The sequence below is a fragment of the Tympanuchus pallidicinctus genome, unplaced genomic scaffold (assembly GCF_026119805.1).
Source record: "Tympanuchus pallidicinctus isolate F22 unplaced genomic scaffold, pur_lepc_1.0 scaffold5, whole genome shotgun sequence".
Taxonomy (NCBI): domain Eukaryota; kingdom Metazoa; phylum Chordata; class Aves; order Galliformes; family Phasianidae; genus Tympanuchus; species Tympanuchus pallidicinctus.
The window spans coordinates 42,522,657-42,811,014 of NW_026294769.1; the positions used below are offsets into that span (position 1 = coordinate 42,522,657).

General features: G+C 41.1%; 6 protein-coding genes, 1 long non-coding RNA gene and 18 other non-coding genes across 35 annotated transcripts; 6 read left to right on the forward strand and 19 right to left on the reverse strand.

The window, feature by feature from the left end:
• Positions 1 to 30,908: 30,908 nt before the first annotated feature.
• On the reverse strand, positions 30,909 to 61,038 carry ARMC1 (armadillo repeat containing 1). 2 transcript variants are annotated; one of them, XM_052704786.1, is made up of 8 exons: positions 60,885 to 61,038; positions 60,054 to 60,238; positions 58,559 to 58,760; positions 54,626 to 54,717; positions 36,837 to 37,026; positions 33,479 to 33,595; positions 33,316 to 33,390; positions 30,909 to 32,741 (listed from the first exon to the last, which is right to left on the reverse strand). In XM_052704786.1, the coding sequence occupies exons 3-8, from the start codon at positions 58,730 to 58,732 to the stop codon at positions 32,550 to 32,552; spliced, it is 840 nt and encodes a 279-aa protein (XP_052560746.1). In that variant the 5' UTR covers positions 58,733 to 58,760; positions 60,054 to 60,238; positions 60,885 to 61,038; the 3' UTR covers positions 30,909 to 32,549. The 2 variants fall into 2 exon arrangements, with proteins under 2 accessions (XP_052560746.1, XP_052560745.1); XM_052704785.1 differs by lacking the exon at positions 60,054 to 60,238.
• An 802-nt stretch (positions 61,039 to 61,840) lies between these two features.
• MTFR1 (mitochondrial fission regulator 1) lies at positions 61,841 to 84,015 on the forward strand. 3 transcript variants are annotated; one of them, XM_052704782.1, is made up of 8 exons: positions 61,842 to 62,007; positions 66,711 to 66,853; positions 70,193 to 70,291; positions 75,979 to 76,097; positions 78,463 to 78,698; positions 80,391 to 80,643; positions 80,817 to 80,985; positions 82,446 to 84,015. In XM_052704782.1, the coding sequence occupies exons 2-8, from the start codon at positions 66,788 to 66,790 to the stop codon at positions 82,503 to 82,505; spliced, it is 1,002 nt and encodes a 333-aa protein (XP_052560742.1). In that variant the 5' UTR covers positions 61,842 to 62,007; positions 66,711 to 66,787; the 3' UTR covers positions 82,506 to 84,015. The 3 variants fall into 3 exon arrangements, with proteins under 3 accessions (XP_052560744.1, XP_052560742.1, XP_052560743.1); XM_052704783.1 differs by having other exon boundaries at positions 61,846 to 61,958; XM_052704784.1 differs by lacking the exon at positions 70,193 to 70,291 and having other exon boundaries at positions 61,841 to 62,007.
• Positions 84,016 to 86,688: 2,673 nt separating this feature from the next.
• Positions 86,689 to 157,316, reverse strand: PDE7A (phosphodiesterase 7A). Of its 5 annotated transcripts, none has more exons than XM_052704778.1 (13): positions 157,119 to 157,316; positions 121,412 to 121,472; positions 114,595 to 114,678; positions 100,782 to 100,933; positions 99,009 to 99,072; positions 96,622 to 96,717; positions 93,553 to 93,653; positions 92,237 to 92,368; positions 91,857 to 91,948; positions 91,125 to 91,269; positions 90,222 to 90,318; positions 89,241 to 89,321; positions 86,689 to 87,657 (listed from the first exon to the last, which is right to left on the reverse strand). In XM_052704778.1, the coding sequence occupies exons 1-13, from the start codon at positions 157,254 to 157,256 to the stop codon at positions 87,446 to 87,448; spliced, it is 1,455 nt and encodes a 484-aa protein (XP_052560738.1). In that variant the 5' UTR covers positions 157,257 to 157,316; the 3' UTR covers positions 86,689 to 87,445. The 5 variants fall into 5 exon arrangements, with proteins under 5 accessions (XP_052560738.1, XP_052560737.1, XP_052560741.1 ...); XM_052704777.1 differs by lacking the exon at positions 157,119 to 157,316 and adding an exon at positions 126,968 to 127,073; XM_052704781.1 differs by lacking the exon at positions 114,595 to 114,678.
• A 753-nt stretch (positions 157,317 to 158,069) lies between these two features.
• Positions 158,070 to 159,135, forward strand: LOC128091153 (uncharacterized). Its single transcript, XR_008211271.1, has 2 exons — positions 158,070 to 158,401; positions 158,988 to 159,135. It is a non-coding gene; the product is annotated as an uncharacterized LOC128091153 (long non-coding RNA).
• Positions 159,136 to 174,173: 15,038 nt separating this feature from the next.
• On the forward strand, positions 174,174 to 204,183 carry DNAJC5B (DnaJ heat shock protein family (Hsp40) member C5 beta). Its single transcript, XM_052704006.1, has 5 exons — positions 174,174 to 174,407; positions 176,564 to 176,691; positions 193,971 to 194,184; positions 198,126 to 198,300; positions 203,643 to 204,183. The coding sequence occupies exons 2-5, from the start codon at positions 176,585 to 176,587 to the stop codon at positions 203,735 to 203,737; spliced, it is 591 nt and encodes a 196-aa protein (XP_052559966.1). The 5' UTR covers positions 174,174 to 174,407; positions 176,564 to 176,584; the 3' UTR covers positions 203,738 to 204,183.
• TRNAY-GUA (transfer RNA tyrosine (anticodon GUA)) lies at positions 180,710 to 180,798 on the reverse strand. The gene is given in 2 exon segments: positions 180,710 to 180,745; positions 180,762 to 180,798. It is a non-coding gene; the product is annotated as a tRNA-Tyr (tRNA).
• On the reverse strand, positions 181,864 to 181,936 carry TRNAA-AGC (transfer RNA alanine (anticodon AGC)). Its single transcript has one exon. It is a non-coding gene; the product is annotated as a tRNA-Ala (tRNA).
• Positions 182,273 to 182,361, reverse strand: TRNAY-GUA (transfer RNA tyrosine (anticodon GUA)). The gene is given in 2 exon segments: positions 182,273 to 182,308; positions 182,325 to 182,361. It is a non-coding gene; the product is annotated as a tRNA-Tyr (tRNA).
• Positions 183,452 to 183,524, reverse strand: TRNAA-AGC (transfer RNA alanine (anticodon AGC)). The gene has a single exon. It is a non-coding gene; the product is annotated as a tRNA-Ala (tRNA).
• TRNAY-GUA (transfer RNA tyrosine (anticodon GUA)) lies at positions 183,861 to 183,949 on the reverse strand. Its single transcript is given in 2 exon segments — positions 183,861 to 183,896; positions 183,913 to 183,949. It is a non-coding gene; the product is annotated as a tRNA-Tyr (tRNA).
• TRNAA-AGC (transfer RNA alanine (anticodon AGC)) lies at positions 185,016 to 185,088 on the reverse strand. The gene has a single exon. It is a non-coding gene; the product is annotated as a tRNA-Ala (tRNA).
• Positions 185,426 to 185,514, reverse strand: TRNAY-GUA (transfer RNA tyrosine (anticodon GUA)). Its single transcript is given in 2 exon segments — positions 185,426 to 185,461; positions 185,478 to 185,514. It is a non-coding gene; the product is annotated as a tRNA-Tyr (tRNA).
• Positions 186,605 to 186,677, reverse strand: TRNAA-AGC (transfer RNA alanine (anticodon AGC)). Its single transcript has one exon. It is a non-coding gene; the product is annotated as a tRNA-Ala (tRNA).
• Positions 187,013 to 187,101, reverse strand: TRNAY-GUA (transfer RNA tyrosine (anticodon GUA)). Its single transcript is given in 2 exon segments — positions 187,013 to 187,048; positions 187,065 to 187,101. It is a non-coding gene; the product is annotated as a tRNA-Tyr (tRNA).
• On the reverse strand, positions 188,168 to 188,240 carry TRNAA-AGC (transfer RNA alanine (anticodon AGC)). Its single transcript has one exon. It is a non-coding gene; the product is annotated as a tRNA-Ala (tRNA).
• TRNAY-GUA (transfer RNA tyrosine (anticodon GUA)) lies at positions 188,576 to 188,664 on the reverse strand. Its single transcript is given in 2 exon segments — positions 188,576 to 188,611; positions 188,628 to 188,664. It is a non-coding gene; the product is annotated as a tRNA-Tyr (tRNA).
• TRNAA-AGC (transfer RNA alanine (anticodon AGC)) lies at positions 189,754 to 189,826 on the reverse strand. The gene has a single exon. It is a non-coding gene; the product is annotated as a tRNA-Ala (tRNA).
• On the reverse strand, positions 190,164 to 190,252 carry TRNAY-GUA (transfer RNA tyrosine (anticodon GUA)). Its single transcript is given in 2 exon segments — positions 190,164 to 190,199; positions 190,216 to 190,252. It is a non-coding gene; the product is annotated as a tRNA-Tyr (tRNA).
• Positions 204,184 to 208,234: 4,051 nt separating the features above from the next.
• Positions 208,235 to 208,324, reverse strand: TRNAY-GUA (transfer RNA tyrosine (anticodon GUA)). Its single transcript is given in 2 exon segments — positions 208,235 to 208,270; positions 208,288 to 208,324. It is a non-coding gene; the product is annotated as a tRNA-Tyr (tRNA).
• A 261-nt stretch (positions 208,325 to 208,585) lies between these two features.
• TRNAR-ACG (transfer RNA arginine (anticodon ACG)) lies at positions 208,586 to 208,658 on the forward strand. Its single transcript has one exon. It is a non-coding gene; the product is annotated as a tRNA-Arg (tRNA).
• Positions 208,659 to 209,017: 359 nt separating this feature from the next.
• Positions 209,018 to 209,090, reverse strand: TRNAR-ACG (transfer RNA arginine (anticodon ACG)). The gene has a single exon. It is a non-coding gene; the product is annotated as a tRNA-Arg (tRNA).
• Positions 209,091 to 209,397: 307 nt separating this feature from the next.
• TRNAY-GUA (transfer RNA tyrosine (anticodon GUA)) lies at positions 209,398 to 209,487 on the forward strand. Its single transcript is given in 2 exon segments — positions 209,398 to 209,434; positions 209,452 to 209,487. It is a non-coding gene; the product is annotated as a tRNA-Tyr (tRNA).
• A 1,841-nt stretch (positions 209,488 to 211,328) lies between these two features.
• TRNAR-ACG (transfer RNA arginine (anticodon ACG)) lies at positions 211,329 to 211,401 on the reverse strand. Its single transcript has one exon. It is a non-coding gene; the product is annotated as a tRNA-Arg (tRNA).
• Positions 211,402 to 221,000: 9,599 nt separating this feature from the next.
• Positions 221,001 to 257,142, forward strand: TRIM55 (tripartite motif containing 55). Of its 4 annotated transcripts, XM_052704037.1 has the most exons (11): positions 221,002 to 221,324; positions 221,738 to 221,910; positions 229,100 to 229,265; positions 231,073 to 231,168; positions 235,067 to 235,300; positions 236,207 to 236,229; positions 236,330 to 236,454; positions 238,472 to 238,698; positions 240,708 to 240,983; positions 243,161 to 243,248; positions 256,772 to 256,893. In XM_052704037.1, the coding sequence occupies exons 1-11, from the start codon at positions 221,136 to 221,138 to the stop codon at positions 256,780 to 256,782; spliced, it is 1,608 nt and encodes a 535-aa protein (XP_052559997.1). In that variant the 5' UTR covers positions 221,002 to 221,135; the 3' UTR covers positions 256,783 to 256,893. The 4 variants fall into 4 exon arrangements, with proteins under 4 accessions (XP_052559995.1, XP_052559997.1, XP_052559996.1 ...); XM_052704035.1 differs by lacking the exon at positions 256,772 to 256,893 and having other exon boundaries at positions 221,001 to 221,324; positions 243,161 to 251,178; XM_052704036.1 differs by lacking the exon at positions 243,161 to 243,248 and having other exon boundaries at positions 256,772 to 257,142.
• Positions 257,143 to 258,005: 863 nt separating this feature from the next.
• On the reverse strand, positions 258,006 to 258,900 carry CRH (corticotropin releasing hormone). The gene has a single exon (XM_052704005.1). It carries the CDS (start codon positions 258,881 to 258,883, stop codon positions 258,386 to 258,388), a length of 498 nt encoding a protein of 165 aa, XP_052559965.1. The 5' UTR covers positions 258,884 to 258,900; the 3' UTR covers positions 258,006 to 258,385.
• Positions 258,901 to 288,358: the final 29,458 nt, after the last annotated feature.

Sequence of the window (288,358 nt, forward strand, 5' to 3'; positions counted from 1 at the left end):
AACTTCCAAACTCAGGCCAGAGGAGAAAACAACTTTTCTCTTGCAACACCAGAACGGCAGGCCTCATATCAATTTGAAGACTTAGCAGCTGTGAACAGTGGGCCACCTCCACTCCATTTTTGTGAGCATGGCACGCAGTCTCTTGTTCCTTGCTGGCAAAAATACATGACTAATAGTGGTGGCTGTGTTGAAATATGTATTGCTGTGTAGATGAGAATTTGCTCTTTCAAATAATGCTATTGTGCTCTTTGTATCTGTTTTAGTTTTCCATGGAAATAAGTAGAAAGCATTACTTTTGGAGTGACCTATGTAAATATTAAACATGCAGCAGGATCTAATCAGAACTAGAGATATCAACTGTTAATTTTTACTACTTGTCTTTCACTTCCTTCAGCTCATAAACAACTTTAACAAAAAAGGAACCATGGAATCAAAACAACATATTCCTGGTAAGGTATGTTCATTTACGCTACAGGCTGTTCCAACAGAGCTTTTAACAAGATAGATAAAATTGGGTAAGTGATAATTTAACCAATGATTAAAATGTTTTCTCATACACTGTCATAATGCCAAGTTCTAAATCCTTCTCTTTTTTTTTTTTTTTTTGTCTTTTTTTTCGTAACTTCCTGGATCTTAAAATCAGTTAATTAGAAAGAAATTGCATTTTTCATTTTTGAGGAGTGTGCAAAAACTACAACTCTAGGTGTCATATAAAAAAAAAACAAAAAACAAAAAACAAAAAACAGTCAAACACCTTAGATAACAAAGAAAAAAAGAATATGATGTCCTGAATTCAAAGTTCCATGTTTTTTATGTCTTATGGCAAGCAAAACTGATGATTGTACCTGAGTCAAGGTAACCACACCAAGATTTATCTGTTGGGAGTCCAGACTGCAGCACTGCAAAGAATGAGGGATACCAGGGAACATCACTTGTGCTCCTGAACTGCTCTGAGGCTCATATGCAGCATCAGGGGATGTAGTGCTCACAGGATTGATCCAGCAGCACGTAGTTACACATCACATTAACACTGAGGCTGCACCATGGGCAGCAGCACGGGCAACTTCCTGATTGTGCCTCATCCGCACAGGGTAACCTTGTTCAGAAAAAGTGCCTCTGAAAATGAGACAAATCCTGCCAGCATGCCCATACCGCTCCCGTGCTGCCAAATCTGGCAGTAGAGGTTTCTGCCAATTATTTTTTGTTAAGGGAATTGGACTGCAGCCTATGATTCATTTTACATATAGTACAGCAAGAGTTGGCCTACATATAAAAATTCACACTGGTATAACTGTGTCAGTTTGGGGTGTGATATTTTGCTGACAGTTTTACCTTTAAAAGACCTAAAGTAGATCTGGTTAAATCAGTACCAAGAAACCTTATACTCACTGAGGGTTTTTTCATCATTATGAGCTACAACAGGCTGTTTATCTGTTCTTATGAAAACAATGTAAAAGGCATGTAAGGCTAAGCATATACCAGAGATTGCCCAAAACAGAAAGTATCCTTAATAGCCCTTTTGCATCAGTCACTTCTTTACAGGGAGAATAATTTTGTAGGGCACCAATAATCAGCAAATATGTAGCAATAAAACTTCAGAAAAGTTAACTAATCAGGTGTGCATATGACCCTGTGATACCAAAATCAAAAATTCTACATCTTTGTTCAGTAAACAGTATTCTGATAGTGATGTCTATGTCTTCAGTCTTCCTGGAGATGGGTGTTTTAGAGGAAGCAGGGGACTGACCATGTTTGATCCTAAAATGAGGAGATCTGAAACTAATCCCTCTGCTCCCTTAGACATCAACAACAGAAAGGTGTTTTTAGACACACACACACAAAAAAAAAAAGAAATTAGGAGTTGACTTGAACAGAAGTACATGATACTCTATAAAATATTTAAGGGTACAAATAAGTTAGTTTTTCATGGAAGGCATCTAGAAAAGATTCAGTTGCCTAAAGGTCAAATACTGAGCTTATACAGTGTTAAGAAATTTGTAATTACAACATTTGGAAGTACAGAAAGATGCTAAGTGAAGTTACTGTAGCAAAGTTTGCTGTCTGAATGAAAAACTGATGTCATTTATGCACATATAGAATGACTGTAAAATTTAAATGATTTGTTTTGGAGGCAAGTCTTGAAATTTGGACCATAATTCCCATGGTAAATATATCTTTCATTATGAAAAAAAAAAAAAAGAAAGAAGAAATGATCTAATTTCAAGGAAGTAATGCCTACTATGCAATTTGCGAAGCATTACTGGTAAGAGCTACCTCAATCTCAGTCTTGTCAGAAACACACAACCAAAAAATGAGCTTCGTTTTTAACGCAAGCCACCCCATTTTATTACTCATTTTAGTTGTAGAGAGGGAAAGATCATAATGCAACACAAACGTTTTAAGAGTCAAGATTTACATGGGGAAAAATTACTTCATTAGCCAACTATAGCTTGTTTTATTAGCATCATTTAGTTCTAAGTAGACTGAGAAATGGAAAAAGAATTGTTTTTCATTTTTAACATTTCCCGCCCCCATTAATATTCCTCATCAATTTCAGTAATCAACCTCAGTTGGACACACAGAGATTTCAAACCTGAAGAGGGAGGGCTGATTTTTGCACCTTTTCCACACACTACATTCTCATACAAAACTAGTTTGGCAAGCACACATCAGGCTCTTGGCAAAGGTTCTGACCTCGCCATTTTAAGCACTGTTTTCTTAATATTATGTTGACATATGGCTATTGTGCTCCTAATCTAGTTATTTTGTGTCTGCTGTGTTGTTGCTATCTCATCTTCTGAATTTTCTTCAGGCAATTACTGTCAGAGGCATTTAATTTCTTCTGCTACATGTTAACCAGTTGCCAACATTCCCCTCTTTTCAGTATGGAGAAGCTGATTTACGGGGCCAAAGCAGTATTATTGCAAGGTGTCCCAGGTAGATCTGCATACCTACAAGGCCATCTAAAAATAGTCCAATCACACACCGAGGAATGGTAGAGAAGCTTTGGAGGGAAGAAAGCTGTTCTTTTGGCCTTCACATGTCACAAAGCCAGAGAAAACACGCTATGTTGCTTTCATCTCTAATATGTTGAATAGTTGCCTGTGGTTAATTACACTGCATCGTGGAAGGTGCCACAATCAGGCAATAGGATTAAGCCAGTTGAAAGTGATGTGAGGAAACAGATGGAAAATAAGTCAGGTAACCATGTAAAGCAAGTACAAAAGCACTAGCCGTAAGTGAGCAAAACGTCACATTTAAGCATTTTATGCTATGCAAAAAAGCAAACAAACACCCCTGCAACAAGCAATCATATAGGCTAACACACATTGTTCACCACCATGTGTTGACAATATTTTGACCTTCAGCAAGCCATAGAGGTACTACGAGAAACTGAGAAATGCAATAGCTGGCAGGCACAGATTTAACACACAGGGATGGGGGAGAGGATGTTCTTCACATTAACTCTTGCTGATTCACAGCATACTACATGCTGGGATGGAGAGAAGCTGTCCTCCTGCAATGCTGCCCTATCACCTGGATGCCTCCACCCTGACAATCCCATAATATTTATTGAAATCTACTGCTGTTGTACGGTTCTTGTGTCTTGATCCAATGGCCCTTACATCTAAACTATGAAAAGGCAGCTAAGAGCATATGAGGAGGTCAGAAAGCATTTATTCTACCAGGCTTCACTGGACTAACACTGAGCGGTCCTCCGAAGAGACTGTAAATAACTCCATCACAGGCATCAAGTCTGGGCAGTGTGAGCATCTGCTCTTTATCTTTGTTACTGCGCACTGTCCACATTCCCAGTGCACAATGAAATTTCATGTGTGTCTGCTTAGAAAATGGAAATGACCTATACTTCTCAGGGCTACAAATATTCCAGCACACTATCAGGTGATCACCTTTCCCTTTACAGGCATGACTGCTGGTCATAATGTTGGTTTTCGTGGAACAAATTGCAGATCTCAAGAAAAACAGTGTCTAAATTTGCTCCAGTAGCTGATTTTGAATGCAAGCTAAATCCTTGTTTTCAGATTGTACCCCACAAATACTAAAATAAGCTCTTCTTGGAGGCTGAAAAATATACCCTTGACTTCTCAGGCAAGAAGAGTATATATTTGAAGATAAGGAACAAAAGACACGTGACCCATTACCATACTTCACAGTTTGTCACTTTTTGCACTGAAATTCAACAAGCCATTAAGTCATTAGATAACAAGTATTAAAAAAAAAAAAAAACAAAAAACAAAAAACCCTAAATATAGCCTATCCACAAACAAGCATCATTTTCTTTACTGATTTCTAAGGGAATTTTTTCATACGAGCGTAGGTTACCTAGATGGCAGTTAGACAGATCTGACAGGGGTATTGATAACGCCATAAAAGCAGTGGTTACGCTTTACTTGAGCACTTAGATTAAATGGTATCTGTGGCAGATAATCAGACAACTGGTTAGCAATTTAGAAACCAGTTTATTCATAAAATTAAATGTACCATTAAAAACAACGTGGCAATATGACTAAGCTGTGATCATATAGATTGAAGCGTATTGGACATGAGACCTGTTTGCAAAGTCCATGAGAATTTGTGTATGCTACAGTGTACTGTCAGCCATCATCATTATCTTGTACAGATACCTAGCAGTGGAAATAACAATCTGAATTAAAGCAAACCTCTTAAAATTCACAGTTCCGTGCAGTGCTGATTACAGCAGCAGCCCTCTTTTCTGTCACTCCCATCCTTTTGTTCCCTTCCATTTTGCTCTTCTCCCTTTCCCTCTCCATGGAACAGTAAAATGGCATGGGTAACATGTGGTCTATGGGTCTTGTTACCACTCATTCACAACAAGCCATGTAGCTGCACTCTTCTTCAGCTCACACTGCTTAGTGTCCCTGATGCCAGGGCACACGTTTTCCTCCTCCACTAGAGAATGCCAGTGCAGAGGATCAGGATGTAGCCTTGCAGCAGGCTGCCTTCCCCTCCTTCCCTCCAGGAAAGCAGAGCTGCCCCTGCCTCCTTCGAGCATTTGAATTTCTTTTCGTTTACATCAAATTTCAAGCTTACATTCCAGCCCAACTCTTTATCTTCTGAAACCAATTTTGAATGTAAAAAGATAATACAATATTTACCACACACATTAGTCTCTCCTGTTACTCTATTTTTTATCTCCTAATTGAAAGACTTCTTATTTTCCTTGCCTCAGCAAGCTGTTTCAAGGAATACTTGATTGTGATTATGTTGGAAGGTGCACACAACATTTTTTAAACCAGAGGGCTTTTTTTTTTGCCAGAGCAGCAAACTATTCTACTTCAACAATGACTTTAATGTTTAATCAGCTGACAGGTACCTGTACTGTTTATTAGCTTTCCCCCTGGATTCCATATTCAAGAAAGGAGAATTAATGAAATGTGAATTAAAAAGTACATATGTATGGTGTCTGCATGTAATCCCTGCGTGAGGCCCTACACAAGCTATATAAATGATCATCCATTTAAAACATCTTTCTGAGCCCTGTAACTCTGCTGTTGCTTGGATATGAAGAGGCTGCATTTGTATGGGGCCCTATAACATTCCTTAACTCTCAGCCAACCACACATTTTGCTCACATTCTTGTGAGCAAGAAAAGCCATTTTATTTGCTATCTTCAAATAGAAACCAATGGAGGAAAAAAAAAATATTTTCAGGCAATGGGTCAGTTTCTGAATGGATTACTCAACTCCATCCCCAAATGCTAGTTCGCAAAATCTCTGACTCATTGGTCAGGGAAATGGGAAGTCTGATCTATTATTCTGAGCTGCTAAATTTTTCTTCCTACTTTTCCAGCCCTGAATCCATGCAGCACACTGATGGATCTTGGCTAGCACAATAACTATGATTAACAAGATGTCCTGAGACAGTGGAAGTCACCTGTGAGACAACAGAGACATGAAAGCAAAGGTCAGACCAAGTATTGCTTTGAAATATTTGCTCCATCCTGCAACAGAGTGAAAAATCAGGCTTCTGCTTTAGGACGATGGAAAGCTTAAGAAAGGAAAAAGAAAAAAAAAATACAAAAAAATACAACATACAGGTCTTTTTTCTTCCCTTTGCTTTCCTACTTCCCTCCCAGCTCCATAAAAAATTGGATAATAAATGGAAAGACTTGATGCTGTCACTGAATTAGAGTCTGGCCTCAATCAGTGTCTAGAATCCAATTTGAAATCATCATGCTATTTTCTAGGTAATAGATATGAAAGTTTCTGTAGGAGACAAAGCACCTGAAGTTGGATCACATCATCAGTTTTGTACTGATGAGACACTGGATGGGTTTTCTATTACATATCCAAAGAGTGAACATCTGTCTTACCAGAAAGCTTATTCAGGCTCAGCCAAAAGCTTTCATATCCAGGGATACATGTCATAATTTGAGACTAGTGAACTGGAGATATTCTGGGAGAAGAAACATGCCGGCAGGGAATATTTTATCACAGCTGAGATTGGTCCAACACGGAAAGGACACTCAGAGAAATACGACAAGAAAAATAAATAAATGGATAAACAAACAAACAAACAAAAAAAGGTCAACCAACCAAACAACCAAACAAACAAACAAACAAAAAACCACACACATCAGTGTTTAGGGTTTTCTATTCTGCTTTAATTCTGAATTATTTTCACTTTTTCCAGTAATTCTTACCTGCTAAATATCCACTGGACACCTAACAATTGAAATAGCCACCATGCAAAAAAGATCTACCTAACAGCAGACATGAAAATCTTGATTGGTGCACGGATGTTTTTTATCATGAGGTAACAGGGAAATCCTCCCACGCAGAGCCAGACCTACCTGAGATTTATCAAGCACCCAGAAATGAGCTATATAAATAGCCAGCAAGATCAGACTTTGAGAAAATCTTTTTGCAAAATATAGAGGGTAAAACAGGCTTCTAACGTCAGTGCTCTGAGTTGCCTGATGGAGGCATATGGCTATATTGTGATCGAGCTCTAATTTAAGAATTTTGTTGGGACACCTGAAGCATCATCCAGTATGTCCATAAAATAGCACCTTCCCAGAACTACATACTACAGTACGCTGTATAAACCAGACCAGAAAATTTAACATCCCAAGTCTTTCTGAAGACAATCTGCTTGGAGTGTTTACATATCCAGCTATAAAATATTATGGTCCAACTTAGAAACTTATTCACAAGAACAGCACCATCGATTTTATTCTATTTGCATGAATAAACCTTTTGCAAACCCATGACTTTGTTTATTAAGAATCTTTTATACAAATGACATTCTAAAGCCCTTAATGAAATTTAATAATGTTATCAAGTGTCTTATCTGAAAGAAACTACAGAAAACAGCATTATAAAGACATTGCATGGTGAACATGTTAAAGCATTCAGTCATAAGGCCAATGACCGAGGGAGAAAGAAACTAAGAGACATAGGCAAAGGAGAAAAAATACGTTTCAGGATGAGATTTGAAAAGAGACAGAGTTGATGAGGCAGAGAGATACATTCATGAAATGAGATTACATACTAAGAAAAACTTTCAGATGTTCTGATATCCAGAGAAACCAACCATGGACAAGTTTGACTAGATACATGGTACATGGAGGCTGTCACACATCTTCCTACACAAACAGCAATTCTCACACCTCGCAAATTAATTACAGGGAGAAGTCTAGTGCTTGACTGGTCTATAACTTGTTATGTCTCTAGTTTTTCAGTTCACTGCCCTATAAAAGGCATTTATGTTAGCACAAATCCAGCAAGACACTACGGAAATAGATTCAACCCATAAACCACAGAAATACCCAGTGTTTCTTAAAAGAAAGAGGAACATTTGTGAAAAATTATCCAAAATCTCCTAGTGTTATTTATAGAACTTAAGTCTGTATTTTGAATTGATGATCCAACTTAAAGAACTGCTCAAGATGATTGCTGCTACAGTGGCATAGCTGTAACAGAAACTCCAGTCAGGTAGCATTGGGTTTGGTTTCCACTTCAACTAAAACCTATGGGTTATACCCACATTTATATTTTGGTATCCTGTGCCACTAACTTCAACTGAACTTTGTCTTACACTTGACCTTCAGCAACTCATTTAAAGAGTGTGTGCTTCAGCTCTTTTCTTGTAAATAAGAGAAGTCCGCATTGGGCAACAATTAATAAAACTAATGAAATGTTTCTATAATAATAAATATAGCAATTGGTGAACGCTGGTGTAATGTACTGACATCATCTAATCAAATGTAAATTTCCCTGAAGACATAGAAAAATTTTGAATGGTAATAATTTATTTTACATTCCCATACACCATAGTCTTAGTTTTCAGATGCGCTGATGACTTTCAGATTCATGCTGATTAACCTGCAAGGCAATCCAAAGTCTCTGTGAACTGGTTGGAGGAGACTCAAGTAGGTTAAAGAGCAGAGGAGACATGCACAAAAATTCATCTCTTCTTTTGAAAACTTAAATATTAACATATTAACAACTCTTTCATTTTCCTAAAGGGAAAACAAAACAAAACAAAACAAAACAAAACTACAACACTTGCACCTATTCAACATACCAGGGCATAATGAAGCCAAAGCTTAAACATAAAATAAGTCTCTTGGAAGAAGCTGCCTCAGAGGAATGATTACTTGGCAAATTCCTCCTAGGAAAGGGAAGGAATGTGTTATGTCTTACTGAGCTTGACTAATGAAGAAAATCCCAAAGACTGTGTGGCACACAGAAAGGTAATAGATTTGCAAAACAAACACCTTCTGAATATGCTCTCTAGGTTCTATGGCTACTCACTAATTCTTCATTAGCTGACTGATTCCTCTGCATGAAGAGGCAAAGAAAACTACAGATTTTCCCACATAGCCTGGAGCTGGAGGTGAGTTTAATGGAATGAATTTATCAGTAGAGTTAGAGTTTCAATTTATCTAATAAGTTTTACCTAATAAGGCAGTTTCTGCCATAATTGCTGATATAAGGATAGGAGGTTAATCTTTTAAGCGATGGCACTGAACACACCTGCTGAGAGATGATCTGGAGCTCTCCAATAAAACATTCATGGCTTCATGCCTCCTCTGTTGCACTTAAATCTATGTTAACAGTTTCAAAAAGCTAAAAAGCCATGCCTATGCTCTGCAGTGATCAATAGCACCACAGTTAGATATCAGAGTATTCAGCTCAGTGGGATAAATGTTCAGTCTTTGGTAGATTTAGTAGTGGGTGGAAATGACAGATGGAATTTAAGTCCTTTGTTCAAAGGCTTTTACTCACTCTTCTTTTCTGTAAAGAATTTCCCTCTGATATTTTGCTTTCTTTCCAAAGAACTGAAGAACCAATCATTTTGCTTTGTTCTCCTGAGGGGAGGGTGGGGAGGAAAAAAAAAAAAGCACTTACTTCTTAAAGGTAAGTCATTAAGAAAAGGTTTAAATCAACAGAAATTTGGTCATTGACAAATTTAGTCATTTGTCAGTTAGAATAACTTAGAGAAAGTATAATTTGTGATAATCGGGAATAGAAAACCTCCTTTTTCACATTGCACTATGATTGGTTTACAAATCAAATCACATTTCCAAAGGCTATTTTCAATCCTGGTTTCAATACAACACATACCTAACTAAAAAAAATAAAAAATAAAAAAAAAAATCATTACACCAAATGTAAGCCGTAAGGGTAATGAAGTGTAAAAACCAGCAACTGAGGTTAAAAAAGAGAACAAAGAGAGCAAGTTATCCTAGTTCTCACTTGACTATACTTTCCTCCTTCATTTGCAATTTTCTGCAATTACCTATTTAGGGAGAAAGCATAGAGTGCAACTGAAAATACAACACACTGAAACTATTTCCTCTAGCCAGCATTCAAGTGGTTCTGTACCCAGATCACTCATACAGTCCTCAATGCAGGCCATGTGACACTAACTCAGAGTAATTCAACTTCAATTTCAAAACTTTTAGGAGCATGCAGACTTATTTGAAGTCTTCCTGGCTAACGCACTAAGTACTGTCGCAGAATCACAGAACTGCAGGAGTTGGAATGGACCTCAAGAGATCATGGAGTCCAACTCCCCTGCTAAGGCAGGTACCCTACAATAGGTCACACAGGTGGGCATCCAGACAGGTCTTCAATATCCCCATAGGAGCACTGCCTCTTTGAGCAACCCATTCCAGTGCTCTGTCATGCTTACAATGAAGAAGTTATTCTGCATGTTAGTATGGAACTTCCTATGCTCAAGTTTTAGGCCATTACAGCCATGCTTATAACATTCCTCTTCTTCCCTTTGTACTTTTTATGTGGTACAGAAATACTGGTACAAATAATTTTGGGAGCAGTAATGTTTTGATAACAAGTACAAAGCTCGTGCAGTCTTAAACAAAAACAGAGAGAAAATCATTGTTTTCCATGATGGATATTTCTAATCAGTTTACTGAAACTCCTGAATAAATTTTATTGTCAGAGAAAAAGCTGACCCAAGATGCCAAAGGAACAATTATTTATTGCAATAATATAGTTATAAAGAACTCTCATGCCATTCTCAATATATTTTACTTTCCAGTAATATAATTCTTTTACGATGAATCTTTTTTTTTTTTTCTTTTTTTTTTTTTTTGGAAGCTTGTTTTGCTAGACAGCACGTATACACAGTGGATGCTTGAAGAGGCAGCAGGAGTGTTGTGAGTAATCTGGGAGAAATCCTGCCATTTATTAAGTGTACTTCTGTCCACTAACCAGCATTCAGATCTGAAGAGTCCTTTGAGCTGATATGTGATGCATCTGAACAGCTCAAAGATTTTCTTTGTTAATCCCATGAGCTTTCTGAGGACTTACCACACACTGGTCATATTAACTGAGTAGAATCTGAGGAAAGAGGAGAAAAAAAGAATCAGATACCAGATACCAGATATTTGCTTTTTCCTATGGACATAACCCTGACAAGATTATATGGGATAATTCAAGGATTTAGAAAACGAAGAACTAAAAGTAACACATAAGAATGGCAGAACTTAAAAGGATAACTTGGTCATATAATAAAAGTTGCAATGCAGTTGAGTATCTCTTATCATTTAGTTGCACCAAAATATTAAACTTCAGGATACACGATCTTTTCTACCCTGCTGATGAAACAGGATGAGGGATAGCGCTGGGTTCAGTCCAGGACCCATCCCATAGTCTTCTCCTCATTGTGAGGGGCAAACATATCATGAACCAAATCATGTAAAAAGCATATAAAGTAGTTAATTCTTTATTTTGAACTTCTCATATTTTTGTCTGAGAGAGAAAGGAGTGTTCTATCATACAGCCTGGACTCTTAGAAATTCAAATATTTGCTAAATGTGTAGAAGAGAGACCATCAGCACTGAATTCTCTCTGATTAATATGTTTTGGTTTTTTTTCAGATTTTTCAGATAAATTCTAGAATGAATTTCATTTGTTATGTCTTCCACCACATCTTCTTGATGGACAGTTATCTTTGCATCCTCTTATAAAGTTTCTGGTGCAAACTAAGTCTTTGTACTTCTTGGTATTTGCAAACCCAGCAAACATCAGCCCATCTATAGGGAACCAGTAGATTGCCATCAACAAGATTTTTCTGAAGAGAACTCAGAAAAAGGAAGCAATGCAACTTTTGAAGGTCAAAGTCCTCAGGCAGGGACAAATGCAGTCCTTGAGAATAATTTCCATGGAAGTTAGAACATATCCCTCTTACAAGGTCTATTTTTTAAACCACTTTCACAGCAGTTTCTTGCTGTGCTGTTCTTGTATAGAGATAGGCAGGTGCAGTAGTGAAAAGCGAGGTTCATCTAGGGAACAAAGACTTCTGTAGTGTAATGCATTTTGTGTACGAAAGCACAAGAAATACTGATTAAGAAACAAGCATTATTTCGATCCTTAAAAGAAAGCCCTTTTTGCTCATCAAGAAAGTGTACTATCGACAAAATGGGACTCAAAAATCCTTGAAAATTCCAACTGAAAAGAGAAAGGCAACCAAGGGTTAGAATAATTTGGAAACTGCAGCATAAGTAGAGCCATACTGAATATGAAGATGAGACACATTTAGTTTAAATCTCAGAAAGGGATTTTCTTAAAGGGGGATGGAAACATAATGTTTGCTATCTGCAAAATATAAAGATTGCCTCACCATACTTTTAGATACAGCATATGAACATATCTGCTAAAAGTCAAAAGTAAAAGACTCCAGGAAGCTGCCAGACCTAGGGAAAATGAATATTCTGCAAATATATTTATTTTATATGTAAAGTGGAGCAAAGAAAATATTGTTAAATATTTACTCATCACCCAGTAGCTTATTAAAGTTTGTCACAGCAAATACAGCTGACTCTATAGAGTGTGGGCAGACATGATCCCTACCGATAAAATCCATGACTGAGACTCATAGGTAAGCAAAAGCCCTGAAAGAAGTTTTTCAAATGCATGAAGAGCAGCTACATCAGCAAACCTGGCTGTATGAATGCAAAATTGTTGAATTTCCTTACTTTTTCTTGTCTGTTTCCCTGTGATTTTCTTCAACTAGTCCCCAGAGTATTCTCAAAATAGCAGAGACCCCACAATTATCACTCATGCAACACCAGCAGAGTGATGACATTTGAAAAATAGGATGGACTCCATTCTGACTACCTACTACTAGCACATAAAATTTAGTGTTGTAACACCTGGAAAATAAACACCTGGTCTCACACTTCTGATTCAGACTGTCTATATATAAGCAAAGGTTCCCTGGAAAGTTCATAAGGAATGTGATTCAGTTTTTCAAATGGCTTTTTCTCTGATGGTCCTCTAGGCTTCCTGAAAACAGAGATGCCCTCATCCAGCTGGCAGGAAACACTGGTTCCTAGAAGGTCTGCATAGAATGTTGGTTCACAAAAACAAGCAGCACTGGCATTGATGACCTGCCTTTGCATGACAACACAGTGGCAAGTTCTCAAACCCGGGAAGAGGAGACCTAAAACCCAAATTCTGCTTCAGACTGAGGGGAATCAACTTCTCCCATTACCTGGGAAAGCCCAACTATGCGGGTTAAACACATGGATGAGATGTTCTCCACCTTTGTAGAAACTGTGACTGTTTGTTCCACTGCCTGCAAGATTCATAACACCAGTAAACAAAGAATCATCTGGAAGAAGGGGAAGGGTTCTCATGCACAGTTTCTGTCACTCAGAGGTCAATTCAAAGGAAAACGTGAAGCCCCCTCATCTTTGATTAGCTGTTGTCCAAAAAGACAAGGCAAGCAAAAACAAACAAAAAACCAAAGAACACAGTTAAAAACAACAACAAAAAAAACAACACAAACCAGTTAACAGATTGGAAAATGTGCTAAGAACCATGGGGGACCCTCAGAATAAAATCACAGTGGCTTTTTCCTTGGGGATATACTGGCCTTCACGTATGAGTTATTTAGTGAACAGTCAAAGGTCTATACTACGCAAGAAAGCAGATTAGATGGTCATAGCAGTCCCTTCTGGTCTTAAGCGATTAATCTCTGACATTATGTCAGAAGGTTGTTTCATCATAGCCAAAGAAGGCAATTTCCTTGCTGATAAATGAAAAAGTAAATCAATTTTTATTCCAAGGCAAGGCAGGAATCCCACTACTCCCTGGGGGTCTTTTTCTGTCCAAGCACTGCCCAGCTGAGCAAGGGGCTGTTGCACCAAACACAAAGGACGGCATATGCTGCTACCAGGACCTCCGTATATTCTCCTTCTTTCCAGAAAAATATTGGCCACTAAAGGTCAGTTCTGGCCTCTGAAGACACTGATACATTTAGACGAGGTCTTGGCTTTTAAAGTACAGAATTTCCATGATATGCATCTAAATAAATGATGGAAATCAATGAGGAAAAATGGGCTGATATTTATGTAACACAAACTAGGAGAAGCATACCTCTGAATTGCACATAGCTGTAGCACAGCCTTGGCTATGTCTCTTTGGTCTGCATTTCCCTTACTGATTTAGTTCTTCAGGTCAAGATTAGACACTGACAGACAATTTTCAGAAAGTTTTACTACAATAATTGCAAAGATATTGAGTAATTAATTCTCAAATGCTTGAATGGCACTCAGGACCCCGTCCTTTTTTATCTCCAGTTCACCAGGGAGAGAAATAAAATGTGAGAGGACATGCCCAAGGGCCAAAAAACAAGTAAGTAATAAAAAAGTGTTTGAAAGTGGAACAACCCTGTTCGCAGTCCCATAATCCTAACACTGAATCTCTCTGCATCTCAGAGGTCACTCCTCGCAGTCCCAAAACTAACACATCTTAAAATTCTGACAATTAACTTTTTATTTAAATGACATGGTTTCTTCTTTCCTACACTAAGAACAGAGAAGGAATAACTATGGCCGGAGTCTGACCTCTCTGAGTCAGGAATGGCTGTAACTCAAGATGGCAGAGGAAAGCAAAACCACCAAATGAGTTATGCAGTCATCTACAAGGAATGATAATAAGTACATTACACTGCCTATCATTAAATACTTAGTGATACCACTGCCAAAAGGAATTTCTCTATACAGCAAATGCAAATGTAAAGTTTTCACTGACATGGTTGTAGAAATTATAATTTCTAATTTCTCACTGGTTAGTTTTAGGTATAAGACAGATAAATAATGCATCTATTTCTAAAGGACTCATACAGAGAAGATGCTCAGAAATAATTGGAAGAGGGGCCACGGAGCCTTTATTTTAGCCTTTATTTTGTATTTGAGGCATCTTCCCAGTCAATGAACCTCTGTGAAAGATTAATGTAGTTTGAACTTTTATTGTGGAATATCATTTGTGCACTGTCACACATAGCACAAATGGCGCTTCAGTCACAGTTCGGTAACATTCCAGCATATTATTTCCAAGGCATTTGAGAGTTTAGAGAATTGTTGAAGGGCACGTTGTACTCATTTGGTAATAAAGCAGAGTGCAGTTGCAGTCTCCATATGATTTCAACAAATGGAATCAATGTTAATTTCATTGAACGTAGCAAAATAGTTGTGATAATAACCCTAGTGAAATATTCCACTAGAGAAAACAGATAAAATATAGTGTTACAGTGTTTTATATCGTGCCCACAAGGGATTCTGGAAAAAAATACAGAAATGAGTGGAATAAGATATTTTGACAAATCCTAAACATTTCAAAGACATGCTCGTCTGCAAATAAAAATTGCTGTCTTTACACGCTGATTTTAAGAATGTACAGCTGAAGAAAGAATTAAAAAATCAATCGTTCTTTTTTCACCACTGATACCTATGTTTAAGGCAGCATAGATGTTTCAGTTTGGCATTTTTGCTCACACAAATACATGTTTTACTGATCCTGAAAGTAAACACTTCCATAAGCCATGATTTGTTAGCACTGCCTTCACATGTTATAGCCAATTAGTCAATAATTAGTCAAATAATTAAAAATATAATTATCTAGCCATGTTGTCTTTTTTAAATGAAGAATTCACAATCTGATTTCTCTTTCTGATTATGTGGGGTTTTTTTTGCTACCTCAGTTTAAGTGAATAAGCCTTGGTTGTTTTCTCTCTCCTGAATTAAAACAGGATTCTGTTAATAAATAGACAAGTGCTTATTAATATGCTATCACCAGTAAAGACACAAATATCCAGCTAAATACGTATTCAGCTCCCACCAGATGCAAATATATCTACAAGAACCATCACTGATGTGCTGGAGACCTCTAGAGCTGCGGCTCTTCTCATGAAACTACACTTGCTGATATTACCAGCTATTAGGACTACAGTTCAGATACTCTGTATCAGGCTTAAATTAAAACAAAACAAATATGCAAACAAGAAAACAAACAAACCAGGAGGTCCTTTGTAGAACTGTCAAAATATCTCTGACATTTCATCAGAAACTGTGTAACATCCGAACAATCACCGTATTTTCAGTGTCTTTAGACACTTGGAGCATAAGAATATCAGCCTTCAGTAAGGACCTGATGCCACTAACGGGACGTGAGACCAATGCCAGAAAAGAAAGACAACGAGAAATGTGTCACTGGTACATGTTGGTACTCTGAAAAGCAGCTTATAAATAAGGCAAAACATTAGAGCTACAGGACAACCAAAATCAAGAATTCTGAAAAGCTTTAACCACCTTTAATTATCTCCTGTCTACCTCTACCAAGACTATCTGATTTCCAGTTTGTAAAGTCTGCATGAAAGGACTGGCAGATTGCAAGATATCTGTGGATCAAGGCACATACTTTATCACACTCCTCTGAGATTACGTTATTAATTTAAAAATCAGAATATATAACATCAATACTTCCCAGTGGCGGTGCTCACACTCTTACACACCTACCTTTCGTAGTTGTGTTAACACTTAATGAAACACTAATATTCTGAATTCTTTCATCTGGGCACAAAGTCAGCAAAAGAAGTAATAATTGTATGTTGCTATCCCACGCTCCATTTCAGCCACCTCCTTCATGTGCATATTTTAGGGGTGAACTGTTGGATGGCTTCCAGAGACTCTCTGCAATTTCATGAAGTTAAATCTGGTCACAAAGCCAAGCACAGGCTTTTTTTGTTATTCTACAAATATGGAAGGAGTAAAGAATGGCAACTGTAGGGAAATGGAAAGTAAAGGCAGGAGAAAAAGTGTAATTTGAACAAAATTCACACCAATCATCTCAACTCTTTAAAATATACAAAATATTTTTATTTTACCAACTGCAAGTCAAAAATTTACAAGTCACCTTTCAAACTTAACTCCTATGATTGCTTGAAATCATCTGTTATGGTCCTAGTCAGCTTGAATTAGATCTCCATGACAAATGCATCCTAACATTGGAGAGTAAAATACTAAAGAAGTATGCTTTTCAGACACTTAGGTGAGCAAGTTTCTTGTCTGAACAAGAACAAATTAAAGAAATCAAGACTTTTAACTACAGTGATAAGGACCAGTACGTGATTCTTGTCAAGCATAACTTGAAACTTCTAGACTAAATAACTCTCGTAATTTACCTCAGAGATTCCTTTTGTCTCATGGTTACTTTTTCAAGAAAACTCTTGACCATAATTGGTACCAAGTTGTGGATTTGGCAGGTGTAAACTCAAATTCTTCTCTTAAGATGTAGTACTATAGATGGGAAACATTTTTGCCTTCATACAGGACCCAGATGGCGAACTGTGAAAGCTTAATTTCAAGAGCATTCAGGCTGACAGCTCTACAAGCAGCAAGCTGAATTTAACTTATGTGATTTTGACACATACACAAGACTCTTCAACCAAACGGTCCAGTGCTCCACCTATTAGAGGCATGCTTACAAGATCACAAAAGCCTTCAACATACAGATCACATCTGATTGCTATACTAGAAACCACACGCAAACATGCATAGAGCATTCTTCCATGGGCTGAAATTGTCAACAAGATGTTAACTCTGTTTCTGTTTTGCAAGGGTTACCACAGAGTTTCTACTGTCTCATAGGTAGTACCTCTTTTGCCCTGTATTTTACCTAAAGAATTTCATTTATGAGCCTTACTCAATTTCATGCTGGAACACCACCTACCGACAGCTCTACACCGCTTTCTGTATCAAGTGTTTCTTAAAATCTTGTCAGTATGTGAGCCCACGAGCTCTGATCCTGAGATGTCTGGCCATGCACAGCAAGTCCAACAGCATTTGTCAGGAGTCTGAAAAGAGAACTGAGAAAAAGGAGATTGCAGGCCCTTGGTGATGTACTGATAAAAAATAGTAAGCTCACCCATTCCGTGTTTCAAGCCAGGCAATGAAAATGAATTGTCTCCCAACCAAGTGAGAATCAAGCAACCAGACAGCAGGCAAGTGCGAAAGTCACTTTAAGATTCTTTTGACTCCAATTTAGTTTAAAGCATTTGAGCATTTTAGTGGTTGCAGATTTCCTGTATTGTGCACAGTACACAAATGCAGTAAAGCACCACTTTCCTTTCTGACTTTTTTTTATACTACACAGCTCAATAAGGTTGAACTTCCTATTTTCAGCAATGTTTGATTTTCTTTCCAATGTACGTAATACTCTGTAGGCAGCACCCCTGCACCTTACAAGTTACTCTAACAAAGAGAAAATCATGCCAAAAAGAGTTAATCTTTGTAATGAAACAAAGATTATCTGAAAACAGTTACCCACAATGCACATTTCTCAGAGTTGAAACTGCCAGAATATCAAGTTGAACGAGTCTTTCTTGATTTGGAAATGCCAGATTTGACATATATGACCTCTCATTCTGTCATCTTTGGCATTATTTAGGGTATCCTTCTCCAACGACTTTGCTACCTTAGAAACCTAGAGGTAGCTAGTTGTCACCCTCCCTGCCCTCCTATGTCACCTCTGCTAGGACTGACATCTCCAAATCTCAGTCTATCTGTTCTACTTCAATGCAAAACTTCTTTAAAAACCCTGTTTCTGGAATTTCTGGTGCTAAGAGGGTACCAGTGATAAAACACAGAGTGAGAGGTTGTTATATGTCTGACAGACCTGACCAACCATGTGACCACCTCCATTTTCTCTGCTCATAATACAAAGTGCACTCAGTCACACCAATGGAATTAGGGTTCCTCACTGCAAAGACCACCAGTTGCTTCTCTCTGTTAGATGCTATTTATGGCAATAAATGAAGGCACATTTGCTCTAAACATCTCCAGTCTCCCAGAGAGACAAGTCCCTTGTCTAGACATCTAGTGTGTCGAATTATCTCTAGGGTCAATCGGAAAGAAGAAGACTGATCTGATCCCATTATAGGGTATTTGAGAAGGAAGCAGGATAAAAAAGCTGCAGATTAATCTTCAACAGGTTTCACGCAGAAGTCTAAGGAATTTATACAGATTCTGCCTAACTAGACAAGTAAGTGTTCATTTTACTATATGTGGTCTTTTAGTGGTCATACCTCTGCAAGAGGCTTTGTGCTTTACTGGCATTTCCCTGTTTGGAATGCGTACATCAGCTCACACGGCAGAAGATCCACCAAACCATCCACTCCCTTTTCATCTGAGAAATGCCATTAATCTCCACATTCCGAAGGAAAACACAACAACGCCCTCTCTTGCCCAACTGAAGCATGAAAGGTTTGATGACTTCCCCAAGTCAGATGAGAACAGCAGAGAACAGAGCTCTGGGATCAACAACCAAAAATTGCTGCTATTTGATACCAACTGGCTTTTCTACTGAGAGAATGAAGAAACAGTAAGAATTAATGCTAAACTGGCACCACAAAAGCCAACAGCAGATAAGCATAGGCTCCTATTGCACAAATGCCTTGGTATTTGTAGGAAAAACACTCTCTTTACTTCATTTTTAAATGTTGCTGGTAAAATTTCATGAAATCAAACCATAACACTTAAACTAATGAAGATCCAGCAGATGTTGAATCTGTGTTATTTTATAGCATTGTTTTATTTGGGGAAAGAATCCAGTTTTGCTGAAATATTAATGAAAAACGCTCATTTTGCTTCTGGATTCACTGAATGCCTGTGTTCAATGGTTTGTTCCTGTTTTCAGTTCCCTCTGTGGCTTCTCAGTCTTACTACATCAGATAGCAATAGCATATATTAGACATAAAAGAAGAACTGGCAGTGTTTGTGTACTGAAGTATTAGATAAGTACTGTGAACAGGACAACATAAAGGCTACCAGTGCTCTCTGGAAGTCTGTTCATTTGAAGACAAACTGAATTAAGGTAATTTTAATTTCCTTTTGATGTTGTCCATACAAGACAGATAAAGGTCAAAGGAGATTTTCTGAGTCATGAACTCCAGACTAAAAATCTCACTTTGAGTAAAATCTTGAGAATTTATTTCTTTTATCAAGGTATCTTGGAAGTCTTCATACAAATTCTGTTTCACATACTGGCTAATCATGAAAAAAAACAACAAAAAAAAATGGAACTGAACAATGAAACTCACCATAAGCCAACGGTTTGCAACCATCTAGTTTTACCATGAGTCCTTCCCACTTGGGACTTTTGATAAAGTTGTGTCTGAATTCCCTTCTCTGCCTGACTGATGGGAGAAAATCTCCTCTGTCCTCACATGAGAAAATTCAGTTTCTGTCATCTCCTTAACACACAATCCTATGCCTGTTTTTGTTGTTGGTGGGTTTTTTTTTTCTGAATCACTCTGCTATACGTTCCTCTCTGCTGTTATACATCTGTTGTGGCACTAGCTTATATTCCCACTGTAATTTTCTGAGTCAGTATTTGTACTTCTGTCTCATGTTGCAAAGAAAACATCTCTAGTGGCACTATGCTTTAATTCGTATCAAAATATTTGGTAGCATAGCTAGTAACACCCACAACTTCATTTATTGTTTCTCTCTTATGGAATATTGGTATCTTCATCTATATGGTATAGTTATAATCATATTCTTTTTATTTTACCAATGAGATCCCTGGTTTTGAGCAGTTCATTCTGGTAGTATGTGTCCAATCCTCAGGAAAATATCTAGATACCTCAGAAGGGTATTTAACTCTACAAAATTGACATTACACCAACATCTTCAGTTTCACTGACAAGCAAGGTCACTGAGTCTAATGCAAGGCCAGGTGGGGCCACAACACAAAGGCATTCCAAAAATTACTGCATGGTCGATCTTCTTGGTCAGTGGCTTTGCCCACCCACCAAGCTGACTTCTGTTGGAAAAGTCCCATGATGGAAACAAGGCTAAACGCAGTCATGTGTCACATGTACAATTATCTTGCTAAAATGCTAAAAACATTTACTGTTGTAACAATGGGATAACTTATAACATTTTAAAATATTGCATAGAACATGGTTGTTGAATAAGCACTGGAGGGCCGAAATCTATAAACAGATTGATTTCTCTAAGGGAAAGTCCAGGTAATAAGACTTCTTTGAGCTAATACCCACAGCACTCCACTATGCACATATATCCACATGCATGTGACCAAGTTAACTGATTTTTCAGTAAAATATTTTAAGTGGGACCTACAGGAGGAAAAAGTGTATTTGTTTCTGCTTGGTCTCTTTTAGAATAAAATTGTTCCAAGGCTTTATGGAAAAACAGTGTTGTTTCATCATTGAATCTCTTCTGTATTCCAAATTAAAATACAGTTTGTATCCTTACTACATTGTATGTTTAAATAACATTTAGGTTATTTTCTTCTAATTTCATGATTAGTTCCTCTATTTTTTGGAACCTAAGCTCCAAGCTGCAAGAGGGCAGAACTTTGTGAAGGATAATATACTATAATAATATAGGGATATATTAAAATAATATAAGGATAATATAATATAATATACGCAGTGTAACTTGGATCTCAGATTTTGCCTACATTAACAGGGACATTAACTGCCATCCAAAATTAGACCAAACACAAACAGAACTGTGACCACTTTTTTGTGCCTCTCATTAATTCTTCATTTATGTAGATGCCTCTCAAGTATCTATTGCCAATAGAAACACTGGAAAAAATGAAGAAGAGGGGCATTACTCACATTCATGTATTTAGAAGGCAACTAGAGGAAACTGAGAGGAGGCCTCACAGCAGACTATAGCTCCTCACAGGGAGAGAAGGGGCAGTGCTGAGCTCTGTTCCCTGGTGACAGTGACAGGACCTGAGGTAAAAGCATGGAGCTGTAACACAGGAGGGGCAGCTGGGGGAAGAAACATCAGAGTGGAGGGCAAAGAACAGGTTCCCCAGGGCAGCGGTCACAGTCCAAGTTGCCAGAGGACAAAATTTTCAAACATAGAGTTTGAATTTTGGGTGTTCCTGTGTGGAGCCAGGGGTTGGATTCACTGATCTGTGTGGCTCCCTTCCAATCCCAAACATTTTGTGATTCTAACTCACAGCAAGGGGCTCATTGGGTGAAGAGCCACTGCATAGGGCCCAGTGCTGTGCTGTGCAGACCTGCAAGCAGATCACCAGCCTCTGTTGCTGTTAAGATACCCAATCCACATATGTCTGGGCGACTGCACAAATACTTCTCTCAAGATTGGAACGTAAGGCACATCCCTTCCTTGTAACCAAAACATGACTTAGAAGGTGGCATGAGGAAAACAAGAGGATGTCTTGTTTTAGGAAACAAAACATATGAGGAACAGTTGAGGCAACTGGTTGTTCAGTGTGGGGAAGAGGAGGCTAAGGGAGATCTCACTGCTCTCTACAGTGACCTGAAAGCAGCAGCAAGAAGGGTGCCAGCCTCTTTTCTCAGGTGACAAGTGGCAGGATGGAGGAAACGGCTTCAAGTTGCACTGATGGAGGTTTAGATTGGATGTGAAGAAGAGTTTCTTCATGGAAAAGGTGGTGAGGCATTGGAACCATCTGGCTGTGGCACTAAGTGACATGGATTAGTGGCGGAGTTAGTAGTGTTAAGTGATGGTCAGACTTGATGCTCTTGAAGGTCTTCTTCAACCTCAATGATTCCTTATACTTACAAAGAGCCTGAGCTAAATTCTGATTTCAATTATACCAAGATTGTCTGTTTACAGAATAACATGGAGATAAAATCAGCCTGTGCTTGCAGTGCTGCCAGCTAGGTCACCTTAGGACTTCTGTCACTCAGGCAGGTGCTACCTGGAACACAAATACACACAGTTTTACATAGCACCATCGAGTTTCAAGCATACTTGAGACTGCCTTATCAGTTACGAATGAATGAACTGTGAGAGCAAACAGCTCCCTTTAGCTAGAGACAAAACCTCACCTCCACAGGAAACTTTCGTTTCAAAAGCAACAAATAAATAACAGTACGGCGAGATCCGGGTGACAGGGGCAAAACACAACACCCGCTCTCTCCCAGCTGCCTGAAACTCAGACGCGCGCAGGAAGCGACGAGCAGCGCCTCACGGGAGGAGCGCGGCGGGCCCGCTCCCAGCGGCACTGCCATGCTGCCATCTAGCGCCCGCCCGGCCCGCCATTCCCGCTGCTCTGGAGGAGCGGTTCTCTGCAGCGTGGGGAGATGTCTTCTCTGAGCGGACTGTGAGCTGCGGGCTGGGAGGGAATGGAGATGTCCAGCAGTACGGCCGAGATAATGCTTTCTGCGTTAGCTATAGCGCCCGGCAAACAAATGGCAGCGAGGGGAATGAGCCCGGACCGGAGCAGCCGAGGGATAGTGAAGACCTGGTGTGCAGTAAAAGTGCAGTTTGTTTCCGTAGTACAGGTCAAAGAGGTGAATAGCATGCATCTTCCAAGAGGCAGCACAGCCTCTCTCCATCACCTTCACATCACTGAGGAACTGAGTGGATTAACAGTGGAACAAGAAGGATGGAAAGCTGTTACGGTCTTACTGTAAGAGGCTTTTGGTTTTGTTTTGGTTTTCAGGTGCTTGCTTTTGCGAAGCCCCAATTTCTAAGGGAAGCAATTTGATTTGACTGACTCAATTTTCATTAAAACAATAAAACAAAACCATCCCTAATCCACACAGCTGTGGATATGATGAGAGAAAAATCTTGGAATTGCACACCAACATCCCCAAATGGCTGAAGAAAATGAACAAGGGAGAAAATGAAAGAAAATCCTCAGCCTATTCAGAGTTAACTACAGCTTCATATTTAGCAACACCAGGAATGAGTGAAGAAGTATAAAAAAAAGTAGTGTAATAATAACAGTAAAAAGAAATGAGCAAAACAGAACAAAGTATACAGGAGAGGAAATAAATCTACTTGGAAGAAAACACCTATTTACTTGGTAGGAATTTCACAGTGGTCTGTGCTGAGAGATGCTGGAGTAAGATGAGAGGATCAGACATATTCTCTTGAGTTTGTTTTGCTCTGTGGAGGGGATTGTGAGTTTTACTGCTGTTTACAGTAGTTTTCCAAGTTACCCTGCTTTCTATACCAGCCTCTGTAGTTAAAACCCCAGACAGCAAGCCACTCAGATTCACAGCTAGCTATGTTGGGGTCTAGTTGTCTTGTAGTGTTGTTCTAGCTTACTACAAGGAACAGAAAATGGAAAAACTCCTCTATAGGAGCAAGTCATGGTCATTTCTGAAGAAAGCATGGTACACCCACTTAATAACAGATGTTTTCTTTAGAAATGTAGTTCCTTCCCTTGCCAGATTTAAAGGCCAGTCCAAGGAAGGTGTGAGAGAAGTACGTCCTTGCCAAGATAACACAGAAATAGCAGAAAGGATTGCACATGGAACAATGATTGCTAAGGAGCATTTCTGTGGCACTACAAAATGCTACTAACAATTAAGATATGGCTTAGAAGAGGTGAGTCTTAGAAAAAGAAAACCATTACCTACGGACTAAATATATGTATCATTTTCACTAGTTGAAATTAACTTATTTCCATGGAAGAAAGTTTCTCATTAATACAAGACGTTGAACAGCTCACAGACTTCTTTAGAATCAGCTTAGGGAGAGCACAGCAATCACAACAGCATTATGTGGGGGGCACTTTTGTCAGCATTGACAATTTTTATCCTGTACAAATGGTGGTGTTTAACAAAGACATATGTTTACACAGATGGAGGAGGGAGGTTGTAGTAATGGTGTGATTGAAAGTAAATGGGATTGGTTGAGTAGCTGATGCCAGCTGCCATTTAAGCCTAAGAGTAGGTGGCTACTCAAGATGGGCTGCAGTCACCAGGATCAGATAATCGGAAGTTAGCTGGGTAGTTACCATGCACTTCATTCATCTCAGACTCAGCAGCTGCTGTAAGCCCCAGTAATGCTTAGTTGCAGTTTCACTGCTGTCCACTTGGCTAAGCCAGAAGGTTTGCTCATGCAGCTGCTCTCCAAGCAAGGCTCTCAGGGATCACCACTGCACCACTCAGCTTGGGGTTCAGGATTCAGCAGGACACCTTGAGGTTTGGTGCTCCCGTCCTGAAAAATGCAAAATATTCATTGACAGCATTTAAGCACAAAACTGTTTAGAACTCAGCATGCAGCACATAGCTGAAATCAGTACTTGAATTTTCCCAGAGCTTTGCAAATGGAGAATTTGTTTCAAGACTCTCCTGTCTATCCTCCCCTTGTGCCCCCTTGTGCTGGCTGACCTTCCCACAGCCCAAACAAATATTTTCAGACAAGAGATAATGGCCTCAGGTTGTACCAAGAGAAGTTTGGATTGAGGATATTGGATATTAGGGAAAATTTCTTCACGGAAAGAGTGGTTGGAACTGGAACAGGCTGCCCAGGGAGGTGGTGAGTCACCATCCCTGCAGGTGATCAGGAAAGCTGGCACTGAGTGACACAGTTAGTGGGCATGGTGATGATGTGTTGGGTAGAACTAGATGATCTTAGAAGTCTTTTGCAACCTTAATGATTCTATGAATTCTATAACTCTACAACCTTAGCACTGCTTAGCCAGAAGAGTATGGCACTGATCTTGAATGAGAGATGCAGCTCTTGGAGCTCTAGTACTTAGGTTGATCATAAGGAACTTCCTAAAGACAAAAGTCCATTTTCAGAATTTGGCTCTCTGTGAGATACCAATACAGGAATATTGAAGCAGTAATAGCAGTAGGAATAATGGAATAACAATGGAAATAACATCTGCAGAACCTACAGTTTTTTTCTCTTAATGACAGTCTTGCATGAGTAGAAGGTACATTCCTACCCCAGTCATCCAGCAGCATCTCACCTCTGTTCACAGGCCTTGCTAGAGTCTGATGGCAATGGGGATAGAACAAGGGACAAATAAGTGATGGGGCTATGCTGCATTCTAGCTTTTATTTTGTGGCATTAGCTTTTGTCCTCTCTTCTTCCCATTCTAATTATTGTAAATAATGCAGATCACAAGTAATAATCAAGTCTAGCTCTTAGAGTATTTTCCCAGATGTCAATTCACTCTACAGAGAAGTCAGTGTCATGCTTCTGTAACGTGCTATCTTGTACATTATGAACAGTGTATCATAAAGCATTTATTTTAAATTTAGATATATTGCAACATTTAAAGTCCTAGAACTATTTTTTGGTGGTTTTCTCCATTAATTATAAATTCCCCTTTCCAAATTTACACAGCCCTGATTGAATTGTGCCTATTTAGCTATAGCACTAGTGAAACCTGAGCCAGGGTTCTTTATCATCAGTACAGTGTGTATGAATATACACTGAAAATAGAAGAAAGGAAAACAGCTGAGTTCTCAATTCGTCTCTTTAGGCACACAAATCCAGACTGCAGACCAAAAAAATCATGACTCTTGAGACGTTGCAGAAGGACAAGGTTTGCAGGGCACTCACCTTGAAATGGGTATTGTGCATCTCTTACTTTGGTAATAAGCCATGCAAAGTTGGACTCAATGATCCTTATGGGTCTCTTCCACCTTGGGATTTTCCATGATTCCATGAAAGTTCTGTTTCTAGAAGCTGTTCTCACTGTGAAGGATTACATATAAGAGCGTGATTTTGTCTGCTCTGATTTTTCTTAGAACAAAATTTATAAAGATGGCACAAAATGATTCTGTTGTTGAAATTACTTCAATGGAACAGATTCCCAAACCAGCCATTATTTTACTTTATTGTGACAAAGGGCCCAGGTAAAACTTCATTTAAAGAGCAACAGTATCCTTCTAGCTCACGTAATTTACTGTTACAAACAGCAATGCATTTTATGCACCAGAACATCTACACATATGGAGAAACAAAAGCAGCTTACATTCACTGTAATAATAAGATTGCTTCAGCAGCGTAAATGACAGCCTTAATGCTCAACTGTGTTAAATGGCAGCTATTTTCCTATTATAGCCAGTGATATATCTTCATCATTTCTGTAATGTGGCCAACAATTGAGAGCTAAGTAGTAGCCACTATTCACCTCCAGTAAGCTTTACAGCTATTTTATATGCAAAGAAATAGACTCCTTAAAATATACCATTTACTACATCCCTCTGAATTACAGTGTATAAACAATAATGGCTATTTGCTAAAACATTACAGCACATATTTTAGTAAAGGGGTAAAGCCATGAAAACAAGGGACAGTGTATAAGCTTCTAGTTTCATACCAAGATAATGAACATGAATGACTTCGTCAGCATTAACCATGAGACTTTCACATTAACAATACAGGTTTTTATAATAAAAAAATCTATTATGGTAGTTCAAGCTTTTATTCATTTTGCAATAATACAAGGTAAACCATCACCCTTAGAGAGTTTCATCTAATGTTAAATCAGCACTGTTCCTCTGGCAAAAAGGAACAGCTTTCCCCAAGTATAGATCTTGTTTCCCCTTGGAACCTCCTTCCAGATTCCTCCTGCCTCTCTCCCACAATTCCCAAGAATGGGATTCCCCATCCTGCATCTTCTCCCTGACCTTTCAAGTTCATTACAAATTAACACACTTTGGATTCTTCCCTAACGAAGGAAACATCACTAAAAGTTCATAAACAATTGTGACATCTTTTTGTGTCACCATATTCAACCTGATAGAGCAAAGGAGGGGAGCTGAAAGAACAGCTCTTGAAAATAAGTAAAATGAAGATGCTCGAACGAGTTACCTGGAAGTGCATATACAGGAAATTAAAAGGGAGATGGCATCTTCTTTAGAGAAGTGTTCAGGTATCAGACACAGCTACCCATTAATTGTGGGAAAGGGAGCAAACACCACTGTCAGATCGATGCTCTAGTATATGTGAAGACAGCAAAGGCCTTGGGTGTGTTTTGCACACAGTGCTGCTGAAAGAACATTGTTGTGCAAAGCTTTGGAAACATACCACAACATGTGCAGAGGTAGCAGAATTTTCTTCTCTGGGGAAAAACAACTAGAAAAGGTATTTATTACAAACAGTTATTCCTTATGTGGGATGTCAGTAAATTGATAAGAGCTATTTGAGAAGAAAATTAGCTTTCAATCATGCCTGACTTGTGGTGCAATCCTATGTATAATTCAACATGGAAAGTTGCTTACATCACAATTAACTTTTCTATTCCGGGACAGACCAAGCAAAGGTTTCTCTTAACGTGGAAGGCAGCTCAGCTTGGTTTTGTAATGTCACTACAAGTCAGAGTCAGCCCACAAGGTACTGCACTTGCCAGGATTCCCAACAAGTTTTAGATAAAAGGAATTACAGGAATTACATTTGCAAAATGAGGACAGCATAAAAGCACCTTGTAAAGAGCTCATGTTACGGACCCTCGTGTGTTGGCAGGATGTTTGAGAGGAGCAGCATGCCAGCTGCTCCCTGCTTACTGTCCACCTGTTTGCTCGCTTGCCTTCTCTTTTTGTGAAGGAGCAGACAGCTGGGCCCAAGAGAAGCTGTTGTGGCAGCTCCCCATAGCTACAGGCCAGCACACACACAGCCTGAGCCACCTCAGGTGGAAAAGGCTATAAGGAGCAAGACAATGATCTGAAACAGCTGAGCTGCACACCCCTGTCCTCATCGTTTACTGACCCTGCCTGTGGCAGGGGGGTTGGAGCTTGCTGATCCATGGGGTCCCTTCCAACACAAGCCATTCTGTGATACTGTAATTCTGTGATTCATGCTTAGCGCTCTGAGCAAAAGTAAAAGCAACGCTCCTGCAGAATGGTGGCTTCGCGGTGTTAATTTTTTTTCATATGCAGTACTTAGAAGATTCTTTCCACACCACTCATATATTTTGCCGTATGCTTCTAGCATGAAAGTGCTTCTTATCTGGTGAACGTGGCTCTAGTTCTGCTTTTGTTAGCCCCTCGGGAAACCTCGTCAGGTCAGCACAAGCTTGGGCAGTTCCCTGATTTGAGCAGTGGGCACTCAGAAGGCCTCAAACACGAAGTAGTGCTGTGAGCAATAGGCTGTGCCCAGCCTTCCCGCAGGCCGAAGCCCAGCCACTGGGAAGGACCTGCAGAGCAGCTTTTACGTGCTAGCTCAACAGAAACAACCCCGACCACAACAAATGGCACAAAACTGTGGTAAAGGCGTGCATTATCTGAGATACTTCTGTATCTCTGAACAACTCCAAGCTGTTTCAATGGATCTGAATTTATTCTACAGCTCTAACTCTTCCAGTCACTAACAAATCCAGTGTAACATTCACATAAATGAACATGAAGAAATTTTAATACTTAAATTCTGTATGCATCAAGTGACGCAGGTCTACCTTGCTCTCTGTGTTTTAACCAATATACACGCAAATTAGTGACAATTTAAATCAGTTTTTTTTTCAATCCTGCATGAAAAGCAGACAAAACAGGTGGTGCGCTGCCCGCTCCATGTAAACAAGAAATAGGACAGCTGTACACTAAAGCTTTAGAGCAGGAATTTTAACAGCAAGTCTCACCCCTGAGGCTAATTAGCTGCTGTACCTGACTGAAGAAGTCTCCAGTGACCCCATCACTGACCCCTTCTGCCAAATAGCAGCCTTTTAACTTTTCCTAAGAATTACAAACGGAACATGAGATGATTGAGAAGATACTTTCATCCCTATCTTTATTTATTTTCATAATCCTTAATTTTCACCAACAGATTTGCTCAGATTTTAGGAAATCAAAATAGATGGAGAAGAAGAAGAAGCAGGACAGCCTTCTGGAAGAGAAATACAGTACAGAATGCTGCTGCTAATTTTTATTACCTATGTTTTTAAACTTCGCTAGCTGACAGCTGGAGCTGTTCACAGGCAAAAAGGAGCACCCACATTTTATTTTACATTGCACGCAGTTATAGGAGTACTTCACACCTGCCACTTTGCATCTGCCTAGGCATTCAATGCTTTCTTCTGAATTAGCCCCACACAGTACGCTTGCCACCAGCTTAAATGGCCTTTGGCAAAGCTCAGCAACATCAGCTATTTCTGTACAGAATAAGCCATAGGTGTTTGTGGAGCAGGAAAGCAAGACTATGTTGTATTTCATAATACTTCAGAATGCTTACAGGGCTCTGACAGCTGTTCACCGAGGCACAGCTATGAATCTCAATTTTGCCTCTACCTATCCCATCAGCATTTGCTCTTATTATGTAGAAACATGGTAGTGATTATTCTATTATGCTTTACATTGCTATTACCTTAGGACAATTCAGGATCTTAAAGCATCATGCAAGGCAGTGAATTCCTTGGAAAGCAAGAAATAGCTAGAGCAATGTGAGACCACAACTGTCTGCCAGTTTCAATTCTTTCTGCAAGCCTCTATTTTATATTTATTTAATTTTCATCTCCTTAAGTCAAAGAGCTTTATTACCTTTCACGTGACCTCTGAAAAAGGATAAGTATGAAATCATCAACTATGTGGTTTTTGTTTACAAAAAGCTTTTCAAAACCAACTACCACAGTGAAGCTTGCTTATTTTCCCTAACAAAATATGTGCTAGACACCATCAGTCAAAGAAAACTGATGTTCTTAAAAAAAAAAAAGCTTAAGAATGAGAGATTATATCCTTAAGTAGCTTCTACTTACCTATTCTTTACAAAAGCTTTGTTTGAAATGAAAGTATGCTGTAAAGATACAAAAAAAACCCAACCCTCACTGTGCCATGCAGCAAAGGTCTCACTAAGACTGTTAACTTGTATTGCACTGTTAAATAAGATAACCATGTACTTTTAGTACCACAAAAAACTTGAATGTCACAACCTTTAAAAAGCCAACAGCAGCCATATTTTTAGTTATATTATCCTTTATTATTTTACAATATATTTCAAAAACTTTTACAGATGCCTTGAACTGTTCTACAAGAGCTGCAATACTGTCATAAAAGCACACCTACAAACCGAATGCACAAACAAACTTCATACCTACTGGTATAGAACCATTAATATCCGAAGGGTGTAGTCTTTTATTAAATAGATGTGCAGCAATGCAAATGCAAACAGATGTTAATGCAGAAAAACAAACTCTGCATTCATGGCTATAGAACAGAGGACTTTTTAAACACATTTGGTACTGTAACATTCTAGACAGCAATATGAGTAGTATTACATATTTAAAGCAATACATGCCCTGAAAAGCCTGTATTTTCAATCTGTGCGTGTAAACCTGAATCAAAAATAAACTAGTTATATTAAAAAACATGAGACACCTAGTCTGCCAACAAGCTTCTTTTTCTTTTTCTTTTTTTTTTTTTTTTTTGTCCTAGAATGACAAATAACTTGGGTGGGTGAATTCTGACCTGTGTAATTATTTTACATTATCATCCCTCTGCATTTCTGTAGTATTATGGAATGAATTTCCATAATGTGAACTTCCTGTATTCCTTGTGCACAGGCACAGGGGAATAACTTTGATGTGTTAAACTTTTTCTCCGAGTCTCCAAAGTGGTAAAAATAGTTAACAACATAGGAAATACATTAACACACACCAAAAAAAAAAAAAAAAAAAAAAGCATTGGATAATGAGGTTTATATTATTATTTAAAGTTCTCAGCTGTACTTCTCTAGTGCAGAAAGCAGTGGCACTGCAGTTTTCAAGCACTGTGCATAGAATCCTCTCAGGCACACAGTGCATACTAACAGCTCAGATCTATATTAGTCTCTACCTACAAAAGTTTTGCTTTTATTATCATTTCTGGTCACATAAATTACTAAGACATCTTTAGACCTATACTGTCTGTAAGTAACAAGGTAAAGCCAATTGTTTATACATGTTTTTAAGCCTGTCCAAGTTGATGTACTTCTATGGGAAACTCATGAAGACTTAAGAGGAGAGAACTTACAAGTCATGTCTGTTAGGTGAAAAAAAATAAAAAGGGTTATTAAAGTCTAAATTTATGAGTGGCACTGTGGCAAAAGAGGCATTCAGTTCTGCTTTATTCTTCAAGTTCATTAAGTTTCAGTTACCATTTAATACTTCCTAACACCATTTCTCAGCCAAATACAGCCTCCATCCCTCTTCAAATAGAGCTGCAATAGGCTGTCACTATCTTAGACCACAGCTTTTTTGCTACTGTCTTCCCAACTAGCCTGAAGAGCAGTCAGTGGTATTTATTATTTATATACATGAGCCAGTCACAACCATCATTACAAATATGTTCTAGTTTATTTACTGTACAATGTATGTACACATTCTTGTGTTTACTCAATCCCTTATTTCATAATCTCAAGCACTCCAATGGTTAAATTCAGACTGAAAAAAAAAGCAATACAAATACAATGGTTATAAGTTTCAAGAATGTAGTGATGCTAGCTTAATAGCAAAAAGGGAGCATCATGCTCATTCTGTGAAAAGGGTTGGCAAAAATGAACGTAAAAAGAGAGGCAGACTGTATATTTTTTTTCTGTATAGTCAGAATAGAGAAAATTCAATCAAATTAGTCCTAAGGGATGCAGAAATAAAAAGGGCATTTTACTTAATACACATTTAGTTATTACGATTTTTCATTCACAGAGGCCCTGAGTCTTAAGTTAAATGGATTCTCCCTATCATGTGCTTTATGTGAAGTCAAACCTAAAGCTCTATACACATAAATGTCTGGTATATAATAGTGGACCCATTTTTTAAAAAAAGTGAGGCAATAAAATCTACATGAAAAACAAATAAAGGAACAATTTGATTGGAGGCCTCTGTCCTTTGACCCCTGTCCTGTCAGGTCAAATGTCCAATAAAATGTAAAATGCAGCATACATTTGCGTAATCTAAAATTTTTGTGATAATTTATTGCAAATTGCACTTGGCAGTTCACCACACCAATGGAAAACTGGCCCCCCTGTTGGCTCACACAGTCTTTTAACACCAAACACAAGTTCACCAGTAGAAAGATCTGGATAGAAAGTTTGCTGCTGTGCTGAGCCAGCTTGCTGCACCTTCTGGATGTGACCCAACACGAGACACTGCTTTATCTTGTTCCTTACTAGGGCTTTCATCTTCTGGTAAATACTCAGGTAGATCTGTATTCTGTTCTACTTCCACTGGAGTATCTTGGAACGGAACTAGCATCTGATGAAACATAAGGGATTAAAATCATGTCAAATGCTGCAACTTAAAAGAAAAAAATGGAAGTTTTATATTCAGGATTATAGGCATAGATGCTGTGAGACTCCCTGCCCAGACAGTGAGTACAGAAATTGACACATCTAGAATCTACCGTGCTTGGAAGATATACACAAAAAGCTCTGGCTTAACATGGAAGAAAGATAGAACTCCAACAGCTGTAAGTCTTCTACTATAGTTATGAAATTAAAACATGTCAGGAATTGATGCTACAAAAAAAAGTTTTTTAATCTGATTCTTTTCACATCAAGAAAACATAATTAAGGAGAGAAAAGGTTACAGTATTTTTGTCCTTTTTCTAAATAGTTCAATGATAAGTTCTACAAAAGTGTTCTGTGTACACATGTCCTGACACATAATACTCTTTGTTCTCCTTAGGTGGGTATTAGACCCAGTTACAAGATTTTGCATGGCATCAAGTGTTATGGACACAGTGGTGCTTATATTAGAAACAGAGTGAAGCAAAGTCAAGAAATTTCAGGAGTCAAGAAATTTCTGTTTAGAAAGAGACATATCCTACCTCCTCACCACTTTCACTTTTTACAACTTGCTGTGCCTTCATAACTTTGGTTGATGCTATTGCTGTTGCCAAAGCCTAGAACAAGTGCAAAGAAAAATAATCAAGAACTTAACATAACAAAAATACAATAATGCGAGGATCTGGAGAATTACTGAGCACTTACCTCTGCTTTTAAGTCTGAGCGAATTCGGACCACGCATCTCTGAACAGCCATTTGAAATGTAAAACTAATAACACCTTTAATTTTCAGCAAAGCTTCTTCACAAAGATTTCTTCGAGACTAGGGAAAAAAAAAAGCCCCATATATGAAGTATTTACACAATACAGTACGTAAAAGCTAACAATTGCTAAGGAATTCCTGTACATCTGAAGGCAGGTAGCTATTCAACAGCAATTATGTAAAACAGAAAAACTAAGACACATATTTATGCACACAAATATTAGATTCTTTTGTCACACACAAAAAAAAAAGAAACTGCTTACACTTTAGAAATCAAAGAAGGATGGAATCAACTGTAAATAATTAGAGAAAAATGCTGAAAAGCAAAGAATGTTTTTCTCTGTATGATCAGCAACACAGTCCCCTCTGGTTAAGTTCTGATTGACTGAAGTGCTCATTGATGAGTAGTTAGTGTTTAAGTTGCTATTTATCAGACACCTTGCATCCATACTGACTGAAAGCATCAGAGCAGCTGTTCTATCTTGCAGTTGCTTCGACTGTGGCAGCTCATGGACATCACTACACAGCATTATTTCAAAAGGGAAAATATTTGGTTGATAACCCTTAGAATGTTATGTTTAAAGCAAGTGACATTGCCTACTGTGCTGTAGCATTACATCGATCTGTACTAGTTGCATCTGTTCTATATTATCTTTGAATGTTCTATTTTTCTTTCCTCTTAGTATTTGCATGACAAGACAGCTGTAACAGAAGGGAGCAAAATATATTTGGAGAGACTGCTAGCACAGAAGGGAAAAAATAGAAAGATGCACTATATCAGAAATGAACTGACAGTATTACAAGGTTCAAAATAATGATGTGTTTAACTTTTAGTCCAAGCTTTGGTGGCGTTTTAAATGCTAAGTTATTTCAAAGCTTATTAATGTTAGTTCCCAAATACCTACTGGTCAGTATCGGGTACAGTTTCATGCACAAAAAGTCAACAAACTTATTTTAATCTCTCCAACAACTGACTGAATCAGTTTGTTGTCAGTAGTTCAACCTACACAATGAAACAATCCATTTGTATAAGTTTATGTACTGAAACAACATTTTTGACAATAAAAATTAACATTGTAAGATAGGCTGCATTGATTATACAAAAGAAGTATCTGATGCAAAGATCACAGTTTGCCTTCCACGAGTGAATGTCTAAACTACTTTTAGACACAAGAAGCAACTCATTTGTAGCTTCTTGGCCTAAATAAATAACAGTTGTATGGCAATGCTGTAATAGAACTTGACTGAGATCCCAAGTTAAGTTGCCTTAGGCACCTCAGTTTAATTCACAACAAGGTTTTCAGTGATCAGGTAATTCATCTTCTTGAAGACGCTTCTTAAGGATAACACTTACCAACATCTATTCAGAACCCTCAACAAGCTGGTAGTTTGGAATTTTCCAGCTTTGCTGAACAAATGTCTTTTGAAAAGTATGTCTAACTTTGGCAAATGAGGCACAAAACCCATCAAAATATAATTCCTGAACTACTGCTTCATTATTCTTTTAATTTTCAAGCTTATAATCTAATTTGGTAATTAGACCTTAGAACAAAAACATCCTGCTGCACACTAAATAACAACTGACCTTTCCCCTCTCCTGCTGAAGTAATCAATACTTACTATTTGAGGTTCTGAAATACACAGAAACGTTAGGAGTTGTCATCTTTCCTAACAGCAGCTTTTTGTCTCTAATCCAAATGACTGAAAAAACCCAGAGGTAAATTGAGAACACAGTGTTTACTGCCCTGCATTTATTTGCTATGCTGCCTGACACTCAGCTAACTCTCTTTGCTGGTTAAGGTGGGTATGAAGTGTTGAATGAAACTAAGCTGCTTTTATTGTTCACATCTTTCATCATTTTCCAAGTCCCCAACTTAGTCCGACATTTTTAACAGCACTATAGGGATCTTTAACCATTGGATGGGAATCTGGAGTATCACTAGCATTTCTTTAATCAACTGATGAAATACAGAGCTATTTACACTGCATATCTCCAGCTAGCACACAGTCAGATTGTTCTTTTCTTCAACAATGAGCTAAGAAAGCATGCTGGGGTGCTCCAGGCAACAACAGAACCCTGCAGTTTTGCTCTCTGGATCTGAATATCAAAATTTCTTGCACTTTTTAAGACGAAAAGCGAATACCTTTGTCTCAACACCTGAAACATAAAACTCCACATATCTGCCTAGGTTCCATTTGTCAAAGTACACATGAAGATGATTTTAAGATAGAATCGAACTACAATTCGCACATCTAAACTCACAGTCAAAGTGGATGAAATTTCTTTCTTGGAGAGACCTATGAATAAATAAACCAATTATACAAGTGTAAAACCAAAACCACCCATTGAAAAAAAAAAATCAACAAAAAAATAACAAAACAGGAAACAGACACTTCAGAGTACAAAAAACAACTGCCTTCTTAAGCAGAGCAAGCAGTGGACAGACAAAACTGCAAAAAATATTTACTTTGCATAAAGTGAGCTACAACAGCATGTTATTTCTAAAGCAATTAACTATGGTCTTACGAAAACAGTATGACGGGCATGTTGTTGATGAACTGGGCTTGTGGACACGCTTACTTGGCAAAATGTAAAGCAACAAAGCAAAGGATCAGGTCTGATCATTTAAAATGGGTACAAAACCAAAGATACAGAGTCCGGAGGGCACTTGTGGATAACATGCTTAAACAGTCTACATGCTGTTTGGCAGCCGTAAAAAGGCAAACATGGCCCTGGGGTGTTATCTACAGGGGTATGGAAGATAAATCCGTAGAAGTAATTCTGACACTATATAAAGACTCAGTGAGACCTCATTAACTCAAATGCCATTCTGGTCACTACAGTAGAAAAGATCTCACAGTCAGTGAAAAGATGTAGCAAAACCAACTCAAAGAAAACACCAGTGTTTCCAAATTAAGGAAAATAAAGAAATAGCTGTTTAGATCTCTTACATGTAAATGAACTTTTTTTAACATTGCTACAAGCACAAGACATTGAGTGAAACTGCTATAGGTACCTTGTTTATTCTATTCTCTCTTGAAGAAGAAAAGAAAGGAAAAGCGGGAACAAAATGGTTTTTATAGTAGTTAAAAAAGGAAACTTGCCTTACAAATGTCTTTAGACATTCTAAGTATGCTCACTTTATGCAAGATTTTGTATCAATCCTGTGGTATGAAACATAATTCAAAGAAACTGCTGATGATATCACACACACAACTAGCTGAAACACATCACTTGTGTGTGCAGAACACATCTCAGTACAGTGTGCCTTATTTACACAAGTGCTGAGGGTCTCCTTACCGAATCATCAAGGCCATCGATATGTAAAACCACTGTCTTAGCACGTTTATTTGTGCTGCCAAGGAAAAACTGGGCTTTCCGTCGACGATAATTCATTTCATTCACATTGTCCATATCTGACATGTTGGAAGACTGAAGGATGTCATAGACTTCAGAAGCCAGAAGTTTAGTCTCTCCAGGTGTAGTGGTCCTTAAGGAAAAAGGGATTAAGGTGTGTAAATGTTTATTTTTACATTAGTTTTCCAGCTATCACTTATGTCCTAGCAATTGAAATACTATATTCCACATGCTAGAGAAATGCAATTACACAGTCAATACATAGCAAAAAAGTTAAAATGGACTTCTAAAAAGGAAACAACAAGAAAAAAAATCCAACAGTACTTCAGTCAGTGAACGGCATATTCAACCACTTTCTGTCATTTGAATCTAGTTGAAAATGAGTGTTTAGGCCACTTTTGTACTCATGAGCTCCTGTTCCACTCACATTTTAGCACTCTCAACTGAACAGAACTCGGTCGTGCTTGTTTTAACTCCTTACAAGGCATCATACAAATGAGAGACCAAAAACTATGACTAAAACTTTACTGGGGCTTGGAATTACAGAAATCTATTTCCTTATTACACACTCTCCAAATTTTAAAGCTTTAATTCTTACATAATCATAAACAAATCATGGTTCTTAAACTACATGAATACAGTTTACATTAGCTGGACAACCAGAAACAAAAAGCAGCAGTAGATTCTCAGCACACTAACATTACTTCAGTCACATGGAGGTTTGTTTGTTTTTAAATAAAAAGCCTCAATAGTTTTAAGATACTTTTTTTCCCACTTTCATCATTACATAACAAAAATTATTTCTCCGTGGAACTGTAACCTTCGCAAATGTCTTCTTCTCAAAAGTTGCTGAGCAACAACAGCAAAGTAGAATCCCAGATTATCTTAAAAATCTGAAGGATATGCACTTTTCAAATAGAAAAATGAACATACAATAATTTCTTATGATTAATGAAAATTAATTTTAATAAAGAATATGAATCCACTGTCCAAACTCATTCTTGTTTTAATTACACTACTACACTGATTTAAATCCACGTGCAGAAACAAAATTATTACAGCATGAGCATGCAATTAATCTTAAAACAGTGAATCTGTGATTCACTGTTTTGTTTAGCAAAGACCAAATAACTAACAAGTACATTTGGAATTGTTTTTCTTGTTTCCTATTTTACTTTCTTAACTACCATACATTAAACATCTTCTCCATCCTAACACATGTCCAAGAAAGAAGAGTGAAGCAAGCACGTTAGGAGCTGGTTGGATATTAGGAAAAATTTCTTCTCAGTGAGTGGTAATGCATTCCAGGCTGTGCAGGGAAGCAAGAGAGTCATCATCTCTGGAAATGTTCAAGAGCCATGTAGATATGGCACGAGGAACGTGGCTTAGTGGACATAGTGGGGATGGGTTGACCGCTGGAGTACATGATCATAGCAGCCTCTTCCAGCCTTAGTGATACTCTGAATTCACAACCTGCAGGGCTACCAGTTAGCCTTCTTTCCTTTTCCTTCTGTGTACATTGATCAGGCAGCACCACTTCAGAGAAGTACACCTGAGTTCTTGTGGTCACTCAGAACATTAGTAAGCATTAGAATTCAAGGAAAAACAGATGGAATAGCAAGTCATTGCCTAAACCTAATTTAGCACATGTGCAATTTTTAAATACATGCTTACATTCTGCTTTTCAACCAAGGAAATAAAATGCTTAAATCAATTCACAGAAACAAGTGCTGAAAACTCACAATCTCCTCAGGAGATGCTCCAGGCCCCACAACATCTCTGTAGCCTCTGCTGGACTCTCTCTAGAACCTCCCTGTCCTTGTACTGAGAAGCCCAGGCCTGGACACAGTACTCCAGATGCGGCCTCACCAGTGCAGAGCAGAGGGGCAGGATCACCTCCCTCAACCTGCTGGCTGCTCTTTTTAAAGTACTCCAGGATTCCATTGGCATTCTTGGCCACAAGGGCACACTGCTGGCTCGTGGCCAACCTGTTGTCCAACAGGACCCCCAGGTCCTTCTTTGCAGAACTCCTTTCTAGCATGTCAGCCCATAAGCTCTACTGAGGCGTGCAGTTACTCCCCCCTAGGTACAGAGCTGTGCACGCATCCTTGAGGATGAACATGAGTGAACCCCCTCATGTTCTTTCCCACCCAACTCTCCAGCCTGCTGCTCTTATTTGATACAAGCCCTCTAAGTTACTCCCAAAACAAGTCTATGCAGGTAGATATGTATACACACACAATACACTCAAATAATTTTCTTTATTTTTACATGAAAGACTAATACCATCTATCACTACATTGCAAATGATAACACAAATTATCCTTTCTACATTTAAAAAAGTCCCTAACACAAGATTTTACTTTTAAGAGTAGAATCTGTTGAGCTAAATGAGCAACTGTGTAATGAAAAGAGCCTGAAGTTCAAACACTACAAATGACATAAGAATACGTGACGTAAGAATGTCAGATTGCAAGGCAATCTCAAAAATAACAATAAAATAACACACACAGTTTCATTTTGCACTAATGCACATACTTTCAGCAATTCAGTTACAACAAAAAACAACAAAATCTCCCACAAAGCCTTCTATAATCAAATGTACTGGAAAAATGAGTTAAGAGAAGTTTTGCATCAGTCAGTTACACATTCATTAAAGCAATATACACAACAGCTATGAAAACAAAAGAAACCTTGATTTCCCTTAGATAAACATGGATCTGTAAATAAAACAAGTATAAAAAACCCTCTCTAGTGTAAAACCAAATGCTCAACAACGTTTTTATGCACATATATATGTATGTATATGTTATATATGTAACAAGACAAAAAACAATGAAACTACATGTAAAATTGAAAAATATTAAACTAACAAAAGCATCAAAAATAAACTTGACATATGGGCTGTGGTTTTGTTGCCTGAAATGAGAAAAAAAATGAAACCTTAAAGGAAGAGAGTACCGAAGACACCATCACAAGCCCTCTCATCAATTGTGTTTTAGTGATTTTTGACGCCCATATTCATCGCCATCTAATCCAGCACTGCCACAGCAGCAGAAGCAAATTTCTGCTTATTTTTCTGCCATTCCTCTTGAATGGTACTTCATTACCACAGAAGGTGTAGGAAACTATTACTGAGTCACTATGTAGTACCTAGTCTTCTGCTGCTAGGGAAACGATCATCTCTGGCTGCAGTAAAGTGAGAGAAAGAGTTGGCGATAACATCTTACATTACTTCAGCAAGATTTAGAAGATGCCTGTCAGAAACCCAAACCTTTAATTTTAACTGTCTTCTTGAATTCCTGTCATCCTAGATTGCTGCCTGTCCTTCCATTACTCAAAACTGGCTGTGTAAGTATGATGGACACAGAATCCAAGTGACATGTGCTGTATCTGTGAGAAGAGGATAAAAGAAACAATTCTCATTTTCTTTGAAATTAAAGTCTACAAACACGGTCCAAATGCTGCAGATGTTTTTAACATATTTTTTAAATCAGGACTTAATATTTTAATATAGAACTTAACAAGAACACTAATGGCCACAACTCCAAAGGTGTATTTGATGTGTGTAAAGTATGTATGCTTGGACAGAATGGGTTCGTAGCACATAGCACTATGGTTGCATCATCAGCATGTGATCTACATACAGCATCATAAATGATAACAGAATGTGCCCAACAGTTCTCCCAGTATAGTCATATCTGACGTAAATGTAATGTAAACAGTTGTTTCCTCCTTTGGAAGGATAAAGGTTAAGGAAGACTAATGAAAGAGTCTTTCTCCAAAATGGGAAAATACAGGACACACATATTTGTTTTTATATATTTTTATATATGTATTTTATGTATTTTTATATATGCATGTGCATGTATAGAGAACCTACTCTATCCTTTCTATAATTCTGCATATATATATATATTTATTTAATATAAACATATGCACACATGCACCCCAGAATCAGGAGGAACAGATGCAACCACAACCCTGCTCGAAGTACAGCAGACCCTGCGAAAATGCACAGAAACCACCATATTCGTTTCCTTAATGGCATACATTATGCTTTAAACAAATATTAGCTAAACTGGTAACAGAAATGCTATAATGGAATTTCATTAGAATGATCTACTGAGCTTATAACCCAGACACGGGAGATTTTCAAATTAAAGAGGGTTTGCCAAAGATTTAGTAACATCTCAAATACTATCAAAAAGACTTGTGTCATTTAATTCCATACTTAAAGCCCAGACACACTTATGCAATGACAGTGCTTTTGGTTGTATTTAATCAATTTGTGATGAGAATTCAAGGCTCTTGAAAATCTTTGAACCATCACTGCAGCTGGGACAGGTGCCTGGGAACTAGAGGAAAGCAACTCTTATTAACACTTATCTTCAACAGAGGCAAGAAGGAGGACCCACAGAATTACAAGGTGGTCAATCCCTGGGAAAGTGGTGGAACACCTTAATCAATCCTAATCGATTTCCAGGAACGTAAAGGAGAATGTGATCAGGAGCAGTCAGCACTGATATACCAAAGATAATTCTTACTTGGACCAGAGTGCAATGATCAGCACAAAGTCTGATTGCAGGCCACGTAACCCAGCAGTTAATAACAGGTCCAGTTCTGTTCAACACCTTCACTAATGGTCTGGATGACAGAGTGAACCCTCAGAAAGTTTGCAGATGACACAAAACTGGGTGGACAGCGTCTGACTCACCAGAGGATTGTGCTGCCATCCAGAGGGACCTTGACAGGCTGGAGAAATGGGCGGACAAGAACTTGATGATGTTCAACAAGAAGTGCATAGTCCTGCACCTGCAAAGCATCAGCCCCTGACCTAAGTACATGCTGTGGCCACCCAACTGGAAAGCAGCTTGGTGCAAAATGTGCTGGTGGACACCAATTTGAACATGAGCCAGCAGCATACCCTTGACAAAAAGAAAGCTAATGGTATGCTGTGTTGTGTTAAGCAGAGTCTTGTCAGGTCATGGGATGTAATTCTTCCCCTCTACTCAGCTCTGGTGAGGCCACACCTGGAGTGCTGTGTCCAAGTAGGCTCAAAACTGGGACTGTTCAACCTGAAGAAGGAAAGGCTAGGGGTGATTTTATGCAATGAAGATGGAGCTTGGCTCCCTTTAGCAGTGCCCAGTGAAAGAACAAGAATCAATGGGCACAATCAGAAATACAGGAGTGTATGTTGGAACATCAGGAAATATTTTTTTTCTCTGCGATGGTGCTTGAGCACTGGCATAGGTTGCCTAGAGAGGATACAGAATCTCATCCTTCTCCAAAAGCTGCCTGGACATGAGCCTAGGCACCCTGCTCTGGGTGTCTCTGCTTAAGGAGGATTTGTACCAGATGGACCTAAAGGTCTTGCCAGCTTCAGCTGTTCCAATGATTCTGTGAAAACCTTTAGAAAGTTCAACTGAATGCCATACTAAATTGCCTACTCATAGACATCTAACATGAACTGAAAGTGAACCGAAAGTGAAAACAACTCCAAGATTTTATTTCTATAATAAATATAATGTGGTATCCTATATGGAGAAAAAAAAAAAAAAAAAAAAAAAAAAAGCACAAGACAGAACTTAATGGATTGACATGAATCCTTTCCAAATTTATTGGGCAAATGCAACTGTTTTATGTCCTTAAGGCCATTGATACATTTTATTTCCAGATGACCAATTTCTTTCAGAGTTCATTCTCCCTATATTCAGAGATAGAAACTGCTGCTACCTAAAGGAGTAGTAAATTGCAAAGAATTGCTATATTCTGTGAGAGAGAAAAAAAAACCAACACTAATCCTTGATTCTAGAAGTGAAACACAGTGATTGACACAGTTTTGATGAAAACTTTGAGCATGAATGACAAGCCTAAAGAAAGAGCATGATATTAGAGAAAAAGCAATCTGTTTCAAGACAGTTATCTGATCTGGCGGGTTTTTTGGGCTGTTCTGCTCCAGTGCCAGGGCAAGATTCTTTCTTATCTCCAAGAATGTTGCTCTTTCTTGTGTGCTTTTTGTGTATCCCATGATATGCTGGTCTCACAAGCATATGGCTGCTCTCCTGACTCATTCCAGGCAACAGGGAAGGCATTTGAAAGCAACTCAAAAGGGAGTACTACTTCAGCGTACACTTTCACACAGTCCCAGGAAGGTGCTATCACCACGCTACCCATTCCAGTACACCACTTGTTCAGTTTCACTGAGCCCTAAAACAGATAGTAAAGGCCAGATAACATTGTAAAGCAGTTGTCAAGAAGGATTTACCATCCCTTTTCTTTAAAATAAGTCAGAATTCTCAAATATGTAGAAAGCAGGATGCTTGCCTATCCAAAGGCATATCAGCATAGCAGTGGGTTAACAATCAGAAATCATTTCATAGGGAAAACAAAAGAGCCTATAGGAGTGGGAAGTCTGAAGTGACACTCAGAGCTGCAGCACCACAAGCCTCTAAATCCAGAAATCAAGCAGCTGGACTGCTCCATGTCTGAGTGCAGTTGTGCGTGTGACAGCACCCTAATGGTATCAGCCAAGTGCTAGCTATACGTCACCTTTATTTACTCCAAGGCTGGCACACAATGTAAACTAGGCAGGGACAGACAGACTTTCCTAGAGAGCTTTCCAGACCTGCAAGATGCTACGCTTCCAGTGTCTACTTGCACTACTTGTGTAGTAGTACTTGATCAAGAGATGCTAAGTTGGGAAAAGATTGGAAAAGAAAAAGGAAACCAAATGTCCTCAGGTGGATTTTGTACTAAAAACAAGAAATACTTCACCAACATTAGGAATGAAGATCACATTTCCTAGTGCCACGTCCAGCTCAACTTAAATCTAATCTTAGAAAATCAGAGAAATATCATGTAAATATTGTGATTGATGGTCTCAAGACTGTTTTAAAAAAAAAAAAAAATCAAAAATCAAACCTACACTGTATTACTAGCACAAGTTGCAAATCTGAGTAAAATCACAGTACAATTCATTAGCTACGGTGAAGTCAGCGACCACAATATAATCTTAAACATCTAGCAAACAGAATAATTACCTAATGCTTAGACTGTTCCCTTGACTTATTCTATTGTCCTCTGATCACAAGAAGAGAACAAATTTACAAGAATGGGATAACAGCATTGTACATATGCCATATGCTTAACCCGTCTATTCATCCAATTTTGTTTAACTCTTGCTATTTATATGCTAAATGGAGATCAACTTTTGATCTTCCACAGCTTGTTTTCTACCATATGGACATGTTCTCCATCACAAAAAAAAAAAAAAAAAAAAAAAAAGGGAAAAAAATCAAGGCCTGTTACTCAACTAAATTCAAAAGGGTTCAGAATAGCATTTGCTAGACAAGAGTCTGCATAAACACAAACTCCACTTCAAATTTCACAGTAGCTAGTTTTAACATCTTGCCTGCTAATGAACAGTAATTATTTAATGGCCTTATACGACAAATCATGTTCATTACATGGCTTCAGCAAATTGCATTGGCATTAAAATCTTAAGGGTAACACTGCTCCTCGGTCCTTTCCAGTGCAAGATATCAAATGCTGGAATTAGAAAGGTAATCCTTACCAATAACAATGCTGTAGCAATCAGGTAGGAATACTGGTAGTTCTGAATTTAGGCTCTGTCCATAAGATTTTAGGAACATGAAGGAAGCCAAATGCCACTTGTTATCATCTATTCTAATGCCATTAAATTTGTCACATAATAATACACAATGGTAGTACATTGTTATATGGAAAATCCTTATAAGCCTTCAAAAGCAGCTCAATTTTTGACTACTAAACTTCATCTGTTTATTTCTCTGAATTTTTTTTTTGACAAAGTGAAAAAAAAAAAAAGGTTGCAAACTTAGGTTTCCTTGAACATAACCTGTGTAAACAACTACAACAGCAACCTGTAGAGGTAGAAAAAATAGATTTAGTCTGCATGGGCTTATTTTGCTTTTTTTTTTAAAAAATACATTTGCCAATATAGTTAATATATACCTATTCAGCAGAAATTTGAAGTAGGTAACTTTGAAAGCAATGCCTAATTTAGAGATCTTGTTTTATCTCAAACTACCTGTTTGCAATTGTGAGGTTATTGTTATGTTTGTTTTATAAAGCAAACCAGTATTACCAGTAGCTTCAATGCTATCCAAAAGGACAGCATGTTTCTGTTTTTTTTGTTGTACAGACACTTTGCATGAAGGTCAAAAGCTAGGGACAAGCATCATCCGCATACTTTAATCCAAAAGCAGACATTTGACACTAGCAAGGAAAGATGAGAAACCTCACAGATGTAAGTATCTACCTCCTCCCTTCTCACAGATAAATGGCTCTAGACTACAATACTGTCAACCCATACCTGCAGTATTAAATACTTGACAATAACATCTACTATTTTCATTTCAAAGCACCTTAAGCTTCCTTTGCTCTTTATTTTAGTGAGCTGTCAGGAAAAGTCAGCGTATCATTGAAGAACCTACCTCAGCACTTTTTCTTGTAAACTCAATAGTAACCAGTGAAGGTCACTATTTCTAAAATACTTCGACATCAGCTGACTACAAGGTTTATTGAGTGTTAAAGGCACCCTGAGTTGCCACTATTCCTGTCTCTTCTGCCAATCCACATAAAATCTTTTCCCTCCCACCTCAGTACTGCATCCCACTACAAAAACATTTTCCTTTTGGCATTGTCACATCAAACAATTTTTTATGCACTTAATTCAGCACAACAGTAATTTTTTTTATTGCCATATAGTACATGATTTTGAAATATATATTCAGATTGTATTGTTTAGTACATCAGGACTCTTGCAAGACTGCAAATAACTTCATTTTTTAACATTCAAAACCACAGTCCTTCAAGAGACCATTATTTGTTTAAACAAAAGGTCTGCAGAAGAAAATAGGAATTAAAAAACACCTTAAGCTCACACTACTTTGTCAAACAGTTAACTTTATGCTCCAGAAAGTTTCTAAGTAAGGAAGAAATTGCCTGAGACATTGAACACAAATATATTTAAATCCTTATCAGTATTTTATACTTCAGATATTTTTTGCAGTTTCCAAGTTCTCCTCTTTATTCTGCAATATTCTTCACCATCTTTCTTGCCTACAGTGAAAAACTACTAGATCATTTTCAAAATTCCCAACTCATTTCTTCACTTCTGAGTAAAAAGCACTGAAAGCAATTATGATTGTTACCCACTCTTCACAAAAAATAAATATTGGACCATGGTTGCTGAGACAGAGACAAACAATGAAAAGCCACACAACCAACAGCCACGACGCACATGCCAGACATCAAGTGCAAGGTCGAATCGTAGAAGTAGCAGTTTGGACAGCGGGAAGTAAAAGCAAACTGAGAGAGGAATATCTAATAGAAATTGCAGAAAAGTAACGCATGAATGAAAATACAATTGCACAAAAAGCCTAATTTCAGGGTTAACAACCACTTCAGCGGCTAGAGAAGACACAGTACTGATTGTGAAGAGCACAGTAAGCAAACAGGTTGAGTAGAATAAATGATCATAGAATGGCCCGGGTTGGAAGGGACCTCAAGGATCATGAATGTCCAACCCCCCCTGCCATATGCAGGGCCACCAACCTCCCCATTTAATACCAGACCAGGCTGCCCTGGGCCCCATCCAACCTGGCCTTGAACACCTCTAGGGATGGAGCATCCACAACCTCTCTGGGCAGCCTGTTCCAGCACCTCACCACTCTCTCTATAAAGAACTTCCCCCTGACATCCAACCTAAATTTCCCCTCCCTCAACTTAAAACCATTTCCCCTTGTCCTGCAGTTATCAACCCTTTCAAAGAGTTGATTCCTCTCCTGTTTGTAGGCTCCCTTTAGGTACTGAAAGGCTGCAATGAGGTCACCCCGCAGCCTTCTTTTCTCCAGGCTGAACAAGCCCAGCTCCCTCAGCCTGTCTTCATAGGGGAGGTGCTCCAGTCCCCTGATCATCTTTGTGGTCTCCTCTGGACTCTCTCCAACAGCTCTCTGTCTTTCTTGTGCTGGGGGCTCCACACCTGGACACAGTACTCCAGATGGGGCCTCACAAGAGCAGAGTAGAGGGGGACAATCACCTCCCTGTCCCTGCTGGCCACCCCTCTCTTCTGATGAAGCCCAGGATGATGACTTGAGTAATACCACTTTGACTACAGAAAAGTCCCAAGATGAAAGGAATAATGTTGAAAGTAAACAAGTCCATTGCATGTTTCAGTGCACAGAGTACAGATCCTTCCATTTGGTCACACATTCAGATTCTTCTGCAACCAACTGCACACACACCAAAAGAAAATATCAGTGTGACACAACGTCCCCCAAACTGCACCACTCAGAATAATGGTTGAGAACAGGTTTTTAACTGCCAACTTCCATTAAACCCTGAAAAATAAGTCCACAGTAATACTTTGATATTTAAATGACTGTTTTTATCCGAACCATTGGCCATCAAGTCTTGGACTGTTCTTACAAATGACATTCATCTATTGAGCTTTTACACTCTATTTGGTTAATCCTACAAAAATAATTAACATTCTCCCAGAAAGTCCATTATTCCACAGCTGAAGTCCAATTTTTTGGATGCCACATCATTTTATTACCACCTAAAAACGCTTTTTGTGTTTTGTTATCATTTGCATCTGTGCCTGAATCTGTGTTGAGTTCATAGGTCCCTATGCTTTCATAACACTAAGTCTATTACAAGAATACAAAAATATTTTAAACAACAATTTAAAAACAATTACTGAATTCTTTATAGTTTGCCATGACTCTTATAAACTAAAAGACCAAAAACCTTGACATACATATATAATAAACAAATAAACATATATATATATATATATATATACACACATGCCTTAGTGAGGTAGGCTGCCTGTGACATTGAACCCATCTGCTCCCCGATTCCTCCAATCCCTCCTATATATAATCTGCAAATACCAGGAAGTTGTTTAGCAGACAAAAGTAGTATTCAGCCACTTAGAACAAACACAATGTTATATTTATAGAGGACATATTGATTTTGCTTGTAATTCCCAATACTGCACTGTTTGTGGGACGGAGGGTTTTTTTTGGCACAAGATGCTTTTCCAAAAATAAAAAATAAACCACTTCTGAATTTAAGATTCCTTAAGGAAACTTAGACACAGAGGAGGGATATTTGACCACTTTGCTTCACAATACTGAAAGAAGCAGCCTGCAGGCATCCTCCTACTGTGACCATCTATTATTAACAAGCACGTTGTTACAGCACTGAACAGACTGGAACCCCACAGCCCAAAGAGATGCACCAACAACCAAGGATGTAATTGTCTATAAGCACTTAACTTCCAATAGGCAAAATAAAACAAAGCAGGTAAAGCAAGTATGCTTGGAAAGATAACAGGAAGGAAAGAACAGGAAAGAGAACAGGGAATAGAGCATCTTCCAGGCCAGGAATTGAAGTATGAAAAAGACGAAGACATCTAAGCGATGCAATGTAAATTAAATTCTGGAAACAACATTTTTGTAACCTTCTGCTCAAGGAATATTTAAGACACGTGATAACAGTGATTTTCCAAGAGAAATCAATTTCTCAGAATCAGAAGTATGGTACAATTCAAAAACAATCATGCAACGGAACCAAGCTTCCCATTACCCATTGCCTCAGTCATCTCTCCATTTTGATGTTAAACAAACAAAAAAACCCACACAATAATGACCAAGAATGATAAAATTACCAATTAATGTACAGAAAATTAAAACCTCTATAAAGAGCTCTCTCTTTCTCATTTTTACATTAGAATACTCCAATCAATAGCATACATTCTTAAATATAGTAAACATGGAAAGTTGTCAGAATTTTTTAGCTACATTTTCATCCCAAATATTATCCTGTGGCCAGTGATGATATGGTAACATCTTTTCCACTACCCTATCTGCCTTTAAAGATGCAATTTCCTTTCTTGTTAATTAATACATGGCCTTAGCCCTGTGCTCCCCCAGCCATTCTTCCTTTCTCACAAAGGGGACAAAGAAGTATGTCATACAACTATGATGGTAAACCTGTTGTGATACTACATTCCTGCTGCTTTTATTTCAGCAAATACTACTCTGCTCTGCTGTGGTTGTGGTTTTTTTTATTATTTTGTCAGACATCATAAATTTAAACTTGGCTGGTTTCAACGAATAATTAAATTTTCAAAAAGTATAGGTAATTAAGACAACCAAAAATTAAAATTGAGTAAGAAGTCAGCAATTATAGACTGCATGTATTTTACCATATCTGCAAGGGACTCTAATTAAGCACATATTAATTGCCCTAATCTTCTTAGGCAAGTAATAAATTGAAAGAGCTGATTAATGCACTGGATTTAGTTCAGCTTGTTAAATCTGACACCCTGGCAAAGGAAGACTATCTTGAAAAGCTCTTTTAGCTAAGTAATTGGAATTTTACCCTCAATAATTTCCTATTCCATAATAAGAGCTATTCAGTATATTGACTCATTGTTTTTTGTGTGTTTTTTTTTTTTTTAATACACGTTAGTTATATTTATGTTTCATTATGCTACTCATAAAGATCAAGAAAAATTATAAACTTCGACCTTTACTGTCCACAAAAAGTCATTTTCACTCCGAACACAAATTAGTATATTTCCTTGTAGGCTATAAATCCTAATTAATTTTAATTCTAGAAGCTGCTAATAACATTTTATAAAGTCCATACGGACACATTAAGTACTCCATACAATTCATAAAGCCAGCAACCAAACTAGTTTTCAATATTAAATAACTGCTATGACTACTGGAATGCAATGAAGTACAGCTCTTCAATCAACTTCCACCTCTTGTCTTTTTATTTATTTATACACGTGCTTGTATGCATACAAGTTCTCAAACAAATTCAATAGAAGCATTTTTTTTAAATTGTTTTGTTATTATAAAAGACATTTGGAATCCTCTATGTAAGGATTTTAAAGGTCAGATTTCTCCCCACCACACTTCTTATTCTTATTTTGCAGTTTAGCAAAACTCAAAGGAAAGATGCATCAAACCTCACCTAAAACTAAGCAGGTCTGGATGCACAAAGACAAAACCTTCCCTGCTAAAAAAATGCAGCAAGTATGGAAGGGATTTTTTAATATTCAAAGAGTTTGTCGTGAAGTATTCTACGAAACTTGAACAGCTTCTCATATGTGCTAAATAACACAGAAGCTTATAAAGCCTTTTATATGGAGTATCTCAGAGTCATACAAGTTGCACATCAAGTTTAGTATGAAAAAGCACCCCAAATATATATCACTCCTTTCAAATTTTTATTCTGTAATCCTCAGAGCTGACATTTCATATTGCTGCTCTACAGCCTGTAAGCTTCAGTCTCTAAACCTAAAATCTGTTATTCTTCTGTTCACAAAAACTAGTATTCTTACATTTTGAAAAATCATTGTCATTGACTGTGAACCTAAAACTTATCCTTTATTCCTTATGTGAAATGGAATGAGCTGACTGATCATTTTAAGAAACAGCAGCATGTTCACAGCTAACCTGTAACCCTTGCTGTAAATGAGTATCACAAAGCTCATCTGAGAATACTAGGGGACTGCTAAGCCAGTGAAATGAGAACTGCTGGTACCTCAAAGAGTTACAGTTAAACCTGGATGCCTCTCATGTAACTATTTCCTGTCCATTTTCTGTGATGCACTACAGAGAGCACTTCTCAGACAAAAAGGTGGCAGTCAGCTCCAATTTTCATCATAAACTGTCTTCTGAAGGAAACAGTACTTTACATACGGGATAAAGAGTTCAAATAAGCGCTACATTTTTCTTCCATTGGTTGTATCTCACTCTCAACAAAAGGTTTGTGGGCTGTTCTGTTCTGCTGTACTGTTAGAACAATCTTAATTAGCAAGCCAGCTATTTACTAGTTGATGGCATCATCCATTCAAAATTTTCAGATCTGTTAGATCAGTTTGGTGTAGGTGAGATACACACAGTTGTCAAGAAATTCCACTCCTAAACCTAAAATCTCACTAAAGAGTTTCAAGGCTTATCAAGAGTCTCTTAAATGATGAAAGAAGCTCTCAAATTTCAAGATGAGCATAGTGGAAGAGAACTAGAATTCTAAAACTCCTGACATTCAAAGCATAGTGTTTGCTACTTCAGCGCTGAACTGCATGAAGCCTAAGGGATGCAAACTGCATAGTTGTCAACCTGACTCTGTGCACGTGGGCTACCCTTCACTGCTTGGGAAGCAGTAATACCATCAGTGATGGAATACAGTTCGTAACAGTTCAGCACTGAACACGGAAAGCCCATGAATATTGTTCACATAAGAGAGAAATCAATGAAAGTGAATGGTGACAGTTATAAAATCCTTGATAAAAAGGCACAGTTCACATCACAGGATGCATTTCACCTGTCAAGATAAATGAGCTCTGGAAGACAACAGAAAAAATCCTCAAAAATCCCAATTAAGTTATGGATTAGAGTGATGAGTTAGATATTCAGATTCCAGAAAGCACAATGGAATGAATAGAATGAAGTCACTAAGACCAAAGCATTTATTACTGCATTTATTAATATTTAGTTTCAGTTCAAAGAACAACAACATTTTCTGAGAAATTCTCCATTTTGTACAGCAAAACTGAAGAAGACCTTGCTGTCTCCCCTACTGACTTTCTAACAGAGAAAAAAAAACAGACTTTTTTTTTTTTGTGACACAATTTTTCATCTAGCTTCTCAGCAGTTTTTACTATCTTTCTCCATATTTCTCCGGGCAAAACAAAACTTAGCTTCAGCATTTCTTGTCAGCATTACAACCTAAAATCCTGACAAGCACACGACAAAGTCTTGTGTCTGAAGATGCTACATATTTAAATTTTCATCATATCACACATTCCAAATGTTACAAGCACATAAATCAAATATATTTTCTTACTCTTGCCAAAGAGCTTTCTAGAAAAAAATGAATCTACAAAATACCCAGTTTTTAACTGACTTTTCTCTCCTCTTCATGTTTCTGAACTTTATACCCTTTTCATCTCTGAATCGTAGAACGGTTTGGATTGAAATGGATCTTACAGATCATCTAGCTCCAACTCTGTGGTTGGAAACTCTGCCATTAGCATGGGAACCTCCCACTAGATCAGGCTGCACAAAGTCCCATCCAACATGGCCCTGAACACAGCTTCTCTGGGCAGCCTGTTCCAGAGCCTCAACACATTCACAGTAAATTATTACTTCCTTATATTTAATCTGAATCTACCCTCATTCAGATTAAAGTCCCTACCCCATGTTCTGGGACCACACTCTCTGACAGTCTCTCCCCATCTTTCCTCTTTTAGGTACTGGAAGGCTGACAGAAACTCTCCCCAGATACCTCATCTCCAGGTGGAAGAAGCCTGCCTCTCTTAGCCTGTCTTCGTAGGAGAGGTGTTTCAGCAATCTGGTCACCCTCATGATCTCCTCTGGACTCATTCCAACAGGTTCATGTCCCTCTTCTGCTTGGGGTCCCAGAGCCGAATACAGTACTGCTAGCGGGGTCTCACAACAGTGAGGCAAAGAGGGAGAATCACCTCCCCTGCCCTGCTGATCACATTTCTTTTGATGTGGCTCAGGACATGGTTTACTTTTGGGGCTGCAGGCACAAACTGCTTCTTCAAGTCGAGCTTCTCATCCACCAACAATCCCAAATCCTTGTCTGCAGGACTCAATACTTTCTCCACCCATCCTATGTCTGTGCTTGGGGTTGTAGCACCTTGTTCCTGGCCCTCTTGAACCCCATGTTGCTCACACAGGCCTACCTCTTGAGCCTGCCCAGCTCCCCCTGGACAGCACCCCTTCCCTCCAGCACGTCGACCATACCACACACCGTGGTGTTGGTGGTAAACTTGCTGAGTGTGCACTCAATCCCACGGTCCATGTCACCGACAACGGTGTTAAATAATACAGGTCCTGGATCCAACCCCTGAGGAATGCCACTGGTTTCCACTTGGACACTGAGCCACTGACTGGAACTCTCTGAGTGTGACTAACCAGCCAATTCCTTATCCACCAAGTGGTCAATTCATCAAATCCATGTCTCCCTAATTTGGAAACAAGGATTCCATGTGAGACAGTGTCAGAATACTTTGCACTAGTCCAGGTAAAAGATACTAGCTGCTTTACCCTTATCACCCAATGCTGTACTACCATTGTGAAAGTACACCTGATTTGTCAGTCCCCATTTGTCATTTGTGAAGCCATGTTGGCTGTCATGAATTACCCCTTTGTTTTCCATGTACCACAGTTACACAGTTCATTGCTCCATCATCTTGAGTAGTCCATGGTTCCCCAAATCTTCCTTTTCTCCTTTTATAAAAACAAGTTATTTTTCCCCTTTTCAGTCAGTAGGAACTTCAACAAGCTGTTACTACTTCTCAAATACGATGGATAGTAGGGTTAGCAGCTTCACTCAGGACCTGCAGATGCATCCCACCAGGTTCTGGGGGATTTGTGCACCTTAGATCACCACAGAACCTTCTACAGTAGCTCTTAATTCTCCCACACCCTGCCTTTGCATTCTGCAGCTTGTGCAGCATGGCTAGAGAGCACTTCCTGGTTAAGAATGAGGCAAAAAAGCCATTAAGAATCTCAGTCTTTTCCATATCCCAGATAATTAACTCTCCCGTTTCTGATCAGAGAAAACAGATTATCCCTAGTTTTCCTTTTATCAGTAGCATACTTACAGAAGCCCTGTACTTACAGTTGGCCCTGATGTCCTGGCCAGATTTAATTCTATCAGGACCTTAGCTTTCCTAGTCCAGTCCCTGGTTGCTCAGATAATTCTTCGGTGTTGCTCCTGAGCTACCTGTCTTTGCTTCCAACCTCTGTAGGCTTCAAGTTGAAACACAAAAAAAATAATGCCTAAAAATTTTGTTTAAATAATGTTATGGAAATTTCTTAATTAAGACTGTTTCCTCAGTACCATTATGTAAGCTACAGAAGCTGATAACAAATACTATTCCCCTTTCACCAACTTCTTGTGGATTACATAAGATGCTAAGAAACTTCTTTAAATAGACAATTAATCTACACTAAAGGCTAACTAGTCTGCAAAAAATGCTTCTAATACTACCTACACATTCCAATTTTACTGTTACTATAAAGTAGCAAGTAGAGACTTCTGTATATTTTAACTTAATTATTCTTGTCCTTTAAAAATGCCAATACTGTAAGACTTAATTTGATTATTTTTATACACCCATATAAAAACCTGTCATTTAAACCTCACTAACTTCTTCTCCATCAGCAAGACATTCCTGAACACAAATCTGTAGATACAATCTTTCTAAAACATATCAAGACAAATGCACTGCATATACCCTTTCGTCTCCTAAAAGTAGGAATAAAAGAAAAACATGACAGATCGCAGTAATTTCCATTAAATGCACTAGAGCAAGAAACCTTTATAAAACAATGAGAAGAGTTACAAAACAACTTAAAGGGAGGAGACAAAACTACTGATTTTAATAAGGGCCAGAAATCCGTTGTTTGGCAAACGACTTCCAAAGTATTATTTATTCTGTCCTATGTTCCAATAGCTTTGTGGGACTACAAAACAAAGAGCGTTCATTGCTTGCAACCTCAACTTCGACAAGGAAGAATGCAATAATAAAAATTCCCTACACTAAATGATAGTTGAAATTTTACTTTGCAACAGCATGTTATGTTTCTGCTGTCTTTGGATACAACAACTCAACATAAACTTACTTTTGTATTACATTCTGTAAGCTGAGCATCATACCCAATTCACCTTTCATCTTTTCTCTGTTGGCACGGCACTCTGCCAAATAACGGAGAGCCTAAAATAGAAAGGACAAATCAGAAACATTTCCAGTACATAATCATTTATTTTTATCGCTGTAAATCTGCAAAAGATTCACAATGCCACTTCTAGTAAAAGTACTATCATGTGCTGTAAATATTAAATAAATTGTTTTATTCTCAAGCAGACAGAAATCAAGACTACCCAATCTATGAGAAGGCTGAGAGACTAGATTTGCTTATACTAAGAGAGTGTCTACAACTAACCCACAGAGCCTTAACAAAGATGATCTTCCTCTACAGCAGTAGACAACATAACAAGGAGAAGGAAAACTGTCATTAGAGAAGTTCAGGTTAGACATTATGAAAACTTTTTTTCCCACTACAAAAGCAGTTCAGAAAGTTGAAGTAAATGTCATCCAGAAGTCCCTTCCAGCCAACACTACTATGTTCCAAGATCTAATGTAATTCTTTATATGCTGTGTTTCTAGTAGTTCTATGGATTCACCACCACCAAGTTTCTACCACCCACAGAAATAGAGGTCTACTACATTTCTAAGCTTCTAAAGATTAATTGCAATACTGCAAACAGTAAGAGCAAAAAAGGTTTATAAAGTTTAAAATACCTATAGCATTGAAGTAATTAATCATTTTGCAAAACTTCACATTGCTGACTCCAGCCAACAAGGGTAACTGTGGTTACCCTTAACACAATACCCTTGCAGTTGAACTTTCAAGTCCTTTTCCTAACTCATCTCTCAATTCTCAGTGCTGTCAAACTCTTCTTAGGAGGAACCTCTAAAAGTGTATTTTGAATTGTGCTTTAATCTGTTTTAGTCACGGAAGTACAAGAACCACACACAGAAAATCTTGCCATTCACAAATGCAATGGGCTATAAAATTAGTTGTGATAGCAAGATTTAGAAGTGCACTAACTCTTTAAATAAAGTCATATAATAACTACGCTGCTCACCAACTGATTTAAAAATAACATGTTCCTTACTCCCTTCAGAGACAGATAATTAGTCCCTTCTCTTTCTTTCTAAATTGTCTTCAGCATATAATAGGTGGAATTACCTTTTGGGGAAGTCTGACCATTGTCTGACATGTTACAAACTTCAAATGAGATATCTGTTGTTTCCTGATGTGGTTCAACATCATGATTCTAGCCTGTAAATGCTGTATATTCATCCTTAGTTGGAAGTATTTAAGAAAACACCTGTATGATAATTCTAAACTACTAATGAGCACATTAAAAGAATCCTTAACTGCAGAAAATGTTTCCTATATTTGTAGTCTGTTTAGGCAAGTCAGCAAGGATGTAATGCTTTTGGACAATGATACCCTCCTTCTCTAAGCAGACAATTAAGGGCCAAAACGTAGGCAGCTTCTTTTCCATTTATGTACATATTCTTTACACAAAAATATAGCTTACACTAAAACAGAGCAAGGGATAAGGTTGTCAGAGTGACTGTAATGACCAGGCTGTTCAGCATAAGAAATTTTTACTTGCTTTCCAACTCCATTGGAGATGCAAAGATCTGCACCTTCAAAGAACTCAGATCATTTATATTTACAAACCGCAATCTACTGAAGTGTGATATTATTCTCGTGGACTTTGGTTGGAGCCTCTGTTCAGTAAAATACTCATATGTTAGCTTAAAGCTCACAAGTGATTCCATCATATTAATTAGTAAGTCCACACTTGCTTTTCATCATTACAATTGAAATATTAAGGCAGTTCCTTAACTTCAGAGTCCAATTTCTGAAAATTTTAGTCCAAATTTAAGAAAAAAAAATGGTTTTACCTTCTTTGCTTCAATTTTTTTTATTACTGAAAACATCCAAAATCATATATCATTACAAATGTACCATACAAAGAAAACCCTGGATTTAAATTGGAGAAAAAAAAATTTCCACTTCTCGATCAGATAGAAGAAAGCACTGAGCTGAAACTGGATATGGGGAGAAAAACATTTCTCCTTGATGGATCCTATAACATCAAAATGTTAGATAGGAAATTATTATAAACAATCTGTTGAAGTCATAATTTCAGCTCTGGGAATCAATATGAAACAATAAATATGAATATATTATAAATATATATGTGTGTATATATATAAATACGAAACAATACGTTTCATTAAAGTCAGTGCCATACTTTTTTTTACTGGGCATAAACTTAATGGAAAATTATTACACTTAATGATTTTGGCTTGAATAGAAGGACTTTTTTTGAACGGATGGCTGGAAAAATAAAAACAAAATGAGCAAACATTTCATAATGGTAAAACAATACGGATGACTAAAAATCTGTCAGCAAAGATATTAAAAGCTACAGTACCTATGAGATTCAGGATGTCACAAACACAAATAGTTTGGGTAGCAGACAAAAATTTGGCTTCGTAGCAAAGTGCTGCATTTCTGACTACAGTTGGGGTCTCCTCTTAATCCTGCCCCTTAATTCACTCTACCTGTAGGCTGCCACTAAATAAAACAACACAGCTGTCTCTCACCCAACAAGATGTCTTTACCACAAAACTGCAGTAATATCTGGGTTTGTGGAATCATACAGCATACTGGATTACCCTTCATTGATCTGGTAAATTCAGTTCTTTTAATGTAGGGTTAATTTTTTCAATGTGATCACAGAATGATTACTAAGTTTCATGCAGGCTTAGAGAATACGCAGCCCAAAAATGCAAAGGAAGGAACAGGGAGAGAGATATCCAAACAAAACTCTCTGTGACCCAAGGAACCTGCACTAGAATGACAAACAGTGCAACATATTCCCAAGAATGGTAATCTCAACTCAAAAGTCATCCAGCGAAGAACATTTCATCTGGCAAATGTGGCAAAGCTATTCTGAAAGCCAATTAGCAGGATACACATCTCCTGGCTTATGGGATGCTGCTCCCTGTGCCCCCAAAGAATACTAGAATCGTTCCAAGAAATTCATAAATATTCCTTGTGGAAGTAAAACAAATGAAAAAAATATATAGAATGGTGGTGCAGACTAAATATTAATGGTACAGAAAATCATGTAGAATTTAATGTAAGTTAGAGCTCTGTTTATAATTCAATGACATTTAAAAAAAAAAAGAAACAATATGAAACAAGTGTATGACAGTTTTTAATAACTTAAAAATCTTATTAGGAGAATTGAATTAGGGTTCTAAGGAAATCTTGATTTTAGTTTGTCCTGTTTTTGTGAAAGAGATGCACTTCTTAAAAATTGGATTTAGGATGAGAAATCGGGACTTTGGTTTTTATGGCTTTGAACAAGAAGAAATGAAGAGAAAATGGAAAAAGTTGGATTAGACATCAACAGATTTTGATTTTTTTTTGTTTTAAAAATCACATGAGGGTGGGCAAATGCTGGAACAGGGTGCCTGAGATGCTGTGGGGCATCTAAACAAATACAATCCTGCACCGTGTTCTAATTTGTCTCAGTTTGACCATGGGTTTAGACTACATGACCTTGGGAAATCATCTCTAACCAAAACTGCCCTATGATATATGATCCTTTTCTTACATGAATTTCAAATCATTGTGTATATTTACCAAGCTCCAGGGCTTCATCTAAAAAAAAAAAAAAAAGTTTTAAGCACGCTTACCTCCTTCCACAATGAAAGTGAAACGGCTGTATTAGGGAAAAAACGCAAAGCAAATTAATCTCTTCCAATAACTGTGAATTCCCCTGGAATAATGCTACAATGCTAAACAATTTTTGAATTGCGTGCTTCTTTTAGAAAAGTGAAAATGAATTGTGATTTAACATAAAAACAGGCTTTATCTTTTACATTATTTGTTTAAAGACACAGAAACAAAGGAACAAAGAGTCCCAATGACATACAAACTTATCTCTGGAATACTTACTAATAAAGCTGAATGAACAACTGGAGGGCTGGGATGGTCCAAAAACAGAATCAGACCTGGCAGACATCCTTGATCCTGAACAATGGCTCTCCTATTCAAAGGATCAGCTGCTAGATCTCGGAGTTGATTAACTACAGATAGTGCATCAGGCTCCTCACTCATAGTGGAATTCATTTTTTCCTACACCACACATAGAAAATACCTGTTGGAAAAAAAAAAAAGCGGTATTAATGTTTGCTGTCAATTAAAGCAGAGAGAAGGCAAGAACACAAATGCACTGATTTGTTACAGGCATAAGAGTACAAAAAAAAACCTCAAGGAACAAAATTCGTAAGAATATGGATCTCAGAACTTTTCAGCTGGAAACTTAAATTTCCTCCGTGGAAAGCAGATAGGGTTTGGTTAATAACATTTTCTCATTTCCTTTAAATAATTTTACAGTAGTTAGCTTTACAGCAGTATACGTATGGATATGTACAACTGTACCTAAGTATCTTTATAGCACTGATAAAGATGATCAGAAACTCCAGTTTTCTCATACCCAGTTTGCAGACTGCAAGTCTAAAAACATCCTTTTGTATAAACATGTAAAATCAAAACCTGAATTTTCAGTGCCTTTAGCAATACTCAAATTTTTGATTTTTGAAAAAATGAAAAAAATGAACCAAATAAACCAGCAAAGGATTAACTCAGCATCAAGCACAATGAATAACATGTTTTGATTTTATCTATTCCCCAAACAAGTAGTGTAACGCCATATCCATTCAAAGCTAAAAAATGTTTAGAGGTGTTGTGATTTTTTGGTAACTTCTGACTAGTTTGCTTTCAATAAAGAAAACAAAACAGATCACACCTTGCTTCAACATATCTTTTTCAGATGAGATGCGATTTAGTTTTAGTATCTGATTCCAGAGTTGTTTCAATGAGGAGTAACTACTTAACAGGCCACAGAGGCATAAGCTTAGTTAAAAGAGAAGGTCTGCATCATGATAGTGACAGAATGAGGGGGAATGGCTTTAAACTAAAAGAACAGAGATTCAGGTTAAATGTCAGAAAGAAATTCTTCCCTCAGAGGGCAGTGAGACACTGGCACAGGCTGCCCAGAGTGGTTGTGGATGCCTCATCCCTGGAAGTGTTCAAGGCCAGGTTGGATGGGGCCCTGGGCAGCCTCAGCTGCTGGGTGGCAGCCTCTTGGGGGCATAGGGGTTGCAACTGGGTGATCTGTAATATCCCTTCCAATCCAAACCATTCTATGATCGCTCCAGAAGACTGACTGTATGCTTCCAAAACTACTGAATGCTGTGGTCCTGGTGTTGCCAATAGAAGCTCATGTAAGTAACTCTTTTTTAAGGCACAAAAGCATGAATAGTGACGTATTGTTAATTTGTGTTCTTTTTCCTCCTGCATAATAAATTTAAATATGTAACTTGTAACATTCTTGTACCATTATTTTCCAAACAAATAATATCATCCAAACATTATATTGTTCTCTTACTGATGGTAGATGCACGTGTAGAAACGTCCAATCGTTTCTGACATTTTCACATTTAAAATCAACTAAACTGCTAATTTCTCTGTCACTGGTTCTTCACACAGAATCACAGAATGGTCCGGGTTGGAAGGGACCTCAAGGCTCATGAATCTTCAATCCCCAGAGGCAGGGCCACTAACCTCCACATCCTTCAGGAAAGGAAATGCTAATGTGAGAAATCAATGATTACCCTCCATATTCTTTCCCTTGACTGTCTTAAGTCCTAAAAAGATCCATAGGGGATCCATAATTAACACTTCATATTCTCAAAATAGATTGCTCTAAATTGGTAAAAAGTCTCTGTGAAGTTCAATATCATTCAGTCCATTCCTTAGCTTATCAACAAAGCTTACTCAAAGCCTAGAAATGAAATTAGTTGTGGAGTTAACGTTAACAAAAGACTCTGACTTCCTTCCAGTCAGTGTCCTGAGCACCACCCCCCTTCTACACCTCTCTTCATCCCTATCAGCCCTTATCGTTTTTTCTTCTGATCTCCTGAATACACACGAAGCTACGTTTTACCCTACCCCATCAGGTCACACTCTTTTCCTCCCAGACCTTTCTGTCTCCTCGGTCGCAACCGAGGACAAAAACCGAAGCTCCCAGCTTCTCCATCACCTACAACAACATAATGACACCCGGGAGCCCTGGCTGACTCACGCCCCGTGGCCGCTGACAAAAGACAGGGGCTCCTCGGCCGCACCTCCTTCCCGGCCAGCCCGCCTCTCCCTCCCCAGCTTCTCCCGCTCTCAGTCCCACACCCCAGAGCGGCCTGCACTCTTCCCAGCCTCGTACCGCTGAACAAGACGTCTCCAGACCGACACGACCCAACCTCAGGCCCCCATCGCCCGCGGAGGGCACAGGACAGAACGGGGACACAACCCGCAACTCTCCCGCACCGCCACTGGGCCCGCTCCGGCCGCACACATCCCTGCGCGCCGCAACGCGATTGGTGCGGCGCCGCCCGCGCCTCTCCGCCAATCACGGCGCGTCTTGTTGTCTGTGAGGCGGGATTGGCCGGTGGCTGCGCCGCAAGGCATGCCGGGGACTGCAGTCCGGCAGGTTTTCGGAGCGTGGGGAAGATGCCTTCAACACCTTGCTAAGCCCAAAGCAGTCAATCCCTCCTCCAAAAGAATTAGACAGGTAAATTTGTAGTCACGTAAATTTATTTTAAAATGAGCAGATTTTAATCTTATTTACTGGCAGATTTTTTTTTCCTCCGGAATTTTGGAGCTTTTGTTTTGCTTTGAGATTCTGCTGTCTAACTCACCACATGTCAGCTTTGAGCTCTCAGGTGCTCGCCTTACGCATCCCACGTGCAGTAGTAAGTAGTAAAACTTTAGCAAAGCTTTCAGCAGCAGAAATCTTTCAGCTCAGAAATAAGACACGCGCCCTAGCCAGACCCTGAGTGCTCCCCACGGCAGCATCTTCGACGCTGCAGAGGCGCCGTTAGGTTACCAATAAGCGGGACAGGGCACCGCTCCCCAAATCACCCAGCACCCTCTGCAAAGCAGCAGCCAACGGCAATTTCTCCAGGGCCGCCTCTTATTGGCGGAGGCCGGTCACGTGTCCGGCGGACACGGTCGGGCGCGGTGTCTGCCGGGTAAGGTCGCTCGACAGCCTGCCGAAGGGCGGCTGAGGTCCCGCCTCCCCTCAGGCTGGCTGGCTATTGGTTGGGAGGGTGCCGGCGTGGCCGCGGATTGGCTGTTGGTGAGGTCGCGAGCGCAGTGGGAGAAGCGGGTGAGAGCGCGGCTGAGCGTGGCGGTGGTGACGGTGGTGACGGTGGCTGCTGAGCCTGTCGGGCTGCCCGCGGCCCGTCGGGGCGGGAGCGGCGTGTGAGGGGAGAGCGGCAGCGGGAGCTTCGCCGGTGTACGTCGCCTTCAGAGCGGTGAACCCTGGCGGTGGGAAGTGGGGTCAGGTGAGGTGAAGGGGGGTGCAGGCTGCGGGGAGGCCCCGAGGGGCGTTGGCGGGCAGGTGCGGGGCGGGCAGCCGGTTCGGCGCTCCTCCGGCTGTCTGGCGGGGCTGACGCAGCTGTGTGCGGATTGAAACTGTCCGAAAATGAAACCTTCTTGTGTGGTGGTGGCAGCTCGCAGCGAGTTATAGAAAGGAAAGCAATGTGGAGGGTTTAAAGCTGCGCTCCGGATGCGTTGTGTGGGAGCCTGAAGTTGTTACTAAGAGATGGCGGAAAAAAGCATGGAACTGAATGCTTTTCCAGGCAGTGGCACCACTGTGGTAATAGAGGCTGCGTTTTCTTGTTTCTCAAAGCTGTAGCAGGAGTGGCACTGACAGCAGACACTGGGGAGCTGTGTAAGTCTGGCAGCAGAGTGTGGGTGTGTGGTTCTGTTTGTATAATGCCTTACTGCTTGGCTTAGAGATGGGGGAGCATTTCACAGAATGGCCCGGGTTGGGAGGGACTTCAAGGATCACGAATCTCCAACCTCCCTGCCACATGCAGGGCCACCAACCTCCCCATTTAGTACTAGACCAGGCTGCCCAGGGCCCCATCCAACCTGGCCTTGCACACTTCCAGGGACAGGGCATCCATTTCGCTTCTCTCAATGTATGTATTGTTTTCATTTCTTGCTGTAGACTTCATGATGATACTAACCTGATGCACTTGAAGGAGCTGAGATTGTTCAATTTGGAGAAGAGGCGGCTCAGGGGAGACGTTATTGCTCTACTTAACTACCTGATTAGAGGTTGTAGTGAGCTGGGGGTCGGCCTCTTCTCTTGGGTAACTAGTGATAGAATTACAGGGAATGGCTTCAAGCTGCACCAGGGGACATTTAGTCCAGACACTAGGAAATACTACTTCTCTGAAAGAGTGGTCAGGCACTGGAATGGGCTGCCCAGGGAGGTGGTGGAGTCACCAATCCTGGAGGTGTTCAAGGAAAGTTTGGATGTTGTGTTGAGGGCCATGGTTTAGTGAGAACTATTGGTGATGGGTGGATGGTTGGATTGGATGATCTTGAAGGTCTTTTCCAACCTTGGTGATTCTGTGTACCTATCCCTCAGCCACTTCTGTAGAATCCAGTGACTTATATCTGCCCCTAGGCATATCTTTCCAAACAAGTGCTTCACAAAATAGTGGGCACTTCATTCTCTTGGTGTCTACCAAGCCAAAAATCAGACTTCTGCTAAATACCTCCATTGCTCATAAGTGGTGTGCCGTGATTTGGGTGAGGGCCTGCTCCTTTATGAGAAGATTCTGCCCACCACATGGCATCCTGTCATTACTTTTTTCATTTGTTTTTTTTGAAATTCTTTAATATGCTTCCTTATGGAGATGATTTGGATAAAACTTCATTAGATGAGCATGGGTCACATCATAAAGACTTTGAAGATATGCATGGCCTAGTTTCCTACTGAAATAAGGAGGAACCTGCTTTTTTTCTTTAATGTAACTTTTTTATGTGCTTAGTGCTTCTTTGAACCATACTTCTTTGAAATAAATGTACTTATTTATGTTATGAGTACCCTTTCAATGTAGAGACTAGACCTTTCATTTTTTATGGTCTTGTTTTCTCTTCATATATAGCTGATCTGCTGCACCAAGAGCATTAAAGCATTCTCTTTTCTTTTTGCATGGATTTACTTAGAGAAACTTCTTAGTAAGACAGATACAAATATCATATTTCTTTTTAAGAGAGAACTCACAGTTTGAAAGGAACTTGTATTTTCCAGTGTTGTATTTATCCACATAGAAATATTTCAATTTGAGAGCCTGGCAAAGGGTTTCATTTCCATTTCCTATTTGCTGACTGGTATGCTTATGTGCATAGCTTTCGGAGCCTTTGCATTTATCTCATTAATGTTATATGAAGTGGTGTTATCTGTCAGCCTTGTAGACTGATATCTGATAGGAAAATATTGAGTGAAAACTCTTTAAGTGACTGGGAAAGGTGGGGGCAAAGGAAAGTTCAGCAGGGCTGAAGTGAGAACCCTGGCACACAGGAGCACAGCCCTGCTCCTTTCTGAACAGGGAATTTCTGCAGGTTTCCTTATCAGAAAAAAAGCTCTTGAACACTGTTACTTTTTGTGTACATAGAGAAGTATAAGTGAGCAACAGGTAGCATTCCCATCCTGCCTGCTTTATGCACTGAGATGCCATTCTTTGTGTTATTTCTAACCTCTTCTGGGAACGTTGCCTGTGACTACTCCTTACATTGTAATCATTTTGTTTAAGCATACAGAAGTATCGTGTTTTGTAGCACTATTACTGTCACTTTGGGGCATTTTATTGCAGCATTTGAGTTGTGGAGGCTTCAGTGGAGTTAAACTACTATTATTTTAAATTTAGCGAGCACCAGGTAGATAGAGGGTAATAAAGAAGTCAGGGAATAGATAAAGCAAACAGTATTTTAAAAGAGCTGTTGTTCTAGGTTGCTAAAAGCAGTGAATGTTTAACTCTTGAGACTGGCACGTGTACAGGGTATTTACTAATACTTTCATTCTCGCTGTCCCACATTTCATGTGAAATCACCCTTTCTGTTCTTGGCACACGGAATAATTGTGAAATAGTTGAGATTTGTGAAGAAAAATAGTGTGCAGGGTAGCCTGGAAGAAATGAGTGTGAAGTTTGTCTGGGGGTAGATCTGGAAAACTAATAGATTTCATAAAAATATCAAAGAGATGTATTTAGAAGCATTTCCCTTTTAGATTTCTTTTTAGATGAGTAATGATCTGGAGGTTATTAAAACACAGTTGTCGTCAGTGCTGTGCTGATATCCAGGATCCAGGAGTACTTTGCACTCTCACTGAGTGACTTCTGTCACTTCTTCCAGCAAAAGCAGGCAGCAGGTCATAGGCAAGTTCACAATGTTGGCCATTTTAAACATTTAGGCTGTAGAAGAAATAGTGACTTATAATGGGAACCAAAAGTAATCTTCTTACTAAGTCACTTGCATCCGCTTATCTCTGTTATTAAAGATTCTGCCTTCTCAGTTGATCAGAACCAAAATTATCATTGCCTTTTCTTTATTTTCTTAATAAAGCTCAACTGACTACATCTTAGCATTTTGGCACAACCTGGCTGTCTTTTGAAAGAGCAATATATCAGGGTAGAGGGAGTCATCTCTGCCCTTGTGAGGCCCCGCCTGCAATACTGCATCCAGATGTGGGGCTCCCAGCACAAGGAGGGTGCAGAGCTGTTGGACTGGGTCTGGAGAAGGGCAACAAGGTTGCTCAGAGCACTGGAGAACCTCTCCTACAAATAAAGGCTTGTATGGGGAAGGAGCTAGGTTTGTTTGGTCTGGAAAGAAGGTGGCTATGAGGAGACTTCATGGTGGTCTTCCAGTACCTAAAGTGAGCCTGGCAGGAAGGATGGAGAGTGGTTCTGTCAGGGATTGCAGCTTATAGGCAACCCGTTATTCTTTCTTGTTGCTTTTCCATTCAATTTCTTAATGATTGGTTCATTTTTGTGTTCTTTTGCTAATCAAAAAACCTGTGTTAGTCCTCTGCTAGCTGGTAAAATAGTGCTTTTTTCCTGGGTTACACATCAATAAAAGGAAGTCCTGTTAGGAAATGTGTTATTCTTTCTGTGGTGATGAGAAACTAATATCCATTTTTGTTGTTGTATTTAAGCCTGTCTGGAAAAAAAACAAAAAGCCTGTAAGGCTGCATGGCTCTTGCCAAGTTTCCACAAGGAGTAGATTCTCACTAAGGGACTGTTGAGAAGAGAAAAAAAAGAAAAAAAACAAAACAAAACCAAAAACGTTTGTAATGGAAACAGTGATGATTTAACTGTGATGCTTGTGGGCACTTTCAAACTGCATAGCTTTTCCATCTCCTGACTCTGTAACTTCCTCACTAACTGCCACGCTTCCTTAGTCATCCTTCTGTCTGTAATGGCTTTAGCAACACAGTTGTTCATACTACAAATATTTTGTTTGGGGTGCTTCAACAGAGTGTTGTTTCTAGCCTGATGCACAAAACAAATGTAAACCTAAAGCTATAGGGTTTTTTTTTTTGCTTTTTTTTTTTATTATTATTTAATGGCACACAATTCTCAGTAGCATCCAAATTGTGACTGGTGTAGAACATGCTTAAGGGAAAGATATGCAATAAAAACATCTTTAGTGAATGGTAGTATGTATAAATAGACACAGTTTGAAATCTGGCCAACTTTATAAGCCACTCGAGTATTTTCAGGTCCCACATTGACACTGTTTCCTGTCTTTTTCTTCTATTAGTCATATTTCCATGTTTCTGTTGTGGGAAACAGCAAAGCTGTCAGCGAAGTAAGCGAGGAGAAGGAGTCTGCTTTCTGGAGTTTGTTTTTGCATAGGGAAGAGTTTCAGCTGGGAATGCAGCCCTTGAATCTTAGCATTGGTCCTTGGTTGCAGGCATTCCATTCAAGTTGAAGTGAGCAGTCATTTTCCCAGTGTTTTAGCCATTAACTTCGCAGCAGCTTTGACTTAAAATCATACTACAAAAACTCTTTGTTGCCTCTACTTGGTCAGTTGTCTTGTGGATGACTGTACTTTGCAGTACTAGGAATTCTCTGGAAGCATCTTGTTTTCAGCAGCTGCGTCAGAAGCGTTCTGAAATACGTGGAGCAATTTTCTTTTTTTATGACCACAGCATGCTTCTAAAATGTTTGTTTCATGTTTCTTTTTTCAGAAGGACTATGGAACCTCTGCAGCCCTGTAGATTTGGAAGGCTTAAATCCAGATTTGGAAGAACCCTTTCTGGTCCAGATGATTCGCTGGTTTAAGAGCTTAATGAGGATGATTTTTGAACAAGTTGGACTTAACATGGAATCAGTAAGTGTTTCAAACTAGGTTCTTTTTTTTCTTTTTCTTTTTTTTTTCTTTCAGAAAATCAGGTATTGAAAGCATTTCATATATTTTAGTTTGCCCTTGTCCATTCCAGCAGAGCACTTTACATGTACTCAGTATCTGTATGATTCTACATTGCTGAGCAGGTGTGCAGTTCCCTTCTCAAGACACTGAAGTACTGAGTAACGTATGCATTAAAAATACCATGTAGATCCTTCTAGCTCTAATAATAAACTGTTTTCAGTGTAGATGATGCTTTCCATTTTCCTCTTTTAGGTGTATTTTGAAGCTGAAGGAAAGTTTTCAACTGAGTTGACAACTGAATTCATTCTTAAATGTCCTTCTTTCTTTGCTCTTATCTTAGAGGTATAAAAAGCCCCATGAAACTGATAAGATGATTGTTGTGTTGTATCTGCCTCTCCTCTCCTCCTGAAAATGTTACTGTATAGGAGAGCAGCATGGCTGTGTGCTTCACTTGAGAAACAGGAATGTGCCTGCGCAGGTTTTCTCTTGAATGAAAGAATATGGGGAGTTTTCTGTCAATGCTTAGCAGAGGGATTTGCTACATATTATCTGCTGTTTCATTGGGATCTTTAGGAAGCTATTTTGTGTAGAACTGCTGTCTCCAATGCAGTAATGTCTTTAAGTTATAAATACATTTTAGTAAGATGGAATTCCTTACCAACTATGTGCAGTACTCATTTAAGATGGTTCTTACTTTGGTATTGTGATAGGCCACTGAGGAACTTACAGGGAGTAGAACTGATGTATATTGTGGGTTACCCATAGGAATCAGTATTTTAGGATTTTATTAGAACTTAAATGGGAGATTTCATGGAGTATAACACTGAAAATTCAGAGCACAAAAATATGCTTACTACTCTGGGTGCCGGCATGGCCATTGTTAGCAACATCTTCAGTGTGAATAGGGGGGAAACAAGTTTTTAATCTCTGTTTCCCCCTATTCTCTGTTTGTCTCAAGCCTGGGATAATGTGGTTACATTTCCAAATGTTAGCCTGCAGAACAGTAAAACACTGATGCAATAAGAGGGTATTGCTAAGTAATAGTCTGCAGACTTGCTCTGCCAGTGCTTCAAGTCAACAAGAAGCTGTGTGAACAGAGCTAGAGCAATGCTGAGACTTATTAGCTCAGCTGGGCAGTGCTGATTTTATTGACATACCTTGAGGCACAACTTGTGTGCAGTTTTCTGAAAATACTGTCTAGGCATATCTTGAATCACCCAAACTGAGTCATTAAAAACCTGAAATGTATTTAGGCACCAAATATGACGGAGGATATGGGTCCCAGTCAACCTTTTGTCTGTAGTCTGAGCAATCTCTAAACGAGTTCTACCACTTGTTTGAAATGTACTGCGCTTCGGTTGGCAATACAGCACGTAGTCCAAGCTCTTTGCTCTTGTGGAAGTACTTCCATAATTAATCAATCTTTCCCTTGACTGGTATTTTTTTCCAATGCAACGTCACTTTGAGGCTGTTGTCAACCATTCTGCTTTTAGCAGCAGAATCGTCTGTAAATAGTGAGACTCTATTACTGCAGTATTGCTTATTCTTGAGGGCTGCCATCTACTTACTTTTTGTTCAGCTGTATAGATGACAATAATGTGGTCTTCACAAATGAGAGGTTGTTCTTTATGGCATCTAAAGTGCTGTTCCCAGAGAGGACTCTGTAGGTTGAAAAAAATTGTATTCAAACTTAACTGCGTGCGGAGCGAAGTTGTATTTCCTGTAATGAAAAATTGAGGCTGAGGGGATCGTTGGCAGCAATGAGAATCTGATGTGGAAATCTAGCATAGCATCTGTGCCGTGCGTATGTGCGTTTACGTAGTCAAAATGTATACATTCTACTAAAGTCAGAGGAAAGAAAGATGCTTTCGTATAGAACTAAGCAAAATGTTGTTGTGAAGTTTTTGAAATAATATAATCTGGGGATAAATCCTGGGAGGCACGGTATTTTGTTCTTAATAGAACCCTCTGGATTTTAAGAGTAGTGATTTTTGTGTAGCGTATCAAAGTGTGATTCAGTGGAGTGGTGTGAAACTCCACAGCTTCACCACGCAGATCGCACAAGCAATACAGCCATGCCATATCAGAGTTGTGTCAACAGATCCAATCCATGAAGTTCATAGAGATTTCCCTTTATGACAACCTTCTAACAGGGTGTTGAGTTTGCTTAAACTCATGAGCTTCTAAAAACTAAGATCTGAGTAGTAAATTTGTATCTACAGTCAGAAGTAAATACTGTCCAAATATTTTAAATTACCAGACAGTGTTCTAATTGTTTATTAGCCACATCATCTTCACTACAGCCTCCCCCTCAATCCTTCTACCTTTTCTATTTGCTTCTGTTGTCATTCTCTCTGCTGAAATCTTTCCCACTTCTCTTTATTCTTTTCTTCTGTTCTGGCTCTTTTTGTAGAATTCTTCTAGGGTTAAAGTCTCATTTCATACAACTTCAGTAAAATAGGAGTGCAAGCATTCTTGTCATTAACTAAAACAAAAGATAAAAAATAAATCCCCAATGAAAAGACCTACAAGAAATGTGAATTTCAGTAGGAACAGTTTCGAATCAGCAGCTAGAGATGAATTGGGGTTCTATTTGCAGTTTCCTTTACTGCATCTGTATGTTAGGGCATTTAAATTTTCAAATGTTTCTTTTTTCCACTTTTCTCTTTAATTCCACAGTTGCACATTCTACTTTGTACAGGCTTATAGTCTGTTTCTGTTAAGACCAGCAGACGCTGTTCCTGTGTTAGAAGAGCTCTTAATTTAAAAGAGCACAAAACGATTTGGGGAATGTGGAATTACATAACAGCCTGGAGGTGTTCGAGGCCAGGTTGGATGGGGCCCTGGGCAGCCTGGTCTAGTATTAGAGGTGGAGGCTGGTGGCCTTGCCTGTGGTAGGGGATTGCAGATTCGTGGTCCTTGAGGTCTCTTCCAGCATGGGCCTTTCTGTGATTCTGGATTTTTCATGATTGAATGGGTTTTCATGAAACGCCTTAAAAAGCAGTGTATGACTCAGTGCAGATTCCTCTATTGTGTTAAAAGGGGGCAAATGATGCTTTTGAAGATCACATCTTTTGAATCCTACTGCATTACTAGATTTATTGCTTTGAATTTAAACTTAATGTAAAGGCTGTCTCTCAACAGTCGTAATTGTATATTGTATTCCTAGCAAGAAAAGAATAAATTCTAAATCATATGTATGTTTAGCACAAGCACAGCACAGAAGGATAAAGGAAAACTGTTCCAATATGGTGATTAATTTTTTAATCTAACATCTGACTTTTTTTTTCTTCCCAATAGGTACTTTGGTCAAGCAAGCCTTATGGTTCATCTCGGAGTATTGTGAGAAAAATTGGTACTAACCTCTCTCTAATACAGTGTCCAAGAGTTCAGTTTCAGGTAGGCAGTCTCAACAGTTTAAAACACAAGTTTCACTGTACGGATGAAGAGTTTTACTCTTGCATCAAAAGACTTCAGGGCATTCTGTGGCTCATTTAAATAAATTGACTTGAGAGTTCGTGAAAGCAGAATTAGATAAACCTGCCACATAGGAGAATACTTTACTTCAGTTCTTCCCACTTCCAATTCAGATTTTCAGCTACTAATGGATTCTTTTCAGTACTGCCTAAAATGCTGACCAGTGTTGCTGTAACACACATAGCAAAACTTGAATTGTTTTCCTAAAGAAAATAAAACTTCTAAAATCATAGAATCATAGAATGGCCTGGGTTGAAAAGGACCACAAAGATCATCGAGTTTCAACCCCTGCTATGTGCAGGGTCGCCAGCCACCAGCCCAGGCTGCCCAGAGCCACATTCAGCCTGGCCTTGAATGCCTCCAGGGATGGGGCATCCACAGCCTCCTTGGGCAACTTGTTCCAGTGCCTCACCACCTCTGTGTGAAAAACTTCCTCCTAATATCTAACCTAAACCTCCCTTGTCTCAGTTTAAAACCATTCCCCCTTGTCCTATCACTATCCACCCTCGTAAACAGCCATTCCCCCTCCTGTTCATGTGCTCCCTTCAAGTATTGGAAGGCCACAATGAGATCTCCCCAGAGCCCTTTCTTTTCCAAGCTAAACAAGCCCAGTTCCCTCAACCTTTCCTCACAGAGAGGTGCTCCAGCCCTCTGATCATCTTAGTGGCCTCCTCTGGACTGATTCCCAGAGCTCCATGTCCTTCCTGTGCTGGGGACCTCAGCCTGGACGCAGTACTGCAGATGGGGCCTCAGAAGATCAGTGTAGAGGAGGACAATCACCTCCCTCTCCCTGCTGGCCACCCTCTTTTTTAACGCAGCCCAGAACATACAGTTTTAAAAAGTCATTTCTAGGAAAAAAAATATCAATTCTTAAGAGAGAAACATTTAAAACTTACTTCTAAAAAACAGTACTGAAGACTATGCAAATGCAAAGGTGGGCAGTTATGTAAGAATATGGAAGAAAATAATCAACTTTGTAAGAAAGTAAGAAATTATTTATAAGATAACATGAGTACCCTTGTTTTTTTTGTTTTTGCAGAAGGCTAGCACATCACAGGTGAAAGGGGTACATCAGTGCTGTGCAGCTTTCTCATTTGTTGTAACTTTGTCTGCACCTAGGGGAATGTTAAAGAGGAAGGGCAAGAGCTTAAGGAGGAGAAACTCTTGCTTTTTATAACAAGTTGTTCAGGAACAGAAGGGAAAATGGAAGCTGTTGCATACAATCTTTTCAACTCTGAGAATGCTGCACATAGGGGGTGGTTATAGAACTGCAGGTATTTAGTGCTTGAAACTCTTGCTGAGAGAGGAATGTTTCTTGAGTTGAACAAGGGAGGAGAACACAAAGATGAATGGTGGAAACCATCAGCCATGCTAAGGCAAGGTAATTCTTGTATAGCTAATTTTTTCACTCTTACATTACTCTCTGTGTCCTAGATGAAATGTGTGAATTGTATTTGAATTTAAAATAAGCCTCGATCAAATAGTTCAGATTACCATAGAAGCCTCTCTGTGGTGATGGTGAAAGCCGTGCTAACATTTTTGCTCTCTTAGAGACTTGGGGGCCAAGTATCTCCCACCATGGGTGTCTTCATGAAACTTGAAATAATAAACAAATACATTGCTAGAGAGGGGATTGTGCGAGTGGGAAGGACGACAGAATGGCCTGCTGAATTTAAATGTTTAGGTATATAATTAATAGTGATTATGCCAGCAGTACAGCTGTGTGTGCCTCACATTTGAAAGTGCAGTCCTCCTGCATTGTGTCTGATCCACCCTGCTGTGAAAGCAATGCAAGGGAAGATAATGCTTATTTGTAAAAAAAATTAGCCAAATATTGCCTTCTCTCAAAACAATACTTAGAAGAAGACATTCTGGTTTTTGTACTGGGAGATACATCTGGGGAGTTTTTTTCAAAATCCCTTAGTGTTGAAATGCCAAGATAGGAACAGTGAGCTTTGCTTTGATTTTATCCACACAGTATAAACATTAATCTTCTATAAGATGAACTGCTTTTAGGAACCTTTCCTTACCATTGTCATAATTTGATTGAATTTGAAATATTACAACGTGGGGCCTTTATGTATATTAAAGTTTATACGGTTAGTGCGAGCTTTTGAGCATAATTATGACTGTTTCAGTTTATAAACTGCTGAACATGTAGAGGTGTGATGCTAACATCTAACTTTGTCTTTATCTCAGTGTTAAGGTTCTGTAGTGAAGTTCAGTACCAGTCTTGATCACGTTTATGCTGTTGCAACTGAGGCTTTCCTATCGCTGTCTCCTCCTTTTTCTTTCTTGCCAGCTTTAACTATATTATGAAAGGACCATGCACTGAACTTTGCTGTAAGTCACTTTATCCAGAAACCAAAGCAAACCATGCTTGCCTCATCTGGGGGTGCATGCATACCACCAGTGTTTCTAACTTTATCTGAGATCAGTAAACATTCTACAGGCTTTCATTTTCTTATGATTAATGGGTAAGGGGTATTGAAAGAGCATCTCTGTTTACGTTCATTCTTTTTTCCTCGCATGCTTGAGGTGTGTGACTGTTGTAGCACTTGTCTCTGTGGGTTTTGTCCTCATCAGTATTTATTGCTAAGTGCAGCTCATGCATTCAATAAGCAGTGACAGAACTTGACTGTATATGGCATGAACAAATGGAAGTGATTCGTAAAGCTGGTTTTATATGTCATGTTTTACATTTTCCCGTTGTCTTTAGGAGGAAAAAAGTTGAGCATCCATATAGCTGAGGTAGATTGAAACAGTTAAACTAATACACAGAAGATGGGAGCCTTCCTCCTCCAGTGTTACCAATCCAGTATCTTCGAGATACAATGTCTCTGTTGTAGTCCCATGCTTCTGTTTGTCTGATATACACCTTATAATTGAACACATGCTTCCTAAGGAGTTGATGTGAATGTAGCAAACATGAATGCCAGTCTAAAAAAATCATAGTAAGTTTGTCCTAAAGAAGTATTTCCAAATGCTTAATATGCAGGTCTGTTAGTAATTTGAAACTGGAGGTTTTTGTTCTTCCTTAAATGTGTAAAAATATTTGTTCTACTTTCCACTTCTTGGAGCCAACAGGAGGTAGGACCCTATTTTGACACCATCTAAAAACAGTATGTTTTTGTTTTTCATTCTTTGTCTGCATGCACACATGTATATGTGAAGCACACACACACTAAAATAGTAAAAAAAAAATCTGTTAAGGAAAAAGTTAGGGAAACAGCTATATATTATCCAGAGAAAGAAAAGCAGAGCTAATTCCACTCCTTCATCCAGTTCCTGCAATTCAGTGTTTAATAGAATTGGGCCTCTGTTTTCTGCTGTCATTTCTCCATTTCAGATGTTGGCAGAGCAGTTGTCCAAATGTTCCTCAGCCAAGATGGGCTGGAGGGCATTCACCAGGGTTCTTCAAATATCTGTGTTCGATAGACAAGCAAATGTTTCAAGAGATGAGTGCTGGCTTTTAACTTCCAAGTTCAGTTAAAAATCTTGCCTCAACTTGAAATTCAGAACCCACTTCTGTGGAAGGCCTTGTTATTTATAGGGATAGAGAAAAGAAACATCTGCATATGGAACAAGCAGATTCTGTTTACACAGAAATATGAATTAAAAAGTAAGAAGAAACTTGCATCACAGTGTAACATAAGGCTTGCTACTAGATGTTGGATTAGAAATTGCTTATCTCATGATGCAAGAAACCTGGCCGTGGTAAATGCATTCCTTACTGTTGCTTTCTAAAATGATTTCTGATGCAAGTACATGTAATACCTTTATTTAAATGCACCTGCAGCCTTTTTGTGGTAATAGTTCCTCACGTGGCCGTTACCATTTGGAAAATTTGTATGGCCTGCAAGAAGCAGCTGCTGTGTTACAGATGAGATGGTTTTTAATTACCGTGAGCTTTAATTCGTCTGCAGTGGTCATGATAATTTTATTTTTAAAAAGAAGAAAAAAAAATTCAAAGAAACTTCAAACAATGACAGTCCTAACGTGCAATATAGTATGCTCCAGACTGTTCTGAAGAGAGGCAGACTGTGATGGTATTAGGCACAACTGTTAACGTGATAACATATGACCATCTGTGCTGATGCTACCTGGAGAAAACCCTGTTGTTTCCAAATGATCGAGTAATGCCAATATATACTCCTGGGAGCTGTGATAAAGGCTCACACACAAGTTGCAAGAGTAGTCATCTTCACCTCATAATCTCTATTTCCAAAGCTGTTTGTGACAACTCCTCGGGGAGGAAAAAAAAATAACAACAAAAACAGAACTTTTATATTTCTGGAACTTGTGTATCAAAGGCTGTAACTAAAATATGTGTGCATGTTCTTCATAAATGCTTTTACCTAAACAAGATTACAGTCCTACTGTGCTGGGTCAGCTACAAATTCAGGATAGCGCTAGCGTGTCGTGGTTGCTGCTACATTATGGTTTCTTTGTAGAGGCACGAGTTGCCTTTAAGTGCTGGCAGGGTGAATCAGGGCAGTACTTCAGAGGCTAGTAAGTGATACCACCATCTTTGTCAAGGTTAGTAGTTTCTCTGCCACTGCTGGCACTTAAACACCTACAGCACTTCACGTGCACATTTGGCATGTGGATTGTATGTAACATAGGCAGTAGAGGTGGGGCAGCCACACTGGAAATACATAACTAAAGGCAGCAAACAGAGCAGGAGGAATTACTGAAAGATATTTCAGTAGCTTTTATTTGCTGAAGTACGGAGACCAGGCTGTATTCAGTCATTGGACTGAATACACATGCTCTTGTGTAGCCTGGGGAAGCAGCTGATATTTCAAAGTAGATTTGAAACCATTTTGTATAGTTGTGGTTATGGAGCATATATTGATGGCCCAGACAATTTGTCAGATTTCCATTTGAGTCACTTAACTGTAAATGGAAGAAATGTTGCAGTCTCTTGAGCCTTGTTCACCTTTAGCTTCAGAAAGCTGTAGAACTAGCAGCAAAACTGTGCTACAAAACAGTCTGTCTATTTGGCATGCTGTAAATGAGATTTTTTTTGAGTAAATAGTTATTCTTTCCATCATAGCTCTGCCATAGTTGTCATTGAAAGTCCTCATGATGATGGAATTGGTAGAAGGACTTTTTTTTTCCCCGTGTAACAGACACGGCTGAAGTCTCATACAGAAATTTTGGACATTGTAGAGAAAGGGAAACACACTACAACAATTTCTCTGTCACAGTAGTGCTAAGTTGGTGTAAAAGATTAATAGGTAGAAGTGGTAATTATTTTCTTTTTTCACTACTAGTCGTGAATATCATTAAAGCATTATTTGAGTTATTACAGAAAAGTGCTTCAGAGTGTTGATGTTTGTTATTAAGGTAACAGTTTGCTTTGGACTTCCAGTGTTGAGTGTTGCACAACAGCACAGTAGCTAGTCGTGAATCTCAAGAACCAATATAATTTCTGTCAAACATTGAGGAGACTAGATTGAATAGTGTGTTAGATTTTACACCAAGCTCAGGACAGTAACAAGTGTACTGAGTCTGTTGATGTGTTTTGTGCATGCATGTGTCAATAGTTACGTGCAGCCTAACTAAAAGTTTCTAAAACTTTCAATCTTGTCTTTAAAATCTAGCTTACTTCTCAAGCCACAGAAGGAAATCATCCTCATCAATTTAGAGAAGATACAGTGGCTTCTTTTGCAGATGTGGGATGGGTTGCACAAGAGGAAGGTGAAGTCTCTACAAGGCTCAGGTATGCACTTGGATTTTCTCTTTGAAGTTATAAGCTGAGCAAAAGAACTTGGTTCTCCCCGATGAGAATACACTGTGCATTACAATTAATGCAGAGCAGTTCTGGGCTGGGAGATAGAAAAGGTGGGAACTGGGAAAGAATAAGTAGAGATTACAGTAACATGAATGAAAGATTGGTTTGAGAGCATGAAAAGAGACTACTTTGGTTTTATTAACTTATTTATTTCAGAGATAAGCTTTACATATTTCATAGATAAGCTTTACACAACCCTGCTTCCACAAAAACATCTACTGTGGTGTGGCACGGTCACTTGCACTGATTCTTCTCTAGTTCTCCAGAGCTTTCATTAGTTTGGGGCAAGGCATCGTAAGGCTTCCTGACTAACAGCAATGATCATTCTGACAATCTGATAATTCTCACATCATTTTTCATCCTTCTGGTCAGGGCTTTGCATTCTATAGCAGATAATTTTAAAATTACAACTTCTATTTTGTCTTCATCTTTATAATGAAGACTGGCAGGGAAACGTGTGAGTACCTGTGTCCAGAATGATAGCATAGATACTTCTGTGTTGGACATGGAGCACTGCATAGCACTGTAACTGCATGAAACAGGTTGGCCTGGGTGATGAAGTTCCATTTTCTAACGTACCCAAACTGCTGTTCACACCAGCCTGAAACAGAGGCACAGTTCTGCAGTGCAGAGAAAGCTTTAGTTCAGACTGACCTTCCAGAAACTGTAGGAGTGATGTACCTCTGAAGTGCCTGCATGCAAAGGAAGGGTGGGGTGGGACAGGTAGATATGAGATCAGACTGAAAGAATCCTCTAGGTAAATAGTGACCTTAAGGCAATGTATGCTTCTAATGAAGCACTGCAGGTCAATTGTTTAGTAAACATGAACATTATGAAACTTAAACATGGAACTTATTACACCTGTGCATGATGCTATGTAGTGCAGCGTGCATTTGGTATTTTTGTTCTCCAACTTTTCCAAGTTCCAACCCTGCTGCTGTGGGAAGGTTTACCACCCAGTAGGGCAGCAAAGCTGGGGAAAGGTCTGTAGCACAAGTGTTATGGGGAGCACTTGAGGGTACTGGGTTTGTTCAGTCTGGAGAAGACTCAAGGGAGACCTTCCAGCTCTCTACAACTGCCTGAAAGGAGGTTGTGATGAGGTGGGGGTCAGCCTCTTCTCCCACGTGACAGTGATAGGATGAGAGGTGATGACCTCAAGTTGCACCCTGGGAGATTCAGGTTGGATGTTAGAAAAAATTTCTTCTCAGGAAGGGTGGTCAAGCATTGGAACAGGCTGGAGAGATTAGTGGGTTAGTGGCATGGTGGTGAGGGGCTAGCAGTTGGACTAGATAATCTTAGGTCTTTTCCAACTCTGATGACTCTGTCATTCTAGATCAGGTTGCTCAAAAGCCTCATCCAACCTGGCCTTAATCACCTCCATGGAAGGAGCATCCACAGCTCCTCTGGATAATGTCTGATATTTTCTGTCCGTGTTGTGAAAGACTCAATTGTCGATCATCTAATGCTGCAGTGAGGTGATCTGATTTGTGATAACCCATCATCATTAGTCTGTATCAGCTCTACTCAGCCTGTTTTAAAATGTTGTTGCCACCAATTAAAATAAACTGTTGGTGACTGCAGATGTTCAATAATCTGTGTTTAACGTAGCTTCTGCCTTCATGTGTGAAGGCAGCAGAGTTGAATGTTCTTGTTCTTTGTGAGAAGAAGGGAAGCTCACAAGCTCTCTTAAATTGTATGAAGCTTTATTTCTCTATGGTTGTGTTTATTCTTAGAAACCTTGACGTGAGATCCCTTCCTATTTATTGATAAGCAGCATCAAGTTCCATATGCTCCATTCTCCCACCACTGGTAAAGTGGAGGGCAGAAAAGAAACAGAAGTCCAGAAGTTCAGAAACAATATAAAAATGTGCCATGGAACTAACAAACTCTTCCTCCTTCAAAGGAATCAACTACAAATGAGTATTTGCAGCTGATGGAAAGAAATATGGAAGCATTTGGACCAAAACAAATTTAAATCTTAATTTCAACCAAAGAAAAAAAAAATAGGCATGAGGCAGAGGAGTAGAGTTGGGGCAGGAGGGAATTAATTCCTTTTACCTCTGGAAATTCAGTACTCCTTACAAAGCTGGCTAGAAAGAGAAGAAACACCAGTAATACAAATAGAAGGGATGCAAGGCTCTTACTTTAAGCTGTATAATGTTTTGGTGGAAGTGTGTGGTGGAAGGTGTGAAGACAATTTTCGTCAATCCTTCACCTTCTGTTCTTGGTTTGCTTTAGTTTTTACTGATTGGAGAGCCTTTAAAGAAGAACTTTCTGGTGTTTTTTGTTACAGGTCAGAAGTGTGGTCAAAAACAGCCCAGCCCCTTTCAGGTGAACTACATGGAAATTCCCTGGGCAGACCAGACTCCGTACCAAATGTGTTACACGAAGAACCAGCACCCAGAAGCACCGTAATCGCAAATGAAGAAGCTCTGCAGAAGATCAGTGCTCTGGAAAATGAACTAGCCACTTTAAGAGCACAAATAGCCAAAATTGTTCTCTTGCAAGAACAACAGAATCTAACAGCAGGTATTAGATCTAGCGTACTCTTAGCAAAAATTACTCTGCGAATTCTCCTCTTTATGTTCAGTACAGCATTAAGTCATTTTTGCAAGATACTGCAGCACTGAACACTTCTGCATACTGCTTTAGTTGGGTTAGTAGATGGACATAGCATCTTAGTGGAGAGATGGAGAGTATTTCATGGAATCATAGAATGGCCTGGTTTAAAAAGGACCACAATGATCATCGAGTTTCAACCCCCCTGCTATGTGCGGGGTCACCAACCAGCAGACCAGGCTGCCCAGAGCCACATCCAGCCTGGCCTTGAATGCCTCCAGGGATGGGGCATTTCTGTGAAAGCTCATCAGAATTCCAGTCTGCAGATGAGAGAAGTATTAGCAGCTTTCAGAGCAAAGCTAATGATTAACTTAGTTAAATCCCAGCTGTTTAATAATTACTAACACCTAACTGTTCCTACCCAGAAATAGACCATCTCGTGTAATGATGTAGTCATGTAAGAAGCTGATTATGCTTCTGGAAGATGTAGTTGATATCTTAAGCTTATGAAATTAGTAGCAGAAAAGGAGATTATGCGTACAGAAGTAGAAGTTGTTTCCTGTAGCAAGCACCATAACAACTTTTCTTTCTTTCCCTCACAACTAACCACTGCTATCCATCCAATTCTGAGTCTCCAGTCTGCAAGGGTTAGTGGGAGAGAGAGCCATTACCAATTGCAGATAATAGCCATTCGGTTTTCACTGATTCCTACCAAGTACTTTGTTTTGCCTGTGCTCATGGTGTTGTTTAGTTTTTGCCTGCAACTGATTCTTCCTTAACTTAAGCCAAATACAAAATGGCGAAACAGTTTTAAAGATCACTTGCTTTCGTTCTTGAATTGTAATTAGTTATTTGAGAAAGTCCCACGGGAACTTAGTTTTCCCCATTTTCCCTTTTCCTTTATGTATTAGGAAACTTGAATTTTGATGTGACTTTATCATCTTTACCTCCCTCTTCTGGTAGAATGTGGTAACACTTGTGTATGAGTACATTGACGCAGGATAGACTCCTATATTGTCTGCATACATATTTATATTAGATACTCTAGGCCTCAAAACTTTGACTTAGCCTGATTTCAGCTCTTTCTTAAAGGTGCATTTGAACAGAGGTTTCTTCATGTGTTGGTGATTTCTACTATTGTAACTTTTTTTAATCTAAAGAGACAGGGAATACCAAGTCAAGATAGATCAGACATGATTGGCTGTCCTAAAATAACCTCTAAGCTTAAATTTAAGCTTGAATTTAAGCACTATTTATACATTTTAAAGTCTCATATGGTAGTTTCTGGTGATAAGCTGAAAGTATCATCGCTCACGTAGCAGACTGCGGGGGAGCTGGACCAGATGACCATTAAAGGTCCCTTCCAACTCAAGCAATTCTGTAATGTCCAGCTCAGGGCCCACCTCTCAGACAAAAGTGATAATGTTGAAAGCAGGATTTGATTTGAAAGACATGGTGACATCCATCCCAGTGCAGTTTGAACTGGGAACTCAAGGAAGGATTTTGATGTGGTTTTTCAGCAATATTAAGAAGTTATGCGACAATCTGAAGAAGGCGGAGAGGAGACAACTGAAGCTCTTTTAATCATATTCTCATCAGGGCGTTTGTGAGGTATAAAGAGTGCGTAGAAGGAAACTGACGTGGCACATGTTTTGCTTGCAGCTGGGCTGACCCCTGTTGCCTCAGCTGCTGTCCCCGGTGTGCCGCCACCACCGCCGCCTCCGCCCCCTCCTCCGCTCCCTCCGCCAGCTCTGCAGCAAAGCATTTCTGCCATTGAGCTCATCAGAGAACGGAAACACAGAAAAACAAACTCTGGCCAGATTCCGACTGAAAATGGGCCGAAGAAGCCTGAGATACCAAACATGCTAGAAATCCTCAAAGATATGAACAGTGTGAAACTACGCTCGGTGAAGAAGTAAGATGTTTATTTATATTTATTAGCTTTTGCACTAACAGTTTGCTTTTGTGACTAAGAACTGTTTTAGCTTGGGGGAGATGACAATGGAACATTTGACAAACAAGAGTAGAAACGAATTCGTGACTTCTAAATCTTTGGACTATGCTGAGGTTTTTCATTTACCTTTCTAGATCGCCGGGAGATACAAAACCAAAAGCAGCTGACCCCACAGATCCTGCAGCCTTAATAGCAGAAGCACTCAAGAAGAAGTTTGCTTACCGATACCGCAGGGATAGCCAAAGTGAAACTGAAAAAGTCATTCCCAAGTCTGAAACTAAGACAAAGACTGAAGCGGTGCTGGTGAGTATTGTGCTTCTGATTGCTTGGACAAATGATTCTTTGATAATACAACAAATCTTTCTGCCAGCGCACAGAAATACCAAGGAATTAACAAACCTGTCCACAAAACTCTATGAATTATTGCTGATACATTAGGAGTTGTGGCAGAAAAGCTTTGTTTCTAGTATCAGCTCTCAAGATTGTGTACTGGTTTGGCTCGAGATTTAAAAATCCCTTCTCAAGTTTAAACAAGAATCTCCTGTTGCAATGAAAACGTGGTACTGTAAAAACTTGATTCCTGTGGGCTCATACCTGAAACAAATCTGAACTGTGTTTGCCTGTTGCTACCAACCTTAACCAGGCTTGCAGTGCACGGGCCATTTCAAAGCAAGGTCCTGGAGCTACCAGTCATGCGAATGTTGAAAGCAACTTCTTGAGAATGCCTGCTGAATCACATTATAGGGAGCATTATCTAATAGTTAGTATAAGTGAGTTAACAGTTTTTAGTGTGGTTTTTTTTTTCCAACATGGGGGCATTAAAATGGGATTATTCTTAGTACAAGTCAGTGTCTCCTAGTGTATTTCATATTGATTTGAAATTCATGGGGTTTTTTTGAGCAGTGGATACAAAACAAGATAATATAGATCAGTGATGTTAGCAAACAGCCCTCAAAGCCTTGTGCTATAGAATCAGAACAGAAGAGTGTAAAACTCCAAAATCTAAAGCAGCTTAACCAAAAGAGTTAGCTGTACTCTGAATTACTTGAGAAAAGTAAGACTTCTGAGCCATAAGTCTCAGGACTTGCAACTAGTTCAGCTTATTAATGCTGACTGACTGACTTGCCTTCTGACTTAGGCCTTTCAGGTCAGTATAGAATCATAGAATTGCTCAGGTTGGAAAAGACCTTAAAGATCATCAAGTCCAACCACAACCTAACCACACTGCCCTAACTGTAACAGCCCTCTGCTAAATAACATCCCTGAGCACCACATCCAAATGGTTTTTAAACACATCCAGGGCTGGTGACTCAACTGGGAAGCCTATTCCAGTGCTTAACCACCTTTCTGTAAAGAAGTGTTTCCTGATATCCAACCTAAACCTCCCCTGGTGCAACTCGAGGCCGTTTCCCCTCGTCCTGTCACCTCTGAGAAGAAACCAACCCCGCTCTCACTGTAAGCACCTTTCAGATACTGGAAGGGAGCAGTAAGGTCTCCCCTCAGCCTCCTTTTCCCCACACTGAACAGCCCTGGTAACTTTCAAGCTGTTCTTTACAATTTCAGGGCTATGTTACCCCACATCAATCCCTTATTTCTAGCATCAGAGGCTTTAAGATAAAAGGCTGAGTTGGCAACATTTGCATAGGAACAAGTAGACAAAGGAAGTTCCCACCGCCAGGCTGTGGTTTTACGAACACCTTGGATGGTAATAGTTCAGCTGGGTCTCTGCTGAAAGCAATCAGTGCCTCTGGTTTTCTTCTCAGTTTGGACCACACATGCTGAAGTCTACAGGAAAAATGAAGACCTTAATTGAAAAATCTTAATGTTCTGAGATCGCTGTGTGAAAGACCGTCAAGCTGCTATGTCTGAAGTCTCCTGTGTTGCAAATAGCATTAGTACCAAGTGGTCTTGTGCAGAGCTGAAGAAAACTGATGTGGAACTAAACATGAAGTTTGAGGTGCATGTTTGCATGTGATTTACCACAAGGAATAAATTCGACCTTATACTCAGGTATTAATTTTGTATTCAAGCCTGGCTTTCTGTGTAGACTTACATGATGGTTTTTGTTCAGTAACACTATGTTATCTCTATGACGTTCCTTGTGTATAACTGACTGCCTTAAAACATTGTGTACATGTTAATAATGACGGCGATAGACCCTTACATTAATCACTCATTTGAGCTCTAATGGTAACTTGCACTACAGCGTTTACTTTGATACTGACTTTTTCCATGTCAGTGTTTCTTTTAAACTTCATTTTAGCAATTTTTAGCCCTCCTCCCCCAAAAAACTGAGTACAGCTGCTTCATTCTGAATCAAGAAAAAACTGAAATCTGCTGCAGAAGTCACCTGGTGTGAGAATTTTAGTAGCAGCACAGAGTTGCAGTGGTAAGATAGCAGTACTTACCATCTTGTGGCCAGAGTGCAGTGCTGTGCTGTGGGGCCCTTGATGCTGGTACTGCAGCAAACCTGAACTAAACAGGAGGTAGCAGCAGAGTGAAAGGATTACTGTCAGAACACGTGTTAGCCAGAGCAGCAGCGGTGTAGGTAAAAAGGCAGAAAATACTAGGGCCAAAAATATATTGCTCACCTCAGCTGTGCTGACACCTTTTATTCCCAGCTGGGTAGGCTTTGAGCTGTTGGGGGCTGCACAAACCCTCGTGGTCCTCTTTGCAGGAAGCCACGATTGAAGTTGTTGCACATAATGTTGTTTTCAGGGGAAGTCCTTTGCAGATTTCCCACAGCGGTTCTTTGCTGCCAGACCTGCACAGAGCTGGTTTGCTGACCAACCCTCTTGCCTCTGTCTACAAACGTGCAGGGCTGAAGCTAGATCCAGAGCTCAGCTTGAGAAAAGCTTTTCTGCAACCAGCTGTAACTGCTGCAAGCCTAAGGGAAGCCAGGGTTTGCTGTGACTGCAGCTGGGCTCAGAGCCACGTGTGGCTATTCCGTAGTCTGCCTGCTACTCAAACAAGTACAAGTGCCTTTTAGAGCTGCTGTTTTCTAGGAAAAGAGAAACAGCACATTTGCAGTAAAAACAAGTGAATGGTCCTGGGAGGTTACTGATGATGACTGAGGCTTTGCTGCTGCTTGTAACTGGGATGTAGATTGTATGATCAAGGAGGATGTTTTCTGGTGTGAAACTTGAAATGATGTTAATATGTACACAATATAAAATCTTTTCAGAATGCTCTGCCATCAGTTTTACTGATAGGCCGTTGAATCCTCATGTTTCTTTTAAACACCTTTACAACACTTTTTGAAAAGTTAATTTTGGGTGTTTTGTATTTAATGCTCTACTGCCATTGTATAAAATTAAAAGCATTTAAAATAAATACTGGGGTATGCGATTTGTGGTGCTCTACAAATGATGTCAGCCACAATCAAGTATAGTCTATGTTCTATAACAGTGACTAGAAATGCACTGGCAGCCTGCGTGTTTCAGAACAGGACAGGACTACTTACCTTGCTGTGCAGCACAATTAATCCTAGAGCAGCACACTGCTGGTAATTCAGGGGGAGGGAGGAGGTTGTGCCTCCCCCAGGCTTACCCTGCAGCTTCTCATACACTCCTGGTACTCACACAGGGGTTCTGGTCAGTCACTGCTTGCACTTCTGTGGCACTCACTCCTCTCCCCAGAGGCCACAGCTTCACAACAGCTGGCCCAGAAAACTCTCCTGAAGTCACACTTGTGAAAACGTTTCAACCAACTTCACTTCAACTCCGTAATTTGTGATAACATAACTCAGTTCAGTTATGTCATTAATTGTAAAGCTCAGGATTTCGACCCCTTAAATTTGTCTGAAACATGAGAAAAACCTCTCTGGTTTGAAATGTCGATGTGAGGTGCAGGCGTTCGGTACCCCAGAAATACAAGAACATGGCAGAGCCTTATTAATGACATAAAGCTGTGGTAACAGAAACACTCTCTGTATAGAAAACGCAGCACAAAGCTGCCGTCAATTAATTCACTTCATACTTTCATACACCTTATTATGCATCTTTCTGCTTTAAATCTTTCCATTCCGTGTGCCAGTGCCAGCAGAAAGCCTCCCAGGCAGCAGAACTCAAAGTGGGGACACACACACCGGACAGACACCTGCAGCAGAGCCCAAGGCCTGTGCCTGGCTCTCCATCAGCACATGGGGTGGCCCAGCAGCAGATCTGCAGATTAAAGCAGTTACAATGGGAACCTGACATCCATCCCATAATGCACTCCAGGATCCAGATGGGCTGAGTGACTCTCAGCAGCTGTAATGCATTACAGATCTCGCAGCACATCGATGCTCTCAGCAGCACATGAAACAATTAATGCTGATATTCAGCATAGGTTTTTAGAAGGAATTTCCAGGCAGTGCTTTGAAGAAAAGGGATTTTGATTTTTACTTCAATCCAATGTCAGAAGCTCCCACATACACTCATAAGTGGGATCAGAACCCTGGCACTCAGCACTGGGACCCACTGCATTGGTTCTTACCAACTAGAGCAACCTGCTTAACAACAAATGGCACAGGTTGTTTATCAATATTACATTTAAGTAGTGCTAAATAGATATTTGTGAATTCATTTCCTTTCCATTAGAAATAGTGACACATATCTAAAAGCCTGCAACAAGGCAACAAGTAGCAAAGTTGATAGAGCCAGTGAGGCCCAGTCCTTAACAAGGCCATCCAGGGTGGCCCTTTGCTGAGCAGCCTGCTGAGGAGAGGCCACTCATAGCCATCTCAGCAGCCACCCACACTCATGTTGCTTTTGATCCTTCTCCCCGGACTCAGATAACAAAGGAAGGAAGCTGACGCAGGCTCAGAACGAGTGGTTTCATTACAAATTTATTTCTTTAAACATGGCCACCTCAAGAATTACAGTATTACTTCAGGGAACATGAAAGAATAACCAACAACTCAATTTTAGAGGGGAAACGAACAGGTAAGTCAGAAGTTGTTTTCCATACAGTAAGAGGCCAAGCCAATAAATTCCAGAATCTGAGGACAATTTCCAAATCCAAAGCTGGGCTCAGTGTACAGTGGAAGCCGACTGCAGCCTTCGCCGCCTTTCTGTACTGCTGGACTCGGCTGTAACTTAAATGTACGGGAGCAGAATGCAAAACCATCTCTTTTACCAATCAGAAGTTAACAGCAACAGGCACATATTAAAACGACTGCGGCAAAGCCTTGCCAACGGCTTTACGCTGAAGCTCTCTCCCAGAAATGGCTGTTGCGACAAACTGTAAACAGAATCGATAAACAGTCTTTTACAAGAGTAACAGGGAAATACAAGTGAACTAAAAGAAAGCACCAGTTTCTCAAATCAGCTTACAGTTGTGCTTACTGTACTGAAAACGATGTCAAACAAATTACAAAAATGGAATGTTGTTAAGTTTAAAATTAGTCCTTTAATTTTGTCCTAGAAAAACATTTTCTCCTTTTCCCATCCAAACCCCACCAACGGGCGATGTTTCAGCAGAGGGAGGAACAGGTAAACAATGCACTTGGTTGTGTTGTTTTTTTTTTTTTGTAATTTTTCTTTTTTTTTTTTTTCTTTTTTCCTTCAAATCACAAACAAATTTGGTCACTTAGCTTTGTGCATAGTTTAAGGCATCTGTAGCAATCTGTTACAGTTTCCTCCCCGATGTGGCTGTTGATGAAATTGTCACATTCTAAAAGAATAAATTAAAAAAAAAAAAGAAATAATAAAATGCTGCCTTTCAAACCCTGCCCAGACCCTCCCACCCCACTCCCCCCCACCCCCCACACAGACTCACGCGCCCACACATACACACACTGCAGCAAAGGGGCATTTGTACCCTTGTTCTGAAGGACACGCTTCCCATCCCGCTTTATTTCAGATTGGCAAATACCCTGAGCTGATGATGGTGTTGAGACATTCCACCTTTGTTTTTTTTTTTCTCTTGCATGTGCAGTTCAAGTGTACAATAGTGAAAACAACATGCAATGTTTTCACTGCAGAATCGCAATGCAGTTCAGATGCCCCCCCCCCCCCCCCCCGCGCCCCTTCCCGAATTCTGACGTGTTTTCCGCTTTTAAAAAACTGCATTCCCATACAGCACTGGAGTAAAGCTTGGCTGTGCTCTATGATGAATGCTCAGTTCCCAGTGCACAAACAAAATTATGGCAAATGGGAGGCTTTTCCGGCATCCAAAAAACAAGAGCTGCAGTCTCGGATTTGATCTTTTTTCTTTTAAAAAAGCAAAAAACCCGGGTTAGTGGTTCCTTCACAGCCATGCGCAAAGGTTAAGTCTAGAACCCATAGTTTCAGAGTACGTTTGTAAACATCAAGTCTTGCCAGAGGCAGCAGAGGATGGGCACTTCACATTTCCGTATTAAAACAGGGACTGAGTGGAAGGTGTGCTCCCAACACATTCATGCAAGTCTCGCTAAACTCCGAGGAAGTGGAACGATCCATCTCAAGTCTTACATCTGAAGACCGTGTTTCAAATTTCACTAAAGAAAAACAAAGGTGTGGCACAATGAAGCCTTCGTACTGTTCCTCCAAGGCTCGGTCACCGCTGTGCTTTGCATATTCAAGGTTCCCAACGAAAACCAACCGAGGCATCTGCATATTGCTCTATGTTCAGATCTCGCAGTTAAAAAAAAATCAGGTTCAAATGTCTGTGTCGAAGGAAAACTTGGAAATAATAAATAATGCTGGCATCATTTTACCAAGACCTCGGGCGAGCAAGTATCTCCTTTAATCCAGCTGTGCAGACACCGAGAGAAGAGGCAGTTTTGTCATGAGGGCTGAGGTCAGGACAATCGAGGTTCCTGAGGTAATATGTCTGAGTCCATCTCCTCAAAGGCAGGGTCAGCATCCTCCCCGCCGCCGGACTGTTCTCTCTGCACCCCCTTCCAGCTCGCCTTGTTCAGTCCCAGGTGGCCGAGCATCGTCTGCGACAGCCGCGTGTTGGAGAAGCGGGCCCACTCTGCAAACAGTGGCTCCACCAGGTAGGTCATGAAGCCTTCAAAACAGCAAACACACACAGCCACGTGAGGAAAACAGGGACAGAAACTACGTCGTTCAAGTAAGATGTAACAATAAGCTAAACCATGCCGAGTATTGCATTCAGTACAGGTTGGGGGATGACCTGCTGGAGAGGAGCTCTGTGGAGAAGCTCTGTTGTCTTGGCAGACAACAGGTCGGTGATGAGCCAGCATGATGAGCTCCTGTGGCCAAGAAGGCCAACGGAGGTGATCCTTCTCCTCTACTCTGCCCTGGTGAGGCCACATTTAGACTACTGTGTCCAGTTCTGGGCTCCTCACCTCAAAAAAGACAGGGATCTCCTAGGAGGAGTCCAGTGGAGGGCCACAAAAGTGAATAAAGGCCTGAAGCACCTCCTATAGGGAGAAAGGCTGAGTAACATGGGGTCTCTTCAGCCTGGGGAAAAGACCACTGAGAAGAGATCTGATCAATGTTCGTAAATATCTAAAGGGAGGAGGGAGGCAAATGGATGAGGCCAGGCTCTTGGTGGTGCACAGCAATAAGACAAGGAGTAATAGCCTAAAACTCAAACACAGCATGTAGAAGAACTTTATGGTAAGGGTGACAGAGCACAGAAACAGGCTGTCCAGAGAGGTTGGCAGGCCCCTCATCTAGTTCCAACCCCCTACAGCTCCCTCAGCCTGTCTCCATAGGACATCCTTGTGGCCCTCCACTGGACCAACTAATACTGGATTACAAGATCTTTTTTTTTTTCCAGAACAGTGAGCAAATAAAGGAAAGTATTAGAGAACAGGGAGAGAGAATCTAAATCTTAGTTATCTAATCAATAACTAAGTCGCATAAACTACACAATCTCTTTTAGAAATATAGTTTTTCTAACAAATTACCTCATAAATGATCTAAACATGGGTGGGAAGAATAAGAAAAGCTGATTCTTATCACAACATAAACCTGATTAAAAATACTGAAAAGCACAATCAGAAAAAAATTTTTTACCTGAAAAGGAAACAAAACAACAACATACATTTAATTAATTCTAAGCCAATCTGACCATAAACCATTCCATGATTTCTATTTTTGCTGCACCTATTTGCAGTACCTGTTCACACAAACAAATGTAAGACTACTGAAGTTGTGCTTGGTTCTGTCTGTGAATTACAAAAACATGATTTTTCCAACATTCTAAATTAGACTTGCAGCTGATTGAACAGATGAGATCTTCTCAATCTCTAATTTCAAACACAACTCATAGTACAGTTATGGTTAAATATATTATTCTTTGCAAGGTTTGAAAAGATTCCTATTCAATCTACATAAACTACTTAATAAGCAAGTCAGCCCTTCAGCTATTTTAAATCCAATTGGAGTTAGCAGTAATTTCATGTCTCTGGGTTCTCTATCAGTTCAGTATCTACTGCCCTTACTAAGGCTGTATTTAAACTGACTGCTAGCATTCCAGAAAGCTAAATCAGAGAGCTGGAATCCTCCTGTGAAGTGCACACAGACAGACCAGGCAAAGCTTGCAGCAAACATACAGATATGGTATTTTCTCCAATACACATTCTGAATGGAATCTACTGAAATACACAGAACTGCAGTTACCAATCTGGATGTTGGCAATGGTCTCCGTCTGTCGGTCACAAAGTGGACTCACACCCAAGTGATATTTTTTTTCAATATCTCCTAAAGAAGCAGAAGTATAATACAACAGGTTAAGTCAACACGTCCAATAACAGGTTTTTTGGGTTTTTTTTTAAATCACACAAGCAGTAACGAATGAAAAGCAACAGATCAATGGATTCCTGAACATACTTCCTTGCAAAAACCCCTGGGCTGCAGTTGAAATGACAAATTAAGACCCCCTCATCCCACTTTGCTACACAGAAGACAACAGTTTGGCCTTCACGAATTTATTTCTCACTAAGGGCAATTTGCTGTTACATTTCCACGTATCTTCCTCTGACAGTAAGTTCCACATCTCAGCGCTCAAGAACTCAGCTCTCCATTTTTCATAGCTGTGCACATTAGCATTTCTCAAGTCAAGATAAACCACCCTTGAAAAAGGAGAAGCACGGGTTCTTTATTATTAAAAGAACTCAGTAACAGTGGACAAAACTCATGTCTTCCATCTGTCAATTAAAAGCCTCATCAAATGTTGTCCATCTAGGTACAGCTACTGCTTTATCAGAATCTCTTTCCTAGCTTCTTCCTGCTCACCAACAGGCCCTCATTGCCAGGGAAATTTTTAATATACAAGATCTGGCAAGAATATATTTCCTAACTTACTGAAAGCAGCAGGAACACGTAAACTGAACATGATTATTCATCTGATGCACCTTTCAGGATGGAGGATCTATTGAACCTGCCATTCTGCATTCAGAACTCTTCAGTGGTTTTCACCAGGTGTCAGCAGCACCAGCCTTTTCCAAGAAACACAACCAGTACAGGAAAAAAATCCCACACTGTACTGTAGATCAGTGTTAGTCATAAATGTAAGTCACTATTTATTTGCATGCAGCTGTGACTCATGATTGCTTTCTCCACACCATAAATACATCACCTGCTACCCATACTCTCACTTGCCTTGATGGAAGAACTCCTCTGTTACTTTTTCACTCCACTGCTTACTCAGCTCCCAAGTCCGACACGGATTACAAATATCAGCACACTTCAAAGCCATCTAGGAAGTTAATACACAGCATTAGGCCACCCAACTGCCCCTTTCCTTCCAACAATATCTTCAGTTCCCTATTTCTGGCAGCAGACATTTTGCAAACAACAAACCGACCTGACATTTGTGCTTCCCTCTGGTTGCATTCTATAATCACACTTAAACACATGGGAAACAATTAGATCTTGTGATCATCTCTGAGCAATACCAAAATAAAGGCAAGTCAAAGCATTTCAAGGGCATTACATTTAGTATATGTACTAATTAAGGAGGCAGCAACAAACTCAGAAGTGTCAGTGTAAGCAAACAGTGTTTTGTGTTTCTACCTCTTAAGTTTACATCTTCTGTAATGGTTTGCAAAGGACAGAACTTCTCATCTGTTTGTCTGATTTCTTTTGCAGTCCACAGAACAGATCTAATGATACATACACCTATGAAGCTGAAGGTATGAAGCTGATTCAATTAGTTGTACTTTTTTTTTCTTCTTTGCTGAAACGTGTTCTAACAAAGCATTTCACAGTTCTGAGACTGTGCTGGAGTCATCAGAATGCAAAATCTAGTTCTTAGAAGTGCATCTCTCCTTATCTTAACAGCTCTAAGATTCCAGATTACCAGCATGTGATATCTCTGGGGCTACATGCTAGGAGGAAGGGAGGAGACGTAAGTGGAGGGAACAACCTTTTTGTAGTGAAACAAAACAACTGAAGGCATTTATTTCATTTTTAACATAGCCTACAAGTAGTAGTATTTAGCACGTTAATTATTTTTGAAATTAAAATCATGTTTTTAAAAAACATAACAAAAAAAAAAATCACCTGTAAAATGAAGTGACGGTGGTTCGCATCCTCTAAACATAGGTCTCCTCTATCCAGGTGGGATCGGAACATGGACAGATACTCATTTTGCTGACTGATGTCTGTGGCAAGAATGAGATCACCTATCTGGCTTTCCATCAGCTGCCTGAAATTAGTGGCACCAGGTATTCAGAGAGGGTAACAAAGAACAATAGCTATCACTAGATTCACACTGGTTGTGTGTGGGATCGTTTTAGTCATATTCATTATTATGCAGATGCAAGTCACAAGCTTACTGATCAGCATTTTCACAGCAGTTTCTTCTTTTGTTTTTCCTGCCACTTCCAAACAAATATTGGGACATTTCATTGGCAGCTTTCAGAACAACAGATTTGGATTTTTGTTTGTTTTTCCCCCAAATACACACAAATTAATTGTTCAAAGTGTACTGATTGTTAACACAGGTAAGAAGGTTCTGTGCTAAACTACAATTGCAGTGACAGAACGAGAAAAGCTTTAACATAACCAGGTGCTTGACTATACCTCTTCAGTGTGCCCACACTGAATGTTGTGTTCCAAGTTCTACATTGCACTGCTCTACCCTAGTAGCAAGGAATTATTAAAAAGGTCCAGATACCAAATTTAGGTAATGAACTGCCATGCAATAACTTTGTTTGTTTTCTAATGCTCTCTTTATTCAGATACAGCTTACTTGCATCTTAAACTAAGACAAATTACTTCGTATCAACATACCTGTTTTCTAATGACATATGTGCAAATAAACCAGACTCTCTCAGCAACCCCACTGCTGATCTCCAGTGATGGTTCTCCAATACTGAGGTATTCTGCAAATGACAGCAGATATCACAGGTATCAGAGACTTTTTTGTAATTGAATGCCTTACACTAACAGCTGCACCACACAGAGGGCTTGTTTCTTTGTTTGCTTATAGAGAGAACCAAGTCTCTCACATCCTAAATACTTCATCAGCTCACAGTTTTATCCCAGGGGCATGGAAACACTCTTTCAATTCACACCTACAAGAAGCTAAAGACACCACAATTTATATTCCTTTTCTGTTCTCCTCCAAAATTCTCCAAACCCGATTTCAAAGCAACCAATTTTCTTCTTACCTTATACAAAGTTGCTAAGTAATGGTTTGTTTTAATTAGGAAAGGTTGGTTAACGCCTGGGTGATCCAAATCATGTGTGGCAGCTGCAATTAAACTGAGCAGAACATCCCATGGAGTTAAGGATTCGGACAGCTGTAAGGTAACAACAAACAGAATCCTGTCAGCAATACAAGCGTGGCCATACCTGCACCAGCGTCACATTTATGGTTTTCTTTTTTAGTAGTTAAAAGCCAACAGGAATTCAATGAAAAGTTAAATAATGTGAAACCAATATTCTACTCAGTCTCCGTTTTTTGTTTTTGTTTAAGTCCTAAACACAGGAGGAAAGCCTAATTGGCACTAAAACAGAGGACAGTATTGCATGTACAAAAGTGAAAAGTTGCAACTCCCTGCAAGGACAGGAAGTTATATGCCCTTTTGCATTTACCATCTACTACACCCCATCTTTATCATGGTGGTGCAGCAGAACCAGTAACTGTATATGTTACTAATGATACCAATCCTATACTTCTATCTGAAGCATTACAAAGCATTCATCAACAGTATTACACTAAAAAATGCTCAGAGCTACCAAACCGTGTGCCTTAAAGGCACACTGGGTATCAGCCCTGCTTGTTGTTGTGATAAAAAGGTGAGTTTGGGGAAAGGAGGCTGTTTGCTTTGTTTTTGGGGGGGCTTTTTTTTTTTTTTTTTTTTTTTTACAGTAAAAACTGTATGTGCACACAATACACTGTGTTCAGTTTTGGGCACCTTAATATCTCAATACAGAAAGGACATTGAGGTGCTGGAGCAGGTCCAAAGAAGGGCAACAAGGCTGGTGAAGGGCTTGGAGAATATGGCCTATGAGGAGAGACTGAAGGAACTGGGGCTGTTCAGTGTGGGGAAAAAGAGGCTGAGGGGAGACCTTACTGCTCTCTTCCAATATCTGAAAGATGCTTACAGTGAGAGCGGGGTTGGTTTCTTCTCACTGGTGACAGGACGAGGGGAAACTACATCAAGTTGCACCAGGGTAAACTTAGGTTGGATATCAGGAAAAACTTCTTTACAGAAAGGATTGTTAAGCACTGCAATAGGCTCCCCAGGGAGGTGGCTGAGTCACCATCCCTGGATGCATTTGAAAACTGCTTGGATGTGGTGCTCAGGGACATGATTTAGCAGAGGGCTGTTAGAGTTAGCTAATATGTTAGAGTTAGCTAGTATGGTTAGGTTGTGGTTGGACTTGATGACCGTTAGGGTCCCTTCCAACCTGGGCAATTCTATGATTCTATGATTAAACACATGTATTTCCATATGTATAATTGAGAATGCTTCCTTACCTTAGGCTCTTTTAAGTAACAGTGCATGGCCTGAGTCACATCAGCAGCATGAACTGCATTATGATAAGGGTTTTGACTGTGATAATCTTCTTGAACCATAACTGCAGGAAAATAACAAATATCTAAATTTAAATAAAACAGCAATTTTTTCATGCATCATTTTACATCTCCTTGTTAGGCACAGAAATATGCAACATCACAAGTTACACACGCACGAAAGCGTCAAAGTCAGTGAATTGTCAGTTGAACCAAAACCAAGCATAAAAGATTTTTATGTGAGGAAACTTTTCCGCAAGAAATGAGCTACATGTAAAGCCATGTCAGAGAAAGAATTATACAACTTGAAATCAATATATTATCTGAGATGCTTTGACTTCCAAGGAAGTCTCCCTTTGAAAACCTAGCCTGCTTGAATGTTGAGGCAACCAAGCATAAGAATGAAGATGATACTATGAACCAAAGCACTGGGATGACTAAACATCATGCCTTGAAAACAGACAAATCAGAGGAAGTAGGCAGTGTTTTACTGCCATAGGTAGTGCTTTTCTTTCCTCTTCCTACAGTGGTCATGAGAAGCCACCTCTATGCAGTACGGGCGTTTTCTACTACTTGTGTACTTAGGGAATTTTAAGCCTATATACAATTTAGAAAGGAATCTCATTAGGAGTGGCAAGTCAGGTCATCATCTAAGATTAATATTTCCTCCTTATCTTCTTCCTTGTTTTTCTCCTCCATCTTCCTGACTGTCTTTGAACATATGTACAACATTTTAAAGAATATCCACATAAGCTTGAATACAAAGCGTAAGAGAACTGTAACATTTAAAAGGATAGAGAGAAGACCTGAAGAGCAGCAATCAAACTATACTTTAAATTGCAAAGTCTTGCCTGATGACACATTAGTTCATCCAAGCCAACCTCAGAAGAACACTTTCCTGGCTGACTACGCTCTGTCATTCCCATCCAAACATCTTTTCCTACTCAGTTTACAATGCCAGCACTCTCCATGTGATTGTGACTGTAATGTTAGAGCAGCGCATAGTATTTGTGAAGATTCGTGGCTTATGAAAAGCCAAAAAACTGTAACCACTTGTAATTTTGCTGGCATTTGGCACACTGCTGAAACCTCATCTGGACAATAATAAAGAAAATAAGCATCTCTGGGCTCTGTTAACCTGAGGTAGAGCTCACTTTCACATATTCCTTATGTCTACCAAATGAGTGAAGATGCCCATCATTTAATCCTCTGTTTTTAAGGTTTCATAAGCTGGTCTAGATACTCAAAGTCTGGAATACTTCTAACTTATTTTAATAAAGTAGAACAAGGACAGTATTTGCCTTGTATTTTCTCTCTCTTTGAATGTGGAATAAGAAATTGAAAGCATACAAGAGGAGCTGGTCAATCTCCAGATAACCTTTTGAAATCATAGAAAGACTGTGTGTGCATATAAGCAAATATATATATGTGTGTGTGTGTGTGTGTGTGTGTGTGTTTATGTATGCATACATATATGTACATATACACACATACACAAAATAAAATATTAAGGTTCCACTAACGACTAAAACCAGATTTCTCTTCTTAAAAAAAAGATTGTAGTAAGTTCTCAAACAAGATGGATTTTGTGGGGCACTGGGGAGTACATGAAGTATCAGCCATCTGAAATTTTCTCTTCAGATTACTATGACCTAGGGTATAAAGGGCAACAAAAGAAAAGAATGATTTAATGCCAAGAAGCATTACTTGCAGAAAAGCTCCTTGATTCAACAGATGGTCTGGGGCAGAGCTAAGAAATGTTTTGTTACTGCTGTTAAGTAGAAGCCAATAACAAAAAGAAAATGATGATTGATTTCAGTGTTAGAATAAAATGTTGCCTTCTCCCACAGTCTCACACCATTTCAGTGGCTTACAGTTTTGAATTCTGATCAACTAATCCAGTTATTCCTATCTGGAGTTTCACTTCAAATTAAATACTTCTTTGATAAATCTCCACAAGCCAGAGGATAAGCAAGCTGACAACCAAACACACTCAGTTACAACTCCAACAGCTCAAAATCAGATTTCTCTTATCTGCTTTCTGCACACATCTATCCTAATACCAGTCCTCAAGGTCAGCTTCTGTGTCTTTTTAATGCTGGAAGGAGTTGAGCTCCTTTTTAAAGATTAAACTCATGACAGAACAATTAAAAATCCTCAAGTAGAAAGAAACGATGAAAACAAAAATATTCCATTATTTGAAAGTGGAGAAAAGCCTACTGAACATGGTTGTCTTCCCTGTTAAATGATAAGCTTCAGAACCACAACACTGCTTTCTCTGAAACTGAGAAACTCTGCTAAGAGGGATCAGAAACCTCTTCCTCCTGCTCCGTTAGAAATCAGCATCCCATTCCACAGAAGTAAATAAAAGGTGCAATCACAGAAGAAATGAATGAATGATGGAAGCCTCACACCGGGGTCTGTCTGTGGCACAGGGATGCAGCTCCTTCAGCTGACAAGTGGAAGTCTGAATGCTCAAATGCTCCATGTTGTATTTATAGTTCTTCCCATTGAAGCTTTCCAGTGCCACAGGCACACACAGCCCAGCAACAAGCTCATGCCCTGTTTATGGAGACAGTACACCTACAGCACAGTGAGTACTTGTATGAGAGCTTCAGCAAGACACGGCATCAAATTGGCCAACGTGGTCTGATCAGTATAGTTATGAAATTATATGGAAAATTTCAAAAACAAAAGCTAAAAGAGATGAAAATTGCACCAAATAAAGGAGCAGTCTATCTTTCTCAATAGAATTGTCACACGAATGAATTCACATTCATTCCTGAAATTCAGATTTAATAAAAACAATATAGCATCTGCCATAAACATACTTGCTTGGTTTTAACATGGAAACATCTATACTCACAGAAACTTGAGAGATTTTCTCTCAACTGATACAGTTAAAATTACTGTACGATCTGGACAGGGTTGGCACTCTTCAAACCTTATTGCTGAACTACAACCAGCACTTCAGTTAAGGCATGAAAATTCGGATAAACAGCAATATTCATCATAATAAAAAGCTGTATTTACCCAAAAATCTACGGAGTTTCATCGTATCTAACTGGAAGTGTTCAATTAGTCCATGAAGATTAAACAGATGAAAGGTTAAGCTGACTAGACTGTTTCCTAAAAATAAGATGAAAATACTAATTCATTGGAAGTCATGAAATCAGTGACTTTCACAAGAAACGTATTTCAAACAAACTGGACACAAAAATTACATAAGCAAATTTTTCTACACCATGATAAATACTTAAATCTTCTTGCATGACAAGATTCCATTAGCTGACTCCTCTAGTGACTGCCAATATTGTTCACTGCCAAATGACAGGAGGAAAATGTTACCAACATTAAAAAAGCAAGAAGTTTAAACGTTCAAATCCATTACAACAGTATTCAAACTTAGTGGTATGTTGCATCATTATTTTTATAGATGGACACACAGCTCAGAGAGGAATACAGAAACCACCAGAAAAACAAAAAGCTCAATCATCTCGATCATGCACATTGCACGTATGCTGTCATGCATTTTCATCTTTTTTTGTGTGCAGGAAATTATTCCTTATTTCAGCCAGAAATCTAATAAAAAGTTCTACATTTCTCTAGGAAACGTACATTAAAAGCTTGTAATACATTTCACCTGCTCACAGTGATAATATTGCAACCACATACAGTCATAAAACAGACAAAGCTGTAAAAGCCAGGGAAATAACTGCATGTTTACTGTTTACCTGAAATAGCTTGCAAATTATTTACTCTGCAAACAGTACGTAGGGAAGGATTACTCAGGGTTGGTACATTTACTCTGACAATCTCATTTAGCAGGAATCAGATAATCTAGCCCAGGCAGAAACTGAGATACAAAAGGACAAACAATTCTGCTAAATCTAACTTATCATTTGCTTGAAGTATTTAAGGGTGCCTGCCACTTCCTCTCTGTAAGATACACATTTATTTAAACAGCATTTACCGAGCAACTCTTTTTTATTTTTTTTTTATTTTTTTTTTTACAAGTTTGCCCAGGGCAGCTCACTGGGTGAAGCTGCATGTACAGCAATGTTGTGTGTTCTACCCTTAAGAACGTCACTACTCCCAACATGCTCTTAAAACAACAAAATTAGGATGCAAAGAGGATGGATCAAGAAAGGCTTCCACAATAGAAGCTGCACAGTATACTGGAAATATATCTGAACAAAATGCATACTTTCGACAAAAAAGGCTCGGTATCAAAAGGAGGACTTCAGATTACTTCCCTTCTGCTACACTAATCTTTAATAAGCTAAGTTTACAAACAAATTACCTTGCACAAACTGCATTTTGAGTTAGAGTTTATGATTATCCATACAAGCACTATCTTTGTAAGAATCCCCACTGTTTCCACTTCTATATTCACATTTCGATTTATATCAAAATGTGAGGACACTACTTTTACTCTAGGTAAGTCAAGCATGCTTTTAACAAAATAGCAACGTGGTGCTATATTTTGCTTTCTGAACTTAGTTTCTATGCCTTCCTGCCAATCTGCAAACAAACTAACTGCATCTCTGCTAACAACTCCTTCTGACTGACAGAAAAAAGACACCAGCTGCTCCCTGCTCACAGTCCAGGCTCCAGGAGCCTTCCACTGGCACAAGCGCCAGTTTCCTTGGACTTACCCATCTCTTTCCTCTTTCCATTGCTCCACATTAAAATACAAACGTTCTCTCTGTCCACTACAGCAGTCCACCTCCTTTCCAGCACATTTACAGATCTCTTTCCCAACTGACTATCCGTAGCTTCACAACACTTCATTTGATTTAGTTTTTAACCAACTCTTTCCTACTGCCACTTGTAATGGGTATGGCAAAACCATAATCTGTTCTCCTTTTGTATGTTGTGTAAACCATATATACAGCAGTTTATGTTTGCTCACCTCCTAATTCTCTAGGTATTCTACCAGATGTCGTAACTACAATGTGTTCATACTATTTTGCCTTTTTATTGTGCTGTAAAGTAATACTAACACAACTGTTCTATCCAAAATTCAATTTATCCAGAAAAGTAGTCATTAACTGCAACCGACCTTTTGCACAAAGATCTTTAAATTAACACCATTCCATAATTAAAAAATAGATTAAGTGAGCAAGATTGTCAATTTATATTAAATACTACTTACAGTAAAAACAAAAGAGAAAGAATACCACCTATAAAGTACAAGGGCATCTTCTATAAATCAGTGATTATTATCAGTACTGACATTAATGGCATTTTAACAGAGCGGCATGGCAAATCAGAATTCATATTGAAGACTGTTAAAGCAGAGAGTACTACGTGATGAAATCTTTGCTTTTTAGTGAACCAGCTACCATATACCACAATGTAGGAGCAACAGCTAAGTTATACTAGGAGATAAAAACACAAGAGAAAAGCAAACTCACCATTTGTCAGTCTATCAAAAAGAAAGATATCAAAATTCCAGTTTCCAACCTTCTCCAACATACACTGAAAGAAAACACAATAGTTTTAATTCTTTTTCCCCTCAGTGTGTGGCTATCTTCCTATAGGCCAGAGGAGTATTTAAGCTTTTAAGGACTTGCATCGGTCTCTGAATTTCTACACACAAAAACAGTACTGTAAATATTCAATTTGTCTGAAAATTGGGAAACTTTGAAATATACGCTACAAATTAAAAGACTGAAATTTGAGAAGCATCTCAACAGTAAAATTTGAGACTTCCCCTTCATCCTCTAATCATTTTCATAAAAGTAGTATGACAATTTAAGACAATTAGGTTAGAAGCAGAAGCAGCATGACAAAATAACTGTTCAAACTTAGAAAATAAAATTGAGACACCTTAAGAGGCCCACGCTTGACATTTCATGCAATCATCTTAACAAATGTATTGATCACAAAACTCTGTCAGATGACTTCCAACCTTCTGTCACAAGATCTCTTCCAGATCTTCCACTTCAAGTTTTGCGACAAAGTAATAATCTGCAAGTAGTCCTTTAATTTCTCACTTTCCCTTTTTGTTTAAATGGCGAAAATACTACCTAGATGTCTTCGTAAGAAAGTAAGAAAAGCTTATAATTTCTCCATTAGAAACCATCTTGTCATTTTACAATGGACTATCACTTCACAGCTGCTATACATGCTTTCATGAACACAGATGGACACTAACCTGGCACTTTCAAGGCCTCAGTTTAGGTCACCACCTTTTCTACTCCTACCTCCATGAGAATTACCTGGCCAGCATGTCTTACAGTGGATACTTGCTTTCTCAGACTCTCATTAAATCTGTAGTTGTGATCCTGGTACTACATGCTAGGTTTTCTCTACCAACCACTAAAACTAAGTTACCAGAAGAAATACACAACATTAACAAGATCTTTCTGCTGTCGAATTACATGTGTATTCTTCAAATCTGTTCTTAAGATTCTTCCTACACTGTAGCCTGACCCCATTCAGTATCAGCGCACTGTATTACGAGGATATTCCTTTTGTGCATAAAAGTTATTAACAAAAAGCATTATATACTATCAGTAGCAAGACACAGCCTTTGGGCTCTTTACAACCTATAAACTTTTCCTACTCCTTCCCTGTCAGCACTACATCTCTCCTGTTTCCAAATTCACTAGCCCTTCGTCCAGCTATGGACAAAGGATTTACTATCACCTGTCTTAACAGTTTGCTCTAGTGTATGTTACAGCTATCACACTTTTCTAGAAGAATTGCATATAGAAATATCATTTTGGCATAATCTTCTGACAAATTAATGCATTCTGTTGAGCTTTCAGTAGTAGCTAGTCACTCCTCCAGATGTTCACTAATTAAATTAGATTAAAAGGAAAAGGAGAGGGAGGGCAAGAGGTAGTCCAAATTGCTCTACCCCATTTGCTAAATACAGTTACCATTTCTTTTCTTCACTTTTTCTTTAACTATCACAGCGCAGCCTTTATTTGCCATTAAAAAAGCTGCAAGCCACAAAAGTATATAAGCTATAAAAATTATCCCACTAAGCTTGGAAGAGGTTTGTCAGAAGCCACATTTTATAAAGCTATACTCAGATAAATGCACACATACATATGAAAATACATGCTTAAAACTCATATTTACTTGCACTGCCTCTTAACAAAAGATATTTATATGTGAGTAAACATAAAGAAGCATACTTGATAAAACGGAGATAAAAAATAAATTAAGCAACCAACCTTTGCTTGTCCATTATAATCATCATCTAAAATGTTTGAAGAATTTGGAACAGTGATACCACGGAAAAAACGGGAAGATCTCAGGTAGCGCTGGAAACTAAGCAACCTTCTCACATTTCTCGCAGACACAGACACCTCAATTTCAGAATTTGCTATAAGAAAAGACAAGAGAATAAATACTGTCTCTGAAAAACCTTTAGTAAAAGGAGACTGCTTGAGGAAGGTTGGTACGACTGCACTGCTGCTTTTGTTGGCATAGCAAATGTTTCAGCCACAATTAAAGATCACCATGAAGAGTGAGTGCAGAAACATGGCTTGGAAAAGGAAGTTTTCTATTTAAACACCCTGTGAAGGAAAACAAATATTTAAATCATTGTGAAGATGCATCTTCCTAAGGAACACTGCTACAGCTAGGACAGAAATGTTAAGGAAATTGGGTAAAGACACAAACAGTATTGCAAGTAATTCCTTTTGGGAAACCTTTGCTACATATACATATATCTAGTTCCCGTCAGTAGCAAATCACACACAAATAAGATACACACACCAGCAAGGGAATATCAGTGTACTGATAAAGTATTTAAAAAGAGCATTATAAATAACTGTACACACGTGTTAAAGCTCCAGAGGTTTTCTTAGATATTCTGATAGAGTTTTAAAAAACAGTTGAATAATGCAGGTAATTTTACTCAGTCTCTCTTCTGCCAGTAAAACTATCACATTTATTTTTACTGCATGCTTTCTCAGCAATATCGCTATAGAATACGTATGTTTGTAGCTTGTTTTCAAAGCACAATCCACATGATTTGTTTAATTCTTATTATGCTAACTACTTTAGCTATCCAGAGGACATATGCTAGCTTGTACTCAATTTCACTCTCAGACTCATAGAATCACGGAGTTGGAAGGACCTCAAGGATGACGAAGCTCCAACCCCCCTGCCACACACAGGGCCACCAACCTCCACATTCAATACCAGACCAGGCTGCCCTGGGCCCCATCCAACCTGGCTTTGAACACCTCCAGGGACGGGGCATCCACAACCTCTCTGGGCAGCCTGTTCCAGCACCTCACCACTCTCTCTGTAAAGAATTTCCCCTTGACATCCAACCTAAATCTCCCCTCCCTCAACTTAAAACCATTTCCCCTTGTCCTGCTGTTATCTACCCTTTCAAAGAGTTGATTTCCCTCCTGTTTGTAGGCTCCCTTTAGATACTGAAAGGCTGCAATGAGATCATCCCGCAGCCTTCTTTTCTCCAGGCTGAACAAGCCTAGCTCCCTCAGTCTGTCCTCATAGGGGAGATGCTCCCAACACAGATCCCTGGGGGACACTGCTCATTACTGGCCTCCACCTGGTCTTAGAGCCATTGATGACAACCCTCTGTCTGTGGCCTTTCAACCAGTTTCTTATCCACTGAGTGGCCCACTCATCAAATTCATGTTCCTCCAATTTGGAGACAAGGATGTGGTGGTGGACCATGTCAAAGGCCTTGCTTAAGTCCAGGTAAATGACCAGTTGCTTTTCCCTTGTCCACTCCACCATAGAAGGCCACCAGATTGGTCAAGCATGACCTTCCCCTGGTGAAGCCATGCTGGCTGTCTCGGATCACACGCTCATTCCTCATGTGATCAAGCATGTTCCATCTGTTCCATGATCTTCCCAGGCACAGAGGTGAGACTCACCAGCCTGTAGTTCCCCAGGTCCTCTTTGCTCTTTCTTGTAAATGGCAGTGACGTGATCCTTCCTCCAGTCATCCAGGACTCACCTGACAGCCACAACTTTTCAAATATGATGAAGAGCAGCTCGGCAACCACCTCAGCCAGCTCCTTCAGAACCCTGGGATGCACGCTATCCAGCCCCACAGACTTGTACACATTCAGTCTCATGAGGCGGTCTTGGACCTGCTCTGTCCTCACAGCACAGGGGGATTCACCACCCAGTTTCCACCTAGAGGAATAGGGATGCAGGCCTCAGGGATGTGAGAAGTACTGGAATCCTGGCTACCAGTGAAGACCGAGGCAAAGAACTCATTTAGTACCTCAGCCTTCTCTTCAACCATTGAAGCAAGTTCTTTTACATTTACCAAAGGAGATACACTCGCTTTGGCCTGTGCTGTAGAAAGTATGGCCAATGTACCTGTAGAAAGTCTTCCTATTGTTTTTCACATTCCTCGCCAAGTTCACTTCCGCCTGCGCCTTGGCTTTCCTGATCCAAAGGGTCCATCTGTTTGTTTCAGAAACCTGAAGACTAAAGTACACACAGCTAGTTTCTTTCCAACACTCCCGATATCTTCAGCCTGAAGCATTAAAGGCCAACTTCACTTTCCTTTACTTTCTTTTCAGCATTACAGTTCAACATTACAACAGTTTCACACAACCAACAGAGTCAATGATGTTGACACTCTTTCACTTTGCCCAAAAAGATTAAAAAGAAAGAAAAAACATATTAAGACAAAGTAAAAGCAAAAACTCTTTTCCAAAAGTACAGACTCTGAAAACCAAGATGAGCCAAACATGCATAGCACAGGCGCCTTGCCATTCCACAAAGGAGACACACTAGACATCAGTGAAATAAATAGCTGCAATATTTGTTCTAAAAGCCAGACTAAAATATGCTACAGGCAAAGGCACAGACTTATTAACAACCTAAATTAAAAGTCTCAGTGACGTCTAGTGAGAATAGTTTGATTCTATGCAAAATAAAGCTTTACTCATAATAATGGTTCTCTGCAGTAGCTATAATGTCTTTTCTGCCCTACCTTTACTCATTAATATATTTATTTCTAGTCTACCATAACAAAACATGGGAACAATTAGACTAACAGCACACTAACAGTATCTAAAGTACAGTAGCATTTTGCATCAGCAATCCTCATTAACAGCAATTGAAAGAACAAAATTGGTACAGTCTTTCAGACCTCCCTGAAAAGCATCAGGATACCAAAATTCCCATCACTTTCAAGGAGCTAAAGCAGACAACTTCACATGAAATATTTTCCTCTAAGTCATCACAATTAAGGTCAAGGACATTTCCTCCAAAGAGGCTGATACATGTATATCTTGATTATGTAAGCAGGTGTACTACATACAAGAAAAGTTTCTTATAAAACAACATTCTTACATACAGCAAACAGATAAATGTATACTGTATTATCAGTATTTATAAGACACCTTGTTAATGTCAGGGTACAGTCTGAGACACTGTCAGTCCTGCAGAATACAGAAGCTCCTGCTTACAGAGATTAAGCTTTGACGATCATCTCTTTCAATCTTGATTGACTCAAAACCCAAATTTCAGACCTGGGGTCATCAGGCTTGAAATAAAATAATAGGAAATAATTATCCTTAGGTCATAAACATATCTAAAATGTCCACAAATCCATATGTACAAAGTCAAGGAACTTAACTAAATCTGAGTAAAACAAAGCATCGCCAATAATGGAAATCAGTGCTCTTCAGAGGAAGTAGTTTTCTGGATCATAAGTAGTCCTTTACAGTTCTGGAGTTAACAAAAAGCTACTTTTGATGTCATGCTACAAATAACTATCATAGATGCCACTTATTAGTCTTTGGTAGAACAGCACACAGCAGGTAGCAGAAATAAAACAAAGCATGATCATTCAACTGTGCCTGCCTAGATTCCACCTGCTTTCAAGTCGTTTGAGGAGTTTTGCACACATTTGTTTTAATGTTTTTCCTCGTAACGTGGGTCCAGAGGCAAATTTTTCAAAGGAAATGCAGTTTCCTGTGAAGCTGAACATTCATGATTTTTTAGAATATGCTATTGAGATTAAACTTAAAAATAATCTGAATTGTCACATTTGCATAGCTCATACACAACCACCCTTACACATTAATCCTACTTTTTTCTTCCTTTCCCTAAATAAGAGGGAGAAGATTTCAGCTTCCAACCATCTTATGGTTCTGTAAAGCACAGCTTCAGCTGATATAATTCAAGCAAGCTACAACAAATCCAACTTCATTTGAGCTTTCTGAGCAGAAATAGCCAAGATTGGAAGGGGCTTCTGGGTCCATCTGGCCCAACCCCTGCTCAAACAAGGACACCAGAGCATCCTGCTGAGGACCACAGCCACATAGCTTCAGATTATCTCCAAGGAGGAGACTCCACAGCCTCTTGGTAACCTGTGCCAGTGCTCCATCACCCACCTCAGTAACAAAGCACTTCCCTGACGGCAAGAAGGAATCTCTGTGGGAAACTTCCAGTTTGTGTCCATTGCCTACTTTCCCACCACTGGACACCACTGTAAAGACTGATGATGTCTGTCCCCCTCCAATCCTCTCCTGCAGGGTGAAAGCTTCCAAGCTCTCTCACAGGAAAGACGTTTCCTTCACAGGAGAGGTACTCTATTCCCTTTACCATCTCAGGTGCTACTCACTGGACTCTTTCCATTATGTCCAGCTGTCTCTCGTACTGGAGAGCCTAGAACTGAAAATACAGCTCCAGGTGTGACTTTACTGATGCTAATACAGGGGAAGGGTCACATGCCTTGAGCTGCTAGCAATACTGCGCCTAATGCAGTCCAGGATATTATTAACCTTCTTAGCGGCGAGGAAGCACTGCTAGTTTGTACTCAACTTGGTGCTCATTAGGACACCCGAGGCCTTCTTGATCAGGCTAATTGCCAGCTGGGCAACTGGTACCTGGAGCTGTCCTTCCCCACCTGGAGGACTTGTATTTCCCTCTGAACTACTACTTATTCCACATGGCAACCTTCAGTTGAACTTCGGATGTGCAACTCGACCAAACGTGTAATCACTGCAGATCTAAATGATGGGAATAATTTCCAAATGAGAGATTCTGAGCCCTTCCAGAATATCTTATTCAAGAGGACTATAGACCAACCCAAGTGAATTATGTTATGACAATTAAACATTTGCTACAGGACATTCTGGGATACGTGAGTCACATGTGGAGGTTTGACAGGTAATTTAAAAAGCAGACTATAAAAGAAAATTGCTAGCTTTCATAGAAGGAAGAAAATGTTTTTTAAGCCACAGGAACACTGACGGTACCCATGCTTGCAGTTTCCTTTTCATTAGAAAGAAACTGATCTCTCTGAGTTCAGGCAGATCGGCAAAAATAAGTTCACGGGACTCTGTAAAGCAGGAATTATACAATGGTGCAACTGAAACTTTTTTTTTTCCTGTGCCAGGAGTTAAAAGAAAAAACTAATTTTCCATTTGTGTATGCAATTAGTAAGAGAATGTCAAGCTGCCCTCTTCTATCATTAGCAATTAGAGAACCTACAAAAAAAAAAAAGAGATCAAAGTATTCACAGTGGAAAGAAGCTGAGTCAAAAATGTATCACATTTGCTCAAGACAAAACATACTACAAAAACATTCCCCCTCCTAACCCAAGAATACTTCATTTCATTTGCAGCCTTCAGTGTCTTCCTAAAGTCTAATACTGACCAGTTGTTTTTAAGAGATAAGGACAGTTTGAGGACAAATTAGAATGAGAAAATAAATAAGCATATATGACATGAAAGCAAAGTCAGGATGTGGGAACTGTTAAGAAGGAAGTTTCAGCATTCAGAAGTGGCTTGGCTACAAGGAACCAGAAGACTGTCTGTCTAGCCAACAGTAACTCTACGACATTCTTTCTTAAATCTTCATTTTCTCACTTCAAGTTAGAAAATCATTTTTTTTTTCCCCATTTATTTTTTCATTATTATTACAATAGCCATATTCTTGTTTCTAGGAATCCTACAGAACCAATAAAAAAAAGACAAAGTGCTCCAAAATACAGAAAAAAATGAACTCTCTGTTTGATAACACCAGTTATTTTAGCTTATACATGCATACACACTAAGAAAATAAAGTAATGCAAGTTGCCTCCTTGCAACAGATTTCATCTGCATTCCAAGACGCTTATTTTAATCTTCTCACTTCCAATCTTTTAAGTGTGCTGTACTTCATGAGAAGTTAAAGCAAAAAACTATCACATTTCAGGGGATACTCAGTATTTTTCCTCCCCCTCACAATGGGGGGATTACAAAATTAAAATGAAAAAGTCAGGACTACCTGTAGACCAGTAGTTATTTCCTGCATGTTTGTATCCTTTGTACAGTAAGAAAGAACAGCAAGAGGACAAACGACAACTTCATGGTCCTTTAGTATGATTTTTATTTATAGAAACTAAATCCTAGAGAAACACCTCAGCTTGATTTAAATGCAAAAAATAAAGATTCATGGCCTCTGATCTGGTTTTGGTCAAAATAAAACCATCAAACATATGAACTTTACCTTCATGTCTTCTGTGCTAGAGCCCAAAATATAAATATAAATTAGCCATGATAAAAATTGAGTTTACTATTACCAAAATAAAAAGTTTAACTAGTGATATCAGTTATAAACTGCCATTAACAACAAAAAGAAATTTTTAAAAACTGAAAGATAGATCTCCCTTAGGTTTGAATATCAAACTGAAGTTTGACATCCACAGGTCCATCAGAGGAAATTCCTTCAAAAAAAAAAAAAAAAAAAAAAAAAAAAAAAAAAAAACAGACCTAAATAGAATTTCTTCTCTTTTTCATGGAATTAACCTCTCACAGTTCTTCCATAATAAAGCCAGCTATACATTTACACAGCAGATACTATTACCAAGCCTGAGATAAATTTCTACTACCTGTAACAACGTGCATTTGAAAGAATTGTAACTGTATTTCTAAGGCCTTCCAGAATACAAATCATTTTATATTTATGAACAATTTAAAGCTATTATCTAACCCTTAACACCACTAGAGGGACCCATAAGCTTTCTAACTTCACATCTATTCCTCATCACACCATTAGCAAACGCATTGCATTAGATCCCTGCTTTTTCTTTCAGTCCTGTTATCTAGCTGCTCTTTAAGTTTCTCACTGTCACGATCTGCCTTTAAGTATTCTTAAGACATCCTGTATCAAAATCATTAACAAGAACTATGATTCAGTTTGTAAGACATGAATTCAGGGAAGACTTGAAAATTCACGTAAAGATTACTGGTGTCTAAATTACCTTATCACAGCTCCCGTCCTCCTTAGAAGACTATACTGAAGTCCTGTTGGCAATGTACCAATCTTAAGGCAATGTACCCCACCTTAAAGTCAGATCAGACTGTCTTAACATCTCCTACATACTAATTTTTGTTCCCTATTCACATGTTCTCTTTTAAATAATCAGGATCACTGAAAATTAAGCTATGAATTAAAGTTTAGTGAAAGAAATATGGCTTCACAAGTGTCTTCCAATTGACTGGAATCAGAATTATTTTTTTTTTAAACTCTTGTGAGTTTAAAACCAACCTAGTAGAAAACCCAGCAGACGTCCCCTCAGATCAAGGATCTTCCACAATAAAACACCAACTTAACTAAGTACATTTGTAAACAATCCGCATACTTCAGGTCAGAAGAGACAGATGTTTGGACCAAAGAGCTGTCAGGCATCACTTCTCTCCAAAGCAGAGATAATTTGAGATAAATGACTCAAAGTACAGAGATTATATTACTTCATCTAAGTATTGCAGAAAAGAGAGAATTAAATGCCAATTCTCCTACCGCACTGCACACCTTTAAATAATGCTGCACCAAAAATACGAAGAAAATACTATGAAGAGACATCCAAAAGGACTGTAGCCATAAAATTCTTTTGATATTTGGCTCCTCTTAACCTCCTAGCAGACATTCCAAGAATGAGACAACATTAAGTAAACTCAATAACGGAACTCTTGTACTGAACTGCACAAATATTTGGCAATTATTTGAGAACTAGGAAACAGTATATATAAGATATATTCTTCCCCTTCTAATTTATTCACTCATAATCCTAGCAATCTTGTAGCTATGTACTTTGACCTGACTCCAGCCCCTTGCAAGGTAAATCTGTAGCTCACACATTATAGTGTAAACTAAGCTTCACTGAAGCAAAATACTTAGGAATTATCATCAGAATACACTAATATTCATTGAAAAGATGAGTCAAGATGAAGCCTCCCCAGTGTTAATCAAGACACTGTGGCTATCAGAGAGAAAAAACAAGAACACAATATATCTGTGATTTAAGTCTTCTTCCATAACAAGGATAATGTACTCCAGACCAGCACCAGATCTTTTTCTTGATGTCTTCCAAGAAAAAAATCACTCTGTGTTCTAGAATTCTTCAGTTCTATGACAGTGGAATGAAAGAACGATCAAGTAATCCTTTTTGGCCTTTCTTAAAACAATAAATCAAAGAAAAAAAATGTAAAAAAGTAGCACACTATTATTGACCAAAAAAAAAGAAACCAAAAAAAAAACCAGATTATTCTTTCTTTAAAAGTCTGCGTGCATACTTAGAAAAGTCAAGCTGGGAGCAGAGATGCAAACAAAAGAATGCCCATATTTTTTTATGATGGCAAGTTTGGCAGAAAGTGATACTTTCAAAATAAATTACTTGGAGAAGAAACATACAAAAAAAAGTTCAAAAGAAATGAAAAAGAATGTGATTGTATCTTCCTCTGAAGACAAACTTACCTCAGCAATAGAACACTGTGTTTATCAGTGCAAGACTCCAGAGCACACATGCTATTCCACAGAAACTTGTAAGGATATTTGTATATAAAATAATCACTTAGAATAGTAAAACAAAAACAACAACAAAAATCTGTCCTGTACTCTCAACCAGAAGCTTTTACCCTGAAATGTTCCCTAATCAAACTCATGTGTACTTTGACTTCATTGTTTTCTTTTGACCAACGCTGTATTTAGAAGATTTTCATTTGGCTGGGCTTTTGCAACTTTCCTTTTGTGGCTGCATTCGCTGTACTACATGAAAGTAAAACTCTCAACTGGAAGAGAAAAATTATTTTAACAATTCAGACTGAATAATTAGATGCCAATTTCAGAATGTGTTTTGCACAGAAATACAACTTCTAGAGAAACCTCTTGAGTGCATGCATGCTTTTTAGTCTTTACTGTTGCTACCTTCACAGGTAAAGAACCTCACCTTTCAATCTCTGACCACACATGATCTTGAATGACTTGATTTGCTGTGGAATTAGTCATTCTTCACAGCAGAACGTTTAAGAGTAACACCTTTATTTTTCAAAAGATGCAGCTAGGTAATTTTTTCCTCTATTTTTTCATGAAATGAAAGAAGGCATTCAACTCAATCTGGATTTTGCTCATTTTTAACTCAACCTCTAGATGGTATAAGCATGATCAAGTGTTGTTATAGAAAGATAGCCAGAACTCTTAAAGGCAATTAATTTGGATTTGAACTCTTCTTTCTTACATTACTTTTGATCTTTCTTTTAAAGCAAGTCTAAGTTCACCATCCAAGATATATCTTTTTTAGTGCTTTTTGAGCAAGTTCAAAACACCACTGCAAGCAGCAGATGCTGATACTTGGATCAGATGTCAGAGAAACAAATAAAATGTTCACTGAACTGCAGAGTCCACATTAACAATCTGAAAACGGTATGCCAAAAAAAATCTCCGTAATTTCTTGACCTCATGTTACTCTACTCTCAAAAAGAGTGTCAGATTCATCCATCACCGATGAAAGACACCTGAGCTCTTCCCTTCTTTCCACTACATAAAAAGGCTACATATCCAACTAGAGAGAAAACATCTGTCTACACATCATGGAGCCACTGAGATCCAATCACATTTTATTTCCCAAATGCAGAGCCCTGTATTAGCGAGCACAATTTGATTAAAACCGAGTCACTGATAGATGTTTAGAGAAACATTGTGATTTATTCAGGAACCGTTTCTTAATTCCTAGATACTTTAACTCATAGATGTGACATTACCTTAGCTATGGAATATACAAGTAGAGCCACACATTGGCAACATCACCATCGCCATATACACGCAGGCTCAGACTAGAGTGGCAAGAGAGAATTTCAAAAGCCTTTTGACAAGATCTCATCTGTGCCAGTGCAGATGCAAAATTAAAGGTAAGAAGAAAAAATGCTTCCTCTACACAAGACCAAAGCATTCTTTTTCATCCAGTTCTTCCAGACTATATTCAACAACCCTTTCCTAAAAAGGAAGTTTGGAGCTATTAATTCAAATTGTGTCTGCATATGACACTACCCAAGATTTTGGCTGTTATTTTATTTAATCATTTTGGCTTTGCTCCCCCATTGTAACACGCTGCACACTTTGCTGAGCACAGGTTTTTTTTTTTTTAGACAAAACAGTGAGTGATGGAAGCACACAGATTCTTTTGTTTGTGCATGCCAGAGAAGCTTCAACAACACAAGCAACAAAGCTTAAGTGTCTAAATATACACACAAACATGAATGCATAAAAAGATAAACATTACTAACAACCTCTCAGTAACAGGAAAACAAAACCTTAATCTTTATTTTTTGTTTGCTGCTTTTAAAAAATTCAATATTTGTACACTATCACCCACCAATTACTCCAGCAAAGACTTTGTATTCCAGCAGGTTTTAGTCAACAATCTGTGGACATTACAGATTGAATTACTATTTATGATACCTTTAATAATTTCAAAACAATTTTAAAAGTAACTACATTAACTATAGCATATTTGTAAAGGTCTGCAACCACTTTTTCAATAACTTCTCCAAAAATCCAACAGTACATGAGGACTGTTGGATAGTACTCTGCCAAACTTGTTACCTGAGAAGTGCAATGTTAGATCTGGTGCTCTATATTCAATAAGGTAAAAGACCATTGAAGTGTATGCAGTTCATTGTGCAACAGTAAAAAAAAAAAAAAAACAAAAAAAAAAACACTGAATCCACTGAACAAAACTGGACCATTCTATTTAAAACATGATTTACTTTTGAGGAATAAAGTTACGTGGTTGCTCTCTTCTCTCAGCATCCATGGCTTTTAGCTGCTAACATGAGGATACATCCATGGTCCCAAAGAAACATAAATCAACAGATCACAGTAACAGAAACTACTAATTGATGTCACAGTGTTAACCAATTACCAACCAACATGAGGAACACAATCCTGCCTTTCCCTATAAGCAGAATGCAGTCTTGTTTAAAAAAAAAAAAAAGAAAGAAAACAAAACCCAAAACAACTGCTTATTAAGCTACGCTGTCTGATATTGTCCTGCAATGAGCTATCGAAACGTGATTTCTGGAACAGAGAATGGTGTAGAAGAAAAGCTGCCACCCAAAAGACATAGTTTGACAGTCAGTCAGATCTCGTATTAATATTCTTCATGGATCTCTTTCATGCTACCATCCCAAAAAAGTTTGGTGTTTTTTTTTTTTTTCCAGCAATCATTTAAAAAAACAAAGTTATAAACAAGTATACTTCTAGCCAACTTATGAACTTGAATATTTATGTGACAGTTACAAAATGAGAGGATAAAGGCACAGACACTAAGCTTACAACCTTAAGAAACAGGAGCGACCTTAAGAGCTAAGTGCTAACAAACTTTACTATTTTATTTAACAGTATAAGTTCTAGTTGCAATTAAAAACATTACAAAACAGAGTGGATTATTTTCTGAAGACAAAAGAATAAAAACCAACAGTAGCTTCCTGAAAATAAAGTCACACATTTAAAACTCACTGCTCTTCCAGCCTCTCAATAAAATTTTGGACTAAGCGTCTATTAATGAAACATTGGAAGAAAACTGGTCACTGGTTCATCAGCTCAACTTTCTGAAATACTCTGAAATTCCTTCACAAGACAGAACTGAGAAAAACAAAAACAATGCTGAGGACAAAAATGAGGTAAGCAAAATATAAAATGTCAACAATGCTTCAACAACTGTGCATGATGGGCAGAAGGCGTCATCTGTAAAAAAGGCAAGCAACGATCATTGCAAAATTTTTAGAATCACAGAGTAATGAAAGTTACAGTGAAATTTTACAAACACCGTGAAGAAAACATATGCATGCAATACTGATGGTCAGTATACAGCTCTTGTGCAGATAAAGATAAAACATAAAAGACAACACTCAGATGCCTTAGTCTGCTTTTGTTGCAAAAGAGAACCATTTCAGCCCAGTTTTGGCTCCAAGCAGAGCGTGGTAGCAAAACTGGCTCCTCTACTATGGTGACTGCTTTTCTTCCACATGTGTGGGGGAAAAAATCCTTCTGGAGTTACAAGAAGAGAAAATAAGCAGGATGCTAAGAATCAAGTCAATCAAGTCTTCTGCTTAAAACTATTAGGGAAACACTGATAAGGATTAGCCGTTCAGAGAAAAAGAAAACACCTTAAGGTTTGTTTCTTTTTTAAAAATAAATCTCTAAGTAAGCAGATAATTTAGTGGTACCATAAGATTAACTCCTTATTCTCTTGGAAAGAAAACTCTATGTAGCAAGTGTCAGATCAACTCTGCAACAGACCATAATTCTTAAGTTAAAAGCACATTCTTAAGTAAAAATCTGGCTATAATATGGCAACTTTGAAGGCTGCCACCGAAGCTGACACGAGAGGAAAGTTATAGGCAAAGAATTTTTAGGCCTCCTAGCAACATTCCTTGCTGTCATCAGACACCACAGTTGATGTTGCTAAAAGTCAGTTCCCTGTGCCTGAACAAGTAGGAGCAAGAAGAAAGCGTGTGAAAAATCCATGTCCTTATCTGCCTGATGCACAACTGTCAGGATGGAAGCAGAGTGATGAGCACCATAGAAAACACATCTGACAATGGCGAAAATATCACACGTGACTGCCTTCTAACATGCTTTTCTCCTCGTATTTCTGTTACTAGCTTCCCTTATCAGCACAAAATGTCACATAACTGTGTTTTTATATAGAATTCATAAACAGTATGCTATTTTTATGGAGGTTTTTTGTTATTTTATTTTCTCAGTAGAATTATCAGGATCCGTGATTGAATCCTTATCCTCTTCAAATACTCTTCAAACTTTGTTTTCTCACCTATTTTATGAAACTAACTTTTGAATGACACTTTAAAAGTTTTAGATGTAAGTAGTCATCTACTTAAAAATGAGCAACTTAAAGTAAGATCAGAAAATTAGCACAGTTTCTGCCACTCATTAATGAGATAATTACAACCACACTTGTTATTGTGAAATAATTTTCCTAAATTCCACCACTGCATTCAGATGATTCAGAATTGTGATTACACAGTGTCAGTGTAGATTCTTTACTACAATACATTGATATTGTGTACTTTAACATTTGAATCTTTTTCCACTGTGCTGCATTATTCAGGTATGGTGATTACTGCAGCTTTTATATTACAAGTATTGATATATCAGGTTATTGCAATATAGAGGAATAAAAGTGAAATTATATTCTTCTTGTAACAGTTCTCTAAGGGGAAAAAGTTTCCTATAACCCATAATCAAGAAAATTTAGATGTTTTCTTACAACATTTTAATCTTTGGAGTTGTCTTCCTATGAGAAACTAAGATCTATCTATATGTTTGAGAAAATGAAACACTGATTGATTATGATTAGGTCAAGAATATTGAAATCTACTGGAATTCTTCTCAATCACCATCCTACACCAGGTCCTTCTTATGTCTGATAAGAGCAGGAAAGCATTCTTCTCAAACAACTGGGTCTTCCGTAGTTTGCATACAGATCAGTAATGGTATGCAAGTCTTCTTTTCCATAGGGATTCAGATCTAAACTCAATAAATACGAGTTTAAACTATGTTTTTAGAAACAGTAATTTAGCAGTAAAGATTTTCTTATTCTATTTTGGAAGTAGAATGAAAGATTTTCCTAGTGTAAGCAGTGTAAGGAATGGTCTTGCTATATAAGGTGCTATCTTTATTTGTATAGGCTCAGAAGTTAAAATTAATGGAAGCCTTTGTTTATTTGTCATTCATCTGCTTTTAAATACTTACAGTGAAAAATACGGAAATCAATGTATGGATGAGAACCTCTTCTCTCTGTTTCAAATCCTGCCCGACTTCTTACTCGCACATCTCCTAGAAACAGGGTCAAGAGTGAAATAAAAGTGTGGAAGAGTGGCAGAGATAAAAATGCAAATGAACATAGCCTGGAGGGGTAAAGATTCATGTACTTAATGGAATAGGGTTATTCAAACAATAGGCCTATTTCAATGCTTTTCGTTTTAAGGTGAAATTCAAAACAAAGTTTGAAGACTTTTTAAACATGCAACTGCATGCTTCCTTGTCAAAATCTCTCCTGCCTATGCATACGTTGCCAGAAGCATGTGATAAGCATTCAGATGAAATTAGGAACAGCTTGCTACACCAGTATGGTAAAAAAGCACCTTGATATGACAGGAAACAACATTAAAGTTTATTTGTTCCTCAGTAACACACACGAAACAAAAACATTTTGTATAGTACAAGATTCAGCTTCTAGAAATGGTAGCTTTTAGCAAAGAAGCTAATAATAATATGGTTTTATATTACATAATAGAATGCTTTCCCACTAGCATTTACTTACTTGTGCTCAGCTGTTTGAATATTACACATGAGCCTATTAAAATACCAAAACTCAGTATTAAAATTTTATAAAACTATTTTGCACTGCAGTTTAGACTTAACCTGAATCTTTGAGCATGCTCGCTGATTTATATTTAGGCATTTTAACCAACTGAAAGCTGATCAGTATTCTTTCATAACGTAGTTACATACATTAGCGGAAGTAATTCGCTTAATGAAAAACTTTCACTTTAAAACCTTCAGCAATGACAAATTTGGGCAACCTGAGGATCAAACAACAGTATTTCTCTCTAAGATCCTAACAGAAAATAAAGTGAAATTTCAGATTGTTTTTCAGTATTCTGGTTTCTATTATGAAAACCCTACAAGGGTATTATGTTCCTCTCCTCAAACACAGTGATTTTCTTATCAATCAGAAGTATTTAATGCAAGAAATGGATTGGTTTTAAAAAGAATAAAAAATAGCTACTTAATTTTCAGCACCTGCTACTACTGTGCTTTTTTCTTTTCCTTGCAACTTGCTAACTTATAAGAGTGTAAATCAGAAGATACACGAAGATACTGACCAAAACGTTAGTGACATGCTTTTCACACTTAACAAATATATTTCCAGAGATAAGTATCTATAAACACAGACGTATCTATAGTGACACATTTCACATGAATGTTATCTTCTGAGGCATGCTGGAAGCAGCACAAAAGATAAGCAGCAGGCTCCCTGGTAAGGAGTCTAGAGTCTTTGTTTCAGTAAAAACATACCGAACACAAGTCTGCTTTGTTGCTTTTTTTTTTTTTTTTCCTCCTTGAAACTTAAAAACTTAACAGAGCTGCAAGGTAAAATAAGCTGCAAGGTCTACCTGTAAAAACCATCATTTAGACCACTGACAATATAAATAATGAACTATAAAGATTTCAAGCATTCATCTGGTCAGAGATGAAGAGGCTCGTCTTTTTCCAGACAATACAGAGGCAGCAAATTGTAGAACTCTTCAGTCAGGCCCAAAGACAGCTGGTGAATGTTGTTTGAGAAATGAGCGAATAAAAAGGGAAAGACAGGAAGCTTAGGAAAAGGAGAGGTGAGCGCGTTAATAGCTGTGTAAGAAAATATCGGTTTATACAAAGGAAAACGCCATTTTCCTTCCCCATCACATCTATTTATCTGACCAATCAGTCACAGCTATGGCTGCGTGACCTTTCAGCACACCAGCTGCACTGAGCAGTTGAGCTGATTTTTAACAAAATATGATACAGCTTTTGTGAATGGCACTTATTTTTCAAAGCATTCTTAACCTTTGAAATTTTACCAGCCTGCACATTAACTAGCATATAGTTTTGGGCAGCATACAAAGGGTTTTGTGAATAATTTACTTGTTAGAAGAGTTGAGAACAGGAAAGGTTCACAGAAAAACACATGGAGACTAACACAGAGCTCGGCAAACTACAAAACAAATAAGTTCAGCTGACAAATAATACCCAGAAAAATTCTCTGTGCTTTTTTCTACTTGTTTTATTAGCTAGGGCCTCACCTAACAATTCAGCTAGAATAATAGTAGCCCCATTTCTCCTGAAAAGCTCACAAGGTTGTGGACTTTGAGTAGGAAAGAAAAAAATACAAGCAGAGTAAGACTATTGCTTTTACCAGGAGTTATATTCAGAACACGCTTGTTTTTATTCTGGCACTCTGGAATAATTATCAGTTCTCCAGGACTGGAATTTATCACAGTACACCAAAAGAAATTCCTAATGGGTCAAAACAAAAGCAGAAGAGCACAACGATACTAATCTCAACTGCATATATGTAATTAGTCCCAAACATCCAGAAGTACCTGACCATCATTATGTATTCACGGTTCAACTGACCTGACCTGCTGAGATCAATGGATGCCAAATGTGCCCACTTTGTGCTTGCTCAGAGCATAATACATTCACACTGATTTAGTAGAGAAATTCCGTAAAGATTTTGTAACCCTATGACTTGGAAATAAATTTAAGAAAAACATGATTGTCATCACAGGTAACTTTAAAAAAAAAAAAGGTGTAAAACATTTCAGATTGAAGATGACTTTTACCAGATACAAGGACACTTACGTAATTCTTTCAAACAGCAACAGAAGTCCAACATAAACGCTGGTTATTATTACAGCAGATAAAAGATAATTAAATTCAGTACATAAACCAAGATAATTTATGAAGTTGCTATTTATTAGGCCTTTTAAAAAAATATCGAAGTGGTTATGAAATGCTTTGATACCAACAGATCACAATGCTGACAGGTAGATTTCCTTAGTGGGGCAGAAGTGGTAGAGATAACAGCTCTCCTGTTATGTGTCTTTTTAACAGTTATTTCTGCCACTCTGAAGTAACTCCTCTGTTTTCTTAGGGAATGCATTCAAGTCCAGCATTATAATGTTAATGGACTTCCAGGAACAATTCTTTTTTTCTTCTTTGCAAGTATCAGTGAATTCAAAGAATCAGGAGAAAGATTTTTCTTAATATGTTTCTCAGCTTTCCGCTCAAAGCTTGATTTTGCAGGCAGACCTGACACACTGTCTGCTGCCTGAGTATCCAACTAATTTTTTTTTTTTCTTTTTTTACAGAATAGTTCTATGCAGAGGTTTTTTTTTCCTTCCTTCAAAAGACATAAGCCACAGAGTGAAAAACTGATTTGAAGGCTGAATAAATAATGGAAGAAAGAATGTGGAAGAGGAAAGTTGACAGATACAGCTGAAAAAGAATCAGGTCTTTAGCAAAACTTACCTGGAGACAGCTTATTTAGCTTCTAACCCCTCTTTCAGACCCTTGCTCGCATTGCAAGGACAGCTTTGAAACTTACAAGGCTGCTGATACACAATAGTTTATATCCCTGCATGTCAAGATTACACAACATGTATTTCATGCTACCCTAATCTCGCAGTCTGAACCAGTAACCATGCAGTAGCTGCTCAGGTTGCCCAGGGCTTCTGGAGAAGGGGAGGAGATCTCAGATCATGGAGGACAGCTGGGAGCAGAAGCCACCTCAAGGTAAACCACTCACACTCAAGTTAAAGGCATGAAGATGTGCAGCACAGGATTTCCAGAAAGAATTACTAGCTTCATAGATCCAAGCTGCTATTAAACGTGCTGAAGAAACAGATGACAGGTCAGCTGAATATGCTGGAATTAAAGCAAAAGCAATACAACACAGCAATTGCTATCATAAAAGAACTTGCCCTGAATTACTCATTTCTTGCTTTCAGTGATTTCAAGTTAAAGCAATCAAGATTTTTTTTAAAACAGGGCACACTGTTCCAGCTTTAGTTGAGATGCGTGTTCACCAATACAAGCAATCAATGCCCCACTCATTCCAGGCCATGCACACTATCAAAACCTTCAGGCAGTACAAAACAACTACAGGAAGAATAAAAAACAAAAGCAGAGGAAAAGAAAAAAAGTACCAAGTTACATGGAAGCAGTTATAGGTAACAGTGGGATTTCTCATAGCTTTTGAGAGAAATAGCTGACTGAGGTGATATACATATATTAGCCTATTCAAGGTCTTAAAAGAAAAATTCTACAATGCTGCATCTGTATCTATATTTTAAAATAGCAAGTCAGCCACTCAGGAATGGCTTAGCATATATTTTGGGAACAGAGTATGACAGATGAGTCATTAACATCAACGCTGTTTGTTTATATTGACACTTGTGGGACTTGTTAGTTTATTTCATCTTGCCCCTAAAATTTGATCTTTTTAGTTGAACTTGGAAACTCTGTCACACTACAGCAATTTCTACCCGCTTGGCGCAAATGAATTTCCATCAGATTCCAGTCAGAACAGCCAGAGGACATTAAAGGAAGCAACTCTACAGCCAATTCATCTAAACAGATGCAGAAGAAAGTGTCCTAGATACACTTCAGTTGTCTACTTTGGTCTGCTACAATGGACACCTTATTTAGGTACAGTGGATGTGCTCTGTTTGTAATAGCAACCAACGAAGTAAAATACCTCTCACCAACTGTGTAACTTCCCATAAAGTTACAGCTGAGGATTTCTTACAGGTCCTCTGCTAACAGGAGTAAAATTTAAAAAGAAAATCCTCACAGTATTGTACAGGGAATCCAATCTTGTTTCTTATAAAAAGTCTAGTTAAATATAATCATCTTTCAATCTGTTCTGATAAGAATGTTTCTAAATACTGATGCATCCAACTGTTCAGCTTTCAGGCTGGTCTTTTTTTATAATCCCTTTATGAATACAACAATACTCTGGTAAACAACTGCTATTTTGTGCAGGACAGTGTACTTCATATTCGGAGAAACAAAGTGATCAGTAACAAGTAAATAGTAAGAGCGTAACACTCTGATTCAAACATCTAATGAGCAATCTTTCGTTTGCTTATTGATACCACCCCCCAGCAGGAGTTAGAGGTCTACTCCTTTAAAAGACATACTGCTTCTCAGTAGCTGCCACTATTAAACAATAATGTCTGCAAGAGTTAGGAGCTCGTCACGAATAGCATTATCACATAACCTAAGAAATTAAATCAAATTAGAGAACAAGTGAAATTCAATTTACTCAACACATTTGCACACATTCTGAATATATCCCAGTTCTACCTACTAGCACAGCAAATAAAGATTTCAAATCATACTAGAATCTCCCCTCAGTTCAGCCATGTGCACACACTAGGAACCACAGAAAATCATGTTTTGCTTTCTTCTAGTTTCAGTTGAGTTTTGCTATCAAACTCTTCTGCAGAATTCTAGGCCTAACTACTAGGTGCTGCAATTAAGCTAAGCTTCTAAAGCAGCTGAAGATTATTTTCCCCAGAAATCAAGAACCATTTTTTTACAAGCTGAACTTCCACCATTAGCAGATGAGTTAAAAAAAAATAAATCCCATTTTGAAGAATTCTAGCGTTTGTCTCACAAGTAGGATGATTGAAAATCAGCCATTTGACTTTTTAATATGAAATAAACCTAATTCTATCCCCTCAAAAAAAGCTACTTTTTAAATGAGCACTTAGAAACCAGCGTCATCTGTCCTCCTACTTTTTTTTAAACAATTCTCTAAATTACAACCTGCTATTAAAAGTTCTTTACTAGACAGTGCTATAGTATTAATAGCTTTAAAAACTTGAAATGAAAAAAAAAAATCAAGAACAAAGTGACTGAAAAATAAAAAGGCACTAAGTCCAAGCTGCATTTTACATGCACATACGTATTTGTCTACATATGTAGCTTATAACTATGAATTCATAGAGAATGTGGTCTTGAATTTCTGGTGACTGGGGTAAGTACAAATTGCAACTGAACTGAAACAACTAGGAGCATAAAAAAAGACGTTCTGGCTGATCTAGTCGAAACAGGTTAAGAATGTATCATCACTAGCTGCTTGTCTCATTGAGCTGCGGAAGACATGTAAGCATTCATAGGCCATTTCAACACAAAATCGTAGCTGAAGTTGGCTTAAATTAAGCACTGTAATTTCGCAGTGAAACAGACTTCAGAGCACATAGAGTCCCTCTGATCATCTACAGGAGCTTTGCAGCTTTCTCCTCTCAACTATTAGCCTCTATTCAGTCCTCAGTGCACTCAGTAACACGGAGGATGTCCCCTGATGCTTGCTCCTCCCAGTACTGCCCTTTCTTTTTAATTTGGCTTTATCTAGTTGTTACTCTGGAAACATTCTTCAGAAAGCTGACTAAGCTACCAGCCCTGTCACGCGTCCTTTCTCTTTTCAAGTCATTTTCTAGAATTAATAAGAGAAGTATTTTTAAAAACCGTACCATTATTTGAAGAGCACCTTGAGCACTTCACAGCCTCAGTACTGAAATTTTCTGAAGTTTATGGTAATTTCCACACATAAATATTCTCTAAGCTACAGTTTTAACCAGGATACCACGCAGAGGTGAAATTCCATAACAAGAATGAAAGATCCATCACAAATAAATTAGAGTTATTCGTAAAACTAAACTTCTACCAAATGCTTTACACTAATAAGAACCATAATTTGTTTTTATTTAAATGCATGAACAAAGCATTCAACATAATAGTTAACTCAAAAATTAAAGAAATTTTAAAAGCTAAACAACCAAAAAACTCAAATCAACACTAAATGGTTTTTCTAAAGAATTTAACCAGAATATTTCCCAGGAAAAAGGGAACTATTAAGCTTAAAAGTACAATGCTCAAATATAAACTTTTTATATTTTTCTAAGCAATGACAATGGTAAAATCTCTGCAATACAAAAACTGGTACACTTACCTAGCATACGAATGTACAGCGCAGTCTGATCGGAGCTGTCATAGGAAATGGCTCCACGTCTCTACAAAAAAAAGGATATTTTATTCATGTTAGAATGAAATTACTGCTCTTTCAATTTAAAAATGAAATATTAATATTAATTACACATACACATTTCTCATAGCCTTCTACTTCAAATACTGGCAGTTCCTTGCTTACTTACTTACCCGTGGGTTAACTCAGTTTGTAAAGCTAGAATAGTTTCAGAAGTAAAAGAACTTGAACGATACCATTACTGTAATCCCAGGGATTACACCTATTTTCTGCAGGGCAGGATGTGAATGGCACGTTTCCTTCCTTCCACTTTCCACAGCACTTTCTGCAGGCCAAGCAAGGTACCCATTTAAGGTATTCTGAAGAAATGTCTAAAAGAGTCACTAAGCTGTCCATACACAACACACAGAGGCTCCCAACAAGGATGCAATTCTTAACCTACACAAAACTGGTTTCAGAGCTCCAGAAACAGTAAGCTGATGTGGTAACAGTTATAGTTCAGGAATCACTAAGAATGTGATGAACTGGACTTGCAATAGCTAAAAACTAGGGGAAATGTTCATGTAGTTACACAACACCAGCATCATGTAGCCTTTAGAACTTGGCACAAGCTAGCATCATACTCATGTCTTTCCTTAGTGATTTCTTCTCCCATTTGCCAACACAGGGCCAAAATCAAAGCTATCTTGACCCTAGAAACAGAGGATTGCCTTCACAGTCACAGTTCAATTTCATCAGTTACACAAGAGGGTTTTAGGTGGTTTTGTTAGGTTGCTTTTTTTTTCTTGCCCAGCACGCTTAATTACATTCTGAACAGTGCAGTCCTGGGTGTCCCAAAGGGACACATCATATCCCTTGGAGAAGTTCAGATATAAGCCAACCTGTAGGTGAATGCAGGAACCTATTTATTCCTTCCCTAGTAAGCAAACACTACACCAGGGCCACAGGTCCAAAAACATTCAAGTCCAGAAAGTGTGAAGAAGCAAGAAAAACAGAACTTGACTGTTGAGAAGAACTACAATAAATAAAGAAATTATTGGGAAGTAAAGAAAGGCAAAACTGCTTACAAGAATCTATCTACAGTGCAAACTGAACGTACTTAAAGAAAGCCTAGAGCTTAATAACCTCTATCAGTATGATTTTTGTAACTGATGCGTTACGACTCCAAACCCAGAAAATATTAAAGCAACTAAGTAACTTCTATGCTAAAAGAAGGGAAAAAAAAAAAGCCACGAAACTTTGCACTTGAAATCAGAGAAGTTTTTTCCCAAAGGTAAGCTTAATATTTAATTACAGAAATGACCAAAGACCTGCCTCTAAATCGGGTCCAATTATACTAGCTATTATATAAAAACTACAAGGAAGAACTCTCTGTACAGCACTTTTATACTGCCTTAGCTTTTGTTCCATGTTTCCTTGGAAGATTATAAACAATGCAAATCATCCTTCCCTTGAAATATGTTTGTACAGCAATTCACACAGCAATGTGCCTGTCCTGACAGAGAAGTTAGCAATACAGCTCATCAGTCAGAAAACAACACTGATTTCCCACTAACGTGTTCAAATTTCTTCCTATGACCTTAGAATTTCAGCAAATCTCAGCTGGACGTATTTTCAGTAGCCTGAAGCATTTCATATCATCGATTAAGCACAATCAGTGATGGAATTCAATGCAAATCTGCAGTTTGCACTTGCCTATCACATTAACTCTTGGATGTGTCCAGTACAACCCTGTAACTAAACACAGGAGGAAGGTGAGCACAAATGGAGCTAGAAGAACCATAATTAACAGGAGCCTTCATCTCTGAGACAGAAAACAATGCAAAGAAATTGATCAAAATAGAAATAATTTTATATCATTATTTGCTAACAAATCTAAAATAGTATTTGCTGGCTAAAATAGCAGATCAAACACATGAGCACTTCTTAAGAACATAATCCACTAGCTTATACAAACAGGTGAGTTAATTCTGCAGGGACAGGTATTCACAGAATCTTTATGCAACCAAACCTTTTAGAATCACCTTTCAAAGTTTGGTTTCCTAATGAAAAACAAGCATTGCATTGTAAACCTCATTACTAAGACTTCAAAAGTAGTAGGACAGTTTCAACAATCTCAACTAATGTTATTTATAAGGGTAGAGATCCTACTGATGTTTCATTCACTGAAATTTGTTAAATAAAATAGGTAAGAGGAAATCACTTATTAGCAGGTTCTGCTAAGGGAAAGGCACCAATGGGTGCTGGTAGACAGACCTCACACCTTTAAGCCATGTGGCTGGGGAGGGACAGAGCCAGGAGAACTGTCGTATACAGTCAGACAGAAGGGAAGTTAACAGCACCCATGTTTATAGTAAACAATAACTCAAGTCCAAGGGTACTGTCAAATTATTCTATCAAAATTACTTTTTCTTTTCCCTGATCTTGCTCAATTTTGTAAATAACATGAACTCTGTAAAACTATTTCTGGAGCAGTGCCACACTTCTTTGGTCTGCCTGAAGCTTTGTATCTATTAACTAAAGAGAACACACTGAACTCCTTGACCCTCTGTGCATTTCTCAAGCAGATAAGCACCATTCCAACAGGCAGACTGAATTGTCTGTGCTGAAACTGAAGACAATCCGAATGTGTTTAGGTAGTTCTTCTCACGCACAAGGATAAAACTTGGTCCTGTGAGAATACCTGCTGGGCTCCAAACAATTCAACAAGTTCATCAAATAATTAGGCCAAGTTACTCTCCACTCCTTTCCATACATGAGAACAACAGGCTAACCTGGGTGGGCTGTTCTGCTTCAACAGTAAAGACATATCAAAAAGACAATTGGGAAGTTGGAGGATTATTTACAACACGCATCCACTTTGAAAACTTCAACATGCAGAACTTCTTTATGGTAAGAGTGATGGATCACTGGAACAGGTTGCCCAGAGAGGTTGCATAGTCTCCTACAGAGATATTCAAGACCCAGCTGGACACCCACCTGTGTAACCTATTGTAGGGTACCTTCTTTAGCACGGGGGTTGAACTCAATGATCTCTTGAGGTCCCTTCCAACCTCTGTAATTCCATGAATGCTCTGTTCAAGCCAGAGAAGTTTCCAAGGATCAGTTTTATCACAGCAATTCCCTCACCCAGTTCAGAGCAAAGCACAATTATTAATGTCAGGCACTTAATGTTGGCGAATGTTCACTAGCCAGACTTCAGACTGCCAACTGAAACAACTGCTGGTCTCGTTCCATAATGGCAAGAAGAAATTGAAAGAGCAGTAGGTTTTCAAACATCAGTATCTCCTACCCAAATGAAACAATCTATACTTTCTGATGGGGTGCACAACTTTTATTTTGCAACTCAGTTGTTTACTCAGACACTGGAAAAGAAAGCTAGAGGAAGGCAACGCAGCCAGTCAGATATTTTTTACCTACTTGGCTTTTCTGCCAAAGATATTTGCCCAACAATAAAGAGAGACTGTTCTCAGCAAGAGAAATTGAGAACAAGTTCAGAGAAGTTACTGTATTATGGTAACTGCAATTTGCTGATCATGCTGTGCCTGTGTACACCCTTGGAAACAGTTTAACATTCTAAGACGGTTTTTCAACTAGAAGCACCTAGAATGACAAACTAATTAGACTGGATTTCTTTCACTATTATTGAATTTCAAAAGCAAGACTGTCATTTAATGCAATTCCTATAATGATTTTGGTAATTAAAAATTCCTGAGTGTTCCACAAGATACCACCAGAGTTTCACTCAGTAAACTACTGGAAAATGCTCCTTAAAACCAACGAAAGAGTTGTCATTAACCAAAGGCAAGCCACTGCAAGACAGTCCTACTACGATTTTGTAAATTGTTCATTGAAGTTCAAAGCAGTCATTTTAAAAGTTTATCAGACCAGAGATATGAAAATGTATTTAATTTCAGGAAGGCAATGTTAATAAGCAATCCGATTAACTTTATGCATGTGTATATCAAACATTTGAATGTGGCTACTTCATATAAATATCAAACCAAGACAAACAGTAATTGACTGCTGTCTTTCCTCTCATCCACCTTAGAAGTACAGAAACTGGAATAATATTTCCCTAAAGTTTTGTTAGTTTAAAAGCTTAAGATTTTAACAGAAAGATACAAAAAAAAAAGTATCAGAAAAGAAAGCATATTCAAAAGAAGCACATGACTTACCAAAGTGAAGAAAGAAAACTTAATATATTAAACTGGGATAACAAAAGCAAAGAGAGGTGATTGGATTAACACACCAAAACATATTTAAAAGAAACGACCACTTAAGTGATCAAGAACATAACTATGAGTTTTTAATTGTACTATCAGCTGTCTGGAAGTACTCCTATTCTCCCTTTAATAGAAACTTTGACCAAACTGAATAAGGACAAAATTCTAAATTAAACAAAACAAACACAAGCAAACAAAAACCACTATGCCAGTATAACAGATATGACATACTCAACTAGCATACCAGTTGTAAAACTTTGGAAACCAGAATCCGCCTTCATCATAAACGAACATTTATTAGTGTACTGTGATCTTTTGCTAGCAACTAAGCCTGGCCACTTTTGCCTTAAATTTGGAAATGCCTTGCTGGTAGTGACCGACGGCTCAAGGCAAGGAGATTTGACAAAGCTTGGTTTGACAAATTCTAATTCACATTTGTCAGATTCTCCTGCTGATTGTACAAAACAATTCGAGTATTAATAAAAATATCCATCTATGTAAAGATGAAGGAACTCTGATTTCTTTCCACTTCCCTCATTCTCCGCACTGATTCCAGCCCTCCTTCACAACATGAAACTTAACTGCACTGCTCCTTTTGGAATTAATTTCAAGCTAGGCAGTCAGCTGTGTTGTGAAGAGTCTGATCTCAATTTCAGACACCAATTCCACCCTCACTTATTACCATCATATACATTATGTGGATACTTATTTTCCCCAGAACAATAGAGTAGGAACTCCTAAGTTTGCTGAACGCTAGCCCACATTTTTCTTAACACAAGCATCTGCAGCTGAAAGTCTACAAAGTGAGAGAAGTAGCCGGTATTTCACCTAAGCAAACAAAACTGGTATTTCCACTCCCCCAGCCCTGAAATCAACAACACAAAAAGGATATCCTGTCCAGGAAGCAAAACACTAATCTGAATTATTCTCACTATGTTTAAAATTGTTTTTCCTTATTTTCACAAACTCTTTAAAGTTCTGTAAGATTGAAGACCAGCAAACCAAACCCTGCCCTTTGGAAGGCATTTCAGATCCTTTTGCAGTTTCCTAATTGGCACTGCTGCAAACATACCCTTCCCGCTTGAAGCAAGGAAGAAGTCAAGAGCCATAAAATCATGTTTGAACACTTAAGAAATGCAATCTGAAGTTATGAATGATGTATTTCCAAAACAGATTAGAGTTTAAAAAAAAAAAAAAGAAGTAAAATAAGAACTTACGAAGTTCTTAATGAGTTGTTTTCTCCCAGGCTACTACTTATAAAGCCATTTAGTCAAACCGTAACAATAAAATGACCTACCTTAGAAGTAATCCATTTGATAAGGATCAGAGTTAAACACCAGACTGATGCAATTCCCATTGCATCGCCCGAAAGCGTAATCCCCTCCCTGACCCTCGCAGTGCCACAGGCTGAATGTCTCTGAGCCTGCAGGACCGCATGCAGCAGGACAGGAGGAAGCGAGGCTGCGCTGCAGCCCAGCAGCCGCAGGAGCACTGTCACCTGACAGCCCAGCAACATGGAAGCACTGCCCCACGCCTCCTGCCAAGAGCTCTGGACAAGAAGGCATGACAACCAGAGGACACAGGCAACATTAAAGCCTTATAACATCCACAGGATTTTGTAAAAGAGATTAAAAACCACAATTACACTTATTATATGTATTTTAAGGCAACAAAGCTTGCTAGACTCGGGATCAGCCTATTACAAAATAGCAGTTCGCCAAGCACTGGGCTTATTTGATGAAGATCCCGTTTCCAACAGATTTCACCCCAGCTGATACTCAGAAGGCCCCCTTTGCCTCTGCCACCCAGATAACCAAAATGAACTGAACTTCAAAACGTATTTCAAGGACCCTTTTGTAGCAAGTTACTATAAATAAAGTGATGGGGAAAAAAAGTTAATGCACTTAATACATGCAGTCGTTAAAACCAGTTGTGGTTCTCTGATCTCTCATGTTCACCCAATACTGAGTCATCCTTTACAGTATCTTCACAGCTATCCGTGCTCATGCCTGAACTATGAACTAATACATTTTTTCAGCTTAACATTGAAATAGATGAACTCACCCCTCATGTCCTCTCCCACTCAGCCAGGATTTCCAAGCAAGAAGAATCATTTCCTCCAAGAGCACTGATTGCACATCTTTTGCTTTTTCCCCTCTGCCTGCTTCTGAATACCAGTCAAACCAAACCATAGGCATGAGCATTCAATCAAAATGCACCATTTGGTACCCTGCCTGATACATACAGACCTTAAATAAGAGGTTCATATCCACCCAAAACATGATCTGTCATGGATGTAGATTTACAAGCATTACAGTCTCCAAACACTCTACCTAATTTAAGACACGCTGATGATTAATAGTCACTAATCTGGTGTTAGCTAAAATAAATAAAATCAATAAATGGCATTAGGCTCTATCTGCATTATCAGTTTGACACAACTAGAGCAGATGATTACACGGTGGCTATGGGCAACTTTACATCCATACTACATGAAGCTCAGGAAATACATGTGTATACCCTAAGGCCACATCCAGCCAAATTTCCTCAATTGGACCCTACCACAGGAGGCTAAAAGTTGTCAAAATTTAGATGCTTCACGAGGAAAAATTTCCACTGTATAACAAATACTGCATACAAGCCAGCATCTAGTTCATCCCTTACCATCAGTTCAAATGAAGAAATGCATATAGTGTTGCCTACAGTCTTCAAACAAATATCCCAATGACAATTTAAAATTAATGATACAAGACACTGTGAATCCACCTAAGCAAAAGCATATTCTACTATTCCACTACTAAGTGTTCTACTAGCACTTTTTCCTTTGCTCAGTGTATCCTTTCCTTTGCTTTCCTCTTCTCATGTAATTCTTAAAAAAAAAAAAAAACAACAACACCACACACAAGATTTCATTATCAATATAGCTGAAAGAGGGTCTCAGAACAGTTGTTACAAAGCTTCCACTAAGGAATTTGCCCAAGTTGTCAGTTTGGTTTCATTCTGAAATAGCTGTAATATAGGACAAGCTTCTACCACAAGCTTCTAGCTCTCGATTGATAGGCCATCATGATTTGCCAAGATCCTATTTCTTCCATATCTGGGAATCTCCAAGGCTCTTTTATCCCGAGAACTAAAGTACAGGATCACAATTTTAATTATATGTTTGTAAGTACTCATTTGTCCCATTATTTTTAATGAATAACTTTAAGAATAACTCATTATCTTCCAAACCTCTGTAACTACTACATCTAACAGATGCTTCTTTAAATGCTTTTCAGCAAAATAAAATAAATCCAGCAACACCTACAAGAAACTCACAGTTGAAATAAATGAACCCAATAAATGAATAGGGTTCATTATTCATTATTTCATAGGACTTCATTACTGGATCTGATATGATACTCCTGTCTAAATGCAGCAGGGTTTCACATATCTCCACCTCCACGTATTTTTTAATGCAGAATTTTGAAGCCTGACACAAATCACTCCTACTTTCCAGACTGACCTGATTTCACAAGCACATACTTGTAAGCTGGCCCAGAAATTAAATCTCTGAGGGGGTCTCTGCCCTTCAAATGTCATCTTCTCAAACAAGTACAGAAGAGTGACTTGTTGCACCTGGATTTCTAGCATACAGTCCTGTCTGATCCATTACTTGTTCTGGACTGGTCAAGGAATTTAACCACAAAAACGTTAACAAAATGTAAATAACAGCAAAGAATATACTTATCATTCATCAAGTCATCAGACATAACGCAAGGTCTAAAGCAGCTTCCATCTTTCCTTCACTTTTCTCCTGACCTCACCATCTAACATTTCACCATCTAACATTTGTGATCTGTCTCTCTCTCTAGCACCCTTCACTAAGATGGTATAAGATGGTAGTCCAAGAAAAAAGCAGTCCTACAACAAAGGTTGCTACTGCTGCAGCCCAAGCTAAATACTGAATACCACACTCAAGGAAAATAGGTAGAAAATATCCCATTATTTTTATGAGCACTAAGAATAAGACTTTGAGAATTTCGTAATACATAGACAATGGCCAATTTTTATAAATGCTACTTCTGCTTATGTCTTAATTTAAGATGTGACCTAAGGTTCTTCATTTCAACTTCTTAATTAATAAATTTGCCATGCTGAAAGGAAGGCACATGATCCCAAATATTTTTATTATTAATGCCACTTATCAGCTAGTGAGTAGTAAGCAAGCACAAGAAATTAAAGTAGCAAAATTCACCCGTTACCACACATAAACAGCCATTAGTACCCAAGTCACTGCAATCAAACTCAAGAGGCTGGCTGATCTTAAAGCAAGGCTTACAACTCCAGAACTTGGCCTTCCAAAAGCCAACAACAGCCATTGATCCAGAAGGTTGAATTTTCTTTACAAATGTTTTTAAGTTTTAGATATCTTCCACTACAGACTTCAGCAAGCAAGAGAAAGAAGAGAAAGGATCCAGTCTCAGAGAATGAACAGAATCCACCAACTTTTTATTTCCTCATTCATCAGCTACCTTAACATATTATCAGGATCACCCTGTGTGCACTTCAGATATTATTTCCAAAAAGGGTACCAGATATTATATATTTTGGTAGGGAAACACAAAGCTTTGCTAAAGTAAGCAGGCTGTTCAATGTCGCATTTTTTTGATGGCTGTTTTTAGTTTTTGATCTTTTTTTGCTCAACATCACATTTGCGCAGGTTAACAAAGATGGCCCCGAGTAACATGGAAAAATGATTTGACAAAGCTGCATGCATCTCAGTTTATCAATGAATGCATTTTTAATTTCTAAACATCTAGAAATAAGTTATTCCTAAAATGCTTCTTCTGAAATACAAGATAGGGTTTAAACTAAGAGCTTATTCTTTCATATCACGAACTGTGATTACTCTTTCAGTTGTTTCTCCAATGTAGTGCACTGCCATTTCTAGAAATACAAAGAATATACTATTGGAAATTCAAAGCAGCTAAACTGGTTCATCTGTCTCTGGGCCAGTTTGTATCACACAACCCTCATTCTTATAAAAAAACATATTTAGCCAAGGAACATAAATTCTATAGCACGGTATTCTCATTCAATCTGGCTCCAATTTTCTGAGGCTACTTACAATTGCATTTTAAGGGACATTTAAATAAAAAAATAAAGTAGAAAAAGCAGCACTTAAGTGTAAACAAAGAAGGGAAGAGTGTTGGAACTGATTTTCCAAACTATTCCAGCCTTCATTTTCCACAATAAAGATGAAGATTTGCCTTTTTGAATAAGTAACCTCTATTACTAGAATAACCTGAGTTTTTGTTTGTTTTGGTGCAAGGAGAGGGTTGTTTTAATGTAGCAGTCATGACAGAAGGTACTTCAGAAGATTCTCTACAGAAAGAAGCATATGTCTGAAGTCTGACTGAAGCTTCAGTGACCTCTACTTACATGATGCAGCATAAAGAACTTCAATTGCTTATAAGCTTTTGTGAGTATAAATTCTTTAGCAGATTTTTCTCTTTGATTTGGGATGATTGGGGTCAGAAGACAGATACAAGAGGGTACACAGCCACCACAACAACAACAAAAAAGCAGGTTAATGTACATTTAAATGTATGTTTTAATAATACTTTGACAAAGATATATAGTGTTATTAGGTATGAAATGCTCTACCTCAGTGTATTCTCTCTCAAAAAAGCAACCATTTCCAATGGTTTAAGTAATGAAGTTCATTTACTGCAGAAATGTCAGCAAGCACTGCACATCTGTGTTAGCATTGCTCAGTCCTCATGCACAAAACTTCCACTGTAAATTCCCACTCCTGTTGAATCAAATCCTCAGCCAAGCGAAGAATCGTGCTGTGTTTCAAGATTCATTTAAGGCACTTCCCCATTTTTTGCTTTCCCAAGCCTTGCTTCCTTCCTACAACCTTCATGAGGGCTGCACAAAGGAAGCAAGGGCTTTGTTTAAATCCACCAAACTTAGGCTTCTGCTTCTCTCCAGAGAAGAGATGATGGCAAGAATTTCTACTGCGCTTCTACAAAGTGCTCTTGAAAGGAACAACAACAAAAAAGTTAATTAAGAAGTTATTAAGATGACAGTCTACGCCTAAGCATTTTCCATGTTCTATTTGGGAGAAACATATTTTTCAACTGTCTGCAGAACTCAGGCTTATTACCTTGGACACAGAAACACCTTAGAACAGTTGTACTCAACCAGGGCTGGTCTACATCCGTTTGCATCTGCCTGCACCCGTTCGTGGACACTGGCATCTGCTGACTCACAAAAGGTCTATGGCACAGCAAGAAATTAGGCTGTTTTCAGAATACAAGATGAATGCTTTTGTCCATAATGTAGGTGAGGGAAAAAAAAAAAAAAACAGAACAGTTATTAAAAGACAAGTGCTGTCAGGGCCTTCAGCTTGCAACCCAGTCACTCAAGACAGACTGCGTTCTGAAGGTAAGGCATCCAAAGGCCAAGTTTTAGCTGCTCTGAGTTACTGACGTACGCTATTAAATGCATCTTCACACAGATTGAGTGCTTGCTGGGAAGCAAACTGAGAGTTGTTTGAATTTTAACACCCTTCACATGAGCAAGTAACCTGGCTATGTATGTGAAAACAGATGAACAGTAACACGTGACAAAAAAGCTAACTGTTTTAGATACTGTAACAAAACTGCTACATTCTGTTTCTAAAGCACATCCTTCGAATGGTGAAAGACTGTAATACTGCCTGTCTTATATTTAACTAGAAACCGAAATTCAAGATACTGAGGTTGTAATCTCACAGAAGGACAACATCAAAAAAATGTCAACATATCACAATACTAGAAAAGGAACATAAGGGAAAAAAAAAACAAAACAAAACACAACCACAGTAGTTGCATCTTACCATAACCCTTCATAAAATATCTACAGAAGACACAAAGCATAGAAGTCTGCCATTTAAGTTGAGTACTTAAGCTGTGGAACAAGGAAGCACAGGAAGCAGTCAGGGCCCCCACAGCACATTTGTGGAGCCATGAACGCAAGGAGCAGAGCCAAGCAGTGCCACAAGTGGATGCAGAAAGCCAAGGGGGCAGAGCACTGTGAGTCGCTGCACTCTGCTCTTTCACTTGCTTCCTGGCTTCTTCCTCTTTCAGAAATGAACAGACTGAATAAGAAAGCCACGTAGCATGTATTTGGATCCCAACCGAAGGGTAGTCTCTCATACCAGATAGCTGCTATGTGGATCCCAATTGGTGGGTAAGCTCCTGTAACTATGTGGGCTCACCTCCCTCAACATTATAAGCATTCCCCTGCCTTGTACTTATCATCAAGTATTTGTTTCTCCAGTATTGCTAAAGGAACTGCTTCTGACAGCCCCTATCCATGCTTCACTTCACTTATTGGTGAGTATCACAAGTTAACAGAAAATTAAAATATTGGCATCTATTGAGACGTACCAGTTTCCATTTATCATAACCAGATGCTTATTCAAGGATTTTAGGCAACATTTTCAGATTCTATTTAAAAAAATAAATAAATAAAATAAGGTTCCAACAGGAAAAAAAAAATCAAAATAAAAATTCAGCATTTCTTTAGGCATATACACATTCAGTAAAGACCCAAAAATATGCTAAACATGTAAAAGGTAAAAAAAAATAAAATAAGACCAACATTTCTGGTGCCCTGTTTGCAATGATACAGAAATACAGAAACATTATGTTGTCAAAAAAGATCAAGTTTAAAGGGGGAAAGCTGAAAGTTTCAGATTAATACATTAAGGAGAGCTGGCAACAAAATATTCAGATGATTTATTTCACAGTAAAACTGGCCCAGCCTTGTTTTTGATCATTTCCATTAAAATACCAAAACGACTACCCAGGTCAAACACTGAAACTAGTTATTACCGTGTGCTGTCAAATCCACAAATCAGTACAGTATTTTAATAATATAATGGCATTACAAATGAAAAAAAAAAATAATTAACTGAAATAGTCACCACAGAATTTATAAAGATGAAAGAGATTCAAAACGAGATCACGCTGGCCATGCTCAAGCATTTCATTAAAAAAGCAAATCGTTTAACTAAGAAGTGACAGATGCTATCTGAAATACAGAAAAAAAGATAAAGTTACATTAGGCAACTACATTCAACTTCTTCCACTTCAAAAATGTAACTTTTTAAGCTTGTGAAAAAATACAGTTAGGGTGTGCTACAATTATTTATGGTGAAAATTCTTCTGGAGACTCTTCCCACTAAACACTTATTTTGGAACTTGCTGATGCACCATATCCAAAATGCTTGTAGTTTTCCATGAGTTTTCCCAAGAACTAATTAAACCTACAGCCACCCAGGCTAAGCTGACCAATTTCAACTGAACTGGTTAAGCAGACCCATTGCAGCTGACCTGGTTAAACTCAGAACAGCTCGAATGAGACTGGGTGCTGAAACCCCTAACCTTCCCCAGGCCAGGTCAACACCAGCCATTGCAACACCTCACCTCACTCTCTGGGCTACGCTGCACTACTGCCAGCTGACCACCTTTTATTGAGCTACCTGTACTTCTCTATCCTACCTCCTCTCAAATCCTCCTTCTCTGACCCGTACAGGTTACAAATGTCTCATAGTAAATGCATTAAATAAAGTTCAATAATGGCATTTTCATACAATTGGCACATTTTATACGCATTTATGCATTCTTCAAGTAGCCTCTGCACTAAAATAATATTCTGTAGGTATGAGGGTGCCAACAACACATGTATCCAAAGATTTTCCATCAAAACTCTACTCTGCTTATTTCAGCATCTCACTCACTAGAGAGGAACCATTAACAGAGAGCTTCTCACCAGTGTCTTGCCTTAGGTCTGCCAGTCTTAGACTGGATTGGAAGCACTGAAAAGTTTCAGCCTTTTCTTACAGAGAGGTCAGCATAAAATGCTCTCTCTTGGATACGGAGAATTTCTTTGTTTGTTTTAAAAACATCATTAAAGAAAGAGCTGACAAAGTAACAGGAGAATTACAAGCTCAGAGCTAAACTAGCCCAAAGAAGCCACATGAATGCAATCCCAGATTAACTTAAGGAGGTATGGAAACAGACATGCAAAGAAAAGTGCTCTATAATGTGCTCTGTAAATATAGTAATGAAATTCTGATGCATTTAACAGCTGGTACATTGACAGGAAAAAGGCAAAAAGCTTGGATAATGGTTTGTGGAGTACAGTTAATACCTGTGCAGCCTTCTCTAAAATACGATATACTTGTACAGAATTCTTATTCTACCTGGATGTACATTTTATCGTATTTATAAGATTCCAAGATCTCTGATTATTAAAAAATAGCAAAGATTAAATAATCTTTTTCCTGGGATTTCAATTCCAATTTTAATACTCCATTTTTGAAGGTAAAAAGATATGTTCATTGTCAGACATCGATATGAAATGGAAATTGAATTTAAGAATCCAGTATATAAAAGATCAGAGAGTAGGATTTAAAAGAGTATCATTCCAAAAATTCAGTTCCAGTTACAAAGGCTGTTCCAAAAGTAATGCCTCCTACTTCACTGTGTTGGCCCACAATGTCAGAAGCAGATGTTGGTGATACGGCAGTAGAGGCTGAACCTTCTCACCAATATTCTGTTCCATTCTGTTGCTGTGTGACAGATGGCAGCAGAGAGCAGTGTGACAAAATGGCGCCTGACATGGAAGAGCGTATGGAGCACAGGAGTGGAACTGAATTCCTCCATACAGGAAAAAATGGCACCCACTGACATATATCAACTCTTGCTGAGTGGTGATGGAAACCAAACAGTGGATGTGAGCACAGCGTGGCAGTGGGTGGTGTGTTTTAGCAGTGGTAACAGCAGGTCACCTCTGCTGATACAGATTTTTAAGAGTGCAGCATACAGGCTCTTGTTCATCACTAGTGAAAATGCATAGCTGATGGTGGTGACTACACTGAAAAAAAAATCACATTTTGTAGCTGAGAATTTGTTGTATCAAACAGCATTATTTTGGTTTTTTATATCTGTTGTAGTTTCCATGGAAATAAATAGGAGGCATTACTTTCGGCACAACCTAGGTAGTTAATCCTGGAAAGATAGTGGAGTGGAAGGACATAAAAGCAGTACAATTCTGACATTGTTTCCTACAGAAACAAGAATTGTAGCAGCACTAACAAGAATATTTATCTGTGAAACTCCTTGCCACCCACTGGACACCTGTCAGTCTTGGCAGCGGCCTTTATGCGCCCATGTAGAGAAGATTTTTGCATGGTATAGCCCTCTCTTGACCAAATTAGGTTAACCTCATCTGCATTGACATCAGTGCCTATAATTTTGGAATCTCATCGACAGAAATAGCTTATCACAGGGCCCAGCATACAAATTAAGCATCTGTACAGGGCATGCTGAACTTGTGGAAGTGCTGAAAAGCTGTAGTGGAAAATCTTAGCACAGGCTTTGAAGTGACACCTAATTACGGCAACGGTTAGGTACTTCCCTATTTAACATCTTGGGTTTAGTTCACTTACAGCATTCTTTGCACAGAAACTAGTGTTAAAATCTATCATTTTAACCAAGAACTCTGGCCAACAATTAATTAATTCAGCACGTTTGAAAGCTCCTAAAATTTCTGGTGTATAGAAATCGCTTGTAAGTTTATTGGCAGATCCCAGCTTTGGTCTTCAGACTCAGTTTCATTAGTCAATCCCATTTTTGGTGAGAAGCCATCTCATCTTGCCATGGGATTATCTCCAGTATGAAACCTGTGCTGTGTGTCACAAACTAAGACGCAATTAATTTTATAAATATTACATGACTTAAGCAGCAAGAGGAAAATGTAGTATATTGGATCACCATGATTTCCTTATGAATGTATTGCTCTAATATTATAGAAAGACTAAGGAAAGAAGCAAAATGCCAAGACAAATAAGCTACATTAAACAAAGCATTTGGAAAATGAGGGAAAAGGAGAGGAGTAACTCGCATGACTGCTGCCTAACTGCAAACTCAGAGAGAAGCATCAGCTCAGCACTGTCAGAGCTGGGAGATGCTCATCAAGAGGCGTACAGAAGTGTTTGCACTGTTCTCCCAGAGAAAGGAGGATCTGCTGTCAGTTACTGCTCCGCAGATGATGGAAGACAGGCTTTAATTATACTCAGAGTCACGTCTTTCTCACCTCCTGAGGAAATTTCAAGGCTTATGGAAATACAGATGAGCACATAGAATTAAATATCAGAAGAAGAGAACAATAGGAAACACTAAAGCCATTCTTTTCTTTAAAGCAGTTCCTGAGTATGTATGTCACTGCTCCTGAAGAGGACGAGGAGCTCTGAGCCTACTCATAAAGGCTTATCTCAAAAAACAGAAAAAACCCAGCCCCTAGCTGAAGATCCCGGAGTGGTCCTTTCACACTTTTGTTGGCTTTATGCAGAGCCTTGTTTCTCATGCTGTAAATCAGTATACCACCATCACAATTACCCCCAGCATCTTCCTTCCTATTCCCCTAAACAAAGCTACAAGATTTTCCTCATGCCTCTAACAAACATTTTAAATGCGCAATCAAGTGACTCACTCTCATCCTACTGACCCCTTTTTTGCATCATATTCCATCAAATAATACTGTAGGAGAACAAGAAAGTAAAGGTACTGTGCACACACTTTGGCTGACTCACCAGCCTGGTTCAAGTCCTGCTGCACCCCATGCCAGAGAACTTCTGGAAAGCCCCAGTGAAAAGCCCAGTTCCTGGCCCTTCATTCACTTCCCAAATTGTGAATTGCAAAAAAAATTTCCATATCCTGAAAACTACAAATCAATTATTTTTCAACACTGAATTTTTAGTCTACTTTGAGAGAAATGAGTATTTCTAGCAAATTATTCCTATTCTTCAAGAAAACGTCAGATGTGATCTTCCAGACAAGTGAAACGTATTTTGAAAAATATCCCACGCTGAAGTTTTCATAGCAATAAATTATTAGCCAACACAGTCAACTGTTTATAACCCACAGTTACGATATTGTTAATTTTATGTCTCCTCCTCCCAAAAAAAGAGAATGCTGATGTAGCTTAACTCTTACAACATACACTTTTTTTTTTTTAAATAGACCAAGAGTAAAATTACATGCTGCTTTTCCCAGAGCCCTCAAGTCAATATAAGCACATAGGTTAGTGCTCCCATAATTAAGTCATAATTATTTATTTAAAAAGAGAAGTGAAAGGTCTGAAATGGCAATATGTGAAGACTGTTGCCAAGTGCTCACACTGTGAAGGCAGAACTATAATTTTTTCAGTGGCATCTCTAAAGCACTCATCAAAATTATCAGAGTATTTCACAAGTATTCATTTCAAAACCCCATCCCAACACAAAGGTCACAGTCCAGACCTCAAACCTTCTGTGCACCCTATTTAAGATTGTTAGGATTGTATTCTTCCAGTTCGTAAATCATTACGTCCCTCCTAGAAGCACAACTCTTCCTATAAGCTAATCCTGTTAAAATTTAAACTCCTCAATGCATCAGTGTAAGGATGTTAATACAGACTGCAAAAATAATCCAAATGCATATTTCCTAAATGTAACGCTTCTTTTCAAAATTACATCAATAAGGGAAGTAAAACATTCAATCACAGGGTGTTTTTTGGTTTTTAGAAAAAAGTACTATGGAAATTTCATTAGGTCAGAACATCCCTTACCCACATGATCCACCGAAGTTGCACACTAGATTCATCTCAAAGGCCATGTCAGCTGCTCTAAAATACAGAATCACAGAATCACAGAATTGTAGGGGTTGGAAGGGACCTCCAGAGATCATCGAGACCAACTCCCCTGCCAAAGCAGGTTCCCTACAGCAGGTCGCACAGGTAGGCGTCCAGGCAGCTCTTGAACATCTCCAGAGGAGACTCCACCACCTCCCTGGGCAGCCTGTTCCAGTGCTCCATCACCCTCACCGTAAGGAAGTTCTTGCGCACATTTGTGTGGAACTTCCTATGCTGCAGTTTCTGGCCGTTTCCCCTTGTCCTGTCTCCACACACTGCTGAAAAGAGACTGGCCTCTCCACTCTGCCCCCCACACCTCAGATATTTATAAACCTGGATCAGGTCCCCTCTCAGTCTTCTTTTCTCAAGGCTGAACAGACCCAGTTCACTCAGCCTTTCTTCATAGGAGAGATGCTCCAGGCCCTTCACCATCTTTGTGGCCCTCCACTGGACTCCTTGTAAGAGGCCCCTGTCTTTTTTGTACTGGGGAGCCCAGAACTGGACGCAGTGCTCCACATGAGGCCTTACCAGGGCAGAGTAGAGGGGGAGGATCACCTCCCTCGACCTGCTGCCACGCTCTTTTTAATGCACCCCTGGATGCCATTGGCCTTTTTGGCCACAAGGGCACACTGCTGGCTCATGGCCAACCTGTCGTCCACAGGACGCCCAGACCCCTCTCTGCAGAGCTCCTCTCCAGCAGCTCATCCCCTAGCCTGTATTTGTGCATGCAATTATTCCTCCCTAGATGCAAGACTCTACACTTGCTTTCGTTGAACCTCATCCAGTTTCTTACTGCCCAGCTCTCCAGCCTGTCCAGGTCTTGCTGAATGGCAGCACAGCCTTCAGGCGTGTCAGCCAATCCTCCCAACTTCGTATCATCAGCAAACTTGCTGAGGGTGGCCACTATCCCCTCATCAAGGTCACTGATGAAGATCACAGAATCACAGAATCACCTGGGTTGGAAGGGACCTCAAGGATCATGTAGTTCCAACCCCATCATGTAGTTCCAACCCCGATGGAAGATGTTGAACAAGACCAGACCCAGCACCGCTAGTTAGAGGTCTTCAGCCAGACTCTGCACCACCAACGACGGCCCTCTGTGCTCTGCCAGTCAGCCAGTTCTTAACCCTTCTTAATCTCACTGTCCACTCATCTATCCCATACTTCCTCAACAAACTAAATGCATCAATCATCACATTCTAATAACATAAAACCAAAATCCACTCTCAAAATTAACAATTCAAAAATGTTTCATGAGCAATAAATGTTTAGAGATAGACTCTGCATTAATTGTACTTGGAGATTCACAAATGAAAGCAATCATGTTTAAACCAGTGAGTACCAGCTGTTTACAGAAAGCAGTATCACGCAAACAAAATTAGTTGCATACAGTAATTTGTTCTTATCCCCCTTGTCCTGAGCTACTTACACTTTTCCCTAGACAACTGAACTTTCTACAGAGGATTTTCTGCTTCTACTATCTATAAACCCAAAAGATAAACAAAAGTCTTTAAAATTTTCAGGCTCAGAAATTGTCCACAGTTGCTTCCTCAAGGCAGGCCAGTTCAACATCCGATGCTTCCTAAGTCCCAGCATACAGTAAGAGGAGCTGGGTGCGGACAGGAAGTTAACTGTAAAGCAATCTGCCCTTAGTGATGAGAGCAAGTTTTCAAGTGCACAGTTTGATCTGAAATGCCTTTGACCCTAAAAAATGTAACATTGAGCAAAGCTTTGAACAGGTTAGCCACAAGAGCACAGCACAGCTCTTGAGATCCTTCTAAGAACCTTTGTAATTATTACAATGAGAATAAACATCACTATAATTAAGTTTCCTTGTTTAATAAAAATAATTGGTTTAAAATGCACAGGTATAGAGCAGTTTATTCGACAAACTCAAATCATCAGGTAATGGCCTGTGTCACTGGTAGAGGAGTACTATCCTAAGTATTTCAGAATACCTTAACTGAGGCTGCTGTGCCATCTGATATGGTACATGCTGGGTACCACACACAGGGCTGGAGTGCGCCCAAATACATCCACGTTATTACATCTCCCTTTTATTCCCTGCTTTTGCAAAACAGGGTTCAGTATAACACAAACCTTGGAGGAAGAGGAAGAAATACTACAAAAAAGCTCAACTCTTGTGGGTCTAGGCCTCCTCGCCACAAGCTGTCTCCCACTCCTCCATCCAGCTGCAAAACCTCTCAGCCTTCCATCACTCCTCTCCTCTAACCAAATAATACTACATACTTATTTTTTCCCCCTAGACATTTTACTACATTTGTATAAAATATACTCTGACAAGTTTACCTGATGGGCTTCTTACATCTTCCTCCATCTAATGTCTATAGTTTGTTCTTCCGCAACACTGAAATTCTTCAGAATTGGAAGAGCAGTTGATTTGTAGAGCTGACAACATTTAAAGTAAGTAAAAGGATGAAATGTAAGGAACCCAGTGGACAGCTGGACTGAAACCACCTCCACTGCACTTCAAATAACACTAAAAATGACTTGGAGCCAAGAGTTTCATTCCAAGACCTTTGTGGGTCCCTTCCAACTTAGGATACTCCACTATTCCACAAATATCAGAACTACTTACTTTTATTTGTTCTTACTTTAGATAGAAAGATTTAGGGGATTCAGTGAACAAATTGAGACAATTCTCAAGGAACTGTACCTTTTTTCCTCCAATTGCTAAGTTTGCTCAGGTTCACCTTTCACAAGTTTCACTGCATGTTTTTTTTCTTGCATTAGAAGATGTACAACCAACCTATAAATTTCTGAAAAATATACACAAGCATTGCTGAAGCACCACAAAGATCCATTCAGCAGCACTGCTCAGCTTCTCTCCTCTTTTAGCTTTCATGCTGTGGAGAAACCTTTTTTTTTTTTTTTTTTTTTAAATCCAGGTCACTAAACTACCCAGAAAATCTGTCAGTAAGATAGTTTATTACCCAAGCACGTGAAATGGGGAGGATGGGGAAACTGGCCTCAGGCTTGGAGCAAGACATAAGAGCTTCTCCTGAAATGAAATGAGCAAGCTTCCTGAAGTCAGAAAAGTAAAATGTTTGCAGGATTCGAAAGCAAAGGAGTGAGTTCACGAAGCTGTAAGCTTATGCAGCCCATGAACTCTAACAGCAGACGACATCCACTGGCTTTTTACTAATCCCAGCCACCACCATTAACTCACTGCAGAGAGGAGCTAAGCCCCTGACACTCATCACCACACCAGATTAATTCAGAAGAGACCCAGGCTCCACAGCTCACGCTAACACGGATCCAAAGGAGAAAGCAGGCATGTTCTTGCTTCCCTCAACAAGCAGCAGGCAGACTATTTTTCCCCATCCTGTTTCCATTTTGGCATGGATATGCAATAGCACATCTGCTAACTTCACCAGTTTGGACAAAGTTCTTAAAATTAACCTATCCAATTTCCATATATTCATCAATCTGGGCTGCCAGAGATCTGGAAATCCTTCAGAGAGCAACTTGGTATCACGTACAGAAAATCAGCACGTTCTGGGCACTGAGCTCATTTTCTATGATAAAGTCTGTTACAAACTCAGGGAGCTTATGAATATGGGAACAGCCTACACACATGCACTAAATCTGTGCATGTCAAAGCCTGCTACACACGTGCAGAAGGCTCCACAGATTCCTATCCACTTTCCCCAATGAAAACCAAGGAAAATATATACTAGGTGACTCATTTCCTCAGTGTGTACATGCATCATCAGTAGGTAAGAGACTTCTTTTTTTAAACTGCAGGTGTTGTCAAATCCCATCAGATCAAATCAACATCATACCAGTAGTATCATTTGAACTGAAAGAGGTCCTACTAATAAACCCTTACCATCTCTGATCTTGATGCACTCTCCTGAAAAAATTGGCACAGAGGAGGGTTGGAATCTGGCCTTCTAGTAAGAAAAACAAGGTTGTTGTGCCTATGGTCAAGACTGACAGGCAAGCTATCAAGAAGGATCCAGCACTAAAAGCATCATCAGATCAGAAGCGAAAAGTGATTAACTAGAAACACTGTATGATGTCAAACAATACACGGACTCATATCACAAACTTTCCAAACAGCCAAGAACTTTAATACACCTAAATGGCATATGGATTCTGTAGAATTGATATCTCCAAAATATCAACATCCTGCAACTTAATTTGTATACCCTAATAAAGGTCTCTGTAAGGTATCAGAACACCAGACAGTGGATTTGTGTGATGACTGTGGATCAAGGCTACACACTGGGCTCTGTACTGTGCTGGCAAAAGATGGCAGAGACTGCCGACGGCAGTCGATGGAGCCACGATCATTAATCACAGAATCACAGAATGGCCAGGGTTGGAAGGGACCTCAAGGATCATGAATTTCCAACCCCCCCGTCACATGCAGGGCCACCAATCTCCACATTTAATGCTAAAGCAGACTGCTCAGGGCCCCATCCAACCTGGCCTTGAACACCTCCAAGGACGGGGCATCCACAACCTCTCTGGGCAATCTACACAATAAGTTTATTGTAGAAGAAACACAATCCTGTAGAGCAGATATATAACCAGACTAAGACATTAACAGCAAAGACCTTTCCTTCCCCTGCTGTCCCTGAAAAAGCAGATACTCAAAGACTCTTAGAAACCTCTATCAAGGGATTCCTTTCAGGTACAGAAATAACCCATGCCAAAATGCTACAACTTAACGGCTAAGATAAAAACTTACTTTGTAAAACATACAGAACTTGAACATCTAATACTCACCCTCCATTTAATGATATTTTAAAGACCTACAAGTTTCAGTTCCCTTTTCCCCATCAACAGGAGAACATCAGACAAAGTTAACTGTTACAGAGATACTAAGAACTTGGCCTTGATCCTTAAGAGTTACTGAAAACGTGTTCTCTTTAGATGAAAGATGAAAACAGAGGAGCTTAATCAAAATAATGAAAAAAAATTTGTCTTAACTTTAATGCCCTCCACTAATATGAATAAAAACCAGGGAACAAAAAAGCACATGAATTCCAGGAGCTGTAACTGCGATGTTTCACCTACTGTACTTGAACGAAAAATAATTTTAATATGTAGTGACGCACAAAGTGCTTTTAATCAAATTATCTAAGTCAATACTATCAGCAAAAATATAATAAATTCAGCATACTTATATAACAATTGACTTTTAAGGAAAGAACTTAATGAGCCCATGTGAACTTAACAAGTAACAAAAATATATTCAGGTTGCAAGTGGAGTTGGTTACGTTTGTCAGTACAGATAAAACTTCTGGAACGCTGCTTTGTAAGCTTTCAATGCACAGCCCTGGCAATATCCTAGGCAACACTGAAGCAGTTATTGTTACCCATCTCATCATTTACTTGCAGAAAGAAAAGAAAAAAGCCTTGAAGTTCAGACAGAAACAGCATTGTATTTTGCAGTTAATTTTCATACCTTGAAACCAGTTAGCATTAAGAGCCACGATGCTGACGACATTCTGTAGGCTCCATCTTCCAAAAGGGAACCTCAGCACCAACCTCCACTCTTCCTTCTCAGCTTCTTACAACGGCAATTTCCCTGCCAATATGTGAGGTACCACACATTCTTTACTAACTGACATCATTTCCAGAGACAAATCACCTTGATGGCTGGACAAAGCTGATTAAGAAGATAGAACAGCCGTACCAGTTTTATCTGAATGTGTGGGAAGACTTGGCATTGTTGCCAGCACGTTTATGTAATGTGGTTCCTGCAGATGTTCTAACACTTTCAGTTGTCAGCTGGCTTTGGAGATACACATCATGAAGCCAAAGCAATTTAAAGTAGAACCCTCCAGGTGGTGTCATGAGGATTTCAACACGGTAAGACATCTTGAGAAACATGCTGGGATACCTACCTTATAGAACAGTAAGTTTTAAAAACCTCAATGACACATTCCATCATAGGCTAATTAGAGCTAATTTGCACCCCCATGGCCTCAAGAGTGGCTTTTAGCACACTTAAAACTCCTTTATCATCTTCAGGAAGGCATAGTTCTGCTATAATTTGATCTGTGATGATTGCAAGACAATTTAAAGTAGTCAACTAAAAAACCTCAGAATTCTGAACCTTGTTCATCCGTGCATGATATATTTTTTAAAGCATGCATGCTCATGCTTAAAAAAGAAATACATGTGAAAGAGAAAAAGAATGAACTAGTTTGGCATCAGAAAGCAGCAGGAGTTTGCACTTGGGACACCCTTTGTACCTCACAAATAGTCAAGGGACAAGACTAAAGCGTGCGTCTCTTTGAAGACCTCTACAAAGGAACTCCTACCTTAAATATATGGAAAAGATGCACACAATTAAATCCCACATGCACACACTATTTGTTCTGTGTTTTTTGTTTTGTTGTTTTTGTTTGTTACAGGCACTGCTATACATTTTAACTGTCTTTCCTATTTGTTTTAGAAACTCAAGAAGTTTTGTCCTCCTTTACCCTTCTGTAGGATTTTACACACGTATTTGACATCAAAAAGCACAGATCATGCTTCCAAACAATTCCAAATTGAGTCCTCACAAAAGGTCTGAGGGACTGTATCTGAGCCATCATCTGAGGGATATTATGAGAGCAAGGCCACAAAAGAGGCACTGCATGTAGGAAATGCAACAGATGAAACAGATGGAGATCGATGTGTGCATTAAACAAAAATGTACTGCTTTCAAAACAATGTTATGTTCTGCCATCAAGCACTTCACATCAATTATCTTGCCTTCTTTTCACAAGCAGGACAAACCCCAGAATGGTGGCACAAGTCTGGATACAGCCCTTAGCTTTCCCTAGTCTTTTGATCTCACAGATCAGAAAGGGAACTTCAGGGAAGACCCTCACATGGAATCTCCTGCAGCCAGCAACACTTCAAATGGGTTCAATACATTGATTGCTGCAGCTCCTTTTCTTTCATCATCTTCCATCACAATGCACTTATTTCCTGTGCTTGGACAGTTCCCAAATTCCCCTGTACACCTACATTCCCCTAGTGCTGTGCATGGTAGGCCAGCACAGGCCATCCCTGAAGGCACTGCCCCTAGGGCAAGATGGGACCCTAACAACCTACTCACAAATACCTCCATCAAACAGATGGACTCACTGCAGGTTGGGATTTGAAATAATTCTGCCAATCAACATCACCAGCATGTTGAACACTCCACTGAATTCAGCAAAAACCAAAGGCTGGACAACTGTGCACACATGGAATGAGTCAACCCAAATTTGTTCGGGTTGGCAACTCAGTAACACGGAGAATAGCTGTCATGGTATGACTGTGCTTGGCCGAAGACACACTGCAGGGCAACCTATGCAGACTCTAAAAGAGATATACAACAGCTACAAATGCAGAAGGTGGGGAACAAAAAAGAACAAAGAGGATAAATGAAACAGTCACCTGACATCATCCTGAAGCATTAAATTAAAATGGCATAAAACCAATTTGCCTTTATCTGTTTTTCATTCCAACCAAGTACTTCTAAAACCTCACTGTAAATGATAAAGGCCAGCAATCTCATAAGTATAAGCTTATTGTTCAGAAATACAAAGTGAAAGCAATAGATCTTCCAGAAATTGGTATTTTTACAATATAGTTTTGTCCTGTGACCTGTCAGATGCAAGATGGCAACTTAGCAAATGGCAGGCTGAGTGCTGCTTTCTATGCTTTCTGAATCTATGCAGCACCCACCATACCATCATCTACTTATCACATTTTTATGTACATATATTCAGACAGACACTCACAAACCTTTTAAGTATTCTCAGCACTTCTCCAAAGACAAAAGAATGATTCTCCTGTTCTGACACATTTCATTTATAAGCTGTAACAACCACAGCCACTTTTCAGCGCAAGGTGCAGAAAGGAAAGAAGCTTTCAGTTTCATGAGAAAATAACCCTTCATTTGTACATTTTTTCTAAATGCAGTGTTCATACATAAAAGAACCCCCCCCCCCCTTTTTTTTTTTTTTTCTTCATTTTGCCAAGTCTATCATCCAAATTTCCAAATTGGGTGTTTTACTGTTAAAAAGAAGAAAAAAATATGCATTCTTTAGACTTAATGTAGTCTGTCAAGCATTTGTTCAAAGGTTAATGATAGCCTACCTCTTAAAACATTCTCATTACCAAGTCAAGTCTATCCAATACCCAAAAAGCACAGAAACGTGGCCTCATCTTATAAAGATAAAATTACAGATGTGGAAGTTATGCAAATACTAATGTATAAGAGCCACAGGGTGCAGGATGTCTTTTCAAAAACACTAAACAGCACAACACAGTGCACTAGTTGATTTGGATAACAATAGGGCGTTTATTCAACCCACTCCTTTGGGGAGAAACTGAAACAATCACGCAGTGTCAGCTGCTCTGGACATTCCTCCAGTGCTGTGCAGACAACTCGGGTCAGTGCTGCCTCTGACTGCAGTTTCCATTCCTTCCCTCACATCCTGCAGAAAGAGCAAAAGAGACAGAAAAAAAAGGAAGGGTTTTTGCTGCTTTAGCTGTGTGAGCCAGTACTCCGCAGGGTCAGAGGAGTGCAAGAGTCAGCACAAGAGAAGGAGTAAGGATATGCAGTTAGAAGCAACACTACAACCCATACTGCTTAAATTAACAACAAAAAGAGCACTGAAATTAAGACTGAATACATTAAATAAATCTATCTTCTGAAAACGGAGAGATTCTGTTTAAAGTAATACCAGGTAAAAAAATATCCATGGCTCTAATCAACATTCATCACCAAACACTATGCTCAGCACTGGAGAGCATCAAACAGCACAGACTTAAAGAAATTGCTTCCATTTTATACAATGCATTAAATAAATAATTACTACACTCGGCTTCTAATATCTTATCTCGAGGAGCATCAGAAACAAAATTTTTCCGTAACATCTTCACTTCATTAAAAAAAAAAAATGCACATAAGATGTATTCCTTAACTTCTCACCATCTCCTCCTTCCCCCACCCAATCAGGCCCTCTGCCTCGTTCATGATAAGAGAAAAAACTGACCTCCTGTCTCCAAATTGGTTTAAATAAAATCTGTTTTTTGTTGTATCTTACTTTAAAACATGCCCTCTTTCCTACGCTGTTATTAATACAACAGTATCCAAGAGAAAGGAAAAGAAGTCTTAAACTTCATTAGTCATAATAGCCTTCCCTACTTATTCAACCAATCATGAATAATAACTTTTTGTCTAATTCTCTCAGATCATCCTTCCTAAAAAGCTCATGAAAATGGATTAGCATTGTAGTGCATGGATTATTTCACTTGAATTCTACTGTATCAAAAAGCAGTAGGTGAAGACTTCAACCAAGGGCCTCTTATTAAGACACTGTTATGGTTTTATGATTTTTGGTTTTCTACATCATAACATCATGTGGGGCACTGGGAGTTTAATTGTTAATGCTCAAGTCCTGGGTACCTGCCCAGAAGAGAAGAAGAACCGCGTTCCCCAGGGGACTTTGCGGTCACGGAGAGGAAACAGAACTCCTGGCAAGGTCACCTGAGGTGCTCTTTCTCATCAGCTCTTCATTAGCTCTCCTCTCACCTCCCTGCTGCTCAACTGCACTGCACATCTCACCTCAGTGTTGTGGTGAGGCCTATCCACCTTTCGGACATTCTCTCTCATTATATTTGATTTATTAGCTTCAATTCTGATTATATTGTATTACACTGTGTTATCTTGCATTCCAAAACTATATTTAGTAAGTTAGTTTGTTTCTCCTCAGAGCATTGCTGCTGTTTTTAGTTATTTTGGGGTCCCCTGCTCCTTTTTTTTGGAGGCACGGATTTTGCGAAATCCCTCCGCCCCACTGGTCATGGAACCAGGCCGGACCAGCCCGTAAACTGTTGACAGACACACAACATTCCTTCACGCCTCAGCCTAAGCTGGAGGGCACTGGCAAAAACAATGCCGGAGTATTACAGGAACAAGAAAAACACCAAGGTGACCACAGCTTCGACCATTCAGCCCCCCTCAGGAGATGAAGCCTTTTTTCCCCTCTTTAAAAGAGCTCGAGATTGCCGAGTACAATTTCAACACATTCCCTGCAAGAAAAACCTAAGGAATTTAGTACCTGCAACGTGCTACGTTTACTTGTGTCTTTTCTTATGGTAGGTTTGTTAAATTATCTCACTTTCTGTGGCAAGGATATAAATAGGATGACTACACTCAGGAGAATAACAAGACCCTCCTTGAAAGAGGGACAAAATGAATGGGGGGGACAGTTTTTTGCAAGTATTTTAGATATGCAACTCTCAAGCTAAAAAGCTCAAGCTTACCTTTTCCTTTAATTCAGGCAATAGATAAAATTAGATCATTTCCTCTGACAGATCCGTAGGCTAAGTACTGTATGTTTTAACCAGCCTACCACATCATCATTGCTTCAAATGACAAGGTGATTAATTATTTGAAGTCCAGCGAAAAAACATAAAGTTCCTACCATCACCATATTGAAGAAAACAGCTCTGACTTCAAAACAAGAGAAATAAAAGAAACCCCATAAAGCCCTTCTACAGATCTTCATTATAAGCAAGAATGCTAAAGGAAACTCCCCACACGTGTTTCCATGACATATTCTGTTTAGCAGTTTCACACCATGTTTGCAGCTGCAAAAGAAACGATGGATGATTTTTTCTCCCCCCAATAGAAGGAAGAGCTCAGTTAATTCAGCTGCTGAATCTACAGCCTAATAGTCTACAGATAACAACAAAGGAAATATAAGTACTCTAGATTTTTTGAGAATTAGGTGCATACTTTTATTACTCCAAAAGAGAAGCTAAGACAGGGCACTACTAACAGGACTCCTTTCCCCTCCATATTTCAAAGGCACAAGAACTTAGCTACGCTGCTGAAAAGTCCTTGGGGTTGTGGGTTTTTCTGGTGTTTTTTTTTTAACGGAAGTACTAATTTATGAGTGACTAAACATGAAAGCTTCTCAGTGCACCTTCAACTGCAACATCAACGTATTAGCTACAAATAAAGCAAGAATGAACTCAGACCAGTGTTACTCCTGCCATGACAGACGTGGGCCCTGGAGAGAAACTCTACGATAGGGCTATAATACTAAAACACTACATTTTGTAAGAATGTTCTGTTACCCTGATCTAGATTTATGAGCGTGTCTGTCAGGAAGTCACTTGCTCGTCAGCACCCCAACACAATATCTCAGTTTCCAAAACAACTGAAGACAACCACATGCAAAGGAAACTGCATGCAACTATGTTTAAAACATCCCCATACCAAGGCTGATCCACCTACCCAAGTCTCAAGCCACCAGCCATCGTAATTTCTTCCCCTCACAGTCTTGAAATAAGCTCCTGTATCTTTTCCTGTGTTTCTTCTACCCTTGGGATAGAATTGATGGGCAGCACTTGTCTTTCACAAGTAATAAATGCCCCATTTGACTAGTCATTAGCCTCCAGCTGTGCTTGCTATGGGAAGATGAGGGGGAAGAAGACAGACTGCTCCTAGAGGAAACGGTTGCTTTCTCTCCAGTATCTCATCTGGCAGCAAGGAGCAGGAGAAACTCTTCTGCTGACACAGAGCTATTCTCATTACTCTCATTCCAGCACACTCTTCTTGATGTTCGGGCAGGCCTACTGCAGATTTTGGCTACCTCATATTTCCAGTTAGAAGCAGAGAGAGGAATTTGCCCTCTGCCTTGCGATGAAAAGCTGACTCTGGGAATCTGTTTAATTATAATTATTGCGGGAGTGTGGTTAGGAAGATAATAAATCAGATTGCTGGATCACAGGTGTACAAAGCGGGGGGAAAAGCAGGAAGAAAACAGGAGTTAGGCTGCTGCAACAGAAATAAAAAAATCTCGGTGTGGGTGGGAGGAGGGCAGGAGAGGTGAGATAACAGCCACAAAAGTTATTCTAGACCAGAAAGAAAACAAAACATTTGGCTACAGATTTCTTACAGTACACCTAGGATATAAACATACAAATAAGCAATTCCCCAACTAGCTTTTAAATCCAAGTTTCTAGAACTGCATTTTTATAATAAAATACCTTGGCAGGCTGCCCCACTGGATTACACTGGCTGCTTATTCACACAGCAGTTACTTGTTAATGACATAATCAGAGCAAATCAAGGAAAACTTCACATCTAATGAAACTCAACCACTTCCAAGTTCCACTGAGGAATTTTGTGCATCATATTTAACAGGAATTAGAGAGGTCTAGGTTCAGCCCCAGGTCCCAGACACACACATGTAAGGCCCTACACGCATGTGCACACACACAAAGTATCTGTGCTTGCTCATACACAACTGTTTTTTCAACAGTGGAAGCCATTAATACAGAATTGAACGTTTTATCTAGTTTTGAGTGCACACAAAGGACTATTCATGCTAAAAGCACTACTTAGCATCATTTTCAAAATTACCATGAAACTATTTTTTTTTCTTACTGGGTCCATCCTGAATCCTGCATTTACAAGGAAAGAATAACCTAAAGAACAGAACAAACCACATGCTTTAAGTAATATCACAATACATATGAATTTATCTTAGACAACCAAATTCACATGCAGAAAGTATTGATCTGTGTTAACAAAGATTTGTACAGCAAATGAGAACTAAATAACTTCAGATTTTTTTATCCAGAAATGTGAAACCAATCTGCATGCAAATTCAGTAAATTTTTAAGAAAATACAACACACTTAGTCCAGTCAGAAGGCGTTTCTTAAATGGGAGCCACAACCTCATAGTACCTAGAAACAGTCATGAATCAGAGATCCTCCATGCTAGAAAGTGACCAAGCACACTTGGAACACCTACAGTTCAGCAGAAAACAAGTGGAAATTTGCAGATACAGAGTGATGAGCAAAACGCAAGCAAGCAATAAGCCAATGGTCATCAGCATGATGGGGTACTGCTCCAACAAAGCACATTCTTACTACCGCCAGGGTTCCCTTCCACCCCAGCAGGCTTTGCAGACAGTAGATGAACTGAACAAACAAGGATTCCATCCCAGATGTCCCCAACATCATCTTCCACATGCCACAGCAGTTGTAGTAAAACACAAGTGTCTGAAAATTGCATTCATTTTTTTTTTTAAGAGTTTTATTTTACCTCACCATTGAGTATATTAGCATGCTGAGTCAAAATTAATCCAAGATGGAACTTTTCTGCAGTAACCTGAAGGAGACTGACTTAGCAAATGCAGGTTTTTAAGAAATGCTGCTGAAACAAACATCCCAAACAAAGCACTTTTAAGACTAACAACCCATATTTGCACTACATTGCTACCTCATTACCTTATAATTTAATATATGAATAATCAAGGTAAAGCTAAACCCTTGCAAAATTGTTTTAAGTTTTCAAAAAATGAATTTTAACCACAGGCTGGTTTTCTTTTCAAACCAGTTCCCTTTCAAAAACAGCACCAGAAAGTTGACACTGATACAATGCACAAAGTATACTTTGTATATATGTTACACAACCTAGACAAAGAAGTAACACAGAATTGACTTGTGGCGATCCAAGACAAACTAATTAATGAGGATTTAAAACTATTACTCTGCTTAGATCTTCCATGGCAATTAAGGGCTATGAAATAAGCTGCCATGACCTTTTGCAGAATGAAGGTACCAAGGCTGCTTTACATTCCAATGTATGAAAAAATTAATTGGTCATAAAACTCAGAAAGCATTTTAAAAATGAACTGCCACATAAAATTACTTCTGTGCACAAAACCCCCAATCTGAACTTGTCCATGCTGTGCAGAGCCGTAGTCAGTCTCTGCCTCTCATATGAATAGATGCAATCTCAGCAACCAGACACAATAAATACAAGATGAAGGGAATGGCAAGCATTGCAACAACACACAGAATTAATTCCAGAGGCTAGGAATCACACCATGAAAATTATTTCATTATTTTCACTTGTTAATTATTCATGCAGCAGAGATACAGGAAATGGTAGGGGAAAGCTAATAAAAGAGCAAGAGGCTGCAAAACACTGATGAGGAGGATTGGAACCAAATAAAAGAGAAGTTATGAAAAACAGAGAACGCGTAAAGAAAGGAGCTTGGGGTAAGTTCCACATTCAATAGCAGGCCCAACATAAGGCATTCCTTCTGTCTCCCCACTGCTCATTACTCCTGGTCTAGCACTGTGACATACTGCTTCCTCATTACTAACAGGCACGAACGATCATTTTTGAAGCTACACTATGAATCAGCAAGGGCTGAAAAATAACCTGATCAAAAAAAAAGAAGTTGACACGACCAAAGGGAAAATGCAGAAACGAGCAGCTCCGAGGGAAAAATAGGTCACGCCAACACTTCTCAGCGCAGAAAGGTGTGACCGTGGGATTGAAGACCAACCAATGCCTATGTCCAGACCGTAAAAACACACCCATGTTTTCTAATGCTATATGCAGCAGGAAATGTAGTTGGATCTCACACCTGGTGTAATGGACAAACATCAGCAATGTCAGCAAAAGCTGTCCAAGGCATTTGGTTGCTGCTGGGAAGCACATTTCTCAGAGGAAACATGGACCTCTCACTGAAGAGCCGCCCAGGGCCAGGCACCTCCAGCTGCTCTTTCTGCCTTTCTTTCCAGCTGTGTCCTCTTTAAATCAAACTTAGGATCCCACATGCATGACCTGCAGTCTATTATTCAGATGCATGTAGCATGCAGAGACACAGAGCACAATGCTACGCTGCTTAAATGCATGAAATTAAGATGCAATAATGAGCTGGTTATTAGAGAGCAGACAGTAAGTTACGAATGACCTGGTGAACAACAATACCCAACACTTCAGGTAACAGCTTACTGCCTACATTTCTGACATTCCATTGGAATCTTTTACTACTTGCCCCTTTCCCTCTTAATGGAATTTCATCCTTACATCTCTTTTGTTCCAACCCTTATGGGCAGAAAGGCAAAAACTGGATCATTACTTCTATTCAGACTCCACCAACAACCTCCTCTGATGGATTTTTGGAGGCACTGAAGCCAGCATGGAACCAGTAACATGGCAGAAGGATAAAAAGGAGGCAAGAATGACAGGCTAGGCCAAAGTTTTCTCTTACTCACTTATGACATGTTTCTGAGACTGCTTTTTATGCCATGCAAACATGTGCTGACCTCTCAATTCAAGTTTTTTTGTTGGTTCGCTTTTTGTGTGCGTGTGGAGTGCAATGCTGGGCATGTCATCAAAAAGTGCTCACAGCTGTGTTTCTAAAGTGGTTTTCATTATAAACCCTCATTCATTAAAGAACAAAAATCAGACAAACATTTCACGCTAAATAAGCACTGCCACGGTTTTTAGCAACTTTTTAACTAATATTAATAACAGAAGTTAAAAATGACATGAGGTAAAAAATCCAAGATTACCGTCTGAAAGCTCACCTTTAATTTGAAAAACATCCTTTTGTAACAGTGGGAACAAACACCCCTGGGGCAGGATCCAAGGTACTACTTAACATCCACCTGACCTTGCAGTGAACCCCAATTTAATCTCACCAGTGTGAAATACCTCATCATTTCAATAATCACCAATTCAGGTGCCCTTAAAACCAGCTTATGACACCAGCATTTAAAACTTTGGAAAAAAAAAAAAAAGGCTGTATAAAACCACACAAGAGCAGTTCTACATTTGACTGGACTGGAACAGCAATTATCACAAATAACCTCCAGGTAATAGATGCCACTTTTACTCTTTTCATTATTAGTACTTTGAACTTAGAGAAAAGAGGAGTACAATGAAATAATTCATTCACAAAAGAAAACTGCTAAGTGAAATAAGTTTTTTTTCCTACATTTACTTGGGACAGAAACGGGTTTAAATTGCCACAAGGAAGATCTAAACTCAGTATTACGAAAGACCTCTTAAATGACAGAACAGTTAAGCACTGTTAACAACAGTTAAATTGTCTGGTAAAATTGCATAATTCCTATTATTTGAGGCTTTTATGGATACGGTTTCAAAAGCCTCATGGTACCATCCTTTTTCTTTAAATCAGTTGTGACGATCATGACTAAGCCTATGGTATTCCTGGAGATGGCAGCTCACCACCCAGCCTTTCTGACCAGGCTGCCTGTTCCTTCGGTGAACTGAATCAGGATCACCTGACAAGCATCAGAGATGGTATAAAGGAAGCAGTAATAATATGTGCCCAATGTCAGGACTTTAACCTTCAGCAGTAATGAGTTATGTCAGCTCACCACATCTCGTAAGACTCTTAAAAAACATTAGACAAACAGATTAGACAAACATCTACTAATAATACTCTGAGTACAATTCATCTTTCCTGGAGCTGACGAGAGTAGACCTCAACTCCTCAGGTCATCTGCAGCAGTGCTTTATCCACACTGTAAAAAAAAAATAAAATAACAACAACAACCCAACATGCACAGCCCTATTGGAACCCACTCTGTGAAACTTAAAATATTAAATCGAACTTAAATTAAATGAGATAAATATTTGCAGGCTTCACATTGCCATGATTAAAATCTACACCTAACATACTATGCATTTGTCTTACCACCGTTTCCCATATGAATGCTTCCTTGTCAAAAAGCTAAGCCTATAATGTCTTAAGCCTACGCAATTTAAGGAAGAATTCACTTCTCAAGACCTGACTTTTTGAGAAAAACCTAACAAATGCATATTAAACCATAAGATAATGGTCTGGTTGCACACACTGGTTTTCTGTGTAACCTACTGTAGGGAGCCTCCTCTAGCAGGGGAGTTAGACCAGATCATCACCAGAGGTCGTTTCCAACCCATACGATTCTATCTCTTAAGCACGCTAGTACACATCTTCACTTGTACTCCTATTGCTCAAGTCCAGCCCAAACAGAAGAATGAAAGCAACAGACCAGATTCACACTTCTTGAAACAAAATGGAACTGGAATACCAGGAGTCTTCCAGGAGACTTGCAAGGTGAAGTTCAGAAGTTATACAGAACCATTAACCCTCTGGCCCATCATTTATGCCTGCCTTCAACAATAGCAGGTTTGAGAGAGATTCATATCCTATTATCTGTAAACAAGTCCAAAGTGGGAGAAAAGGGTAGTCCAAAGACAACAAAAAATAGTTGTTCTATAATCAGCCAGATAGTATTTGCAGAGAGTTCCTCCCTTAAATACCCTAGCTCCCTTTTATGTATGCATAGACTTATTTACCTGACTTACCCAAAGAAAATACTACTTGGTCAAGCATACGCATGGTTTTCACTTTTTGACATGTTACACAACCACCCCTCCCTGTAAGTCACCCAATTATACCCGCAGCACATTGGTCAAGAAGAAAGGAATACATCAAGAAGCTCAAAAGATGGGGAAAAAGTACACCTAAATGCCACTATCCCATTTGATTTGTTAGGCTTGCACATAATTGATCCCTCACATGCACTGGAGGCTAAACAGAAAAGGAACAAATACAATGTGTCATTTTGACCACTTTGCCCATTCCGACTTCCAGAAGACCACCAATTCTTCTAACAAGAGACCCTTCTCTCACTAGCACAGGACACGTATTTGGTTAGACTGGACCTTCAGGAAGATTTGCGCAGATAGGAAACTCACCACCATCGAATAAAACTCTGGTGAAGGACTGCAAACGGAAAATATTCTAACCCAGTTGCCACGTGGAAAACTGATTTGTCATAAAAGCAGTTTTCATCAGTTAAGTATTACACTCATACTTGGTGGAGCGATGGTCAACGAATGTTTATCTTCATCTCCTTACTAATAAGGTGTTACTATATATTCAAATTCCTGATAATTAATATGATACTTGCTCATTCTTCCTTCCCAAACGCTCACACCCCTGATGCTAACACAAAGAGCTTCACTGCTGCCCAAGGAGGAACAATGTCAAGCCCAACAGCTCTCTATGCTCTACTTATGCATGTGTAGCACAGTAAGTCACGAAAGAGGATGATACCTAAACGACACGCTAAAAAACGTGAAGAGAAAGAAATGACCATTACAAGCACGAAGAGCAAAGACTGCATCTTCTGTAAGGACATCGTGCAGAGTCCCAGAAGAGACCTTCCAAGAAACCCTTAGGAGCCAAAAGCAGCTTTCCACCAACACACACGCTTTCCTCTGCAATTCCACACGTTCTCCAGAGGCTTATACCAGAACGTAACTCTGTTACCGTTTGCTAGGAGGCCACAGCCACACCAGCACACATCCCAAAAATTCAGGACAGTGCCCTCAAGGAAAGCCTCCCTGTTGTCCCCACATGCACGTTTCTGTAACGTTCCCATCACGATCGGATGAAACAAGATACCATGGAGTTCATCTTGCGACTGATGTAATGTGGGCAGGGAACAACACCATGGCAATGTGAAGCCATGGAGCTTTGTCTCCTTCGAGACGGATTGCCAAGTCCTCATAGTTGGATGGAGGCACAGCTCAGCATCCCAAACAGAACGCCGCAGTGCACGTTCGTTATTTCAGTAAAGTCACTTCAGCTTTTGGCCGCACCATCGGAAACTCGGCCCGTCTTTGAAGGGCCCGAGCCGGACGCTAGGAAGCAGCCCCGGCTTAGGAGCCGAAGGCGAAGCAGACGACCGACCGCCGCCGGGGATAACCCCGGCAGGTCACCGCCCGCACCGCAGCCGACGCCGCGAGGCCGGCTCGGCGGGCACACGCAAAATGTCGCATTCTCCGCCGGCGGGGCCGCGAGCAGCCCGGGCCCCATGGGAGCCCATCCCGCCCGCAGCCCCCGGCCCTCCGTCCCGGCACCCAGCACCTACCTGCGAGAGCTGCCGGGGGTTTGGGCAGCCGAAGAGCGCGGAGCTGGAGCTGAAGCTGATGGCCCCTCGGCGGCTGAGGACGTGCTGCGGCACCGGCCTGTCGAGGGGCAGCACCGGCAGCTGGCAGCATACTTCCATTGAAGAGGTCTCGGGACGCCGACCCGCCGCAGGGCAGCGGCCTCGCCCGCCGCCGCACCTGCCCGCGCGGGGCTCGCCGCAGCGGGGCGGCGGGAGGGAGAGCGCCCGCGGGGGCCCGGCGCCTCCTCACCGCCCGCGCACCCCCCGGGGGGCCGGGCCGGGCCGCGCCGGGCCCCGCGCCTTTGTCCGCCGCCGCCAAAGCCCGGCAGGAGCAGCCGCCGGCAGCGAGGGGGGGCGGAAGAGCGGAACGGCGCTGCGGCGCCCGAGGTGGCGAGTCCCGGCCCGGGGCCGGCGGCCGCTCCTTCAGCCTCGGCGGGAACCGCTGTCAGCCCCGGCGCCTGGCGCCGCGCATGGAAGCGAGGCCGGGGGAGACGGGCGCCGCGCTCGCCCCTATTGTCCGGCGCGGCCGGCAGCGGGAGGAGGCGCCGCCGCACGGCCCCGCTCCGCAGAGGGAAGGGGCCGGGCCCTCGGCGAGGGGACCCGAGGAGGAGGAGGAGGAGAGGAAGAGGGAGGAGGAGGAGGAGAAGGAGGGAGGAGGACTGAGCCTTCGCCCCGCCCGCCCCCGCCCGGAGCAGCCCCGAACGCGCTGGCCCGGGAGGAGGCACGCGCCCGGCGGACGCTGCGTGGGTCGCACGGCTGGCGACACGCAGCGCGTCATCACGTCCCTCCCCGCGCGCCCCGCTCCCGCCCGCCCGTGCGCGGCAACAGCAGCAGCGGCACAGGGTGGCTCGGCGGCGCCAGCGGGCCCCGCGCGCAGCGCCTCGGCGCATGCGCGCCCCGTTTCGCGCCTTCGGCGGACGGAGCCGGCGGCGATGCCGAGGCGGGCGCCATGGGACCGTGCCGGTTTGCCCCGCCCCGCCTCGCGGCGCTCCCCGCGCCCCGGCGGCAGAAGGAGGCGGGCCCGCGTTCCTCGAGCACGTGCCGGGCCGGGCTGTGCTGAGCGAGGCGTGAGGGGCCGGGCCCAGTGAGCGGCGGGATGAGGAGTGGCGGGGCGGTGCTGACGGCCGGCTGTTAGCCCTGACCTGGGCGCCTCGAAAAGAAGCAGGGGAGGCAGCTCCATTTGAAATTAATTCCCTATAAAAAGCAGTTGACGGAGGAGTTTGTATTTGCGTCTGAACACTTGCATGCAGCTTCTAGGCGTACAGGTGCGGGCTGGGATGACATAATTTCTGAGAAAAAAAATAGGTTATTGGCAAATCACGTCAGCCCGGGAGTTGGAGATGGAATAACGCAAGAGGTCGTATGGACCACAGTGATGTGCATCATGCTCAGTGGGACAGAACTATTTTGTTCCATTTTTAGGAAGAATTCTCCCTTTGTTTCTCTCCGTGATTGCTTCTTTTCATCCTTTCATCCCTTTATTTTTCTGTCAAGAAAAAATAATAATCCTATATATAGTGTGATAGCTAAGGGAGCTCTTCTGTGCTTTGAAGCGCCTGTACCCACTTAAAAATCAAATTTTGTGAAATGATTCATATGACTTCATTTTACATAACGCATTGTTCTCCCAAGCGCTCGCTTACTGGCAAAAAGGTTCAGATTTCACACGATGACAGTTATTTATAGGCAGTGACATGGCTTTGGAGGAGCCCATTTAGAAAGAATGCCTGGTTTGCTGGGGGGATTTTTGTCTGTTTGAACAGGTTGTAAGAACAAGAAGTTTCATAGGTATAGGCTGATGACTTTTTCTCCGAGTTACAAATTTAACAAATGCACCTCAATCTTTTGCAGAACTGCAATTCAGTGTTGTATCACGGGTAGCAACAAGGACATGGACGCCAGAGATGACAGTGCATTGGCTGCTTCAGTTTAAAAGCTTTTTTTCAGCTGTTCTCATCCTGTTTCTTCAAATGAAGGTGTAACAAACTTTTACACTGTATGATATTGTAATGTATGTATTGTAATATATAAATTGTTCACAATTTATAATAAGCATACAATTTAAGGTAAAATATGTGCTTGGCTTTCTTAATTGAATTAAGGTACGGCAGGTTTTCCTCTGCATTCCTTGATTTTTTTGTTGTTATGTTTGCTTAGCTTGCATTAAATCATGGTTGCATTTGAAGTGATGGCAGAACTTAATTTTCACCCAAGTCAGTACTGCCCACCTCCACTCATTTTTCAGAATTACTTCTGGTTCTCTCCTACTAATAACAAATCTGTACTCAGGTAAGTTGGATTTTTACTCTAGCCCATCTAAAATTCATTTTATCAGCAGTATGTGTTGCAGAAAAATGAAAGCACACTTTTACTGAACGTACAGAGTAGGTTTCAATCAAGGTCAAGCTGTAATTGATAGTGTGTTTTTATGGTTCCTAACAGTGGTGTGTTCTTTCCATCAGACGAGTTGAAACTCGTTCTTTAAGGTCATACACTAGTACATCTTTAAATAACATAATCAGCATTTTCTTTTATTCTCCCCCACTCGTAATCAAATTATCTTTGATCTCTAATTAACATTATATAAACACCTTTAAGGAATCTGAAATGTGTTCTTGTGAAGCAAGCATAGATTTTCCAGACAGTGGATGATTCCCTATGTATTTTGTTTTCAGGACACAAAGTACTATTTTTATACGTGCAGAAGTTACATTATCAGGGTTATTGTTTCCTGTACAAATTTACTGAGAAGAATTTCACCTCGAATAAAAGAGGAAACCTTGGAATTATGGCTTAAGTATTTGCAGCCTAAATACATTACAAAGAATGCACATGCCATGTTTTATACTTCACCTATTCTGCCTACTGTCTTGTGTAAGTCAAGAGTTTGCAGCACAAGACAGAGGTTTTTATTCATTTTCTTCATTATACAGGTATGGCAACAACAAAGTGTTGATTCAGAGCATTTTGTTTGAGCTAGGTTGTGTTCGCTGTGCACAGTGCAGTTCCTGAAGCACCGCAGTGCTGCTCTTAACAGCAACATGTGATGTTATCAGGTGCTGTAGCTCATCTGCACAAGCCTTTCGTATGGACATCTGAATGTATTCAAATTCAGGAAGCATTAATAAAGATTCAGTGATTCTCTTCAGATTCAGTTTTACACCTTATTACCATGTTGGGGTGCTGTCTAGTGGGGAAGACGCATTGCTGAGGGCCAGTTTTGTCACAAAGAGGAGAACCCTTACAGAGCCAGCAAAATGGAAGATCACAAAAACATCATTAGTTCAGTTTCTCTGTCCCTGTGGGAAGAAGCTCAAATCACACAGGTACTTCAGGAAAACGTTGTGCCGGACCTGCTGTGCTGCAAAGAGCACTGCTTTGGGGCACAGCCAGCTCACACTGGCAGAGCTGAACAGTCTGCATAGAAGAGGAGGCTTCAGTCAATTCTTTGTACAAAACAGAAAATGAGGATCCGCAAAGGCATACTGTGTTTGTGCTTGGGAAATACCTGACGAGCACTAAAAAGCTCTTTACAGATAAACAGTCAACATGCGTGACAGTTTGTAGCTTTTCTTCTGAGCTGAAGAAGTTACTTGGTACACACTGCATGGTTTATTTCTGTAGGCAGGAAAAAATGTCTTCAGTTGTGTTCTCAGTAGCTGTATTGTTATGTTTTGGTTTTGGCATGTGCCACTTCTCTGGCATATACTCAGATACACCTTTTTTTTTTTTCTACTCAGAGTTATTTTCTGAATACTGTACATTTCCATAGGACTTCCAAACACCAGCAGCCCAGCTGCAGCACGCCTGTCCCTTCCTGTGTCTCATTTCTGCTGTCATTTTTTTCCAGCTTTGCCCTGGATCTGTGTCACTCTTCTCTGAATTCTGTGGGGACAGGATATCCCAGGCTCCTGTTTGCTATCCATTGCACCCCCAGATCGGCTGCTGCACAACTGTTGCCCAGCCTGCCAGTGTGATGGTCCTTCCACAGTGCATCGTTTGTCCCGGACTTCACGGGACAAATCATCAGTGGGGCTGGTCACAATCATTTTAATAACAGCCCTGTCATTCCTTGCTTTTACTGCAGATTTACAGAACATGCTCTTAAAAAAGGGTAGCAGTGAAATTACCGTGGATGATTAAATCCAAGATGTGGAAGAGGTGCCCTGAAGAATGTTGTCTAATCTAATCTATCAACCATTGCTAGCTACTGTGAGGATGATTTCCAATCATTCTGGCACTCACATTATAGCAGCTCTGTGTACTCCGTGGCCAAGGTTCATCTTTCCTAACTTGAGACACTTAACCCAGAGAGTAATTGCCTAAGGCTACTTTCGAAGTCAATAATTAAGAGAAAGCAGGTTGTGTCTGAAATGCCTTTTTCTTGTGAGGGAGGGAAGAAGGGGAGGGATGAAAGAAGGGGAAGGAAGGGAGGGAGGAAAGAGGGAAGAAAAGAAAGAGGGAGGGAAGGAGGAAAGGAGGGAAGGGAGGGCCTCAATTTATTCAGTAACTGAAGTTGGCTAATGGACACATAACCTTCTGCACCACGCCAGCAGCTGAGGCAGAAATTGAAAAAGCCTTATCCCAGCAGATTTCCATTTCTCTTTGCTCATAGCCCTAAGAACCACGGCCTCATCATCAGTTTAAGAATGGAGTTTTACTGACCAGTTACAGCCTCCAGAAACGGACTGACTGTGGAAACTGGTTAAGAAAAGTCAGTTATGAACACAGCTGCAGTGTGACAAAAATGTAATTATAGTTTCAAAGAAATCCTGTTGTAAATCCAGTGATGATATTATTGGCAATAGCAGTGTGGAAAGGTCTTCTTTTCTACAGTAACTAGTTCTTAAATGTATTTGTAGAAAATTTGCAGGAGTTGACACAGCACAAATGGTCTCAACCATTGAAGTCATGATTTTCTCAGTGCTTATTGCTGTCCAGACTAAAATCCTTATGCTACAATAGCGTTAAAATGACCATGAGCATTTGTGTCAACAAAAGCCTCTGGAGCAAGTGTCATTTGTAGACATGTAACAGCTGATATGAAGAACATTTTTAATATCATCAGAGTGGGAGGTTATGAGAAGCCCAGGTCCAGCTTCAGAGGTGCAGCTTACAAGTTTGCCAGTGTGATCGACCAGAAGCTGAAAATTCATCGCTTTTGGTGTGAGTAATGGAAGGAAACTTGGAACCCTACAAATAGGTGTTGTGAATGTGCTGCACATTCAACAAGCCAAACAACCGAGGCATTTCTGAGGACACCCGTCATCATGCAGAATGTTAGCCTGTGTAACAGGCTGTAATGCACCAATCACCCATTTTGTCTGCAGAACAAGTAGTTGTTTATTTGGATTTGGTTTTGTGGCTTTAAAAAAAAATGCTTTATATGTTGTCCCAGTACTTCATTAAAGTTGCCCATCCTTTCTGGGTTTCTGTACACAAAGGTGGAATGACTTTTTTAGCATGGTCTCAGCAAGGATAATTTAAAAGCAATTTTGACTCGTAAAAAAATATATAAGCAGCTCCATAATTAGGGACTGCTAATTAGTTTGGGATTTGGATGTTGTATTTAGGTTCAAAAGATTCCTGGTGTCTCATCTAATTCTTTACTGGCCTATTGGCTGGTGTTAAAATGTCTTGCAATATTAAAACTGAGAATATCAAGTACTGCTAGAAGTGAAATAACGAGCTGAAGTTCCTGCATACCAACCTGACTAAAGGAACAGTGTCTTATTAATCTCACTATTTGGCACTGCTGAAAACCAAAGGCAAGCAGCTCGTTTGTCACTTAAAGCTGAAAAGTGAGGTATTGCTTAGTAACACTGGATTTTTTTCAAAGAACAGTTTAACTCATATCATTTCTGATCATTTTGAAGATGAGTGCACTCCCTTATTGCAGAATCTAATTTGTATGAGAATTTGGAATAGTTGCTTTGTTATATGTGCTAAAGTTATTGGATAATTTCTGCCAAGAAAAACAATAGATTAATGACATTATCCCTCTGGTGTATGAAGCAAATCAGAAAAGAGAGTTAAAACAATTTGCACATCTGATAACTCGGATGACTGCATGCAGGAACATAGTAGTCTTCTTACACTCACCTTCCTCCAGCAGTTTGACTTTTTTACCATTCATTCTTATTTTCGCATGCCATTTTGTGCTCTCAGTTCCTCATGAAAAGTGTTAGGTTGAGATAAATGTGATTAGAATTAACAAATACATTCAGAGGATCACGTTAGATGTAAAAAAAAGATGTATATTAATTAGTATTCTGATTAGTCGTCTTTCTATCTCAAGTAATTATTATTTTCTCTTTCTTCTCAAAAGATGGCCAAATGTACTGCTTTGGTTTCTCCATTAGTTTTGAGATTGCATTAAAAATTCATCAGGCATTCCATCTCATTATGCTTCCATTTCAGCTATTTGACAGGACAGCGCTTCTACCAAAACCCACAGAAACAGAAGGTAACTCGATTCAGACGAGCAGAAGTCAGAGGATTCAGTATTTTCAGATTTTCCACTCACAGAGTGCTGACATTGCCCTGAGAAGTAAAGAATGTGTCAGAGTTGGCTTCAGCCTGACTTCCCCCTTAAAGCCTGGAAAAACAGCTGTCATTCTTCTCGTCCCCCCATGGACTGCCTGAGTAAATGCAGCGAGCACATTTCATTACTTTCGGGAGACTAGTTCTGGTTTTATTTAGTTTTATTCTTTATTAGACCTTTTGTATTTAACAATAGCAGAAAGGTACCTGGAATCCTGTCTGATTTTCAACTCACTAAATTCCTATGTGCTTAATCCAATTTAAACTGGAAGGAATGTTGCCAATATGTCAACAAAATGCAACAAAGAGAGGGGAGGGTTAGTTTACAGAAACTCCTGAATTCCTTTGTCTTGACCAAATGAAAGAAAATTGTTCTGGTAAGACAAGTGTATACAAAAAGGATTAACTCTGATAAACTGACTTTTATGTTCAGATAAAAGCCACTCCAAGTGCTAGGAGTACATTTTTCAATCAATTTCTTAAAAGCAGCTTTGCATTTAATTAGAATGTCTTGTTTAAAAGCTGGGGGAGGGGTTTAGAACACTGAAACGCAGAGGCTGGACTTCCTGGTGGTGCAGAGTGTACTGTAGTGTGGGTTTTTAACATAAGGTGTGCAAGTGCTCGGTGCTGATGTGAGGGCCAAAGTGCTGCATCCCACCTCTCCCATGCTGCTACATCACACACCTCCAGCTGTGTGCTCCTGCTGCTGCAGTGTAGAGTGCTATGCTGGCAGAAAGTGAACCTTCCCCCCTTAAATACATAAATAAGCAAAGAGAGAGTGGGACCAGATGAGCAGCACAGCTGGAAAAGGTGCAGATATGTAGCTAAGGACAGAGCGCACCTTTTGGTGTCAGCCCTCAGCTCCACCACATCTTCTGTGTCAGGGAAACCCACACAGATGCTCTCAGCCAGAATTCCATAAGGGATTTCTCAGCTACTCAAAGAAGTAATTCATTTTAGAGAACCTAGCTTAAAACCCCACATACTCCTTGGGATGTATGTATGATGTGTATGGTAAAAAAAAGGCATAGCAGAATTTGCAGTGAAAATCTGAGTTGACTGGGATGAAGTACTAGTGGTAGAAAGTATATGCCTAATGCTATGCATGTTCTTACATGCTTTGCTGAGTTGGAATTATGGAGAACACCCTCTAGTCATGTGTCAGAACATGGGTTGAATCTACATAAATCAATACCACGTCAGCATTTTTCTAGGTTAAATTACACAACTAGAAGTCTGCACACTACTAAAGTATAGGCCTAAGAGAATAAGTGACTTTTATAATATTTAATCTCACCTCAGACTCTAAATATTTAATATAATTTTATTAAGCAATTTAATTCTAAAATATATTAACTGAGTAATTATACTAATCCAAGTGTAGCAGAGGAGTATGTTTCACAGAATAACCAAAAACAGGGAAAGCCATGGTGTCTGCTCAGGCATATGCAGGTTTTACTTAGATGAAGAATTCACGATTACACAAAATTAGTAGAAAAAAACATACTCTGAAATACCTGTAATTGTTCTAAAAGGAAAAATAGTGTCTCTAAAGAAAGATCCCAATGCTTCATTGCAAAGCACAAAGACTTAAGAACCAATAGATCCAAATAGCTTTATTTGCTAAAGCACTGGTTGTGTTGGTGCTGACCTTGAGCTGGATGATCTGTGGGCAAGCTGTATATCATTGCATCTGTAGCTGAGATAATCAATTCTCAGACAGTGGGAGAATTGTCTTTAAAGAAGTCATAAGCAATACTAATACACTGCGAGTCAATATTATTTGCATTAGAAGGGAATTGTTTATTGCAAGGTATGAGAACAATCCATGGAGCGTGAAGTGCTGCTCCTAAATGTGACTTGCTTTGTAAGTCAGTTTTCAGATATATTTTTATTTTCTTGTCACTTCATCATGTCCACATGCGTGAATGTCCATCTGAGGAAGTATTTTATGAAATACATCATTCTAAACACAACCAGGAAAAAAACCACGTTTGTCATGCAAACTTATTGATAATCGCCACTTATCAAATGTGGAAATAAGCATTGTTTTGTGTGCAGTGTGTAATGATGCATTAATTTAAATTGCTTGTTACTTTAAAATACTGTGCAGATAGGAAAAGGAAGAGTTAGTGAAATCCATTACTGCAAGTTGTATATTTTGAATTGTGAAGCAATTTATGAAGGAAAGCAACAAAGTTGGGTGTCTGGCACCAGCAGAGGAGATTGTGGCATGAAAAATCATGAAAAACAAAGACTAAGTATTATTACTATTAGCAGTACTCTTTTCATACACCATACATACTCTGCTCATCCTCTTTCCATGAAGTCCTCGGCACTTTTTGACATAATAAATGTCTTGTAATTACTTTGCCTGAACTAAGTAATATGAGTTATGCTAAGGCCTGTGAATATTTACTGCCCACGTTTGTTTTCTGGTAAAGCGTAATACTTCATTTATGGATAGCAATTACCAAGGAGTTCTGCAGCCTGAATTGTCTATTGCCATCCATAACCAAGTCGTGACATTGCAAAGAGCAGGATGTTCTCGAGCAGGGAACAAATGCCAGCATTCTGTACCTGCCTGGTTATGCTGACATTATGACAAGTAAGCCACCAGGCTGGGAAAGAAGTAACTGTGGTTCTGGCACTATTTTCTTGTCCCATGGGAGAGATGGGGGTGCCATGTGACCTCGCTGCATGGCCCATAGTGTGGTCCAGCAGTAGGATCCAGCAGTGAGACCCAGGTGTGCAACCTTACAGTAAGATCCAGCTGATTGATCCAATGGTGTGACCCAGCTGTGGGACACCAGCATGGCCTAGCTGTGCGACATGGTGGTGGGATTCAGCTTTGGGACCCAGCTGTATGATCCAGTGGTGTGGACCATCAGTGGGATCCGTGCTCTTGTCCAGCTGTGGGGACCCAGCTTTGGGACCCAGCTGCGTGAATGCAGTGGTGTATCAGTGATGTGACACAGCTGTGGTCCTGCCAGCCCTATGCTCACAACTGCCCTGCAGCCGCAGCTGCTCGCCCCACTACACTCATCTTTTGTTTCTCAATCATAACCCAATTAAAACCAGCAGCTGCAAAATAATCGATGGGTTAATTTCATTAGCTTTTCTCTCTGTGAAATAAACAGGCAAATGAAACTCTCCTTGGTCTTAATTAGTTCGTATAAATGTTGGCAGGAAAACAAAGACACTTGTACACTCCTTTATTTTTATAGAGACTTGCCTGAAAGAAAAACCTCATAATTTCCATTTTTTTTTTTCCCTTGCCTGGCACTGTCAGTTGGAGGCCAACCCTGAACCTCCGAGGGCACAAAGGAAGGTGGTTTGGCAGCGTTGGGCACAGTGCTGCCCCACAGATCAGGGCACATCCCAGAGAGGCTCCGCAGAGCAATAGGCTGCAGCCAGCATACACCTCCCTCCTGTGCAAGGAATTCACCTGCCCCAGCAGCCCCAGCTGAACGCTGCGGTTCCGCAATCATTACCGCTGGAGCTGTGCCATGCCACATCACCCAGCAGTACAAATTTGATCTGGATCAGGCGTGGGCACATGATTATGCTTTTGTCAAATTAGCAGAGCGCTCCGTGAAGGTTTCGAGCTGCCTGCGTGCTCTGCTGGGTGCAGAGGAAGCGGCAGTGCCTGCGCCATGACGGCTTAGAGCCGCGCGGGCAGAGGCATGTCCTCACAGCCATCCCTGTGCAGCCAAGCCACACAACTGAAGCTTCTTCTGGGCCAACTGAACCAATAGAAGGTGGTGGCAACCTAAACTTGGCAGCCCTGAAAATATCTCATACACAGTCAAACTTTGTCTTACGCTACAGCCACAAACACTGTCACATATCTGCTATGGCCACAGGCAATAGTCAAATACTGACATATTTATAGCCACAAGAGTGTCCATCCTCTCAGCTTTTGCATGGCATCTACTTGTGCTTCATTCTTGTAAGGCATCCTGGCCTGTGTATAAGTTTTATGGTGGAGCTTTGAGGTGAGCTGGAGACAACATAAAGCTCGACTGCTGCCGAAAGGAGTGAAATCACCCCTTTTGTTGCATTAGCTCTAGCAGTGATGCCAGCCATGGAATAAGCCAGATTAGAAAGAGAAGAAAATAATAATAGTTTAAAAAAAAATCAGTGCAATCTTGGACCATTCCTTTGTTGGCAGCTCAGGTTGACTTATGCCAGCTGTAAGCCCACAGCTTCAAACTCTTGAGTTTTGGGTCAGACTATTTTCCAGCCGAAAGGTGTCATAATGAGGACAAAAACTCGAAGAACAGTTACGATGAACTATTGACAATTATATTCCTGATTTACTGAAATGTGAGTTTGTGGGCATATTGCTTTTATTCTTTGATTTTTTAACTCAACCACTGAAAAGTCATTCTTTTCTGGATGCAGATAGCAGGATTTTAAGATAGTTACTCATCAGCACTGTAAAAATTATTTTTTTTTTTCCTCAGCCATGAGTTAAGTGAGTATTTCCATGACAGTGTAATAAATCCTCTGTGTGGATTATTGAAGCTTCAGAGTGATGACTACTGATTGCCATCTCCCGCACTGGATTCCCTCCTCCTGGGAACTATTTAGATGAGGAGCTGGCGTGGGGGAACTTGGGGGAGAGCAGAGAGCAGAGGCAGGGACAGAGCCAAGAACTATGCTAGGGATTTCAGGAAAGAATTTGTGTAAATGTACTACAGAAGGTATCAAAAGATGGTTCATTAAGAGAACTGTGTGAAGGATTAAAAAGTGGAGAGAACATAATTTGCAGCTTGGAAGGCTGATGGTATCCTGAGCTCCATCAGAAGAGGGGTGGCTAGCAGGGGCAGGGAGGTGATTGTCCCTCTCTGCCCTCATGAGGCCCCATGTGGAATACTGCATCCAAGCCTGGGGTCTGCAATACAGGAAAGATGTGGAGCTATTAGAGAAAGTCTAGAGGAGGTCCATGAAGATGATCAGAGAGCTGGAGCCTACAAAGACAGGCTGATGGAACTGGGCTTGTTCAGCCTGGAGAAGGCTGCAAGACCTCATTGCAGCCTTCCAGTATAATTATATAAGGGAGGGGAGTCAACTTTTTACTCAGGTAGGTAGTGATAGGACAAAGGGGAATGTTTTTAAGCTCAAGGAAGGAATGTTTAGATTGGACATCAGGGGGAAGTTCTTCACAGAAAGAATGTTGAGGTGCTGGAACAGGCTGCCTAGAGAGGTTGTGAATGCCCCATCACTGGAGGTGTTTAAGGCCAGGTTGGATGGGGGCCTGGGCAGCCTGGTCTAGTACCATATCTGGAGATTGGTGGCCCTGCCTGTGGCAAGGAGTTGGGTATCAGTACAGAAAGGGTTGTTAAGCACTGGAATAACATGCAATTATAACCACCCCAGGGAGGTGATTGAGTCACCATCCTTGGATGTGATGCTCAGGGACATGATTTAGTGGAAGATTGTTAGAGTTAGGGTAGTATGGTTAGGCTGTGGTTGGACTCGATGATCTTTAAGGTCTTTTCCAATCTGAGTGATTCTATGATTCTAAGATGATCCTTGAGGTCCCTTCCAACACAGGCCATTCTATGATTCTATGATTGGGTACTGGAGAAAGGTTGTGCTTAGTGGAGAGGACTGAGAGCAGCTGTGGATTCTTAAGGAGCAGGTACTGAGTTGTGTTCCTAGAGCTTCCTAATCAGTTCCTGGTAAAATAAGCTCAAAAGTAGGTCAAAGCACTCACTCACGCTGCTCAAGTTAATCTTCCTGATTCCTAGCTGTAGCTAATTAGGCTGTGCTAAAATGCATTCGTTTTCCTTGTTACCAAACTGTGGGATTGTAAATTTACAGTACATAGTGATAGAATAATGCCTTGAATTGCTACAGTGAAGAAAAATAAATAAATTACTGAGACTCTGCCTAAAGACAGCAGTAGAAGACTCGTTTCACTTTTGCTTGAAGTCACAGATAAATCACCTCTGAGTTACCAAAGTTGTATAAACTAGGAACTTCCTGTCTTTGTTTTTGAGAAAGAAATTTAACTTCATGTTACATAGATTTATATGACTTATATCTTATTTACTCATTTCTTTAGCAAAAAAAGATAATAACTTTGATGGTTATGGCTACCAAGCTTTAAATGGGTTCAAATTTAGTCTCCTAAACTGCAGATAAAAATAAAATTTTGGGTGCTCCACTGAATATCTTATTGAAAAACTGAAGTGTATTATCATTACTTAAAGCTTAATTGCCTATAATTTTATAAAATAAGTGTTTATATATATGTCACTTAGGTAGTCCACCAAGCCTTCAAACTGGTTTTATTTGCATGAGCTAGGAAGTTACAGTTCTGGATTACTTCTCTGGGTCAAACTGACCAGGTAAAGGCATGAGCAATTTGCATATGCAACAGACTGTTCATTTGAGGTTTGTATTTCTTTGGTTTGCTACTTTTTCAAATAGTACAGTTGTTGAGAGATATTAAAAACCCAAAATACATTTAAATTGAGATACTCTATGTGAATAGTAACAGAAGGTCACAATATGTTCAGAGAATTCAAATATATGGTTGTTCTCTTATGAACACTCCTTGAATAGATGGAGTTACAGATGGCTAACCAGATGGAATACCTTACTTCCAATATAGCTATATGTATTTAAAAATGGGTGCAATGCAATCATATTATTTAAATCTGTTCTGTATTTCTTTTGAAACCATAATGACAGTGACTATTCAGTAACACAGGAATGTGACAAGAATGTAATTTATTGCCACATAATTGTTGGGCTTGTCTGAGATCTTACAAGACTCACTCCTAAGAAAGGCACTTAAAACAATTCTCTCTTTTTTAGAAGATTTTTTGAATACCTATCAGGTAGAGCATGTGATTCAGAACTAACTGAGAAGAAACGATAAGAAGAACATTGGAGGAGGTAGCTGCCTCAGAAGCACTCTTTTCTTGCTAACAAAAATCAATCCTCAGTGCTGAACCAGAGACCCAGCACATCTTGGCAGAAGCATCCTCTTCCACTTACTCAATCTGTTGCCCTTTGATTAGGTTGTTCAGTTGGGTACTATAAAAATTGACATCAACACAGCAAAATATTCAAATACAGAATGAAAGATAGATCATGCTCAACAACTGAAAAAATGGTACACATTAGCACTGTATATGCCCATTATTGGGATACATACTCTCCCTCATCTTATTAACCTATCATACTTCACTCACATCTTCATGCTTTACTTGTTCGGGGTCATTTTTTCTAGTTGCCATTCATTTACCTGAGAAAAGTCATCAGCTAGCAAGAGTTCTTGTTTCAGACTCCTCATCTTCCTTCTTTATCTTCTCACTTCTTGTCAGTCTCCAATATAAATGCCAGTATCATGTTAATGTTCTTACCATTCTTTTGGCAGAGTAAGTCAGATAAATGAGTTATAAAAGTAATCAGATTAAGAAAGTTTTGGGGAAAGGAAGCATTTACATGCTTGCATCAGGGCTGGAAACTAAGTAAGTGAAATCATTCTAGAAATTACTGATGACATAAAACAGGACTTTTACTGAATGCAATAAAACACCCAAGTTAACATAATGGTCGAGAAAGGGTGGGACCTCTGTGTCCATCTGGTCCAAACCCTTGGACACAAGTGGTCCAAGTAGGGACACCAGAGCAGAGTATCCAGGTCTTTGTCCAGATGGCTTCTGACGAACTTGGAGGAGACTCCACAGCCTCTGGGCAGCCTGTGCCAGTGGCTCCATCACCCACACAGCACAGAACTGCTTCCTGGTGTTCAGAGTGAACCACCATAGGGAATCATAGACTCATAGAACGGCGTGGATTGAAAAGGTCCTTAAAGATCATTTAGTTTCAATCCCCCTGCAGTGGGCAGGGTTGCCAACCACTAAACCAGGGAAACTCCAGTTTGTGCCTGCTGCCTCTTGTCCTGGCACTGGTCACCACTGAACAGAGCCTGGCTCCATTTTCTTTTCACTCTCCATTTATGCGTACTGATGAGATCCCCACTGAACCTCCCATCTTCTAGGCTCAGTGGTCCCAACTCTCTCATCTTTTCTTCATAGGAATGGTGCTTCATATTCTTGGCCCTCTCATCAGTATTCCAAGGGGTCTCTTGTTCCAGGCAGCCCAGAACTGGACACAACACTCCAGGTGTGGCTTCACCAGTGCTCAGCAGGTAGGAAGGAGCACCTTCTTTAACCCACTGACTATACTAAAGCAGATTAATAAGATAATATGTTTCACTTTCCAAATTTCTCTGAGTAAAATCAGAGGTTTTCTTTCCTTGCTCACATTAGAATCAAGAATCAGTAGGTTCTTCTAAGAGGTTGGGAGTGACCTATCTAATCACTTATATCTCTTACATGCTTTGGTGATGTCAATATTAACAACACCTGATTCAACAAACTAAAAAAATAAAAAAATAAAAAAAATCCAGCTTTCAAAAATCATCTTTCCTTATCTTGGAAGCTGAAAATTCACACCATTGTTGAGCAATGATGCCAGTCCTTTCATGCAGGTGTGTGTACCTACTTGTCTTTCAGCTCCAGGCTCTTAGCTTCTGAACTTACTGTGAGCCAGGAAAAGGAGGGAACGGTAGGGGGAAGGACCGGAGTGACTCAGAGTTCTTCAACCCCTACCTCTGTGCAGCTGCAAGCTTCTGAAGAAACTCTGGACCTCCTTCTCATTCTGGGCCAACTTTCAAACTTTTATAGGCTGATACACAGCTCCGTGTTTCCAGACATGTTGAGATTTGTTTGTTTTGAAATGCTTGTAGCATACAAGTGGAACGTAAAACGTAAGTAAGACCTACTTAGGTATGAGGTCCTTTGGGATAAGGAATGTCTTGGTTTTGCATTGACTGCTAAGGTGGGGTCGTGGTTTACTATTAGGTAACTATGTGTTATGATACAAAAAGCAAAAGTGAAAAAAGAGTGGATAAATATTAAACAATATGTTTTGTTCTTCTAATCATATAGATGATTTGAAGAAAGAGTTAGGACAACTCACGAAAGTTTGAATCCTTTAAAGATTCACTGGCATGTACCTAGACTATATGATTCCCAATGGAAAAAAAAAAAAAACCTGGGTGTGCAGATACAGCGTTCATTTTCTTCAAACAAACCAAGAATTCTTATGAAAAAACATTACAGGATACAAAGCAATGTTAACACACCAGAGGGAGCTGTATTCACACAGAACGGCCCATGAGACAAGAATGCAGAATGCTGGTTTCTTTTTGCTAATAGGATGTACGTAAGTACAGAGAATTTGGGTAAAAGGTCATTTTATTTTCTTCCTTTTTTTTTTTTTTTTTTTTTCCTTTTTCAATAATGATAAAGTTATCTCAAAGTTTGAGGTCAGGCATGATGATTGAACAATCTGTTTTATTGTGTTCATTCAACATAATAAAATTAGCTGAACTTACTCCATTTTTTATGTCCTGGAAACAAGCCCATCAACTATGCTGGTGGTACTGTGGGAAAAATGTTAAAGAAATAGTAAAATACTGTAAGTCAGCGAGGACTGGGAGGGGAAAAAAAGTGAAAAACAGCCCCACAAACTCAGACTTCAGACAAAGCAGAGCAAGAGCCAAAGCAGGTGTTTTCCTGCAACCCATGGTGGACACCACAGTAGAAAAGAGATTCTCTCTCCTGCAGTACCCTTTGAGTACCACAGTGAAGAAGGCTTTTCCATTCAGCCTGTGGAGGGGACTGCACACAAGCAAATATCCACACTGTGGCCCATGGAAAGTCCCATTCCACAGAAGGTGGATATTTCCTGAAGGAACTATGCCTTATGGAAAGGAACCTACAAAGAAGTATGTTCTTCTGATAGAAACTGTGCACTAAGGAGGACTTACAATGCAGCCCACAGGAAGAATCCATGCTGGAGCAGGGGAGAAGTGTGAGGAGGAAGCAGAGAGCAGCTGTTATGAACTCATAACATCCTTCCCCATCCCTTCTGCACTACTTAGGAGTAAATGAAATGGTTTAGTTTCAAGGATGAACTTGTTTGGTTGCAGAGATGTCATCCCAAGAGCTATCCTGTTAAGTCTCTGGCATTAACAGTCTTCTCAATTTCAAACGGAAAGAAATGGCTCTCTAGACTTTTCAGTGATGTCAGAGGAAAAGCTATATTAGAATAAAAGAAGGCATCCCATAACTGCTTTGATATAAATATTACAAGAATTTAGGAGGAGTCTAAAGGATCTTCTTCACTTAGTCTTACACCTGAAGAGACTGCGTAGTAAACTGAAGCCATTGCTGGTCTCAAAGAAGTGAAATTTAGAGCTGTTGTATCATTAACAAAACACATTCGCACTAAAAAAGAAAAAAAAAAGATAAATTCAAGATTCCATCAAGAGTAAAGCACAAATAAAGAACAGCTACCTAAATACATGTATGTGCTATACTTTCTTGTGTCAATAACTCTAAGATATACCAGCCTCAAGGTTCATGAATGTTTTATTCATTCTTTTATAGGTCTTCCTGAGAGATAACCAATCGGATACTGGACAAACGAACAAAAAGAGTAATCAGACTCCACTGACCTGTTTAACCTTGAATGTGAAGGATGAAAAGCAGCAGCTGTTTTCAGTGGAACGGGGCTTCTGCTGGCACTTACTTCTTTCCCTTTGGATTATATTTGCCTAGAGACACGAAGATAGCAAACTGATGATGTTGTGACTTTATACACACCAGACTGTTCCATCACTATTTGAAGCAGGTATGTTATTTGAATCACCTTGCCTTATTTTTCATTGCAAATCCAGACGAGTTAGGGTTGTGGTTAAAAAAAGAAAAGGGTTGTTATTAGAACCCTCGTGTAAAATACTTAATCCTGGATAGTATAAGATTTGCACAGAAAAAGTTTATGTTAGCTAATGTTACCATTCTCCCAGGGGATGTGGGATTGTTATTGGAATTTTATTTATTGTCAGTCAAGGAAGTAAACAGTATCTTCTTGTCACTTTTCTATTGGAACAAAAATACATAGCCTGAAAATAGGATTCCAACATAATTTTAGCTATCAGGAATCCAGTACTAAAATTGTAACCATTTTATCTTCCTTAATTTACAGAGCATAACTTTTTCTAGAAAACTGTCATCTCCTTGTTCTTTTAGTATTTTATAGCACTGCTTTAAATAAGTAAGCAATAACTTTGAGTAGCTAGACCTTCAAGGCTATTAATCAGTAGAAGCCTGATTAAGCTAGTGAGTTTAAATTTCCATAGCTGACTGGCCATTAAAATTATTTTATGAGAAAGTGCAAATTACAGTGTTCTTCAGAATAAAATCCATCATGACTTCAATTTTGTTTTATGTTCTGGGATTGCCATATAGATAATCTTAATTATGTAATGGAATTTTTAAATAATCTTGTATAGCTGTGACTTTACATGGTTGCCAAGCATTGCCTTTTGCATTATCAGGTTCAGTGTGCTTTGCAAGATTTCTGTGTGATTCAGGGTAGATCCCCAGATTATGTCAAATATATTATGGACATATTACCAACAAGTAGCATTGTAACTACTGCAGTTGATCAAGTAGTGTTTATAAGCTTGAACATAATTTCATTATTAATTTAAAAATTTAAGAATTAAAATTTTGTCTATTCAGTTATGTATGACACTTAAACATAGGAAGGATTTTTTCTCAGCTGCTCACAAGACCCTGAGTTGTATTAGATTAGTAGTAAAAGAAAACTTCCTTCAAAGTGAATACTACTTAGTGTAAGTTGCTTAGTAAATCATATGCTGTGTACCAGTATTACTGGCTATATTATACATCTCTGTGTATTTACATGGTATTTGCTTTTCTTTTTAGTACTGAACAAAGCTGAGGAGCTTAAAAGTGTTACATGACTGATTCTGAACCAAAATGTGGACTAGTAAATAATATATGAATAACAGCAAGATAGTATTTCTAGCTCAGCAGTGAGAGGGGTGAAAGATCAGAGTGGGTAGTCTTACTGAACAGAGCAGGTTCTTAGAAGTTCTTCTTATATCTGGAGTTATAGCTCACCTTTAGATTTTTTCTGTCATCACTTGTCAACGTTTAGAGAAAGGTGCAACATCCAAAGAAATGAAGAGGTTGCAGTGAGAGTTTTGCTGTAGCAAGTCTGCCAACAGAGAGTTGCAGCTTTCTCTTTATGAACCATAGTTTTCTACATCTGGTGTTTCAAATTATGTTATACATAATTTACATACATATGCAAGTTTATTCATGTCATTACCTAGCATTAGCTAGGTTTGCTTTAAGAAATTTGGTTCCTCAAATCCAAAAGGATAAATTATGAACGGCAAGCAAGTAGTAGAGCCTATTTGGTGCAGAATCATTTGTTTGTCTGCTTTACCTCTGAGACACCTGAAGAAAGAAATGATAGATCTGAAGAGGACTAAATCTGTTGGCTTGTGCTAAACTTTCACTTGCACTGTACGTTAAGGTTACCATGGTAGATATATAAGCAGCTCATGAATTCTGACCAAATTCTTGTATTGTAAACCATGCTTCAAATTGGATTGGATTCTAGTTGACTTCAGTATTTCCCATACGCAAGATTGCAATAAATAAAACAATATACTCGGTAAAACTGAGATCACTCTCCTATGTGTCTAAATCCAGATTCATTTCACCTATCCTCAGGCACATAAGTTGGCACTGCAGTTATTCTGAGCATCCTGTAGAGGTATTCCCTGGGGAGGTATTCCCCATATGGGGAATACTTTGAAATCTCTTAAGGAATGGAGAGCAATTTAAAGGGAGTTTCATTTTAGTTTTACTATCTTGTAAATTGTGTAAGTGATTTTAACTTTTTCTAAAAAATATTATCCATATATACTTGCAATCCCTGCTATTTAAAATTCTGTTCCTCGTTAGCAGCTTTGGTAATGCACTGCTAATATGGCTGAACAAAGGCAACGTGCTTTGTCAACATCAGGGGAAGCATTATATGGAATCCTGGCCCTAGAGAAGGGAGCAACACATGATGAGATTAAGAAGTCCTACAGGTATGCAAGATGTGTTTTGAAATGTGTCTAAAACACAAGCAACTTTTTTTGTTATGGCAATTGAGGCAGTGTTCTGCACACACTGGGAGTATCCTCCCATAGAAGTTACAGAGCTAAAACACTGAATGTTTTTGCTAACATTTTTATATTTAGCATCTTGTAGTGGAAAACAAAATTATTCTTAGGACAATGCTTTATTTCTTTTCTTACTGCTTATTTTACTTTGGATGTATACGTGTGTGTGTTCATGCTTCTTCCTGAAATTTTTCCTTTTTGAACTTAGCTTCTGCTTTTGTGGGATTTAATGCTTGCCATCCTTCAAAATGCTAAAATTATCAGCAGTTGAAAAGCTAATGTTGATTTTAATATGTCATCATTAAGTTGAGACTGAAGTTGCCAACCAATTAAAGCAATGGCAAACAGAAGTGCTTGCTTCTGAGTCATTGTCTAAAACTGCAAAATAAGAAATTATCCACACTAGCAAAGTTCCTTCTTAAATTAATCCAACATACTCTTCAACACTGTATTGCTATAGAAGTTATTACCATGGAGTAGTTCATTTTTACGAAGGAAGAAAAAAAAATACTGATGGTAGGAACCAGTATAACAATTTACATTTATTTGCCACAACGCTTGGCAAAGAAAGTTTATGCATCTGACACACGTACAATGGTAAACCCTTTTGAGTAACTTGCACTTCAGAATTTGTTGTTACAAGTTCCTTCTCCTCTGTGAAATTGAAAAGATTCAGAAGTGATTCTCTTTGAAGCCACTGATTTCATCCCAAAAGCAACCTGTGCACTTTATCTTAATTGCTTGAATCCAGACAAAAGAGTGGTCAGACTGTTACTGTTGAAGAAAGCAAACCATATTTGTAAAGCACAACCCTAGAATAGCACATCCAGTTCTTGTGTTAACACCTTTTCCCGAAGTATGTTGAAAACTGAAGCCTATGTGCAAAAGTGTGTGATGATTCAAGGACAACACTAAGAGACAGAACAAGTACAATCAGTTTATCTCATCAGTAAGCAACTAATAAAAAAAAAGCTGGTAACATATTTGATTACAGTAGAGACTTTGAAAAGGAATAATGTTAGGTGCAAGGGGCTTCTTCAGTTTAGAAGAGAGACATAACCAAAACCAGCTGGATGGACTCTAAAACCAATTAAGCAATAAACCAAAATGAGGTATTTGATTAAGTGAGCGTAACCAGCAGCCGAAAGAAACTGGCAAAAGAATTTCTCTTTTGAAAAAGAAGGGAGGACTTTAAATAAGTTTCACTCAAGCAGAAGTTATTGATATGATGAAATGTATTTTATTGCTGAAATTTAACAAGGCTTAGAAGTAAGTCCAGAAGATTTTATGAGTCTTTTTGCTCTTAAATCTGCTCCGCTGCTACTAAAAGAGAAAGAACATTAAATGTCATCAGTGAAATAGATGTTCTTGACATCAAAATATGCCAGACCTGTATTTAGAGGCTTAATAAATATAGTAAAATGTCTATTATACCATTGTAAAGGACATTATTTCGTTGCAGTGTATTAGTGACCCAGCTTCAACACACTGTCAAATATAAGAATATATTTGAACTGAAAAAGAGGTTATGATATAGATCTTTTTGCTTTATTGTTTAGCTTGAATTTTCCTCTTTTTGAACAAATTGTATCTCTCTGTTTCCTAAAAAGCACGTGTTCAACACAAGCAGGAACAGTAATGAACAGCCAAACTACGTGTACAGCGGAAACAAAACTATATCATGGTTTTGTTGTCTTGCTTAACTATACCACTAGGGGATAAACTTACTACAGTATCAAATTCACTCATGACTTGCACCTCCTGTGTCCCAGTAGTACAGCCTAGCTGCAGAAACCATCTTCTGTATCAAACTTTGTGCTTTCGCGTTGCTTTTCTCATTTAATATTCTGTAAGGAGGCCTTCTTTAGTCCCCAAAGAAGAGAGTTGTCATGGAAGAATGTAGAATGAAATTAACTTTGTTTCATGCTGAACATGAATACGAATGATTTACACAACGATGTGTGGTAAAACTGACAGTAGTGCTTTATCCATCTTTATTAGTAATTATAGCAAAAAAAGGACTGCTTCTCACTAAAGTGGAAATGTCAAAGGGATTCACTTTTAATGAAGTAGCTGTAAATATTTGCAAGATAAAATGATGAGTCAGTCTCACAGATTTGCTTTAATTATAGATTAATTTATGCTAATCCAAAAATCTGCTGCTGAACTGGTATTCTTTAGTATAAGGTATGAAACCAGCAATACCTGATTTTGAGTTTCTTGCCATTATTAATTAAGTCAGTATTAATCATACTACCACAGCCCAGGGCAAAATTTACTTTTTAATAAACATGACAGAATTACCTCTCTGTGCTTTTATTTGGAGTTTGGCACAATCTAATTTCTCAAGCAAATAATGCTAACGGGCTTTTAATCAGCAGAATTTTAAAGGAGATCTGTTTAACTTCAGTTCTCTACCAAAAAAAAATTAAAAAAAAACTCTAGAAAAAAAAAAGGGCATAGTAACTTAAACTGTCCATTGACTTCTGCTTTCCAGTCTGACAGCGAAGCAGTATGCAGAAAGACGGTATTTCCTGTTTTCTTCAGAAGCTTGAAAAGACCCAGTTTTGAAAAGTGAAAGCATAAACTGATCACAAGTGCCACTCAAACAATAGGCACAGTACATATTGTTGAAGTAAAACTTTAGATATCACAGGTTTTTCTATTTTTAATAATCTTCAGGCAGTTTCCCAAAGTGACAAAAATTCTGCATTTGCAGGGAAGAAATGCAGAAATCCTAGACCTTTCTTACATAGCCAGAGTATTGAGAAAAATACATTCTCTAATACTAAAGCACTCAAGATTTTTGTAATGTATGAAAAATTATAAAGTAATTTTTTTCCCACAAGATTAATATATCCATGTATAATACTACTAGAATAAATTAAAAAGGGAAGGATAAAATGAACACAATGCAAACTGAACTGCACTGAATATCACAAGAACCTTAAGACATAGAAAACTAAGTCTACAGAGTAGCTTAAAGATAGAAGTATTCAAAATGTTGACAAAGAAAAATAAAATATATTACTATTAGTAAACAAAGCAAAAACTATTCAGAAATTAAATTAATTTCAATATTTCCAAGATAAGGACTTCTTGGATGAAGTAGTAATAGGAAAGAAGAAGGAAAAAAAAAAAAAAAAAAGGTGTGATTCATGTGTTATGACCACATAGCAAAAGGTTTTATTATTTTTGCTGCTACTAAGCTCCAAAATAAAAACCACCTAAAAACCTCCTTCTACTGTTAAACCACAAAAAATAGAATAACTATATCCCTTCAGTAATAATCATGCCCCACTCTATTTAATCTTCCTGCCAATCAGAACTCAATAGACTTGGAAATATCCTTTCAACAACCACCGTAAAATTAGAAGGGACCAGCACAAGGTAAGTCCCCAGACAACCCTCTCTTCAGACTGGAAAAGGACACACCCCTGACGAGATAAGTAGTACAAATTCATCTTTCAAGCAGATATTATTACAAATTAATTATCTCTCACAAATAGATTCCTTCATCAGGAAACGTCAAGTCAAAGACTAGTATCACAGATTGCATACAATACAAAATCAAGAAAAAAGGGAGGTGCTCTTGTGAGCACCTCCCCTACTTCACTGAGGCGTGCCACTCTTCCCACAATTAACAGACTAACAGTAATATCATAACGGATAGAGAATGTTCCAATAAGTGGACTCAGGCAGGGATTCTCCTTTGCTCCACAAAAAGCCTTTATATCTCCACATTCAGAAAATCTCTGCAGCCACTGAGGTTGTCTCTCAGGGGAAGGGCTACTCCCCGCATAAACATCATTCTGGCATTCTCCTCATCTTACTGCCCATCCTCATTGTCACTGTACAGTAATGCCAGAAAGTAGGCATAGTTGTCTTCCCTCCAAATGCACCAGTGCTGCAGACTCAGTCGGGGCAAGAGCCAAAAGAGCACTCCTTCGAGCCGGAGTTGAACCAGCGACCTAAGGATGGCCGTGCAAGGGAGCCTACAGTCCTCCGCTCTACCAGCTGAGCTATCGAAGGAATCACAGGGACCTGCCCTGCACCACACCCTTCATGCTCCCATCTGCCTTATTCCCACGGCCATAACACAGCACAACAACGCCTCTGCTTCCACTGCACACCCAGACACGCTCACCTCCGACAGCACTGCACCTTTCTGAGTACTTCATGCACTCCCCTCACTAGCAGCACTTCCTGAAAACCAACACAGCTTTCCATTTCACTCTCCTCGTTGCCAGAAACACAGGACGCACATCCCTGAGATACTTCGCCCTGTTACACTCCACTCACTTTTGTCATCTGCTCAGGCACCTCATCATAATTCATCCACTCATCCGACTCCTCTACAGTCTCAGAACAACTGGAAACACCCTGCACAGTATCCCCATCCCCTCTATTTCAAGCTCCGTGCTACATGTTGTGCTGAGATCATTCTAAGGCAGCCTGCACTTGTAAGAAGACTTGGCTATTACTTAGAGGTTTTCCAGGGCTTTTGCTGCTAAAGCTCAAGTCAGCCTGCAGACAGCCCTTCTAGACACAATTGCACTGGTCTATTCCCCTGAAAGAAGGAAGCCAGTTTCTCCACAAATTTTTAGCAGCTCACTGCTTTAGGGAGGTTCATTGTTCCTTATTCTTCTCAGAAATTCAAGGGGAAAATGCAGAATCCTATTGGTCAGGAACAATTCCAGTCTGCGCTCGCAATAAGAGGCTGCTTTACTCCAGAGAAAAATCTCATGTTGCCATGCTGTGGATAAGCCCATACTGATGGATCCTTTCTTGCATGTGAGCGCGATTGCCTGATAAAAATCGTGCCAGCATGCTGGCGTTCTCCATTTTCAGAGCTACCAAGTTGGTTTTCGACACAAAGGCTCCAAATGGGCATGGTGTTCCTGCTACCATTGCAGAAGCGATGAGGAACTGCAGGGAAACAATTACTTTGCTCCAGACCCCATTACGTCCTTCAACAAGTTGCTTTCAGGAGCTCTGTCCATCCTCTGTAGCCCAGCACACAGAGGTCTCCCGATACAGCTCCAGAGGCCATACTGTCAATTCTGCCAAGAATGCAGGCAAGAGGATGAAAAGCATTGGAGAATGCGGGCATCGATCCCGCTGCCTCTCGCATGCTAAGCGAGCGCTCTACCACTTGAGCTAATTCCCCAGCACACAGCCTGCACATCACCTCCCCTCAGCCCTCATACAGCAACCTCTCAGCCACATGGCCCTGCACACAACTCTTGACCACCCTGCACCCTTCTTCACAAAACCAACAACCACTCCCAATTTACAGGTGCTGGTGCAGCTCCCTCCAAACACACAGGTGCTCAAGGCCAACACCACCTGCCCTGTCTTCTGCAGAATCCACCACAGAGCAACGGCCTCTTCTTCACGGCCCGCCAGAGCTCCAGCCTCCGATCCCATCAAAAGCAAGATGCGTGGCCACGTTCCAAATGCACCAGTGCTGCAGACTCAGTCGGGGCAAGAGCCAAAAGAGCACTCCTTCGAGCCGGAGTTGAACCAGCGACCTAAGGATGGCCGTGCAAGGGAGCCTACAGTCCTCCGCTCTACCAGCTGAGCTATCGAAGGAATCACAGGGACCTGCCCTGCACCACACCCTTCATGCTCCCATCTGCATTATTCCTATGGCCATAATGCAGCACAACAACGCCTCTGCTCCCACTCTACACGCAGACACACTCACCTCCTACAGCACTGCACCTTCAACGGGACTTCATGTACTCACTTCTCTAGTAGCACCACCCGAAAAACAGCACAGCCTTCCTTTTCACTCTTCGTGTTGCCAGAACCTCAGGAAACTCAGCCCCAAGAAACTAAACTCCTCCCAATCACACTCCAATCACTTTTGACCTCTGCTCAGCCACCTCATCATCATTCATCCACTCACCTGCCTCCTCCGCGCTCGCAGAACATCTGGAACAATCCTGCACAAAATCCCCTTTTTTGCACGCTCCGCACTCCATGCTGTGCTGCTATCCTTCTATAGACAAACTCCACCTGTAAGAAGGTTTGGGTATCCAGAAGAGGGCTTCAGCTGCATTTGTAGCCAAAGTTGAAGCCAGCCACCAAACAGAGACTGCTCAGCCCCCTTGGACACATTTCTCCCACTTGGTTCTCTCAATGATAGAATCTTAATATCACCATTTCTTGTTAACAGCTCTACGCTCCAGCGAGGTTCGCAGTGGTTTCTTCCTCACACAAATTCCAGAGTAAAATCCAAAATACTGTTTGCAGGAAACATTCCAGTCTGTGCTCACAATAAGGAGTTCTGGTTCTCTCTCAAAAAAAAACCAAATGAAAACAACTCATATTTCCATGTTGTGGATAAGCCCACATTGATAGATCTGTCCTTGCACGTAAGTGCTACTGCCCCAAAAACATCCTGCTGGCGTGCTTCCTCAACTTTCAAACCTAACAAGTCGTCTTTGTAAACGGAAGCCCCAAAGCGGGCATGGTGCTCTTGCTGACATTGCCCAAGTGATGAGATCATGCTGAGAAGCACTTTCTTTGCTCCAGACCCCATTCTGTACTTCAACAAGTTGCCTCCTGGACCTCTCTTCGTCTTCTGAAGTACGGGCATGCAGATGTCTCGGGACAGAACCCCAGAGGCCAGCGTGTCCCCTCATGATAAGAGCGCAGGCAAGAGGATGAAAAGCATTGGAGAATGCGGGCATCGATCCCGCTGCCTCTCGCATGCTAAGCGAGCGCTCTACCACTTGAGCTAATTCCCCAGCACACAGCCTGCACATCACCTCCCCTCAGCCCTCATACAGCAACCTCTCAGCCACATGGCCCTGCACACAACTCTTGACCACCCTGCACCCTTCTTCACAAAACCAACAACCACTCCCAATTTACAGGTGCTGGTGCAGCTCCCTCCAAACACACAGGTGCTCAAGGCCAACACCACCTGCCCTGTCTTCTACAGAATCCACCACAGAGCAACGGCCTCTTCTCCACGGCCCGCCAGAGCTCCAGCCTCCGATCCCATCAAAAGCAAGATGCGTGGCCACGTTCCAAATGCACCAGTGCTGCAGACTCAGTCGGGGCAAGAGCCAAAAGAGCACTCCTTCGAGCCGGAGTTGAACCAGCGACCTAAGGATGGCCGTGCAAGGGAGCCTACAGTCCTCCGCTCTACCAGCTGAGCTATCGAAGGAATCACAGGGACCTGCCCTGCACCACACCCTTCATGCTCCCATCTGCATTATTCCCACGGCCATAACGCAGCACAACAACGCCTCTGCTTCAATTGCACACCCAGACACGCTCACCTCCGACAGCACTGCACTTTTCTGAGTACTTCATGCACTCCCCTCACTAGCAGCACTTCCTGAAAACCAACACAGCTTTCCATTTCTCTCTCCTCGTTGCCAGAAACACAGGACGCACATCCCTGAGATACTTCGCCCTGTTACACCCCACTCACTCTTGTCATCTGCTCAGCCACCTCATCATCATTCATCCACTCATCCGACTCCTCTACAGTCTCAGAACAACTGGAAACACCCTGCACAGTATCCCCATCCCCTCTATTTCAAGCTCCGTGCTACATGTTGTGCTGAGATCATTCTAAGGCAGCCTGCACTTGTAAGAAGACTTGGCTATTACTTAGAGGTTTTCCAGGGCTTTTGCTGCTAAAGCTCAAGTCAGCCTGCAGACAGCCCTTCTAGACACAATTGCACTGGTCTATTCCCCTGAAAGAAGGAAGCCAGTTTCTCCACAAATTTTTAGCAGCTCACTGCTTTAGGGAGGTTCACTGTTCCTTATTCTTCTCAGAAATTCAAGGGGAAAATGCAGAATCCTATTGGTCAGGAACAATTCCAGTCTGTGCTCGCAATAAGAGGCTGCTTTACTCCAGAGAAAAATCTCATGTTGCCATGCTGTGGATAAGCCCATACTGATGGATCCTTTCTTGCATGTGAGCGCGATTGCCTGATAAAAATCGTGCCAGCATGCTGGCGTTCTCCATTTTCAGAGCTACCAAGTTGGTTTTGAACACAAAGGCTCCAAATGGGCATGGTGTTCCTGCCACCATTGCAGAAGCGATGAGGAACTGCAGGGAAACAATTACTTTGCTCCAGACCCCATTATGTCCTTCAACAAGTTGCTTTCAGGAGCTCTGTCCATCCTCTGTAGCCCAGCACACAGAGGTCTCCCGATACAGCTCCAGAGGCCAGCGTGTCCCCTTATGATAAGAGCGCAGGCAAGAGGATGAAAAGCATTGGAGAATGCGGGCATCGATCCCGCTGCCTCTCGCATGCTAAGCGAGCGCTCTACCACTTGAGCTAATTCCCCAGCACACAGCCTGCACATCACCTCCCCTCAGCCCTCATACAGCAACCTCTCAGCCACATGGCCCTGCACACAACTCTTGACCACCCTGCACCCTTCTTCACAAAACCAACAACCACTCCCAATTTACAGGTGCTGGTGCAGCTCCCTCCAAACACACAGGAGCTCAAGGCCAACACCACCTGCCCTGTCTTCTGCAGAATCCACCACAGAGCAACGGCCTCTTCTCCACGGCCCGCCAGAGCTCCAGCCTCCGATCCCATCAAAAGCAAGATGCGTGGCCAGCGTTCCAAATGCACCAGTGCTGCAGACTCAGTTGGGGCAAGAGCCAAAAGAGCACTCCTTCGAGCCGGAGTTGAACCAGCGACCTAAGGATGGCCGTGCAAGGGAGCCTACAGTCCTCCGCTCTACCAGCTGAGCTATCGAAGGAATCACAGGGACCTGCCCTGCACCACATCCTTCATGCTCCCATCCGCATTATTCCTATGGCCATAATGCAGCACAGCCACGCCTCTGCTCCCACTCCACACCCAGACACACTCACCTCCTACAGCTGTGCACCTTCAACGGGACTTCATGTACTCACTTCTCTAGTAGCACCACCCGAAAAACAGCACAGCCTTCCTTTTCACTCTTCGTGTTGCCAGAACCTCAGGAAACTCAGCCCCAAGAAACTAATCTCCACCCAATCACACTCCAATCACTTTTGACCTCTGCTCAGCCACCTCATCATCATTCATCCTCTCACCTGCCTCCTCTGTGCTCGCAGAATATCTGGAACAATCCTGCACAAAATCCCCTTTTTTGCACGCTCCGCACTCCATGCTGTGCTGCTATCCTTCTATAGACAAACTCCACCTGTAAGAAGGTTTGGGTATCCAGAAGAGGGCTTCAGCTGCATTTGTAGCCAAAGTTGAAGCCTGCCAGCAAACAGAGACTGCTCAGCCCCCTTGGACACATTTCTCCCACTTGGTTCTCTCAATGATAGAATCTTAATATCACCATTTCTTGTTAACAGCTCTATGCTCCAGCGAGGTTCGCAGTGGTTTCTTCCTCACACAAATTCCAGAGTAAAATCCAAAATACTGTTTGCAGGAAACATTCCAGTCTGTGCTCACAATAAGGAGTTCTGGTTCTCTCTCAAAAAAAAACCAAATGAAAACAACTCATATTTCCATGTTGTGGATAAGCCCACATTGATAGATCTGTCCTTGCACGTAAGTGCTACTGCCCCAAAAACATCCTGCTGGCGTGCTTCCTCAACTTTCAAACCTAACAAGTCGTCTTTGTAAACGGAAGCCCCAAAGCGGGCATGGTGCCCTTGCTGACATTGCCCAAGTGATGAGATCATGCTGAGAAGCACTTTCTTTGCTCCAGACCCCATTCTGTACTTCAACAAGTTGCCTCCTGGACCTCTCTTCGTCTTCTGAAGTACGGGGACGCAGATGTCTCGGGACAGAACCCCAGAGGCCAGCGTGTCCCCTCATGATAAGAGCGCAGGCAAGAGGATGAAAAGCATTGGAGAATGCGGGCATCGATCCCACTGCCTCTCGCATGCTAAGCGAGCGCTCTACCACTTGAGCTAATTCCCCAGCACACAGCCTGCACATCACCTCCCCTCAGCCCTCATACAGCAACCTCTCAGCCACATGGCCCTGCACACAACTCTTGACCACCCTGCACCCTTCTTCACAAAACCAACAACCACTCCCAATTTACAGGTGCTGGTGCAGCTCCCTCCAAACACACAGGTGCTCAAGGCCAACACCACCTGCCCTGTCTTCTACAGAAAACACCACAGAGCAACGGCCTCTTCTCCACGGCCCGCCAGAGCTCCAGCCTCCGATCCCATCAAAAGCAAGATGGTGGCCACGTTCCAAATGCACCAGTGCTGCAGACTCAGTCGGGGCAAGAGCCAAAAGAGCACTCCTTCGAGCCGGAGTTGAACCAGCGACCTAAGGATGGCCGTGCAAGGGAGCCTACAGTCCTCCGCTCTACCAGCTGAGCTATCGAAGGAATCACAGGGACCTGCCCTGCACCACACCCTTCATGCTCCCATCTGCATTATTCCCACAGCCATAACACAGCACAACAACGCCTCTGCTTCCACTGCACACCCAGACACGCTCACCTCCGACAGCACTGCACTTTTCTGAGTACTTCATGCACTCCCCTCACTAGCAGCACTTCCTGAAAACCAACACAGCTTTCCATTTCTCTCTCCTCGTTGCCAGAAACACAGGACGCACATCCCTGAGATACTTCGCCCTGTTACACCCCACTCACTCTTGTCATCTGCTCAGCCACCTCATCATCATTCATCCACTCATCTGACTCCTCTACAGTCTCAGAACAACTGGAAACACCCTGCACAGTATCCCCATCCCCTCTATTTCAAGCTCCGTGCTACATGTTGTGCTGAGATCATTCTAAGGCAGCCTGCACTTGTAAGAAGACTTGGCTATTACTTAGAGGTTTTCCAGGGCTTTTGCTGCTAAAGCTCAAGTCAGCCTGCAGACAGCCCTTCTAGACACAATTGCACTGGTCTATTCCCCTGAAAGAAGGAAGCCAGTTTCTCCACAAATTTTTAGCAGCTCACTGCTTTAGGGAGGTTCACTGTTCCTTATTCTTCTCAGAAATTCAAGGGGAAAATGCAGAATCCTATTGGTCAGGAACAATTCCAGTCTGTGCTCGCAATAAGAGGCTGCTTTACTCCAGAGAAAAATCTCATGTTGCCATGCTGTGGATAAGCCCATACTGATGGATCCTTTCTTGCATGTGAGCGCGATTGCCTGATAAAAATCGTGCCAGCATGCTGGCGTTCTCCATTTTCAGAGCTACCAAGTTGGTTTTGAACACAAAGGCTCCAAATGGGCATGGTGTTCCTGCCACCATTGCAGAAGCGATGAGGAACTGCAGGGAAACAATTACTTTGCTCCAGACCCCATTACGTCCTTCAACAAGTTGCTTTCAGGAGCTCTGTCCATCCTCTGTAGCCCAGCACACAGAGGTCTCCCGATACAGCTCCAGAGGCCAGCGTGTCCCCTTATGATAAGAGCGCAGGCAAGAGGCTGAAAAGCATTGGAGAATGCGGGCATCGATCCCGCTGCCTCTCGCATGCTAAGCGAGCGCTCTACCACTTGAGCTAATTCCCCAGCACACAGCCTGCACATCACCTCCCCTCAGCCCTCATACAGCAACCTCTCAGCCACATGGCCCTGCACACAACTCTTGACCACCCTGCACCCTTCTTCACAAAACCAACAACCACTCCCAATTTACAGGTGCTGGTGCAGCTCCCTCCAAACACACAGGTGCTCAAGGCCAACACCACCTGCCCTGTCTTCTGCAGAATCCACCACAGAGCAACGGCCTCTTCTCCACGGCCCGCCAGAGCTCCAGCCTCCGATCCCATCAAAAGCAAGATGGTGGCCACGTTCCAAATGCACCAGTGCTGCAGACTCAGTCGGGGCAAGAGCCAAAAGAGCACTCCTTCGAGCCGGAGTTGAACCAGCGACCTAAGGATGGCCGTGCAAGGGAGCCTACAGTCCTCCGCTCTACCAGCTGAGCTATCGAAGGAATCACAGGGTCCTGCCCTGCACCACACCCTTCATGCTCCCATCTGCATTATTCCTATGGCCATAATGCAGCACAACCAAGCCTCTGCTCCCACTGCACACCCAGACACACTCATCTCCTACAGCTCTGCACCTTCAACGGGACTTCATGTACTCACTTCTCTAGTAGCACCACCCGAAAAACAGCACAGCCTTCCTTTTCACTCTTCGTGCTGCCAGAACCTCAGGAAACTCAGCCCCAAGAAACTAATCTCCACCCAATCACGCTCCAATCACTTTTGCCCTCTGCTCAGCCACCTCATCATCATTCATCCACTCACCTGCCTCCTCCGCGCTCGCAGAACAACTGGAACAATCCTGCACAAAATCCCCTTTTTTGCACGCTCCGCACTCCATGCTGTGCTGCTATCTTTCTATAGACAAACTCCACCTGTAAGAAGGTTTGGGTATCCAGAAGAGGGCTTCAGCTGCATTTGTAGCCAAAGTTGAAGCCTGCCAGCAAACCGAGACTGCTCAGCCCCCTAGGACACATTTCTCCCACTTTGTTCTCTCAATGATAGAATCTTAATATCACCATTTCTTGTTAACAGCTCTACGCTCCAGCGAGGTTCGCAGTGGTTTCTTCCTCACACAAATTCCAGAGTAAAATCCAAAATACTGTTTGCAGGAAACATTCCAGTCTGTGCTCACAATAAGGAGTTCTGGTTCTCGCTCAAAAAAAACCAAATGAAAACAACTCATATTTCCATGTTGTGGATAAGCCCACATTGATAGATCTGTCCTTGCACGTAAGTGCTACTGCCCCAAAAACATCCTGCTGGCGTGCTTCCTCAACTTTCAAATCTAACAAGTCGTCTTTGTAAACGGAAGCCCCAAAGCGGGCATGGTGCCCTTGCTGACATTGCCCAAGTGATGAGATCATGCTGAGAAGCACTTTCTTTGCTCCAGACCCCATTCTGTACTTCAACAAGTTGCCTCCTGGACTTCTCTTCGTCTTCTGAAGTACGGGCACGCAGATGTCTCGGGACAGAACCCCAGAGGCCAGCGTGTCCCCTCATGATAAGCGCGCAGGCAAGAGGATGAAAAGCATTGGAGAATGCGGGCATCGATCCCGCTGCCTCTCGCATGCTAAGCGAGCGCTCTACCACTTGAGCTAATTCCCCAGCACACAGCCTGCACATCACCTCCCCTCAGCCCTCATACAGCAACCTCTCAGCCACATGGCCCTGCACACAACTCTTGACCACCCTGCACCCTTCTTCACAAAACCAACAACCACTCCCAATTTACAGGTGCTGGTGCAGCTCCCTCCAAACGCACAGGTGCTCAAGGCCAACACCACCTGCCCTATCTTCTGCAGAATCCACCACAGAGCAACATCCTCTTCTCCACGGCCCGCCAGAGCTCCAGCCTCCGATCCCATCAAAAGCAAGATGCGTGGCCAGCGTTCCAAATGCACCAGTGCTGCAGACTCAGTCGGGGCAAGAGCCAAAAGAGCACTCCTTCGAGCCGGAGTTGAACCAGCGACCTAAGGATGGCCGTGCAAGGGAGCCTACAGTCCTCCGCTCTACCAGCTGAGCTATCGAAGGAATCACAGGGTGCTGCCCTGCACCACACCCTTCATGCTCCCATCCGCATTATTCCTATGGCCATAATGCAGCACAACAACGCCTCTGCTTCCACTGCACACCCAGACACGCTCACCTCCGACAGCACTGCGCCTTTCTGAGTACTTCATGCACTCCCCTCACTAGCAGCACTTCCTGAAAACCTACACAGCTTTCCATTTCACTCTCCTCATTGCCAGAAACACAGGACGCACATCCCTGAGATACTTCGCCCTGTTACACCCCACTCACTTTTGTCATCTGCTCAGCCACCTCATCATCATTCATCCACTCATCTGACTCCTCTACAGTCTCAGAACAACTGGAAACACCCTGCACAGTATCCCCATCCCCTCTATTTCAAGCTCCGTGCTACATGTTGTGCTGAGATCATTCTAAGGCAGCCTGCACTTGTAAGAAGACTTGGCTATTACTTAGAGGTTTTCCAGGGCTTTTGCTGCTAAAGCTCAAGTCAGCCTGCAGACAGCCCTTCTAGACACAATTGCACTGGTCTGTTCCCCTGAAAGAAGGAAGCCAGTTTCTCCACAAATTTTTAGCAGCTCACTGCTTTAGGGAGGTTCACTGTTCCTTATTCTTCTCAGAAATTCAAGGGGAAAATGCAGAATCCTATTGGTCAGGAACAATTCCAGTCTGTGCTCGCAATAAGAGGCTGCTTTACTCCAGAGAAAAATCTCATGTTGCCATGCTGTGGATAAGCCCATACTGATGGATCCTTTCTTGCATGTGAGCGCGATTGCCTGATAAAAGTCCTGCTGGCATGCTAGTGTTCTCCATTTTCAGAGCTACCAAGTTGGTTTTGAACACAAAGGCTCCAAATGGGCATGGTGTTCCTGCCACCATTGCAGAAGCGATGAGATGATGCTGAGAAGCACTTTCTTTGCTAAAGATCCCATTTAATACTTCATCAAATTGCTTTCAGGAGTTCTCTCTATTCTCTGTAGCCAGAGTTGTAGCTCACACAACATCACTTTTTTTTCCCAAGCTCTACACTCCTTGCTGTGCTGTGATCATTTTAAGACAACCTCCACCTGTGTGAAGACCTGAGTATTACTTAGAAATTTTCCATGGCTTTTGCAGCTAATTTTCAAGTCCGCCTGCACACAGTCCCTGTGGACACAATTCCACTTCTTTGTTCTCTTGAGAGAAAGTGAGGCTCTCCATACTCTATGCTTTTCTGACAGTCACTATTCTTTCTTCTTCTCACAAATTCCCGTGTAAAATGCAGAATCTCATTTGTCGGGAAACATTCCAGTGTGTTCGCAATAAGGCATTCTGCTTCTCTCCAGTAAAAAATAACTCATTTTGCCATTCCATGGACAGTCTCATTTTGATCAATCTTTGATCCTTGCTGTCCAACCAATTCCTTTTCCAGAATATGGTCTTTCCATCAAATTTTGTTTCTCTGATTTGGAGGCTTAGATGTGGTGTGGGACACTGTCAGATGTTTTTCACAAGTCCAAGTAGATGATGTGAGTTTCTCCTCCTCCATCCATCAACACTGTAACCCTGTCATAGAAGACAATTCTGTCTTGTAGTTCTTGTCCTCACTCTTTCTGTTTTTTGGGCTGAACTTAATGGAGTTCTTTCTCTCATTCATGAGAATTACACATGCAGCATATAGATCTCTGTCCCACTACTAAATTATCACTGATTATTTTATGTTATCTTCATGTGTGGAGAGTTGTTTCGTTATTGTAATATTTTTAGTGAGTTTTCCCAAAACTGAAGAATATGTCTCCTGTTTTATTAACAGTACTTTGTTGAATGCTGTTAACATTATAAAGCAGTAATAAGCTATAGCAGCATGCAACTAGCATATTTTTCAGTCTTTGAAATTACATAGAGTTCAAATTATTATTTTTATGAGATCTGAGGGGATATGAAGAAGGCAGAAGAGGTCTTTGGGTCTGTTAGTTTTTTGGAGAATGACCAGAGATTGATTGCCTGATCCTTCTAGCCAATCACGAGTTTTGAGAGCAATGTCTCTCCTATTTTTCATTATAATTGCTAGGTTTTATTTTCAGCTAAGAAAAGGAATAGATTGCATAAGCTACTTAAATACTTGGATGGTACATTATGTCATTAGTCATGCAAGAATTAACTTGTTTCTCCAGTTTTCCTATTCCATTTTTTATTACGTTTAAGGTACCGTATGCACAGTATAGTAAATCTGGCTGAACATGAACTTATTTATTTTATTAGAGATATGTTTAAGGCGTTGTTATGATCTATGAGAAGATTATTTGAGTTCAGTGTACAGAACTGGAGAGACTGTTGGCAGAGGCTAATCCCAGGTTTATATCAGTCCTGATATCACCAAAATGTCTCCAAGACATAAACTTGCATCAAGAGCAAAGCAGTAGCATTTTACCAGGTGAATAATGTGTACTGAGACTTCAGCAGAAAGTCAAGCAGTACCCCTCTCAGAGGATAGATTTATTAAAGTAAATGTGGGCACACAGCCTTCGTATCACAATTTATTTACTTATTTACTTTCTCATTAATTCGTTGATTTGTTTGTTTGTTTTGGCATAATGGGCAGGAAGCACTCAGAAAGGACATTCACAAAATATCGCATTAACTGGGCTTAGGGGAGGATGGCGGAAGGGAACACACTACTCAATCGCTTTTAATGCCACTAGAGGTCAGCACTAGTCATTAAATAAAGGTGCTGGGAAAATCTTATTGCCACTGGTTCAAAGGGAGCGGAGATTTTCGACGAGATACACGTCTGTGCTTGTTCTGCAGGTACATGTGAGCTCACACTGCTCCAGCGTGCTTGGAAGCCAACCTTCCTTTCTCCAAAGCTGCATGTCCCCAGTGTTATTTGTGAACCTATGGTCCTGTGCTGCTGCTTACAAGTTGAAGCTGTACTTAGATGCCATAGCAATGAGTGCAGTCAGAGAAAAGTGACAGCACTGAGCTCTGTCCCAGCAAAGGCCTAAGCAGCACAGACAGCCCAAAGCAGTCAGCAATCAGCTTCTGCTGCACTGTTTCTGAAATGGGGCACTGGCAAATTAGGCCCAAAGGCAGGCATCAGAAATTGGGGCTAATTCACTGTGCCTTTCCATCATGTACTTCAGAAACATGCTCTTTCAACTCCTTCATTTGTTCTTCCTCATCACTGTCTAAGCTCCTGCAAACACAGATGTTGTTTACAAAATTTTAATATAGTTACTGTTGATAAACAATCAGACACTTGCTACAAAGATAATTGTGATGGGATAAACAATGTTTTTTTAAAAAAACTTTCACAAAATATTTATCTTCGTTGAAACCTGCTAATGGATGCAAATCACCTGATAAATGTACAATGTGCAATGTAGCGCAACAAATGGTTGTGATTTATTATTATGCTAAAATCTGTGCTTTCAGCATCTCTTCCTCAATGACCTTGGGAGCTGACTAAGTATCAAGGCACAACTGTCATGCTTAGTGTAAGCAGAACAATTCTTAAACAAACAAACAAAAAAACACCTTTCATTTGTAGTGGCATTTTCCTTTCACTGAATGCTCTGCATGCATTAGATCTGGAAATAAGATGGCCCAGGGTGAGCACCGTGTTCAAAATAATTGAGTCTATTTGCAATGCTTTATTTGTATCTTTGTAAATAAACATATATGTACACACTACAGATTTTTTTTTCCTTAGTGGTTTTTTTTTTTTTCCCTGTTTAAGAAAATTGGCCCTGAAATATCATCCTGACAAGAACCCTGACAATCCAGAGGCTGCCGAAAAATTTAAGGAGATTAACAATGCTCATGCAACACTGACTGATCTCTCCAAGAGAAACATATATGACAAGTATGGATCCTTGGGGCTCTACGTGGCAGAACAGTTTGGGGAGGAAAATGTTAACACGTATTTCATGCTCTCTAGCTGGTGGGCAAAGGTAAGTTGCTATTTTCTGTTGAAAAGTACTGCTATGCACACAGGTGCTTACATATACAAGGAACCCTTTGAAAAACATGGTATTTGATAGAGTAGGATCAGGATTTAAAATGCTAATAAAAGTGTAATTAAGCAATAATAAATATTGGAAAATAAAGAGTGGCAGATATACCATCAGCTCAGAAGAGAGCTAATATAAAATATCTTTTTCTTTCTAACTTGGTAAATAGTTGAATGCACATTTTGTAACACTTTCAGACATTAATTAGATTTGAATCTGGTGCTTCAGGTTAACTTTGACTTTCTTTTCTGTAATGACTAAATAAAAGTGACTCATTGTTCAAAAATGAGAAGGCCCACTTATGTGACAACCAGTTAATAAGTTATTACAGTACAAATATAGCTGTGTTCTTTGCTATATATAGCAGTCGGCATAAGTAAGCAATAATAATACATAACACTGTGGGATTATGGTGCCATGTATGTGCCCTGTCAGTCTGTGGTGAGGGGGTGAGAGAAGGGATGTGGAAGAAGTGAGAACTGGGGAGTGGAATAAGAGATCAGGAAAAGAAGAGCATGATGCATCAAATGCTGATATATTGTTCAAGGGAAAACACATCACGGAGTGCTCTAGTGATAAGAGTTGCATTTGTGTGCTCTATTATGTCACTGTTGTCCCCCAGTGTTTCTGTATGTCAAATTCTGGTGTTTCAGCAGAAATGAGATGTTACAGAAATGTAACAAACCAGCATGCAAAATTCATGCTCTCCCTACCAGTTCCCAGAAACAAAATGACCAGAAAGCAACGGCTTTGCTGGAACAAATGAAAAATGGTCTGAACTGCACGAAGCAAGCATGCTATGACAGCTCTGATCTGAGATCGGTGGAACACGCATTGTGTTCATGATGGGTCAGGCCAGTGCTTCACCACTCTTTGCAACAGGGAGATCACTTTGCGCAGTTCTGTGGGTCTGGGAAGCCATAATTTGTATGTTGGATCATATGGAAATGTTTCAAATGCAAAAAATTCCCAACGTTGACATGACAGCCATACAGCTGGAGTGGCCTCCTCAGAAGCTGCCTAGAGGCTGCCTACCTGCAGTTGCTGCAGCTAAATCCTTCTGCAGGCTGGACTCCCTCACTGCTGCTTTCTGTCACTGATGGATCCTTCCCTCTTCCCTTTGCTCTCCTTTCATACTCTTCTTCAACCTCTTTGTCATAGCTCTGGTGCCAGGAAGCATTCCCTCAGAGCTGAGAGAACAGCTGTATTGACTCCTCAAGCAGTCTTGATAAACAAGTTTTTCTTCACATCTAGATTTTATTTCCTCTTCTGCTTGCTGACTGTTAACAGATTTTATGAAGTGCAAGATCCTCTGTGGTTACCATATCAGGAACAGAAATAACTGCTTTGGCTTTGATTCATAAGAAGAGCAACAGAAACTGGAGAGAAACTAGTAAATCTCTAAGAGCTAAAGGAGTGTGTGGATAGATTGAAGGGAGCTATATCCTACAGATGAGAAGAGATACATTGAGTATTCCAGAAAAATCTGTCACTGCTTCCTGGGTTTTAAGAATTCTGCGCAGAATACCCAGGAGAAATCCAAAATATGCAACACCTGAGAATTGTTACCAGCAGTCTCTCTGTCCCTCCTCCATCCCGAAAACTTGCCACCTCTAAAGCACAGACAGGTCACCAAATGTTTTTTTTTTCTTTTTTTTCCAAGCTGAGGTCACTATTCCTCATCTCTTTTTTTCTCATGCACAAATGCTGGGTCAGTTTCAGATTTTTGTAAGATCTATCAGAATATTATTGAAATCTGACTGTAGATGATTTCTGTACTTCTAATTTCTTCCATTCTGGTCTGAAGAAGGTAGAGGCAACATCTTTTGCTCCTTATCTTCTTCAACTACCAAAATTCCTGGTAAATCCTCTTCCCTATCACACTCACACTCAGAAAATCGGACAATCACAAGGAGGTGCATCATTAGAAATAAAAAAAATCAAATGAAAAGAGAAATGCAAAGTGAAAATTACTTTTTTGGAAGTGTCAGTCTTCTTAGCAGTCATATTAATCTTGGAACATACTAACATGAATAATGGGTACTTGAATTGCTCATCCACTGGCAGGCAGAGGAGTTGTTCATTCAACTATTATAGCAAAAAACAATTTTCCCTCTTCTGCGAAGACAGCTTATTGATCACATTAGAGTTCCTGATTTACCAACTATGATATTTTAAATTTAAAAAAAAATTTGAACATTTAAAGTACTGTTAATAAATTCAAGTATATATTTGGCTTTATACACATTCATTCTTTTTTTCATTCTGTCAGTTGTGCTGATTTTTTTCTCCGTTATGCCATAAATGATAAACAGGTGTTTAACTTCTGTCAGGGATTCTGAGATTTCTAACAGTTTCAGATGTCAGATGGAAGGAAAACATTTTAAAACAGTATGTCTGAGTCCTTCTTGTCTTTTAAAGACATCTTGACCACTCTTTGTATATCTGTGAATGGAATGGATTATCATTGGCCTTGAGCCTGCAAACATATTAATAGTAAATATTATACATATAATGATCTTATTACCTTCAAAGCCCAAGTTAATGCTGCCTGAGACATAACTGTTATTTACACAGCTTCATTGTCAAAGTTTGACAATACTCTGGAATCTGGGCTTTATTTCTTCTTCACCAGCATATTTATTTATGAACATAACTGCAAGAGCATGTAAGTCAAACTGTGTGTAGTAAAGGACAGCCTGGATACCTATAACACTAAAGCTCGGATATATCTTCAAGCTAACTCATGCATATCTGGTGTCCACAAAGGTGTTCTGTCTTTATACATGCATATTCCACATATCAGCTGTAATTCCCCTTTCAGGAACGTCACTGGCTCTGCTTTTCTCTTATAATACTATGTCCATAAAGACATGTGGAGTCTTCCTCTTAACCACAAACACCTTGCTCAGGTCTGGGCACATGCCTCGGAAAACCAGAAGTCAGTGCCATCCTACAGACTCCCCTCCTGCAGCCCCTGTCCCACCATCACCATGTGGCACTCAGTGGAGTAGTGGAGCACAAATATTTGTGGAATTGTGCTGGAAATCCAGACAGTGACCTGATCTGCAGGAAGAAAACTGGCTGAGAGGTCTGGCTGAGATCACTGCTCTCAGCTCTAGGAGCCATGCTGGCTCTGCTAAAGCCTTCACACTTTGTGCACCAGGGACAACAGTGATCCTGTTGATGCTGGTGAGAACTTGTTACCAAAGTTCCCAGATCAAGAACCCACAGCCCAAAAAGTCTAATTTAGGAGCTGTCACCTCTGCTCCTGCGCAGGCTAAATAGAAGAAAGAAATACCTCCAATGGGCAACTCAAGTCCTCCCAGGGCTGAATCACCCTCTGGAAGAGCTTTTAACTTTCCATCACCTAGGTGGGAAGCTCATGGAGACTACAGTCCTAATTTAGATGCCTTAGTTTAGTGCCTAAAGTTATGTGGGATGCATCTGGGTCTTTGCTTCTTTTTCTCTTGGCTTTGTTATTGACAAGAACCTGCCAGTAAATAAGCATTTGAGAAAAAGAGCTTGGGCAAATGAGTCATTTTTAAGATGGAAATGAGTCATTTTAAGGTGGGTGCGGTTTTGCATACTGCCTGGAGGTGTTTTCCGAGGGCCGCCAGCTGAAGACAGACTTTGAGGAGTTGGGCATGCAGGGACCTGTTGGTTGGTGGCAGATGTGATCCTGAGCATCATATAGGAGCTGGTGGGTGAGGAGGGCTCTGGAAGGTCTGGTCCTTACTTAGGCCCCTGTCCAGCCTGCACTCCTCGGAGTGCCAAGCATGTGGGAGCCTGAGTTCCTTCGATGAGCCTCTTTGCAGAGGCTGCCACAAGTTTCAGGAAGGTCATTGCTCATGGAGTTTTCCTTTCTGTCCTTAACCCAGGGTCTCTTTGCAGTCTGTGGCCTCCTGACGGGCTGCTACCTCTGCTGCTGCCTCTGCTGCTGCTTCAACTGCTGCTGTGGAAAGTGCAAACCCAAAGCACCCGAAGGGGAAGAACAGGAGTTCTTCGTATCTCCAGAAGACTTGGAAGAGCAAATTAAGAATGACATGGAAAGAGGTGTGTGGCTTACTGTGCAGCAAAGCTGTTCAGAACCTGTAGGCCAGATGTTCTGCTTGTGATGTTCAGGCTGGCTCCAGACCCGGATGGAGATATATGCCAGTTCTCTTCAGCTAACATCATGACCAGATGAACTTCTCAAGTTGCGTGTTAATGAAAACCTAAATGTGGCACCAATAACTAAATATCTCCTTTAACTCCCATTAGACACAAACATTAGAAGTCCCAGGGCTCATCTGAAGAGTTGTTCACCCTCTAACCCACATACCCCTGTTGTTTCATATCCTAGATCCTGCATGTATGCATCAGGCTCTGCCTGGGCGAGTGCTTGCCACATCTCACCTGCCTGAATTAGCACATCCACTTTTCATTCAGGTAAAATCCACTGCTTACTGACATGGGCCAACCCATTCAAGAAAAGGCTAAAGAAAAGAAGCAGAGCTTCCATCAGTGAGGTTGTGCAGCAGCCTAAGAATGGCTGAATGGGAACTGCCCCCTCTACCTCAAGCTGCTCTCTGTTTTCTGCACTGGTAGTAGCAATTATGCTGTCATTCACCAAGAGCCAAATCTTGGATACAATCCAGATAAAAACTAATCCTCTCTAAGAAGTGTGTTGCTCTCACCAATTTAACTCCCTGCTATGCCTTACACTAACAAAAACTCAAAGCACGGGCTTGAGGCAGCAGGACCCCTTCAGTGCTTGTTGCTCTCTTTGCTTGGCTTCGATGCACACCCCAATCTACACCTGCAGGTTTTGGCTTTACCAAAAAATGGTGATGGTGATTTCCTATTTGACACTAGTCATGGATTTTGATCCAAGAGCCCTATTCTCATCTGTTGAAACAAGACAGAGTTTTGTCTGGCCAGTTTTGCCTTTGCTCAGTTGCAAATTTATATTAAGTATGATTAATGTTTTGTTTTGTTTTGTTTTGTTTTGTTTTGTTTTGTTTTGTTTTGTTTTGTTTTGTTTTGTTTTGTTTTGTTTTGTTTTGAGGAAAGACCTAAGCAGTCAGCTCATCCTTGTTTGCTTCCATTGTTGTGGAAGGCCTTATGCTGTTATATTCTTACGTTTATTATGCTTAAATTAGCACAGTGCAACTGCAAATGTCACATTTCCTTAACAGGAAGAGTTTTTTCCTCCCTTTTCACACTAATTTACCCTTCTATAAATATGTCACAAAACCCTTATTGAAACAAATGCTATTTATATAGCCAATATGACAGTGAATATTGTTTTTAGATTGGTTTTGCCTACAGGCATATCACAATAAATATAGTCAGCTTAAAAATTGATCATACTTGGCCACTCACTGCAAAGGCCCCCTAGAAAATGAGTGGAACATTTATAAACACAATGCATTACTTTAAATAAATATAATGTACTGTAAGACATTAAGAGAGACACATTCAAAGCCAGGCTGGATGGAGCTCTGAGCAACCTTATTTAGCTGTAGATGCCCCTGTTCATTGCATGGAAGTTGGACTAGATGACCATTAAAGATCCCTTCTAACCCAAACAATTCTGTGATTTTGTGATCTCACCTGAGAACTGCAAACATAAACTTAGTCTTGATACTTGTGAATCTATTATGAATCTATGACACCATAATCAAGTCTGAAATAAGAAGGTAAAACTTGTAAGGAGAACATTTTTTAGTTCTGCATGCCTCTCTCTTTTTTATTTTTATTTTTTTTTAATTTGGCAGGCATTTTGATGTCCCCCAAAAATCCAAAAATCCAGGACCAATTTCCCCAGAGTCAGGAAAAAATATTGTCTCTCCTTTTGGTACTGGTGATGTCTATTGACACAAGTTCTCCAATTTTAGGCCATCATCCTATACCTTTACTCCCACCAAGTCTCATCAAAATAGCCATTAAAAAAAAAAAGAGTGTATGTTTAGCAAAGTGCCAGTATGTATTAAGTACTTTGAAGACAGTATTAAGTGTATAGGTGGGGCCTGAAGAAATTGAGTTATTTCTGTCTTTCCTGGACTTCTCTTCAGTCTTGCTGTATTTTCTTGCCCATCAAAACCAGCTTGCTTAATTAGAGTAGAATTCTACACATTTTAGAGTTAGATGAAAATAAAACAACAAATCAAGAATAAAAGATAAAACTTCATGACAGAGATGTGAGCATCTTTTCTGCAACCGATAGGAAAATAGATGGGGAGAACTCCTTGTGGCCTTCTAATATTTGAAAGGAGCATATAAACAGCAGGGGGTACATCTGTTTACTAGTGTGTATAGTGATAGGACAAGGGGGAATGGTTTTAAAACTGAGACAGGGGAGGTTTAAGTTAGATATTAGAAAGAAGTTTTTCACTCAGAGGGTGATGACACACTGGAACAGGTTGCCCAAGGAGGCTGTGGATGCCCCATCCCTGGAGGCATTCAAGGCCAGGCTGGATGTGGCTCTGGGCAGCCTGGGCTGGTGGCTGGTGACCCTACACATAGCATAATCATAAAACTTCATCATAAAACTTGATGATCATTGTGGTCCCTTTCAACTCAGGCCAATCTATGATAATATGATTCTATGATCTAGAAAGATGAAGGATGATCAGTTTTAACTGGCTTTAACTGCACTTCCTTTCTCTCTTCCCCCAGCCAGAACTTAGGGATTCTGGTCAAAAGGATTCAGGTGACTTAGAATGTTGCACATTGGGCTTTTTCAGTAGACATCTTCAAATTTAGAGCCAGAGAAATGAATACATCTTTTATGTAATGATTAGAAATGTTCTCATAGGTAATTGAGAAGCAAATGTAATCAGTCCTGCAGCAGATTTTATTTTGGAGGAGGAAATGATACAAGAATCCAAATTCTTCACATGCCCTCTGCCCACAGACTGAACACTCTGGCTAGTGATTAATTTGCTTCCCGCTGTACCCAGTGTATATATTATCACTAGCCAGAACTTTTCTTACTGAGGTCAAAATATGAATTCTGAAACTAAGGCTGTACTTTGTTACATCCAAATATTTGATAGTCATTCTTTGCTTTTCTGAGGAAGGCAACAGAAGTAAGACATCACAATTCCTGATGCTAAAATCCTCTGAGAGCAACTCCACCAGTTCTTGTTGTGCTCAGTGGGAGCTGCTTGGAGCTGGCTATTCTGCTCAGAAAAAGCAGTATGCATGTTCTGGGAGTGGAGGTTTAGACATGACATTAAAAAAGCATTAAATGCAGTAATCTGTATCACACCACAGTTTTACAGATGACCCGAGGCCCTCTGACACTGGCACGGGGAAGCATCATGCACATGTCTGCAGTGTGGGCGTGTGATGTTTATTTATTTTCAGATGCATGCACACACTGCAGGTTGCCAGATTTTGCTCCTGTTGAAGGCAACCCTTTTGCTGATTTTTGTGGCCCCAGGTGAGAGGACGTTTGAATTTGGATTGCCTTGGTGCTTCAATGATGCACTCAAACTGTCAGGTTTGCCCTCCTCTCTTGTTTTGTTATCACCACACAACATTTCTAGACCAACTTTCACTTTACAGAAAATGAAATCCAAGAGAAAAGAAGAAAAAAGGAAAAAGAACTTGAGCAACAAAATAATTTCACAACTCAGAAGTTTTAGCACTTCATTGTCTCCTCCGCACTCCATATGATACCAATGTAGGCGAACAGTGAGCAAGAGCTATCTATAGAAAGCAGTTTAAACTGTGAATTCTGTTGCACCTCCACTCTGCAGCTCTCCATTAACAAGCTATATTTGTTCAGTTTATTATGCCAGAGGTCCCTGCTCTGATAAAAAGCACCATACATCTTACAAAGGTCCTGGCAGCAAAATATTTATGGAAGGTGTCAGCTCAGGACTGTCCATGGAGCAGCTGGAAGCAACACAACATATTTGCAGAGGGTTCTGTTCCCTTGTTGCACATCTGGGTATTACAGCAACATTAACTGCTGGTCTCAGCCCTCCATAAATGATCTTCCAAGAAATGAACAACTTGGAGGCAGTGGAGGGTGGGAGTGAATGCTGCTCAGAAGACTGGAAAATACATAGCAACTTAAAAATGGATTGGAACTGCCAAACTAACGCACTGAGCTCTAAGAATTAATTACTCATGTACTTTTAGAAGTTATGAAACATGTCTGTCTTTGTCCTTGTGTCTAAATTAGGAATTGCCCATACAGAGAAGCTGCTCAGCATTTAATCATCCTTGCCTTTCACATTGTAGGAGTCAAAGCAGTTCTGCCCGCACTGAGGGTAAGCCGTATGGCATGCCATTAGGTTCCTGCTCGGGGTTAAGTTACTTCTGTATGTTACATCTTCTGCCCATGATTCATCCCATCAACTGCCATGTAAACAAGAGGAAATGTCAGATTACGATTTTTTTCCTAAGCACTCCATCATATGGGGAAAAAAGGTCATAATGTGTATTCAATTACTCTAAATGCTGTGTTAATTTCAAGAGAGAGATAGCTCAAAGATTTTCATATGAAAGCATCGTCATCAAAATTGCTGAATCCTTAAGAGGCACTCTCTGAGACCCAAGCACCCTCTGTCCCTCAAAAAAGGTGGCTTGGAAAGAAGCCCAAAAGAAAGGCACATAAATGTTATTCATCATAAGAGTGAACAGCCATTGGGGAACTTTGCAAGGGTTGAGCTTCTCTCCACTCTGCAACAAACGTATTTTTTTACAGATATATTGGGAAACCAAGTGTATAACTGAATGGAATGAGAAAGCAAAATACTAAGTCATATAGTGATCATAAGAGTTTTTGGCAGTTCCAGACTCATCAAAACAATAGTTCTCAAAATCTTATTGAAAATATATTACATAGGACTTCAGAATGCAATTTAACATTTTTATATAGCTTGATGGCTTTCAGGATGTCTGATTTCTTCTCTCTCAAGCACATTACTGCTCACACTTTTTTTTCCTTTTAACTCTCTTTTCACTTCACTTTTAACTTGGTCTTCCTCCAGACTCATTCCTGGCCCACTCCTGCACACGCTGCCAAGGTCAGTGCTTGCTGAGTCACAGCAGCGCTGTGCATTCCGACATTTGCAGGAACAAGCACTTGTGACTGGAACAGGCAGAGACCCTTACCTGCCAACCTCCACAAAGCACCATGTAAAACATTGCCCAGTTTAATAACAATAGCAATAGCCACTCTGAAATCTGCTGTTATGCCTGGACAAGGTGTAAGAGCATCTGTGGACACGGTGTGAACATCACTGTCTCTTCAGCAGGCACACAGCAGTCTCTGAAGCCAAGATTAAGCCGTAAGCCAGGACAGCAGATGAAATGTTGTGGTGCCAAAAAGAAGTCTGACTTTGACAGCAAGTGAAGGATTCTTCAAGTAATTTTTGTCTCCTTCCTCTGTTTAGATGGAGAAACTCCTATTGTGTTTCAGCCGACAAATGCAACTGAAAAGACGCAGCTCATAGGGGACAGCCATCGGAGCTACCGCACAGACTCCTAGAGCCGGCACACACAGCCTGGTGGTGCTTCCCAGAGAGTGTCACAGCAAGGAAAAACGTGTGACAAGCTCTGCAGCCTGTTCCTGTAACTAACCAAGAGTAACCTCAGAGTAATTTCCTGTCAAGGCAGAATCTCCCTCTAGGCCACTGCAAGTAGTTTCTGGTCTACTCTCTGCAAAGAGATGCCTACAGCCAGTGCAGAGATCTCACTGGTTCAGACTGCCCTTTTGGCACCATCTTCCCTCTGCAATGCTCACTTCGGTGCAACTGCTTTTCTCCCCAGCCCTCAGCTGGTGTTTCACCTCCCAGACATGGTCTGGAGCCCTCTCCAGACACACCAGTCCCATCTCTCTATGCCCTGGGGAAGATTTCCCTCAAAGGAAAATCAGTGGCAAGGCTGGAGGGGCTTCTGCAAAGTGGAAGCACTCTCTGGAAAGCAGGCAACACCTTAGTGATATCAGCCCAATTCTGGCAACTGGAAATCTGAGCCAAGGTGATGTGCTCCAGGGTCATTTAGGTGGTGGTAACACAGCAGATGACTCCAAACCCAGAAGCATCAACCAGAATGATACGCATGTAGGCTCCGTGTTCTCCTGCACATGTGCAGACCATGCCTGTACAAGCTGCAAACACCCCAGGGAGAGAGTTGCTGGCCCTGGGCTCTCATATCCCCACCACCATCACAAAGCTTTCCCATTCCTGCATGGATAGGTCTGCTGCTCATGCCATGCAGCCTCAGCTTTTCCATTTGCAGCTGCAGTGTGCTGGAAGTTGATACTCAGCCAAGAGCTTTTTGCGGCCTTGCTCACTGCATGGTGCCCTGGCCACTGTCCACACCACCCTGCTGGCACTGGGATGGCATCCATGCCACGTGTGCTGCCTTGTGGGACAGTGAGGACTTGGAAGGGCAGAGGAGCAAGCATCCTCCTCGCAGTGCTTGTCCTTAGGTGAGCCTGGGTCCTCCTCTCCGCCCCAGCACAGGGGCTTTAAGAACATATTGCATGGCTTTAAATAAAGAAGTAGGGATGAGAAGCACACTGACAGTGATATCCTTGAGTACACAAAACACTCAGTTTTGAGCAAAAATGTGATGCCTGTGCTTTTTTGAAGAATGAATCAGGTGTATACCACTATGCAAATCAGTGGAATTACATGTGGGTACAGCTAAAGCAAGCATAGAGAAATGAGACCCCTAATTTGTAAGAGATAAAGAAGAAACTCTGAGATCTTAAACTTAGAACTTCACTCATTTAACACAGTAGTTTAAGGCTTAGACAGATGAATTTCATTTTATTGATCATGTTACATCAATCACTGTCAGTTCTCTACATTTGCTATTTTTGTTCCTCTAATCACAGTGCTGTGGCCCAAAGGGGGAAGTAATGTACCACTAAATATAGAGACCAGTCAACGTACAGCTAGTCAAAAATCTTATTCTCTTCTTTAAAATTGGATTCTGTGGTTGTGAAACATTATTGTCTTCCTTCTATTCTCACCTTTCACATCAAATGTCATTTAGTGGCAGCTAAATTTATGAGAAAAGAGTGTGTTTCATAGCACTAGCAATCACTCCAAGTCAAGAAGCACTACTTTCAACATTTCTTTAAAATTCCCACAATGCATGGATATTTAAAAATCCATCAACTCTAGTTCAGAGTACATGTCTGTTCTCCAGGCATGGGCACTGGGGCACCTGATGCTCACATTGTCCTGAAGGAAATCTTCTACCTGTGAAGTCCCTCGTCCTGCTCCCATGGAAGCAGCCTTGGTTTCACCAACAGCCACAGATCAGGCCTGAAGCCAAGAAAAGAGGGGTAAATCCCAGATTAGTAAAAGCATTTTGACAATTTTATTCACACACAACACCCTTGATAGCCCTCAGGACCCCAGTGTATGTGCCAGATCCCAAGTTTACTGAAATCAAGGAAATGATTTCCATGGGCTGGAGAAGTACCGTAAGTCATGTGATTCTCATTCACTCTTTCTATGTAAGAGATTTTGCTTGGGAAAGATTTGTGACTCTAACTTGCAGAGTGATGCAAATACAAGCGAGCTGCTACATGTTTGCAAAGCCCTTTTACTGACATGAGGATCTGAACAGAAGAACCACAAAATGTATTTTCTAAGACAGCCAAAAACCCCAAACAAACCATTGGCTGAGCCTCTGAGTTGGTTCCTCTGGATTTATAGCTTGAAAACCTGAACCCACTGTTTGACTTCAAAAAGACAAGGTGGATTTCAGGGTAGCAGAGCGTTTGCCACTCTCCCTGCTGTCGGGATCGGCCGTTTTGAGGACATGTGGAGAAAGGATGAATAAGGATTTCAGGATTCAGCTGTTCAATGTGGGTTCACTTGTTTTGCTTTTCAAAAAAGCTGCTAAAGGGAACACAGCTGTGCTTACATGACCTGTTCCTATGTAAAATTCAGTCACACACCCATTAATTTTCTCAAAATGTACAGTTCCTCAATTTTTTTGTTCTATTGTGCTGCTTTTCTTTGGATGTAAAGTGCAATGTATTCCAACCTACCTTTCCTGTCAAAGCCTCTGACTAATAAAGCTTGCACATACAAATTGCAGCATTCCTTTACTTTTCCAAACCATCAACCACTTCACTGCAGTAACTGATGAAGCAACCTTTGAGTCTGCTGTCTGAAAGGAAGACCTTGCAACCTGACAAGCTGCAGCTCAGGATTTCCCTGAAAAGGAACAGGGTCTTGAGTCTTGGATTGCAGCAGATCTATGTAAAGCAGCCAGGGGTGTAGCCACACACTGCAAAAGCGTCCTTTACACAATGCAGGATGCTTGTCTAAAAGTTCAGCAGGGGGTTGAAGTGATGCAATGCAACAGCTGTGCTGGCATAAGGGCCCATCTGGAAAGATTACCACCAGCACAGGGTCCATGCTGCTGCTTGAGACTGTGGCAGAGCTCCTGTAGCACCCTGGGGCAGGGAGCTCAACTGGGGCTTCTGCATCTGTCCAAGAACCAGCACAGAGTGACAGATAACCTGGGCCTGGAACAGGACAGGAGCGCTTCCCACTAATATGGTATCCAGCCTCTGTGACCACAGAAGCTCAAGCATTTGAAAAATAGATGAGGAGCAGCAGCTTTGTTTGGAGGTATTCTATAAGATCTCATCCTTTTGAGTGCTTGAGTATTAACGCATACCCAGATTCACTCAAAATGCAGAATGGAAGAAATCTTAGCGGGTTTAGGACTAACATCAACAAAATGTAATAGAATACTGGCAGGAAGGTTAAACTTCTACTGCCTGACCACAAACATCCGCCTCTAATGTTGTGGGCCATTTCTTTCAGAGCAGTCCTTGTGCAGTAAACCCCTCTGCTTAATCCAAGACACATCAAACATTAGTGCATTCCATTTCATTTCATTGCTTTCATTGCTTTTTTTTTTCTTCCCTAAGGATTAATACCTACAATGTGGGGATGATTTCAGGCTTTTGTTTTTTTTTTTAATTGCATTTTTGCTTTTTTTTTTTTTTTTTTTTAATAAATAAAATCATTTTTTTAAATATATGGATATGTGCAGAACTTAGGAAATGCTGTCCCTGGTCAGGCACCACGTGCAGCCACACCAGTGGCTGTTTGCAGGACATGTCCAGAGAGGGGCACTGAAGGTATCTGCAGCACAAGTTTTATGGGGAACAATTAAGGGAGCTGGGATTGTTCATTCTGGAGAAGGGGAGGCTTAGAGGAGACCTCATTGCTCTCTACAAGTGCCTGAAGGGAGACTGGGGAGATGGCAGGTCAGCCTCTTCTTCCACATAACAGCATTAGGATGAGAGGTAACGGCCTTCAGTTGCATCTGGGGAGGTTCAGGTTGGATATTAGTAACAAATCATTCTCAGAAAGTGGCAGTGCATTGGCACAGGCTGCCCATGGGACTGGTGGCATCACTGTCCCTGGAGGTGCTCAAGAGACACATAGATGTGGCACTGAGGGACATGTTTAGAGGGTATGGTGGGGATGGGCTGATGGTTGGACTAGATGATCTTAAGGTCTTTTCCAACTTTAACGGTTCTGAGAGGTGGGCAGGGTGTCACCATGCACTGGGGGGCACCTGACTGAATATGGAACCAATGTCTTACTGCATGGAAACACCAAGGTTCCACACAGTCAGAATGTATGGGGCAGAGGAGGTTCTGAGAAAACGTGAAACTTCAACGTCCACTTCAACATCCTGATTAACTGGGACAATGCCAACAGATGTTCTCAGAGCAAGCCATTACTTGCCTTGGGAGTGTTTGTGGTCAACTGGAGCAAGCACACCTCTGGTTTCCCAGTGCTGCCAGAGCGTCACAGCAAGCCTTTGGGAGGCTGGGTTTACAGTGCGGGCGGGTCTGTCAGAGAAAAACAAAGAACCGGCAGTACCTGAAAGAGTAATTAGTTAGAAGCACTTTTTCGGGTGAGCCGACAACCGTGGTGTAGGAGGAACAGCGCCCGGCCTCATATACTGTGAGGGAGGAAAAAAGTATTTCGTCTCCTTCGAGCCGGAATCGAACCAGCGACCTAAGGATTTCCGCAGGGAGCACCACTACAGTCCTCCGCTCTACCAGCTGAGCTATCGAAGGGACTTGGCGGTTGGCGCTCCAGCACAATCTATCAACGTACTTAGCGGCGGTCCAGAGGCGCATGCGTAGTACCCCAAGATTCTGTTGAGGGAACTGGCTGCACCCTGCGCTCGTGGTGCGGTGGGGCAGCTGGCGGGAGCGCGAGGAGATGCGGCGCGTGCCGAGGCTACACAGAGGAGGTCGTGGAGAAGGAAGGCGGCGGCCCAAGCGTCCGGGGTTGGTGGGCTCTAGGATGCAGTGGGGAAGAGCCCTAAACATGCCGGGCCAGTGGCGCAATGGATAACGCGTCTGACTACGGATCAGAAGATTGTAGGTTCGACTCCTGCCTGGCTCGTTGTTTTCTTTTCCTCTCCCTGATTTGCACACATAGTAGAGCGGGTTTCTTTTATCACGAACTCTTTTCTTAGTACCGGTGCGCGCCCAGCGGAGAACTGTCTCCCAAGACCCTCTAGCGCAGCCACCGGCAGCCGCGTTCTGGTACTTCCCAATTTGGGAGTTGTGTCTTTAAGTGGAAAAAAATAGGTTCTTTTTTGTGTCTTTTTTATTGTGTCAAACGGCGCTGTGCTCCCAACATCACACAAGCAAGGAAGGTTTTGCTGCCAATTCGGAGGAGACCGCCGAAGGCTCAGCATCTGTTCCGCAGTCACCTGGTCACAAAGCAGATGCAATGCAATAAGCAGCGGCAAAACAAAGCGAGCCAGGCAGGAGTCGAACCTACAATCTTCTGATCCGTAGTCAGACGCGTTATCCATTGCGCCACTGGCCCCGCACAAGAAACCGTCCCCAGCCGCCACACCCTCAGCGAACTGCTGGCTTAGCCCCAGCATTACGGCGGTACGCAGCGGCGCCAGGTCGTACTCTGCGCCCCGCGCAGTGCCGCGAACGGCAACAGAGGCGTGAGAACCGCGTGGCACCGTCAACCCACCCCTCTGGCACGCGCACATCTGCCAGCAATGAGAGGCACCCTCGCCGTGCGCATGCGCCGACCCGCTGCCTGCAGAATGCGCATGGTCAGCACGACGCGCAGGGAGGGGCGGGACGTTGTGCGGCCGCGGACCACTGTTACGTAGGTCCCTTCGATAGCTCAGCTGGTAGAGCGGAGGACTGTAGTGGTGTTCCCTGCGGGAATCCTTAGGTCGCTGGTTCGATTCCGGCTCGAAGGAGACGATAATATTTTTTGTCCTACTTTTTGGGGAGAGTTTGAGAGTTTTGTAATTCTTGCATTCCCACAGCTGTTACCCGCCAGAAGCTGACCGCAGTTTAAAAGGGCCTTGCTCCAGGCCAGCCGAGAGCTTGCTCCCTGCCAGGGATCCATTATACACGTGGTAGTGTGCTTGCTTGGCATGTGCTGAATAATAAAGCACTCATATTCTGCTTTTTTTTTTTCTTCCTGTCTTATGTTCTATTATATTGCTGTCCTTTACCCTCTTTTCCTTCATGTCTTCTCATTACAGGTGCTACAAGTGTGCAGAAGAATACACTTGACAAGCCACTTCCTGGCTGAGAAAGAGGACGTCTGAGTGTCTGCATTGTAGGGGAAGAAAGGCAGTTTTCTCCTTCAAAAGAACCTGGAATGAATGTTCTCCACGTGAGAGAGTGCTTTTCAGATACAAGTGCAAAGAAGGCCTGCTACCTGTGGAAATAAGAAAGGCAGGAAAATTGTCAGTCAGCAGACAAACAGATCAAGCTCAGCCAGAGTCAAACCTCCAGGCTTGTAGTATGAAGTTAAACACTGTATGCGTTGAACCACTGGCCCGAGATGAGGACTCTGTTAATTAGTACATTTTTAGGTACTCATATTTTTAGGTGTACTTTTTTATGTACACACATCTCCTTTTCCTTACAGCATGATGCAAGTACACACCTCTTAAGAAGAACCTAGGAGGAAAGCAGAGCAACAGGGGCATCTGGAAAGCAGAGAATGAGGGGAGACATCCATTTCCTTCAGTGTCCATCATCTTACACACCAGCACACACCAACAGTCAAATCTCAATTTACAATCCAAAACATTCCTTTGCTACTCTCCAGTGTGTGACAGGGCACCAATTCCACCTTGGCCCATAAGAGCAGGTTTTCATGATTAAGATTCACCTTTTTTTGTACATAAATATCTTTGCCCCTTATTTCCTTCAGAAGTTCATACAAACTCTTGCATTCCTTTTTACTCATTTGGCACTTCCTCTTGTTCCTGTTTCTAAGATGTAGTGCACAAAATAAAAGCACACTCAGAATCTCATCTCTTCTACATCTTGCAAGCTGGCCAGTTTGAGGCCAGACGCTTTTTCTCTCCTACCCAAGAAATATAGATACAAATGCTTTTCTGTGTAACTGTACGTTACCTGTAATGAAGTGCAAGATGGGGGAAGATAAATAAATAAATGTTCATTGGAATGAAAGCCAGGACAGAAAAACAAAGAGGAAATGAGCACCCCCACACCTCAAAAAAAAAAAAAAAACCAAAAAAAAAAAACAAACAACCAGAAAAGAAGTATGCATTGAATGTATTGACCTCAGGACTTGCAAAAGAAAGAGGTTGAGGAACTGGCACAGGCTGTCCAGGGTGGTGGTGGAGTCACTGTCGCTGGAGGTGTTAAGAAACATGTAGATGTGGCGTTCACAAACATGGTCAGTGGGTGTGGTGGGGATGGGTTGATGGTTGGACTCAATGCTTTAAGAGGCCTTTTCCAACCTTAAGGATTCTGTGATGATTTTAGCCTCTCGAGCTATGTCCCTATTAAATTAATGTATTAATATAATTGTTTGGCTCAGCTTTCCAGATGTCTAGGATGTGCTTGTGTTTAAATAACTGCATATCTAGTGTTGGGATAGTAGAGAAGTTTAGTAAGCACGTCATTTAGGTATCTGAGTGGGAAAGGACCAGTGGCAGAAGGCAGCTTGCACGACCAGCCAGTACTGGGCTGGATGCTCCTCTTGGTCTGGCAGAGAAAAAATAATAATAATAAATGAAATATATTAAAAAAAATAAAAAATAAAAAATTCCAACGAGCCAGGCAGGAGTCGAACCTACAATCTTCTGATCCGTAGTCAGACGCGTTATCCATTGCGCCACTGGCCCCGGGCGCCGGCGACGGCACGGGCCGTGTTGGGTCGCAGGGCGGGGCGAGGCGCTGCAATAAGTGGCCTCGGGGTCCCTGTGTCCCCGTCATTGAGGGGAGAGTGATGTTCGCTAGTTCGGGGTGGAGAGAGCCCAGGGAGAAAGATAGGGATCCCCTCGGAGTTTAATAACATTTTGGACTTCTAGGAGCTAGAAGAACTGAAAGACTTCTAGAACTTCTAGGGGACACTTTCTGCCTGCAGCAGTAGCAGACTGGGTGTGGGTGAGCTGTTGGCAGCCCTCCTGTGACAGCTTCTGGGTGCTCTTTGGTTACTTTCTCTACAGCTGTCCAAGGCTGACATAAACAGGCCTGTTCTGGAGAGCCCAGCTGCTGAAAGCAGGCTCTGTGTGGTGTTTAGCTTTAGCTTAATTAGGCAAATAGTTAGCAAGCGCTGGACATTTTGGAACATGGTAAGACATGAATGGCTCTTCTTTCCATTCCGTAGGAGAAGGGTGAGATTCACACCATCTACTGCCAGGGAAAGTGCCAGTAGCTGCTGGAGACAGACATTAGTCAGCACAGCCCTCTGTGAACACACATGGCTGCTGTCCCTCCCTCAGCAGTGGTGGTTTTGTCAGGTTGCTGCCATGAGCAGAGAGCCGTGAGCATTGTGTTGCTGTGCTTTGCATGGTGCCACAGCAAAGTTAGAGCAAGTCCCTAGCCTAGTTGATAAGAACAAGCTGGTTTAGTTTCATCCTTCACTTTGGATAGTTCCTGAACAGGCTCTGGTGTAGGGACGTGGTTTTGGTTGCAAACATTGCTCTGGACTGTGAGTGAACATGAATGTAGGCACTCTGCTCAGCCACGAGTCCTGTCCTTATGTTGGACACACAAAAAGATGGTGAGAAGATCTAGTTTCTCTGAAGAAAAGGCTTGACTTGCTTATGAATGCTCCTTCAAGTTATGGACCGTCTTGTGTGATACCAAACATACTATGTTCTGGATAGCAAAGAGGGCAGGCCACTCTAGCACTTTCTTGATTCAGAGTAGAAGATATTGCTTCACCTCCACTGCACAAAGCCTCACAACTCAGCTTGTCCCCGCTCTAGTTGTCTGTGGACACTTCCAGCATCTGAGTCAATTTGATAATTTAGCAAAGTGCATAATTTCCCACAGGCAAGAGAGGTGAATCAGCTCATTTGGTGCAAACAGGAGGACCACACCTTGCAGCCAGTGGTGGTGCAAAGAAGGAGAGAGAGGCAGGGGCTCCCCAATCCCAGTGACTAGAGCAGCTCAGCTGCTTGCAGTTGCTTGTGAAACAGGAGGTCATGCTGAGATGACAAAGCAGAAGACAGACACTGGGAGTAGGGTAGCTGGGCAGCCCAAGGAATAAAGCACAAAAAGTGGAGAAGGTATCCAGTAGGTCAGCCACTATGCGCCTCCACAGACACCTTACTTTCAATCTGTCATCTCTGTCTTCTTTCTGTTTTCCTTCTTGCTCTCCTTATGTTTTGCAGGTGTTAGTATAGTAAGGTGGGCGGAGAAGATGAGGACAGATTCCTCATAATTTGCCTCAGGCCGTTGCAGGGAGGTGGGTGCTGAGTAGCCCCTTCATAAGCAGAGACTTGCAAATAGCTCTTCTTCTGCAGATGGGTTTAACTTTTATTCCCCTGGGTTAATCATGGAAAACCACAAAGTGAATGAAAGGGTGTGAACATGTTTAAATTGCTGCTAGGCATTTAATAACAGGAAAAATGTAATTGCAAACAGAAGTTTGTAAAGGTAGGAGTAGCGCCTTTTCCCAGCTGGGTAGCTTGGACTCACAGTTACTCTCCCACTTGGCAGTCAGACGTGTCCTCCACCACCCGCCTAGGCCAGGCAGAATGTCTGGATCCCACCTATTTGCTCAGAGCCCAGACAGGGCTACAGCCAAAAATAATGGCCTCAGGCAAAATCTTGGTCATGCCTGGAGAAAGCTGGAGTCGGAAAAAGGAACACAGGCTAGTGGCCAGGGGAAGGAATTAATGCAGGTAAGAAATGAAAAGAGGGGTGCAGGCAGGGAAGGACATGTGCCTGACAGCATACTACTAAACACTTTGGTGGCTGCTCCTAAACTTCCTATTGTAGCTTCTTTTCTCACTGAAGGAAGTTTTCAGCTTTCGTCTTGCTCAGCCCATAAAGCAAGAACCACGCTCTCTCACCGCCCAATAAATCCTCCAGCAGCTCCCTAGAAGCTCCCGAGTTTTGCATCTGAACCCATTCTCATTGACAGCCTTTCTTTCTCCCATCTCTAGAAGAGACCTTCTGGCTATTGCTTCAGCACGGGGGTCTTGCAGCCAAGAGAGGGCACATGCAATAATACTTTGGATGTTGTGGAGAACAAGCTGGCAACTGAGAGACTTGTAAGGTGCCCTAAACTCTATGTGGAGATTTACCACATCCTTTGGCAAGGAACGAGTCATTTGTATCCAATTACACTGAAATCATGCTTAATTCAAGACAGGTTAAGACAAAATGCAAATAAAAACATTTGCTTACAGCTGTCAAGACAGATAAACCTTTTAAAAAGGTAGGTGGAGAAATGAGAGAAAACCAGACTTCAGTTACTTGCTTTGAAGATTAAATCAGCAAGGCCAGGCCATTCCCTCCTATCCTGGCATTTTGCTGCAGGCTGTCTTGACACGCTGAGCAGAGAGCAGGGAGCCTATTTTCCTCCTGTTTTCCTCCACACCTTATACTTCAGGCTATGTTGACCAAGAAGTGTTTCTTCATAGGGGAACGAAGTGCCTCTCATATCTAATTTCCTTGTAAAAAACAAAATAAAATTCACTCCAGGGAGGTCCCCTGATTTAACATGGAGCTCATCCTATTTGGATGGGACACGCTGACCCTTTTTCTCAGAAAAAAAAATGAATGACTTCATTCCTTTAGCATTACCTGGCCAGCCAACAATACCTTGACTGAAAGGCTAAGGGAGAGTTCTGTGATGGGAAAGACACTGGCTTGAAGCTGAAAAGCCATGATTTTCCTTTTTCCTTCTGTTCCCTTTCCATTGCTGTTCTGTAAAAAATATAACAATCTCTCCTTTCCTCTGCCTGCTGTCACTACTCCTATGGGCCTGTGGCAAAATGTGTGTGCCTCACAAGCCTTGTTCTGAAGGGAATGTCTTGATTCAAGTTAGTTCTGGGGTCAGGATAGAGCAGAGCTGTTTCTGCCTGAGCAGCAGACTGCTCTTTTGTTCACAGGACGTGTATTTTCAATCCATTGTGTTAGTGGAAGTGGATAAAGGAGCTGTAAGTGTGGAAGCAAGTTGCTGTGACGCTGCAAAGTGGAAGAGGTAGGAGAGTTATGCAGGGCTTTGGGGTATCAGTAGTATAAGAGCTTATTCAGTGTATAAGAGCAGTGCTGACTCAGTGTATAAGACATCCTGGGGCTTATAGCTGTGCCTACATGCATTCTTGTTCCTCACCATGTTGCTTTTCATATCTTCATATCTATGTTTTCCTCTGCCAGCTTTCTCTCTCCAGTTTTACAGAGACATCACAGGGACCATGCAGAGATACCCATCCGTCAGCTTGTGACAGTTTTCTTGCTAAGCTGAAAGTAAATGCACTCCTGCAGCATGTGAGGCTTGGGGAGGAATGGAGATAACAGCAGCCCAAGCTGGAGAACAGAAACAGACATATTTCCCCCAGAAATGATTCCCAGCTATAAAGTAAGGAAAAGGATTAAAGCAGGATCACTAGAAGAAGGTGTTTCCTGCTCTATATTTTGGCCCGTTCAATTGCTTTATTTCTCCATTTCCAGTCTGGTGTAACCTGTGAGGGTCAGTATAAAGAAAATTTCATGAGTCACCAGAAGGAGTGTGGGAGAATTGTCACCTTCTTCAAGATTAGTTGATGACTGAGTGGGTGACACCTGACTTGATAAAGGGATATCTGTACTTCCCTGGAGTGATTGAAAGGTCAGCGATAGCCATGCCTCTTGCAGCCATGTTGGCTGCAAGAGCAAGGTGAGTACCTAGAGAATAAGAGTGGCTGAGGTATGATAACAGAGGTAACTGGGAATGTTCTTTGGCATGGAATAGGACTTCAGCCCCTGGGCTTGATTCCTGATATTCCTCAAAATGTTGGTCTGGAGGGTCTGATAAAAAACCCAGTGATGGGCAAGATATCCACCCAAAACTCTCTCTTGTGAGCTGGAATTGAGCCAATGACTGAGGATTATTCCAAAAGCACCATGGCTCTCCTTTGATAGCAAGGTCAAAGTCTTTGAAGAGGTACCAGAAGTTTAATTTGTTCTGTGGCCGAATGACTCACTGTTTCCCATTTCCTTTTCTGCTTTCTCTCAGCCAGAATTGAAAAGGCTGGCTCCTGGAAAGCGAAACAACTGCAGTATGGTGGGAGATGGGGACTCAACACTGCACATACAGATGCAGGCTGATGTGCTTGAGATGGTTCTTGAAGTAACAATCTAAAAGAATATTAACCTAATATACTGCTGCTTGGTACAGTGAACACAATGTCACAATGGATGGCATCTCTGATCATAGCTTAAATTGTTTTCGTTCAATTCCTGGCTGGTTTGAAGGCACTTCTGCCAGCTGCTGTCATTGTGTTCTTCCATGCTCACATGAAACACATGTGAGGGAGTGAGGGAAAGAATTTGGTTGCTAAATGTCCAAAAGAGGAACTTGCTCTTCTAAGCTGATTTTCAAAGAAAAAAGGCATCAGCATTCAGAAATGAATAGTCATGCTGGTTTTGCTGTACATCTGAAGAGCATTTGCAGGGCAGAGGAAGACATGAAAGGAAAACAGAGATAAAATTGAAATACAGCAGAAAAAAAAGACTAACGGACAGAGGTACTACCTCTCTCACAGTCCATGTGCTAATCAGGTGCTCCACTATGTCTGGTGATGCCTTGCTGTCTGAAAACCTTCCTGCTTCCACACCACATATTTCTGTTTAACTGTAATAGCATAAACCTCGATCCTTTATCTCCCAGCTTTACTCTGTCCTGGAGGAATGACCCTCAGGACGAGGAGGGATGAAAACATGTAAACAAGTCAAAGGACCTGGGACAGAGTCTAAGCAGGTCTTTGACATGGTGTGAAGTCATATGCTGAGAATAACCTTAAAAACAGCCTTTCCTTTGAATTGGCAGACCTCAGGATTGTCCTGGAGAAAAAACACTCGTACTCCTCTGCTCCGCCAGATGAGCTTGGAGGCAGCAGACTGAAATAGCCTGTGAAAGGCTGATGTTGAGTGGACAAGGGCTGGGGAGAAATGTGACTCTGGCCAGGCTTGTATCTGTGTGAAGTGATGAGCTGACACCAGCTGGGAAGCCGGAGCTGGATCTGTGCTGCAGAACACAAATCACTTCCCCATTGACCATTGTTGTCATTTCCTAACAACAGAGCTATGGGCTGTTATGGACAAAGTAGAAATGAAATCTGTCCTCTGGTCAAAATTCCTAATGCTGAAACTCTGCAATTATTTTTCCTTACATTGTGGCAGGCTTGGGAGGTCCCCAACTACTGTTGTGTCTGGGCTAGATGGATTACCCCACTATCACTGCACTAGCTCATCCTTCATTAACCCAGTGCTCAATTCCTATGTTATTCCGTGAAATGCAAGAACAACCTGGGGAGGAGCCAGTCATGCCTTCCCCTCTGTTAATAGGGGAGATATTTAGTGATGATCTACAGACTCCTATGAGATGCAGTGCTGTTATAGCCAAGGAGAGGGGAAAGGGCTGTAAAAGTGCTAAAAGTCTAAAGCATTTGGTTACTGTGTCTCCAAGAGGAAGCAGGATTGCATTCTCCCATTTCCTAACTGGTTTCATTTTATTTATAGCCTTTTCATTCGTGTCTCTGGGCATGTTTCTGCAGCACATATTTCAGTGTGTGGAAAACCAAGTTTGTTATCTGTGAAACTTGTCCATAGCCCTGGAGAGAGCCTATTTTTAGATGGATGGTCATGTAGGGCACTTTCTGCCCCACACAGTAGTTTGAACATGATTTTATGCCTTGCATGTGAAGTTCAGACCTCTTTGTAACAGTAGTGTGTCGAGGGTCTGAGGTACACAAAAGAGGATGAGGATTGGGGACCTTTGGGCTTGCAAAGTTATGTATGAGAGAGAGAGCAGCTGAACAGTAATGTTATGTTTGTTACTCCACTGCATAGGCAGCTATCTTTTCAGACTCACTCATTTTGAAAGCTTTGAGAATACAGAAAATTACAGAGAAGATGATTCCCTGTGTGCAGAGGGTTGTTTTGGAAGGTGTCATTACCTCCTGTGGTAGTCCCCTGGAGGTGTGCAACCATCACCCAGTTGTTTCTAGAAAATCATATTGCACATGGGCACATTGCCTATCGTCGTGAAAAATGATGCATAAGTTGTATGCTAAGATGTATGGTAAGATATCAGAAGGTAACTGCTTTTGAAATCTCTTGTCTCTGTTGCAGAGGCTTTCTTTTGAGGCATCAGGTCTGATATATCAAAGTGTAGGTTTGGTATTTGTTATGGGATGTTCAATGATAGCAGTAAAATCATGAAAGACAAGATACCATTTGCAGTTGGTGCTTCTATGGGTAGGAGGTGGGGTGGATGGAGGGGAGATAGGATATTCCTCTACCCCCTTAGAATATCTGGCTAAAAATACAAATATTTGTAGTCAAAACAGGCAGAGTTAGTATAACCGGGGAGGAAGAGGCATTGCATTGTCATTTTAATCTAAATCTCATGTTCAGGTGGCAGAGATGGAGACAGCCACCTCATCACTTTTTGTTAGGACATTACATTGTGGGGGCAACCAGGACTTCTCAAATGGCTGTTTTGCGGGAGACACAGGAAGGTGGGTCTGGGGTTCTCCCCATGCAGCAGTTGGTGGGGCCAGAGATGCAGTCTTGTTCTTGCCTGGGCAAGGAGTCTGATGCTTGCAGCGCGAGCCTTGTCCTTGCTGAGCTTTATGGCAAGATAAGCCATGCAAGAGATGCCTTCTGGTGAAAATACACTTTTCCCTTTGTTTTCTGGGCACATAAGAGACAGAGGACAGATTTTCTATGACTGACAGATGAGAACTTGATGACGCTGGTACAGGATAAGAGGTCTCAAAGGGAAATTCTATGAATGTAAAACCCAGGGATGTCATTACGGCATTGAAACTTGAATCTGGACATCACTCAAGCTCTCCTTCCTCCTTCAAATTCCTCTCCTAACCCCCCTACTTTGCAGTCAGCCTTCCAGGCTCTCCTGGCCTTCAGTCCACAGCCCACAAGCTGTGATACACTACAAAAATAGAGGAGTTGGAAACAATGCCTAGAAAAGCAAGCATAACTCTAGGAGCTAGTTTCTGGTTGTGTCAGCAAGGCCAGGAGACACTCCCAGGCAAGCTATGCTGCAAAAAGATACGACAAAAGAAATATCCTGGCAACCTTCTTGGTGATGGCTGGCAGACATCCAGGGTCTTTGTGCATGAGTGGAGCTAAGGCAAATCCTCTAGTCCCATTTTGTTCTACTGAGAAATAGATTGGCTTGGTGCAGAGAGCCATGAGGGCTGGTGGGTGCAGATGCCAGCAGACATACTCCACAGATGCATCAGACAACCAGTTAACAGAACCAGTTAAGAGAAGACGTTAGTGAGTTATCACAGGTTAGCATAATTTTCTCAGAATTACATCCCAGGCACACAGTGCACCTTAAGAAGTGCCTTTGTTCACTGACCCAAGTGTCCATGGGTTTTCCTGCATCGCTGTACGCTGTATGCAACTATCTCTACACAGCGGCATATCTAGCCCTCAGCTTTTCTTTGCAGAGTTTTGCTGTTTCTGCCTGTGCCACAGGCTGGAAGCATCTGCCTCACCATGCAGAGAAAGCTTTCCTCACCCAACACAAAGCTCCTTATTTATGCGGGTTTTGATGTGCAAGGGGCAGCTGATACAGGGACAGGAGGATCAGCATGAGGCCTTCAGATTCCTCCAGACACCAGTCACCTCTGACCTGACCACGGGAGAACTATCCTCTTGTTGCTGCCAAGACTGACCCTGCCAATCCTGCCAAAAGCCCCAGCTGTCTGCTGCTCAGCTGCTGGAACAGCTTTCCCCTTTCAGCTCCTGAGATCTTGCCTGCACTGGGGAGCTGGAGCAAAGGTGTGACTTCAGACCAGGGTAACTAAACTTACAAATTTCTCATCAGAGCAGGACTTCAGAAAAAGTTAGTTGTTTTTATGGGGCTGCTGACAAATTTATAGGTGTAGGTGAAATTCTGGCTTGGTGGGCTGCAAGTGGGCACAGAATTTAACCCAAATGCTTAAAGCGTGCAAGGCACTGAAGATAAAAGCTAGTCGGTAATACACTGATTTTAATGTGATCTGTTGTCACTGCATGCAGAGAATATTACTCATTTTTCACGTGGAAATCAATGAAAACCTTCACTTTTATATCTCCCTGAACTGCACGGTGTGCAGACTGGTATTGCATACAGATAGAGAGAAATGAGGTCTGCCCAGGACACACAGGAGATTCATTCAGCCACTGTATAAGGCATGTCATAGCCAAGCACTTCTAGGTTAAAAGTTTACATAAACACAAGAGCTTTCTGGAAGATCCTTAGTGGAGAAGTTATTGATTAAGATAGCAGACAATATACTGATTGCATGTGCAGTACAGTGGCAAAGTGATTTTATACAGTACATGCGGGGACTCTGGCTTAAACTGAGGATGAGATATTTATTACTCGTACAGTTGTGCGATAAAATTATTGGCAAGTGGAAGCACAGATGGCTTTCCCTTAAGATCAGGCATCACATGCCACAGATTATCTGGGAAATTGTCATTTTAAAAATAACTCTAGAACAAATGCCAAGCTGAGAGGGATACTGGTGTCTAATAAACAGACACAAACAGCAGTGCCCAAAACCAAAATGCATTTGAATTACACTACGCAGAGAGAGAGAGTGTGTACAATTAGTACTTATTCTCTAGAAGTACAAATTAAAGCTTTTCATACTGTAATTCTTCTGTCTCTTTCTCATTAGAAAATTCAGATAGTGTTTTTGGGACATATTTAAGCTACTAGATTGAACAGTCACGTTAAATTCTTGGTTCCTAAAAAAATCATACTGGAAGAAAGTTAAGTGCAGCTCTTGGTAGGCAGTGCTTTCAGCTGGTTTGTAAGGCAGTGACATGCTTACACCTTGAAGGATCTGAGCCCGAGAGCAGCCATCTCTCCTGTTGTATTCTCCAGAAACTTCACGTGCTCCATGCCTTGGAAGGGCCAACTCCTGGAGCCTGCTGAAACAGGAGCAGCACAGCAGATTGCTCACTGCAGCCTCAGCTCTGTGCTCAGAACGATGACTATATAACGCAGGAGTAGTGGCTATCAGTCTGGGCAGCAAGCATGCTTTGGTCCTGTGAAGATAAGGGCTGCTCAGATGGGCTTATCACTCGGCTGCTCCCAGGGGTGAAGGCCACCATGTGTGAGTGAGGAGAGCCAGGGCTCTACCACTGCCCCCCCAGCCCCTGGAGCTGTCACCTGTCCCAGCCTATCCTCCTCTCATAGCTTATATGGGCACGGCAGAATGGCATCTCGTGACGCCGTGCTGCTAAAAACAGCCCCGGCTCCCTCCGGCGCCTTCAAACAATGTCCTCCAGTGAGCGAAGCCCAGAGTGCCTCTGATCGCACCGGAGCCTTGGATTTATTTCAAGGAAAATTCACACAGAAACTGAGCAGGGACGCCGTGATCCTGAGCATATGCCCCTGGAAAAGCTAGGGATGAGCACTTCTCTGGGCTACAAGTCCTTCTCCAAAGAGCAACAGACCATGGATAACCTGGAGAAGCAGCTGATCTGCCCCATCTGTTTGGAGATGTTCACCAAGCCGGTGGTCATCCTGCCCTGCCAGCATAACCTGTGCAGGAAATGTGCCAGTGATATTTTCCAGGTAGGTCCATTCCCATGGAAAGCTCTGAAGATTTGGGCAGCACTCAGTTGAATGAATGGAAAAGCCGAGTATCGCCCGGCTCAGTTGATTGCTTTTTGTAGATGTTGAGGCTGGGGGGGCTGCCCTGGTGCTCTTGAAGGAGCTGCATTATCTCTAGCACAGATCACTGCAGCACTGTGAGCCTCATCCAAATGGCTTCAGCAGTTTCTCCCAGTAGACCTTTAGATATTTGCTTTGAATGGTTTGACTCAGAGTTCCTTGGGCTGGTAGGGCAGAAGAGGGAAGAAAGATGTGCCCTAATTTCATCAGATTTTGGTCTGTCATGCGCCAAAAACGATGCCTTGTCAAAATACATTTTGGTAAAGCTGCACATGGCCTTACTCACCTCTTCTTGTGCTGCTTGGCAAGAACAGGCCTCGAACCCCTACCTGCCCACCAGGGGAGGCACAACCGTGGCTTCGGGAGGCCGGTTTCGCTGTCCTTCCTGCAGGCATGAAGTGGTCCTTGACCGCCACGGAGTGTACGGGCTGCAGAGGAACCTGCTGGTGGAGAACATCATTGATATATACAAGCAGGAGTCCACAAGGTAACAAGGGAACTTGTACTCTTCATGGGAGATCTGCCACAAAAGCAGACACCACTGGGGTTGCTGTGGTGTCCTTCTGGTCTTTCTGTTTGTCAGACAGGAGGTTTATTTGTTAATTTCTCTCTTAGAAATACAGAAAGGGGTTGTGTTGCTGTGCATGCCTGCTTGCTTGCTGTGCAGTGAAGTCAGCTCCGAAAGCAGTATCCAGATAGATGCTGGATTTCCCTGTTTCCACTTACAGAAGACAACTGTCATTTTCATTCCCTTGATCAGTACTTACCCGTAGTCAACAAAGGTATTCTCATAAATGAGGGAAAAGTAGCTAGATTCATGTTGTTTATTTTATAAGCTATTCAAACAAACATATTTCTCTTTAACCCGTGTGTTCACATGCTAAAGGAATTGGATTTCAAACCATATTAGAAAATCCTAAGGAATACACAAGGAGATAGCTGAATTGCACCCAGAAAATACCCTGGATCATAACATTACATTAAAACACAATAAAAAATTTCAACTTCTGTCAGCTAGGAACAGGAACACATGAAATCGAGTCTTATTTAGGATTCCGTAGAAGTGAAAGAACAGCTAGAAATATTATATATCAGAGCTATGGTTATGTATTAGAATCCCAGGGCAGAGGAACAGGTTAATCCTAAAAATTCTCCAAATGTTAAGTGCCTCTAATGGATACGTTAGGAATCCAGCAGTAGAACAACATCTCATCTGTCTTTCCCTATGCTGGATTGGGCACAGGCTACCACACTGGGGAACATAATAGGAAGAAGGTGAAGGCTGGTCCCAGGCCACTAAGCAAGCAGCTCTCACCCAGTGATGCAGGCTGTTGTCACCAGTATGCACTTGTAGGGCCAGGTTTGTAAGGCAGGGTATTTGTACACCTGAAGGAAGGTATAATCCTGGCCTCCTCCCACAAGCAGCTGGGCTTTGCAGGGATAGCAGAGGTGATATCACAGAGGTGAAGCAGGTAGACTCAAGCAGTGGACCCAGCTCCTTGGGTGGCTTAGGGCACTTCTACCTTCCTCCAGCACAGAGGTTGTTTTGGAGCACTGTTTGTTGTTTGGCTGTTTGAGTCCTCGCTGAACAGTTGTAGCTGCACATGGATTTGAGCTCCAAAACATTGGAGAGCATGAAGTTGGCTTAAAATTTTTCTTTATGCTGCCCTTAGCACTCCATGGCCAGGGAAGGTCATCTATGCTCATGTGTGTCATTGATATCCAAGTATTATTTGAGTCAGGAAAATATCTGAGGAAATGAATCAGCAGAGTGGTGGGTTTTGCACTCAACCAAATAAGCTGGACACTTATGGCCTCATGTCTTATATTTCTTTTTCCAACTCAAGGGTTGTATTAAACTTAAAAAAAAATATGAAAACTTCAGCTCAGTGTTCCTACGTATTTCATGGGCAAACAGAACCAATTTCAGTTAAATGGAAATATAAGGGATTTAGTAGATTTCTGAAAATTCTTCTAAAACGAAATCAGAGAATGACCACTAAGATCACCTGGTCCAACCATCAAACCATAACCACCATGACCACTAAACCATGTTACTTAATGACACATCTACACATTTCTTGAACACGTCCTGGGACAGTGACTCCACCGCCTCTCCAGGCAGCCTGTTCCAGTGCCTCATCACACTCTGAGAGGAATTTTGTCCTAATACCCAACCTGAACCTACCCTGGCATAACTGAAGGCCATTACCTCTTGTCTTATTGCTGTTACATGGAAAAAGAAGCTAACCCCCACCTTGCCACAACCTCCTTTCAAGCAATTGAAGAGAACAAAAATACAACATCATGAATAAGAGGGGAGAATAGGAAAAAATATAATCACGAATGATGTATTTGCATAGATACCTGTCTGGTGCCCCTGTTTGCTTAATCTTTTCAGGTGTTTATTTAACCTTCATGAATGTCCTCAGAATTAAAATAATTATCAGGGTTACATAGCAGCAACAATGCATAACAGCATTATCTAAACTATTTAGCACTTTGTAGGCTTCAGCTGCTTATCTCCCTCTGCCTAAAATTCCTCAGGCTCCCATTGGTTGTGTGAGCAAGATCTGCCACTGCTTTGCCCTGTGTTGTCCCAGTAAAACAAAAAAGTTAGAGGAAATTGGATCTTCTCTTCCTTTTGTATCAGTTCCTCAGTCTGATGGCTGGTTCTGGCAGAGGTACATAGGAAGAGGTGTCACCTTTGTTTCTGTCCAAGACAGCCCTTCAGACTGGCAGCTCCTGTAACTTCCAGAAAAGGAAATTCTTCCCCAAGATATTCCTGCTGGTATAATTCACCATAACAACTGTACATGCCAGAACAGTGCCAGTTCCCAGCTTTTGCATGAGTTGAGGAGAAGGGTTGAAATCCAAATAAGGAGCAAGCTTTGTCTCCTGCTTAGGCAAAAATAATTTATCTCAAAAAAAAATATATATTTTTTTGTCCTAATTTTAGTTTCTGTATGAATTAAAGCATTTTTCTTCCAAAAATAAAAGCTGAGGGAGGAGTTGTGCCATCAGATGGGGAGGCTCTACCAAAGCTCTCTCAGGAAGCCGCTCTTATTACAAAAAGTTACATCACTTTTTTGTCTTTTATCATACTGCACATCAGACTCCAGCCGATGACAGCATAACCTGTTGCCCGATTTAGTATCTATTAGCAAGACAAGGGGAAAAATGTTCAAGCAGGATGTGACTCCTGCAAAGCTTTAAAGGAAAGCAAAGTGCTGAACCCAACAGAAATAAAGTTAACTAAAATATTACTCCAGTGTTTGAAAGTCTATAGGCCACTGAATACCTGAACTTTCTGAGGAGCTTCAGGGGGCCTGTTGCTGCCAGGTAAGGGTAGCAACAGGAGGCTGCAGCTCCTCACAGTCTCTAATGAGCTCAGCCAGATATTCCTAAAGGGTGCTGGGGTCTCTGTGTCCGCTGGATCCACCTCCAGGGTTTGTAGTGTGCTCCTCCCTTGCACCTACAAGGGACAGTACTAGTTGAAGGCTGGCGCTGCTGTGCACAGGTGGAGCAGCAGTTGCAGCACAGCAGGGGCCAGGAGCCATGGAGAGAACAGAGTGTGTGGGCTCTGTAGCACTGGGGATCCACAGCAAGGCAGTGTGCCCAGCACCACCAGGAGCTGACACCTCAGAGGCCTCATCTCAAGCTCCCAACGGAGGCTGTGGCTGTCCAGTATGAGCTGTGGGAATACATGGGCTTTCAGGTAGGCTGGACCTGGGAGATGGACAGGTCTGTGCACGAGGGAGGGTCAGTCACAATGCAAGGATGCTGCAGGAGAAGCCCCACAGATTTCACAGCAAAAGAGATTAGTATAGAGATAACCCGGATCTTCTCCAAGCCCCCATGGGAAGAGCTCCTCCTCAACTTCACCAGTGCTTTGCTTGGGTAGGAATTCACAGTAGTGGTGCGTATGTATGTCACTCCAATCTTCAAGAAGCATGGGGAGCAGAATCCAGGGAGTTACAGTCTGATCAGCTTTACACCAACGTCTAGAAAGATGTTGGAGCAATCTCTCCTGGAATGCATTTTCAGAATCTAAAAGATAAGAAGGTGATCAGAAGTAGTCAGTGTGGATTTGCAAAGTGCAATTCAAAGTGCCTGATCAACCCAGCATCCGTTTGCAAAGAGATGACAAACTCAGTGAACAAGAGAACAGTGGGTGTGGTTTATTTAGATTTTCAACACTGTCTCTCATAATGTCCTTATTGACAAATTGATGAAATAATGTCTAGAGTGGACAGCGGACAGTGAGGTGGACTGAAAACTGGCTGAATTGCCAAACCAGCAGGTTATGAGGAGCAGCACAAAGTCAGGTGGAGACCAGTTGTAGCTAGAGGTTGATACTGGCGCCAGTGCAGTTTAATACTGTCATTAATGACCTGGACAATTGGGCAGGAGATTACCACTAGCAAATCTGCAGGTGATACAGAACTGTGAGGAGTGGCTGGCACACTAAGTGGCTGCTCTTCCTATCAGAAGGATAAATGGTTAGAGACATGGGACAGCAGGAGTTTCATTTAGTTCAACAAAGGGAAGTGCCCAGGATGCTAGGAGATGTATGCAATGGGAGTGGAATTGTTTTAAGTCTGTGCCATTTAGGCCTGACTTGGTGAATAGGTTAATAAATACAATAGCATTTTTTATCCAAGATAGGCAGCTTCGCTGTCAAGCTCAGCTGAATTTACTTTTAAGTGAGAAAGGAATGCGAATATGAGGTCATAAATGTCACTCTGGATGTAAATCTGCATAAATCCACTTCTACATATCAATTTATTAATGTCAGTTTTGCTGAGGTCTTACTATATCTTTAATTAGAATGCACTCCTTTGTGACCCCAGTAGCTTTCAAATTCTTCACCAAATTATAGAATCACAGAATGATAGAGATTGGAGGGCACCTCTGGCTCCATCTGGCCTAACCACTGCTAAAGCAGGGACACCCAGAGCAGATTACCCAGGCCCACATCCAGGGTATCACTGCACAGAGCCTGTCTCCATCCTCTTTGCATCCTCCCTTCAGGTATCTGTAGATATTGATGAGATCCTTATCTCCAGCCTGAGCAATCCCAGATGTCTCAGCCTCTCCTTACAAGAAAGGTGCTCCAGTCCCTTCCTCATCTTCACGGCCCTTTGTTGGACTCTCTCTTGTAGTGTGTAGCCCGGAACTGGACACTGCTCCAAGTGTGGCCTCTCCAGTGCTGAGAAGCCTCCTCTCCATAGAAAAAGCACAACACCTGCCCATTAAGGTTCAAATCCAGTTTTAATGGGAAAGAATAAGTCTGTGTTACTCAAACACAGACTTAGCATCTCAAAGAGCAGAGCCAGAGAACAAGAACATAAAGCTATTAGGCTGTTACAGCTACCTGCTAATTGTGGTCACAACCACATCTATGATGAATCTATTCTTCAAGAAAAGCTATGTGTCATTTTCCTACTGTCTACTTTTTAATCTTCCATTTCATAAGCAACCGCTGTTTTACACTTAGGAGCTGCATTTCAGCTGTTGCTACACTGACATATACTATACATAGCAGATCTCCTCTGAAAACATCCCTCCTTTTGCAAAGCCTCAGAAGCAGGCTGTAAATGTGTTTACTTCTAGGCTTCTGTCACTGCCTTCAGGGCCTGGTGGGTTCAGAGAGTTCTGCCAGGTTTCTTCCAGCTCCTCGCGGTACCTTTGAAGGCTGGCTACTTCTGGCCAGACTTGCTTGACACCATTGCCCTGTGCTATGTGTCTGTCTTTCGTGCAACTGGTAGGACTCCAGTGTCAAATAACATTCTAGTCATTTCTGGCCTTGTAAACATTTTCAGGAAGAACAGCTATTTCAGGCTTAATTAATCGCACTGATATTGTCTTTTATTACTCTAACATGTGGGCCCTCTCACTGGTGCACAGCAACCTGGATATTTTATGGGGTTTTTGCAGTCATTTGCAAACAACCTGAAGCATACTTTACAGCAGAGATACACCTTTTTTGACTAGGGTTGAAATGGTGCTTGATTTGACACACTAAGGGCCTTATGTAAACGTGCTGAAAATCTGTCCCAAATAATGCAAATTTCTTTTGGAAAATTCCTTCTCATTTTATTTTTGTAAATTGTATTATACTGAAGATCACAGGTTCTTCCTAGAAATCCTTTCAATCCCAGTGCCCTCTTGAAATTAAAAAAAAAGGTATGAGACACTTTCTTTATTGCTTGATTTTTTTTTACACTCATTTAATTGATCACATTCCATTCAATTTTTTCTTAAGAAGAGAAAACCTGTACTTTGTTATTAAAAAATAAGTTCCATGTCCTCTCTACCAAGTTGTATGAAAAACTCTAATGTATCATAATCTAAATAATTTCAGTAGAATGAATGACAGGTTGCCTCCTTGCAAAAATGGTCTAAAAAACACGGGAAAAAGCTTCAATTTAGAATGCCATTAAATTCTGTAGTTTCTGGAAGTATTTCTGACCACGGATGATGACATATTTCTATGTTGTCATTGCTCCACTTGCTACAGGTGAGTCATAGTTCTCCATCCAGGCATTAGGTTATAATGAATAATACTGGAAAGATTTCTGCCACAGTAGAAGCTGCAACCTTTGGAGGTTTGAACCCCCAGGCACACTCCCTCCATCATTCTGCTACTCCCATCCAGTACCACACTGCCACACACTTACGTGCACAGGCTTAGAAAAGCATCAGCCTGCCCATACAGACTGGGACAGAGCTTTCTCTTACACTGGGCATGTCAGTTAAGTAGCTTATTAAAGGAAGTTACAACTAAGTTGGTTCCTGTAATGGCAGGGATTGACTAGTTGTACATGGCTGCATCATTTTGGTGAAGAGAAGATTGGAACTGAGGCAGTGAGTCTAGTGATGGCTCTTGGCTTAGCATAGGTGGGGGCACACACTCTTTGCTTAACCCACAACCATGGTGGCTGGTACAATCAAAATAGCTACTGCTAAAAAGCTCAACAGTATACAGGATATAGAGTCACAGAGCCTTCTGAGCTGGAAAAGACCTTGGGGATCACCAAGTCCAAACAGCTAGACGCATCCTGCGCAGCTAAAATTAGTTTGTGTGAGACCTTATTTTGATTGCTGGCATGGTGTAAAGGCTGCAGGGACTCCGTCCCATTTGATATTGGCAGACCTGATGTGGACTTCAGAAGGATTGTTAGCATAAATCATAGATGGTACACAAAGGCCCATTGACACCTATTTCAATTTAGCTCCCCACATAGCAGCTTCACTGATTCAAGGCCAAGTACCCAATATTTTGCATGATGAATCCTAAAGGAATTACGTATGTTTACTATTTCAGGCAAATGATGGGCAACATACTGACTAAAGTACATAGGTAGTCTAAGACTAATCTTTGTGAGGTTATTTACTTCTTTAAATATGAGTGAGAACTCAGTCACACTCCCATTTCAGATCGCAATATGAAGTCACATTACTATATTCTTCTCACATCCTATCATGTCAGCATCTTAAATGGTACCTCTGTCTATTTAGTCATCCTTTGTGACAGGTTTAAATATACCACAAGTATTCAGCTCAGCCTCAGACTGCTGTGTGATTGTACCCTACGTCATGTTGATACCCTCAGTATTATCATCAGAAACTTATGAAACCAAGTTAGGTTTTAAACTTACTCTCTTTTGCAGGCCTGAAAAAAAGTGTGACCTGCCAATGTGTGAAGAGCATGAAGATGAGAGAATCAATATCTATTGTTTGAACTGTGAAATACCCACCTGCTCCTTGTGCAAAGTCTTTGGTGCCCACAAAGACTGTCAGGTTGCTCCTCTCACAAATGTTTACCAGCAACAGAAGGTAAATATCTTTTTGTTTCTTACTATCTCCAGCAACTGAAGGGATTAACAGGAAGGTATTCCCATGAGCTTCCTGTAAGTTTCCAAAGTGGCCTGAGGGTGCCTTTTTCATTCGTGTTTGAGAGTAAGGGGCTCACACAAATCTGTTGAAACTATTTAAGATTATGGAGAAGTAAATCTATGAGAAATCACACAGACGACTCATTTTTTCTTAGTACAGTGACTACACATTTTACACCAAGATTTAACATGAAACTGAGGATCTCCCTTTGGGGGTTCCTAATCTCTTTTTGTCACTGCTCTTAGAACAGTAAGTATGATTGCCAGCACAGGATGGAAAGAGAACAGACCATTACAAATCAAACTGCTATCTATCATGCACTTTTGCCTTTAAGCATCTGTTATAAAAAAGAAAAAAATAAGTGAAAAACCTCTGTCTGCAACTGAATGCAGGAATATTCAATAGTTGGTAGCACAGGAAGTACCGAACATCCTCTGCCCCTGCTGTCACCAGTAAAAGACTTGTTTATTTTTAATACAGTATTAATTTAAAACCTGACTCACTGGGTTATCCTCATGAGATAAACAGCTCATTTTTCTGGAGGGCCCTGGTGGGCCAAGCAATCAGACAGGCCAAGTTTGCAGTCCCAGCCTCCAACTTTGTCGCATGATACTTGTGTGTGAAAACTACAAATGAGAAGTTGCTTTAGAAAAGTAGTTACAAGAATTGTTTTTGATCAAAAAAGGAGAGAGAAGGGAAGAATTTTCTTGGATAGAATCCATGCCCTCTTTCCATAGAAATTTGCAAGCAGTGGTTTCTTTCCCACTGTGCCTGTGGAATGTGGCTCTCATGCTCAAGGCTGAATGTGTAATCCAGAGGCTGAGGGACATATGCTTCAAAGGACCCTTTACAAAGCCGCAGAGGCCACAGACATTGTTGTCTTTGCGGCTAGATTACTACATCAGTATGCCAAGGGCTCCTTGTCCTCCTCTGAACTCTCAGTAAGTTCTCTAGAGAGTAGCTTCCTCCTCTAAAGACATCTCAGAATCATCCCCATCTCCACACTTAGGTAATTTCCTTCTGTCACTTGTGGCAGGTACTTTCCTTCTTCCTCCACACAGAAGTCTCTGCCTCACCATTTCCAGCTCCTTCCTCCCTCCACATTTTTCCTTTCCATCACACCGCAGAGCCCTCCACCTTCCCACTGGTCTGGTCTCCGTGAGAGGGTTCCACTGTATGCCTTGTGCCATCTGTCTCCCTTTTCTCCCCCTTTTCTCCCTTACTTTCTGAGCACAGCTGCCAGCTCCACTGCCCTCATGGCAGAACCTCCATGGTACCCGTGGTCCCTACAGGTCTATGGACCGCCTTTTCTCCAGGCCTGAGACCTACAGTCCTTAGGGAAATACCACAGTGGTGTGGCTGGATCCAGAAAATCAAATAAAACAAAAAAGAAAGAAATTTTTCTCTGTCAACAAGCCCAAATGGAATGTTTGAGAGTTCTTGAAGCATAGTGCTGTAGATAAAAGCATCTAGAAGAACCTCCTAGAAGAAAGTGCTTCCTCCTCTCCAAATCACAGCTTCTCCACTTTCAAAATGTCAGTGTTTTGATTGGTGTAGGAGAGGAAACAAACATCAGAATGCTTTTCCACGGTTCTGGTGAAAAGTGCAGCTAACACCTTAGTATGGCTCATTCATCCCCTGCTCCCTATCTTACATGGGCCACTCCAAAATGGGATGGTGGATGGCTGGCTTCCAGAGCCCCCAGACTGTCTAACACCCTCTTTCCTGCTCTCTTCTCACTACCAAGTCCGAGCTGAGTGACGGCATTGCAGTCTTGGTGGGCAGCAATGACAGAGTGCAAGGGATAGTCACGCAGCTGGAGGAGACCTGCAAGACAGTTGAGGTAAGTATCATTCCTTCTCATGCAGTTATGTTAGCATGGATTTGCAGCTTTTAAACTGGTGGTAATGATCACTCTACTTTTACTCACTTTACCCAGATGGGTTCCCATATCATTTTGAAAAACCTATGGCTTTATGTAGTACCACTTGTAGTGCCTCATCTAAAGGATGTGTCTTGCTCAGCAGCCTGCCCCTGGCACTGACCCTGTGACTGAAGACAAAGAGTAAAAGTAATCCACATCAGCATGTCTTGCTCAGCATTCTTAGTTGCATGGATTACAGTCCAAGTAAAAAACGCATCCAAAAAACACTATGAGCTCTCAGTTCAGATGCTAAAGCTGTAGAAGAACAATATTAGTCTAAGACTTCACTGATTCTGAGAAGAACCTCATTCTCAGACACATGGGTAGCCACAGCATAGCTCCCAGCTATGGTTTAGTGAACTCTCTATTTGGCTATTTTGTTTCTAGTGTAGTAGTTTTTTAATGTATGTGTGCAGTCCTTTAAGGAATCTTGTGTTGCTCATGGATGGAATGAGCTTGGGGTCTTACTGTGAATTTGTATTTTCTGGTAAAGGTCTTCCTCTGACAGAGCTGGACTTAGTTTTGTGTCACTCAGTAACAAAAGTGGCCTTAATTTCTTCCAAGATGTCTGTACCAACGAAGCAAATGTAAATTTCAGTTCTGACCAATTTGAGCATCACAGAGTAATAGGCTGAAAGCAGCTCATATGAATTGATTTAATGATCAGAGTTTGTGAAGCGTCTGGTGAAAGAGTTGTATCCCTTTCAGTCCAATTAGAATTCTATTGACACATCAGAGCTGGAGCAGAAATGGAAACTACAGTGAAATAGAAGTTAATCCAAGATGTATAGATTCTAAATGATAAGAAAAATTGATCCTATAATCTATGTACACAATTGCCGTAGGCTCCTGTTTCCTCAGAGCACGAAAAGAAGAGGAAGTGTCCAAGCTTAGTTCAAAGAACATAAAACCATTAGCCCAAATAAATGAGAGAGTGTTAGCAGCGGAGTCAGAACTTTGTAGTCAGGAAGCTTTCACACTGTAAGGATGAAATTGGCTGCTATCAGGACTTTGCAGACAGAAACAAGCCTTTCAAGTGGGTTAACTGCAGAAATTTGAATGATTCAAAAGCAAGAGCTTATACTCGTTTCAGTTGAACTAGCTGATACAGAAACAAAACTTCAATCATCATCTGAAGTATGGAGAAAACACTGTGCTAAAAATATTTTAAAAAATACAACAGTTTTGAAACTAGATTCTTCAGAATTATCCACTCAGCTTAAAGCCTAACCTTTAAACTCGAAGCCCAAAGCAAGTGCAGCCATTTTACCTTCAGATTTTCTAAAAGGCTTTTCACCTTTAAAGTCAGAGATGGAAGAAAATAGATCTTAGAGCTTACCTTGGCACTTCCATGTTATATTTCAAGCAAATCACATTTCCTACCACGCAACAGCTTTGTCTGAATTGACATCAGTTTGTCCTTGAAGTTGAAAAGCTACAGCTGGAGCTGAGAAATGCGCACACATTGAAGTAGCACTCATAATCCAGGATTGTCTCTTCCTTTACTTAAAGCTTTGCAGAGAACAATGTCTGCTCCAGCAGAAAATACATGATCATTTTTCTTTCAGCTGGAAAAAGCAATAGCCTACTGTTCTGTTTAGCTATTACTCCTATCCAAACCTAAAAAAAAAAAAAAAGCAAAACAATTTTTTAAAAAGTATCTGGTTAATAATTGTGTAGCTTTTAATTGATGGAAAAGTAGACCAAGTTCACATATTATACTGAAGAAAAAAAAAAAGCATAAGAAAAATAGTGTAAAATGACAACAAAGAATTAAATAGTGCTTAGCTCTGTAAAAAATAAGAGTCAGATAAAAAAGGAAAAATTACATTGTTTCTTTTCAATGTTAATAGCAGTGACAAGTCAATACAGATAGTTCAGAACAAGCAGTGTTGTGCTCGTGCTCCCAGAACTCTGCACTGTTTGTGCTCGGTGACAAGGACTCCTTCCTTTCTCCTGTAGCTGTGCTTTAAAAAGCAAAAAGGCTAAGATTTTTTTAGAATGGGAAGTCATGTCTTTATTAACCTTTTTGGTTACTCAGAATCTGATTAGGATAATTCCGTCAAACAGAAACTTAATATGGAGATATTTTATACAGAAAGAGAAAAGCAGAAATATTTCAGCATTTGCTGTTAGCTTTGCATTCTAACATACAAGGTTCACAACTCTGTAATGTTTGCTGGCAGAAAATAATACGTATTAAAGCTTAGAAATAGGGAAGGACTTCTCAGAGCACTCTCTCTTCTTCCCCAGGCACTTGTCCTGTATCAAATGTCAAAGACAGTACACACCTGTCCTTAAATTAAGGTTGTTTTACAAGTGATCTGAGTGACATTTCAGGGGAGGTCATTGTAGACTGAAACAGAGTCTGGAGCAAGAGGAAATGCAGGAAATAGTGGGAGAAAGAGAGAAAAGTAGTGAAAGAGGAGAGGAGGTCTGAACAATAGAACAACACCCGGCTTCCTTATCCCCACTCTACAATTCATCAGTCAGAGAAATTTCTTGGATGTGCCAAGGACTTCCACAAGGGCAGGACTTGGGCAGGACAACCGCATGAGTTTTAACTGTTTAGCCAAGTCTTCCTCATGGAATCAGAAGTGGATATTAGGGGCAATGCAACAACATCTGTATTTGTTCCTTACCCTGCAGCGTAGACTGTGGTGTTTGACCTCCCGTCCATCTTCAGAAGGCCTTCTCCTTTGAACAATACAGAGCAGATTGTTGCCAGCTCTTAGGAAAGAGTTCTGGTTGAAAGTTAAGAAAAAAGCGGGGCTCTCTGTGGCCAAGTGCTGCAAATAATCAGTCTTACCAACTCCAAAAGTACTGCGGGGATGTTAATAACCCTGTGCTGCCAGGATCTCAGCTTTATGCCTCCAGGGATGAAGATGAGGAATTGATTCAGCCTCAGTTCCTAGGAAAGAGATTAAAGTAACCACCCCCATCCACAACCAGGTATAACCACAATAAGGACATGCCCGTCTGTGTGCCCTGGGGCTCAGAGATGAATCAAGTAGTTGGTAGACCTCAGACATTACAGATAACCTGTCCCTGCTTTCCTCCACATAAATCCTCCCGTGCAAGTGCAGTGTGTTCTTGTTAGAGAGCGCCCAGTGAAGCAGTCATCAAACCCTTTCTAACTGAAATGTAGTGTGTTGTCTGAGTAGAAGGACAGGAAAAGTGTCTCAGAAAATGATGTGAAAATCAATGCCTGAAGGTAGGGTTGGAACCTGATTCCTCCTCCTTGTCTTTGTGCTTTTGTCACACAGCATTTTTCGCACTACCTCTCCCTCATTCAGCGCACAGTAAATGGGATATAATGGACACCTGCTGTCAAAACAGTGTCTGAAAGGGCTGATGTAAAAATCAGGCCTAAGCAAGAAAGTTCCAGGTAGAAAAAGAAAATTTTCCAGAACTGCTTTGAGATGGATGATATTTCCTTTAAAAAAAAAAAAGCATTCTGTTCGTGCAAATGAACACAGCTGCTACTATGGTGATTTTTTTTACTTTTCCTGCAGGCTTTGAAGTATCACTACAGACATCATAAATACCTTTCACAGTTCTTTAGCAGGCTGACAAGTTATACAATAACCTGTTTGGGGGCTTTCAGTGGTTTGAAATCCAGAGTTTGAGAACAGTTTTATAACTTTTGTTCCAATAGCTTGAACTTTGAAAATTATGAAAGTCTCTGGGGTCATTCAGAATCCTTTGCACTGCTCAAAAAGAGGAATTTCTTTGATGGAAATGCTTCCAAGTAACTGTAAAAATAGAAACTCTTTTAAGAACATAACATGTTTAACATAAACCAAATGATTCACAGGAATGCAGCAGACGACAGAAGGAGCAGCTGTGTGAAAAATTTGATTATCTCTATTCTGTACTGGAAGAAAGAAAAAATGAGATGACACAAATAATCACTAGAACCCAAGAGGAGAAACTGGAACATGTCCGCTCCCTGATGAAGAAGTATGCTGATCATTTGGAAGCTGTGTCTAAGCTGGTGGAGTCAGGAATCCAGTTCATGGAAGAACCAGAAATGGCTGTGTTTTTGCAGGTACAGAGTCTATAAGCAGAGGCAGAAGAAGAATGATGCTTACTGAAATACTATGTAAGCATTTCTGAATTTTAGGCACATCCAGAATTTGGTCAACTTTGAATGAAATCTCATACAAACTCACTTTAAAACTTACATCAGTGTAGACTAGGCCTCTCACAAATAGCATACAAATCAAGGGCGAGTATTTGCCATTTGCCCCAAAGTATACTATCCTATATAGTGTAAAGGCTTTGTGTTCCCAGGGGAATTTTATATTTTTCTATATGTTTTTATTTTCTCACCCCTCAAATACCAAGAGAGATTTCTGTGATTTAGAGATTTCAGTTGCACAGAAACAGTGATGAGCTTTCCAGGATTACATGTAGATACCCTAAGTCCAGTTTTTATGCCTTTACTTCAAAACTTCTAGATGTTTATAATACGACTTCAGAACAGACGAATAGGAAACCATTGGTAGCCTGTTCCCTGGATTCATTGGTGTAGAATTTCTGTTGTGCAGTGTTACAGTTCCTCTGTATTAAAGGCTGAAAAATTCTTTTCCAAAAGGAAAGCAAGAACAAAAAACTTATTTTAACAAATAATTGCTGTTGAAGAGCAGAGTATTCTTTCAAGGCAAATAAAGTTCTCAAATGCACACACCAAAAAAAAAAAAAGAGCAAAAATTTTCCTATTTCATTTTTGTAAATATTTTGTGTATTTGTTGTCAGATTTTAATTAAAGTCTTCAATGAAGTGAGGAGATTACTCAAGTTTCAAGTCTCATCTCATTCACAGACTTCATGACTAATTTTTGAGATCCATATTAATGCGTTCAGAAGCAGCTAGTGTAAAAATTAGATCTCATTGTATATCTCAAAAAATTGAACTGTTTAATAAGTCAGTTGTTTCCTTTTTATTTCCACAGAATGCAAAAACACTGCTCCAGAAGTAAGTATTCAAACTTGAGACACTTGATTTTTTATAATAAATTACAGATTGCAAATTTATCTGCAAATCCAAATGCAAATAACCAATCCCTCTGTTTTAGAATTACTGAAGCATCTAAAGGATTTCAGGTGGAAAAAATAGAAGATGGGTATGAAAATATGAACCAATTCACAGTGAACCTCAGTAGAGAAGAAAAGATAATAAGAGAAATTGATTTTGACAGAGGTATGTCATTTATTTCACCTAAATCGTTTTCTTAAATTGCAGTTGTATGTAATCTACGTGATGATACAGATTAAGAAAACTTGAATCAGATATTTCTTTCCATCCCAAGGTGAAACTGGACCATTTTGTATCCATTGTAATAAAAAAATAAAGCCTCATGGTTAAAAATCACATAATCTGTTTGCACCATGAATTTTATTTTTTATGTAGCCTCAAGACTTCTCTAAGAGCATGATCTTTACTGAATCCTCATGTGAAGGAATAAAAAAATTAAGCACTTTTCTCAGTCTATAAAGTACTTTTTCCCACCCAAAGGATGCCATTATTTTATGGCTTATCTTCTATCAAAAGTCATTAAAGAAATAGAATGTTTACTACTAAAAGAAATTAGAAAAGATGTACCTTTGTAATTTGTAATAATAGAGAAATGTGATTGAAATTCAGGATTGCAGTTATAGAAGGAAGCAAAGATTGTCATAATATTTCATAGATTTAACATGTTGCATGATTTGTTGTGACATCATGACTAAACATACATCATATGTCTATGAGCCAGTGCAAAGTTGCAATTCTGCATTTATCGGGGTAGCCTGAAATCTATGCTCACCTATGCTTTAACTTACAGAGTAAGCCACAAGAAATTAATGGACACAAATGCTTCAAAAAAGCACACCTCTCCTATTAAAAGGCCTCATCTCTTCTACTAATTATCATCTGGTTAGCTCTAATTTTGTGGTTAGTGCTGGGTTCTGTTAATACATTTACATTTACCTCTGCTAGCCCAGTTAAATCCTGTGCAGATTCCTGAGACTCACTGAAGTGGCACCCATCGCTTGCTCCCACGCCACAACTTACACTGACTTCAGTGTGTGTGGCTGGTCCCAATAAGAGCACCTGTATGGGATGGGATGAGATCCATGAACTAACTTTACTTGGCACAGGAGACATAGCATAGCGGGACAGCAGCCATGGCACCAGTGAGCAGCACAGCAGGTGTCATCTCACAGAGCCATGAACCTCCAGGGATTTATGCTGTGAGGGACAACCCCTGAGAACAACCTCATGCCCTGTTTGTCACTGTGATCAGCCACAGCTGCTATGTCCCTGCCATCCATGCGTGTCTGCCAAGATCATGACCTCGTGCTCTCTGCCATGTGATAGAGAATGTGACACCCACCTCTTGGGGACAAGGCATTAGTAAGGGCCTTGGGAATCAGGACTTCAGTCCTGCTGCAGTCAATCAGGTCATCTGCATGCAAAGGATGTGGAAGGAGAGATTCAGGAGTGTTTATTTGCAGTTGTATTTCTGCAGTACAAGAGTGTTATTTGATGCAGATCTACATTCCTTCTACAGGTTCAGGCAGAACTACAAGCTGTGCAAAATGCATAGCCAGTTTGTGGGCTAATGCATCTATCTCAGATTATTTATACTCTGAAGTACCGGGATGTTTCTGAGCAGCACCCTATGTTTGTGAGGATGAATAACATGATTATGCAAAACCAAACACATTGTTAGAGAACTGCCTCTGGAAAGGAGCCCAACCACAAACGCTGACAGTAGGCTGTGTCGTAGAATGTAAAATCATGATTTGACAAAGTTCAACAGCCTGGTCTTAGGGAAGTTGGTACCCTAAACCTCCACAGTTTACAAAGCAATGGGTTGCTCCGGGTTTAAGACTTCAAAACGTGTGTGGAGTGTGCTTCCAGCTGCAAGGCTCTGCAGCAGTGCCCCATACGGGCTCCTCACTTCTGCCAGGGAGGTGGATGAGCAGCAGCTTTGCTGTGCAGCTGTAGATAGCTTTATCATTACACAGGGTAGCCATCGTCAAGACACTGAAGGCCAAATTGGATGGGGCCCTGGGCATTCTGAACTAGTTGGTTGGCAGCCCTGTCCATGGCGAGGGAATTGGAACTGAATGGTTTTTAAGGCCCTTTCTAAGCCAAGTCATTCTATGGTTCCTCGATTGCATATCTTCATGTGTTGCTCAGCCTTCTCCTTCTACATTTGTCTCATTAGAGGAAGAGGCAGAAGAGGAAGAGGAGGAGACAGTAGAAGGGGAAGATCTGGATGAAGTCCACACAGAGTCATCAGGAGAGGAGGGGGAGGAAGAAGAGCAGCTGGAAGAGGAAGGAGCTGAGAGAGCAGCACAGCCACCTCAGCAGGACCCTGAACCGCAGAGCGCAGCGGGTGAGCCCCCAGCAGAGCCTGTCCCAGTGCCACTGCCTGCTACCCCGGCTGGCCAGGTAACTGCCCCCATGGCCCTGCTGCCCTGCCAGCTCTGCTGAGCGGCCTAGCAGAGCCAGAACCCCGCTCCTGCAGCACCAGGGAGTCCTCCCTGCACTGAAGAGCAAGGCTGCTTATTGCCCTTCACACATACACGCAGCTGTACCCTGTCCTCTCAGCCTGCATGTATATCATGTGATGGGCAAAAAATTACCTTGCTATATAAACCAGAATATATGTGGGTTACATAATATATAAATAAAAGAGATTCAATTTGGGAGTTAAACGCATTATAATGGATGTTCTGCTTGCTGCCTCCTGTGTTTTAACTCAGACTAACTGTTATAAATGAAACAGTTGATAAAATATTTATGCTAAGAGAATTTGGCATTCCCTGTGGATTCAGTGAGCTTTCCACCATTGGCTTTCAAATCATGCTTCTAATCCCTTTACTGGGAATGACGTTTACCTTCTTTTCTGCTCTGGTTGTCCTCAGGCTATCATCTAGGAGGATGCAGGAGTATCATAGACCAAACCAAAGAGGAAGCTGCCTTTAACCTAGCAGAGATACAGCCTGGCAACAAACAGATTCAGGGTGTAAATAATTCAGGCCAACGCTTTTCCTTAAGGAATGCTATTAGAATGAGACCATAATTGCTGCATATTCTAAAAGGCTACTTAAAAATATTTATATTTTGTATGCCACGTTATCTGCCCACAGATACAATTAGTTTAGCAAGTTCTGCTCGTATGCAGTTTTTCCGGTGAAGCTGCTGAGTGGTTAAAGGCTGCTTTGATGATATTTGAAGAGGTCAATGTGAAAACAAGAGAGTGATGAATTGTTGACTATAGCAAGCTTCCCACAAAAAAAACAGAGGGGGAAAAAAAATTGCTGTAGATTCATTCTTACTTTGATTTAAAAGCACACATGAATTTGCACCAGTTATGTGAAGGTGCTCTTAAATCAGGTTTTATTGATTTAACTGCAGTTTGTCTTCTGAGGATTTGTGCTGATATCATTAAACTTGTGTGGCATAACTGATATGCAAACAAGAAGTAGGTGTAAGCAAGTCTGCCCACTAATATCAAATCCCTCACTTCTAAGGCTAAAATGGAAAAGGTATGGCATGCTGCTGTAGCAATTGTAAATTCCATTATGACTTGGTCAGACATGGAGTCTGACATGGCATGTGGCACTGCAGTGCGCGGGATATGTGTATCTCAGCTTTTGCCTTCTGGTGTGAGAAAGGCACAGCAGAAGAGCAGTAGTTATAGCACTCTCAGTGAGCCCTGAGAGCTTGGTGCAAGCAGAACAGTGCAGCTCCTCTAGCTGCTCCTCTTCCCAGCACAGTACAAATGAGGTTGGCTATTGTATTGACATGATAGCAGTGGGAAAGTATTTCTCTCCAGTGTCTTTATATCCTCTTTATCTGACTGTTTGCTGCCAAATGCTTTGCTCCATCCAAAACCCAGCACCTACACCTGCTCTTTGTGGCTGGTGCCAGCCAATGGGGCTCTTAGACAGGATATCTTATGTTTTCAGAATCGGATTGGGTTTTTATCTGTGTATGGGATGAAATGTAGTAATTAATTAAGAACCTGTAATTTGCCAGGCAGCTGTATCCCTGTACTGGACAGTCACTGGACAGTGTATTTGAGATATGGTGCCTTCTCCTCTTGTGCCCATTGTTGTCGCCACATGCCTCAGTTCACTTCCAGAAATTTATTCCTGGCATAGAAATGGATTTAAAATGAGGCTCAAGCATAGATTAGGGAACCACTTTGCCCTTCCAAGCTGATTTAGCCCTTCTATTTTAGCTTTTGGTAACTTACATTCTTTGCCATATCTGTGTTATTCAAACTCTGGTTGCTTTTGCTTCATTTGATTGCAATTCTTCGAGACCCTATATTAGGGCAAATGTTTTCCTTGCAGAAAGGTATAACAAACAGGGCTTGCAGAGAAACCTTGGCTACGGCAGGAAGGTAACATGGTGCACTCTGCTTCTTCTTTTTATCTGTCCTGCTTAAGGATGAGGTTGTGACACCAAGTGGTTCTCAACAGACTGCAGAGTCTGACAGTCAAGTGCCACCTGCGGCAGAAACCATCGATCCCTTGTTTTACCCTAGCTGGTATAAGGCTCAGCCACGGCCAGCAAGCAGCCCAAGCTCAGCCCCAGAGAGTGGGCTGGGGAAAGTTTCTCCGGAAACCAGTGCAAAGAAGGCAGAAGCCTCTGAAGTGCCAGCAGTGGAGGAGAGCGCACCAGGGAGTGGTAAGGAAAGTAATGCCACTGCGGAGACATCCAAGGTCAGTGCCACCGAGGTCAGCCCAGAGGGTTGTGCTGCGCCGCAAGGCGGGAGCGGCAGCTGCTAAGGAAAACCTGACCTCATTTTCTTCTGCATGTTAAGAATAATCAGGGAAATATGGAAATGGCCCAAATGGTCATTTTGGCCAATCCCCTGGATTTACAGATGATTGGAAGATATGACAGGCTGTTTGTCAGCTGCAGAGCAGCATGTCAGCAGTTGTTTGTGCTTAGCTGCCAATGGACCTAATCGGAGTGGCTTATGCACGTGCTGCCAGAAGGGCCATGATGCCTCTGCCCATAGGTGCTTGCATGTGTTAGTAGCTGACAAATCTCACGCACAGGATTATTGTTGTCACCTGTTGGAAGCCTATGTACATCTTGTGTACACCAGTGGCTAAGCAGCTGTGGCTTGGCTTTGCCTTTTGCAGCTTGGTGGCTGCAGGTGGGGTGTACAGCTTTTCCCTGCAAACACGAAGCCATGCAAACACTCAGTGTCTTTTTGTGTGCTTGATTGGCTCTCAGTAGGCTGTATGATTTACTGTGTTCAGGTCTGTTGCAGGGGGTTTCCCCTGTGAGTTCTTGTGACTTGATTAAAGGAAAGCATGATGGTAATATATTCCAGTTCTGTGTTGGACTGCCAGCAGCATGATGAGATAACAGAGATTAATGTGTTGAGCTATGAGAGGTTGTTTCCCTTACAAGAACAATATTAGAGTGGGGATAACCTGAATTTGAACATTATTTCTTCTGCATTTGTGTGTAAACTTCAAATGAGTCAAAGACTCAAGAACCAGAGCTGAGGGGGCTGCATGGGAAGCATTTGCATATCACACATGCTCGTGGTCTAGTGAGATGACCAGCCCATCAGCAGCACGCTAAATCAGACCGTCCCAGTTTGCAGAAGTCAGACTCAAGCTGTATGGTTTAACAGAGACATTACCTGCACGTATGTGATGATAGGAGAGTATGTGTGTGCATGCAGAAAAGCACAAGCGGGCAGTACATACTTCAGTGCTGTTTCATTAGATGTTAGAGTTGGCCATTCAGCATACATGAACAGCCCTAAGATAATTAACCATCATGAGGTGAACAAAAAGTTAGGAGAACTCTGTTGGCTGAAAGCTTTCTGTGGTGACAATTGAATTTGGTGGAAGTATTGTCAGTGACTTTGGTTGTAGCAAGAGCAAAAACTGACCTACAAATTCCAGCTATTTTTCAAAGCCAGGTTTTGATATATAAAAGATATACATTTAAAAATTATCAAATCACAATGACCTTATCTTCTTAAGTATATTCCAAATGATCCGGCAAAATTTGCTGGCGCTGTTTCTTATTATCAGTTCCACAAATGAACAGGATCACAAGCTTCAGCAGAGGCAGGTGAAGTCTTTACTGGATAATTACCCAGAGGGTTGGCTGACTCTGGTATGCTTCTGTGGGTCCAGATTTACCAGCTGGAAGTAAAAGAACAAAACCAGTGCTTGGTGTGGCCAGCCTTCTGGAAAAGGGCTGCTGTGGCTTTCGGTCACGTGCAGCAGCAGTGCAGTACCCAGCACCACTCATGGCCAAGTACAGGGTGTGAAAACAGGCAGGTTGGAAAGTTGCCAGTGCCTGTGGCTGTGCAGATTTGTGGGTGCTGTCCCTTGATATTTTCTAGGATTGTGAGTGACACTGACATTTGGGGAGGAGAAGAATGCTGAGAAGAATAGTGCGTGGTTCTGGGAACAGTGGAAGAACAGAAGAGGGGATTGTCCCTGGGCTGGAGGCAGGGGAAGGAATGGGAAAGCAGAGGGAGCAGGAGGGTGCAGAGTATTCTGAGGAATAGAAAGACTGAAGTGAGCAAGCTAAGCTGGTAGCAGGGTGATACCATGGCCAGAGTCATGAATCTGAGCTGGATTGTGCATCACAAGCAAAATGGCCACTGTCCCATGTCAGTCGTCATTTTCTAGTGAACATTCACTTTGTTTCCTTTCTGCATGTGACTTGCACAACCAACTCTCAAACTGTATTACTGAATAAGTATTATTTACTTATTTACTGCCCTGGTTGATGTTTCCTATGCCACTGTTTTTACACCCTTACTCCAATTAAAGAGTGTTAAAGAAAAATGCTTAGTGGTAAAGACAAGTTCGTGTTATGACAACACTGGTGAAGCATTCTTCTTATTTTCTCACAGGAGTTAGCATTCTGCATATCACTTTTGGCATTTCTTATCATACTACACCATCTTTGGAATCTGATTCAGTACATTTGTTCTTTAATGGGTAGGAAATATTTCATTTTACCATTAACTAACAGTTCAAATAGTGTCTCTGGTGATGTTCCTCTATGGACTTAAAGGAAGTTTTCCCTTTTTTTCCCCCATCTGAAAACATCATGCTACTTCATAATTCAAACTGCCTAAAACATTTCTTCCTCGCACCTTCCAAATGCCACCCTTCAGCTTACTCCTGCATGGTTGAACATTGCATCTCCCTGGTTCACAACGGAAAGAGAAATGTACGTCCTCAGGTTTGTGGGCTTGTATTTCAATTGCTGTTCAGTTGACCAGCAGGATGGACACCCTGAAGTTTGACAGGAGATGTGCAGAGCCAAGCTCATTAAATCTAATAAATGGGGAAGTAAAACATCAGGAAAGAGAAAAAGCTGAATAATTCTGCTGCTGGTACTCGCACTGTGAGCAATCTGTCCCCTCCAGGCAGCAGAGCCCAGGCTGTCCCCTTGGAACTCTGTTGAGGGGACCTCATGCCACAGCCCACACAGTATACGTTGCAGGGGGGGACTCCTTGTCAGTTCTTTTTTTCTACCAAAAGGCATCCAAAGCCACCTCTCCCATGTTCCTAGGCACACAGGAGGCCTCACTCAAAGGAAGGGAAGACTTGGGCCTGCACTGCTGCATGGCAGCAGGCAACAGCACCACTCAGTCTCACCAGACACACTAGATGGGACTGCTGCCCTGCTGCACAGACACCTATGGCTGTGTGTGTGCTTTTAAATATCTGTGCTTTAATAACTGATACCTTGGATAGGAGCTTAAGGGATAGAATTTGTACTCCCAGGTTTTCAGCCAACATGTCAAGGCTGGATGCGGCTCTGGGCAGCCTGGTTTAGCGGTTGGTGATCTTGCCTACGGCAGGGAGGTTAAAACTTGATGCTCTTTGAGGTCCTTTTCAACCCAGACCATCCTATGATTCTATCATTCTATCGTTCTGTGATTTATATCATAAATAGAGGAGCTGATTCCAAAACACGAGTTCCAGGGCAGACTATGAATATTCTGACTCCTCTTCCTTTTTCTTTTTCTTTTTCTTTTTTTTTTTTTTTTCCCAAGAAGATCTAAACTAAGGAGTCCGTTATATATTGAGGCACAGCATGATTAGTACTTCTTTTTTTTTTTCTTTCTGTAGGAAAAGCCTTTTTCCCTTAGATTGCAGTAATTAGAGATGAAATACCTACAAGACGAAGGACTAGGAACTTCACCTGGCAGTGAAGTTGTCCTGAATACAATGAATATAAACTGAACCTTAACTATTCCATAACTTCTTCGGGAGTAACTCCTCTCTCAGAGACAGTGTCCATGGTTTAGTTTTTCCAGCTCCAAATTCCACCCTCCTTAGGTAAGCTGTGTATTTATATTCTATTTCTGAAGTGATACGGCTGATCTGCAGAGAATTCTGAGTTGCCACTCATGCATTCAATCTTATTTACTGAAGATGAAAGACATCTAACACAAAGCAATAGTAGTTAGCTTTGAGTGTTCATTCTAATGGCAGAAAAATGCAGTTTTGGTCTATTATTCAATACAAAAATGATGGTTTTCCATGCTCATTTTCTGTAATTCACTTTAAGCACTGTACACTATAACAGTATGGTACGGTGCCTCTACGAGAAATGTTAGATTTCTGTTCAGATTCTACATGCAAAGATTCTGGCACTGTGACTGAAGTCCATCTCTTCTAAAAAGAAAGAAAAAAAAAAAAAGGAGGGGAAAAATAATCTATCATCTATGCTTTATCTGCATAAGTTATGTAAAAAGATACTCTGTCTGGTGGTAATTTGAATTTGAAAAGCATCGGACACTGTGAATCTCAATTAAATTTACGGAGCATCGTTTAATTTTCATTTATTTGTGTTTAGTTTTGAAAATTTGTTGTATTATTACAAGAGGACACAGAGCTTGTTTGTACTCCCGGGGAATCAGGCATGCAAACAGCATTATGCTCTTTTTTTTCCTTTCTCTTTCTTTTTTAATTCAAAATACCTTTTGAAATTAAAATAGACCAGTGTAGAAAGCTCTCATTTCTACCATTTGAGACCTCTTTCTGTGAGTCTCTGGTGACAGCTTTATGATTTATTTAATCATGAAATAGAAAGGAGGTGAGGGAGAAAGACATTTTGGTCTCAGACTCTATTTGCATCGAAATGATCTGCTTCCCCAAGTGCAGTGAGGTGGCTGTTCAGACAGGTTATGTGCCTTTATCTGTCGTGCAGAGTATCAGGTCCCTGCCCTTTTCGTTTTTGTGTGATAAGCCCCTGAAAGCCAAATAACAAAACTACTGGAAATAAAAATGCTAATGACATTTTATGATGATAATAATAAGAATAGTAATATAAATCTGCAGGACTATCCTAATAGCAACATATACTTTATTTCCAGGCTATTTCAACAGAATGCCCTAATAGGGTTTTCCATGTTTTTCAACAGCAAGAAGCCAGATCCTCACAAATTTCTTTATTTAAGTGCACTTTGCTGTGAGAGATGACATTGCTGACTGTTCCCCTATAGCACAGGAGGGCTTGGGACAGAGGAGCAGAGGGTGCAGCCCGCAGGTGGTTGGCTTATTGGGTCTGAGGAGGGGCAGCATGAGGTGATTCAGGGTGAAAGATATAGAAACCTCAGCCTTACAGAGACACTTCCCACTCCAGGGAGTGAAAAGTTAGGGGCATAGTCACTGTGGGCTGCTCCTGCAGCTAATGGAGAAAGAGAGGTATTGCCAGTGAGAGGCATCTCGCTAAGAACAGCCGCTGCGCACTTGGCACCCTCTTCACATCCATCAGCTGAGACGGAGGTGACTCTGCTCCTAACCCAGGTGTCTCTGCTCAGCGTTTGATGTTAGGGGGATGTTTTGAAGCAAATCTGAGCTGCTGCAGTGACAGACGGGAGTGAAAGATTGGAAGACGGGGTGGGAACAGATCCACGCACTGCCTTGCCTCTGTGGGGAGTCATGTGTTAGGGAGGATGACACAGGCATTAACAAGCAGCCCATTCGGTGCACAGGAGACTGAGATCTTAGAGTCCAAAACAAAAACAAGGAAGTTTGGAGATGGTGTGTGTGACAGGTAACAGAGGGAGGTGAAGCTAGCTTTTACTGAATCTTAAATCGTCTTCTTGTCTTCAGTCTGAGAAAACAGGCAGAGTGGAATAGAGAGAAAAGTGCACATGTTGTGGATTAGACTTAAGAAATTCCTTGAACAGCTTGACGTTTCAGGACTCAGATGTGTGCTTTGTGTTCATTATACCTGGAGGATGCTACCAGTGGCATGCAGGTGTGGAGAACTGTGTGTCTGTTTTATAAACACCTGTGGCACCTAGCTGCTGGACTGGTACACCTGGAGGGGATAGAGGCCTTCAGTCTCTCAAAAATCTGACTTCCAGATACGTATTGAGTCATTCTTAGCAGTTCCTTTGGTTTCTAGGAGCCCTCAGTATCAGACTCTTCTACAAATGCAAATGCTCAATACAGTGATGTAAGCCCGTCTTGCTGCCTAGTTTTAGGCAACCAAACTTGAAAAGCTGGCCCTAAGTTCTGCCCTTCAGTTAATCTGTGCAGACCTCTGATAGCTGGAGAAAGCCTTGCACAGAAGAGCTCTTTCCAGGAATGTATAATCCTGAAATTGGCTTCACATTCAGAACCACTCTGTCCCTCAGTCTATAACAGAGGAATCCCAACATCAGCAATGGAGGGGTATTGTACAACAAAACCTTCTTGTGTTATCACTGAAAGAAGGCAGCTCAAATTATTTTGGTCTGGTTAAAATACGGAGGGTAATTGATAGAAAAATAAGGAAGAGTTTGTTCTTTTTTTCCTAATCATTTTCTTTTGTAGGCCACATCTCTCATGTAGTGACATCATGTAAATTTGTGAGAGTTTATAAAAGCCCTGTGTTCACCTGGGTCTGTGATCCTCTGGTCTATTTCACCTCAGAGGAAGTACTGGACCCCATATTCTGTTGCTCAAAACCCCCATCAAGAGAAATGCCTATCTGTTGCACCGGAGGAGTCAGGCACACACATCCAGTTTGAAAGGAAATGCAAGTTAATCATCCACAAACAATATTATAATCTAATTTCCCTTTGCTGCCAGTACAGTACAGTGCTTTAATTCCACGAGGATATAAAATATAATCAGGACTGAGCTGTTTGGGAGGAGAAATACTAATAGAGTGGCCTATGTTAATCTTGTTTTATTAGTTTTAAAATTTTCTATTACTTGCTTGCAACCTTCTGCCATCTGCCAAAATTACCACAGGGACAGTTCTCTCTGTATTCATGTATTGTAGCTCTCTTTGCCCTGCTGCTGAACGCTTCAATTTCAGCAGGTGATCCTTCATATATTTTTCCAGAGACAGCTTCAAATCACATGTCAGAGGGTCAGTATTTAGCTAAGTTTTAGTCAATTGGTTGTCATGTCACTATGAAGACAATACGGACAAAATAAGATCATTTAAAATCAAAATGCACACTGTGTGCATTGCTCGCGTGCCTCTATTTCTCCATCACTCTATAAAAGGTACAGGTACCGATTTTAGTGGGGCGCTGCTCTGGGATGGCTGCACAGATGCTGGTGATACACAAATAATTGTTTCATTTCTACAAATTCTATCTTGCTTATCTGCTCAGGTAAGCGAGCTGAGGCACCTCTAAAGCCAACAGCTCCCACAGAGGGGATGGCTTTCTTGAGAGGCCAGATTTTGGAGGAGCGATACTTCTCCAACACAGCCATCCCACAGTGTATCACAGAGCAGGATGAGGAGCGGGTGTCAGCAGCAGAGACTGCTCCAAGGATAATATGCTCCCTTGAACAATTGTACTGAGTGCTATTGAAAGGTCTGGAGATACAGAGAGCAAAATTTGATTTGATATTTACCACCTCGCTCTGGGTATGCCTGAAGCATATCTTTCCTCAAGAAAAAAAACTGGGTGGTTTTCTGCCATGCCTGTAGACTTAAAATATCTGCCCAATTTGACTGAAAGAAAAATGGGTCATCTATCCTCAGTGAAGCTGAGCCTTTTGCAGAAGACCCATGAACCAGTTAGCCTACAAGCCCCAGCTGAATTCTGTTTGAAGCTTCATCCTAAGTGCCTCTTAAATTTCGCTTTGAGAAAAAAGTTTTCAGCCTGTGCTGAAATACAGGGCAGACACTATATGCAAAAACCACTGTTAACATTCAAAAAAAAAAAATCCACCTCTGCTTCTCCGTAACTTGAAGTACTGAGATGGGACTCAGGTACAACACTCAGGTCTGAGTCTGCTATTTAGTTGGTGGCACATTCTGCCTGTACATTTCCATTTTGCATCTTGATTTTGTGCTTAAGGTGAGGTGTTGTTTTTTTTTTCCCTTTTGTTTAGTGGACACACACAGAGAAAATCAGGAAAGTCTTGATTGCTCTTCTTTTAACACCTCTTTCCCTCACTTCTGAGAATTATCTGAGTGATTCAGAGGCAGCGGTGATGAGTCGTGAGGGCGATGCATTAAGGCCAGCTTTCAGACAACAGTTTCTCATAATTAATATGAGTGGCAAATATTTCACCTGAAGTTTTACCTTGAAGAGTCCGGCCTGCAATTTGTCTGGTGAGTCATAGGTACCATCTGATTTATGTATATTTCATTTTTCACTCCATTACTAGCAATAGGATTCAACAATGACAGAACGGACAGAGTTATTTCTCCTGTTGAAATTAATACAAAGCCAGGCTCACCTAGATGTTGTCTTTCAGCAACTAGCTCATTTAAATACTGAATTCTGCCTCCATTAAGCCTCTTCCCCAAAGCATTGCTCACTCTGTTCATGAAGACATTTTGAAAAGAAAATAGAATGTGAACAAAAGGTATTTCTTAATCATCCTACATCGTATTATGGAAGATTTATGTCTCAACAACACAAGCCATCTGTTTGTACAGTGTTTGGTTAGTTGTCATCCTGTTACCCTGAGACACTTCAGACTTTCATTGCAGCTGTGAACTGAGCCACTTAAAGTAGTGGCTGTTGTTTCTGAACCCTTGGAGATGGACCAATATTTAAATAGCAATCTATCCAACTAGCCGTACTGAAAGTCCCACTAGCAGTAATTAGTAGTTAATTAGGGCTGGGCCCTTGTGTTTGAATATCCTGCCCTGCTACTTCCAGGCTTTTCTGGATGCAGGACAGGGAGGGACTGGAGCATTTGATGTGGAGATGCAGGTTGGATGGCTGTGTGTGCATCCAGAAGGAGACAGAAAAAAGGAGAGGGTCAGATCACACACAGCACTGATTCAATCTTAGATCCCTTTTCTGGTGGTTTATACTCCTGACACCTTTACAGTAATCTTCAGGTCGTTAGGTAAGAGGCCAGTGACTAATTCAGACAACCTGCTATCCCAGATTTCCGTCCAATGGAGATAGATTGGTGCCGTGATATCCAAATCATGCTCCAGATGTCCCACATAGATGTAACACCCACTTCTCCTTTCACTGAACTGAGGATGAGGATCTCACAGCCCTGGAGAATAAGTGATCTGAGTTTCTTATTGTTCTGTTTCATTTAGAGAGCACCCTATAAAATCTGCCTGAACCTATCTCAGCTACCAAAGGTGGTGACTGATACATAGCCCATCTCTTCAAGCACTCCTGACTCAGCACTTCTGCACACAGAAGTGACTATTTTTCATGATGACACACTTGCTCTATTACAAAATGCCTTACTGAGGAAAGGTGGCTTTTGTTTCCTCCATCTCTACTGGGAACATTTTCAATGTCTGGCACCAGATTTACTTTTTCAAATGCCCTCATTTTTACATTTGCATGCAATTTTATAACTTCATCTCATAAAATAAATAGACTTTTTTTTTTTTTTTTTTAATGAAATTGGTGCTCAGATGCAGGTCATTTTGAAGCTTGGCACTGGTGACTGTTGTCTGTGGTCTGTACACCAATAATAACTGGGTCAATAACTGAGATAGAATCTGCTGTGCCGTAGGCTTTCTGTGTGTGTTGCACAGTGGCATCAGATGGTGGCAACCTCTTGCTTCAGCCGATGTTCTAGCTTTTCTTCCCGCATATCCATCAGTGTAATTCTCTCAGAGAATGTGTGCTGTGTCCACAGTTCACATATGCCACCACAACATGCTTACAACAACCCAACAGAGTCCATTGCTCATGATGCGAGCACAAGCAGTACTTAAATCTCCAGAGCCTGGTATGCGTCCACACCTCGCTGCCATTCTGGCTCTGTTATCTGATCCAGTGAATGGAGCTCTGGAGTGAGTCACTGTCTGAACTGGCACTGTGTCTCATCCATTGGCTTTACAAAAAATGCCATTTGCAGAGGAAGAAAAAGTTTTAATTTATAACACTCCATGTTACAAAGGAAAGATGGTATAGCAGAGACAAATGGGACGTTAAACCACTGCTAGATTTGCTCCTTCTCACTGAAAGTTAAGAGTGAAGTTTCTCTAACATGGAATAATGGGTTACTATCATAGAGAAGCTGTTTAAAGGCCTTTAGTTCACATTTAATTTGTTGATCTGAAATCACATCTACTTACGGAATGAAGAAGAATTAGAAGGAAGAGGTGAGAGGTGGTAGCCATGAGCAGCTTTCTAGAAATGATGTCCACTTATTCCTGCAGCCTCTCAGGATGGTTCTTCCTTTGCTAGACTTGTCCAGCAGGACCGGAAGTGCAGAAGAAATTAGAAATGATAGTTGGTTCACTGATCAGGAGATCCTCAAGGACTTCAATGTCAGAGGAGCAAAGAATGATGGGTGGATAAATCCAGAAAATACACATCTGATCATGTTCATATTCACGTTTGTAAGACTCCTCCCACCTTGAATTTCCTTCATTTTCCTTGATACTGCTGCAGCAATGGATGAAACATAAGAAGTGTGTCTTATTTGTTGTTTTCTTTTTCTTTTTGAGTCATGAAAAAGATCTCCTAGATAGCAAATTTGCTTGTCCCAAGTGCCAGCTAGAAGTCAAGCAGCCTCTTACTCATTCTCTAAAACTGCTTCCAGCACTGGTTCTGGAACTTGGTATTGCATGAGAGATGTGCATATCCTACACCAAAATAAGCTAAGTAGTCTGTTTCCCTCTGAACCACATCTAGTCCCTTTAAGGTCATTATGCAGGAGACCTTGTGGCAGGCAGTAGCCACACAATGTTAATTGCAATATAATGAAAATCTATTAAAGTAAGGCATTTGCCTTACTTCACTTTCACCCAATAAACTTTTAAAATTCATTGCCAACCACTATTATGAAAGTGACATAGCTAGTACTGTGATTGATGGAGTTTGTCTATGCTTATTATTTGGTCTGCCACCATGTGTGTTTTTGTGACAGATAATCGTAGCAATTATTTCACAGAATATTCCATTGGTTCCCACTAATAAAAAGAAAAGATCCATACAGAGGAAGCCACTCCTTAGCTTGAAAGAGAATTGCTGTGATATGTGTGACAGCTGCCAGGTGTTTCGCTGAAAGAGCTAGACTGCATAAAAATTTGAAAACAAAATGCTTGAACTAAAGTTTAAACTATTTAAAAATAACCTGTTGTGCTCCCTTTGTTTCCGCTGCCTGGAAGTGTTGAGTGCCAAAAGAGTAACACTTGACATTTGAGGCAGACAAACATAGCCTACAGATTCTGTGATGGCTTTGCGACCAGCTAGAATGTTTTAATCATGCCTGTTCTTGTCAACACTGGAAGCTGCTTCTAAACAAGCAAGCGAAAATAAGGGAATTAACTTTAATTTCTCGCTCCTTTTCTGAGGTTAGAGGCTCCATAGAAGCAAAAAAAATCTTGTAGTTTCACTGTTTTTCTCTCCAAGACCCACATTTTCTTACAAATTCACATTCTTGCTATCATGCTGGGTCGAAATTAGGCAGCAAAGGCATTGCATAGCTCACATGCCTCTAAGGGTGAAGGTCTGTTTTTTTCTGGTAGCAAAGGTAGTTAGGAGTTTCTTGCCAAGTGGCCCTGCTTCTTATTCCTGCCTAGATGCCACCACTTGCATGGCAGCTGTGCTGATGCAGCTGGTTTTTTTGGGCTGTGTTGGAATTTAATCAAATTGTCCAGGTAAATATATCACTCTTCACCTCAAAAACAACAAAAAAATTGATGTCATTCCAGTGACATTCCCATTCTTAGCACAGCCTTGCAAACAGCTGCAGTGGTGCAAATGGACAGTGAGCCAGGGAGGGAAAGCTGGAAGAGGTGGATGGGGAGCCAAGGGGCACGACCTTCTTCAGTTATTGCTGTTGCTCCAGCAAATATTCATATAGCTGTCCAAGAGGACTATTTGTAACCAACTAGTGTATCCACCTACATAGCTGTAAGAAGAAATCAGAAATATCATACTCGCAAAGCCTTCAATCAGTACAAAATGAAGGACCATATTTGTTAAAAAATGCGAGAAGGTAATTTTGGCTTTGCAGAATTGTCTTTGCTATTCTCCTATGACCAGCACAAAGCCAGCAATTATTTTTTTGTTTTCTTACTAATTACACAGAATTCTGATCATTTAGCCACGTTCAAGCTAGATGAAATGTAACTGTGGGGGATCTACAGCCCTGGAGGAGGAAACAGCTATTTCAGCCTTCATTTCTTTCACATCTCCTTGCAAGATGGTGTGACGCAACCTCCAAGAGGTTCATTATAAAATATACTTTATCAGAAGTCATCAAAAAATAAGTTAAAAAGATTGTTAAAACAAAAATAAAATTGAAAGAGACTATGAATACCTTTCACGTTTCCTCCCCACTTCCTACGTATAGGAAGTTGATCTTGTAGAAGGTAATGGTGCCATCAAATTTTGCAGCTATTCTCTTAACAGTTTTCTGATATACTGAGGTAATTATTACACCTTCCCTGTGTAATTATTTAAAAGCCAAATCTCATCTAATCTGGTCACGAAGAGCATCTCTAGAGCCAGGAGAGAAAAAGAGGCACCTTCAGAGGGCAGTCTGCCCTCTGAAGACACCTCTTTTAGGACAGCGCAAATCACCCTCCAGTGGTTCCTTTGCCACTGAGGAAGGAATACAGTTTGCCTGACTGAGTATTCCACCGTTGGATGGCTAGAGTTTGCTAACATGGGTCCCACCTACACCTAAGGGCTACGGAGATTAGTAGTGGCAGAGCAGAAAACAGCATGTGGGCTTCATTCCATTTTGAATTTTGGGAAGGCCTGGACTGCCTGTTTTTCCCCAGCAAAAACAGGATAACTGCTACAAGATAAACATGATGAATGAAAAGGTTGTGCAAAGCCAGCCCACTTGCCCTTCTTACTTCCATGCCCTTTGCTAGAACTCTACAAAGATTTTGCTTGTGCTTAAGGAAGCAAATGCTGAAAGGTGCTGAATACCTGCAAGTTCGATACGACTCATCTGTTAAAACCCTGAGATCTTGTGCTGTTTGTTCAGGCACATCCCGGCCTGCCAGCTACTGAGGGGTGCTAAACGGATTTTCAGTGGGAGTTGCGGTTGCTCAGCACCTCCATAGAGCTGGCATGTAAGTCCTGCCTGGACTTCTCTGATGGGAAAAGCAGATCCAGCCATCAGTCATATAGGGTGTGCTTCCCTCTGCTCTGTGAGCTGGCCTGGTGAAAATTCCTGGTGCTCATTAAAAGCATCATCTGATGTCACTCAACACCACGGGGGAAAATATACATCAAGGAGTAAGTATTCAGCACTCTCTCAGCGTTGGCCTAATGCGGTTCATGTCATCTGAGGGAAAGAATTCAGTTATTCCTTTTTACTGTTAGAGGCCCAAATCAAGGGCTGGGACTTGTAATTCTAGGTAGTGTGGAAAACAAGTGCTACCCATGAGATCGTCACAACTCAGATCAAGTTCCAGTTCCTCACAGCCCTGAGCACACACTACCAAGCATTAAGTCCAAAACCCCAGGAAGACAAGTGGGCAGGGCTGGGACCTGTGTGACTCAGTGCACAAACAACACCGAAGTGTCACAGGTGTGAAAACACCAACCTAAAAGCCAGGGAATGGCCCCGCTGCCAGCTCTGTGCTGGCCTCACACCTGACCAGGCCTGCTGTTGGGTTGTTGCTCTTGGAAGGGCAGATGGAGGTGTTGCAGGCTGGCAGCCTGCTGAGCCCACTGAGGTGCGGGCAGAAGGCGTTCTTCAGCCAGCCAGATCCGATGGGAACGTGCTGGGCTCTGGCGGTGTTGTGCTGACACAGGGAGATGTCATCTCCGTAGCATATGAAGGAGTCAACGCATGATGAAACATGGCCTTGTCAGTGGTGTAGACAAAGATTGTTTTGTTTGAAATGCAGCACCAGCAATGCTGGTTAGCGAGGTAATGCGGTCACCTTTCCCATCCAAGTCGTTATCTCTTCTGATGTGCTAGGTGCCATGCCTACCTAAGATGAAGCTCATAGATCGTTCTTTGCTTCAACGTCGAGTTTGGTTTGGTGGGTATTTCTGGATAATGTCTTAGCAGAATAGCAAGTGAAGGTGATAAGGAAAGCCCGTCCTGCACAAGAGGACAAATGCCAAGATACTGGGATGGTTTTAAGTTTAAGAAGTTTGGAAGAAATATATAAAATTGCAGAAGATGACTTGTTAGATTCCTGCCAGCCTTTGTGAGGTGAAAGCAAGGAGGGGTCTGCCCCGTGCTTGCTCACATACACTGCTGAGGCTCAGTGTGCACAACTGCACAAGCAGTTTCAAAACCACTTTTAGCCAGTCCAGGCACTCCAGTTGTCCTTCCAAAAATAAAAGGCAAAATTTTCAACACCACGGAGGACTAATAAAACACCCACGCTCCTGCATCTGCTGAGATGTAGGGAGCACAGAATCCCTTACGTCTCTGAAAGTCTTGCCACGTATTCACTTCTGATATCTGGCTCTGTAATCTGGGCTGGAACTCTTCAGTTGAAAGGTTTGCACTCAGCACTTCCCGGTCTGAGAGTCACATCGGCACTCAGTCAGCTCTGGCCTTTCCAGCTGAGCATTGGCCCCACAGGCCCTACTCTGCACAATGCTTTGGCACAAGCCTGGGAAAACCCTTCTCACGACACTGCTGAACTCATTTCTGAGCCCTGTGTGTTGCTGTGAGTAGGAGAGTTGCCTTGCTTTGCAGATACAAATGTAAGCCAAAGATGAGTGAGTATTTAAAATATTAAAGCAAATTCTCAGATAGTATTTCACTGGAACAAATAGGGCAATGCCAGCCTAGAGCACCTGAGGATCCAGGTCTAAAAAGGGAACTCAGAAATCTAATGAGACACAAATGAAGAAATAGGGAGCTGCATGTTCATCCCTCCATTCTGCTTTGTCTAGTGGTGTCATGGCACTCAAGCAGGGAGTAAATGAACGAAGCTCAGCAGCCCACTGGCACATAACCACCGTCCCCTCACCGATTCCTGTGGCACACTTTAACATGAAGTACTTAAAAAATGCTACGCCAAACCATCATTCCATGCTTCAGTTCCTCGTAAGCACCCCTGCTTCCCTGTTTGTTCCTGGATATGTATCTTAGCATCGCTGCTTTGGTAACTTTTCCATTTTAGGATGGTATTATAGAAGATAATGTGTTAAAGGACACAACACTGCCATTTTCCCTCTCCTGAGTGATAACAAGCAGTTCTCAGAGATCAGCCTGAACTTCCCAGAGCAAGGAGAAACCCTGCACAGAGATTTGGGCAGTATTGACCCAAAGACCATAGCACTATTTGAATTTTAAGGATGTGCAATAATGTGCATCTACAGAAAGAGAGCTATGAAATCCTGTGTATTTTGTGCTAAATCATGGTTTTTGATGAAGACAGAAGGCATCCCTTAGCTGCCCAATCATCCATTTTTGTGTGTTTTACCTTTAATAGGATTTCTGGTTCTTCTCACAAAGCCAGTGTTCATTCTCTGCCAAAGATATGTTTCTATATATTATAGTGACCTGTTAAAGATCCACCTACCTACCTTTAAAACATAATGACAATTCCTATGGTCAGCAGGCACAGCATATCATGTCCAGATTCCTTTTTTTTTCTTTTTTTTTTCTTTTTTTTCAGAAATGGGCTCCTTGGGCAAATAATGAGCAAAATTTGTTCTGAGATTGTAGAATGGATTGTAGAACCAGAAGCTTACATTTTCTTTTCTTGGTCTGAGTGAAATTAAAGTGAATTAAATATTAAAAGACTTTAAAGAGAAACAAAAATCGAAGCAAACTGAAGGCAGATTTCTGAACACTGATAGTGCCAAGTGGCAGTGCCCTGTGGTGATTTCTGGCTTAGCTCCAGGGATCACTGGGTCACAGGCAGTTGTCACCTTCATGCAGTGATATCCCAGAGGCCCAAATCTGGACGCAGCCCCTTGCATGGGCTCTGCTCACACAGTGTGGTCCTTCTTGTCATGATCTCCTCTGGCTTGTCAGCATGCCCTCCTGAGGTTTCCACACTCCCCGCCTTTCTCCCCTTTCCCGTTCCACTCTATCTTCCTGCGTGGTGTGAAATCGAGAGGGTTTTAACCCAATTTCTCTTGCCCACCTGCCAACCTCTCCTTCTTTTGCAGACTGCTTCTGAGCCATCCCCTGCGGGGCGAGTGGAAGCCGCTGTCGGGAGCAGCGAGCAAAGCACCGAGCCAACCCGACACATCTTCTCCTTCTCCTGGCTGAATTCCCTGACTGAATGAGGATCTGGAGGGGCCACCTGGGGTCAGCGCAGGAGCAGGCCCAGGAGGGGACACCTGAGCAGGTCATGCTCCCAGGAGCCCAAAACCTCCATCCACATCATACCCAGCCATGGAGACAGCAGTGTCCTAGAAGGGACGGGAGCGTGGGGACAAATGGCTGTACTTCTCTATGTAGTCAGAGTGTTTTCCAATAATTTCTTGTTTCTGAGGGAAAAATGGCATCACTACAGATGCAGGACAAGTACTTTTCACATTTTGTCATTCGTCTGCTTTTTGATGTGTCCCTGTGTGAGTGTAGCTGCTCCCCAGTCCCTCTGGCAGATGCTGCTGCAGTGCTCACCAGCAGCTCCCTGTACCCAGCAACACTGGAGATACGTCTGCGGCACCCCCGAAAGAGGGATGATGTTTGTCACCCGTGGTCCCCATGGCTTCCCATACTGGGGGAGGGAGAGGGAAACTGCCCCTTCTTTCTCCCTTTGCATCTACTTTCCCGAAGGGCCTTGCTCACCTGGGCGGGGGGCGGGAGGGGGGGCACGGCAGGAGGGGTGGGGACAGGCAAACCCCATCAGCATGGGGCAGATGTTGGGGTTACAGCAGAAGTTGAACCGTTGAGGTGATTCTTCTGACAAAATTCCTGTCTTAAAAGGAGTGCTCCTAGCGCGCTGAAGGTAACAGAGAGCTTGAGGGAGACGGGAGGAGCGCTCGGTACCAGAGCCGAGCCCTGAGCTGGGACTGTGAGCACGGGGCTGTGCGGGAGCGACCTCAGTGCGGGGCTCAGCCCCGATCGGTGCTTATTGCCTCCAGAAAACGCTCCTGCAGGGGAACTTCCGGGGGGATGAGGGCTGCGCAGAGCTTTGGGGCTGGCAGCGGAGCGCTGCTGCTACTCGTATCGCCGTGTCCGTCCAGGAGGAGGATCGGCTCCGGGGTGTTGGTCCCGGTCGTGTCTCCGCGACCCTGGCAACCCGCAGCGAGCGGCGGAGTGGAGCGCAGTGCTGTGCCACCCCCGAGCGGGGCGGGCGGCCCACGGTGCCAGGCAAGAAAGCGTGTCCAGCCATCGTTCCTTTGCAGCTTTTATTAAAAATATAAATATTAAACATTCTCTTACACAACAAAATCGACCGAGCGCTGAAAAGATGTTTTATTGTGAAAATGTTGTACAGGGTAAAAGTGGACTCGAAGTAGCGGACAGAGGTTCCCCTCCCGCCTCCCTCCCCGGCACGGCGCTCCCCGTGCTCCCCGCCGCCCCCGGCCGTCCCTGCGGAGCCCTCTCGCTATGGGAAATGGAGAAATAAATAAGGGTCGGGGGTGGGGGGCCCGGTGGCACCGCGCGTCCGCGCATGCTGAGGGGGGCGGCGGCTCGGAGCGCGCCCTTCGGGGTTCGAAGCTCTATAAAAATAAAGAGATGACATCAGAGCAGCACTATGGTACGTCGGGCGGTGTGATGGCTCTGGTGCTGACCGCGGGGTCCCTTTGGCAAGGCGCGGGGGGGCCGCCTCACTTCCCGATGATTTCCATCAGTTTCCTGTTGCTGTGGGCTTGCTGCGCCAGCTGCTCGGCGCGGGCCATCTCCAGCACTTCCCGCAGCAGGTGGAAAGTCAGGTCCAGGGAGATGGGCGGCTCCTCGGAGCGCTTCTCTCTCTCCACCGCCTCCCCCGCTCCTTCGTCCCCCTCGGAGCTCCCCGACCGCTGCAGTTGCGCCGCGGCCGCCCGCAACAACTCGGCGGATGCTTCGGGCCGGAGGTGGCCGCCGGAGGAGGCGGAGAAAGGGCCGGCGGGGCGCTTGGTGAGGTGGCCCAGGCGCAGGAAGTACTCCTCTCCCATGCGGAGCAGGACGGGCAGAGTTTGCTGCTGCTGCTGCTGCTGCGGGAAGAAATCGGGCTGCTGCAGAGCCCCGCGGGCGGCTCCCGGGCTCTTGCTGAGCGCTCGGCACTCGTGGCAGGGCAGCAGGGCGAGCAGCAGGATCCCCGCGCACACCAGCGGCTGGAGCTTCATGGTCGGGGCCGGACCTGCAGCGGGGCGAACGGGTGGGGGACACGCGCGGGTCACACGGCCGGGCTCGGGCGGGGGGCGCGCAGCGCGGCCGCTGTCCCGGTGCTGAAACGCGGCCCCGGCGCACCCCGAGCCCCTCCGCGCCGCTCCGCGCCCCTCCGCGCCCGCCCGCCGCCACCCGGCCCCCGCCGTCGGGGCGAGCGCGGCCCCGCTCCTACCTGGGGCGGCGGCGGCGGCAGGCTGCGGGGCTCGGCGGGTGCCCGGCGGTGCCCGGCGGTGCCCGGCGGTGCCAGGCGTCCTTCCTCTGGCTCTGCCTCGGAGCCTCCTCCCGGAGAACTTGTGATCAGATTTGGTCCTAATCAGAGCCGGGGCGCGGGATTTTTATAGCTTAGACCCTCTCCTGGAATCACGCAGAACTTGCCTAATAAGCTGACGCTCTCCTGACAGCCCGATTGCGTGCCCCGATCCACTGCTGAATAAATCATGGGGGCCCGTCGGAGCGGCGATGGGCCGAGTTTCGCTATCGCAACCCCAAATCTCACGTCCAATTATATCAACAGATATTTATCGCCTCTGCGGTGACGTCAGCGGGGCCGGGGGCCGGGGAGCCGCGGCCCCCCCCCCCCCCCCCCCCCCTTCCCATTGACAAAAACACTTGAATGAGATCTCCTAGCGGGCGCGTACGCGGAGAGGTCACTCCGGGAAACTTTCCGCTCTCGGGACGGCTTCCTCCGCCCGACCCTCCACTCCCTCCTCCGCCTTCTCCGGGCCCCACCGACGGGGCGCAATGGCACGGGGCTTGGGAGGCCCCGCGGGCCGATGGGGGGCCGATGGGCGCGGACAACCCCCGCCGTTCCCTGGACGGCTCCCCACTCCCAGCTCCGGGCGTTGCTCCTCTCCCTCGGCTGTCCCCGGCCGCCACTGCCCGCAATCCTCCCCTGCTCCTCACCCTCGAGGCCATGCGCTTCCCCGCCTGCCCCCCTCACAGAACTCCTACCTCCGGGGGGCGTCTCCCGTCAGGGGGTCCCTCTGAGGTCCCTTTGGGGTGCTCTCCCACCAGCACGGTGCCCGCATATTCCACCCCCTGCCTCCAGCCGGGCTGCTCGGCATCTCCCCAGGAGGGTGCACCGTTCAGCACAGTGACTTCTGCCCAACTCCCATCCTGCATGCAATCTGCCTCCTTCAGGTTGCACATCCCAACAGCTTTGCGTCTCAGTCCTGCTTCCCCACCGCCTTACTTGCGACGTTCGTCATATCCCTCCCTTTAAGCTGAGAAATTGCACTGAAATCCTCCCGGCTTTGTACTGCCCCAAACGCGGGTGCTTGGGGTCACACACCTGTGTGCGTCCCAAGGCAGCCAGGAGATGAACACAGCACGGAAGGTGGCTGCACATTATGGATGCTGAATCGATGACAAACCTAAAATCCATTTTCTTAATGAAATAACAAAGTTCAAAGCACTGAGTGTATGAGGTTGGCTGCAGCCCAGCTCTGAGCATCCCCTGAGGGACGCCGCACACTCGGGATGCTGTCACACCTACCTCCGGCCTCAGATGTTGCTGAAGTGCCAAAGAATCAGATCTTATGCATCATAAGCAAACAAATGGAAAAACAGGTTGTAATGCTGGGGATTTGTCTCGGCATTACCTCCGTTAGCTCAGGCATTTGTGAACCAAAATGCGTATTACAACAAAACAGAGCAGGATATGTCGAAGAGCTCGTCACAGCAGAAGCTATTTGTATGCTTTTAAAGCATGTTAGTGCCGCTTCCTGCGAGAACAACAAGAGGTTCAAAGAAGCAGGAGCTGCATTCAGTCAGGTGATGGAAAATGTAAGAGGCACTCATTAAAACAGAGCCCTCTGGATGTTATCACAGTGTCTCAATTTTTAAGTTTAATATGCCCTTAAAGAACACAAAACCTCTTCAAATACTGAGGCCGTAAACACAGAGAAAGAAAAATTCTGATCCAAGTACATACTTCCTAGTTCTGTGGGTACGATCTGAATAAGATACAGAGCTGCGTCTCTCCTAAAGACTGATGCCAGTTAGAATTGGCTCTGATTATTTTATGTTTCTCATTACTTACAGTAGTATTCAGGTCCTTTTTGGCAGTTTTGTCCCTTGAAGTGGTAGCAAATAGAGCAAAGGAGTGGGCTCAGAGATCTGCAATGTCAGATCACCATGCAACACGCTGGATCTTTCCCACCTGAGCCCTAAGCAGGGTCTGTATTCCCACAGTCTCATCATTCTGTCTGGTCCCAGTCACACTTGTCCATGTTCTCCACATAGACCCAGAGCAATGTGCCAGGAGGCTCACAGCAATGTGGGAGAGGCTGTGAGGAATTGGGATGCATTGATCACCAGGTTCATAGAACCTCACAGGTACATGAAATAAAAAGTGCTCCCCTCAGTACTTCAGAGAGAGAATTGGCTCCCTGTGACCACAGAACTCCTTTTTCCAATAAGGAACCAGTTCCTGGGTGAATGTCAGGCTCTGGAGGGCATCAGGCTCTGGAGCAGGCTCCTCAGGTCAGTGGCCATGGCATGGAGCTGCTGGAGTTCAAGAGGTGTCTGAACAGTGCCCTCAGACATATGGCATGGTTGATGCTGTGTGGGGCCAAGAGGCTGGACTCAATGGTCCTTATGCAGAGGGTATTCTATGATTCTATGAAATGGCAGCTGTTAATCCTTGCAACAGAAGAAATATATCATGGATTCTCACTGGAGGCATGAAGAGGGGAAACAGGCAGATAACGAGTAGATCTGGATTACAGCTAGTGGCACGGTTTGAGATTAACGTACTTCTCACAAGAAAAGTATTTGTATTTGACTCATTCTGCAAACACCACAGGCAGACACAATTTTTGCAGTGAATCACGCAATAACATTGTCTAGAAATACAAAGTGCTATAGCAAAGTCCATCTTCTCTGTGCTGATTTGGGTTGGGCAGCACCAGCCCTTGAGCCTCAGCAAACTCAGGCATCTACTGGAAGGCAATTTATAGACTCCCACTGGAGCTAGGGTAAAGAGAAGGCATACCCAGTGCATGATACAATCCTCTGCAATATAACATCTTAGCTTCTGGACAAGCTCACCTCACTCCCTTGTCTATAAAGGGAGTGCCCCTGCATTAAGGGGCATACCTTAGCCCAGTCGCTGAATGCTTAAACAGCCAGTGTTAGGGGAGAGGAATCCCCTCCATGCTGATTGACCATGGCAGTGAGCTCACACAATTCTAAAAATAACGGTATAGAAGTGACGGTGTTAAACCCAGGGTATGGCTCTTACCCCAGGTATGTCTGAAGATGTCCGTCTACAAACATGGAAGACGACACACCAGATGTAGATCAGCTTTCCACCACAGTGTAGTATTTCGTTCCCTTCTTGTTTCTGTCACAAGGCAGAGCGGCCTTCTGGCATTGTCACATTCAGCAGAACTTCCATAACCACTCACATAACCACTCGGTGTGATCACCAGTGTTACTTGGTGCCTGCGATCAGCTCTCCAAAGCACCATCTTAGATTGCGTGGCAATTTCAGATGAACCTGGCACATCTTGCCCACTCTGAAGTGCCAGCAATCACGCAGCAGCCTGCGTGTAAGTGACATTTTCATTTGACCCATTGCTGCTCTCAGTACTGAGAAATCTAAATCCAATGGTCGTAAATGTTATGTGTTCTGGGACAATCTAGAAAAAAATATATCAACAAAATACCAAAAAAAAAGTATGTTCTCTTCCAGGATTAGGAAAAATAATAAGAACCTCAGCTATTGGTCAGTACTTCTCAGCCCAGATGTCTCCAAAACTCTCTCGATTCCATTTTAATTTCTCCTTCAGACAATTTTTTTATGATTTCACTCTGGGAAGGAGAACACACTCTCATATCACAGGGAGTTTCTTGGCACAGCCCACTGACATATCAGCACTCCACTCATAACTTCTTAAAGTTATAGTGTTTTTTTCCTACAGTCTTGAGAGACGGAGAGAAAAACTCCTCAGTTTTCCACATTTTGCATTAGGAAGCAATGTGAGAGCAAGTCATGCCATGAGCATTCCTCACAGGTCAGCATATGAGACAGGACTGCATCCTCCATTTTCCAAGACCAAATTCCTGATCTCGACCAGAGGACTCTTCATTCATGGGTTAATGTCACACTTTTGATTGAATTTATGGGCTGGAGGTCTCAACGGAAGGAAAGTGTCTTCAGAAGCATCCTCTGGGTCACTCCCGTGTCCAAAGGGAATGCAACCATGCTGTGCTTTCCTGGATCTCTGGGGGTCATTTTCCTCTTGAGACCAGCAAACACCGCTGCCTGAGCAAGAGCCCACCCTGTCTTAGTGCCTCATGCACCCAGGAGGGCTTATCAACCAGCACTAACAGGAGCTGTGCATACACCTCCCTGGACATCTCCCAGAAGTCTGTGCCCGCAATCGCTGCCAGTGGAAGGACTTGTGTTGCAGGAGCAGGATGGGAGGACTGTGCATGCTAAGGCTGTGCCCTTCTTCTCCCAGCAGCCCTCCTCTGGGGAGGCAACAGCTGACCTTCATACTTACCTCACAAGACTTGTCAGCTGTTATTTCTGTACTTAGATAATGGATGAAGAAGACTGTGCAGGTACATATGCAAGCTCTCAATACTGTTGATGATAATTCTGCAGAAACTGATCTTACAATTATTGGTAGCATCAAGGAAATCCATCAAACGAGCACCCTGTTAAAGCACCCAGCAATTTGTATTCCAAATTGTCTCAGTGTCTGCGTGCATCTCACTATGAAAGAAAGTTTTTTGTGTGCTTGTTAACTGCCTGTCCCCTCCCCCACCTGCCTATGTCTGGCAGGGGGTAAGGATGGATCTGGAACCTCAGGCATGTCTCAGCCATCTGCTGAAATTACTCACAGGTATGTGGGTGAGGGCACCCATGGGCTGGAGAGGACATGATGGGCAGATGACACAACAGAGAAGGGCAAAATAAAACCAAATACAATTGAAGAAGTTTTATTGGCTTGCATCCTACAGGAATAGTTACAGAAAGGGCATAGGATTAATCTGTTAAAGAAAACATGGAATAGCTACACTCTCACTAAAAGCAACAACCACAGATTGAATGGTTCATGATGGTTTCAGTCATCTGTTGCCACCTCACCTGGCACTGAGGACCATGCCTTGGTACCATCCCATGGCACCTGGCCTCCATCAGCCACGAGCACCAGCAGCAGTGTTGAGTTGGTTCAGATCCAAAGCTCCAAGTGTGGAAACCGTCCTGCTGGGGTGATGGCACAGCACCTTCCAGCATCCAGGCAGAAGAAATTTGACCAAACTGATGAGACTGTGATGTTCAGTGGCCAACCTGTCGCTCTCCCTCCAGAATAGAAGAGAACATGAGAAATGGTCCAGTTTGTGTAGAAAGTGAAACCCTCAGTCACTGGCATAACTTCCACTGTGTTTGCTTACTGGGAACCTGGATTTCCTTCATAGCATAAGACACACAAGGTGTTTATGTGTAAGAGCATCTACTGCGTGAGAAGATAAAGAAATGAAAACAGTATAGAGGAAAAAACTCAGTGCGATTTAAAGGAGATTTGAGATAAGAGCAACTCTTGCTCCTGGAATCTTGTTACAACCTCAAGAATTGCTAAAAGAAGAAAACGTTAACCTTCATGCTTAAAAACATGATTCAACCACACTATTAAGGCTGAAAATCCCCAAATAAATGCAGGAAGAGATCAGAATGTCACCTTCTTAAAAAATCTCACAAATCTGAAAACAATCTTGATATTTGGGGGAGGAAGGGATGGGAGCAGCACAGTTTTGGAATACTTGAGAATGGAGATGTAGCAAATGCCTTCTCACTTCTTTCAAGTGAGGAGGTATGGGAAGAAATACAAATACACTATCTATCTTGAACGGCTGGGCATTGGACTATATATAGAATCCGCTCTGTCCTACTTAAGTTATGACTAATGCTAAACAATTAGAAATTCAGATGTTCTGCATATTCGGAGGAGCAAACATCTCTAATCTCATTTGTTGTTCATTAAAAAATGGAAGAATCAAAGTCTGTCTTAGCTCCAACTAGGCTGCGCTTATCAACAGGTGCGTGTGGCTGGAAGTGGAACCCCATGAGACTAATTGCAAGGATAATGAACAAGATGAGGCGTTTCTTGGAAAAAAAGATTTGTTGTCTTTGTAATGACCATACTCATGCCGAAGACTGCAAATTCTTTAGGGAAAGGACTTTCTTTTTTGTTCCATGAGTGCCTAGTGTCTAGCACAGCGGCGCCCCAGTCTGTGACTAGGAATTCTAAGTGCTACTGCAACTCAAGCAGTACATCATAGTAAACAGTAGTATTAAATTAGCTGGGAACATGAAGGTAGCTTTCATCAGCATCTCTGATGTACAGGATCAACAAACATTTCTCTAAGCCAGTGGCTAACAAAGTTTTATTTGACAAGACATTATTTTTATGAGAAGACAATGCTAATACCAAAATAAAGTCTATTGTTGGGAATTTGGCAGGACTTTTTGTCTGGTTCCTTTAATTTAGGGCTGCAGTGTCTGGAAGCACTGGACTGGGTTCTGATACGGCCAAGATGAAAGACTGATGAAGGAATCAAAGAGCAGAATGGAACCACAAATCATGCCATCTGATAAATGAAGGAAATCATGAGTCTCCACTGGACAAAGTCTACAGATTCTTTGATTATTCCATTATCACTATGGCTTACTTTTATTGCAAAGTATTTATTTAATGGATTTACTCACTGAATGGCTTCCTTCATCTCTCTTTTGCTTTGTCATCACTGCAGATGTAAACTCAGGAGCCACAGTGGGCACAGCCACACACATCATCATAGACTATTATAGAAAACAGAAATATTTTAGTCTGGAAGAAAATACTGGCTTTACTGCTAATTTCTGGTGCTGAGAGACAAAGGTGAACAGCAATGGAGGTACTATAGCTGCTTCCTTACAACTGTGAGGTTCCAGGAAATTAAGAAGTAAATACATCTTTGGCCTGGGGTCCCTGAATGGTAGGATGGCATTATAAATTCCTCCATTTGTGGTTAGTGGATGTTAAAATCAAGTAAGATGGACAATGTGCATTCTTAGACACTACGTACCTGTATCTGTTGGAGTGCATCCAGAGAAAAGCTACAAAAATAATTCACAGAATGGAACACCTCTCCTATAAGAACAGGTTGAGAAAGCTGGGGTTGTTAGCCGGGAGAAGAGAAGGCTCAGAGATGACCTGGTGGCCTTTTGGTGTCTAAAGGGGAGCTACAGGAAAGAAGGAGACAGTTTCTTTATCAGGGTCTATGGTGACAGAACAATGGGAAAAGGTTTCAGGCTCAGGGGGGTAGATTAAAAGGGTGGTGAAGCACTAGAAGAAGTTAACCAGCATCGTGGTTAATGTCCCATCCTTGGAAACTTTCAAGGTGAAGCTGGATCAGGCCCTGGGCAACCTGATCTGGCTGCTATGTCCCTGTTCATTGTAGGGAGTTGGACTAGATGGCCCTCAGAAGGCCTTCCAACTCTACAGATTCTATGATTCTATGATTCTACATGTTTTTTATTTCTCCATCACCAGGAAGACAGTGGCATCAGTGGTGTCACCAGAGCAAGTCCCTCAACTTCTGCCAAGTTCTCCTCCACTCCCCAGCAAACTGAGACAGTCCTGCACCACCCAGAACCAAGCCCCACAGCAAATGTGCATGAATATGGCTACAGGACTGGGTCTTACAGACAGGCCACCTCCTGCACTGGATGTGAAGGTGCTTGGACTACCCCAGCCTGCATCATGCTGCTCTGGCAATGCAGTGCTGTGTTTCCTCTAAGAGTCTTGCTGAGAGCTTGTTGCTCCTCGTTTTTCTGTGCAAGAGCAGGCACGTGGGTTTGGAGCAGTTCCGTGTGCTCTCATTTTGCTCTGCTGTACATGTCCCTCGATCAACAATTAAACTGAACCTTGGCTATAGACATTTAGCTAAATGCCAAGAGCTCATCAGCACCCATCTATGACATAACCTGGCTCGTCCCAGTGAAGTGACAGAGGAAAGCTGAGGTTTTAGGAGAGAAGAAATAAAAGCCAAAGGGTGGCATCACAGACATTAGGAGCTACACGTTCACAGTTTCTCCAAGGATGCTTTCAAATGGGAGAAGACGGCTGCTAGCAGAGCAGCCAAAGCTTTTTATAAACTTAGAAAATAATGTCAGAAAAGTAATCAGTGCCTCTATTTTAATAACATCTAATTTTAAGTAACACTTGCATTGAAATAGTCTCTTTTGAGGCAGTCACATTTATGGGCATACAAAGGTTGGGAATGTCCCGACAGTTCCCTTAGTGAAGGCTGTGAAAAATAATTTTAGAGCAGCCAAATTTAAGGTGTTAACATTGAGTGTCACTGACCTTTGTGTCTTGCTGTAAAACAGCCATGTGAAGTGCTGGCAAAGACACTCACTGGGGTGGTCTCTCTTCAGTTTTCTGTGTCTTGTGCTCAAGGAAGCTTTTGAAAATCTTTGGCTCAATAGGCAGATCCTCAGAATATCCAAGGGTACCACCCCAGGCCATCTGCTCAGAAATACCTCTACCATGAGACACATCCAGTAAAAGCTGTGACACAAAAGCACTTACGGTTAGTCAGAATTGTTCTTAGGCTTGAAACTGAGAAAGGTCTCTTCCTCTGCTAGTAAGAAAAGGAAGAGGGTCCCTGGTTGTAATGTGGGGAGTAGATCCCAGTCCCTCCCTTATCCTATCTGTATTAATGCTCCTGAAGAGGAGAAGGTACTGTTTTCAACTCTGTGGTGATAAAAATTGTGCATCCTGAAATCTAGGGTTCTGACATTGACTGCAATTAAACTTGTTTTGGCCCACAACTGAAAAGCACACACATTCCTCTTATTTGTCTTGGCAGAGCTTTTGGCAGAGCTGTGTGATGGAGGCTGGCTGACTGTTGCAGAACAGGAATGGAAAGGAGATGCCAATAGCAGGCAACTGATAAATGAATTGGCACATGGCAATAGGTGATTGAACTGCACTATAGCACCCTATTATGTCAAAAAGAACCATGACAATAGGTAAATACATGTGAGTCTAGATACTTTCTAATTTCAGTACTAGAGATTGTGCTGAAGGGCTGGAATTGCTCTCTGCATTCATTATTCCTGTTAAGGAACAAACCCCAGATTAAAGAAATGAGCAAGAAGCAGTACTGTACATTTTACAACTGACCAACACTTCCACCACAGCTCTATTTAAACACTCATATGTTCTGCAGGGAGAAAGGGAATGATATTAAGGAATTAATCCATCTTGAGATTGAAGGAAACATGGCAAAAATTTTTTGTTGAAGCTGGGAACCGAGCCTCTTGCCTCAGATATGTGACTGTCCTCACTACTTCATCTGCTTAGCCACATGTGAGCATAAACCTACAATAAACTCTGTTACCTAGATAACAGAGAGATTAAGATCCTAGTTCTGGTCTCTTAAAACAGGGCTTCATTAAAAAAAAAAAAAAAAAAAAAAAAAAAAGAGCTATGTAATGATCCCTCTATAAAATCCAAAAGAGTCAACACAAAGCAGAGTTAAAATCTGCTGACAGAAAATGTTATTCACCTCCTCCTTTGTAAAGAATAAAATCTCGGTTTTGCATCAAGTCAGATTTCAAATACCAAACACCATCCTGAAGTGCAACCTTGCAGCTCTGCTTGGTTGTTCATGAGCATCCACTTGGACCTTGAGGCAGAGCTACCTCATGCTCTGAAGAATGAATGCCAGAACTTAAATATCTTTTCATGCTACCCTTCATCATTGCTGAAGCCACAAGCAACAAGTTTTCCATTTATACTTCCATCACTGAAGTCCTATTCAGTGTGATTCTTGTATTCTAAGAACCAGGTTTGAAAGATCTCAACTTTCTACTTGGGTCTGGTGAATCTCTTCATACTCTGACACCTTCTCCAAGCTCTGTTTAGCTACCAAGGTCTGTTCATTACCAAAGTCCAAATAGTCTACTTCTTCAGCCTTCAGCTATGAGTAGGACGTAGCTCAGACAGACTAAGGTGTTTTCAAGAATGGAAACTGAGGTAAATCTTCCAGTGGCTTGTCTTGCCTGAGGATGACTGAACTGAGTTGTTGAGAACTCAGAGCATGTGTAGGTCATGGTGCTTTTGAAGAAAGAAAGTGGTATTTTGTTACCTTGATAGCAGGATTTCAGTTAGGTCACTCAGATTTTATACTCTAAATAATCTGGCTTTTCTCCATTTGCCAAGCACAACATCAATGTCATATCTCTGTTCAAGGTCACCAGTCCATGACTCCTCATCCAGGCTGCACTCATCTCAAGTTCTTATTCACCCAGAAACTCACAGATTCTTCACTTGCTACCCATAAAACTAGCTATGTCTTCAACTGTGCTACTTGGCTGAATGCTGAAGTAACAAACATCGCTATTTTTACTATACTTCAAAAATACGTTATCTGTTTGACTAAGCATCTAGTCAAATGGTGCTCTCTGCCCTTTTGCCCAGCTGCGTGGCTCTGGGGAAGCAATGTGTGGCTCGGGGACTTTGTGATCAAGTGACAGGCTTTGTGTTTGACAGAACGGAATTTTAATAGAATAATATAGATTTTTCTTTCATTAATCTGTCTGAACAAAGATTGATTGAGAAGCGCTTTGTCTGTAAATGACATCTACAGTAAAAATAAACAAGCCCCATAACATATCAAAGCATGTAATGTGACTGTGATAAGATAAGCTATATAGCCCATCCAGAAAACTGGCAAGATCCTTCTTTTCCTGGAAAAGATGTCTTTGCATCTGACATTGCTGCTTTTACTTTGGAAAAGGAAGGACAGTGTTTTGTAAATATTGTAGAATTCTGATTTTCCACAATATAAACAAAGCAGATGATCAGTCACAGCTCAGATTTCCAGTGGAAATACCAGAAAGCCCAGCAGTACTGTGTGAGGCAATATATTGCTTGCTGTGGGTGTCTAGCTGGGGAAACAACATCTCTCCAAGAAGAAGAGAAGAACGGAACGATCTTTAATGAAAAAGGGAAGATTCCTGGCTCCCCATTATTCATTTCTGTAGCTTGAATCATCCCTTCCCTACAGATGGGAGCCAAGAGGTAGTGCTCACAGCACTCAGCTCACACCTAGCAAAAGTCTATTCCATCTGGGTTTCACATGGAAAGATGCAAAAGATGTCTGCACTCACCATGCTCTATGATGTTTCCAGCCCACGTCATTTAGTGCCTCTCAGCTGTCTGTGCCGTTAGGAGTATAACCTGTCTTTTAGTTTTGGAGATTAACTGTTCTGGAAAGTAATCATCTTCAATTCTAACTGCTCACTTCCTAGAGTTCTTGAAACTGTTCACTCATGGCTACAGCCAGAAGCAATCATTATCAATGTAATGAGCATAACTACCTCAGATGCAAACATTCATGAGTTAATCTTGTCTCATTGTTCCTAAATTGAGCACTAGAGCAACACACTACAAAAAGCTCAAGAATCAAATCCTGCTTAAAACTAACACCAGGCCTTTCATCAGTGACAGCAGTCCTGCTTTGAGAGTGAATTGCCAGATCTTCTGCCCCAGTGAAATGTGCTGCACTTCAAATAGGAACTCACATCACATTTCTGATGGATCAGGTGCCTCGGATGAGAAGGAGCACTGGAGAAACTCATGTACATCATCACTGATGGAGCATCTACAGTACCTAGGTTTTTTTCTTTTTTACCTCATGTGTGACCAAGCTAGGAAATCTGTGGAAACTGTGCTCTCAATGCTGCCATCTTCAGAAGGAAATTCCTGTGCTAGCAATGCAACGTGCTGCAGTGTTAGGCAGAGTGGGCAAGTCTCTGCTGACAGAACCACACAGTGAGGTTTTGGGGGCAGTTTTGCAGTGCCAACGTTTTCAAATCAAACTGAGCAGACTTCAACAAGAGCAGTGAATAACCGGTTTTCTTATCACCCAACGGCATGTATGAGTTGCTACCTGCACCACCCTTTAGCAACTGATTTCAAAGTCACACAGATGAACCCTCTTACAGCTTCCAACATGTTTTCCATTAAAATCTGGACCTTTAGCCTCCTTCATTAACTTCATTTATTCTATGAGAACAAACCACTGAAGACTTTTACTTCAGAATCAATGAGATGAAGCTAATAAATTGTAGTGCCATGATCAACAGTTTGGAAATTTCTTGAAGAACTCCTACGCAATTAGCCGACAGAGCAAATTAAGTGAAATCTTCCTAAGCTGCTCAGGAATAAACCTGTTTTTCTTCATCATAAAAAACCAGCACACTGAGGTAAGAAATTCAAACTCTAGTGTAGTGCGTAGTTTAAATTTGTCATTGTTGTATTCGTATATAATCTGTATTGTTATGCAATCTTGTAACACTGTCTTGTTATGCATTAGACCAATTTGCCTCGAAACAAATCAGTGTAACAGCCATCTTCTATTTTGGGATAGATGTAAGTATCAATCGTCGTACTCTAGGGAATCAGACAATCCTCTTCTTTGTCCCCAAAATACACACACATCACCAATAAAGCCGTACGTCAGCATCATTAGCGGGGGAAGTTCATTGGACATTGTTTTGAGAAGGTTATACATCTGAACAAGGCTGAGAAGACTAAAGCTGCTGAGAAAGAAAAGCAGAAAAGCTCATGACATGATCAGAGCAAGCTCTGGGCACACAGCTCTGAGTACTCAACACTGAAAATCTGACCGGGCGCCTGCCAGTATTGGATCAAAAGTGCTGCAGCCACCTGGTGCAAAGAGCTGCTGGGTAGGAATTCTTCAAAAGCAAGTTAATTTTGTATCAGCAGGGTTTGTGCTGTTCTGGGTATATCATCTGTCCCCCCCTAGAGCTGGCACAGAAAATGGAGGCAGCAAAAATACCACAGCACGTGATCCAAGTAATTTGACAGAAATGGGAGCGTATATTTGTGCTCCAGCTGGATCAGTGAGAGATCTGGTGGTGAGCAGCTCTACCAGCTATGAATGTGGCACCACCACCAGAAAAAGAGAGAGGACTTTCAGGCTAAGAACAGACTGAAAAAGGGAGTCCAAACTATGAGCAATTATCCTTTGTTGTTCAAATCTTTCACCAAGGTTTTGACAAAGAAATGCCATTTTGTGAGCTTTTATGTTTCAGTGGCTACAGACGTATGTCCAAATGGAGAACAATAGTACATTTATACTACAACAGAATATTTTGCTTAAAATATCCCATTTGGCAACACATTTCCTAGTTTCATAATAAAACAGCAATAGTGTAGTTATTTAGTATTTCTAATGAACTGAGAAGACCAATGCATTTCAAATAAGACACAAAACACAAGACAATGTTTTGAACTCTCATGTTCCATCTCTGCCAAAAAACACATGAATAAAATATAGTCATAAGATCAGATTATATCTTTCCTTTAAAAAAAAAATACTACTTTATTTCTTTTACTGAGCTATATCCTAAAGGCCATATTCAGATATTATTTACTTCAGTAGAATATTCTCTTGCTTACGGTTTGCTCATGTCTTCAATGTGACCAGCAAATGTGTTTGTACCATGGGAAATAGCTGGAGCCAGCATTTCCAGATGTGTTGTTGCATCAGTAATTTAAGAACACATGCTAAAGCAATATCACAAGGATTCACACAACCAGAAAGAGCACTCGTGGTACCCTACAAATGGAGCTGTAGCTCCTGATCTTTCCATGATTGCTCATTGCTACTACCATTACATAAGAGCTAGAGTTCTTTGCATCTGTCATCCCAGATGACTTTGAGTGAGTCCCATACTGTTCCGTAGCCTGACTTCCTTACCCATGAGGTGTTCTTTCTGAAGATTCTTACAGTACAGAATGCAGAGTACACAGGTGTTACTGTCCTGGAAGCCCAATAACCCCACAGGAGATCTGCACAGCCAAATAGCTTCCTACGCCATCCCAACTGTGCAGCCCCTGTGCTGCGCTCTCTCCTCAGCTCCCACTGGGTTTATTTCAGGCTCACAGATGGATTTCTCTGTAGAATGCCTCTAATCAGGCACAATATTTTGCATTTAGTTAATCATTCATATGGGACTCTACATTTCAAACAGTTCAGATTTTCTTAATTAATGTTTTGCATCATGATCGTATTTACAGTAATTGGGACTGATATTTGAAGTACAGTAAAAGCTGTCATCTCATTGCCTCCTAAAGAGCCCAATTACCTTCATTTGTTAGTAAATTCATGCTAACATTTGGGTTTATTACACTTGACAACATAAATCCAGCTCTTCCAGTGACATGGTTCAGCAGGGTGCTGTCAGGGCCTAGGCCAAGAAGATGCTGCAGACCTAAATTTGGAGGCTGGAGTACCTTCCTGACTTACATCCCAACAGTGACATCAACCAGAGAGTGTCTCAAGACCAAGAATTTGCCTTGTGACTGAGCTAGACTTCGGCACACGATTCCTGAGGAAGATGACAGCCTTTGTAATCAGCCATTTCTCCCAAGTTCACATGCCACAGAAGGAAGCTTGAGCCTGGGTTCACTCAGCCCAACTTCCACCTAATTCCTCATACCTTGTGTTTTCAATTAGCACCTCTGAAAGCCTACAGCCAGCCAGGAGGAAAAATTAAGCACAGAAACTGGGGCAAAAGTCAAAGCACGTGAGTCAAAGCTTTAGTCTTTCGGGTCATCCACATCTCTGCCTTACAGCCCTGAAGGATGGTTGCACTGTAGAGCATACTACTCATGTCATTACAAATGATCACTGTCACGGCATCCAAAAGTCAATTGCATGACCAGATGTTAATAGGCATCTGTGTGTATGACCACACACATCTCAGAGAGGTGTTCACAAGCATGCCATACACACACCTCAAAGCAAGTCAGTTACTTGTAGGGTGGGAAAGAGGGTGGAAAAGTGCCAGACTTCTTTTCATTCTGTGAAGTCCTATTTCAGCTACTGATTATTACCTAATAACCTAATCAGCATACTAGCAATATTTGGCACTTCAAAGCACTCTATATTCAAGGAGCTACACAAGCAGATTAGGTAGAAAATTAATCCCTAACTAATTAACAAAGGAAGCAAACAAAAACTATTTTTTAGGATCAGAAAATGGAGCTACAGAAGCCAGGTCAGATAGTTAGAGTATAGTCATCTTGTTGTGGCTTTCTGTAGGGAAACAGAACAGGCAAATAAGGTGAACTGTGTTTTTAAATGATGTTAGTGGGTCCAAGACTAGTGGGATGCTTGGAGTTGCCTAATTAATAAACATCTAAACACTAAGAAAAGAAAAAACATTTCAATCACAGTCATTCCAGCTACAGCAGAGGTTCAAAATGGGCTTGTTAAATTGTGCTGGTGAGCAGTTAAAGAGAAGCAGAAATCCAGAGGTCCCACCCTCCACACCTACCTCTGAGAAAAACAGATTTGCCTCAGCATGAAATCCCAGCACAAAGTTTTCTGACTGAAATCTGAAATCCAGGATTCAACAGCTCAATAAGCAGATACCTCTCTCCCTTCTTGGTAATTTTCCCAAGAGTTTCCTCCAACTATTTTAGCTCTTAATTTATCTCTCACTCTCTCTCTCTCTTTCTGCTACAAGCAACTTCTTCCCCAAGCACCTATCTACAATTGAATCCTATTCTGAATTCATGTCAAGATCAACTTATGTATTCATTGCTGAATGAATTTCAACTATGCGCTCCTTGTGTTCCTTTCCCAACAGGATAGAGAGGCCTCTTGAGTTGCTTTAAATGTCTCATTACAAATGCTTCATTAGAAACTACGTCACAGATTGTGTCAATCTGGTCCGCACTTTCATGCCAAAAAGTAAAGATTTTCAAGCTGTGCCTTTCTTACCATTAAGTTTCCAATCTGTTTTTAGAATCTCAATCAGTTCTTTAAGGAATGCAAATGTTACTTCTCCCTTCAGTGCAGAAACTAGCCATTGGGAAATGCACATGCATAATGCTTTCCTGTTCCTGCATGTATTGAAACAATAATCAATGCTGGAGGGGTAGGCTATCTTCTATATATTTTCTGAAGGACACATAGACCTTCTATACTCATAGGGACAGACTGCCTCCTTCGCATTGTGTGAATAGAAATAATTTAGTAGAAATCAATTTTACATGTGACAAGAGTTTAATCAAAATCAATGTGGGAAGCTTGTCTATTGAGGCTGAAGCTGATCTTATGATAATATATCATGAGTCAAGTTTCTTAGAGCCTGTTTTTCTTCTCAGCTAGACCCGGTTTGCACCACCATAACTGTACTTACTCTTAGCTGCTACTTTCTGCATAGAGCAACTTAGTTCATTAATGTTTCTTACGTACTCAAGAGCTCTGCATTGTGAAACTGTTTTGACAGTAATTCTTACTGTACTCTCTATTATATGAAAGGTAGAGGCTCTCTGCTTCCATGGCTTCTGACCTACAGAAATACAGATTATTTTGTTTCTTACTAATTCAGTATTGGAAGGTAACTCATTAAAAGCTCCTTATTTGCTGTGAAGCAAGAAAGAACTAGTACAGAGAAGCACTCTCATGCAGATGATAAGCACTAAAAATAGATAGAACCAGTGAAAAGGTGAGATGGAAAATCCGGCACCTGGGATATGGGAAGCTCAACACAAGTGAAAATAGGAGATGGAACACATGAAATACACCACAAAGTACTCCTGCTTGACTGTGACAGAGCAGAAGGTAGATAGGACATCCATGCTGCTGACAGCTGTGCACCCAGACAGCCTAACTTGTCTGGTGGCTCTGGCTGAGATGTACCAAACCAATGTCTCACCTCAAAGTAGGATCACAGAGACTCCACATCCTCTCCTGTCAATCCTTCCTGACCATTAGCAAGGTCTCCTAAAACCTAACATCAATATCCACATAGCCCATGAGTTTTCAACCTAACAAACCCAATGTTATTTGAAGATTGTGACTCTCTTTCAGTATCCTCTGTAATAACCCCTCCCCACTGATTTCCTCGATCCACATACACTTTGTTTCTGGAGAATGCATCACCCTCCTCTGGACTCAACATCTTTCTTGCAAGATGATGCCCAAGAGTGGGCACAGTGTTAAAGTGAAGCCTTATCTGCAGTGAGTAAAGCAAATAGTATTCTTCTTCACACATCCTCATGGATTGTTTTATCCCAACAATGTGACATGGTTGATGTGCATTCAGGCTGTAATTCCTAGATTCTTTTCAGCAAGCCCATGTCCACTGAAAACCCTCATTTTAGGTTTGTGCATTTTTCTTCCAAGAATAGAATTCTGCTTATTGGGCTGCAGCTTTTTAGCCCTGTGTTTCTTTTTCAGTTTGTCAAGATTTTTTCATTCCTTTACCATTCATTCTGCCCCTCCCAGCTGGGTGTCATATGCAGGTCTAACAGGTATAGTCTCTACTCCATCATCCCTACCATTAATGAAACACTGAATATCAAGTCCATGTTATAACTTTTTGGATATATGTCCTCAGTTGGAAAGGTAATCTTTCAGAATAAGACTTCTTTCTGATTTTCAGAATAAAACTTCTTAAAACCAGATCTGCAGTAGATGTGCTTCATTTTCATCTAGAGCAATCTTCTTCAACTTCATTCAACAAGAACCACTCAATCCTTCAGGAAAAATAAATTCATGAACCATCTTGAGCAATGCCAGTATTCGAGAATTAGGTGTTGTGAAAACTAGATGAAAGTTTATTTCTCCTCCCTCCTTGTTTTGCCTTCCCAATATGCATAGGAGTGTGCATACGCTTCTACTAAGTTAGTATAACTACCTTGAACCACACCTCTGATATCATACAAAAAAATAGAGGTAAGTCCACAGACTACCAGAAAGATGCAAAATCTACACCAGGTTCCCCTAGACTGCTTAAGACAAGTATCTCCTAGACTGTCTCAAAAGCCAATTGGACTGAAGTTTTATCTGCTGCTTCCTGACTAACTGCCTCTCCAGGTTCTGGAGAAAAGGGAGGGTTTCATAGGTTTTGTGTCACATTGTCACAGTACTTTGTCTAAACTCAGGACAACTGTATGCTTTCTTATGTTTACATGATTTCAGGGACCTTAGGAAAAAATATAAAGAGCTCAAAGAGTGGTGTTAGGGAATGCCGAGTGCTGGAAATTGTAGAAAGGTGTTGCTCCCAAACACAGGAATGCTATCCTATATCACTTTGAAAGGCAGTCTCCTATAACATCTAACACTGTGGCATGCTTTGCATTACAATTGCACCAGCTGTACAAACCCATCTCACTTTCTGAGATTAAGTCTATCAAAAATGCACAGAGCCTCAGACCTTGAGCATATGTATCTGCAGTGTGATCACCTTCTTTGGCTGGAAGTTAGCCCTAAAGTTGTGACCACAGATTACATATTATGTCATGCACCATGCTGTCACAGATGTTTTAACACTTTGTGTATCTGACATGAGTAGGAGGATTCTCAAGGGAAGCTGTAACCACAGATATATTACATTTAATCTGGAGGAGAGACCATGCAATATCTAATTAAATTTTCCTCATTTCTTCCTCGCATTTGACCACTTGGAATGATGAAGTTTCATAACATCTTAACTGACGGCAAGGACTGTTTTCTGTTGGTGTTGTTTTCTTCCTAGCTGACTAAATGTCTGTTGGGTAGTGGAAGAAATTTATTTAAGTTTTGCTGAGCTCCCCAATGACTAACCAGTCTGCTCCTGAGTTATGGAAGAAAACATTAAATCACCTGTGACGTGTGTCATCCCAAAGATGAAGCAGTGGAGCTGAAGGATCACTGAAAGATGTACAGCTGGATTTCTTCCTCTGTGTGGCCTGGACACTGTAGTTTAGGTCTGCACTGACTTAAAGAGAACAAGGTAGCAAAGGCTGCATTAGGATTTCAGCACAGAAACTAGAGACTACAAACATTCACTAGTCCAAAAGTGTGAGAAGAGCATCCTGGACATATCGTCTCAAATGCTTTGCTGAAGCTATGTAGACCTCTGGATTGGTGTTTACTGAGTTCATTTAGGAACAGCCCTCTGCATGGGCAATGTCTTACACCTGTATCTTCTAACCTTGCTGAGAGGTGGGACTTTGCTGTTCTACAAAAGACCCAAGCTGACACTTTCTCACAAGACTGTCCTGTTCACTGTTCAGGTTACTAGTCAGGTCTAGAATAGCATAGATGAAGCCTCTAAAATTTTTGCTTGTACTGAGGTGAAAGGTGTCACTGAGGGACAGGGTTTAGCAGGCATGGTAGTGATAGGCTGACTGTTGAATAAGATGATCTTGGCAGTCTTTTCCAACCTTAATCATTCTATGATTCTATGATCTCAATGCGGTCTCCTCTTATTATTCACTGTAAGGTACCTCTGCACTGACACAGGAGCACTGAAGAGCCTCCATGTTACTGAAAAGGAGTGCTCTGACTGTACAGTGCAGGCCTATCCACATCTTACACTTGACATTAAGCTGTGGCTGAATCCTGCCCTCAGCAGCAAGAAGGAGCAGCCAGTAGTCAGTGGAAGTCTGTGGACAGCATGAGAGCACACTGTTCTCCCGGAGGTACTGGATGTTAAGAGGCTTGTACCTTTGTACAATTTCAGTTTTACAGCTGTGTAGAATAATTAATATGGGCTTCCAGGAACAGAAGGCAAGGCTGAGGCTACAGCAGGTGGAGGAATTTCAAAGTTCCTTTCCAGGAATATAGCTGATGAAGTAATAAAGACATCTGACTGACTGAAAAGTGGCTGTCTGCTGCTCTGCTCCATTGAGCTCTCTAATTCAGTGAGGAAAGGCATAAGAAGATGTGAGCACTGGAGCAAAACACGGGTTACGCGGATTCAAATCAGACAAGGGATACACCATTTTTATTGTGAAACTGGGTAACTGTTGTTACAACCTGCCTAGTCAAGAACTAGGCTTTCCTGTTCTTAGTGTTTTCAAAACAGGACCAAGTGTCTTTCTGAGAGGTCTTTCATCAGACATTACTGAATTCAGTTAGAGGATATGCTGAGTTGCATATACGAGATACACAAAGGATTTCAGACTAGATGTGCAAGCCTATTTTGTCCATGGCTATGTAGAACCAGCAGCAGAACCAGTCTTGCAAAATACATCTATTATTTCTTTTCTGATGTTAGCCTTTCTAGAAACAGACTTTTTTTTTTTAAACTGATATCTCTCTATCATAAATGTTTTCTTCCAAGAGTATGTTTCAATTCAAATCTTTTTCAAACTTGTTGCCACTGGTAATTCATATTTTATTTGTGTTAAATACTAATGTATTGATGCACTGAATTTTAGAATGACTCATCTTGTTCTTTGAGTAGGTGGATTGTATGCCTTTACACAGTGAAAGTATACTTTAATCTTAGCCATCCAATTCTTTTAACCTTCAATGGCAAAGGAATGCAATCCAGTAATGCAGCTGACTGCTGTTTGAATTTCCAAGGAAAATCTCTGGCCCGAATCCTATGTTGTAAAGCAGATCGTCAATTACACTAGCGCTTATCAGCATGCCTTCACACTGCTTCCATGGGCTACTGGCTCCAAAGACCTGATTTAGACCATGGCATAATTCAGACCAGTCTTGAAGTTGCTCTGGATTCTGCTGGTCCCGGCGTTCCTCTAGGGCTGCAGAGGCTGAGGAGGCAACGGCTGTTATATCAGTTGTAACATCCTGGTATTTTCTTCCTGGCTTAGTATCTAGGCTTCCCAGCATCAACAGTTATGATTGGCTCCACTTCGTGGCACAAGCTCAATACCTCAGAACAAGATCTTGATTTGCACATACAGATGTACTTGCTACTGTCTTTAGACTGAAGTTGGATGCTGACATGTGTCAAATGTCTATGGGTAGCCAAGTGACCAAAAGAGACCATGAGCAAAGCTTCCTGCTTTCTAGGTGTGGTAAGCAGTAAAGACCTACAGGCAAAGAAGGTCTCAATTAGGTCTTATCTGCCTTTTTAAGAAGGGCAAAATATGGAGATGAGTATTTCCTTCCCCATTCCATCTTGTGCATAATGGTTGTATCTCTATTACTTACAACTAGTATTCAATAAAATCCAGCCTCAGAACAAGGACTTAAAAGAATTGGCATATTTAAGTTCCATTTGAGGTCCCTTTTCCAGCTAACTCAACAGCTGCTCTGTGTGGCAACATACCTGCCTGATTAAATATATATATATATATATATATAAAGCTTCAAGTAAATTTGCAAACAAAACAGAGTATCCGGAATAGCTTCCCTGTCCCAGCTTATGGATAGTTAATGTACCTTTGGCAGGGTGTCAGATTTTCTAAGCATATTTCTTAAAGAGAGTGAAGGTGTTGTCTGCAGCAGAAGTGTTGGAGAGAGTCTCAAATAACCGCCCTTAATTGGGGACACATTGCATACAATCAGCAACCCCAACTTCAGAAAATAAAAGGAATAACAAAGTAATATTAAATCAGCTATATCAATGCAGTACAGGTAAATAAAAAGCCTACACGTAGATTTTGAGTGATTTACAATTACTCAATTCCCTGACATTAAATAAAAATAAATTGCCTGATTGATCTTGTAATCTAAGGGCCACAAATTGCCCTTGTTAACTGAAGACCTGCTGGTTTGGTTAAATAGGGAATTGCTAATTTACTTGCTATTCACTGTGTCATAATTTTTCCTCTGAACTGAATTGTTAAAAATAAACAATTTCTTTCCCTCCCCAAATAGGAAAAAAATAAAAAAGAGAATTCATTAACAATTGCATTTTGTGGCTTTAGGGGGAAAGTTAAATTTAGAGCTCAGACTGGTTTCACAAAAAAAGATTATGAATATTTTAAGGAAACAGCTTCTCATTTCTTCTGAATATAGATAGGAGCAGGGAATAAACAGAAACAAGGATTTGGGGATAGAGGCTGATGTGCTCCTGTAGATGAGAGAATGCATTTTGCTTGGGATTTAACTTTTCTTGACTCTCTGTCTTGTCTCTACAAAATTGTGAAGCTGGTGGTAGCCAGATTGATCAGTCAGGAACCTGTATGTGAGTCAGCCTGTGGTCCAGAAGCTCCCTGCCCAGGTCTGCCTGCACAGGTCCTTCCTCACATGCCAATGAGGGTACAGCCTGTCCACTGTTGGTCCCAGCAGAGGGATGCCATCACTGCTAACCCTGAGAGCAAAACTCACCTCTTGCAGTAAAAAAGCCAAAATGGTTCTTTTTGCCTTTGTGTGGCTGGACCAAAGCTGGGTGGCACTGCAGTAACATGGAGCCTGAACAGCTCTCTCATCTCAACAAGCAGGAGGCAGCTCAGGGTGAAGTGAAGCCCATCCCACCTCCAGTGGGAAATATAGGCCTGCCTGTGGTCATGCTTGGGCACACCAGACGCAAGGATAGTGGTACGCAGACAAGTTCTCCCATGGATTAGTCCTTCACATGGCTCTATTTAAAGGGGTGTTAAGGACATGTTCCTATAACTCCTTAGCACTGAATTTTTTTTGTACTGATGCATCGGAATGGAAGCAAAGACACAAGCGTGGACTGTATGTAATAAAAATGAAAAACTTGGCCAGACCAGAGGTTTGGATCCAAGCCTGGATTTGGGATCTGGGCACACTTTGCAGTGTATATACAGTATGTGTCAAGAGTGACATTTCAGAAGAGCTTAGGAGAAGAAGAAATGATGACTTGCATTTCCCAGAACATAACTCCAATGGCAGTATCAGAAAAGAGCAATCAGCTCTTTTTAACTGCATTTGTTCTCACAGAAGAGTCAGGAAATTAAAGACTGGTTTTTTTAGGCAAATACATGAAATGAATTTTGGTCCCACACTTCCAAAAACCTGGCATTTTTACCAAACAGTGAAGATTTTCAATAGGGAAGGAAAGGTTGCTGAATGTTAAGAAGCACAGAACTCAGAAAATCATTTTCATCTGGCAGCTTTTCCCATGAACTGCTGTGTTATGGAATATTTAGAAATCTTGACTGAAACTTTAAATACAATAATCCAATATAGATCTATTATTTGACAGATCAATGACATGGACATATAATTTTCTTTGTCATAGTACAAGTAAAGAAGAAAAATACTGTACCGCTGCAACAAAACTGAGAAAAAATGAGCTACAATGATTTGTATGAGAGTAATTAGAAAGGGATACATACAAAACGTAATCCACATTGTGAATGAGGGCAGGCTTGGGCACAAGCAAAAACAAATGTTGTTCAGATTTTTGAGCAGGTCTGGCAAAAAACTTTTTAGAATGTGACACTGCAAAATAGATTTCTTTTCTCAGAAGTTTTAGATCTAAATTTACAGCATAAATTCTCATTGAGATGATGGCTGTGCCCACTTGCATAAAATGTACCAAGAAAAATTGTTTCTAGTTGGTAGAACAAAAGTCAAATTGTTATTAACTTCTAAAATGCATGTATAACCATAAGTTCAGGCCTGCACGTGGAGAATAGTTTAAATATTATAATTGTCAGTCTGCTGTAAGTAAAACTTCTTTCGTATCACTGGTTCTTCCCTGTACAACATTAACCTGAAAGCAGATAAACACATTCTTCGACACACTTGGGAATCCGTATTAAGAGATGTACAACCAACATACATGTTGTTAGGCTCTTCTTCCAGGTTATAGTGATAGTACAAGAGGTAATAAGGGCCTCAAATTGCACCAGGGCAAGTTCAGGTTGGATATTAGGAAAATTTCTTCTCAGAAAGAGTGGTAATTCATTAGCACAGGCTGCGCAGGGAAGTGGTGGAGTCACCATCCCTGGAGGCATTCAAGAACCATTTAGATGTGGCACTGAGGGATATGGGTTAGTGGGCATGGTGGGGATGGATTAATGGTTGGACAAGATGATCTTAATGGTCTTTTCCAACCTTAATGATTTTATTATTCTGCCATTATATTATTGAATTATTCTATCATTATATGATTCATAGTGTTAGTGGTCATCAAAAATAGTCTGAATTTTCAGAAGTATATTTTGAGTCATGGATTCAGGATACATTTGTAGCTCTGGGTCAATGTACTGCTGATAATCTTTTAGGGGGAAGTCTTCTAATGTTATTATTGAAGCAACACTCTACGCATAACAGTACTATGTCAAGTAGAATTAAAATTGTAAACCTAAGGATCTCAGTATCCCACAAGATTTTGTATTGTAGCATAAACCTGAGTATGTCACTGAAATCAAGAAATTCATCTTCAGTCTCTGTATCTTAAGGAAATAAAAAAGCAAAGATCCTGTTAAGCTGCACTTAAAATAGAAAACAATTCCTTCATTCCAGAGATGGTCACATTTCAGAATTAAGGTGTCACAGAAAAGCATAAGAGTTCATACTATTAACACCATGAGACAGCTTTATCTAGCACTTTGCTGCTCTTTGCTGCTTGTCCTCAGATTTTAAGTGAATCTGAGAATGCTTTCTATCACATTTCAGGCATGACCTCACATGTGCTCTGACACATCACATTGGGCTGTATATGTGACATCATGTTTTCCTCAAAGAAAGAAGTTTGATGTGACCTATACAATTCCACTCCATGAATCACAGCATGATCCATTCAGCAGAAAAATTTAAAAGACACTTTTGCAAAATGCACTGTTAAGACAATCAGTTTTCCAGGGAAACAAAAATGTTTAAAAAAATCAAAAATACTTCCAAAAAATGCTGAATTCTGTTCCATACAACTTTCATATTTGCACAGGTTGTCGTAATATATCATTAGCTTATAAAGATTTAAAATAGAGGATGGCTAGGTAGTTAGGTACACAGAGATGGAAATGTTATTTTCAGGTTGTTTTTCCTCTTGTTAAAAGACAGCCTCAGCAGGCTTTTATTCTCTAGTTAAGATAAAGGTGAAATGAGCAAACGATGCAACATGCAATGGGATGATGAGTGCTTCTCCTCATCCCAAAATTAAAAAGAGCATGCAGTTCCATGCTGGCCTTCCAAGTTGTATTATTTTTTTCTTTGATTATGATAGTTGGTTCAATTTCAAACCCATGTCACTACTGAGTTGTTGCCTTCATAGGAAGATTTTACCTTCGCTCTGAAATCTGAGATCTGCTTTTGCCATTTGCTGAGTAGCACAGAGCACTCAGCTCTTCTATCTTCCTGAACCGCATGGAGCTGGGTGTTATTCCCAGTTCAGAGTCCTCTGAAGTCAGACACCTAAGAGAAGTGCTTCATGCTCCCAAAAATAATACCCTGGACCCTCCCAGCCCACCAGCTATCTTCACAGAGCTGCAGAAGCCCAGAGGGAATCACCAACCCTGCTGAGATCTTCACTCCATATCAGTGACTGCTGCCAAGGTTAAGATTGCAAAGCTAATTTTAAAAGAGATTGAACAATAACAGCCCAATATTTATTCTGTGAGCCTCATGAGGGGACAGTACAGCTTTCTGACAAGAGGAGGGGAAGAGCAACATATGCTTGGGGCATGGTGCAGCACAAGACACTAACCTCCCGGCAGCACACACAAAGCTCCATGCTTTGCACAGTCACCCAGCTTATGGAAATGGTTTTTCTGTTTGTACCTCCTTAGCTATGTGTATGAGCCAGATCAAGTGAAGCAGCCTGCTTTAAACACCAGATTCAGATTTAGGTTGCTCATTTCCACTGAGATGCGTTTGGGAGCACTCGCAAACATAGCTGAGTAAGCAGACCAGAGCAGCAACACTGCCTGACAGTGGGCAGAAATGAAACCTGGGGCATTTTCTACTTGGCACAGCCACTCCTGTGGCAGATTGCCTGCCTGTAGCTTGTTTTACCCCTAGTGCTGCACTGCAGTAAAAAGGCTTTTTTTGGAACTAGAATTAGCTCATATAAAACTTCCTCAGGTCTCTCCAGGTTGCACTGCACTCTGTGCAGTGTAAACAACCCCACAAATAAAATCCTTCTCCCTATCCAGGGTGCTCAGATCTTCACTATCCCCTGGAGGACCTTCATCTTTGCCTTTCTGGCACTGAGAGGCAGTTTGATGCAGGGAAAGAAAAGCTAAGGGCAGTCTGTGATGTTCATACACTGTGATACATACCATTGGTGAGACACTGGAACAGGTTACCCGGAGAGGTTGTGGGTGTCTCCTCCCTGGAAGCATTCAAGGCCAGGCTAGATGGGGCTTTTGAGCAACCTGGTCAAGTGGGAGGTGTCCCTGCCTATAGCAGGGGTTTGGAACTAGATGATCTTAAAGGACCCTTCCAACCCAAACCATTCTATGATTCTCTGATCAATCGTCCGTGCTGATGGAGCAAGGTAGCACAATCTAAAGCCAAAGATGTTGTTGGAAAACATTGCTATAAATCAGAATGTAGCAGATTCTGCCCATTGCCAGCTCAGTCTGATAAAAGTATTTTGGCTCTCAGCTTCCCATGGTTAAACTTAGCCATTTAAGCTGGACTTATAAAATCAAGTGCTGCAGATTCTCTCGCAATGTCATCTATGTTTGAGCCTCTTTCTGGGATGATGGAATATTTTTCTGTATATGCACTTCCCTAGCTTGCTTTGTACAGTGATAAATGGACAAGAGTATCTATTCTCTGCCTCCCTGGGAGCTTGGTGGTGGCTAAAGCTTGTTCTGCAGGTAGAGACTCTCCTCTGACTCTCTGGGGATCAGCAGTGCTAATTCAGTTGTAATCACTGCTAGGCGGGCAAGTAGATTTAATTAGACATGCTAGTGAACAGAGAAATCTAAACATGGATATGTAATACTGGTTCTATCTACTCTGCAACTTCATTTTACACTGGCAGTGGTCTTCCAAAAAGCATAAACTAAAATTTAGTCCAGTAACTAAATTTCAGTGTAAGAAAGCTTTTAGATATACTGTTAAAATAAATTGATCTGCTCAAAGTTCTGTGCATTTTGCTTCAAGCTCAAAGTACAAAGTTATCTTCTGCTGTGCACTTACGCAGAGAAGAGCATGCCTCTCATTCAGCAACCTCCTTAAATTAAATGAATACGTTAGTCATAGCTTATGACATAGCTCGTGCCTCCCCATAAGGAATCCATACAGTAAAGAGTAATAAGATGACATTCCCATTCGTATTTACCTACTGCAAGTCTGCATTAAGCAAGTATTTCCTTGAATCCAATTTAAAAATCAATAGGAAATTATGTTTGAAAATTTCATAGCCAACTGGAATCATTAATCTGTGCGTAGTATTAGTGTAAAATTTATTCAGCGTTTTCTGCTTGAAGGGATGTGGACATGCAGTTTATCTATCTATCATTATCAATAATGATACAAGATATTCTCAAGATGTTCATGGGATGTGTAATGCAATTAGAAGAATTTTCTCCAAAAGCAAACTGGAAGAGAAAATTCAATCCAATTTTTTTCTAAGACAGCAGACAGTGGACAGAGGAGCCACCTCCAGTGCATCTGCTTTCAGGGCTGGAGATGTGCCCTCTGGAATGACAACAGCAAACAGCTCAGTGATTTATATCTGAGGATTTCTAGAAAGGCTGAGCCAAACTTTGAAGACAAATAGAGCAACTCGGCTTTACACAGCTGCAACTTTAAGCAAAATTTGCTCGCTGGTAGTAGAGGAGGAAGAGGTCTTATAACTGTCACAAAAGTCCTTTGTAAGACAGACAATCTAATTTTTTTCAAAAGGTACAATGTAAGTACTTAGCAGAGTGTCTTTCTCTGGCCCCCTGACATTTAAACAGGAATCTATTAGTCAACTGATGTCATTAGCCAAAGTACATTCTTTCTAAGGATGACACTGATGATCCAATCGATCATCATTATTAAGCTAACATCAATCAACTGCAGGTAGACTACAGCATCTGTCTGATAGATAAAGTTCCTTTACCAAAGTTGGAAACAATGGGCTTCTTTTCAATTCCTTGCTGTTTTTTAAAACTCACTAAATGTTGATGGGACAAATTCTTCCACCAATTTCAATGATGGTGTTATTCTGTTATCTGTGCTGTTGTAAGAAAACAAGAAAAAAATGTCTTCCCTTTTTTCAGCAATGGAAAGACTAAAAGTGTTGTGATTGTGGCATAGCAATTCAGAAAAATAGTTGAAATATTTGTCTGTTAAGTATTAATGGCAAATTTTATCAACAAGCCTTATCTTTAGAGACCAGTTTAGATCAGTTTAATACTGTAAAATAAACAGTTAGAAATTCCCAGTCCTCTCTACAGCAAGCTTTAGCAAAACTGAAGGGACTTCCTAGAAATAATACAGATAGATGTTAATGTGGGCCTCCGCTCGCCCACTGTTCTCTCTTAATCTGTTGAAACTATTTTGTAGACAATCTTATATGTATGGCAGGATCTATTAAAATTATGATCTATTATAATCATATGAATTGACCTGAGGAGACAGGTTGGCACCAGCTTTTGAGCTGATTCTTTCCTCCGTTTGCTGATCGGAAGGGAGTGAATCACTACAGACTGGGTGTGGATGGAGGGTGACCTCCACCAAGTCATGGCTTCCTGCAGTAAACAAGTGTGAGGAAAGAGGTGAGCTTTGCCAGGAAAAGGGCAGGTAGACATTATCCTCTCATGGATTTAAAAAGAAGCAGAAGATAAAACACTTAGTCATGATGTGGTTATTCATCTTCTGTGACAACATAGGACTGATTCTTACAGGCCGAACCAGTTGAAGGAATGCCTGTTCCTCGTGGAAGAGATGTGACACCCATCTTGTTCTGGAGGATCATTTTGTTTTTGAGTAGCAATCTGTAGTACTGAGACTATATTCAGGAAGGATCCAGCACTGCTGTGTTTTTAAAGAGTACCCAGAGAAAAAAGAAGTCCCTGAACATGAACAAACAGAATGTGGACATGCCCTGTCTGAAATGGGTTTCCACTCTATGAAGAATTACTTACCCACTTCAAAGGCTCATGCCCCTGTCTATCATCAGGACAGCACAGAGACTGTGAAGCCACTCCACGCAGTCACGTTTCCCTCTGCAGCACTAAGACTGGGGTGGGCAGAGCCTGCACCATGGAGACGAGATGTCTTACCAGCCTTTGAAAGACAGGAATGAAAGGGAGGGGAAGAGCAAGCCAAGATGGGGGTGCTTGTCAGGTCTGCTCCATCCCTGTCAGATGTCAGCTGCCTCCACTGCTTCTAACTATAAATGTGACAGATAGGTGTTTCATGCCAATGAGTGATTATAATCGTGCATGATGAAAGGATCTCAGATTGTGGTTGCTGTCAGTGGATTCTGTTTCAAACTGGAAATTTATATTTAGTGTTTACCTCACTTGAAGTCATCCAAGTTATTACTGCATTCTTGGGCAATTCAGGACCCACTCTCTCCATCAGTTTTGGAAGTAATATTCAAAAGACTCTTTGGGAAGCAGATGTTCAGTTTCTAAAGAAATTTGGTAGGATTTAGATAACACAAAGCATCTTCAGAATCTGTGCCTACTGAATGTCAAGTAAGTGGAAGATGCTTTCTCTTAAGTCAATCCTTCACCGTAGCCTTAAGCAATTAAAGAAAACACAAGATACCAAAA

What these genes read in the sequence shown, in the direction of transcription:
- TRIM55 (XM_052704035.1), top strand. Translation starts at nt 221,136, where the DNA reads ATGCCCCTGGAAAAGCTAGGGATGAGCACTTCTCTGGGCTACAAGTCC. An exon ending in AGACCTGCAAGACAGTTGAG is followed by an intron (nt 231,169 to 235,066) that starts GTAAGTATCATT and finishes AATGATTCACAG; the next exon opens with GAATGCAGCAGACGACAGAA. An exon ending in GCAAAAACACTGCTCCAGAA is followed by an intron (nt 236,230 to 236,329) that starts GTAAGTATTCAA and finishes CCTCTGTTTTAG; the next exon opens with AATTACTGAAGCATCTAAAG.
- PDE7A (XM_052704778.1), bottom strand. Translation starts at nt 157,256, where the DNA reads ATGGAAGTATGCTGCCAGCTGCCGGTGCTGCCCCTCGACAGGCCGGTG. An exon ending in ATTATAATGGACAAGCAAAG is followed by an intron (nt 99,073 to 100,781) that starts GTTGGTTGCTTA and finishes GTTTTCTTTCAG; the next exon opens with TGTATGTTGGAGAAGGTTGG. An exon ending in TTTTGATAGACTGACAAATG is followed by an intron (nt 96,718 to 99,008) that starts GTGAGTTTGCTT and finishes TCTTATTTTTAG; the next exon opens with GAAACAGTCTAGTCAGCTTA.
- MTFR1 (XM_052704782.1), top strand. Translation starts at nt 66,788, where the DNA reads ATGATTCGCTGGTTTAAGAGCTTAATGAGGATGATTTTTGAACAAGTT. An exon ending in GTCCAAGAGTTCAGTTTCAG is followed by an intron (nt 70,292 to 75,978) that starts GTAGGCAGTCTC and finishes TTTAAAATCTAG; the next exon opens with CTTACTTCTCAAGCCACAGA. An exon ending in GAAGTCTCTACAAGGCTCAG is followed by an intron (nt 76,098 to 78,462) that starts GTATGCACTTGG and finishes TTTTTGTTACAG; the next exon opens with GTCAGAAGTGTGGTCAAAAA.
- ARMC1 (XM_052704785.1), bottom strand. Translation starts at nt 58,732, where the DNA reads ATGAATTCCACTATGAGTGAGGAGCCTGATGCACTATCTGTAGTTAAT. An exon ending in TTACAGAATGTAATACAAAA is followed by an intron (nt 37,027 to 54,625) that starts GTAAGTTTATGT and finishes TTTTTCCTTAAG; the next exon opens with GACCACTACACCTGGAGAGA. An exon ending in GCTCAGACTTAAAAGCAGAG is followed by an intron (nt 33,391 to 33,478) that starts GTAAGTGCTCAG and finishes CACTTGTTCTAG; the next exon opens with GCTTTGGCAACAGCAATAGC.
- CRH (XM_052704005.1), bottom strand. Translation starts at nt 258,883, where the DNA reads ATGAAGCTCCAGCCGCTGGTGTGCGCGGGGATCCTGCTGCTCGCCCTG.
- DNAJC5B (XM_052704006.1), top strand. Translation starts at nt 176,585, where the DNA reads ATGGCTGAACAAAGGCAACGTGCTTTGTCAACATCAGGGGAAGCATTA. An exon ending in GAGATTAAGAAGTCCTACAG is followed by an intron (nt 176,692 to 193,970) that starts GTATGCAAGATG and finishes TCCCTGTTTAAG; the next exon opens with AAAATTGGCCCTGAAATATC. An exon ending in TAAGAATGACATGGAAAGAG is followed by an intron (nt 198,301 to 203,642) that starts GTGTGTGGCTTA and finishes TCCTCTGTTTAG; the next exon opens with ATGGAGAAACTCCTATTGTG.